Source organism: Mustela nivalis (assembly GCF_964662115.1).
Source record: "Mustela nivalis genome assembly, chromosome: 15".
In the NCBI taxonomy this organism is placed as follows: Eukaryota; Metazoa; Chordata; class Mammalia; order Carnivora; family Mustelidae; genus Mustela; species Mustela nivalis.
Window position 1 is genome coordinate 4,438,979 of NC_139034.1, and position 286,930 is coordinate 4,725,908.

Consider the following 286,930-nt stretch of genomic DNA (forward strand, 5'->3'; position numbering starts at 1 on the left):
TTCTTCCATTCAAGTACTGTATAACCAGATTATTCAACCTAAGCATGTTGCAAAGGATGTTCACTAGAATTCTAGTCCCATAAGATGCTTTGAGAAGAAACCATTAAATAAGCTGAAGAAAATCTCCTTAAGATCTTCTAGTTTCCAATGTGCATTAGTGTAGTAAAGCTTTAGCTTCACATAGTAAAACAAAAAACCAACCAAAAAAAAAAAAAAAACCCACTTGGTTTATTTCTCCAATTTATTTGATAACACTAAGTCATAAAGAATTAGTGATTCGTAAAACTTACTTTAGGAATCACTTTAGGATTGTTATTGTTGTAGGAACAGAAGCTGAATATTCAACAGAAATGAAACCACCGACTTAAATTAATCGATTTTATCATATAGAAAAGAAGAAACAGTAAATACTATGGTGAACTCTATCCCAGTATCAACGTGGTGGTTTGGCTAGGGCTAGAAGGTCACATTTTATTGATGTGTAGGTATCACAGTATTTGAAAGTAATTAATGACAATCAGGTATTAGACTTTGTATTAGGTCACATTTATTGATCAAAATGTGTTCTTGGAAATAATCTTTAAATATAATGGAATCTGCTGAGCATCTACTATTATATCCATTACCATGTTTAAAATTTTTCCTTTGGGAAGAATTAACAACACGTATAGTCCTATAAGTGATAGGCCCATGGAAATTAACATAAACCCTAAATAGCTTAGTTAGGAATTGAATCTAAGTCTCTCTGCCTCTGCCCTGTACTGTATCAGTTCAAAAGGCTTTACCAGGTGAGTCCTCAGAAAGGACCATCCAGGGCAATGCAGTTATAAGCAGATGTACAAATGAGTATTGCAGCCTAAGATCTTAGGCTTACTAATAGGAATATTTGAAGATTCACCTGGCAAAGTAAACAGACATGAAAACCATCAAAACTTAAAACCACTGACTACTGTGGAAAGAATATTTAGCACATCCCTATTTAAGTGTGCTTCATTTCAGTTTTTTCATTCTTTAACTCCAGGAATCATCAGTGACTTACCTCTGTTCATAGTTATGCTAGTCATTAAAACTAATTTACCCGGAAAGAAGTCAATAGGAGGTGAGACATAACGCTATTAGTACTGTATGGAATTTCTGAGCCAAAGATTTTCTCGTTGGTTTCACTGAACATGTTTTTGCTTTCACTTAGCTTTAAAAGAAAGTCAAACTGAACTGCCATTTGAGATTACAAAGAATGCACAAGACCCAATCTGGGAAGCTATGCTTAAAAATTAAAGGAAAATGTAACATAATCTAATTAATGCACCAGAGGCATTATTCACAAATGACTATTTTTAGAGAGAATCATTAAAGATGAATTTTTTAAAAAACTAATTTTTATATATGGGACCTTAAATATCACCTATGGCTCTCTTCAAATGACAGGTGATTAGTCTGTGCCTAACGTCCCTCCTTAATAATGAAAGAGGGTGAAACAAAAATTCAACATGTACTCTTACTCTGTCCCTTAAACAACCTGCTTTTTCTTTATCTACCCTTGGAGTAGAATCAAATTTCAACATAATCTAAGAAATACCATAATAAATCAATGAATATTCAAAGCAAAGTCAAGTTTAAAATCAATATATTTCAAGCATTTGCTTTTCTTTAAAAAAATTAACTTTCCACTGCACATGTTTACAAGACTTAAGACTGGAGAAAGGGTGAAAGTCTGTTAAGTCTAACACAGAACAGGATGGTAATTCTCCACTTTCCCTGAAAGCCCAGAAAGAATGACCCAAACTACTAATATTTACTACAAATATGCCCAAATCCAGTGATTTGACTACTAACTCTGGAAATGTTTGTAAGACTGTGAAGTGAAATAAAAAAATAAATATGCTCAATATTACAGAATATAAACAAAACTTTTTCTTTCTGAATTCTGAATACTCTATTAGGGTTGGGGTGTTTTCCCAAAAGGTAATGCAAATTTTTGTCTATACAGATATGTCTCGTGTTTTTTTTTCAAAATTATCTTATGACTGTGTAATGTTCCCAGTGTCATACATCCTATGATTGTAAATGAACTAGCACCATTTCAATAAGCTTCATAAAACAGTCTAGCTAAATACCCATGAACAAATCACACATGGTCAAAACAAAAATGTAATAAAAATATTTAGTGAAAAGACACATTTAACTCCCATTTATGGATTTTAAAAATACAAATAAAATTTTATCAATTTGATATTCAGCTTGTAACTGACTCAATACATAGCCTTGATTTATTTCCTAAAATCATACTGTAGCATCTTTTGAAAAATTAAATGCAACTTTATACCTTCAGTAATGTTAATAGAGGTAAATATTTAAACAGTATACTCATCCCTGGGTTTCTTAAAAAAACTGAAAAGTCTTAGTGAAGTTTAAAATTTTAATATTTATAAATTTAAAAAATTTTACACGTGCTGAATGGTAGCAGTGCTAACATTTTGTGACCATTAAACCACAAACTCACTGCATGGAGCTTCTTTCTTTGTACAGAGAACCAAATCATAATACCAGTATTTGCAATCTGTCATAATCTTATGTGGTAAAAAAGACACCACGCCAGGAAGCCTAGGCTCAGAACACACTTGAGGTCAGATCCCCATCAGGTACATGGTGCAGATGCAGTATTTTTAATTTCAGGTTAGGAAAATATGCTATTAGTACAAATCTGACAGCTCTTAATAGCTAAGAGGCCTAAGAATATATGCTGAAAAAGAAACAACAAATTCTCTCTACTGTTGGAAAGGCCTGGGAATAAGTGAAGTACAAACCCCAGTGGGTGAGGTGGATGAAAATGGTTTCTGATGTGAGTCTAAGAAGTCTAATGTGCCAGCTGCACCTCCCAAGCACCACTGAAGCGGTTGTGGAATATTTCAGTCTATCCAAAGTAGAGAGTGTTACAGGCCAGAAACAGATTACTTCATCCATCTTCTTTAAAAAAAGAATGGATGCCCATTATTAGGTATCTTTACCTGAACCAAATATATTCTTTGGCTAAGTATGTTATGGGTTCCCATTATCATCAATGAGGAATATTTCATACTTCTCACATCTAAATTTAAGTATTTAAAGTTCAGCTTACACCAGGGTACTTCAAATTAATTTGAGCTCAGCAACATACCTAATTTGGACATTTTTTAATTTTAGAAAATCAACTTCTGAAGAATTCTTAAATGTAGTGTTTTACCAAATCAGAGAATACCCACTTGTATTTTAAAATAATTTAAAACATTATTATATCCTCAAATCAGCTATGCTGTTTTGTATTAGAATTTATAGAAAATTATGTTAAAAAACTTACATCAAGTCAGTTCCTTATTCTGTTAAAAAAAAAAAACCACAAACACTAAGAAGTTCTGAGGTTCCTTCTGCTTTAACAGTTAATATTTTATTCAGGAACCAATAATGATAATTATCTGTCAGAGACAGCTAACTTATAAGGTCTAATGACAACCACCCCTAATGATGGAAGTGGCAAACAGAAACAAGTAAAACTGTTTTAAAAGGGTTTTTTAAGGGTTCAACTGACAGTGAATACTAGGATACTCAAGCCTGAAATCCTTGAAACTGAAAGCTAGTTCTCTTCAATACTTGAGGGATTCATATAAGTATTAACCGAAATGGGAAATATGGTGACATCAGAAAGACAAAGACTTGACGTCTTGGTAAAAGAGAAAATTCAATCAAAGACTGTAAGGGTAGTGTTAAATATTGCTGGCCGGGGGAGGGGGGAGTTATAATAATAGAGATGCTTGGTTGTGAAGTAAAAACTAAAAAAAAAAAAAAAAGAAAAAAAAAGAAAAAAAAAAAGTGTAACCATCATATCTGAACAGAGCAATGTAATGTAATTAGATACATGGTTTACAATGAAATAAGACTAAATTCTTAAAATTTGAAAACTACTGCAAAGTTGTTTTTTTTTTTTTTTAACATGTCATACTTTATACCAGACAAAAAAACTCAATGCAGTGATGTTAACATGCTCCCCCTGTCTTCCAAGAGATTAAGAGACAGCAAGGCAGAAAGACCGGGATAAATGTGTTGAGAAGGACACTGTCAAATACTGCCAAATAGTTTAGCTACCCAGGCAGCCACCTATCCAGAAGGACTGTAAAGACAAACTAATCTTTTTAACAGAGCTACAAAGAACACAGTTACAGGTGCTGTTACATGGATACAAATTGTGAAAGGACCAAGTCCCTAGTGATTGTGCGGCGGGACTCTGTAGAGACTCTGTTTGGGAAACAAATGGGAAAGGAAAATAAAAACAGAAATAAGTCAAATAAAGAATAAACTGAAAACTGTAAGTTAAAGGATACTATATATGAACAACAGAAATTTTGTAAAACACAAAATTCTAAAAATCCTATCTTCAACAGTGTTCCTTTAACATATTAAAAGGGGGGCAAAAATAATATTTTTGTTTTTAAAGCTTTTTAACAACTTAGTTTAATAATATGAACCAATTTACTGGAATTAAGCCAATGTTCTTTATATCCACTGGGCCAAGAGCATTAAAACAAAAACCCTCAAAACCAGAGCCAGGAAACACAGCCAAAGACAAAACTAGACAAAGTAAAACAAAGGACCCAAACTAAGCAAATATTCAACCAGGCAAACATACACAAACACCCTGAAAAGAAGTCTTAGCCATTACAATTAAAGTTGCTCCCCCATTACCTAGAAAATGGTGGGGGCTGTTTTTCCCATTTGCCACTAAACAACATTCTGGAGATACTGAAGTATCATTTGGTCCAATATGAAGTAAATCTCACTTTAACTGAAACTGATCTAATGAAACTGCAGTATTGTAATAACACCTGGGCCAATTCAACAGATACATTTCTGTCTATAGAAAAGTTATTAAATACTGATGCCTTTTTATTTAACAAGTCATTTCTTTCCTACTCATCTTTACTCTTAACAATTTGATTATAATTTTGTCATGGCCAGCAGACCCACCCAGTTAGTTGCATATTTCAGCATCCTTTGGCAAAGGGACTATATTACTTAACACACAGATATAACTACTGAGAAAGCATTAGGGAGCTGGGAAACATATAACACCAAGAACACTGCCACATCAGACTTCACGTTAAGGGGAGAAAAGAAGAAGAAATTAAAAAATAAATGCACTTGTTTGAAGTATTTTAAAAAATACAGTATGTGTATTTCATGAAGAGTGATGTTAGTTTTTTCCTACCTGTCTTTTAAGATATTTTTGTTCCACCTCAGTTGTTATTTAATAGTGATCGGATTAAGAGTAATGTTCCTTACAAAGTTACGGCCCCAGGCTTTGCATTCACTCGTGTCTATCGTCACATGCACTGGGTGGGTGTAATTTTGATGCTCCAGTTTTGTTAACTATAATTGTTAGTAGCACAGAGTCATACAAAGTTTTGCACAGCATCTCATGTGAAGGTGCATATACTATATGCAATTCAGATATCAACACTACATTCGAAGGACAGTTGAGCGTGTTCAAGAACACAGAAGGAGAAAGCCCACCCCTTGGAAGCACAGCTGCAGAGTGCGCCTGCACCACAGTCCTCTGTCATTGTGCTGTGGGATTTCTGACACTGAAGTAGGCAGAGTTTCATATGCTGCAGTTTATAAATTAGCTTACATTTCCATAATTTAAGCTGGCACATAGAATTAAGTGGAGCATGGCAGCAGTACAAAAGTCCTGATTAGAAAAGTCAAACTAGAGGATCTAAATAGGAATTTTTTAATCTCTTAAATTAAATTTACATGGCTCCTGTGAAATGAGGAGAATGTCCACTCTAGCATAATTATTGCCCCTAATGCCCCAATGTATAATAGTCTGTATGAATCAGTAATTCACATCCTTTAAAATAGTTATTGCTTAAGCAAGCCATTCAGAGTAGATTATTAGCCATGGCTACATGGCTGAAGAGATACATACTCAAAAAGTTAGACTACAAATGAATGAGCCTTTCATTTCACTCATAAACCCACATAAATACACGATCAAAAGGGCACCAGGTTCATAGCAGCTAACACCCTAAACCAACTCTGAAGCATCAAGACTTGATTTCTTACTAAAACAAATCTGCTCTTTTTTGTATTTTCTTCTTAAAATTAAGGCAATGAAATGGCTACAGTTCCTAAAGTTCTTTTTATGGAACAAAAATATACATGTATTTTCCTCCTTAAGTTCAGGCATCAGAGTATGATTAGAGACCTGCATTATACAAAACCTGCGACACCAGGGATGTTACAAAAAAGAAAGAGCGAGAGCGTGTGCTATAAGAAGCCAACAAACACCCGGTGTGTCTTCTTCCTGCTCAATTATAAACCTTATCATCAAAGGGAGGAAAAGTGTGAAAGCACAAAACCTCTTAGGAGTTTCCAATGTCTTCTGCATTGATTCAAAACTTTTGGGGTGGCAAAGGGGAGGGGCTTATTAAGATGAAGAATCCAAGGCCCAACATACAGAAATTATGACTCTGAGGATCTACAGTTGGACCCAAGAACTACCTTTTCAACCAGCTCCTTGAATGATGCAGGTGATCTATGGACAATATTTTGAGAAATAACAGGGAGCATATGTCCATCTAATATTTAATTTAACAAAAATTCTAAACTTTGGCTAGCCACCTAATGTTTTGATAAGGGGGGAAAGGCACTGAATATGCATTTCATGGTGCCATATCTGTTTGCACATATATGGAATTGAAAATCCTAAATCACCATTCAAAATCTACAAGACATATATGACATATTGTGGCTAACACCCAACAGCAGAAGCTGATTCAAAGTGACCTCTCCTGTTTCACTGCATTAAATATCAAACTTTCAGGCTCTCTGAAATCCAAAATGGCCAAGGAACTGAAGAACAGGACAAGACTCAAGTCAGCTTTTAGCAATTCAGTGCACTTTGCAGAAAGATCTAAATTATGCATAAAGTTTTGTTGTTTATTTTACACAAAGGAGACCACCAACATTTGCCATAAATTCTTCTAAACTCTTTAGGAAGGCCATCTTCTGCTTCCGATCCAGCGTAGGAGGAGTGCTGCTTGCAGTGAGTTTGTTGAAGGCATCTGCTAATCTCTGGTAAATAACTGGGTCTTGTTGACTTGACAGTAATGTTTCAACCAATTCAGAGTATTCAGCCTATTGAAGAGATAAAGTACACATAAGAACATTTATCTTCTTCAAATGTCACACAATAAATCACATCAGGTACTGCCTTGTGGAATTCTGAAAGCAGGGTATAACAGGTCTTTTCTCTTATATTAAAGTATAACTGTCATATAACATTATATTAGTTTATGTACATAATAACTCCATATTTAAATACATCGTGAAATGATCATGACAACTCTTTTTAATAGTTAACATTTACTGAAAGTTTATATTTCAAGTACTGTTCCAGTCATTTACATTCATAAATCACTTTTTATAACAATCCTATGAGGTAAGTACTGTTTATACTTCTGTTCCATAGATGAAGTTCTTACATACAGTGATAGAAATAATATGTCCAAGACTGCACTGCACCCCCCCCTTTTTTTTGATTGCACTGCTTTTACAGCAAGAATCCAGGCTGCTTGGCTCCAGAAGTCATGCAATTACCAACGTTGCTGTGTTCCTCTTCTCTGTTTTCCAAGCACATTTTTCATATTTATTTTGGATTTTATATATAACCTAAGTCTGCAACCTGACTTTCAACAGTTTTCCAGAGGTTTCTATAGACATCCTGTTGACTCAGTTCTGAGGACAGCAGAGTCACACAAGGCAGACAGGAGTTGTTTGTAAGGAGGTGGCATAGTGGGAGGACTGTATTTCAGTCCTTTCTCAAGGTGGAAGCAGGACACTTTGACCAAATGTGGCTCCAAACCAGTAATGGACCCAATGGCTCTGGGAGAAAGAGCATAAGAAACACAGGAACATGGGAGTGGGGTGGGGGTGTATGTGTAGAGATTCTGGTTCTAATGCCCTCTATATAAAGCCTTATATAGAGGAGTAGGTGTGGGGTTAAGGGACATTCAAACAAAACAGCTTTTCAAGAAAAAAGTAGACCTGACACTACTTTTCATTAGCTCCTTGGGATATCATAATAGACCAAATGGTGAAATGAAATGTTAATTACGTTTGGAAAGGAAGAGTAAGGCACAGTAGCCATCCTTGACCTACAAGCATGAAACCAGGATGGCCACCTGAAGTGCTCTATCCAAGGAACAGACCTCTCACAGAGGAGTAAGTATAAACTCAAATCATTTCCCAAAATGATAGCCCTTCTAGGGCCAGACCCAGCAAGATTTTATATTAGCCAAACCTAAAGCCCTGCTCTCCTTTCTACAATGTGTAAATTTTTTTTTTTAAGGCAACTGAAATGCAATGGCTTATATCTACAGGGAAAAGACACCTATCCTCTTACTAAGCAATAAGGAAGTAAGATGACAGCAAAAGGCCACAGACCTGAGGTAGGCACCATCTGCAGAAAGTAGTACCTACAGAACACAACAAGACCTGAAGTCCCAGAATAACTTCAGCTTGGGGTGCAGGTCGCATAGGAAGTCTATAAGGAGTCTTTAAGTAACATGAAAGGCCTCAAAATCCTATCTTTATTAAACAGGTAAATAAAATCAAACTCCAAGTGCCACTCACAGCAAATACTATGGACTCTAAACAAGGAAGGAAAGAAAAAAAAAAGCCAAAGCCTTTTTGTAATAACAATAATAAAGTAAATCACTTAGTCATAAGGGACATTTACATGTGCTTGGTGGTGGGGGTGGGGAAACCAAAAAAGGGGAAAGGAGTGTTGGGTAACTAAGGCAGCTGATGACCCAATATAGTTTTTCTCATATACCTGAAGGGACTGAAATATTGGAATCCTGGAATACTGAAACAGGGAAGAGATAGGTGAGCTAGCGTAACTTTTCTTCCATTATATTAACCCCCAGTGAATGAGTACTTCAGAGTCTTTAAAGGCTGAACAAAATAAAATGAAACAATATATTCTTTTCCATAGTGTAATATGAAGTAATACACTTTGAATACTGTGACAGAAAATACACACTGCTGATTTCCATGCTTTCCTAAGGCAGACTCCTCTGCGTCCATGGTCTTACTCCTCTGGTCTCCCTTGTACTATGAGTTCCTCAAGAACAAAAACCATGTCACTACTATTCGTTCAGGCTGATTCCTGGTTTCTAGCACTTGTTTAAGGAAAAGCTTAAGGGCAGCAATCAATGCAAAGGATGATTCACAACAGTGGAGAAAGGAAAAGAAGTCCTTATTAACTGACAGACCGTCAAATAAACACAGAAAGTCAGAAGTAACAAGGAAATAAATACAGCCTCACTGAAACAGAACGGAAGCAATGAGTCACAGATTCTCTAAGAACTACAAGTATTAAAGGCCCACTGTCTGTATGAATAATCTCCTTGCTAAAGAGTCCCATGAAAACACTTGTGTCCAGTACCTGATGCAAGCACACCAATGTGTAGAAAGCTTCACCGGCTGCAGTGGTCATCTCTGTGTTGTGCTTTTGCAAAACCAGCATATCAAAAACCAGCTGAAAGTATACAACATAAAACATCTAAATAAAAACATATGATTATCATACAGTCTTCCAGCCCCTCCCCATTCCAAAAAAAAAAAAAAAAAAAAGAGGGGTGGTAGTTGTTCTTATTTATTAAATAAATCTGAAAATTAAAGAAAAGTTTTTTATAAATCCAATCATAAAGGGGCTGTTACCTCTTGCTGTGATAAACGAAATCATCAAGTGACCAAATTCCCTGTTACTTTTAACCACTCTGATTTTCAAAAACACACAATAATAGCAGAGAATAATGTATTCAGGGAATTATAGCCAGAAAGCACAGTGAACAAAAAGTAATGATTTCCTGCTTTATGAATGATGTAAGCATTTCCTCATTTGAATGAAGATTTACATGCACTTTGGGGTGCAGGTCGCATAGGAAGTCTATAGAGTCTTTAAGTAACATGAAAGGCCTCAACATCCTATCTTTATTAAGACCATAATTATTAAATTAAGACCTTAATTATTAAAGCAGATTTTTTCACGACAGGCCACCCAAACCTCTTACCTTAAGAAAGTGCCGTGTTGCTAAAAAAAGAGGTGAATCTGTTTCTTGTGCTTTAGCACACTGTTCAGCTAACGGTGTCAAAGCTTCCAGGCAAAGCTGGCAAACCTCCGAACTCATTCTGATCATGAAGGTCAAGGACAAACTAGATATATTTGACTTTAATTAAAGATTAAAAAGTTATAGCTATTAGCAAATTCTAGGACTGAATACAGATAAGGGAGTAGGTTAGCGTGCAGTATGTCTATACACCATTATGTGAGAAAAGGTTTCCAGTGGTTCTGAATGGGAGCTGGACTATAGATTTCTAGTTTTTCTGATCAAGAGGACACAACTGATAAAAAATCTTACTTTTCTCTCCTATCCGGTAGCTAAGATCAGAGACTCAGCAACAGTATATGACATTACTAACTGGGGCTCTTAATGAAAAGAGTGACTTTGGGATCAGGCACCAAACACCTGTGGGATCTGTGAAAGGAGAACAAGGTGAGGCAAACTAACAAAAGAAACACAGAACTAAGATAGTTAGAGAGATGACTGCTTTCTAAAGAAATAAAACTAAAACACAAAAGAAATTTTTTAAAAAACACCAATTTAAAAAACTTCTTTAAGGTAAGATCTTTTTCCCCAAGTGACAAATGATAATGACGCTCAGTTAAAGGATATGATGTCATTCCTAGTTCTAAAGAGTACATCAGACTTTTAAAAAGATCTTCAGGAAGCTGTGGTATTTTTTCAGGAAAAATCTCACAGATAAATGTGATTAATTTGTAGTACTGATTACAAAGGGTTGGAAACTGAAAAATAAATATTATTTAGATGCTTACTAATATCTAATTTCTATACTCATTAATGCAGTAAATAAAGTAATAACTGACAAACTTTAAAGTACAATGATGTCTTGAAAACATATTCAATATATAGAAAACATGAAGACCAAATTAAATGTAAAAATAAATTATAATAAAGGGAATATTTTAGTATACAAAAGTAATACATAGTAGGAACAATTATCTTCTGGACAGTTAATAAAAGCTACAGCCAACTGCAGATAGCCTCTTTACCTTGAAAAGTAGACAAAACAGCCAAATTTCAAATTATTAAATGACCTATAATTAAAACCCTTTTGCAAATGTGTTTATTTGCATTCCAGAATGTTAGAGAAATACGAATTGTTAAGATTATGTATAGAATAGAATATTCACTCCTTCACACTTCCAAAAGTTGGCTGACAGTCCTGGAAAACTGAAGTAAAAAGCAGGCAATGTACACTTAATACACATCTAATTGTTTAACGGTCTATTTGATGAGAAAAAACTCTCAAAACCAAACCAAAAATCCTAAAAGAAAAGCAATATACAGAACTTACTAAACATCCCCCTACTACTAGTAGCTACATGAATACTTGGCTAACAGGGCTTCAGAATCCTCTCCTAAAAACATTTCTCAAGGAAAGAAGTATGTGGTCCCAGCCCACTGTGGGAATCTGGCAGAACCTCCTATTCTTAAACCCCAACTTTCAACCACTTCTCAACCTCTATCTTCTTCCTTCCCATGACTGACTTCTCTTTTCCTCTCCCACTCCAGCTTGTGTGAGCTCCAAACATGCGCACATGCACACACTTCCCATTTCCTTCCCATCCACATCTTTGTCCTCATCTTTACCCTCTATGACAACTCACAAAAGAGACTCTCCTCCCCTGTGGTACTTAAAGGAAGAAGAAAAGACGGACTCATCACCACTGATATTGACTGCTGAAACCAAGACACGCGGTTATCAGAACGTACACAAATTTAAAAACTGTGGTACTCTTGGTTTTTTACCATCCCACTTCTACATGGGGTGGAGAGAAAATGCCTTCTACAGCTCAATCCCTCACATCTGAGAATAATGTTCAGAAGTATCAGTGAATACCCCCAAACATATAACTTAAGTTGTCTAATGACAATTTAATGATGAGGGAATCAGAACTGCCAACATTAGAACTAAGTTTCTAAAAGAACTACTTTTTTCTGTCACTAATCATCAGTGAATGCAGGACTCTGGGCCATGATTAAATGAGGACATAAACTGCGCATTGAGCTGCATACAGGAGTGTGAATGACACACAATAGGAACTTAAAATTCTAGTTTTCGTGTGTACTTAACAGATAAACAGGTACTTATACCCCCTTCATGAAATCAGGTGTATTCTTGTCTAAAACATCTTAACTCCAAACATACACACTTTGGATGTTCACATTCACTGTCTTCAATTACCTTCAAAAGATCCTGTGACATCAGAGGCAGAATTAGGTTCACTCCATATAAAACAACATCAGCTGCAGACACAGACCTGTTTGCTGCTTGCCCTGGCTCATGTCCTCTGAACACTTCATCTATGGGGGGAGCGGGGAAAAAAAAGCTGTCTTAGAATTGCAACATCAATAAGCCAATAGAATTAGATATATTCTATCCTACTTTGCCCTGGGTCATCCTTTTATATTTTACTTTTTAAGATATCTGAGTACATGATGAGGATATGAGGATATTCTGTGTTTATGTTATTATTCTACAATGATAAAAGTAAAGTAAAACCTATTCCACTGACACACTATACCGTAAGTTAAACAAGTTCCACAATAATACTTATTTTATCTCCTAGCTGTATGAAATTTTTCTATGCTAAAAAGCTATGGGGGAAAACAAAGAAATTAAAATGTTACATGAAAAAAAAAGCAGTCAAAAATAACTACTGATATGAAAAAGGGTTATTATCCTTAATCTATTAAAAATATGCATATAGGGGCGCCTGGGTGGCTCAGTGGGTTAAGCCGCTGCCTTCGGCTCAGGTCATGATCTCGGGGTCCTGGGATCGAGTCCCGCATCGGGCTCTCTGCTCAGCAGGGAGCCTGCTTCCCTATCTCTCTCTCTCTCTGGCTGCCTCTCCGTCTACTTGTGATTGCTCTCTGTCAAATTAATAAATAAAAGCTTAAAAAAAAAAAAGCATATAAATTAAGAATCCTCCTAAGACCTAAATAAGTAAGTGAGCAAAATCCACAAACACCTAACAAAACCAGAAGCCCAGTGAAAAATAGTTCATTCGGGTGTCTGGGTACCTCAAGCTTGTAAGTGTCTACCTTTGGCTCAGGTCATGATCCCAGGGTCGTGGGATAGAGCCCCACACTGGGCTCCCTGCTCAGGGTGGAGTCTGCTTCTCCCTCTCCCTCCACCCCTCTCCCCTGCTTGTGCTCTGAGACTCACACTCTCTCAAACAAACAAATAATATCTTTTTACAAAGTTTAAAAAAAAAAAACCCAGTTCATTTTACTCATTAATGAAACAATGCAAATTATTAAAAGATACTACTTCTGATTCATTAAAAAGACTTTTAAATGTTGATACATTTCAATGTTGGTGAGGATACAGTATAACAGTTACCTTCAAAAGTAATTCATTAAAAGCCTATTGAGCACTGTATGTACTAAAGATATAATCAGAAATTCAGAAAGAGATTTGTCCACAGAAGCGGTTACTGCATTACCAGTTATAAGAGCAAAATCATACATATTCCAAATGTCCAGTATTAGGGAAATCAGGTTAAATTCCAAAACGTGGAACACCATGCAGCCATGAAAAATCTTAATGACAAGGAAAAGGCTAACAACACATTGACAAAAAAGGGCAGAATATAAAATTCTATTTAGAGTATGATCACAAAATTATACAAAATAACTAAAAGGGCAATGACCACAATGCCATTTCTATTTGACTCTAGATTATGTCAAAGAATGGATGATTTTTCTATCTCTGAACTTCAAAATTTTCTACTAAGAGCAAATTACTTGTATAACAAACAAAAAAGGTAAAGTCGGGCGCCTGGGTGGCTCAGTGGGTTAAGCCGCCGCCTTCGGCTCAGGTCATGATCTCAGGGTCCTGGGATCGAGTCCCGCATTGGGCTCTCTGCTCAGCGGGGAGCCTGCTTCCTCCTCTCTCTCTGCCTGCCTCTCTGCCTACCTGTGATCTCTCTCTGTCGAATAAATAAATAAAATCTTTAATTAAAAAAAAAAAAAAGGCAAAGTCAGGTTTTAAAAAAAAAAGGCATTTCTACTTAAAAATGACTTTTTCCAGCCTGTGACCTTCTTCCCTAGGAGTCTCCTTTCCAGTTGGAAAAATGGCATGTTCTGAAGCCAGGCACTGGTGAACCTCAACTACATCTAGCAGGAAACCTGTGCCTGCTCTGGAGCCCTGGGAAGCTGATCCTCAAACTCCTACCCAACTCCCAGGGCTTGCTCCTAAAAGATAGGGCTCTCAGGACTATATAAAACATCCTGCCTTGTGCTTGGTGGGACACAGCTCTCCAGCCACAAGCTTTCCTAAGGATTAAAGAATATAGAGCAGAAGCCCATTTCCACTTATGCTTTTAATCTCCAACCTACAATATAAGTTGTATTTCATAATATTTAATGTATTTTCTATTTTATCTCAATTATATTTATTTTTAAAATAATTACTTAAATTATCACTTTCCTTTTTGTCACCTATTTTATCAGCTAATGCTGTTTCTTTTCATCTTTTTGACTTTTTATTGTGAAAATCTGCCATTCATCTATATAATATGTTCTTAGAATGGCAGACTGCACCACAAACTGGTAACTGGGATGCCTTTTCCCTCTCCACAACGTGTAAGAGCCCTCCCAACCCTTTCAATACAAGCTCTTAACTTTGAGTCAGACTCCTCAGAGCACAGGGTTCTTGACCTAGGGCTTTATAGCCCTGGAAAGTCTATAGCTTAGTTCCTAATAGTTCACAACCAACTATTAACCTTCGGTAAAGCTCTGAGGCTGACGTAACATACACTTTTTAAGGGAAAGGCTCAGTAACTACTTCAGATTTTAAAGGAACATGTGCTCTAGAAAAGGTTAAGAACTCTTGGATGGAGAAGCGTCAACCTGAACAAATCAGAAAACATAGGAATGACACTTGGTGAGAGGCTGGGCCTAGACACAGACGGGCAGCTGAGGCTTTGGTATAGAAAGAATTCACTGAGGGGAAGTGCAGGATAGTGCTTCTTTCCTAGATACGCCTTATTAACTGTGAAGGAGAGTAAACCCTCTGGACTGTAAAACTGGTAGTGCTTGGGTAGGGGCAGACATTACAAAAACCTATTGTTCAGGGAATAAGGAAAATAAATTAATAAAGGAAACAGAGAAGGAAGAATCTCAAGTACTGGGTTAAAGTGGAATGTCACAGCACCCAACTCAGAAAGAGAATCTTACAAGGATATCAGAAGTGTCCACAATTGTGAATATCTGCACAAAGTATGAAAGAAGGCCCTAGACAGGATTCATTTTTCTCTAAGAAAACAAGATCCCTTGGGTTTTAAGGCAAGGTTGGCAGTGGGTTAAGAGGCAAGTGAAGGAAAACTATGTAAATAAGTGATGTTTCAATTAGTAATGAAGTTCTTCCCTGTAATAACAACTTGCTTTTAATCTTCTGGTTGCGGGGAACAATGCTAGGCACCATGATACTTTGCAGCTTTTGAAGACACTTCAAAAAGCATTTATTACATACCCACTTTAGCAGAATAAATGAAGAAGGCTAATTGACTTTCCCAAGGTCAGGCTGTCTGTGAGACCCTAAGTTAAGTCTTCCAAGTATGGCCTTTCAGCTCCAGAATTCAGTGTTACTCATCCCAACAAGGATTCTAAACCAAGCTGCGATCTGGAAAGTGCTACAATTTTGGCTGATAGCTACCAAAAGGGAGTGATTTGGTCAATAAATATAACGCCAGAGTACTAGTGTGGCTCAGTCGGTTAAGCAGCTGTCTTCGGCTCAGATCATGATCCCAGGGTCCTGGGATCAAGCTCCACATCAGGCTCCCTGCTTAGTGGGAAGTCATCTTCTACCTCTGCCCCATTTCACCCCTGCTCATGTTCACTCACACACACAGTCTCTCCCTCTCAAATAAATAAAATCTTAAAAAATAAATAAATAAAGCATACCTCAGAAAAGACTGGCCTCTGGCATCCCATTCAGATGCTAGGATGTGAATCCCAGTCCTGCAACTTACTAGCTATTGATCTGCAGGCAAATGACATGACTTTCTCTGTGCCTGTTTCCTCATCAACAAAATGAGTGTAACAATGATACTTATTTCTTGCCTTTGTGATATAAACAGTGCTTAGCATTTTTAAGAACCTAATAAATACAAGATGATTACTATTATTCCTATAAAGGAAGCACCAAGCAGGTGCTTCAACCAAAAAGACCGACTTTCATGATTTTATAAACTGAATTTTCTCATAAAATTTCACTTAAAAATATTCCTTTGCTTAAAAAAAAACAATAAAAAATAAAAATTTAAAACCATTACACTGCATCTTACCTGTATCACTGAAATCTATGAATTCTTTTGATAGAAGGTTAGTAAGAAGTTCCATAATGAGAAGCAGGTCTTGGTATTGTTCTTCCTCTGCTGTAACATCTATTCTTTGTCGCCCTAAGTTATTCTTAGAATATACTTGCAGCAAAGTAAGGCAGGCTTCATATAGGTTCATAGCTTTGGACTGTAAGAGAATGTGCATAAATTACACTACTAAGAAGAACTTAGTTTGGAAAAAATATAAGCCCTAAAAGAAACTATAATCTAACAAATTTACTCTGAATCCCAAGAGTAGCTCAAATACTTGTTTTAAACTATTATAAAACATTAAGAAAAATGAAAAAGCATACATTAAAGATTGCAGTTGTATTTTAAAAATTAGCAGTTTCTAATAAAATCTGACATCCTTTTTTGTTGTTGTTGTTCATTTCATAACACATACTAGAGAGATAATAATATTTTGGCAGCAGAACTGCTGTACTTTTGCTGTTTCAATTTCTTACATAACATTATTTTAAGATTTAACACTGTTTAACTTGCAAAAGCAGAGAGTACCAAACAGTAATCTTAAACATCAGAATAAATGGCAATGGCCTGCCCTCTCAGTCATGCATCTGTGACTGATTTGTAATATTTATAAAATGAAATCTTACTTTTGAGCAGGTGTCTTTGATCTAGCAAAAAAATGTACAAATCAGGAACCCATTATGAAATGGTTTAAAACAAGATTTATACTAATCTGCAGGCAATTACAAATATATTCCTTTAAGACAGTTTTAAAACAGCTTTCCAAATAACTTCTAAGGATTAAAAAATGCACCTTTGCTTACTGATCATAAAAGAATTCAGTGTCTAAATATCCATTTGATTTATAAAGCAAAGACACAAATTGCCACTTAAAATTTTAAGCTTTAGAGTTTCAACAGACAGAAACTGATTAAATTTTTCTACTATTGTCTTATCAAATATTCCTCATTTGGTTGAGTTTGACAGAATAACATATTATATAAAAAATTACTTATTACTAACAGTATTAGGTCAGTAATTTATATTCCTTCAATAAGCCTTCCTCTGAATTCTGAGTTCTTCTGGAAAATTCTGAAGTCTTTTTGAAAACTCTTTTGGAGGCACAAAAATATTTCAGATAGTATTCACTGAATTTAAAGTAAAGTATCTGTTATTTTGTTATACTTTAAGGAGTTCTAATCCTAAAGGGATAAAATTAGAAAGCACTTACCTCTCCAAGATAGCATATCTGTTTATGTGCAACTTCAACAAAAACTTCTATTATGAGATTGACAGTCTCTGGGGTATTTTTGTAAACTTCCATCAATCCAATGCAATTGGTAAGGAAGTCCATCAAAAAATTAAAAAGAATTGCTACATTGTCAATCTGGGTAGCCTCAGCAATGCCACAAAGGGCCTCCAGTGTGGCGGTGATTTCCTGCTTGACTTCCTCTTGTTGACACATCTGCTGAAAGTTTTCTTGATTTATCACTCTTAAGAATCGCTGCTGAAGTGGCTGAAGAACCTATCAATGATAGTAAAACACAATTTTCTAAAGTTTAATTCACATGTTTCATTTATTTCAACTTTATTTCCTCAACTTGGATAAATACTCACTTTATAAAGCATTACAAACTGTACCATGTTACATTCTCCATTTAAAAGACTTTATTTATTTTGCAGAGAAAGAGAGCATGTGTGTGCATGTGCAAGTAGGGGTAGGGGAGGAGAGGGAGACAATCTTAAGCACAGAGCCCAACAAGGGGCTTCATCACACGACCGTGAGATTATGACCTGAGCCAAAATGAAGATACATACTCAACTGACTAAGGCACTCAGGGATCCCAACATTCCCCATTTTGAGGGTCATCATAAATTCTGGCCTACATAAAGAAATAACAGTGCACTAGTCATTAGGGAAATGGGTATCAAAACCACAATATGATATCACCTCGTTCATTTTAGAATGGCCATCATCAAAAGGACAAGAGATAAATGCCAGCAAGGATGTGGAGAAAAGGGGATCCCAGGGCACTACTAATGGGGATGGTAAACTGGTGCCGCCCACTATGGCAAATAGTATGGAGGACCCTCAAAAAATTAAAAACAGAATTACCACATGACCCAGTAATTTCACTTCTGGATATGTATCCAAAGGAAATAAAAACAGCAACTTGAGAAGACATCTGTACCCCCACATTCACTGTAGCATTATTTACAATTCCCAAGACCTGGAAACAACCTGAGTGTCCGTCAATGGATGAATGGATAAAGAGTTATGGTACATATGCAACGGAATACTGAGCCATAAAAAATGGTAAATCCTACCATTTGCAACCATATGGATGAACCTTGAGGGTGTATCTTAAGTAACTCAGACAAAGGAAAATACCATATGATCTTACTTACAATGAGGAATTTTAATAAAATAGTAAAATAAAGTAACAAAAAATTCCAACTTTCAGAAAAAGATTTGTTAAAAAAAATGTTCTGTAAAAAAGAAACAGACTTGTAGTTACTAGAGGTGGAGGTGGAGGGGAATAGTTGTAAGAATAAGTAAGTACTAGAAGTGTAATGTACAACATGATGACTACAGTTAATACATATTATTATGCTGTATGATATATATGAAAATGCTTAAAAGAGTTCTCATCACAAGAAAAAAATTTTTTTTTGTTTTTTCTTTTTATTGTATCTATATGAGATGATGGGTGTTGACTAAACTTCTTATGGAAATTACTTCACAATATATGTAAGTCAAACCACTTCCTGAAGTAATTTAGTTTCCAACAACCGCCAATCACAGAACATGACTTAGTCAATGCCATTCACAGAATTCTGTCACGAACATCTCTTTCTAATTCGTTAACTGCCCCCACCCCCAAAGATTAAATTTAAGTCTCCAAAGGGCCAGAGAGTAAATACAGACTTCGCAGAACATGTCATCTCTGGCCCAATTATCCAATTACAATTGTACAATAGTACAGAAGCAGCCGGAGATACAAATGTAAACAATTGAACATGACTGAGTTTCAATAAAACTTTATTTACAAAGTGAAAGCAGGCCAGATTTGGTCTGGTTTGGTGGGTTCCAATTTGCCTCTGTTTTACAGGTCAAATCCAACATACACCTCTTGCCTGTTTTTCTCTTTTCTAACTCCTCTTAGCAGAGAACATAACTTCAGATAATCAGTCCTGTCCTGAGTGAAAATGTATATTTATGAAGATATCTTAATTCTATTTAAAGCTATATATATGAGAGCACAATTATTTAAATTCTGGTCTGAAGTCTAATTCTGTTACTGTGTCCCTTCTCAGACATTAAGAGCATTCTAGTCACAAGGACTACAGGCCATCCACCTACATAAACTGGTTAACTCTTGGTTCCTGATTTAAAGCTAATTTACATAAGGCAATGTGTCCACAGTGGTTATTGGTTGAATTATGTACTCCCCTCAAACTGACATGTTGAAGTCCAAACCCCAAGTACCTCAAAAAGAGGCCTTATTTAGAAACAGGGATGGTGCAGATATAAGTAAATTAAGAAGAGATGATTAGGGTGGGCCTCTGATTCAGTATGACTGGTATCTTTACACAGACATGCACACATGGAGAACGTCATGTGAAGATGAAGACAGAGATTATGATGATGCTTCTACAAAGTAAGGAATGCCAAAGACGGCCAGAAACCACCAGAAATTTGGGGAGAGGCCTGGAACAGCTTCTCCCTCACAACCTTCAAAAGGAACCAATCCTACCAACACCCTGATCTTGGATTTCTGGTCTATAGACAATAAATTTCTGTTTTTACACCACTAAATTTGTGGTATTTTGTTGCGGCAGTGCTAGCAAACTAATATGTGGTTAATTTGCATCTCCACATTCAAAACAAGGGGCTATTTCACTGATTTTTTAGGCTTTCATTTGAGTTGTGGGCAAAATGTGCCCAAACCACAAAATACTTAGTACTATTCAAAGTTTTCATGAATGCAGATATGGACAAATTGTTAGATGATATTTGTAAAAATAATAACCTTCAACCTATTCATTATAAGGGAAAAGTATCAAAAAAAGGTATAACTGATATATTTATGTCCCCACAGAGTATTTTACAGCAACACACAGGGAAAGATATAAGAGGATGCTATCAAAATAAAGGGAACTATTACCTCTGTCCAATACTGCTGTTTGGTTTCTGTGTCCATATGTGCAAAACCTCCCAAAACAAGAGCCTTCATTAATGTCCTCTGCACAGGACTTGACAAGAAATTCAGAGGTGGGCTTCGGCTTGCAAACTGCTTAGCTAAGTTCCACCAGTTTTCACACTGGATTACTAAGTTTGCCCTACAGGCAGAAAGAACAAAACACAAGACGCATTACTTACATCATATGTATACTAAGCAAACAAAAATGGAAGGTAACCAAATTTAATTAGTTATTGAAGTACAGTATAATAAACTTGGTATAGAATTTGGAGTCACACAATTTTGCGCTCAAATCCCATTAGTTATTTGATACTGTAAAATTTATTTACTCTCCTTAGTTTCCACATCTATGACATAGGAATAACAATAATAATAGACCTAATTCTCATGGTTGAGACTAATACAATAATTAAATAAAATACTGTAGTTGAAATGCTTGGAACAATACCTAGTAAATTACAAGAAACTCAATTAAGTAAGAGTTAGTCAATGCCAGGAGTAGTACAATCACATTCTTATGTAGTAAGAAAAATGAGAAACTCTTCCAGAGTTGTTGCAAAATAATTAAATTATCAAGTTTTTCTTATCTTTAAAATGGAACAGGATACCTGAAAAAATTAAACGAGATTATTCTGTATTAGTGTTTTTAAAACTATAAATTACTGAATTAAACATGTTTCTCATAAGATTCTTTAATGCCAAATCCCTGAATAGTCAACACAATCCTCAACTGTAACATGCGAAAGCTGTATTTGCACTTACAGCAATAATAATAATAATAATAATAATTATATATATATATTACACTGCTCCAAAATGCAAGGCCTATCTGGACTTTAGGACCAGGTAACTGCCACGTGAAAGACTACAGACAACAGACACACAGTCTTCCTCCTATAATCAGCTCACCTTTCTCTTCTTTCCACCAAAGTGACAAGGAGCTGCACAGTGTCATTTGCAAGGTCCTGCTCACTACTCCACACTGAGAGGTTACTGATGACTTTTTGTAAGAGGTAGCCAATAATCCACTGAGAACCTTCTGTATCTGCCCCAAATGCTGTACTGAATGGCAGACTTATCTTAAGAGAGAAAACAAAATTTTTAAAGTCAGAAAGAAAGATCATCTTCAAAAGAAATCCACTGAAAAGTCAAACTGAAATTAGCATCTAAATCTGAAGTACTACTTATATCAATTTTAAATGTATTCATTTCTATTAAGTCCAAAAAAGACATACTCAATCCACTTAATCTTCCAATGTGATTTTCCCATCAACTTTACTTTCATATTAATACACCAAAATGATATTTACACCAAATACAAAGAACATAAATTAATCCATTCCCAATAGTAATCTGTAAATTAATACAGTTAAAATAAGCTGAATCAAATGATGTGCTCTAAGAAAGTTATTAAAATTGCATGCCATTCATATGGTTCTCTTCAATGTGGAAGATGTTCAGCTCTTAATTTTATGTTGATGAGAAAATCACCAAGAAAATTGTTATCATCATAAATCCAAACGAAGTCAGTTTTACATTCTGACCTGATCATATAGTTTCTCATCCACCAGGAGGTAAGTCTTTGCCCAGCGTTTAAGAAACCAAACAATATCTTTGCCCATTTGAGGGCTTAGTAGATGAGTGAGATCTGCTCTTATTGCTCGAGATTCAACTTCTGAAACTCTCAGAACAGCAGATAACAGCCTGTAGGTATAAAAAAGAAGTCATTTATTCTTTTATTTATTGACTGTCTAATCTTGTTTTTTTCTTAAAAGTCCTTTTTCTGTTTCTCAACTCTCTGAATTTAGGCCAGGCTACACTTGAAATTTTTGTCAACTGTGTTGTATATAAAGGCCCTGTTTTACTGCTGACCTTTCAGGAAGCAAGAAACAAGACAAAGTGAAGAGTCATGGATAGAGACAACCTTCTGTGCAAGTCGTACTGCATGTGCAAGTCTCAGTGTTACCATCTAAAGATGTTTTTCACATTCAAAATGGAGAAATACATAAAATTAAAAGTTCAGAGTAAATGCTAAATTCTTCAGCACTTTATCACTACTCAAACCTCCCATGGGTTAGCGCTGTTTTTATACATTTGTCATTTTATGGTAGAGGATCTGGAAATCGACTTATCTAAAACACTTTGAATGCTGAATCTTGTCTCTAAATCCAATAGTCCTAAATACTTCCTAACAAAAACTTGATTCTTAATGGTATTTTAAAATAAAAGTCTTGCTAAAAAAATTTATCTCTGTAATGATGTGCTCTAAGAAAGTGTCATCTCCTACACTACATAATTCATATGGTTATATGGTTTCAATAAAAGAGCATGATCTGCAGTTAAGTTGGAAAGTCTTCGTTCTGGAGGTGGGAGTAGGAGAGAACATAATCAGAAGTGATATATATTTAACTTGACTTTAGCTAAAACACAAAGAAGGAAAGGGTGTAACTGAAAGAATCCATTTAAAAATCATTTTATGACTATCTGTGCCAAAGCAGAGATTCTAATCACCTGAAGTTGGGCTTCTGCTACTTTTCCTTACTGTTCTTCTCAAGATGACTGAAATTATCTCCTTGTAATGAAATCTTATATTTCAGTTCTTTATCCAACTGGATGTCTCCAAAGTACTAGCTACTATTTATCACTCCATCCTTTTGATATAATTTCTTTCCTTGCACCAAACCAGTAGTTTTTAAGTTTCTACCCCCAGAACATCTTTTTCCCTATATATTACCTACTCCCTATACCAAGAATTTCAATTTAGGGTGGATATGAACAAAATACCCCATGACTTCACAATACATTTAAGTCGATGTACCAGATTATTCTCATAAGAATGAATGGTTTTAAATAATAAAACTTGCAGCCTAGCAGAATTTGAATTAAATAATTACAGTAACTTTCTAAATTATAAACAAGAATTTATTTATCAGTGTTCTTTCTGATACCCACCATCATCCATTTGAAAAATAAACACATTTTTCTTTAACAGTTAGAAACTTTACATTGTTTCTTTTTCCTCAAATTTTTTTTCTCCTTAAATTTTCATTTCAATTTCATTTTCCCAGATTATCTTAATATATTTTTATACTCATTTACTGCTCACACCATTTAATTATCTGAAACAAGTATGTCTGGTTATTGAAATAGAATTTAAAAATATTCTCAGTGATCATAAGACTATTTTTAAAACATCTTTTGAATTATCTATCGATGTAATACTAATACACAATTGAGCAAAGTACAACACAAATTTAAACAAATTATTAAATGTAAAAATAAAATTTTATGCATTTGTAATTGAAATTAATGTAGCAGGATTTTGTTTTTCCAAATGAGTCCATATATCTGAAAAAATACTATGTCTTGCTAGAATAAGACAGAGCTGAACATAATTTGATTTGAATCTGATTTCATTTAAATAGAAACAGTGGGAAAATCTATTCACATAAATGGAAAGCATTTTTAAAATAACAGGGTTCCTTAATTATTTGAACTTCTTCCAAGTTATATGCCAAAAATCACAGAAATCCACCATCAAAAATTACTTTTAACAATCTGTTAACTGACAACCTGATTCCTTCAATGTCATTTAATGCAAAGGGCTGAAAACCTTCTGACTTGTAAAATTACTGGTTCTCTATTCCTCAGTCATTCACTCCCAACACCATACTATTTGGAACTGTCCCTTTATTTGGCACTCTGCACATTTTTACATATCTGCCTATCCATTATGATAAGATTCAGAATGAATAAGAGCTTTTGCCTTTCTTTTGTAAAGCGGGAGCAAGGTAAAGAAGAGTAGCACAGGCAGTTCGCTGAGGCTCCCCTGGAACCCTTCCTATATCCTCACCACTGTACCCCATGGGGTTTCTTCTGAAAGAACCATCTGCCTCTTTCACCTACTAATGGAAATGCTGCCTAACCTACCTTGTCATCCTTTAAATCCGTTTTCCACAGTATAATCTTACTACTATGGTTTGATCACTTCACCTCCCTATTTCCAATCTTTCTCACGCAATACAAAGACCATCCCTACTTCTCCATCTCCACAAAGACCTTTTCCCTCTACGTTTACATGTAAGCAACAACAAAATGCCTCCTGCTTCACACCACACTCTCACTTCCAGGTCTCTGCCTAGGCTACTGTCACTGCCTGGAATACTCTTCACCTTCTGCTGTATGCTGCACTCCTATTCAACCCTCAACTATCAGGTTAAATGCCATCTTTCCCAAAAGCACCCCTTAATTCTTCCCCTAGTAAGAGGTTAGGTAAACCTTGGTGCTCCTCTATCACTCTTATCAGACTTCTACTGTATCCTTGGATCGTGGCACATAGGGGAGTTGAACTGATAAAAATGTCACATTTTTTTCATTAAAGTATAGTGGACACACAATGTTACACTCAAATATTTTTTAATTGTTGATAGTTTAAACTCCTAATCTTACTTTAATTCTTAAGTAAGCTATCTAAACATTGTATTTCAGACAGCACTCACACTTTCCAATACTTTACAAATTAATCTTGGATTACCTTTTCAGTTTATAAACCAAAAGTCAGCAAAATGGGTCCAAGAAAGCTCTCTTTAACTTCCTGCAACATTTACTCTAATCTGGATCACCATCATCTTTGCCTTGGATTACTTCAATTAGCCTCTTCACTAGTCCCCCTGCTTCCATTTTTGTCACTCGTAGTTTACTCTCAAGGTAGCAGAGTAACCTTTTAAACATTCTCTGTTCAAAACCCTACAATAGCACCCCACTTCATTCAGAGCAAAGGCTAAAGACTTTATCTGATTTCCCTCTATTTTCCCTTCTATTTCCATTTTCTGACAAAATTCCATCTCACTCTGCTCAACCCACAATGGCAGTTCCAACTGTTGCCTGATTATGCCAGGCATGCCACAGGGCCTTTGTATTAGCAGTTAGTTCACTCTGCCTGGAATGCTCTTCCCTAGGACATCATGGCCTCATCCCTACCACCCTCAAGTCTTTGCTCACAAGTCACCTTCTAAATAAAGCCTATACTGATCACAACATTAAAAATTATAGAAATCTCTGAAATCAGCACTCCTGATTCTCCTAATCCTGTTCAGTTTTTTATCCCACAGTCTTATGGTCTTCTAACACACCATATGATTTATTTATTATCTTTCCCCTATAAAGAGCTTTAGAAGGGGATTGATTTTTGTCGGTTTTGGTCACTAATGTATCCCAAATGCCTAGAACAGTACTTGGTACATATTAGGTAATCAATAATTATTTGTTAAAGGATAAATTCTTCAAGAAATGTGAACTTTTTTTAGTCAAACTAGTAGTGTTTCTCTCATATAGCCTTCAATTTCAAATTAATTCTTTGGACTGGAGAAGACAATTTTTGTTTCCAACCCTCATCTCAACCCTCCATAGTCTGTGCTCTCAGATAAAAAAATGTTTTGCTCCCACACTGATACCTGAGACTTGCAAAAATTGAAAAAGCACTGAAAATACAAGGAAAGCATTCCTGATGGTACTGCCGAGGCAAGAAATGTGACAAAGAATATAATATGACAGCACCCTGAAATGAACTGCCTTTGAAATTAACATTTGCCATGAATCAAGCCAAAGCAAAAGTGATGATTTCCACAAGCACCTAATCTAATGCATATAGTAATCCCATAAAGAATAAAACTTTTTCCATAGAGCATTGATATTTTATTTCAAACAAGAGAATAAAACAATAAAGGAAATAAATTCTCAAACATTTCCTTGATATTAACTTAATAGTTCATTTTTTTTAAAAAAAATCACTTTCTACTGCACAGGCATAAATGATATCCATGTATTTTTGCATTAAAAATAAAAAGATGAGGGGGACAGCACCCTGCTTGAGTTACCGATTTTGCAACTGGCAAAAACCAATGTTATTCCATTATTGATATTTCTGCCTGAAACCTAAATTTAAAGATACTGAAATCCAAAATGCTGTTTCAAATCCCCTTTTAGGAGAATATTTGTCTAGGTGTATCCCTCCTAATTTCACCATTAAAAAGTAATGAAAATTTTGCCACTACTAATAGGAAGATCGAAGTCAATTCTCATCTAGGCACACTACTGTCTTCTAACTTCACCTGACAGGACTCTCAAGTTTCACATATTCAGGACAGCTATTTCTGTTTTATAAAGTAAGAATCTTGGTTTTCCTTAAGAAAGCCACTGAAATGTAGTTTTAGCTTTATCAACAAAAAAATGCTTGTTAATATTCCCCCGGTTTCTAAAAATCTCACATACTTTGTTTCATTCATTTAGGGTGCCTGTACTGTGTTAGCACTGTTTTCTGATGGACATGGGATATGTTCAGAGTACTTTAGATCAAATGTCCCTTCAAAGTCTCACTGTATTCAGAATAATTTTACATTTGTTTTCCCCAGTACAGGATATAGCTGTCAATTCTCACCAGATTGGCATTACTTATATATACTGAGTACTTGCCATCCTTGTTTATTTCAAGGCTTCTCCAAGTTTTCTTTCATGTATCAGATTTACAACGTGCCTAACACTCAAGTAATCTACCCATCAACTCAGAATTTATAAAACAGTATAAATTACAAGAGCACAGCTATAGAGTTCATATTACCTAATCACAGAATCTGTTCTGTTGTACCCTGGGATGGAAGAAGCCTTTTCTCCTGGAGATCCCAAAATTTGAAGTGTTGTATTAATGTCAACTTCAGATGAATGCTTAATGGAATATTCCATTATTTCTGGAGGTATTAGCGGAGTCTCTCCCTGAGTATCATCAGCTAAGAGGTAGCCTTCAGTTTAAAAAAAATTAAAAATGAACACTTAACAAATCTACATTTATCAAATCGTACTATAAATGTTTTCAATTTTATCTGATTTACATACATCATATTAAGTTGATGTGAAGATAAATTATAAATGTCAATTTCAAGTTTGAGGAGAAGAAATTTTCTATTTCTCAGATAATTAACTCTCAAAATACAAAGGACAAATGTTTTATTCACCAATTTTATAATTCATACTGACATGTAGGCTTTTTAATCTACTACCTTTTAATAATTTTCAGTAATATATCTATAAACATAATAGGAATTCTACTATTATCTCTATCAAAATCAGTATTTGGGCATGCCTTTTCAAAAAGTAAGATTTCTTTTTCTCGATTATTTAAAATACAAAAACACTGATAACATGCTTATAAAATAAGACCCTAAAAGTCAGACTGCCTAGATTTGCATTCTGACTCCAAAAATTAATAGCAGTGTGACCACAGGCTACTCTGTGGTAAAACTCTCAGCTTCTTCATTTATAAGATGGGGATAATAACAGTAACAATAATAAAACCTGCTAATAGTACTAAACAGAAAAAAAATAGTACTAAATCAGTGGGTTGCAATGAATTCCACATGTCACTGGGTAAGCAAAAGGCATTAAATATACATGTTAGCCAGTATTTTTTAAAAATTCATCCACAGCTCTGTGATATACAGAAGCTATATTCAAATTTCATCCAATTTATCCAATTTATGTATGGACTTTTATTTTTTTTAACATATGAAGCTTCTTCTAACATAGGAAGTTTTAAACTGCTCAGTTGGCAACTACATTTTAAAAAGAAACAACCAACCAACCTGTAACTAAAATAAGCCAGTGAATATCTTCATACAGATCATCAAGCATTTTGTTGTCAATAGTGCTTGAACCAGGTGAAGCAAGTAATTGCTGCTGATGTCGTTGTAACTGACCATGGAGCCTTGTTACTCTTTCTTCTAATAAACTGAAAGAGGGGAAAAAAACCCAAAGCTTCATAAAGCTCAATAAACAAAGATCTAGAACAACTCATAATATCCATTTATTAGACATCATAAATTAAGAAGTTAGCACAAAAACACATATATGAAAATATTATAGTACACAACTGTTCTCAGAGCAGTATAGGAATTGTGATTTATTATTTATGACATAGAATTAAAACATTGCTTTACAAACAATCAAGGTTTACAACAGGCATTTGAAAACTGGTTATTCCAAGTTTTTATATTGATATGGGTCAAATCATTTCTCATACCATGTTTTCCACAATCTCTCTGCCATCTATGCTGTAGTGCCTGGGCTCCAAATGTACAAGCCAAGGAATGCAATCATGAGTATGTTTCTGTCCATTTGTTCCAGTGTGCTGGGATACGGGGTGGGGGTGTTTAAAGTCTTTAAACACTTTAAGTGCTCTCCAGGGAATTGTGAATAGAGAATATTTGCTCCATGGGGTTTCTTTGGACTGTGTGTACCTTGTCAGAAGAGGTATACAGTGTTCTGCAGCAATTCTTCCTAGCATTCCTACACTGGCTAGTTGATCTGAAAACTGGTCTCGATCATCCTCTTGAAGTTCACTTATTTCTTCTTCCTCACGAGAGGCCACACCATTGGCAGTCTATTATTGAAGAAGGAAATAGAGAGTGAGGAACTGCATTCCTTTGTTCAATGAAACATACATTTCTGTTGCACTGTAAAATAACTTCAGCACATCACAGGAAAAGGAGAGGTGGACAGAGCCAACCCAGCGGTCTAGGGCCTACTAACTATGCTTGACAATGCTAGCAGTTACAAAAGAACGGGGTAAGGGAGACACAGAAGAGAAAGAAATGGAGGGTATTACCCCACCATGGTGCACATGTATAAACAGTAAAATGCACTCACAACCCACTTCCCCACACCAGAGAATTTAACTTCAGTAACGGAAAAATCTGACATCTTTAAGATATATTGGTCCTTTATACAGAAGTATCACTGGACAACTAGGCAGACAGGTGGAAGACACAGGTTTTCAGTGAAAACTGAAGAAAAATGGGGTAACTACGAAAACAAAACACTGAACTCATTTAGAAAATGGGATAACTTTTGCTCTAATGTTCTCAGCACATCTTCTTCAGAAGCTCTTCCTAAATATCTAGTATTATACAATGTATAATAGGATAAAATAGACAAAACAGAATTATAATGAAATGGATTTTTTACTTACAATCTAGCTTGAAACTTACCAAATTTCTTGTGCCATCTGGAGCAGCGAGGTGGCACTGAATATAGGAATTGAAAACTTGAACAGCATGTTGGGTAAAAAAGCCTTTATGGAAATGTTTGTCGTCTTGAACCAAAGTTAGCCAGGACTCTAGCAATTTGTCATATGCTTCCATGTATACCATGTCATCTTTATCAAGCTAAGAGAAAAGAACACTCATAAAACAGGTGGTCAGAGAAATAAGATGGGAATTATAACACGAGTTACAGAGTTATACATATAAACGAATTTTTCCTTTAGCAAAGGTTCCCAATTATTTAATAATCTAGAGCTAACTGAGCCCATTTTAAAATTAAACAAACATTACAGTAAAAATGTATAGGCTTTTTGTTAAACCTTCTAAAATCTTTATAACTTAATCTAAGTAATTCTTTTCTTAAACTTTTAAAAAATTTTTTTCTTTTAAAGATTTAATTTATTTACTTGACAGAGATCACAAGCAGGTAGTGAGGCAGGCAGAGAGAGAGGAAGAAGCAGGCTCCCTGCTGAGCAGAGAGCCCGATGCAGAGCTCAATGCCAGGACCCTGGGATCATGACCTGAGCTGAAGGCAGAGGCTTTAACCCACTGAGCCACCCAAGTGCCCCTTAATCTAAGGAATTCTTAAGCACAAAGGAATTAATGCTTTTCAGAAGACTAGCTGCTCAGTACTTTGTGGAACATGTGCTTTGCAAGTAAAAATTAAAACAGTATTTTTCTGTAGTCAAGAGAACTGTTAGAATAAAGATACTAAATGTGTACTTAATATACACCTTTCAACGATTTTAGAAAAAGTGAAGGATGATGAAAACAGACTGGCTTAATCAGCATATTTAAGAATATGTGGGGAGAACTTTATAGCTATTCCCTAACATTTTAGAACAAAAAAGAAAAACAAGGATAGGGCCTACACAGGAAGGAATCCAGAAAGGATGCTGAGGTGGGAGGAACACCAGAAGCCTGCAGACTCACAAAAAGCAAAGTATGTGAGTACAAGTGAGTGAGCAAAGTATGTGAGTACAAGTGAGTGGCGAAGCCAAACGGACAGTAAGCAATGTAGAATAGAATGGTACTAACAATTATGCGGGCTTGGGTATTAAGTTTTACAACATGTATAACTAAAAGAACTTCACAGTAAAGTATTCTGTCATATTGAGGAGGAAGTCTATATGTAGAGATTAAGGATACCTCTATGGAGCCCAAAGTCTTTAACATTTAACGTATCACTTCATTTTTCACATTCTAGTAAGAATCCACATCCTAATTTTGCCATCAATTACTAATATGGGTACATAATTTACCTATGTATTGATTTCTTCACCCACAAACCCATTAGATTAGCACAATTCAATGAAAGGAACACTTAGTGTCAACCAACTACTGGTTAGTACAGAAACATAAATAACGTGCCCTTTAATGCTTTTAAACTCAGTCCAATGGGGAAGAGCAAAAAGCAAACAAAAAATAACTAAAGGCCATGAAGGATAAACACACATTTTAGGGTCAGTTTTTAACAATGGTGTCTCTCATAAGAAATTTGTTATAAATAAAAGAACAGAGTTTTGAACTATATACTCACTTAAAAGGTTTTCACCATTTTGTTACTAGGTTTCTGGTATTCTGATACTAGGTAGTGAACCCACGAATACTGAAGGTCAATAGGTCTAATTTAAAACTTGGCTTTTCTGGGTTCTAAAGCAAACAGGCATTCATCCTACAAATACAGAACTCTGGAACCTTTGCCAAAGAGAATCATCTCAAGCTGTTATTCTAGCAATTTGCCAATGACTTAAAAAAGGGAAGTAATGGGGACGCCTGGGTGGCTCAGTTGGTTGGGCAGCTGCCTTCGGCTCAGGTCATGATCCCAGCGTCCTGGGATCGAGTCCCGCATCGGGCTTCTTGCTCCGCAGGGAGCCTGCTTTTCCCTCTGACTCTGCCTTCCACTCTGTCTGCCTGCTCGCTCTTGCTTGCTCTCTCTCTCTGACAAATAAATAAATAAAATCTTTAAAAAAAAAAAAAAAAAAAAAGGGAAGTAATGGAAAATCTATTTCAAGTATTCCAGATTACCCCGTGCCCCCAGATCATAGTACCTAAGCACTTACGGGAACTACTTCAGATAAACTATGTTTTCTTATGCCTTCAGCTTTTATTTACCCACAGTGTATTTAAAAACAAAAACAAAACAAAAAAGCCAGTCATTTTCTAGGTAAAATGTACCTCTTAGTTATTTTTAAAGATTCATTTGTTTGAGAGAGAAGATGAATACAGATGTGCGTGCAAGTGGAGGGAGGGGCAAAGAGAGAGGGAGAGAGAAACCAAGTGGATTTTGCACTGAGTGCAGAGCCTGACATGGGGCTCGATCACTTGACCCTGAGATCAGTCCTGAGCTGAAACCAAGAGTTGGATGCTTTAACCAATTAATGCCACCTAGGCACCCTTAAAATGGACCTTTTAAAATATATAAAAATTTTAAATCGTTTTGTGAAAAATTTACATAAGAATGAAGGAAAAAATGAAAAGAGCGTCATTAGATAATTTAATAAGGATTTAAACAGAGCAAACCCAAATTCTTACTACATATTTACCTGGCCCTAAAAGCATATTTACCAAAAATGAGCAATTCTTTGAATGAAACCAACTGGAACTTATTCATTTCATGAACAGTTACTGCTTATTATTGTGGTATTTATATTCTATAAAGATGCCACAAACGCTGAGTTAGTAAACAGGTTAGGGTCCTTCTCCAATCACTACATTTTTCTACCACATCGAGGTGAACAGATCAATACATAACTGTGCATAACTTATGCATAACTTAGTTTTATGTCTTTCTGTTTACATACACCTTATTTAATATACATCATTCATTTACTAATAATGAACTAGTGATCAACACCACTATAACTCATGCCTGAATGAAACTTATCTGATTCATGTATCTGCTCCATAAGGCATCACAGCCATCTTACACACAGGAACACTAGGCAGCACTTCAACATAGCACTCAGAGGCCATCTCAAGTAGTGAAATGATCCTGGCAGGAAGAACTTCAGTATTTTTTTTTTAAAGATTTTATTTATTCATTTGACAGAGAGAGATCACAAGTAGGCAGAGAGGCAGCCAGAGAGAGAGGAGGAAGCAGGCTCCCTGCTGAGCAGAGAGCCCGATGCAGGACTCGATCCCAGGACCCTGAGATCATGACCTGAGCCGAAGGCAGTGGCTCAACCCACTGAGCCACCCAAGCACCCCAAGAACTTCAGTATTTTTTGAGAAAAATTTAGAAAACCCCAATTCACACAAAAATGCAAAAAATGTAGCTCTAGAGAACAGGAAAATTTGTTTGTAATATGTAGGCTAAAACAGGAAGGCAGAGCATTTGCCTTGTTTGACCTCAGCTGGGAATAAGCATGTCATGCAATTCCTGTTTTTCATAAATCTTTGCATGTACATGTCCATGAATTATGAGAATGTCACAAGGGCTGATTTTGGGGTTACAATACAGTTTTAGCAAGGGGGAGAATTTGCTGTAAACACAGAACTTACGAATGAGGACCACTGGTTCTTCTTGCTCAGGTATCATCAAAATGCATTACACTTTTGAAAACTTTCATAACTCATAATTTTTTGAAGGACAGCCATCCATATTCTTGGTTCCATAAATGCGAGAACATATTCATTTAGATTTACAAATACTTATGAAAATGATCAAGTCAACCAATTTTTTTTCATTTCTGTATCATTTACTTTCTACACCATTATTTCCACCTTTGTACATACTGCTTTCAGCACCAATGCTATTATAAACTGCAATAAGTAAATTCTGCAGCACAAATATTAAAAGAAATAAAGGAATATTGTCAACTCAGTCAAAACTCCTGTCACAAAATACTTGAAGTTTTTCCTGTGGAATTACTGACTGGATAAGAATGCTTTATTTTCCTATTGTCCTTGGAAATAAATTGCTTTCTCACAAGTTGATGAATTTGAAAAAATTTACCTAGGATATCAGTTTAAACTCAATCTTCGATTTCACTTATACTATCAATTTCATCATCATTATTGGAGTTTAGCATGCCATCTCTTTACATTTATTTTCTAATTTGTTTTATCACTGTAAACGGTCTTATTCTGGCAATTTCCTCCTCTTTGTTACTATGGGCAGAAAATGAAAAATTCTGAATTCCAAACAGGATCCAATTAAACATAAAGACAAACAAACAAACAAAAAAGAACTTAAAGGAAACTGAAAATCTAGACCCCAGTGGTATACTGAGAGTTAAAGAATGTTGCAAAAAATAGCCAAATAAAATCTGTTCAAGCATCATCTGCTGTCATGGGACGGAGGATTCCACATCATTCACTGCCTCCTATATAAAGCTTTGCAAGAAACTTTTTCTACCTTTATTTTTACTTAATATTAGAAAGAATTCCTCTGAGGAGCAGCTGTGCTCCCTCTTTTTGCAGGAGACCCTCATAAGGAACCTTACCTCCCATCCCATTTCAAGTCCTTCAAATTCAAATCTAAAAAATCAAATTTATTATTACCTACAAAGTAAGCTTCTAGCTTGCATATCACCATTGCTCTTTTTCTCTAATCTTAACTCTCTACTCTATTTCTGATTGTTTTCTGCAAGTTTTAAAAGATTATTTCATTTAAATGCCACCAGAAATCTTCTATGAAACAAAGAAGGTAACGAAAAAATAAAATAATCTCTAATATAGTTTCAACTGCTATGTTAAATACCTTTCCTCTTTCCCTCATGGCCACTATTCTAAAGCCTGATTAATGGAAGAGCAGCTGTGAAGAGTGGACTAATGTAGAACAAGACAACATTCAAAGGGTTAACTGAAAATGGAACTGACTTAAGAATGTCTACTTAACAGCAGAGTCATATGGTGATTTACATGTAAGAATGTCTACTGCAGCATTACTTAAACACATGCTAACAAATTTATGAACCATTTCCCTAATCATGATTTCCAGTACTATTTTAATGACATGAAAAAATGCTAATGATATAAATAAAAAGTAATGATTTTATTTTTATTTAAGTCTAAATATGGCTTAAAATTTGGAAAAAATACATTAAAAAATTAATAAGTTTCAGAAGGTGAAACTACAAGTGATTTGGTTTACTTCTCATTAATCAAAAAAATTTTAAAACAATTTTGAGTATTAAATGTTCATACTTTGAGGAGGGGAAAAGGTATTTATAACCCTATATATGAATAAAGAGATGCCAAGAAAGTGGGCAATTCATGGGATTTTTGAAGAATTTTAATTTTTATGCACCGTTTGGGTTACTTTTCCAATTAGCATATTCCATTTTTACATTAAAATTATATTCTGAAATGATACAAGTAACAAAATTAAAATTATAAATGTGAAGAAAAAAGTAGAAGTAAAAACTTAACTGATTAAAAAAAATGGACATACTCCTAGTATTTGGACCAAGGAAAAAAAAGAAAAAAGAAAACTTGAATATTTTCACAACCAACCATTTAAAATTTTTAGTTAGTTTAAATTTTTCTCCAGAAGAAAATACCAGGCTCGGCAGATTTACAGGTGAGAAAAAAAGCAAAATAAAAAACAACTAATCTTATACTAACTGACCGAGTGAAGAGAAAAAAATGGGCTAGAGAGTGATCTGTGGAGTTGTTATAATTCTGACAACAAACAAATCCAGCCATTCATAAAAGGCCATGATACATGATTATCCAGCTGGGTTCAGCTCAGAAATTCAAAGGCAATTTTACCATTAGAAATATCCATAAGAGCAATTCAGTTCATTAAATTATTAAGCAGAAATTCATTTAATAATATCCAATAGTCAGTCAAGTTTTACAGAAACCTATTAGCAATTTTGATAAAGAACAGCTCAAAAACCTAGAGCAGACATTATTCCCAATGATAAACCAGAAAAGAGGAGTTGTTCCCATTTGTATTCAATACTGTACAATAAGAAAAAGAAATGTATTAAACTATAAGAAAAAAGAAACACAGATTGTAATGTCTGAACACATTATCATTATTTATAAATGATGTAATTGTCACAGAAGACTAAAAAGATTCTAAAGATAAATTATTGGAACCAGTAAAAATTTAGAAGGGTTAGTAAATATCAGATCAATATACAAAAACTGACTGCATTTTTTTCTATGCTAGCAGGAATGTGAAAAATGAAGTTTAAAAATACTATTTAAAATAGTAACAAAAATATAAGTTAGTAAAAAATGTATTCCTTTATTTAGGCACAATGAATTAGACTTAAATCAGTACAGAGAAATACCACTTTTATGGATAGTGTTAGTATTGAGAGATATCCATTCCTCACTTAAGATTCCCCATAGTTGGGGTGCCTGGGTGGTTCAGAAGTGTCTGCCTTTGGCTCAGGTCAGGATCCCAGGGACCTGGGACTGGGCCCTGTGACAGGCTCCCTGCTCAGCAGAAAGCCTGCTTCTTCCTCTCCCACTCTCTCTCTGTCAAAATGATGAATGGAATCTTTAAAAAAGAGAGAGAGGGGATTCCCCATAACCCCTACCACAATCCAACTTAACAAATTCACAAATTTTATATGGAAAATAAAGAGCCAAATATATCCAAGACTCTTCTGAAGAACTTGAAGGGAGTGGGGGTGAGGGTGGGAGATTGTCCTATCAAATACCTAAACACCCCTTCAGAATAAAGCAAAATATAAGTGCAGAAATAGAAACCCGACCAATGGAAGTGATTAGAGAGTTCTGGAAACATACCGCTTTTATGTGAAAACTAGATATATGATAGCATAGATGTGATGTGGGGTTAATATCCAAAAAATATAAAGAATTTATATAACTCCATAGCAAAAAACCCACAAATAATCCAATTTAAAAATGAACAAAGGACCTGAAAAGACATTTTTCCAAAGATATAGGAATGGTCAACAGGTACATCAAAGGTGCTCAATATCACTAGTTATTAGGGAAATGCAAATCAAAATCAAAAGGAGATTATCACTTTATGGGTGTGAGAATGGCCATCATCAAAAGAGCAAAAGTTAATAAATAATGGCATGGATTAGGAGAAAAGGGGACCCCTGTGCATTGTTGGTGGGATTGTAAATTGGTGCAGCCACTATGGAAACTAGTACGAAGGACCCTCAAAAAATTAACAGAATTACCATTTGATCCAGCAATTCTACTTCTGGGAATATATCCGAAGGGAATAAAAACTCAAGAAGATAATCTGCAACCCCACATTCACAGCAGCATTATAGACAGCATTATAGCCGAGACATGGAAAAAACCCAAGTGTCCACTGAGAGATGAATAAAGAAACTCTGGTATATATACACACTGGAAAATTTCCCGTTAAAAAAAAAAAATGAGGAAAATCTACCATTTGTGACAACACGGACGGACCCTGAAGGCATTATGCCAAGTGAAATAAGTCAGAGAAAGACAAATACTGATCTCACTTATATATGGCACCAGAAGAACAACAACAACAATCCCACAAAACTCAGAAAAAGACATCAGATTTGTTGTTGTACCAGAGGAATGAGGAGGAGGAACTGGAGAAAGGTGGTCAAAAGGCACAAACTGTCAGTTATAAGTAATTCTGGGGAAGTAAGGTAAAATATGATGACTGTAGTTAACACTCCTCTGTGATATATAGGAAAGTTGTTTGAGTAGATCCTAAAAGTTCTCATCACAAAGAGAAAATTTTTTTTCTTTTTGTTGTATCTATGATATGTAAATGCTAATAAACCTATTGTGATGATCATTTCACATATGTGTAAATCAAGCCATCATGCTGTACACCTTAAACTTACACAGCAATGTATGTCAATTATTTCTCAATAAAAATGGGGAAAAACAGGGGCGCCTGGATGGCTCAGTGGGTTAAAGCCTCTGCCTTGGGCTCAGGTCATAATCTCAGGGTCCTGGGATCGAGCCCTACATCGGGCTCTCTGCTCAGCAGGGAGCCTGCTTCCTCCTATCTCTATGCCTGCCTCTCTGCCTACTTGTGATCTCTGTCAAATAAATAAAATCTTTTTAAAAATATGGGACAAAATATAAATATAAATCAATAAAAATTTGTTATCCATATGAAAAAAAGGGAAATTGGATCCCTACTTGATCCCATATTTAAACCTGAAGTCTAAGACGGTCAAGTCATGTAAGGTAAACTTTTAACATTTAGAAGAAAACACAGGAAGAGGAGCTGTCCGAAACAAGGAACTAATAATGCAAATCATTTTTTAAAAGTAATTTCTACACCCAATATGAGGTTCTAACTCACAACCCTGAGATCAAGAGCCACACTGCTCTTACTGACTGAGCCAGCTAGGTACCCCAATAATGCTAATTATAAAAGAAATGACAGTAAGTTCGACTACACTAAAACGAAGAACATTTGTTCATCAAAAGACACCATAAAGCTTAAATGCAATAGTGTATTCAGGATTGGATTCCAAAACAGAAAAATGACTGATGGAAAATTAGTGAAATCCAAATAAAGCATGAAAGTTTGGTTAATAATAATTCATCTAATGTTAGTTTCTTACTTTTGACAAATGTACCATTGTTATATAACATGGTAAAATTAGAGCAAACTAGGTAAAAGGTACTGCTTTGCAACTTTTCTGTAAATCTAAAATTACTCCAAATTAATTATAAGAAGAAAGATATCATAAACTGAAAAGAAGAGCCACAGAACTGGGAGGATAGATCTGCAACAAATAACTGACAATAAAACTAGTGTACAGTATAAAGAATTCCTATAAAACAGTACAAAAAAGACAACTTGATACGGAAATGGGGAATGGACTGAACAAGCAATTCAAAGGAATAACCACAGGAATCATATATATGAAAAAATGCTCACCTTACTAGCACCTTAATTATGTAAGACCATATCGTGTACTTACAAGTTTAACAAAACTGTGATGGGAAAGACATGGACCAATGAAAACTCACACATATCACTACTGAACAAGTAACTGGTTCCATCATTTCAACAAACAATTTGAAACTATCTTGTAGAATTGAATATTCACATTATCTTATGGTCCAAAAACTCCATTTCTAGGTTTAGACCTTACAAAAGCTCTCATGAATGTATGCTAGGAAACACACAGAAGAATGTTTGCTGTAATGCTGTTTGTAATGGCAGAAAAAGGAACCTCAAAAGTTCATTTACAGCAGAACAGAGGAAATCTGGCATAACATTCACACGATGATGTATCTTATACATAGAAATGATGAAAATTTCTAAAGCAAGAGAATGACACATTCAGAACAGTGGTCACTTTTCTTGCAGGGTTGCAAGGGGGAGAAACTGGGGTCATAGGATTGGGATGACTACACTGGTACCACTGACCACAGTACTGGTGATCTTAGGTTGGGTCATGGGTTCACTTATGGTGATCTGATGTTTTAAAGTAACATTTTATTTTTTGTATCAAATATGACATAATAAAATAATCTGCGATGGTTTTGAGGACTAAAGAAAAGATCTTTAAGATGAACAAATACAGTGCTACAATGGCCATGCACAGTGCTCAATGTGTTATCAGCAGCAAGAAAAAAGGGTAGTTTTATTCTTTCAATAAAAATACATTGAATGCTAAGAGCGAAGCACTGGAATACAGAGATGAATAAAATAGTTTCTTCCCAAAGAAACATCTGCGGCCTGTTTATATACTTAATAAAGCACGTGCTTTGCAGACATCATTTGTTAAGTCTTAACAGTTTATCTTGCCAAAACAAACAGACTGGTAACATATCTTAAGAGGAACTTATGGAATAGCATCCTCTGACCTCTGGTATCTCAAAAGGAAGCAGGACATTTTCTTAAAACTATCTTTGTTGTTCTTTAGTACATATATAATGAATCTTATCATAATTTAATTATTCATATATAGAAAAGTAGAAGATGTAAAAGCCTTATAAGCTTTTTTATTATCGAAAGAGCAATAATCCTGATACTAAACAAAGCAGAAAATCACAGACTGTAAGAGCCCCTATTCATTAGATGGTGATAGAAAATAAGAACTAAAACTTCTAAACAGCCTTCTGGATCCTCCTGAATACCAATATAAGTAACTCATCAGGCAAAGTGTGAGAAATCTGGTTGATGACAATTGGCAACTAAATCTTTCAGTCTAATCATGGAGAACTGAAACCTAACCAAGTGCTTTTTCATAATACTTTGGCCCTGCTCCATGGCCACACTGGCCAACACCCAACAGCCAAGCCAGAGCACGTGCACAGAGATGACCAAGGAGTCCAAGCTAGACACTATGTGCTCATGCCATAAGTATTGTCAGGCCTGCTGCCAGAAAGGCTTTAGAGAGGGGCTTAGAGCTTATGAGACTACTTGACCCCACTTTACTCCATTTGGGAATGGAGGGTGGAGAAGGTAATCAAACTGTGATAACAGCACTTACATTTCAAAGCTCATAATTAACTTAGAAGTGTACAGAGGAGTGAATCTGGAGCCCTTCAGCCATAGAAAAGTATCTGTTTTTACGTCTATGTGAATATTAAAAAAAAAAAATAGTGGTGAATTTCATTTATGAAGATGCTGCCAAAGAAGGCTTTCTAAAGTAAATATGTATATGTGAATTTGCTCCCCCTTCTTGACTTTGAATTTCAGAATTAAAATCTAACAATATTGTTTGATTCCAACTATATGACATCCTGGGAAAGGCAAAAACTATGGAGATAGTAGGGGCACCTGGGTGGCTCAGTTGGTTAAGCTGCCTTCAACTCAACTCATGATCCCAGGATTCCTGGGATCGAGCCCCATGTCAGGCTCCTTGCTCAGAGGGTGCTTGCTTCTCCTTCTCCCTCTGCCTACTTCTCCTACTGCTTGTGCTCTCCCTCTGTAAAATAAATAAAATGTTTTTAGGGGCATCTAGATGGCTCAGTCAGTTATGCATCTGCCTTCGACTCAGGCCATGATCTGAGGGTCCTGGGATCCAGCCCCATGTCAGGTTTCTTGCTCAGTGGAGACCCTGCTTCCCCCTCTCCTGCTGCTTCCTGTCTGTGCCCTTTCTCTGTCAAATAAATAAATGAAACCTTTAAAAAAATAAAATGTTTTTAAAAACCCCAAAACTATGGAGACAGTAAAAAGATCAGTGGCTGCCAGCGATAAGGGAAAGAGGTAGAGCACAAAAGATTTTTAAGGCCCTGAAGCTATCCTGTATGATACCATAATGGTGAATACATATCAATGCACATTAGTCAAAATCCACAGAACATATAACACCAAGAGTGATTTCTAATGTAAACTATAGACTTTGCGGGATAAGGATGTGTCAGTCCTGGTTCATCGATTGTAACAAATGTTTACCACATTGGTGGGGGCTGCTGATGTTAGGGGAGGCTGTTTACATTTGTAGGGGCAGGGGGGGATAAGGGAACTCTGATTTTTTCATTCAGTTTTGCTATGAATCTAAAATTGTCCTAAATAATAAAGTACGTGTGTATGTATATACCTAATATGAGATACTATAAAAGTACATAAGATAACTCTTGCACTGAAAATACATCTCGTGCTAGAGTAGTTCTAAATTTGATTGTCATGCTGTAAACAACTCCAAACCTATTCCTAACAGGACAATAGTTACTATCAGATATTTAGTATGATCCATCCCACTACAATAGATCTTTTTTCTACAGACAGCAAATAACCAACATGAAAACTCCAAATATTAAAAAGAAGTCCATGAAATTGAAATGATCATCAGTATTTTCTTCATATGTAAACATAAATTACATGAGTTAGTCAAAAGAAGAATATGATTCGGACATAAAAAATGCAAGAAGATGGATATGGATAATTCATTCTCACACAGAAAATTTTATTTCTAAGGCATATTTTTTTTTTAGATTTTATTTATTTATTTGACAGACAGAGATCACAAGTAGGCAGAGAGGCAGGTAGAGAGAGAAAGGAGGAAGCGGGCTCCCCACAAAGCAGAGAGCCCGATGTGGGGCTTGATCCCAGGACCCTGGCATCATGACTTGAGCCGAAGGCAGAGGCTTTAACCCACTGAGCCACCCAGGCGCCCCTCTAAGAAATATTCTTTAAGAAATTCCTTGACCTGGTTTAACTTTGTGTTCTGTATTTCTGGCCTGAGGCTGTTGTTACTGTATTACTCTTTACATGGATTTGGGAGTGAAAACAAATTAAACAATCAGAGATTGTAGAAGCTGGAGAAAAAAATGCCAACACTGACCAGAAGTTCACTAGTAGTGTTCCTTTGCAAACATGATGAAAAAAAACCATTTGAAAGAATTAACTGATGAGACAAAAACATGCCTACAATAAAAGACGGGGGGGGGGGGGGGGGGGGAAGGACTCCAGGTAAATGTAAGGGTAAAAAAAAAAAGTTCTATCGATATACTATTTCTTAATCTGGAGGTTGGTATACAGTGACTCATTTTATTATTTTATAACATATATACACATATACATATGAAATTTTTTACTTTGGATGAATGAAATATTTCACAGTAAGTTTAAAATTTATAGGTATGGGGACAACCCCCGAATCCAACGACAGATCAAATAATATATGATGTAGTGCAAAGTGTAAAACACTAGTAAGAAAGGAAAAATGAAAGATTAAAGACTCAAAGAACTCTTACTAGTTTATGCTGTTGTTCATCTGTTGGAAGAATTTAGATTCTTTTCCTGGTGTAGCATTATTTAAGGCAAATACGATAACATAGATAAAAATAACAGAAATGTCACAAATAAAACTTCATGAACTCTACTTAAACTTCAGAAGCCTCTGAATGTTCAATGCAAAAGGAATTAATTCGTTCTCTTATTTTTTTTTTTCTAGCTGGCCCTAAAGGCATAGAATTAATTTAACTTCAGCACACCTATGCAGCTGACAGTATTCCTGGCTTCTAAAAGACCCCAAGATAAATTGATTTAGTGGACAAGTATTGCAGCTGTTAGAAGAATCCTATAGATAGATCACAAGGGGGAAAAAATCTGCCCCCATAAAAACACCAAGAGTCTGAGCTGCAATTTTCAGAGTGCTTAAACATTACAAATTCCTTAAAATAGTTTCTTCCTTTTAGAAATGCACATGAATTTTCAAATTCTTAGTGCTAAGTAATGTATATACATCAAGCACCATGCCTGGCACATGGTAGGTGTCAATAAATATTTATGGAATTGAATTACTCCAGCAATATCCTCATGTGCCAATATCTCCGGGACTTGCCTGGCTTACAAGGGGTAGACGGGCAATCCCTTTTTTCTACCTCACTCTGTGTTCATTTTTAAACCCCCAGCACATTAAATCTGGTTATGTTTCTAGTGCTAATAATACTGTTTTAAACAATACAAAGGATATTATATGTAACAACAGTTATGACAATAGGTAAGCTTTATTCTCAACCAACTATACCGCACCTCAAGTGCAAGAATTCTGTAAAACATAAACACTGGTTCTGTGCTAGGATTAGTACAACAAATTGAAAAAATTGGAGGTGATTCAAGTACAAGTCAGGAAAACACTGCATTCATAAAATTATGATCCAACCAGGATTAAATAAAACAGTGCATTATTTTTTAAAGACCTGTTTTAATAAGAATCTTTATTTAAGGTGTAATAGCCAATTTTCTTCCAAATACCCTAAGAGAGGTAAAACTGTTAGTATTAAAAAGAAGTATATTTAAAACGTGCAAGGTTTAAAAAATACTCATGCACATTGTCTAATTCTTTTTTTTTTTTTTTTTTAACTCTTTCAAGCAGATGAAATGAATGCACATAATGAAGCTGGACAGCTGTCTTGCTCTCTATAGTATCACCAATTTATCCTTTCTGGACATCAGAACCACTAGGTGGGGAGGTTGGCATGGCTTCTCAAGCAGTCCCATCCTCTTGTGAGTTAAGGGGCAAGGCCAACTATATGTGTATTATTGTATGGATATCACCATTCCAGAAAGTGAGTTAGTAGTTTTCCCTCTTATCACTGAAATATCTCAAATTTATGCTCCCCACTTTTCAACTTCAATTTGTAATCTGACTTAAATGCTTTCCTTTTCACTACATCTCCTCCCTACAATGTAATTATCCACTGAGCCAGAGAAAATAGACTCTGAATGAAGAATGCTGAACTTCACCTTCACTCACTCACCCAACAAACTGCAACGTTACTTTACCATGTTACATTCTATAATGAACTTCCTAACAACTTTATCAAGTATCTTTCTCTTTACTACCTTGTCCTGCTGGTCTTGAGTTTAGGCTACAGATGTACTACAATTAAAGTTTTTTCTTTACAAAGTTTATCTAACACCACCTCCTTTACATACCCACTGTGAAACACATATGTATACACTTCATACACTTCAAAGGTTTAAGCATCATGCTTGGCTGCTGTGCTCAATTAACTGAACAAGTTATGTGGCTCCTGTCTGATGAACCTATTGGGAGTTGAACTTAAAGTTTTCTATTAACAAAAGAAACCAAGAAGCAAACTAGAGTACAGAGTTCAAGTCACAGTCTTCTTCAAATTTCACTGAATTGATTCAAATGGATATACTAGTATTATAAACATTTTATAAAACAACTGATATAATAGGAACAATTATTTTGTTAGAATATTAATTTTTAAGGCAACGGTTCCATCTCTACAGTCATTCTCACCTCTTTAGTCCAGGAATAGTTAGTATCTGATTTCTGGGGTGCAATGAAAAAATTCTTGGCTTCAAAAAGCCTCAAGTAATACCAGGAAATTTTGACAGCCAAGAGAACGACTTGGCTGAAGACTGCAATTATTCTTTTTCAGCACAGACTTTCAGTTCATTGCAAGTTCAAGAGCAGTCATAAATAACTGTCTTCACACACAAGCTAAAGTCACTAAGTAAAGACACGTTTCATGAAATGCACATTATGAATATCAAAAATTTCTCTTCCCATGTAGATTTTTTTCCCTTACTACAGCCACATAATCACCATTGGAGACATAAACTTCTTAAAAAGGAGACAATCTGTATGTATTCCTAAATAAAATACAGTTTTGAAAAAATATTCTCACAGTAACACAGAGGTGTATATGCTGAGTCTATTTTCCTATTGGAGCAAAAAAACCTCCTTCGCTATTAAAGAAAAACAAAACATTTCACAAAATTAAAATTGTGAAGAAAAGTACTATTAAAACTGTTAGTTGCACAAAACCCAAGAACTTATCTTACCTTGGTAAGACAGTATACACAACACAGGCTCTCAATAAGTGCTATTATTATAAAGGTTAATTTTAACATTATTATTCCACATTTTATTGTGTCTAGTTTTCAGGCACTTCCATATAATTAATCCACCCCACAGAACAACAGAAGGAATTATTATCCTAACTATATCAACATGCTCAAAAAAGGTAAAGCAATTTGTTCAAGGTTCTGTAGTTTATAATTACTTGGCTCATGACAATACTGTCTCCTTCCAACATTCATGATCTTTCTGTATCATGCTGACACTCTAAGCAGTTTTTTTAATTGCCCCAATTTTTCTATTTTTACTTAAAAGATCATTTTAAAAATACATTTTTTCATCTGAGGTTGACAAATAGGTATTATGTACTAGTACTACAATTACTGGGTACCCAAGGAAACAAAAGATGATGGGACCTGAATCCTAGAACTTCCACTCTGGTTTGGCTAGAATTGTTCATGTACTTTGATATTAGCTGCACTTTCCCCAGGCTCCCCTCCCCTGGCACACACAAGATATAGTGAAAACCACATGAGGTTGAGAGGACATTTAGGAGGATTTGTTTAGTCCTCTGACAACTCATCCTGAGGGGCCTCCCTCGTAGCCCTCCACCTCACCAAATCTTGCCTCTGAGTAATACAAATCTTTAGGCAAATCTTTCCCCTCTGCCTTTTTAAATAGGTAACCATTTTTTTTTTTTCAATTTAGTTTCAGAGGCAGGTAACCAATATATTTGGGGGGGGGGGTAGGATTTTGTTTATTTATTTGACAGAGTGCAGGAGAGAGCAGGGAGAGCAGCAGAGGAAGAGGGAGACGCAGGCTCCCCACTGAGCAGGGAACCTGATGTGGGGCTCAATATCAAGACCTGGGAATCATGACCTGAGCAGAAGGCAGTCACTTAACTGAATGAGCCACCCCCATGCTCCGGCAACCAATTATCTTTAAAATCATTTTCCAACACCATAAACAGAACAATTAAATTAATTAAAACAAATGAAAAGAAGTAACAATTTTCTTAAATGAAATCTATGAGGTATATAGTATCTACAGCACACCTTTTTGTGAAACAAGCATAATATACATCAACTCAGAAAGTGTATCTAGGCTTTCCATATTCTAAAGTTTCTCTATCCAACTTGACAGAAAATTATTTTCCAAGTTGTCAGTCTCCTGGTCAAAATAAATGAATTCTCAACTTAAATCTGCAAACCAAGAATGTTATATATCTTCTAGCAATTCTTCTATAAAATGTCTAGGAACTTCCTTAACCCACAAACAGAAATGAAAAAATAGCTATGTTTCTAAATATGTGATCAACATATTGTTTAATCCACCTGGTTTAGAAGAGAGAACAAACCAACCAAGCGGGGGGAAAAGCACAATGAAATCATGTTCAATGAAACCTGAATGATTCAGAATTTGTGATAATTTGAAAAGGGTTTGAATCAAGTTAAATACTTAAAATTTCCCCGTATTTCCATGCTCAGTACATAATTTTTCCCTCTGAGAAATTCAAATCTCACATATGATGCCTTTATGCTTCTATTCTTCTACTACCTACATTTTTTTCCAACACGCAAATATCTGCCTGACCTGGTTCCTTTACTCATCAAAACGCTAAAGCGTCCAACTACATAAACCATTCTCGAGTTCTCTATCTTCTGAACACCCTTAAAGGGATACAAAAACTCATACAGATGTTGCCAGACCCCCAACAAAACAACTCAGATGGGATCTAACATAAAATTCAAACAGATAACTATAAATATTCTTTTTAATTATGATCTTTCAAAAAAACTCACATTCTGATTCACAAAAAAGAAAAATTAGTTCCAACAATTTAAGAACCACTACAGAGGAAAAAAATCAATTATTTCCCATGATTAATGTAGTTATTCACAGTAACTCTTAGTAACACAGCTGTGCTGTCAAGGAATTTTAATCTCTTAAATTAAATTTTATATTTGGAAAATATACATTCGAAAACTTCCACCAAAAAACATCTTTAGTACTGCTATTGATCTTAAAGAAAACTAAATTCTAATATACTATTAAACCATAGCATCAAAAAAATGAAAGAGGACGGCTTAGTTAAAACCAGCATGATTATAATTATTTGAACCAAATTATATTTCTGTAATTTCCAGATAAGTCCAAAATTCCAAATAAGTCCAAAATTTTTTAATCCTCAAAAACTATTAAATTACTATATTAGCAATTTTTAAACTTAAAATTTTGTTAAAATGGGTTTGCAACATAATTCTTAATACAGACACTTCATTCCAATTTAATTTTCTCAAAATTAAAATCTTAACAATAAATTTAATCTACTAAAGTGATTTTAATCCACAAGATTTAAAAATATTGTTTCTAAACACAGATTACAAATAGTTTGCACATGTAACAAAAATGCAGTCTTAGCAATAGGTAGCACTTCCTTATTTGTCATGACAAATGCTGCAAAGGCACAGCAAATTTCCTTGTAAAAAACAGACACAATTTATTTTAGAATAGACACTCACCACTTCTTCCAATGCAGCACTTCGCCCAAAAGAACAAGTGAGGTGTGTGAGGCAGTTAACAAAGGACGAGAAAAGTTCATTTGGAATGGCAGTTAAAACATTTCGAGGGAACACAGTTATCAGGTTGCTGATAATGCTGGAGATTCCCACAGCTTCTGAATCTTCTATTTCAATTCTACAAGTCAAGTAATGAGTATTATTAAGTGGTAGTAGAAGAAAAGTCCCAAGAACTCATTTCCAAACATGCAAATATTATCATCCATTCATTTTTAAAGGTGTGTCTCTGTGTATTATTTCAAATTACCCATATAACTATACTTCAGAATATAAACAGGGAAAAAAAATCACCGGTTTCTTTTTCTCCTCTAATGTTAAACAAAGAAAAAAACTGAAGGTTCTTTTTCAGCTACAAAGGGCAAATATACCTACCCATTGATAGTATTCAGTAATCCCTCAATGAAGTGTGCTAGATAATCAACTTGTGATCCTTCATCAGGGAAGATGGGTCCATGAAGAGAAGCTAACTGGGCAAGGCACTGAAGAGAATCTTGTGCCATATCTGAATCTTCTCTGATTTTTCGATGTACCTGTTAGAAAGAATTACTAATCCATAAAAATAAATTCTTCTTTTGTAAGGGTCACGTGTCTATCATGCCGAATGAGGTAAGAGAAAAATTCACTGTAGCTGGTTATTTCTAGAAAATTAATTCCTGAACTTAATTAAATTTGAAAATTGTCCCTCAGTCCATTTTACATTATAGGCCATGATTTTAAACTTATCAAGTAATTCTTAACTGAGGGCTACCTACATTTTGAAAATTGAACTGTCTCCAGCATGTTATGACAAAGAGAGAAACAGATGCCAGCCAGTCAGACATACTGCTTCTTCTAAAAACAGCAACAACGACAGTCATCTGTATTATGCTAACTATGCCTAGCTCCAGCTTCTTGCTAAAGTTAGCAGACAAGTTCAATCAAGAGTATATAGATGCTGCTTTAGCAGAAGTAAACAGTTGCACACTTAGAAAACCAATATACCTTTCAATCCCTAGACATTTGCTAATTCAACCAGTATATAAGCATACTCTTTCATTACTCTGAGATTGCCCACAATTTGCCTGAATTTCATTTTATCCTATACCATTGCTTTTAATAATGGCTAAAATGTTTCATTTTATTTAAATTATATTTACATCCAATTTAAACCTCATCTAGATCTTATTTCAATGATGCAATACTGATGTGAAACACCTGGTCCATGGTATTCTGTACAAAAAGAAATGCTCCTGGAATACTGCTCCCCATTTTACAGTGTTATTAATATTCTCAGATTTTAAAGATGTTTCATTTCTGTGATCTGACATAATTAAAATGCCAAAGAAAAATACACTTTGTAAAGAAATTGCAGGTAATTTTTTTAAATTAAATTAATTTATTTATTTTCAGAATATCATGCAGGTAATTTTTTATCCTAATCCACCAACCACATTCAATGGCAACCATTTTCTACGTTCCACAAGCATTTGACTCATCCAGTCCTTCTTTTCTTACACAAATCTCTTTGCTTTCTGAATGTCACAGAATTTTAAATATTAGTTCTCTATTTGTTTCAAATTATGTTCACTTTGACTCTGCAAATCATTTATAAATTACTTGAAGTTAGCATATTTCTCTTAAGTATTCACAGGTACATTTTTGGGACACAGTGAACAGACACTCAAATCCTTATTCACAGATTGATTTCATTAATCTTTAAAACCTTGAACTTCTTAAGGCTCTAAGAAATTTAAAATACTAAAGAGTCACAAAATTGATCTACTGACATGTTTAAAATATTCCATCCTCTTTGGTCTAGAATATGGGTTGGCAAACCACAGCTTATGGCCAAATCTGGCCTCCCACTTACTTGTATGGCCTATTCAGATGGTTTTTACTTTTTTTTTTTATGGTTGAGGTCAACAAAATAAAAGAAAAATGGTATTTCAAAAGATAAGACAATTATACAAAACTCACATTTTAATAACTGTGAATAAAGTTATACAGGAACACTACAACGCTTTTTTGTTTAGTTATCATCCATGGCTGCTTCTGTATGACAACGGCAGAGCTAAACAGCTGCCTCAGAGAACATATGACCTGCAAAGCCTAATATTTACTACCTGGCCTTTACAGAAAAACTCTGCCAATCCCTGGTCTAGAATAACACAAATGTTTATCAAAATATATTCCATTACATTTTAAGTTTTAAATAGTAAATTTAAAGTATAATACACAAATTCATCCATCTACATTGTCCAAGATTCAAGAACTTCTGAACACAACTCATTCTTAAATTCCTGATCTGAAAACTAACTAAATTTCTGTCGTCATACCATTTAACCTAATCAACATTTAAGCAAGTTATCCAAGGGTACATTCTGCCAATGAATACAATGCAATCCCGGACAACAGAGGGTTTCTTTTCTATAGAGCTAAATGGTTGCTTGTTCCTGGGCAAGAAGTGAGGAATCAAAAGATATGATGACCAAAACAGCTAATATTGATTATGTAATAAAATGAAATAAAAATAAGGATATGCCTCAGAGCCTGCATGGAACACTGTTTACACTTAATTTATGTTCTCTGAAATATGAACCATATAAAACTCATGATAAACCAATGAATTCTTGTATAATATGGCAGATTCTTGCCCTTCTTCCAATGTCAGCATTACACAGGAGTTTTACCGCAACTGAACTGTATCACACAAATTAAAAACTCAATTCATCACCTGAATAGGGAAAGCAGAGGGATAAGGAAAAGGAAAGTCCAGCAGAACACCCAAGGACGTAAATGGCAAAGAAAGACAAGGAGCAAAGAGAAGCAAGTTAGTAAGATAAATTCTATTGGAACATGCTGAATCTGAGATGTCTGTAAGCCATCCAAATTAAAACACCCAGTAAGCACTTGGATTATACGGCTCTGGAACTCTAGAGCAGCCTGTGCTGAATATAGATTTAGGAGTCATCGGTGCAGAAGCGGTGCTTGAAGTCCAAAGTGTGGAAGAGACAGCCCAAGAAACGAGTATAGAGTCAGCAAAACTCAAAATTAAGATAGAACACTAATGATTTTTTTCAGTAAGCAGAGAAAATAAGAGACCATAAATGAGGTCAAGGAGAATCAGTCAAAAAGGTAGGAGGAAAAATTAACGAGAGTGGTTTTTCTAATATCTTATGGAATAAAGAAAAATTGAGACATTTGAAAACTTTTGAGGGGCAGAATGAAACCTAGAGTACTCCTAAATTCAGATGTGACCAATATATTTCAAGTCTTAAGTTCGTGCATAGTACATTTATGTCTATCTACTCAAATCTCTAGAGAAATAAGGATATCCAATAGAAAAATGCTTTCTATTAGGTAATGCATTCACATAACTTGAAAACAAATTTAACAAAAACTGAATGAAATTAAAAGATTACCCACTGTCTTTCTTATAACAAACTACAAATTAAAAACTTTTTATAAATCCCTTAAATGAAAGCAATAGGCCAAAAGCACAAAACTGTTAAAATAATACAGTAAAAAGGGTTAAACTTTCAAATTCAGAAGTTATTTGCATGTGGTGGTTCACAGCTGACAGAAGCAGCTGTCTAGTTTGTCTAGACAGCTGTTCAGATTTGGGGGAGTTGTTTCCAGTACTGCCAGCAAGTTTTTCACCTTTTCAAAAACTGCTGGAATGGGATCTTCTTTCAGTCAAATGAAGAACACAAAGAACTGAACTTGGATACGTATCAAAACAATTTGTCAGATATGGCAGGCAACAGAATTTGTTAATTTAGTCACACTCATCTCTTTGGTACTGATCGTGTTTTTAGTCATCATTTCTCTGACTTAATAAAATGGAAGGGAATACTTAGTCTAAACATTTCTGCTGAAAACATTTTTATGTATAACCATGGATGAATAACCTATTCTAGGTATTGTAAAATATATATCACAAAACTACAATATTTTAAATGGTTTGATCAGAACAGGAAGGCAGCTGTAAGGATAGTAAATAATGTTTTTCTAACAAATGGAAAAGTAAGAAACTAAAATGGCTAAGATTAAGTAAAAGGGCATCCTTTTTTCCTTCTTAATTGGTCTTTATTTGGACTTTCACTCCAGTCATTTTATCTAACTAACTTGTGTGCCTGTACTATTAACAGCAAATTAGCATCCCTCCCCACTCCATATACATGTTTTTACCAGCTTTGGACTATTACGGTGGGGATCCTCATGTGCAAACATAGGAACATACTGCCTACTTCTTGATATTTAGCAAGTAATAAACAGGACTATTTAAAGTTATAATTGAAATAACTGCTATTCAACAACACTAACTTAACCCATGACTGATAAATTACTACATTAAAAAAGTACACTACTCTACTAAAGTGGATCTCCAAGTGAGGTCCAGGAATCCTGAGACATTCCTAAGACCATGTCAGGTTGTCCATAAGGGCAAAACTATTTCATACTAATACTAACACAGTATTTGCCCTTTCCACTGTCACACTGTAATATTACAACCAACTGGATGCAGAAGCAGATCTGAGAATCTGGCTATCTTCTATTAAGAGTTTTGCAAAAATATAAAACAATGCCACTCTTTTCAGTAAACTTCCCCCTCCCCCAAATATAGCTATCTGTTCACTAAAATGTTATTTATGTCAATATATAACAGTTTGGTGTCAATATTTTAAAGACTTTATTTTTAACTAATTTCTTCGCCCAACATGGGGCTCAAACCCACAACCCTCAGATCAAGAGTTGCATGCTAAACTGACTGAGCTAGCCAGGCGCCCCCTCAAAGATTGTTATTTTTAAATGAATTACTAAATTATTTTTTAAAGTTTTCAGTTTGAATTTTTAATACAGTAAATAGTAATAGTATAAACTCATAAACAAAAGCTACTTCGAGTTGTCAGTAATTTTTAAGAATGTAAAGCGGCCCTGAGACCAAAATGTTTGAGAACTTCAGCTCCAGGATATTCAAGTCTTCATACTTACATGACATTTTTATAAATTAGCAAGAATATTTCTATATAATTTCTATCTAAGCAGATTTATTGATTAGAAGAGAACGCTTCAGAGGAGAAAGCAATCTATCCTGTTTTACTTAAGAAAAATACAAAACATGTACTCTTTTTAGTGGCACCCTCCCTCGGCCTTTACCACCAGAGATGAAAAGCAAGACTTACTGTGAAGAACAGCTCCATAACTCTGCTATCCAGAAGAGTCTCCCGCCAGGATTCTGTTGGCTTTAACAGCACATTTTGTGAGGATTCAAACATAGCTATATAATGTCTGCCCAGTTATCTGGTGTCAAGGACAACAACGACATTCTTACTTTGTCTAAAGTTTAAGTATATCCTAAATATAACAGGAGCCATCCAAAAAGAATGTAATGGAAACAGTTTAAGCCTCTTCACATATGCTACATAATTCATGAATGAAGCTAAGGAATAAAAGGCATTAAGTGCTAAAAAACAAAAAACAAAAAACCCAAAACCATGCTACAGGAATATAAGAACAGTTTCATCAGAATTACATGTCATGTCATGCTGTAGGGATATAAAAATGTTGATAATCAGAGATCTTAACAGCAGCAACAAAAAGAAAAAAACGTGATGTAAAACAGATGCCAAAATATATACAAAAAAGGAACAATCAATTTCTAAGTATTTATCCCACATTTCCCCCTAATATCTTGTAACAACTAAAACTACATATACAAAATGTGAGTCTCATAATAGACTACTTGGAAAAATAGTATTTTCCCCAAAGAAATATATTCACTAGGTAACAAAAAAAAAAAAAAAATACTCATACTGAGGCAAAAAAAACATGCCTCATACTGATAATGCAAATACCAATTCCAGATAAAGAAATAATCAGTTTATGCACAACTCTACAGATACTCATTTAAAATTCCCACAGACTAAAAACCTACTTTTATGGTGTTCAAGTGTTTCAATATTAAGCATGCTTCAAATAGAATACTATCTTTGCCATACATGAAATAACCGTAATATATTTGTAAGTGTCCATGAATATAATTCACTCAATGACACTGATGTACAAACTGAGGTTTTTAAGAAAAGAGAAAGATGTCTGGGTATAAAGACAGTAGTTCTGCCCCTTCCATTGCTAATCAGATGTCCAGCTAAATACATCAACTAGGCAACATTTTCATCACTCAATGAGAAATTTCAAAAATAGTTATCTAAAACTATAGCTTGCAAAAATTAGACCCATGTTCAAATGCTGTATTTTCACTAAAGCCCGAATCATTAAGAGAACATTAAAGGCTACAACAATGCTTTGGAAATCATTTTTTAAAAAATTATTACTTAACCCCCTTTTGAAATATCTAGTATTTTGTCTCTGAAGAGCAAGGAGGGGACTACAAGTTGTTTCAGAAGAGAAGTCTACTTATTTCTGAAAAATTGCTCCAAAATTGTTCTGCAACTCCATTTGATTGATAAATAAAAGTGAAATTCAAGTCAGTCACTTACTTCACTTTTCTCTTCCTTTATCTGCCCCCTTGTGGAAGTGCAGAGAAAGAGTCAAAACACACAAAACGAACAGTTAAAACGAAGTAAGCCTGGCTTTTTTTTGAAGGGAGAAAAAAAAAAATCAGCCCATGAGTACAAAGAGGTTTTTTGTTTGTTTGTTTGTTTTTAATTTGACAGACAGAGATCACAAGTAGGCAGAGAGGCAGGCAGAGAGAGAAAGAGAAGGGATGCAGGCTCCCCGCTGAGCAGAGAGCCCAATGCAGGGGCTTGATCCCAGGACCTGGGGATCAAGAACTGAGCCGAAGGCAGAGGCTTTGGACCTGAGTCACCCAGGCGCCCCATAAGAGTTTTCAATGGTTGATAGTTTTTTAAATGATTCCACTTTCTCACTAGGCGCGTATTTTGATCTTATGTTGTTAACACTGTCTTCTGCATTCAGAATATATCAATTGAAAACTAGTATTTTTACATGTTATCTAAAATGAAGGCTTATTTTTTAGAGAAATATCTGTGGATGGAATCATAGGATGTCTAGGATTTGCTTTACAATAATCTGAGGATGGAAGAGTATAGCTTAAAACAAGAACTTAGAGCTAACAAAGCTGGGTATTTTATTTTTGCACATCTTTGAAATTTTCCACAATAAAAAAGTTTTGGGGCATTAAAAAATAAGGCTTGAGCATATGAAATAAAGTACCCAAGAGTGAGGCAAAAAATTCTTTGTATTTCATAAAAATATTCCACTTATTTTTTTTCCAGCTCTATTTTCCTCAAATTTCAACACCCCATTTATATTTATTACTTACGCTCAGTACTGTGTTGAGCAGATGCATAAAGAAAAACATGACAATCTCATTCCAATTTTTTAGGGGAGTCTGCAGTATCACATTAAAATGGTAACAAACTGTTATTTTGTTGGCCATCTAGATCTAACAAAATATATGTGTATAATTTTACTAAATATCTTCAACCAGAAAAATAAGACAATTTATTAGTACTTCATATGCTTAGAAAAGGTATCGATTTATTTATTTATTTATTGGGTATCAATTTATTTTTAAATTAGGTGGGATATGAGACAGATTCACATACTGTAATAAAATGGTTCATCTCAAAACAAACCATCTATCAATTTTCTTGTTAATATAGCCATCCAGGCAGTGAGCATGCACAAGCTGTTCTCTCTCAGAATAAGACAGACAAATACTTCAGGGCTGGTACCTGTAAGAGAAAGCTAAAATCTAAAACCTCCAAGAACCCTACACAATTCAAGCAAAGAGGAAGAATATTGGAAGAATACAGTCAAAAGTAAAAGGAGTAATACTAGTCTTGGAAAAATGCAAAATCTCATTTCAAGGGAAGGCGATGAATCTCCTGCATCCGAACTAAGCCTGCTAGTCATACTCAACAAGGGATTGCCAACATTCTTCATTGAGTGGACAGTGATAACGGCAAAGATTAATAAGTATTACAAATGGAAACAAAATCTAAACCAATATACTTGTTTTTCTTTTTTACCCTTTTTGTATTTCGAAAAAGTGTATGCTCCTTAAATTCTTGTGGATATCAAGGCTTTGTATTAAGAGAAAATGGAAACACCTAATTTTAGGAGAGGGCTTTTTTCCAGATAGGAAATGAATTAATTGCAATTGCTCACCTAAACCTCACATTCAAAATAACTCTCAAATCTTTAATTTTTCTTAAATTACTGTATTTATTTACTTGACACACAGAGAGCGAGAGACAAAGAGCAAGTACAAGCAGGGGGAACAGCAGGCAGGTAAGCAGGCAGCTCCCTGTTGAGCAGGGAGCCCGCTGTGGGGCTCGACCCAGGACTCTGAGATCATGACTGGAGCAGAAGGCAGCCACTTAACCAAACGAGCTACCCAGGCGCCCAAAATCTTTCATTTTTTAAAATTCTGGTTTCACAAACCATAAGTGACGCGTAATCTCACAAAACAAACTGAGGGTTGCTGGGGGTGAGGGGGGGTCGGGGGGGTCAGGATGGGGAGTGGGGTTATGGACACTGGGGAGGGAATGTGCTATGGTGAGTGCTGTGAAATGTGTAAAACTGGCGATACACAGACCTGTACCCCTGGGGATAAAAATACATTATATGTTTATAAAAAATAATAACAATAAATAAAAAAAATTTAAATTAAAAAAAAAATTCTGGTTTCAGCTTCCCTGATCCTGGTCTGTTTTTAAATATACTTCCCCTAGTGCCAGTATGCACAGCCAAATTTCCTCTAAAACCTGACATGCATATTTTTAAAATGTTAATTCCTTACATTTTGCTAACACCACATGGAGATATGTGAGTTCTGTATCTGACATCTATCAGAAAATATTTTCCCCCAATTATTTTCTTTTTTTAAATGATTTTATTTATTTATTTATTTACTTACTTACTTACTTGATAGGGAGAGAGAGAGAACACAAGCAAGGGGAGCAGCAGAGGATGTGGGAGCAGACTCCCCACTAAGAAGGGAGCCCAACGCAGGGCTTGATCCCAGGACCCCAGGAACGTGACCTGAGCTGAAGGAAGATGCTTGACTAAGCCACACAGGCACCCTGATCCTGTAATTATTTTAAAATTCACGTCAGTTTTTTGTTTTCCACTCTGAACCTAGAAAGGACTTTTATCTCTGACATGTTTGCCTTCTACTAGAAAGCTCATTTATAACACACTTCGCTCAGAGATTACCTTAATTGTTCTTTGAAGAATTAATCTTTAACACTGCAAACTTAACTACCTTCTCCTTATAAAGCAGCCCAGCACAACCACTACCATCATTTTTGCACAGTAAAAGCACACACATACTCTTGTTGGTATAGTAAGATACAACCATGTAACTTAATTATAAATAATATCTCTACTGAAAGAACATGTAACTACTCCAAAAGCATTTTAACAAAAACTTCACATTAAAGGAGACAAAAGGAACAGTATAATGAATGAAACAAATTTGTAAGAACAAAGTTATTCTGACAAGAAATACATGTTTTAGTTAGCAGACTATGCTGTGAAACTGCTAAAGTGGTTGCCTTTCTAAGAGGCTATGGCTGGTGTGGGGGCCCCTGGGAGGCTCAGTCAGTTAATAAGTGTCTGCCTTCAGCTCAGGTCATAGTTCCAGAGTCCTGGGATACAGCCCCACACTGGGCTCCCTGCTCAGCAGGGAGTCTGCTTCTCTCAATCTCCTCTGCTCTTGTTCTCTCTCTCTTCTCTCTCTCTCTCAAATAAATAAATAAATAAATAACCAAACAAACAAATAAAATCTTCAAAAAAGAGAGGAAAAGCTTATGAGGGTTCTTCTGTATTACCTGAAATACTGTTACTATGAATGTACAAGTATTACTTTTCAATTTAAAAAAAAAACCAGTGAGAAGCATATCACAATGTGAATAGAACAGTCATATATAGATCTGGATCATATCCATACATTCAAAATGCAAAAAAATTAGGGCAATTCAATTTTTGATTTGGTATTGCCAATTGACTATTTCTGTATGTTTGTATAAGATACCCCAAAATATCATTTCTCTCCCAGATAATTCAATGTGTAGATTACTTTAAAAACAAATCAAAAAGACCACCTCTAAAATTCAAAAATCAAGCATTACTTTTTTTTTTTTTAAGATTTTATTTATTTGAGAGAAAGAGGAGGAAGAGCAGAGGAGAAAGAAGATGGGCACGTTGACTCCGTGATGAGCAGAGCCTGATGCAAGGTTTGCTCCCACGACCACGAGATCATGACCTGAGCTGAAACCAAGAGTTAGACACTTAACTGCCTGGGCCACCTAGGTGCTCCAAGCACTTCTATTCTTTTTTTTTTTTTTTTTTTTTTTAAAGATTTTATTTATTTATTTGACAGAGAGAAACCACAAGTAGATGGAGAGGCAGGCAGAGAGAGAGAGAGGGAAGCAGGCTCTCCGCTGAGCAGAGAGCCCAATGCGGGGCTCGATCCCAGGACTCTGAGATCATGACCTGAGCCGAAGGCAGCGGCTTAACCCACTGAGCCACCCAGGCGCCCCAAGCACTTCTATTCTTAAGACATTTGAAAAATGATTTAAAGTTTTGATTTAGGTGGGAGAGATGGGTGGCTGGGTGATGGGACATTGGGGAGGATATGTGCTACGGTGAGCGCTGTTAACTGTGTAAGACTGACGAATCACAGACCTGTACCCCAAAACAAATATATGTTAATTAAAAAAATTTTTTAAGTGGAAAAAAAAAAGTTTTCATTTATACTACTACATTAACATGCCATATCTACACATTATACTGCTTTGTCTTTTTTATCCAAATGTATTACCAATGAAAGAGGAGTCTAACAATGAAGTGATTACTTACTAATTAATCATTTATTATACATATTATACACCTATCAGGTTTCAGGAGACCTACAAGTTATAACTGGTTGATACTAGTTAAATAGCTAGCATTTACCAAAAGCTGAATCAGATTTTAAATCAAGAATTTTCCTGGCCTCTGGGTTTTTGTTTTTTTTAAGATTTTACTTATTTGACAGACAGAGATCACAAGTAGCCAGAGAGGCAGGCAAAGAGAGAGAGGGGGGAAGCAGGCTCCCTGCTGAGCAGAGAGCCCAATGCAGGGCTTGATCCCAGGACCCTGGGATCATGACCTGAGCCAAAGGCAGAGGCTTTAACCCACTGAGCCACCCAGACACCCCTTGGCCTCTGGGTTTAAACATTTATCTATAATAAATATTGCACTCAAGGAATTTATATTTTGTATCAGAAAATTCATTTCTACCCAAATGAACAAAAATTCAGTAAAACAGTCATACAGAGCTTTGTCTTTTAATAATCCTGTCTTTTTAAAAATCTGTCATCCCCATCTAATCTTAATTTACCTTCCCATATTTTCACCAAATTCAAAAAACACAAGTTCAGTACAATATTTCTGTCACTGTATCAAATATAAGCCCACTCCCTTCTTAGCAAGGGTTCCAGCAAGGGTTCCAATTCTTTGATGCAAAAACCCAAGCAGTCCTCTAAGTTCAACACTATCTTAATCCTCTGGAAAATCAGCCACAACTAGACATAAATTCAACTGTACCTCCGAACAGTGAATAATTAACTCCATTCTCTACTGTCTGTTTCACAATGATCCTATCTAGCTCTAAAATTCTCTGCTTAGGAAAGCTCAGCAACATTTAATAACTTTATATAAAAGTACCACCTGCCCTATTTTATAACTGCATGATCAGAGAGAAACACACTAGGACAGAATTGAATGCACCCTGCTACTGATTGTCACTGGATAAATCCTACTAAGTCTTCTGTCCTGAACAAGTCTTAAGGTCTCAAACAGCAAGCAGTATTATCAGTAAGCACATATATCTTAATAAAGGGGAGAAAAGTCATCCTCAGAAATACACTGGTCCTTACAAATGCAAATGAGTTCTTGTTCACCTTTAGTAAGGGTATCATTTTGTGGTAATAACTGACAGTAAAAAAACATTGAGTTACACAGTAACTACAAATCATCCTCAAACAAACACAGAGAGTATGAAAATTACCATAGCTTATACTTATAAATATTTTATGGTATGGGAAGATAATATAGCAACATGAACATTTCACAAAAGTAATAAAAAGTTAAATTTCTCCATCTTCCCATATTCTTAAGCTACTTCATTAGCACAACAAAGTTTCAGAGGCAAAGGGAAAGCCAAGTTTTTCTTCTTAAACATTTAATCTCTGTCACTATGAATTTTTCTAACAATAAAAACTGTTATTTCTCTTTCTGGCACACCACAGAACCAATAAGCCCAGTCTCACAGATAGCATTTAGCCCAAGTAACCAAAAGTCTTCTGAAATAAAGGAGAACTGACCTCACCTGAATGTTTTCCCAAGCCTTGCCTGCAAATAGTAACAGTGGGTTTACTGGAAATCCTAATTTAGGTGAAGGCTTCTATATCCCATTACTATTTTATGATCCAGTTACCTTTCCCCAAGAAACGGAGTTGAATTTTTTTACTAAAACCAAATCAGATCCACAAAAATAGAGTATCAATAAAATGCACTGTAATCAAACAAAAAAGAAGTACTATTAAAGTCAACACACCAAACATACCTGCCAAACATTCTTATTACAAAATGATACGGTCATTTTTGATTAGTATTGCCAAAACCCTTAAGCATTTATGGACACCAGGTGAACTCCCAGCTAAATAATCTTAGCAGCATCAACAAACATCCAAGAAATAAAATAGTATTTTGGAATCAAATCATCTTACCTCACTAATTAAATAATACATATTTGTTAAGCATCTATTACTATATGCTAGACTGTGCAAGGTGCTAAAACAATATAGTGAACAAACATATGACCTATGCTTTCATGAGCTTCCAAATGAGTGGGTAAGTAGATTTATTCAAATGAGCTACAAATGAAAATTTACAAATGAGAAGTGAGCAAAGTGGGAGAAAATCACATATAACATACATATGAGAAAGCATAGCAAAAGAAACCTGATCTAGGGTACCCATCTCAGGCACAATCAGGTGGTGATTAGGCAAAGGGGAGAAGGTGTCCAGGCAGAGAAAGTCCATGTGAAGAGTGCCAACGCAGAAGGAAACAGCTTGTGAGAGCAGCTCTAACAAAATAGCACAGGAAAGTTTTGAGGAAGAGGCAGAGATCAGACTATGCAGGTTCACAGAGGCTTTTTTTTAAGATTTTTATTTATTTGACAGAAAGAGATCACAAGCAGGCAGAGAGATGGGCAGAGAGAGAGGGGAAGCAGGCTCCCCACTGAGCAGAGAGCCCAAGACCCTGAGATGACGCCCTGAGCCGAAGGCAGAGGCTTAACCTATTGAGCGACCAAGGCATCCCACAGAGGCCATTTTTAAACTGGGATGATGATATGACCAGAGAATAATGGAACCAGGGACACTTTCTTTAGACAGCAGTGATCTGAAGCAGAATGAAAGCAGGTAATTTCATGTCAGTCTCCTTCAACAAGGGGAGACTGGGGCACATTCAGTAAGTAAAAAGCTCATTGGGCCAAGGAGTGATTCTAACATCTACCAAATCCCAGGAGCTGTCTATATATGTTGTTCCACCTAGGTCTGAGGTGGAGGATACTTGGATGAATTACTTTCTACACATATAAAACCTACATATAATAAGTCCTTAATAAAGATAATGGTTTACAAATGACATCCCATATACAAAAAATTTTAATCCACTAAAAATACTATTTGTGTCAGTAAATTCAGTAACATTAAATGGTAAATTCAGCAACATTACATGGTATAAGATTAACATTAAAAATGTATTTTCAGGGAACCTGGATGGTCAGTTGGTTAAGCAACTTTGGCTCAGGTCATGATCCCAGTGTCTTGGGATCAAGTCCCACACTGACCCTCCCCCCTCATTATTTCTCTCTCTCATTTTCTCTCTCAAATTAAAAAATCTTTAAAAAAATCTATTTCTATACACTAGCAATGAATATGAAAATAATTTTAAAATCAACTCCATCTACAACTAAATTAAAAAGAATAAAACATCAGGAACAAATTTAACAAGAGAATTCCAAACCTCCTACTCTGAAAACTATAAAACATTGTGAGAAGAAATTAAAGATCTAAATAAATGGAAGGATATCCCATGTTCATGGATCAGGAAATTTAACACTATTAAACATGGCAATACTCCCCAAACTAATCTACAGATTCAACACAGTATCTATCAAAATCCCAGCTGCCTTTTCTGCAGAAATTGATAAGCTAATTCTGTTTTTCATATGGAAACACAAGGGACACAGAGAAGACAAAATAATCTTCAAAAAAAAAAAAAAAAAAAAAAAGAACAAAGCTGAAAGACACACACTTCCTGATTTCAAAACTTACTACAAAGCTACAATAATAATCAAGACAGTCTGGCACTGGCAAAGGAACAGACATAGAAACCAATGGAACAGAATTGAGAAGTCACATTTTAACTTTACACAGAATGGGAGGTAGTGGAGATAAGACAATTCAACTGGAAAATATCTCTTTCAACAAATGGTCTAGGAACATGTTATTGTTCCTGTGAAGATATTCAACATGTAAAAAATGAAGCTGGCTCTCCACCTTATACCATATACAAAAACTAACTTAAAATGATGATAGACCTAATATATGACCAACCTAACCATATGGGCTAAAAAAACCATAAAACTCAGAAAAAATATAAAACTAAATCTTCGTGGCCTTAAGAACAAGAACAAAGTGACAGTACTGACACTAACTTACTATGATACCACAATAATCCAGACAGGGTGGTAATGGAGAGAAAAATGGACAAATCAGATCAAAGAAACAAAATAAAAGAGACCAGAAACAGACCTACATAAATGTAATCCAATAATCTTTGATTAAGGAGCAAAGGTAATACAACAGAGTAAAGACAGTCTTTCCAAAAATAGTGCCTGAACAATCCAATGCAAAAAAAAAAAAAAAAAAAAAAAAAAAACCCAACCTAGACAGACTTTATATCCCTAACAACAATTAACTCAAAATAACCAGATTTAAACGTAAAACAAAACTCTAAAATTCCTAGAATACAGAAGAACATCTAGATGTTCTAGATGTTCCAGATGACAGATTCAACAATGATTTTTTTAGAAGTAATACCAAAGCCATGACCTATGATGGAACAAACCGATAAGCTGAATTTCATTAAAATTAAAAACTTCTGCTCTGTGAAGGACAATATTAACAAAATAAGACAAACACCAGTAAAATGTATTTGCAAAAGATATTTCTGGTAAAAGACTATTATCCAAAATATACAAAGAACTCTTAAAGTTCCACAATAAGAAAACAACCCAGTTAAAAAATGGGCCAAAGACCTTAACAGATACCTCACCAAAGATACACAGATGGCAGTAAGCACATGAAAAGATGCTCTACATCATTATGTCATCAGGGAAATGCAAATTAAAACAATAAGATACCTCTACACACCTACTAGATCAGCCAAAATCTGAACACTGACACCACCACCAAATGCTAATAAGAATGTGGAGCTGAAAGAACATGCATTCCCTGCCAGTGGGGATGCACAATGCAGCCATTTTGAAGGTCAGTTTGGCAGTTTCTTAAAAAACTAAACCTACTCTTACCATGTGATCTAGCAATTATACTCCTGGGTATTTACCTAAAGCAGTTGAATATTTGTGTCAGCACAAAAACCTGCACACAGCTGTATAATCATAACTGCTAGAACTAAGAAGCAGCAAGATGTCCTTTGGTAGGTTAATGGGTAAGTAAACCATCATCCAGACAACATAATATTATTCAGTAATAAAGAAATAAGCTATCAAGCAATGAAGAGACATGGAATCTTCAATGCACATTACTAAGTGAAAGTCAATCTGAAAAGGTCACATATTATACAATTCCAATTACATGACATTTTGGAAAAGGAGAAACTACTGAGATGGTAAGACAATTAGTGGCTGACAAGGGTTCAGGGAGAGGTAGGGATGAACAGCTGGAACAAAAAAGATTGGTGGATACACGTTATTACTCATTAGTCAAAATTCACAGAACACCAAGAGTGAACTCTAATGTAAACCATGGACTTTGAGAGATAATGATGTGTTACTTGTAGGTTCACCAATAATAACAAAAGCACAACTCTGAAGGGGATATTGATAATGGGAGACTATGCATGTGCGGGGAAAGGGAGGATACAGGAAATTTCTGTACCTTCTGCTCAATAGTCCTATGAATCTAAAATTGCTCTAAAAAAGTCAGTTTTAGAGGCACCTGGGTGGCTCAGTGGGTTAAAGCCTCTGCCTTCGGCTCAGGTCATGATCCCAGAGTCCTGGGATCGAGCCCCACATCGCGCTCTCTGCTCAGCAGGGATCCTGCTTCCTCCTCTCTCTCTGCCTGCCTCTGCCTACTTGTCATTTCTGTCTGTCAAATAAATAAAATCGTAAAAAAATAAAAAAATAAAAAAAAATTAAAAAGTCAGTTTTAAAAAAATCTTTCTGACCTTGGGTCATGCAAAACAATCTTATAAATATATCAGAAGCACAAAAAAACAAAAGAAAAAAATTTAAAATTTCTATGTTTCATAGGCCATTATCAGTAAAGTAAAAAGACAACTCAGATAATGGCAGAAAATATTTGAAAATCATTTATCTGACAAGGGATTTATTTTATATATTTATAATATATACGTGACTCTTACAACCCAAAAATTTTAAAAAGACAACTCAATTTAAAAACCAACAAGGGAGGGGTGCCTGGGTAGCTAAGTCAGTTCAGCCTCTGTCCTTGACTCAGGTCATGATCTCAGGGTCCTGGGATCAAGCCCTATGTCCGGCTTCTTGCTCAGTGGGAGTCTGCTTCTCCTTCTGCCCTTCTCCCCCACCCCTTTTGTGCTCTTTCATGCACTCTCTCTCTCACATAAATATTTTTTAAAAAAATTAAAATAATAAACAATAAATAAAAATGGACAAGGGACCTCAACAGTCATTTCTCTAAAGATACAAAAATGGTCAGTAACCACATAAAATGATGCTCAACAGCATTTACCATTAGGGTAAGGCAAATCTAAGTCACAATGAGATACCACTTTGTATGAAACAGGATGGTTTATAAACAAGAAGAAAAACCAGGTAAGTGTTGGTGAGAGTGCAAACAAAATGGGATACTTGTACATCACAATGTTAATTGAAAATACTGCAGGTACTGTGGAAAACAGTCTGACAGTTCTCAAAATGTTAAATATATAGTTACCATATTGACCCAGAAATCCATTCCCACAGATACACTCTAGAAAAATGGGAACACAAATCCACAAGTAAGGAAAAACTTGTACAAAGATGTTCACAGCAGCATTATTCTATACTGAAAATTGGTTTTAAAAAATGGAAAAAACTGATGTACCCGGGTGGCTAAGTTGGTTAAGCATCTACCTTCGGCTTGGGTCATGATCCTGGGGCCCTGCCATCAAGCCCCTGCATCAGGCTCCCAGCTCAGCAGGGAATCTGTTTCTCCCGCCCTTCCCCCATGCTCATGCTCTCTCTCTCTCATGATCTCTATCAAATGAAAAAAATGAAATCTTAAATAAATAAATAAATAAATGGAAAGAACTCAAATGACCATCAACTGATCAGATGAACTGAGAAATAAAACATGGTATTATCCACCAGTGGAATATTACTTGGCAAAAAAAAGGGGAGGGAATGGAATGTCAATACATGCTACATGAATAAACCTCAAGAACATACCACATAAAAGTGACCAAAACAACAACAACAACAAAAAGACAACCCACAAAAACAAACAAACAAAAAAAAACACATACTGCATGATTCCAAAACATTCAGGGGTACCTGGGTGGCTCAGTGAGTTAAATAAAGCCTCTGCCTTTGGCTTAGGTCATGATCCCAGAGTTCTGCGATCGAGCCCCACATCGGGCTCTCTGCTCAGCAGAGAGCCTGCTTCCATCTCTCTCTCTGCCTGCCTCTCTGCCTACTTGTGATCTCTGTCAAATAAATAAATAAAATCTTTTTAAAAATTTTCAGAATACAAAAATCTATACAGATAGAAAATGGGTTAGTAGTTGCCATTGAAATGCGGTGGAGGTAGGAATGTTAAAAGGTATGGGGTTTCTTTTGGGATGATAAATATTCCTTAAAATCAATGGTGGTAATGGTTGTACAGCTCTTGAGTAAACTTTAAGCAAAAAATTTAATTCTACATTTTAAATGTGTGACTTGTGGGGCACCCAGGTGGCTCAGTCAGTTAAGTATCGGACTCTTGATCTTGGCTCAGGTCATGATCTTAGGGTTGTGAGACTGAGCCTGCATCAGGCTCCATGCTAAGCATGGAGGCTTCCTGAAATCTTCTCTCCCTACCCTCTCTCTTTCTTAAAAAATAAATAAATAAATAAATAAATATATGGCTTGTATGGTTTGTGAATTATATTGCACACTGCCTTTAAAAATATCATAGTATTTCTTAATTCAACGTTTAAACTATGTCAACATGTATCTGTTGTTTATCAATGTCAAACATAAATTTTTGAACATGAATCCTCAATTAAGAATACAGCCGTTTTAATGAAAAGATATAACGCATCAAGCAGACATTTTAGATGACTTAAAATGTTAAGTAAAATCAAAGTCTTCCATATAGGATGATTCCCCACTTCCTCCTTCTTTGAGAAGGAAACCTGATGTATAATGAGGAATATTTACTACCCTAAGTGGATTAAAAAATAGAAAACCAAATATTAAAAATTTAAAAGATATAGCAAGTGAAGTTTACCCCAATTAGATGACATTCTCATTACTTTCATGGAGTTCAATGCTACACATTTAGGTGTGGATATATGTTTTGGTGATTAGGTCAGAGCCTCTTTTGTATTCTATTCCAGTATGTTGGTTGCTTACCCATCCTACTATAGGGCTAGGCTAGTCAACCAACATTGATGTGAAGAGAGAGAAAAGGTGTCATTCCCTCTTTCATGAAACTTAAAAATCCAACTTGAGCTAAGGTGTGGGGCCACAATGTTAATATCACTGTCTGATCTATCACAAGAACTGTCTAGGGTGGGCAGCTGTATAATCTTTATATATAAAGCTCATGCTACCAGCCTACTGTCAGTAGAACAATGATTTTGCACTAATGGTAACACATTTGCACACTTTTCCCCAGTCCAAATAATGACCAAAATCTGCTAAAGACAACCGACCAGGGTAGGAAGTACAGTTCTACCCATGACAAAAGCAAAGTTGCTTTAACCAAGAAAAAGATTAAATCCACATAGTCTTAATGCTGTCTGATATGAACAAAAGAATCCTGCCATCAAAATTAAAATGTATAGAATGGCCTTCAAGAATTCACATTAGATATTAATAAACCAAAACTCTCCACATAATTATAATTTGAGTATTCACTTAAAACTAATACATGGGGAAAACAAGTACTTTAGTGGGCAACTCTTTTACCATCTTCCCAACAACATCATTTTGCAAACAATATAATCTTAAACTCCATGCTTCAGAGTACATCCCAGACTACCTTGTAAGTAGTGGCATCCATTAAGAATTTATTGGGGTGCCTGGGTGGCTCAGCCGTTAAGCGTCTGCCTTCAGCTCAGGTCACGATCCCAGCATCCTGGGATCAAGCCCCACACATGGGGCTCCCTGCTCAGCAGGAAGCCCGCTTCTCCCTCTCACACTCCCCTTGCTTGGGCTCCCTCTCTCTCTCTCTGTCAAATAAATAAATAAAATTAAAAAAAAAAAAAAGAAGTTCTTGAACTGATAACCCAGCTAGTTCATGGAATTTAGAACTCAATGGATATATTTCTTTATAAATACATAATTTTAAAGGAAATTTTCTAGTGAGAAATACAGCATTTAAAATAATTAAGTAAGGTCTGTCCAACAGACACCTACATAAATGATGTAACTTACTGAGCTAAAGAGGCACCAAAGGGCACTGCTCTTGGCATGTAAGATTCAACTTTCAAGTTGCCTATGGCCTGAAATTACTAAGCAATTAAGATAAATTAAGTTTAAAAATGCAGACGTTGGGGCGCCTGGGTGGCTCAGTGGGTTAAGCCTCAGCCTTCGGCTCAGGCCATGATCTCAGGGCCCTGAGATCGAACCCCGTATTGGGCTCTCTGCTTGGCGGGGAGCCTGCTTCCCCCTCTTTCTCTCTGCCTGCCTCTCTGCCTACTTGTGATTTCTGTCAAATAAATAAAATATTTTTTTAAAAATGCAGAAGTTAAGGTTCCTCTTGGCAGACTTTTTTCTAATGCTCATTCCATTACTCCTTTGCTCCTGCATAGCTTTAAACTATAAAAAGGAGTGAGTGAGCTTTGGTGAGTGCTGTGAAGTGTGTAAACCTGGTGATTCACACACTTGTACCCCTGGGGATAAAAATATATGTATATAAAAAATAAAAAATTAATTTAAAAAACAAAAAAGGAGTGAGTGAAAAATCTGTGGGGTTAGAAAGAGAAAATAAAACTGCACAGCCTTGCTCTGACAGTAGCAAACAACTTAGTGGCCCAGACCTTCCCTTGTTTGCTCTCTAATCACGTGTAGGCTGACATCAGAAAAGCAGTTGCTTTCTGAGAAAGTTAACTTTCTCCTATAGCCAAAAGCTCTACTGGCTATCATGGTTCTAAGTAACTATAGTTATGTATAATGGGGTAATAACAGGATGTCACAGGCAAGAAGACAGACATAAGAACTACCAAGTTTATAAGTTCAACTACTAATATTTTTCAAAATATTATAGTATAGGTTAACATGTAATTCAGGAGACTCAATTATCACCCAGGACTGAGGGACAATTCTCAACATAACCTTCCCTTCCAACAGCCTGAAGTCAGAAATTCTTCTTGCTGATTCTCCTAGATACGTTCCTTGTAAAACAGAAATACCCCTGGAAGGATAATACATAAACTACTTCATACGCTGATTAATGACTTTAGAGACTGACCTTTTTTTTTTAAGAGTTTATTTCTTTATTTATTTGGCAGACAAAGATCACAAGTAGGCTAAGTGGCAAGGCAAAGAGTGAGAGGGAAGCAGGCTCCTTGCTGAGCAGAGAGCCCGATTCAGGGACCCTGAGATCATGACCTAAGCCGAAGGCAGAGGCTTTAACCCACTGAGCCACCCAGGTGTGCCAGAATTTCTTTTAAAGTGAAAATATCAGGTATAAACAGAGAATAGTTTGAGGAAAAAACAAAACAAACAAACAAACAAACAAAAAAAGGACCAAAGAAGAAACTTGACAATGGCTTATACATTTTTTCAGACACACACACACACTTAAAAATTTCATCATATACTGATTTCTACCACTTTTACTCCTCTACTTTTGAGCAAACCTGGACAAAGCTGATGAAACCAGCATTTAATGGCTAAGAATCTCGGATCATGATGGTAGGCATGCCATTTATCCTCCACCTTATTATTTTCCTCACTACCTCAGTTGCAGGTTGGGCTATCTAAACATTCCTATCCTTGGCCTCACTAGCACTACGATGTTATATTTTCTTGCTTCAATTCTTATTTCTTCCCCTTGGGTAATAAACAGGTTCATCTCTCCAAAGCATCAAGTACAACTGTCTTAAACCTTCAACTGTCTCAAACCTTCAACTGTCTCAAACTGTCACTCAATTTCTCACAGTTCACGGTCCAAGAAATACCTACACTTTCTTTTTTTTTTTTTTTAATTTATTTGAAAGACAGAGATCACAAGTAGGTAGAGAGGCAGTCAGAGAGTGGAGGGGGGAAGCAGGCTCCCCGATGAGCAGGGAGCCCAATGTGGGACTCGATCCCAGGACCCTCAGACCATGACCTAAGCTGAAGGCAGAGGCTTTAACCCACTGAGCCACCCAGACACCCAATACCTACACTTTCTACCTCAATTACCAATCACTAGTCAATCACCGAAATGGCTTTTGGGCAATACCCCACCCACCTGGTACTCAAATAAACAGATCTCCACATGACTATCTGTGCCCTGACACCCAATCTACATCTTCCTTATCAGTAACAGAGCATGTCTACAACCTTTTTGAAACACTGATCTAACTTTGCTTCCCAGACTCCCTTGCCTAGCTATTCCCTCTGTTTGTCTGAACTGTCCTGCTCAATCTCTTTTGCTTCTTCCTGTTTTTTACTATTGCTGTGGTACCCAAAATTTCTACCATCGATCTACTCTGCTTCTCTTTCAATCATTCTCATTCCCTTTAATGGTCCCATAAAAGGAGTATCTCTCAAGACTTTATCATTAATCTCCCTCTATAACATTCTACGACAGTAGGCAGTCAACCTGTATGGCAAGATTTCTACCCTTGGCATGACTGGTATTTCTAAAGCCTTGAGACTTAATTTACATACTACATAATTTACTCATTAATGGTACAATTCAGTGGTTTTTAGTATATTCAGAGTTACGCAACCATCACCATGATATAATTTTAGAACATTCTCATCATCTAGAAAGAAGCCCCATCCTCTTAAGCCATCACTTCCTGTTTCCTTCCAACCGTCCCAGCTCTAGATAACCACTAATCTTCGTTTCCATAGGTCTGCCTACTCTGGAATTGCACATGTGGTTTTTTGTGAATGATTTCCTTCATTTAAGATGTATGTTGTTTCCAAGCTGTATCCATGCTGCTGCATTTATCAGTTATCGGCATTCCTTTTTTGTTGTTAAATAATAGTCTATAATGTGGGTAAACCACATATATCCATTCATCAGTTGATGGCTACTTGGGTCATTTCTACTTTTTGCCTATGATAAATAATACTGCTAAGTACATTCACATAAATGTTTTTGTAGGGATCACTACTGATTACATTTTGAGCACAATAACTGCTTCCTGTGGGAGCCATCCTGTGCACTGCAGATGTCTAGCAGTAACCCTGGCCTCTACCCACCAGCTGCCAGTAACACTCCCCTAGAAGTGATAACCAAATACATCTCCAGGCATTGCCGAATGTCCCAACTGTGCAAAATCACCCCAACTAAGAGCCACTGCTATAGAGTTATGATTTCTTCAGTGAAACTCTATGTATGTACATTAATCTTGACCTAAGATCATTGCAAAATAAATTACTGTATACTCTGAAATATGAATAAATATCTAAATATTCAATTAGTGTATTCTTTTCATTAATACCTCTCTGAATATCCTAGCTCCACTGCTGAGTTAGCCTCAACTGGCTTTCAAGATAACATTTTTATAGTCAAAATTTACGTACTTCTCTGTAAGAAATTTCCAAAAGCTTCAGCAGCCGACTATACAAAATTTCCTTCCAGGCAATCTAATACATATTTTGGTCTACAATCATTTCCTTTTTCAACAAATATCTATGTAAATACAAATTTAGAGGTTAAGCATGCATATTTAACCTTACAGATTGATATGAATAATTTCTCCTATCAATCCTTTTGGCATTCCAAGTTAAAAATTCATGTTAGGACAAGTTACATATTAATAGATATAGTCATCATTCACCACCATGACATATCTCAGGTACTTCCTACTCCCCCAGACTCTTCTATCTTTCTAATTAATGGTCAGTTATCTGTTGGGATACCTGGATATCCACACGCAAAAGAATAAGCCTGATCACTTTCTCATATCATACATAAAACTTAATTCAAAATGGATCAAAGTCTTCAATATGAAGGGTCTGTATGTAATTCAATATGAAGAGTCTGTATGTAAGAAGCCAGTCGTAGAAGAAGACACAGGCATAAATCTTCATGACCTTGGACTGGGCTATGAGATATGACAATAAAATAAAAAATAAACTGGACATGATCAAAATTCAAAACTTGTGTTTCAAAGGATATCGTAAAAAATAAAATACGGCTCTGAGAAATGGAGGACATATTTGAACATCATGTATCTGTATCCAGAATATATAAAGAACTATTACAATTCAAATTTAAACATACAAATAAGCCAATTAAAAAACAGACAAGGACTTCAATAGGCATTTTTTCCAAAGTAGATACACAAATGGCCCACAATCACATAAAAAGATGTTTAATACATTAACCATCAGGGTAAGGCAAATCAAAATCACAATGAAATACCACTTCATATGAAATAGGATAGCTATAAACAGACAAATAACAAGTGTTGACCAGGATGTGGAGAAATTGGAAACCTCATATAATGTCGGTGGGAATGTGAAATTGTACAGCCACTTTAGCAAACAGCTTGGCAACTCCTCAAAAGATTAAACGGAGGGGAGCCTTGGTGGCTCAGTGGGTTAAGCCTCTGCCTTCAGCTCAGGTCATGATTTTAGGGTCCTGGGATCGAGCCACGCATCGGGCTTTCTGCTCAACGGGGAGCCTGCTTCCCCCCTCTCTTTCTGCCTGCCTCTCTGCCTACTTGTGATCTGTTTGTCAAATAAATAAATAAAATCTTAAAAAAAAAAAAAAGATTAAACACAGAGTTTCCATATGATCCAGCAATTCTATCCCCCAGGTATCCCAGAGAAATGAAAATATAAGTCCAAACATGAATGTTCATAGCAGCAGCATTATTCATAATAACCAAAAAGTTGAAACAACCCAACTATGAATCAACTGATCCGTGATTACATAGAAATGTGGTATATTCTTACAATAGAAAATTATGCTTATGTAGAAACAGAAAGAAATAGAAAGAAAAATAAAGGGACAAAATGTTCTCAACTGGTGAATCTTGGTATTAGGACACATGCCAATTCTTTGAATTACTCTTACAGTATCTCTGTATGTTTAGAATTACATCAAAATAAAAGGACGCCAAGGAGAAAAGCACATTACAAAAAATTATGAATAGAGACTGATATTGGCAATTTAACATAGCCTCATTTAACATGATACCATTCTAAATGATAGAATATATTTGATACATAATACACACTTTACAAGGTCTACTAGCTATTCTTCTACCTTAAAAGATAAATCATTTTTTAAAAAGCCAACCATTTTATATTAACTAAGTTAAATTTCATCTGTAGATCCTCTTCAAGGTACAAAGCTAAATAATTATCCAGTTCCCTTCCCAATGATTAAATCGATTACCAAGGAATAGCCAAGATTAGAAATTATATTAGAATTGGGTTCCTTGAAACTGATCCCTAATTAGCACTAAAAGTATAGCTTAGTTTAACTCCATTGCCATGCTCTTTTTCCTACATTTAAAGCTAATCCACTTACAGGAAGGGATACTGGACTAGAGTTCAAGTGGCCAACAAATGGCTACTATGCAAACATCTCTGATCAGATATGAATTTATCTGTATGCCGTGAAGTAGAATATCTGAAGGTCAAGATCAAGACCTACTTTTCTTTAAACAAGGAATTATTTCCTTTGGGAACACTGTAGTTGTGCTTATTATTTTCAGATGACAGGTTTTCCAAAGCTTTATCTAAATACTTTATGAAAATATTTTATGTGTGTATCTTTAGACAAACTTTGTTTCCAAACTCCCACAGCACTGTTTCCCTTTACAAAATAGTCACTCTTCAGCCAACTACTTTTTCCCCTAAAACAGAGATTTTAAAATTGGCTCCAATATATGCAGTGTAACTTTTGTTGATTTTCCCTACATATATAATTAATGTTTTGATAGCTCCATATGGCCTGCTACTTTTTAAATCTGTCTCAAAGTTTTTCAACATCTTTCTTTTTACTAACAAAAACTGGAGCAAAAATTATATTGCAACACTCATAGGGGTAATTTTTTAAAAAGTAAACCTAAGAAAATATGTGCCTTTTAACAACCAAAAAGAATGTACTGAAGATATAAAATTAATAATGAGTAGAAAAATGATTAGAGAACACGGATAAAAGCAGAAAGTGATTAACATCCCTGTAAGCTCTGCCCCACAGAGCAGTAGTTGACCATGTCTGCCTTGAGGAAAGAAAACTGGAGAACTCAAGGTCTGAGTCAGAGACTCAATACCCTATATATTTTAGTTAGTTTTCTACAGAACTGTATTAACTTGAAAATAGAAGATAATGTTGTACCTAACCCCACTTAGCCCCTTTAAAATCCCACAATATTACCAGCCAAAAACAGTAGGTAATTTCTAGTATATGAATGTAGCAACTGTTGGCTCTGTTGGAATAAAGATGAGTCTCATCTTAAATTTCTGGTATGGGTAAATATGTATTTCCTATATGCTTGTCATTTTGTCTTTTTCTCCTTAATAGATTCCATAACCCCCTATACTCAGGCCCCCAAGAAAAGACTTATTAAAGACATGTAGAAGTTAAATTAAATTTCTTATATATTAGGTCAAGAAAAAGGAACATAACACAGACAGCTGATGAGCGTCTTCATTTAAGTAAACTATTAAAGCTGAATAAATACTAGCTAACTCCTGAGTGTTTTAAGTGTATTGCTACATTCAATTCACTCAACAATTCCATATCCCCATTTAATATCTGGAAAAACCAAGTCTCAGTGATGTTAAATAATTCGCTTAAATTTGCTGAACCTAGATTTGTCTGATTCAATTATGATAAAGATGAAGAGACACCAGCTATTACTGCTTTCAATCTATCAATAGGCAGCAAATGTTCTAGAAAGCAAATCATAAACCTTAAACTCAGAAATACAAATTTTTCAACTTCAGTAACTGATTTTTTAAAAAGCACACACGTACATACAACATAACCCATTTAAACTTATTTTGTGTTATTCATAACTATCTAGAAATAAAAGTTTAATATTTTTACATTAAAAAAGGTCTTCACAGAATAAACATACCACTACCTTAATATTTACATCTGCATCCAAAAAGATCAAATTAGAGAATGCCACATTAGACTTAAGGAAAGTCAGCCAAAAAAATCCAATGTAATCACATGTTAGATGGAGGAAATGATTCAGTTTCTTGACAAAAATTTGCTTCCCACCTTCTTCCTTTTCCTTCCTAAGGAACACTGCTATTCCTTAGTTAGCAATAACACCCTTATCCACTAAATGCTTCCATTTATTTGACTCTCTTCTACAAAGTTATAAATGAAATTTTAAAACCTCTAAGTAGTCCACTGCACTGTGTACTGGAAAATGAAAAAAAAAATTAATTCCATTTCTAAAAAAGCTCATTTTTTTTCAACAACATGCTTTACAAATCTACAGAGATGAAGTCTTTTAGCCAAAATTAAGTCATCTATGAAAATTACCACAAATAAACTCTTCAGTTGTTAAAAGGATATAATTTGGAGGAAGAAAGTTCCAGCTCAAGACTTGATTGGCGAGTGCAAGGTAACGTTGAAATACCGAAGACATCTGAGCATTGAGGTTTTCCCGCCTGCTGAACTCCTGAAGAACTTCAACCGTTAACATGAAGATCTGACGAAGGTCTTCTTCCTATAATAAATAAATCACATGTATTTTTCAATCAAAAGCTTATTCAAAATGTATACCATTTAAGAACCATAAAGTGAGATAAACAAAAACCTTAAAATTTTCAAGGAAAAACATTACCTCTTTAAGAACATTTTCCATTTTCAGGCCTGCTCATAATTTATATCACAAGTATGCTTTCAAGTAACACCCGTTTGAATGCATCTACTATAATATAAATGCTACTCCATAAAGAAGCTCAGTCTTTGACAACTACTAGAGAGCTGGATGGGTCAGTTGTTTAGTGCAGAGCCCTCGGATTTAAGCCAATGCCTTCACATAACTTTACTTCAGAGCCAAACAATACATATGAGACAAAGAGCCCACACCATCTGCAATAACATTTTAAATACATGGCCCTCATTGGCATTCTGCCAGGCCTATTTTAAGGCCAGCAAAATCCTACCAATTGAATTAGTTACATCTAAATGCAATAAGAACAAAATAAGTAATCTAAGGATCTTTGGAGTGGTATTTCCTTTTTTTTTAAAGACTAGAATTAAACAAGAAATCTAAAATTGTCAACTATGTTTGCCAAATCTTTATCCTATCTTATCTTTATCCTTTATTAAATGCTATGAAATCATAACACAAATCTTCAAGTACAGGCTACCATTCAATTAGATAAAATAAATGTTCTCACTCCATTAGGAACAGATGGTAAAATGTTAACAATCTAATAAAACATAAAAATACCAGTACCTGAAAAACTCTTTTGCAGTTACCATGGAATTCCATACTGAGTCCAATGTTGCTAGTTTTACTTGAACTTGAGAATTCACTCAATAGTGCAGTTAGAATAGAACAAGCCAGAGTTTGCTGTAATTATTTGGTAAGAAACAAACCGTAAGGCATGATTTTTTTCCAATGCTTTGTTCCAATACACTATTTGTTCAGAGAACATTTTCTATCTTTAGATCTTCCATTATATCTCTAGATCTTCTATTATATCTTTCGATCTTACACCTACGAGTCAGAAAACTAGTTATGACAAAGTAAAAATTAGCTCTCCTTTGTAACTATCCTAGTAATTATAAATAGTACTTCCCCAATTTCAGCTATACAAATCCATCCACGACTTAACTCAGGATATACATCTATTCAATCATAGAGAGCAAATTACACCTCAAGATAACAAAAGTTAAATGTATTATTTCATTTACTTCACACAACAATCCATATCCCCGTTTTACATTTGAACAAGTGAGATTTGGAGAGGATAAGTAATTAAGGCCAGCTGAGATCTGAATTCAGGTCTGTCTATGTTCTCATGTTTATAAAGTGTATAAAGTAAGTAAGGCCAGCCAAGATCTGAATTCAGGTCTCTCTGAGTCTATGTTCTCATGTTTGTAAAGCGAAACAGATTTTACAGCATCCAAAACATTAACCAGATAATTCTCAGAAGTTTTTTAAATTGAAAATGAAGATGTTCCCTTTTTTGTTTTATTTTTGCAAAAATTTAGGCCATCACAAGAAGTGTAATATTTGGTTGGAGGAAACAATGGTGAACCAGGGTGCTGGAAAGGTTAGCTTCTGAGAACTTTTAGTCTCTCAGAAGTTTCTCAAAGTATTAATCCCCTAGAGTAGAACAACATGGTCAAATTCTAAAATCTCTTTTTGTGACTTGGACTTAAACAGAGTTCTTTGGTAAGAGTTTTATTCCTTTGTACGCTAAATAAGTTTCTAGTGATTTTATTTTTTTGATTTAATTTTTTCCAGTGTTCCAAAATTCATTGTTTATGCACAACACCCAGTGCTCCATGCAATATGTGCCCTCCATAATACCCACCACCAGGCTCACCCAACCCCGCACCCTCCCTCCCCTCCAAACCCTCAGTTTGTTTCTCAGAGTCCACAGTCTCTCTTGATTTGTCTCCCCCTCTGATTTCCCCCCACTCACTTCTCTCCATCTCCCAATGTCTTCCGTGTTATTCCTTATGCTCCACAAGTAAGTGAAACCATATGATAAGTGACTGTCTGCTTGACTTATTTCACTCAGCATAATCTCTTCTAGTTCAACAGGCTCCTAACATCAACTTACTGCTTTTACTCATAAACTATTCAGGGTCAAGGTAACAAGGATGGAGAGGATACAAATGATTTTGGCAAGTTTCCAGGGGTTAAGCAGAAATATGCACACTACCTCTGAACAACCGAAAGATTAAAGTCAAGATGATACTATTTATGCAAGCTTATACAACAGCTGAACACAGTCATACCCACCCACCAACTGCAACATCTTTGTTCAGAAATGCTTCTGATGTCAGTACCTTGACCTTACAGATGCTTATCTTGGCAAATTTGAGCAAATATACATAAAATTAAATTCCTAAAGAATGGCATGAGGTGATATTTGCTGAAGCTCAATCATGGTTACATGGATGACCAATATACTACATGTCTAATTTTGCAGATGTCTGAAACTTTCTTCTAAAAACTGTAAAAAAAGAATTAAATTCATATTTGTCTCTTAATCTCAATTAAAATAAGCATGACTGTATAACTACTATTTATGGATGGCACCACCAGCCCATCCATTCAAGCAGTTTCTTAGACTTTGCCACACCAGGAGGCCCTAACAATAAAGAATACATGCAAATTCCTTCAGGAATCTGGGGGTATAGACCAAGCTGCCTTCAACAATGGTAAAAGTACTCTTAATATGCCTGGTTTAAACACACATACACACACACACAAACACACACATACACACTCACTTTTTAATTTTACTTTAAAATACATTTAATATAAAAATGTCCCCAAATCATCAAGAGAATTGTGTAAGCTTAACTGCCCAAGGCACATGGAGAAAGAAACCTGGTCTGAAAAATGAAGCACTAAAAACCTCTCATAGAAAAAATAGTCTGTTACATAACTCAATTCATTTTATACATTAACAGACTCTTGGAAACTCACTAGTACAATCCCATCATTTTTTTTTTCCCAGTTAAGAAAATCGTATTTTAAAAAATAGGTTTCTTTTAAAATAGTTAAATAATTAAAATGCAAGGAACCAAAACCTCACAGATACATTTAAATAACACTGGGACCAACTATGAACATAGTTTTTAATATACCTAGGCTTTAGGAGAGAAAGGTATTAAGTTCAAATTAATAAAATTCAAAGCAAAAAGTTAGCACATAGAAATCTAAGACAACAAGATCCTCTGATTCTGTAAACATTTTATAGCATCCTATATTTTATGTCTTTTAACCTTGGTTTTTATCTCATCCTTTCTAAATAAGACTTCAGTGAATAGAACATTTTGAACCCAGAAGCTCTCATCAAACACAAATTTATCATTCTTAAATTATTATCTATAAAAGTATACACAAGTATTTATAAATTCTCAAACTATTACTGTCAATCTCTATTCACCACAAAATGGCTTATTTTAAAATGATTTCCACATTCAAATTCTCAGTAACACACCTCTAATTAATGAAACAACCTGTACTCACAATGAAGCTTTATTTTTATGTGAAATAAACATTTCTTAAGAATGCAGTACATGCATGTGTCTGAAGTCAAGATATGAAAAAATGAGTGAAGAAGAAAGGTAAAACAATGAAAGCTGAAGACTTTATGAAGCTAATGTTACTTGAAAAGAGGAAGGAATTTTTATCATTTTTTAAAGTAGGTGCCACGCTCAGCATGGAGCCCAACTAGGAGCCTGAACCCATGACCCTAAGGCCAAGACCTGAGCTGAGAGCAAGAGTCAGATGCTTCACCAAATGAGCCACCCAGGCACCCCAAAGAGAATTTTTTAAAAATAAAAGTCTCCTTTAACTACAAACATCACCAGATAAACAAGGAGCCACAGGGGGATAGGATGGCTTCATCCAGTGATTAGATTAGTATAAAATATCACTTGTACAAATATTAGCAGCATGAGGTTAACACAGTAATGTCTCAATAAAGATTATCTCTCCAAAAGAGCAAACTTTTATGTTACTGAAGTAAATTTCACCCTTAAAGGAAAGTGCATTCATTTTTTTTTTAAAAGGTGTTTTTTGTTTTTTTTTTTTTTTGAGAGAGACAAAGCATGAAAAGAGAGCACAAGTGGGGTGGGGAAGGGGAGCAGAGGGAGAGGCAGAAGCAGACTCCCTGCTGAGCAGGGAGCACAACACAGGGCACTGGGCTTAATCCTAGGATCATGACCTGAGCCAAAGGCATACACTTAGCCAGGCACCCCAGAAAATTACATTCTTAACAAATGATAATTAAAAACAAAACAGAGTCTTATTATATACTCAATTCTCTGAACATAATATTGTTTTTAACTTCTTCCTATAAAAATACTTAATCTTAGAAAAACTAGAAAGTACAGAAAAGCACAAAGAAAAACTGCTCACAATCCTACCATAGAGAGGTTACTACTTTGAACATCTGTTCAGTTTTCTAATTTTTTCATTCATAGGCATACATCATTTATATATCATTACTATCACCTGTATGTATTGTTTTGTATTCCTTTTTCCACTTTATACTTATGAAATAAAAAGACAAAAATTTTTAAAGTAAGTTCTTTTCAAATTACTAATAAAAGATGTAAGAAATACATAAAAATGTATTATGCAGCATGGTTACAAGTATTATCAGAAACCAAATATTCTGGTGTTAACCTACCTAAAATTACCAGTTTTCAAAGAACTAAAATTCAGTAAGATAGTCTCATCATTAAAAGATAACAGTTTAATTGCTCCTTAATTTGGAAACTCTGTAAGGATTTGAGATTAACATTACGTACATTCAATATTCCACACCACTAGGGTTCAAAGGTGCCTCAAGAACAATGAATAATTAAGCACTGATTGTAGCGCAGTAAGGCAAAGCACTTCTATACATTATCAAAACCATTATTTTTCCCTATTCACAGCTCACATATCACATAGTGTCCAGGACTCATTTCCTAACTTGATTGCTCATTTTCGATATTTGGTTATCAATTAAATCTCATTAAAATCAAGTTACCTTCAGAGCAGCTGCAGTGCACTGTTATGAAGATAACTAGGGAAGCAAGCCAAATGTGATAACCTATGGGAAAAAGAGGACAACTCCTTCTCAGGACAAACAAAGAGGAAAGCAGGAGAAAAGCATAAAATCTGCCTCTGAGAGATAACGAGTTTTTCCTTTTCTTACACATGTAGAAGATTCCTGTCTGCCTGTTTCAGACTTTCAGGTCTCAATGGTCATCCCAAGGGTATTATTACCTCTTAACCCCTCTCTAATGACCAGTACTTTCAAGTGTTGCCTCTTGGCCCTTTGTCATAGTCAGGGCTAGATAATTATTTCTGTACCAAAGTCAGGGACTCTGATATTTAAGAGGGTCAGAAACAAAAGCTGTTGTAAATAATTTAAAGTGGTGAATTTCAATGAAAACAGATCAAAGTGAACTGATTAGTATACTATAAGACTGTCAAACTAAAATTAGCAGTGATTAGACTAGTATAAAATATCACTTGTACAAATATTAGCAGCATGAGGTTAACACAGTAATGTCTCATTTATCCAAGATCATAGAGAATTTAGTATTTTATTTTTAATGCGACTTCCTTCACATAAATTTTTTCAAATCAATTATTTCTAAGGGAATTATTATAAGATGTTGTAATAAAGAGAATACTTGGAATCTACTAAAACATATGATGCTTTATATCCTTTGACCAAGTGACACCAGACTCAATGCTTTTTGATTTATGTTTGCCCCAGTTTTTCTCCACCATCCTTTGTTGGTGTCTTATCACTCATTGTTGCTGGCAATTTGACTAGCACTAACACGTAGTCTTAAATTGATCATTTTTGTTTTCAGTAAGTTAGAAACCAAATAATAAAATTTTTAAAAACTATGTCTAAAATAAACTCTAAATGAAAATACTCTATGGGACTCTTTAGGGAATCTAGTACAAGGATCTTCCTGTTTTGACAAAGAAATTAGAAAATCTGGGTTTTAACACTTCAAGATTTACCACTTCAAGTAACTTGAGGGCAAATCGCTTCATCTATTTTAGCCTCAGTTTTCTCATCTATAAAAGGGGTTAACACCCTCTGCCCTGTCTAATTCATATGACTGTCCAAAGGTTCCAATTAGATAATGCATGTAGAAGTATTATGTATACATAGTAACTTATGATTTGATAAGGTCAAACAACAACAGTATTTTTATCATTATCATAAAAAATACATATTTTGGCTTTTTTTGTTCCATTTCTTGATTATTAAGTACATTGCATCAAATTAAAACTACAAGATAATGGTCAAAAAAAGAAAGCTATAACTAAAGCATTAAAGCAATATAGCAGATGCTCAGTAAATCTTAGCTGAACTGATGAATCAACATTTGCTTCTATACCTAATACCATATTAACAAAAGGCAAGTAGAAAACGAATACATGATGTGTTCACCATTTTTTAGCAGTTAATAAATTTCAAAAAGAAGATGTAAATATGTACAACAGAAGAAATTCAATGAGGTCTTAACATTATAAATGAGTTTTAATGTTTTCTTTCACTGAACTACTAAAAATTCACAAGTTAAGTTCACTAACAACTTAAGTAACTGTTGTCTTCACATCACAATCCTACAGCAGCATTCTCATTTCCAGTGAAAGCCAATAATTTCATGGTGGTGTAAAAATACCCTTCAGAGACAGCTTGCCTTACTCTCCAGCTTACTGTCATAAGCACAAGATATTCAAATACTAACTCCAGCTGACAAAATAAAATACTCTTGTTCAGAGAGAGGATTGTCTCTTATAATAGCCTGGCTCTTACCCCAGGAGATTTATTACCAAGAATAAACTTTATGAAAGGTTGCCATAGATAAAGCAGACTTCCAGCTGCTCTTCTAAGCAAACATCAATGAGACTTGTGATAAGAGAGATTAGGCTGGCTATCAGATCCAGGGGCAGCACTGCTGTAGATAAGTGAATTTCTCACCCACTTCTCTCTAGCATGGCAAAGAGGAAGACAGGAGGCTTAAATGCTAAATTAAACAGCTTTAAAAGTGATTTAACATATGCTTACTACTTTCAAAGGAAATAAACATTAAATAGATTAAATATTTAGCTTAAATATTAATTTAAAATAAAAAAACTTAGCTAATTTCCTTAGGAACTCAAGTCTCCAGGCCTATCCCTTTCAAATTAGTAGAGTGAGTTTGATACAATTACAAACCAAGATGAAGTAACCATGACAACCTTTATAACCACAGAACGAAAACAGCCTGTCCACAAAGACAGGCAGGAAACAACATATTATTTAATAATTGTACCAACACAATTACTCTGAGAATACATCATGACACCTGGAAAATGGACTGTATTTAAAAAATATAATCTCCTTAGGAAATACTTTATTACTATCTGTAAAGAACGAACACTGTAAGAAACCTCCTAAAAGCATTTAAAGGAAAGTTATTATGTTGGATTTTTTTTTTTTAAGATTTTATTTATTTACTGGACAGAGAGAGATCACAAGTAGACAGAGAGGCAGGCAGAGAGAGAGAAGGAAGCAGGCTCCCTGCTGAGCAGAGAGCCCAATGCGGGACTCGATCCCAGGACCCTGAGATCATGACCTGAGCCGAAGGCAGCGGCTTAACCCACTGAGCCACCCAGGCGCCCTGGATTTTTTTTAAATATATAATTTTAAAAATATACAATTAGTTTCCACTCATGAGTAAAAGGACAAATATATTCTTCTAATTTCAACACTTAAAAAGTATTATTTCCATTAAAAGAGATAATCTATTAGAAGAGCGTATGTCCCAAAGTTCTATAAGCAAAGGTGTTAGATCACTAGGAAGATAAAACATACATTTGTTGAATGCTTACTAACTAATTTACTTAACATCATCTCTCCTCGCCTGGGGAGTCCCAGAAATGGACATTAATCACATTTATTTTACACACAGTATTAGTAAATCAAGGCCTAGAGATGGTAAATAATTTGTACAAGTTGGTAAGACAATAAATAGAAGAGCTGTGATTTAAGCCTAAATGTGAATCCAAAATCAGAATCGGTGTTCTATTCTACTATACTGCCCCAAAACTTATTTGAATATGTACTTTAGTAAAGGGGATGGACCACCACAAAATATAAAAGGGACATGGGAAAGCCAGACTACATTCAGTTTCTGACCAGTGAAGGTTGATGGGAACATTATTCTAGAAGAGGTATGATGGGAAAGTTAGTAAACTAAGTAATTTATGAGATCAACTCTTTTATCTATAGAAAACAATCAGTCAGTTAGCTCTTCTTTTCAAATAGCTCTTAAAATTACTCTCATGAAGAAAGTTTCAGTGTTCTGATTTTAACATTCTACTTTACCCTCCCTCCTACTAATAATTCTCTGAGATTAAGAAAATGTTAAGTAAATTCTTACAGCATTCCCACAAATTCTTAGTCTCAGAAGAAAATAAAGAGAAGAAAATATATTAAAATGTTGTTTGTACTGGTCTTAACCTCATTTTTATAGACCTGTCAAATCAGCTAGTTTTAAACTACCAGGCAAGGACAAATAGGGATGGCCACATGGTGGCATGGTGGGCATTTAACTTGTCGTGTAACTGTAGGAGTACTTTTCTAGTTTAATGTTCCAGTGTGGTCACTGAAGTAAATTCATCCAGCAATCCTGAAACTAAATTCTACCTCTCACTACTCACTCCCCACTACTTTAAGTTGTTAATCTTGTTAGTAGAAATTCAACTTAAAAAAAAAAACAAACAAACTTTGTTTTGGAATATTTCATGAGGATATTAAATTTACCCACTATTCTCAGAGTGCACACACTGTGAACAGAGCAAAATCTTCTCTAACTAAACAGTTACATCTGTTCCAAACATTCTTAGAACATCAATTATTTCAGTGGCTCAAAAAGATCCAAATGTCAGGTTGCATTGGGACTACTTTTTGTGGTGGGTCAAATTACCCAAGGGGGAAGAAAGAGAACGCAATTCCTGTGCCTTCAGTATCTGGAGCCAAGCAACTACTCGTAGCGGATGAGGACAGGATACAGAAATTCTACCTTAACACTGAAATCCTAGGCTAACATGATCACCAAATCAACAAGGGAAAAAGCATTAGTCATAAACATATAGATCCCAGAATTACTAGTTAATTTCCTGAAGGTTAAATCCTGGTCAATCACAATGAGCTGGACTCCTTTACTGCAGATTAGCAAATAAAACAATACATCCTCAAGTAGAATCTAAAAATATGAAGAGTAACTTGATTCAGAGCAGCAGGGTCTAGGAAAACATTTCTAAGCAGTAGCTTTAGTTCTAAACCTTTACCTACTACTTTATTTTTCCTTCCAAATTTTTATTTAAATTCTAGTTAGTTAACATATAGTGGAATAATATTGGTTTTGGGAGAATTCAGTGATTCATCACTTACATTAACACCCAGAGCTCATCGTAACAACTGCCCTCCTTAATACCCATCACCCATTTAGCCCATTCCCCACCCACCTCCCTCCATCAACCCTATTTATTCTCTATTGTTAAGAGTCTCTTATGGTGGGTGCCTGGGTGGCTCAGTTGGTTAAGCGACTGCCTTTGGCTCAGGTCATGATCTCAGAATCCTGGGATTGAATCCCGCATCAGGCTCCCTGCTCCATGGGGAGTCTGCTCCCTCTAACCTTCTCCCCTCTCATGCTCTCTCTCACTGTTTCGCTCTCAAATAAATAAATAAAATCTTAAAAAAAAAAAAAGAGTCTCTTATGTTTGCTTCCCTTTTCCCCCCTTCCCAAATATTCATGTTTTGTTTCCTAAATTCCACATATGAGTGAACTATGAGTGAAATCTTTCTCTTTTTTGCTTAGCATAATTACACTCTAGCTCCATCTATGTCACTGCAAACGACAAGATTTCATTCTTTTTGATGGCTAAGTAATATACCAGTGTGTGTGTGTGTGTGTACACACACACCATCTTAATCCATTCGTCAGTTGATGGACATTTGGACTCTTTCCATAATCTGGCTATTGTCGATAACGCTGTTATAAACATTGGAGCGCACATACCCCTTCCCTACCACTTATGGCTAGTTGCTTTCCCATCAGATATCAATGACCACCACCACTGGATTGCACACATGGCCATTAGTTAGGCAACAAATGTGAACAAAAATCCATGCAAATAACAAGATTACCATTACACAACTAATGTAGGCAACCCTGAGGCATCAGCATGACAGGCACAAAGCTCATCATCAAAAATGGAGACCATGTCTACCAACAGAGATTCTGAAAGTATAAAGATTAACACAGTTAAAAAGTAGCTTCCCAATCATTTTTATCTAAAAATTTTAAACAGAATCTTGAGGACTATGTTCAAGAGAGCTTTGCACTACATAAAATAAAAGCCAAAATGACTCATAAAATGTAATGATTCACACATGCACATTTCTGAAGCTGTCAGTTTTATGTAAGCAATTAGACTTTCCTATACTAAGATTAAGTGGGAAAAAAAACATAAAATTAGACCTTTGGATTATCTAAGTCTCTAGAACTACACTGTCCAATATGGTTGCCACAAGCTCTGTTTATTTGAATTTCAACTAATACAAAATAAAAATTCAGTTCCTCAGTCACACCAGCCACATTTCAAATGTTCAAAAGCCACATGTGTCTGGTATAGTGGCTACATATTGGAGTAAAGATCCAGAACATTTGTATCAACAAAGAAAGTTCTACTGGAGAGCAGTACTTTAAGAAATCTGAGGCAAAAATGGCAAAGAACATGGTATCTACACAACCAAAATTGTTCTGTATCTGTTCTGTGATGGTAGTTCATACACAGCTGTCACAACTATGGAAGTGTACATTTTATTTATTTATTTATTTTTCCTTCAAAGATTTTATTTATTTATCAGAGAGAGGGGGGGGGAGAGCAAGCACAGGCAGACAGAATGGCAGGCAGAGGCAGAGGGAGAAGCAGGCTCCCTGCTGAGCAAGGAGCCCGATGTGGGACTCGATCCCAGGACGCTGGGATCATGACCCGAGCCGAAGGCAGCTGCTTAACCAACTGAGCCACCCAGGCGTCCCTGGAAGTGTACATTTTAAATGAATAAGGTAACATTAAGTAAATTATTCCTCAATAAAGTTGATAAGGAAAAAGAACAGACATATAACCACTGGTGTATTCCAAAGGAAAAACAAAATATACTTTGGACATGTAGAGGAAGTTCCAAAGTCCTGACAACTTCCTTTTGCAGTCCTTCAGTTGAGACCCTGGTGTATCAGGCTGGCGATCCAAGCCAGAGTGGGGGACAGATGACTAGAGCAAAGAGAAGAGTGCGCATCTGTTTATGGTAAGAGGTGTGAGGGGCAGGAGATCCAAGATACTACAGAAAGTAAGTGACAATGTTAGAGTCCTCCAAAAATGTACCTATACCCTAACTTCATACATCAAATACATTATTAAAATCGTACCGCTCCCTGAGGGGCCACTGAAGATGTAAAGTAATTCATAAGAAGTTCTAACATGTATAGCCTCACATAGGTATCTTCCCAATGATTAAAGATATTGGTAAAATGAAAAACCACCCAAAACATTTCAAGATTTACACATGAAAATCAGAAGAGCCAGGTATTACCAAAACCCAACTCCACAATATCCTTCAGCTAAAGCAGTCTAAAGTTCTAACCACAGATCACAGCTGATCACTAACACCAACTCCAACTCCTCCTGCCTCTGACAGGAGGCTACCACCACTCTCTAGGCATGACTAGTTCTCAAAAGGTAGACAGAATACTGAAAGGGAAAAAAAAACACGTTCCCCAGAGTAATTAAGTCAAGAAAAAGGGATCTCAAATGTGTTCAATTAACACCTGGTGGTCAAAGCATACCTTGATTCATTAGTACAGCAACATTTAAATAGTTTTTGTTATATGACATATCATTTTATATTTTATTCAAACATTTCTATTATCATTAGTAGTTGTCAACAGTTTATTAAATGAGGAAAAACACTCAACAGAAAAGAAACATTTAAGAATATTATAGTGTAATGGCTTATAGTATTTTATACCATTAAAATGATGATTATGAACAATGCCAACACGGAAAAACAGAGTCAAAGGAAAAAGCAAAGTATTCTATATCAATAGTATGTAAACACAAAAGACTAAAAGAAAATATGAACAAATGAAAATTGCTTGATTTTTAGACTGTGCACTTGTTCTTTAACATAGATTTCATTACTGTTACATCATACAAAATAAAAATTTTAAATATTTATAAATACAGATAGCGTACTTACCACAGTGGGATTGCCACTACTTATCAACTGGCTGACTTCATGAAAAATGCTTTTGCAGTCAATTGATTTATCTAAGGATCCTCGTTTTACAATTACTGCTACTGCTAATAGAATCTGTTCCCGAACATACTTTTGGAGGCTGTAAAACATAAAAATCCTTGTGAAAAATCTTTACGTGAATCTACTATAAAGATACTCCCGAATTTCTCACTATGTCTGAAGCTACTAATAGCACTGCTTATATATGAGGGTAGTAGTATAGCCTATTGGTTATGCACAGTGTCCAAAGCCATAAGGTCTAGATTTGAATCTGCACTCATTATTTTACGGGCTATGTGACCCTAAGCAAGATAGCTTCACAGCCTCAAGCTTTCTCATCTGTTCAAAGGGGGTAAACAGAACAGGGGTGTCACTAGGATTAAATGTTCTTAAAACTATGTCCAGTGCATACTAAGTGCTAGATAAGTGTTAGCTGCTTTAGGCAGTGTTCAATAAATGCAAGTCAGTTCATTAAGAGCCAGCTTATGATTCTGTCAATTAGAAATTCTGATCTATATCCATCTCCAACCAGTAGTATAATCTTAAATTCATTCCCTATAATATGAAAAGGTAACATGCTAGCTGCTCATGATACATTATGGACACATACAAATTTTTTAAAAACTTTTTAAAATTTCCTATCTAAACTGTGCTCCTCAGTGTGATGGCAGAAGCACTGACTGATCACAAGTAGAGGCATTCTACAAAGTCTATTAGACCACAAGGAAACAGAGATCTGTCTTTTTGCAATCTCTTCTTAAAGGTAAGGTTCAGAAAACTAACTCTGAACTTTGTAATCCAGACTCTAGAATGCCATAGGATACGACAACCATGTGCCCTTGGGATAAACTCCAAATTCCTTAATATGGCTTGTAAGCAGTGGGATCCTGCCCAGCTTTCTTTGAACACTCCCAATTTACCTGTTATCTCACATCATTACTTACAAATAGTGTTTTCTTTAGCCCTGGAAAGTGTCCCGATTGGGGCCCTTCATGGTCAGGTATCTGCTGCCTTCTCTAATCTCCCCCCACCCACACATACTCCAAACTGCAGAAATACTGAGCTTCTTTCAATTCCTGGCACAATGCACATGCACTTCCTGGCCTCTAAATGTTGATATCCTCTGCCAAGACTGTGATGCCACTTTCTCCAAAAACATTCCCTGAACATGGTTGGGGGGCCATTACTAAGGAGGACTCCCCCAACACATGATGGGCATTTACAAACAAACATGTCTCCCTGTCAAGACTGAAGTGAAAAGCATTCCTTCAAAATACAGACTTGAAGTATTCATTAAACAAATAAATGCAGAGATCCTACTATGTGGAAGAATATGAATTGATCAAAGTGAATTTCTGTACTTTTGGAGCAACACAATAATTTCAAATACACTGATTACTCCTAGGAGATGTACATAAAGCTGATTTTATTTATTTGAGGGTGGGGGTGCATGTGTGTGTGTATAATTGCGGGGAGGGATAGAGGGAAAGAATCTCCAAGCGGACTCCCTACTGAGCAGGGACCCTGATGCAGGGCTTGATCCCACAACCCTGAGATCATGAGCTGAGTCAAAACCAAGAGTCGGATGCTCAACAACTGAGCAATCCAGGAGCCCCCATAAAGCAAGTTTGAAGGAAGTCCATTGGCAAAAATTGTAAGTTAATAGGAAAATAAATAATAATGTTTAACATTTGTTGATCCTTACAGTATGCAAGGCTTCCTATAAACCACCTTCACAGAAATACATACATTTAATCCTCACAGCTATCTTTTGAGTAAAATAGTATTAACTCTAAGTTAATTAAACAACAACAATTAAAAAAACTAATGCACAAAGAGGGTAATCTGCCAGTGCAGAGTGGCAGAAGTGGAAATCAGTCCCTTTCTGAACCACTCTGCTATACTGTCAAGTGTACCTTCCATTTTACTCTATGCAAATGTTACCTCAATTAGGAGGAAAAAAAACAGAAAAAATTCTGTGCACCAAATGAGAAGTATATAACATTTTTTTTTTAAAGATTTTATTTATTTATTTGAAAGACGGAGATCACAAGTAGGCAGAGAGGCAGGCAGAAGGAGAGAGAGAGGGAAGCAGGCTTCCTGCGGAGCAGGGAGCCCGATGCGGGGCTCGATCCCAGGACCCTGAGATCATGACCCGAGCCAAAGGCAGCAGCCCAAACCACTGAGCCACCCAGGCGCCCCAGAGAAGTATATAACATTATGAACACAATATTCATAGTATTCTACCTATGCAGTACACCAATGGTTTTCATTTGACTTGAGTCCATACTGTAGGAAATTCTACGAGACAAAAATGGCTGTGTCATGAGAAACAGAAGAAGGGTAGAATTATTCCAGATTAAAAGAGACTGAAGAGACATGACAACTAAATACGACATATAATCTGTGCTTAAATTCTGGATCAAACAAGTAACATAAAGGAAAAAGAATATCAGTAACATAATTCAGACAACTGGGGAAATGAAAATGTAGAATCAGAATTACATTAGATTAACACAGATATGTCAATTATATCAAGAGTATTGAGATTATGCTCTCAGGAGAGATGCTCAAATATTTAAAGATGAAGTACCACGATTTCTGTGGCATACTTTCAGGTGGTTGGCGGGGGGGGAATGCACATATATAAGAGAAATCAAATGTGACAAAATGTTAACTGAATCCCCACTAGGAAAAGAGAATGTGTGTGTTTACTGTACTCTTCTTACAATTTCGCTGAGAGTTTTGTTTTTAAACAGTTTGGGAGAAAATATGTAAGTGAACCAATGTAGAACCCTACAATCAGCTCCAAAACAGCTTCTGAACTAATGAAAATTATTTAAGAATGAGATTATGTGGGGGCCGCCTGGGTGGCTCAGTCAGTTGAGCCTTCAGCTCAGGTCATGATCTCAGGGTTCTGGGATCAGGCCCTCCAACGAGCTCTCAGCGGGCATCAGCAGGCAGGCTGCTTCTCCCTCTCCCTCTGTGCTTGTTCTCTCTCTTCTCCCTCTCTCAAATAAATAAATAAATTCCTTTAAAAAAAAAGTAAGAATGAGATTATTCTTGGATAATACAAGAGATCACATGTGAGCACGTGTACACACACACACACACACACACACTCACTCTCTCTCTAAGTCTACCATATATTAAGTGTATGGTTCAGATTTCAGTGGTTCCCAAGTGGGAAGGGTGGGATCAATGAGCAGCCCCAGGGCAAGACAATATCATATCACACCCAAATAGCCTCATCATATCACACAAATTAAAATTTAAATAAAGAAAACCAGTGTGAAGGAGAAGAGAAAGGTTTGAAAACTGGTCAATTTTTCCTTATGCTATTAAAATGGGGAAAAACAAGCCAAACTCTCCCTTTACACACATCTATATTCACTCATCTATAGAAAACATTACCCATTACACCTGTAATGTTTATAGGCTAAGTAAATCTTGCCTTTTTTCTCTCATGCATTCTTGCATATGTAAAGCAACCAGCATTTAACTGTGTGCTAAATTTGTGCCAGTAATTATTATTAAATATTATGAATTCAGAGACTGCTAGTGAACAATCAATAGGAACAAATGTATGCTCTACTTTTAAAGCTTTATGTATGTTTAATGCCACTAATTGAAATTCCTAATTACCAACATTTCTGATTACATAACACTTTCCTCAAATTCAATTGTCCAGTTATGCAAATAGCATACATACAATGTGCACTGCCTCTTCTCAAAAGACAACTTGGTGTTTGGGGGACTTAAAAAAAAAAAAAGGTAAGTAGCAAATGCATTCTTTTCTCTTCTTCGTTTTTTTTTTAAGTAGGCTCCATGCCCAGCATGGAGCCCAATGCGGGCCTTGAACTCATAACCTTGAGATCAAAACCTGAACTGAAATCAAGTCGGACGCTTAACCTAACAGCCTCCCAGGCACCCTGGTAAATGAATTTCTCCCCCAAATAGTGTGACTGACAATTTTCATCATATTAAAAGTCATATAGGCAATGAATGTACAAATCTTATAAAATATTCAGACAGAATGTGTATGACACAAAAAGAAAACTTACTTTTACCCCATTTCTTAAAACTGATCCATTTTCCAAAAGAAACTATTAAAATTTGGTTCTTTCTCTTCTACAGCCTTATTAACGTGCATTTCTATGTACATATATACATAACACAGATGGTTCCCTCTTCACCTGTCTTAGGATACTCACCTATGTCTTATAATACTTACTAAGTACCAAAAGAACAAGTAAGTACAAAGTATTTTCATTTGAGCCCAAGATCAACTTTTATTTATAATCAAAATCTTTGGAACTAAACCAACATCAAAAAAAACGCAACACCCGGGGCACCTGAGTAGCTCAGTCGTTAAGGTTCTGCCTTCGGCTCAGGTTATGAGCCTGGGATTCGGCCCCACATCGGGCTCCCTGCTCAGCAGGAAGGCTGCTGCTTCTCCCTCTCCCACATCCCCTGCTTGTGTTCCCTCTCTTGCTGTGTCTCTCTCTGCCAAATGAATAAATAAATTCTTAAAAAAAAAAAAAAATCCCTAACATCCAGCATCATCTTTTCAAAGAAACAAAACCTAGTACTGTACGCGTAAAGAAAAAGTAGTATTTCATTAAGTACCAAAAACAACTCACAACCATGTGATTTTTAAAATAGGAGTTCCAAACAGAGCTTAACCATAAACATCATTATCATTAAAAAAACAGAGAGAGAGAGAAGCACAGCACAAGTATTTTAGCAGTACCTCCACCACATACTTACTTAGGCCTCTGTAAGACATATGTTAAAAGGAATGTTCGCAGTGACTCGATGCTACCTTTTTCCAAGAGAATCCACTCTCGGACAACTGCTTCCATTATGGCTGTGGCAGCTTGAAAGAGGACATAGTCCACTTTACTTGTTTCTGAGGAGAAAATTAGAAACTTTCTTTAAACAGCAGTTCATCTTCCTTTGAACATTTTGCATTTATTAATTTAAAAACAGAACTTTTCAGACAAGGAATAAGATGGTTACCTGTTCCTTTTTAAATCCAGTGACCTTGCTCTAGCACCACAAAGAGGTTAGTTCCTCTCAGAAGACACCCCAGGCAGGTGGCAGCTAATCACCGATCACAATTTTCACAAACTTTCCTCACCTCTCTTCAACTGTTACTTCCAAAGCATGAAGAACTAAAAAATAACACAGCTTTAAAAAAAATAAAAATAAAAATATAAAGCAATCAGAAAATTTCCTAAGAGATTCTCACCCTGTGCAAAATAGAGCTTTGTATCTGCAAAATATCTTAAACTAGTCTTTGAACATCACTATTTGTGATGAGCCATGCTGTTAAAATATTTGTTAAGTGACTGAGCTTTCAGCAGGATGGCCCATCTCCAATAGCAAGTTCAGAAATAAACACTATCACGTTCAGCTTACTTTTCTCAAAATGTTAAAAAAAAAAAAAAGAAAGAAAAGAAAACAAAAATGAGTCACATTTACACAAGGTGAGAAGTTCTTGTGAATTTTCTGATTGCAATATTGTTCAAACTGAGTAAAATTCCAAAGCTACACTTAGAAAAACCCAGCCTTAACTAGCAAGTTATAGTTTCTGAACTAAAAACTAAATCAGGAGGGAAAGAAAAAATAGAAAATTAACATCCGTAAGAAATATTTTAATCTTCTATTTTTTCTTTCTTTCACCAATACCACTACAATCGGTTTCCAAACAGCATTATCAAAAGGGAGAAACAGTCAAAATGAAGTCAAGAAAAAAATAGAAATTTTGTGAAGTCCTAAAAAATAACCATCATGTGAAATCCATGAAAAGTCTATGATTAGACTGCAGGTTATTTGCCAAGATCACTAGACATGAGTATCTGAAAGCCATGAGAAATTAACTCTAGGCATAGAATGGCACCTTCAAGAATTTATTAGAAGAGCATGAAGATATAGTCAGGCACATCATTTTCTCTCCTACTCAAGCTTAGGTCATTTAAAAATCTTTAAGTGATCTTGACACAATAAGCTATAAAAATGCATGAGAAAAGGTATATCCTACATAAATTTCTATCAATTTAGACTACTACATATGAGTTTTGAACCTATAAAAACTAATAAGAGGAACCAATTCGGACTTTCTTCTTTTTAAGTTTGATTATTCCATGCTATCTTAACATGAATTCTAATTGAGATGATAATCAGAACTCACAAAAATTTAGAAACCTTAAAAAATTATCAATAAATAAAGCAATAGCTTCCAAAAATGTAAACTTATTATAAAAAGATGTTTAAAGTTCTAGGAGTAAAAAACAAACAAACCATGTTTTATTCAAAGAGGATTTGAAACAGAAACTAGCTCTATCTATTTAGATCACTTAAGGAAAAATATGGTACTGCTTCATAAAGGTAAGTTAGGTAGTCTCTTATTATAAACCTCTTCCTGAAACTGAATGATGATTGATGGCCTAATTTCATTTTCTATTGCAATGGTAAAAATTTTAAAGACAAGAAACCTGAAATCCTTAACTATGAGTTTTAACAAAGAAGCAAAATCTTACAGACTCACAGAATTTTGGAAATACTATTTCGAAGATCATCTAATTCATTTTCTGCATTTTACAGCTAAAGAAAGTGTTGATGAACCAAGAGATTAAGAGAAGAAATTCAATAAGCATGGCTGGTAAATGTTTCTTGAGCTATACTAACCCGCCCCTAAAGGCATATGCCAATGAAGAGAGACCAAGCAAGTACCTTCTTGTTTTCATAAGCAATGAAACATGCTTATTTCTGTTTGTGCTTATACCCAATCCATTTTTCCTGCCTCCTCCTCCTTTTTTTGCAAGGGGGAGGAAATAACTGCAGAAGATGAATGACATTCAAAAGTTTCCAAGATAACTCTTAGATACCTCTGTTTGATATTAAATTGGCATAGCTAAATTACTACTCCCATAAGAAGCTGTCTCTAAGAATGGAGGATCTGAAAAAAAGAAAGCTGAATTCCAAATTTAAAAGGAGGAATCTTCCTAACCTAATGAATTATACCTTCTCGTAAAACTTATGATTAGCCTTCATAAACTGTATGTACACGTAATATAAATGTGCAGAAGCTCTATGGAACTCTAGAAGCTACCAGCAGAAGATTAGGACTTCACTTGGACAAACAAGCTCTTATTCTTGCTCTCTGCTCTAAAGATGCTTGAAATTGCAAAGTCTTCATGAGGAAATCACAATTTACTTGGAATTTCTGATACTTGTAGGATGATTCTCCACTGACCAGGACACTGTCTAGATAATTATTTTGGGCCACTTTGGCAGGAAGCTTTCACTTCCCACCACAGTAACTTTCTTTAATAATAATTATGTAAATAAAATTAATTTCTATCATGTCAGCCATCTGAAACTACACAGAACCATGAAGACAAAAGTTAAAGTAAATAATGAGAGGTGAAATAAATTGAAGTAAATAATGAGAGGCAGAGCACTACATTCTGATCAAAAATATTTTCAGAGGAATACTAAAACCGTAATAGTCAAGGCCGAGATATTCAGCTACTATATACATTTACCTCTAGCCTTAAAGATTTCTGTCTAAAGCACAGGCAATAGAAGCTCCAGAGTCTGCTTAATGATACATAGGCACACCAAACAACAAGTCTTGGGTTTCACTTTGTTTTATTTCAACCACTTCTGAGATAAGAAATTAAAGAAATCCATTTCTCTCTGAGGGAAGGATAGAAGAATGCTACAAAGTTAGTCCCAGAAGCATTGAACCAATCTCTCACTGGTTGGAGGTATTTCTTAAACAAGAACAGAACTTGCAGGATTTGGGAACACACATTCGACCAGACCAAACTAGCAAAACCTTAAGTGCCAGACTTCTGAAGTCTAAAAGTCTTCTGATAAAATGCACAGGCATGCAACATGAACACGCACACGCGCGTGTGCGCGCGCACACACACACACACACACAGAGAAGAGTGGAAAAGTAAACCTAGAATAAAAATAAAAGTGTAGAAGAGAAAGAAATGGGGAAAAACAAGCAACATAAAACTTAAGTGGGAAGGAAGAATTTTAAGAGGCCAGAGAAGGGAAGCATCGAAGAGAAAGTCTCCCCTTTATCAGAATATTACCCACTGTATAAAAATGACATATTATCCCTAAATAAGAATGTGAAAATTCTGAATTGCGATTGACTGCCACGTGTATGAGAAGTCTTCTTAGAGGAATTAACCCTTCTGTGCTGGTGGCAACTGAGTAAGGAGTTGAAAGATTTTCTGTGAAGTTTAGATGTAAACATTAATGTAACACAGGGCTTTGCAGTACATTAATGATTAGATTATGCTTATAATACATGCACTCAACCTTTTAAATAGTTAATGTCTCAAAACCCAAACTGATTTTAAAAGCACAGCCAGAACTAGCAATACTATTCTTTAGAAATTTTTATCAGGAAAACAAAAGTATTCTAAAACAAGCTCAAATCATAACAAAGCAATAGTACTTCATAAAATACATACTCTAAAAAGGAAAGAATTGTATAAACAAATACACTCTAATAAAATACTTAAAACTTAGATCAACTATTTCCCAACTAGTACAGAATGACAACTGAATTACAACAGAAAGTCAGATGAAAATGATGGAATCCTAATTAATGTAGTTAAGGCATAAGCCATAAAAACCAGACTCAATTTATTTTAGGTGACTAGTTTAATATGATGGCTTTCTAAATCTAATTTCTAAATGCTGGACAATCTCAAGGCAGTAAAGATGAAGCCTCCCTTAAATTCTTAATAGTGATGTTTAGTTTTGCTTCTTATAATTTAACATGAAATCAAATATTCTCCATGGGCATATGGTAACAAATTTTCTTAATGCCAGAAACAAATTCACCCCAAAGTATAAAAATTGACCTTTAAAAAAAAAAAAAAAAAGACCAAAACTGCCTCATTTAGAATTTAAAAGGTGGTTATTAAAACTGTCCCTCTAATGGTAAGATCTAACTCCTGAATGAGACAGAGCCACCTTCACCACCACTGCTAGCTCCTTGCAAAAAGAGAACAGAGCACTTTTTTAAGGTTATCATATTTTTTAAATGCCTTCTGTAATCAGGTAATGGGGTCACTTAGACTGTTTACAAAGCGGTTTTAAATGTTACTACATTTGTGCCTCATAACAGCTTAAGGCAACCAAGTCCATGAAGGAAAAGGGTACCAATGTTCTCCTCTTACAGATGAAAAACGGGCTAAATGACTTCCTAAGTTGATACCGTGCAGGTATCCCGATCTCACCATACCTACAGCAATACTCTTTCTACTACAATCTGACAACTTATTTATAAGCCCTTTACATAAAGCATTATTAACATAATTTTAATTATAGGCTATTTCAATCTAGAAACCAGAGTGCTGGTGGCTAACAGATGAGTCTTTCTAAAAGCACAAGAATAAAAGGTCATAAATTTTAGGTCTTAATACACAACTAATCAACTTTGTAGTCAAGGATAGCTCAGAGCCTCAAATATGGGTTACAAAAAATAGCTCCGATTAAGCAAAAGAGCCAACAATAATTAAGTTATAAAATAACAATAACCAATGAAATTTTCTCTTACTGTTTTTGAAAAACATGTAAGAGGAAGAAAACTGTGTGTATATATTTAAGAAAATGCCATTTTTGGACAAGAGTTAAAACTTTTGTGATTATTTTTAAAGGAAAGAGATCATTTCTGTACATATGTCAGATAAAGGGTACCCATAAAATATTTTTACAAGAGTAAAAATGCTTCATTTAAAAATATACAGTGATAACCTACACAGAACTAATATTTGCTAAGAAAGCTGAGTATAAGCTACATGGTTAAAAAAAAATTTTCTGAAAAAAACTAAAAGAAAAACTGTTGAAACCTCCAAAATAATCATAATTTTAAAACACTAGGGTAAGCTATATTATAGTACATTTCCTATGGTAAGTGACAGCACACTTGAACAACTGAAAAACTGTTAGACTTCCCCCCCCACCACCATTAACAGCCTTTGTGTTATGGTCAATAAAAAATTACTGAATAAATTATTGAATAATAAATTACTGAATACTATATTCAGGGGAAGAAAATTCAAAGTAAAAACAAATTTCTCTGTCTGGCTTTATGGAATATCTTTAAAGCCACTTCAATAGAATCAATATTAATGGAAAATTTTAACTATACAAACCTGCTTGTTTTAAAAGGAATTTAAATTTAAAAATTTAAAAACATTCAAGACAGAAAAATGAGATCTGATTCTGCAAAATTATTTTTAAAACGAATACTTACCCAAAATATGCTTGCAAACCGCAAATGGTGATTTTGATTTCCTAAATGATAAGAATATGTGCTCTGCATGCTGGCGTTGCTCATTATTAACCATGGAAGGTGGTGCCTTGAGAGTTAAAAAAACAAAAGCAAAACAAAACAAAAAAACAGAGTACACTTGTTTAATAAGAAAGCTTGAACAGCAGCAAACCTTTAACCCACACAAAGAGAAAATATTTTCACTTGGGATGGGTGGTGGTAATGAAAGGACAAATTCCTGCTTCTTATTTTAAAGAAACTATAGTATAAAACTTCTTAATAAATATTTAAAATATGGTTTCAGGAAAAAGGAAGAAATTCCTGGCAAAGTTTGGATGAGAAGCCTTTAAAGATGCCTACATTTTAGAAGATACTTACCTAACATTTTCCTTATCTTTTAAACATAGCTAACTTACTGCTTTTTATTCTAAAATATATCACTTCATCAAGTTCAAATAATCTCTAAATTCTTCAGCACTGGTGAAAATGAATCCTTAAGTTACTAAAAATGTGTTTTCTAACAGCAATCCTTTAAAATAAAAGTTATTACCAGATAATTCTACATATCAAGTTTTCTAAAATCACCATTAAACCAGAAAAACTAGGGAACAGTGAAGTTGGGATTTATAAAACTCCTATCTGAATAATAAATAAATCAGAAAAAGCCAGAATTCTGGCTTAACAAAAACCACCTGTAAAGTCTATCAGGTTTTTAAGTTCCATTTTGTTCTAAAATTCCATTTTGTTCTTTTCTCTAAAGATAAATATTCTTTTGAACCTAAAATATATATATTCTCATTATATGGCATGGTTATCTTCGACTGATTGGGACCCATCTGAAGAGAAGAGATTGCTTAAATAAGTCTACCAATTAAATACCAGAATTCGCAATTTGGGCGGGGAGAGTCAAGGTAGATGGTAGGAAAATAAACCTTTGCTACTGTAACCAATAGAAAATGGGGAGATCAAAATTTCAACTAGATTCAAATAATCTGGAAGATAAAAAACATTTTGCAATAAAGTATGTTAGACCATTATTATAAACTATAGCAACATTAGTCACTATAATTTTAGTTAAAATAGTGAGCAGAAATGTGTATCTATGAGAAATTAACCAACTTTGATAGTCTGGCCTAAAGGAATTCTTGTAATTAGCTAAAACCAATTCAGATACTATTCCCAATGATACAGCACCCTCTACAGCTCTCTAATAAAAATGAAAATATTTTTATTAAAGAATTGTGTTAAATTCCTTAATGTTTTTTGAAAAAAGGCTTTATTAATAAAATACTGTGAAATCTATGCTAAATATAAATATTTTTGTCCTTCCATTTGCAAATTCTTCATTCTCACCGTCTTTTTAAATTCAACAAGTTTGTGTTTTCGCAAGATATATTTTCATTAATATCTGCTGACTATACCCCAGAAACACAGGCATATTATTAAACATCACTGCAACATGTTATACTGCTATGAATACAAATCAACAACTATGGATTGCCCAGGTAATTCTGATTTAAACATTCATCTCATCACCCTTGAAAAGCAGTACATATACAATTTTGCAAATAATCATGCCAGTTACTCTACAAACAAAAATAGTTCCTAAGGCTAATGACCTTTAGACACTCTAATAAAGTACAGGTCTCAATATAACTTAACTATTTCATTTATAAAGTATCAGATTTCCTAAGTAGTGAAGTATAATCTAAAAGTTGGTTTATCTCAATCACCTGGTTGAACATTATCATAAAAACAATAAAATCATCAACTGATTCATTAAATGGCAATATGGTGTTCACTTTAGTTTCCCAAAACCAAAGCTTTTAATTCTTTTTGAAAATGACTTGGCAGTGGTTTCCAAATAGCAAGTTATATGCACTGCTGAGTGCTGAAGGTTTTTGTTAAAAACAAAACACAAAACAGATTCCCAGCCCCTAAAGATTCAGCAGGCAGGGAGCCTAAACCAAAAATATACATTTTTCCCTCCAAAGTCCCTACATAGTATGACCTATGGAACCTCCACCTGTAAACTCCTTCCTCTTTAGAAATCAGAACTCTCTTGGAACACTGAAAAAATAAAATTAAATAAAAAAAAAAAGAAAGAAATCAGAATTCATCCTTCAAATTCTGCTTCAGTCTCTCCTTCATCAGCTTTTTCTGACCTCTCCCTAGTCAGACACAAATGATGTGTCTCTCTCACCTTGTAGGATACACTACAGGTGTATCTCCTCTACTACCCAACTTACCATAATGTACTCCCAAGTATTTGCTTACCCCTCTTTCCTTTTCTCTGACTTTTCTGACACCAGAAACTTAACTTTACTCATCTCTAAATTCCTAGAGCTTTGCACATACCAAAAGGAGAGGCAACACAAGACTGAGTACTCAGCATTGCAAAGCATTATTTTCAAATAGATGGATGGGAACGTACATATATAATCTCATTAATCCTAATAACAGCCTTACGAGGTACAAACTATCATTATCCCCATTTTACAGATGAGGAAACTGAGGAATGGAGTAATCAATTTGCTCACGGTCAAAGAGGAAACAGAGGTGGAAACTGAACCTAGTGCCCTAACTCTTTAACAGAAACTACACTTAGATGGCTCAGTACCATGTAAGACTTACTGTGTTTAAAGCATGGAGATAGAAAGAAAGTAAATTCCCCCTAAAAGTCCTCCTCTAGCACCCAATGCAGGCATTAGGATGTTTTACATAGCTTGTAAACTTTCAGTAAAGAAATAATAGTAAAATAAAAGAGTCTTTTTGTATTGTCTATTAATGTTCTTTCATTGTCATTAATAAATAGTAAAAACTTTTAAAAAGCTCAAATGAATCAGAAGAGCTGAAATAAATAGTAGGTGGTAGCAGAGTACAGTAATGGTAAGAGGAAACAGCAGGTGAGCAATTCTGGGTTTCTTCAGGACAACAAAGTCAACATCAGGGAAAAATTGAGGTTTTTCTAAGGAGTCACGCTAGCAAGAAACCTGAAGCTCACAAATTCCTAACGCAATATACTGGTGTTTCTCGCCCAGCCTGCACCATTCCATAGCCTATCCAGGCCACCTTCAATTTACAAAAAACCCTGAGAAAACACCATTGGTAGCACACAGCCAAGGGCATCTGAAGCTAGAACTCAAAATACACTAATAAATGGATTAAATGACATATTTAATATGAGGGGTTTGGGAAAACCAAAGTACCTAAATAATTTCTATTAAAAGAATATTTACTAAGACTACCTAAACTTCAAGCACCATGCCAGAAACTGAGTGTGTAACAACAGGGAAAATTACCCCTGCCCTTACAGAATTCTGAGTCTTAGAAAAGACAGACATTGATCAAGTAATCACGCAAATAATTATGACAGTCTATCACTTCTGCCACTAACTGCATTCTGGTTTCTCTGTCATCATGCTAATCTATCCTCAAAAAATCCCACTTGCTAAATCCTATGAGACCTTCAGACTTTTTCTTTCCCTGGGCAGCTACACAGTAACTTTTATTCTGGTTAACAACAAAAGCATTAATTATTCCTCATGCAGACTGCTAAGTTACATACATACGCTCTTATTTAATCACGCAACATCCCTGTACTAATTATTTCCTCCCTTTTACATATGGAGAAACTTATATTTGCAGATCGTCACATACCCAAGATCACAATAAATATCATAACCAGAATTTCACCTTACATTGTGTGATATAAAAGCCCATTATTTGACTCTTTTTTAGTACTAATGAAGAGACATGATTGAGACTAATTTCTATCAGATAGCTATTAGAGAAATCTGAGTAATATTCTTGGCTTACTATAAATACCAACATTTATAGGACTGTGTTAAAAAAAATGGTCAAAGATTGAAAAATCAGGCACAACTTGTAGAAAGGAAACAAGCAACAAAAGTAGAAAACAAAACTGGAAGCTATGTCATAGAGCTCATAATAAGAATTTTCTTAGCTCTAATTGTTCTTTTTGTTAGAGAGAGAGCATGGCTTAATGTTCAAATTAGAAAATCACAGATGGTGCTCCCTTTGGCAGCACATACACTAAAAAAGAGAAAATCACAGATGTACTACCTAAAAACATGTTTACTGGCAATTTTTCATTCATTCCCTGAAGACTTTAAGTTAAGAATTTGTTCAATTTTTAGTTTTCTATCTACAATCTTTCCTTAAACCTTTGGAACTTACCAATGCTCCTACCTAAATTTAAAACCATAACACATAATGATATTATCATATCAATATTTCAAGTGTTCCACAAAAACTAAATTCCAGAAACTGGACCTTTCCAGCTAAACTCATTTGAGAGATGTGCCCTAATTAATCTCTTGTGATTTCCTAGCACACTCCCAAAAACTCTCCTTTCAAATCTGTTTTTCTCTCAAACCTCTCATCTCATGACACCCAGTATTCCAATCTCTCAGAAAATGATCTTTCTTTTCTTTCCCAAAGTGAAAGCCTTCCTGTATGATTAGCTAGCTCCTTTATGTATCTTCCTTTTCAAAAGGACTGATCTCCTATATCCTTCTCCAATTTCTAACAAAATATTCCCTCCCCCTCAGCTTTCTCTGAAATCTAAATCCTTCTCCCATTCCTGTCCCACTGGCTCCCTGCTCACTTATCACCTCATTTCCTCCCTCCTCTCTTCTCTCTTTTTATCTTAAAGTTATGCTAAGCAATGGTACTGTGCTTTCTGCTTACAAACAGGTTTACACCACCTTAAAAATCCTTTTAAACAATCTTAGAGTCCCCTTTAATTAAAAGAATGGGATACTGACTTAAAATCCCCAGGTTTCTAATCCTATCTCTGTAGCGCAGTATTTGGGAAACTTCCAGTCAAGGATCTCTCCAGGCAAATCAGGGTTCCCATCTAATGACGCTGATGAATACATCTTATAATTGGTAAGAGAACTGCAGTTAAAAATACACATGAGTCTCCTCAAATTAACCTATAATAATTAATACAATTCCAATTTAAATACAGATGAACCTTATGGTTCATCTCAGAATATGACAAGGAAATCCCAAGACAAATAAGGAAAAGGCCCAAAAGAGTCAAATTAACTAGGAAAAAGGACCTTGAAAGCAGTATGCCTAAGTGAAGTGAGAGAGAAAGACATTTACTTAAAGAGAATGATCTCACTTATATGTTGTCTCTAACAAAAAACAGCTCTTCATAGATACAAGATCAGATTGGTGGCTGTGAGGAAGAGGAAGATGAAATGGGTGAAGGGGGTGAAAAGGCAAACTTCCAGTTATAAAATAAGTAAGCTATGGGGATGCTATGTATAGGATGGTAACTATATTAATAATATTGTGTATTTGAAAGTTTCTAAGAGAATAGATCTTAAAAGTTCTCATCTTAAGAAAAAGATTTAGTAGCTATGTATGTTGACATGTATTAATTAACTGTGATCATTTCACAATAGAAATTGACAGAGGAGAGACCAAATGACAGAATATATATAACATATCATCTATATAAAATTTCAGAAACTCTAAATTATGGTAGTTTTTATTTTTCTTTGTGGGCAAAATGTAAAAACATGGATGGTAAGGACAAACAATTTTAAAATTATGATTATGAAGAAGCAGAGACTGGAGAACAGTATCTAAAAGGGACCCAAAGGAGGCTTCAATTATATCTGTGACATTATTTTTAAGATTATATGTAAAATGACTATATTAACCTTTGTTAATCCAGGAGATGGGTACATGGTTATGATTTAAACTGCTCATATTTCTCCATTTATTTGAAACATTGCATTTTTAAAATGAGGGAGCCTTCCTTGGGCCCCAACAGTTCAAGATACTCTGAACTCCTCTCCAGCTAAAACCAAATAAAAATGGTGGATGAAGTATCTCTACATTTTTAATGTACTCCTGAGCTTACAACAAATTAAGAAATCCTCAGAAGCTAAAACTAAACCAAAGCAGTGATCCAAAGATTAAAAACGGCACTTATGCATTTACCCAAGAGACATCTGCCAATCCCAGGTGACCTTGAATTTCCATTCTGATGGCTGCCCAAAGGTAAAAATGACACAAGATATAATCAGGAATCTCCTAAGATGGGAACTAACAGGACATCCCATCCCTCCACATAAAACTGAGTACAGGTAAACCATTAAAAAACAAAAACCTGAGTACACGTAAACATAAAATTTATTACAGGTAAACCATTAAAAAACAAAACCTGAGTACAGGTAAACATAAAACTTAGTACAGGTAAACCATTAAAAACAAAAAGAAAAACAGAGAGGGAGGAAGAAGAGAGGGAGAAAGAAACTTCCTAGCCTGGATCTTAGTGATAGGTAAAAGTAGAAAATTACTACAACTGATAACCATGAACAAGCCTTCAAACAAGTTTCTGCTTCATTTCAACAGGACCCATGTGGCCCAAAAACTTCAAGCCAATAAATTTAAAGTAGTCCTGTGTTGGTCATGCACTATAATCCAGGTTTCAGACTTTTCCAGAAACACCTCCCACAGCTAATATTCAAAAACTTTTAAACACGTGAGAAAACATGTCACCATGAGTCTGCAAAATAATAAATTAAGCAATCAAACCAACAAAACTCTTAAATATTGGAAATGTTCAGAAACACAGTACAAATGTTTAAAAGAACTTAAAACTATATGATGCAAACCTAATTAAAAAACCCTTTGCATATCAAATGATACTATCAACAGAACAAAAAATCAATTCACAGAATGGGAAAAATTTTTACCAATCATACATATGATAAGGGAGTAACCACCAGAATCTATAAAGGATTCCTAAAACTAAACAAAAGAGAAACAAAGAACTCAATTTAAAAATGAGCAAAGAACTCGAATATATATTTCTTTTATATTCAAGATTTTTTTTTTTTTTTTAAATGAGAAAGGGAGAGAAAGCATAGAGGGAGAGGGAGAAGCAGATGCCCTGCTGAGCAGAGAGCCTGACGCCTGGCTCAATTCAAAGACCTTGAGATCATGACCTGACCAGAAAGCAAATACTTAACTGACAGAGCTACCCAGGCACCTCAGGAATATACATTTTCTCCAAAGACATACAAACGGCAAGTAAGCACATAAAAATATTCCCAACATCACTCATTAGGGAAATGCAAATCAAAACTACAATGAGATTGTACTTTACATCTAGAAGAATGACAAAGAAAGACAAGGAAAGAAAGGAACAGTTGTTGACAAAGATGTGGAGAAACTGGAACCCTTGTCCATTACTGGTGGGAATGTAAAACATGTAGGTTTGGTTTGTTAGTTTTTTTAAGATTTTATTTATTTACTTGACAGAGAGAGAGAGAGAGAGAGAGCGTATGCACGCACAAGCAAGGGGAGTGGCAGGCAGAGGGAGAAGCAGGCTCCCCATGGAGCAAGGAGCTGGATGCAGGGCTTGATCTCAGGACCCTGGGATCATGACCTGAGCCGAAGGCAGGTGTTTAACTGACTGAGCCACCCAGGCACCCCAACATTTATTTTTTTTTTTAATGCAGCTACTATAAAAATAGTATGTTAGTTCCTCAAAAATTAAACACAGAACTAGCACACAAGACAGCATTCCACCTCTAGGTATATACTCAAAAGAATGAAAAGCAGGGCTCAAACAGACCATATACCAATGTCCATAGCAGTATTACTCCCAAAAGCCGAAAGGTGTAAACAACCACATGTCCACTGATGGAGCAATAAATAAACAAAAGGTAGTATACATACACAGATAATGGCATATATTCAGCCTTAAAAAGGAATGAATTTTTGATACATGCTACAACAGGAATGAATCTTGGAAACAATCTGCTGCATGAAATAAGCAAGAAATGAGAAAAATGCCATATAATTCCACTTATATAAGGTATCTAAAACAGTTAAACTCATAGAGAAAGAAAGTAGAATAGTGCTTGCCTTGGATGGGGTGAGGGGAGAAATGGGGAATTATTATTTAATGAGTACAGAGTTTCAGTTTGGGATAATGGAAAAATTCTGGAGATAGTGGTGAAGGCTGTACAACTATATGAAAGTACTTAAAAATGGTAAAAGTAAGTAGCAAGATAACACAACAGATCTCTTAGGAACAACATACAAGAAAAATTTCAACATTTTATAAACATATATCTCACTTAGATGGTAGTTACAGGGAGTATATACAACAGCCCAAACTCATCAAACTAAACACCCAAGATTTGTGAATTTTATTGTATATGCCTCAAAAATGTTAAAAACTCAATGGATAGATTAAAAGGCACGTAAGAGGGCGCCTGGGTGGCTCAGTGGGTTAAGCCTCTGCCTTTGGCTCAGGTCATGATCTCAGTAAGGGTCCTGGGATTGAGGCCCGCATTGGGCTCTCTGCTCAATGGGGAGCCTGCTTCCCCCCCGCTCTCTCTGCCTGCCTCTCTGCCTACTTGCGACCCCCTCTCTCTCTCTGCCTGCCTCTCTGCCTACTTGCGACCTCTCTCTCTGTCAAATAAATAAATAAAATATTTTAAAATAAATAAATAAATATATCCATATATATATACACACACACACACATATATATATTAAAAAAAGGCATTTTTTTAAACATAGGAGAAAACTGAAAAGAGATACAAAAAATTATTCAAAATGTAGAGAGGTACAAACATTAAAAGTCTTGGAGGACAAAGTAAAGGTTAGAGCCCCAGGAAACTAACCTACACAAAACCATATCATCTAGGCTTCCTCACCCTCTTCCCCTAGCCCCAGCAAGTGGCACCTTTTCTTCACCAAAAGCCACAACTCCAGTCAGGCTGCTCTCTACTACAGCTGCAGCTCTCTCAAATTCTTCACTCTCCCTCCCTGCACATTCAGGCCCTAACAAAAGCTTCCCTATCCACTGCGGTTCCCTTAGACCTTACCCCAATGCAACACTGCGATTCTCTTAGACCTTACCCCAGTGTAACACTGTTCAATTACTCCTTTTAGTGTTCCTTTGCCAGGATCTTTACTGACACACCATCTAGTAAGGATGAGAAAAATAAAGATTCAAAAATGGCAGAAGTATTCCAAATTGGTAAGTAAATTTCAAAATTTATGAGAAACACTAAAGCTCAAAGTAAGAAAGCCCAATGAATCCAAACAGAATAAAAAAAGAAAAAAAATCACATTACTGATACCACAGTGAAACTGAAGAATCCAAAAATTAAAGAGAAGATCTGAAAGACAGCCAAAAAAGAAAGATTATCTTCAAAGAAGTAACCGTTTGAAAATTATTTCTTAAAGCAAGGAAAAAACCAGACTAGAGAGAAAACAGAGTAACACTTACAGAGTACTAACAAAAAGTAACTATTAACTTAGAAATGCAGATCCAGGAAACATCTTTCAAGGATTAAGATGAAATTGAAGACATGGTCCTGCAAATAAAAGCTAAATAAAAACTTTTTTTTTAAAGAATTTATTTATTTATTTGACAGAGAGAGATCACAAGTAGGCAGAGAGGCAGGCAGAGAGAGAGGAGGAAGCAGGCTCTGCGCTGAGCAGAGAGCCTGATGTGGGACTCGATCCCAGGACCCTGAGATCATGACCTGAGCCAAAGGCAGTGGCTTAACCCACTGAGCCACCCAGGCTCCCTAAATAAAAACTCTTAACTATGGAAACACTCCTCCTTTAGGAAATTCTGAAGGATATACTCCAAGAAGGAAAGGAATCCCAAATGGAAAGTCTTGAATGCAAAGGACTATGGACAAAGAAATTAATTACGGGACTAAATCTGAATACTAATATTTTTTAAATGATTAATTTATGAAATTAAAAGGTGCTTAAGATTTTGGACAATATACAGAACATAAATCAGGAGAGGTAGTTCTAAATTCTTGCACTGTTCTGGGACAACATATACAGATTAAATTGAGTATGCATACTAAAATATCTGCCATGGTCAAGAAAATAGAAAATATATACATTACAACACCCAAACTATGGAATGAGAAACAAAAAAGATTCTCAAACCTCAAAAGAAAGCAAAAGGAAGAACCATATACACATACACAAAATAACAAAAATATATAACTTATCAGCAATCACAAATAAATATAAATAAATTAACTGTAGATTTAAAAACAAAAACCAAACAAACAAACAAAAAAAAAACCCTGAGATTCTCAATCTAGATAAAAAGGAAATCCAACTTCGTGCATACAAAAAACCCAAGGGCATAAAAAGGCTGAAAAGAAAAGGCTGGGAAAAAGCATGCCAAGCAAATCATCATCACAAGTTAATGAAATTGATATAACTATGATAACAAAAGGAAAAAAAAAACAATTTAAAGTCAAGTATTACTAAAAAGAAGTGGGCCATCTAATAATCATTAAAGGGTTAACTGAAGTGGTATGTAAATACACAGCCTCCAATATATATAAAGCAAAAATGAGAGGACTACCAACAAATCCATTAATATATCTCTGTCTGTAACTGCTATCTTATGGAGACAAAAAGACTTAACAAGCTTAATTTAAGAGGCATAAACACCTTGGCCCTTAACTGGATATCACATATTCTTTTCAAATACATGCTGAATAAAAACTGACAACATACTAGGCTATAAGGCATATTCAAACAAATTTTAAATAATTGATACATATGTAACACATTATCACAAAGCAATTAAATTAGAACCTGACTAAAAATGAAAACTAAAAAAATTCAAAGACAGGGTACCTAGTGACCCAGTCAGTTAAGTGTCTGACCCTTGATTTCGGCTCAGGTCATAATCTCAGGGTCTTCGGATTAAGCCCTAATCAGGCCCCCATTCAGCCAGGAGTCGGCTTGAGGATTCCTCCTCTCAGTCTGCAGTCATTCCCCTCCCTCTCAAATAAATAAGCCTTAAAAGAAAAAAAAAAAGAAAAGAAAAACTTAAGGATGAAAGAAGAAACAATAATAGAAAACACTGACCCAAAATACTTCATATCAAAAATCTGTGATATGTAAATCAAGTAAAAGAGGAAAATGCATAGCCTTAAATGCTTACATTGGAAATTTTAGAAGGTTAAAACAAGTAAGCTAAACCTCTAACCTAAGAACTTAGAAAAATGACAGAACCTACCCAAAAAGAATAGAATGAAGAAAATAACAAAGAGCAAAAAATGATGAAACAGAAATTATATATACAATAAATAGAAACAAAAAAAGCCCAGAGTTGCTTCTTTATTAGTTTTATTAGTCATTCCAAAGAATTAGTCATTCCAAATCACACCTCTGGCAAGAGGGGTGAAGAGACACAAGAATTTAAGCAGGCAAGATTAAAGAAACTGTAATACAAAGGTCTTGAATAATAAAGAGATACCAAAAGAATAACATTATGCTGATAAACATAGCTTATGTAATATGGACAAATTCTTAGAAAAATAAAGCAAAACTAACTTACGAAGAAATGGAAAACTTAAACAGTCCTGCAACTATTAAATAAATTGAATCAGTTTTAAATGTTTTTTCTTTAAGCCCCTAATCCAGATTTTACCAAACAGCAGGGAATAAATCTTTCCAATCTTACACAGATTTCAAGAGAATACAAAAGAGGGAACATTCTTCAACCTATTTTAGGAAGTCAGCATATATCATCACAAATATGCTGATACCAAAACCAGATGAGAACAGTGTAAGAAAAGAAAATTACAGGCCAAGCTTACTCATGAACAGAGATGGAAAAAATCTTAAGACAGTTCACATACCAAATACAACAATGGATTTTTTTTTAACAATGGATTTTTTAAAAATAAAAATAATGTACACTATGACCAACTTAGTTTATCACAGGACTGCAAAGTTGGATTAACATCAGAAAACTAATGTCTTTCACCACATTAACATATTAAAGGAGAAAGGTATTTATAAAAAAATGCAGAAACATGTTTAATAAGATCCATGACTAAACTTTTGGCAAAATAGGAATGGAAACTTCCTTAACCAGATTGAAAAAAAAAGAATCAAAAAAAAAAAAAAGAGAGAGCCAACATCACAATAATGTTGAGACAATGAAGGCACTCCCTTAAACTATCCATAATTGTCAGTATACCATCAGAGTCTTGTGGACTCAATTTTTGGACTTTTTTTCCTTAATTAGCAAATTTTTTTTTTAAATAACTATTTATAATGCTTGGTATTTTGTGATTTCTGCTCTCTCTCCTTTTTTTTTTTTAAGAGGGGGGAGAGAGAGCAAGAGAGACAGAGTGTGAGTAAGTGCACGCCTGATGGGAAGGAGCAAAGGGAAAGAGAGAGTGAGAGAGAATCTCAAGCAGGCTCCATGAACAGCAAGGAGCCCAATAAAAGCTAGATCTTAGGACCTGAGATCATAAACTGACATGAAATCAAAAGACTGACACCTAACTGACTGAGCTACCCAGACACCCTGATTTTTTTTTTAAGAGGTATTTCAAAGACTAAAGAGAAAATTTATTTTTTAAAAAAACAGAATAAAACTCATTCTGATTTGAACTCATTTATGAACCCACCAGACCCTTTTATAAGTCTAGGATTCATAATGGAATCTTAGTAATAATATTTTCTTAGATCTTGAAACATTTTACCATTTCACCATTCTTTTTTTTTAAGGTTTTATTTATTTATTTGACAGAGATTGAGATCGCAAGTAAGCAAAGAGGCAGGCAGAGAGAGAGAGAGAAGCAGGCTCCCTGCTGAGCAGAGAGCATGATGACAGACTCGATCCCAGGACCCTGAGATCATGATCTGAGCCAAAGGCAGAGGCTTTAATGCACTGAGCCACCCAGGTGCCCCCATTTTCACCATTCTAAGGACTATTTTATCAGAACTCAGCAACTATTGTCAACTATACTATGGCTAAACTAACAACAAAATTAAAAACAAGAAATGGTGAAATCACCTAGAAAAATAATCCAATAGCAAAACAAATCAACCCTATTACATTAGCCTCTATTTTTCTTTTACTACACTGCTCAAGATATAGCATGACCTTTCAAGAACATATCAAAGAAATATGGAAACAACACATTCCTAAGTCTTTTTTTAACATTACATTCAATAGTCCTGAGAATTCAGAATTTTAAAATTTCCACCCAAAATGAGAAAGAGAAAAAAACAGACAAGACACAATTATGAGGTGAATCAGAAGATGATGCACAGAACAGCATCATCAACAGAATAGAAAAGACACAATAAAAGCACTCTAGGCCTGTACTGTCCAATACAGTTGCCACTAGCCACATGTGGTTGTTTAAATTAGTTTAAATTAACTTAAATTACAAATTTAGTTCCTCAGTTGCACCAGCTACATTTCAAATGCTTAATAGCCAAATGTTGCTAGTGGCTAGCTGATTAGGCAAAGCAAATCCTATCACTGCAGAAAATTCTAACAGATAGACTGTTTGATGATAAAATTGATCATATAAACATAATCTCAGACCCTGAGTCTACAGATGATGATATTCTACATCACTGGCTCTCACCTAAGGCAATTTTTATCCCCCAGGGGCTGCCTGCAGTGTCTAGAGACATTTTTGGTTGTCATAACTGGGAAGTGCTACTGGTAACTACGAATCAAGGATAAAGATGCTGCCAAACTTCCCAGGATGCACATGCTGGACCACAATAATATCAATAATGGCAAGGATGAGAAACCTTGCCCTAGTTCTCTCAAACACAAGAATCAGTAAATGAACCATATACTTCCAAGGACAAAAGGAAATGATGGTATTCTCATCCAGTCATTACAGAGGAACTACCTCATTACCCAATATTCTGTAACAAAAAAAATTTGCTAGGTGGATATGCGACACTATTTTTTATTCTTACTCTTTTATGAGGTCTGCATTAAAAAAAAAAAGATATAGTTCATAAGTGGACAAATGTTAAAAGGCAGGTATGTATGTAAAGGTGATGAAAAATTCATTGTTTTGATCATTCTAATTGCTGTTTATAAACCTAAACAGGAAAATTATAATTATGAAGCAAAGAATTTGGCCATCTTCTCTTTATCAATGTTATGTACCACTAATGTTTCCAAAAGTATGTGTTTTGATGATTCTAGTGCAAGAATCAGGATAACAAGGTAAAATCTATATATTTTTTAAAGATTTTATTTTATTTGACACAGAGAGAGAATGCACACATCTAGCAAAGGGAGCTGCAAGCAGAGGGAGAGGGAGAAGCTGGTTCCTGAGACCCTGGGATCACAACCTGAACCAAAGGCAGACACCCAACTGACTGAGCCACCCAGACACAAGGTAAAATCTATTAAAGATGCAGCGGCTGATATCTAAATTAGTGTACATTGCATTTTAACAGTAGGAATGCAACAACCAGAAGTAATGACAGACTCCAAGAATTATTTGAAATCTGGAATCAATATTTACCAATCAGAAGTTGAATGCAAAGAGACACCCAGCCACACTCTAGATCTATGCTGCCCAATATGGCAGCCACTACCCACGTGTGGCTATTTAAGTTAACTAAAATTAAAATTTTAGTGGCTCCACTGCACTAGCCCATTTCAAGTGCTCAACAGTCACATGTTGCTACCAGCTACTATACGGGAAAGTGTGGATAGAGAATATTTCCATCAACCAGAAAGTTCTATCAGCACTACTCTATAAGAAATTTAATTAACTCAACAATATACGTATTAAGTGCTTACCCTAAGGTTGCCTTGATTTATGTGCTTTGATGCAATGTTATCAACTGGCCAAATGTCACACAGCTGGTCGGAAGCCAAGAAGAATACAAGTAGTCTGGCTCTACAATCTCTTTGTTATACTGCCTTTCAATTTCTAAATTTCAATAATTTTCCACATGTGCTTACTAATATAAGCAACAGAGTGGTTTTTCTAATATCTCATCTGAGTAGCTCACTACCCATACTACTGCTGTTTTCTAATGGTTTCTCTAACCCCTGCCACAAAACCAAAGAACAAAGACAGGCCAGCTTTTTAACATTATTAATCTTATTCAAAGATTGGGGTCAAATCATTTTATATTAAAATGTGGATATATTACAAATTAGAATGAAATTTCCACTGACCATTTTAAGAAAAAAGTTGAGAAATTTTGAGCTTCTACAAGCTCTACAACAAGGTATTCCCAGCTTCCCCCAAATATGTAGTCATTCTCCTTTCCCATTAGAGTCACTGTGGCATTAGAACTTTTTAAAAAATATTAATTTATCCTCCCCCACCCTTTGTTCAGAATTTCATCAAGTCTTTGCTGAATAACTTCAACAGCCTCCTAACTGGTCTTTCTACCTCCCATCTTGCTTCCCTCAGTCAGATTTTCACATATCAAACCAGAGGTCTGTCAAGTCATCACTACTGGGTGAATTCAAGCTAAATTATTATGGCAAGTAAGGGCCTATGATAACCCACTCCCTGACTATTTCTCTAGGTTCATCTCATAGTACTCCCTCGTTTATTCATCCATTTTCTTTTTTCACTCAAAAAATACTACTGAGCAAATAGTATGTGTAAACAAGGTCCTTGAACTAATACATATTAGAGTCTAGGGAGACCAACATGTATTTGTTAATCACACAAATAAATGTAAAATTTCAAATATGGTAGATGTTATGAAAGAACTACACAGTATCTAAGTGTAGGACAGATGAATCTCACTTCAGGAAAGCTAAGAAAGGCTTTCCTCAAAGTGACTGTGGAGAGACTTTAAGGATTAGGTGAAAGTGAAGAACATTCTAGGCAGAGAAAAAAAGCATATGAAAGATCCTGGGGCAGGATGAAGAACAGGAAAGCAAAAGACTGAAAAGAGGGCTGGTATGGCTGAGACAATAAAAAAGCAATAGAAGAAGGGTTTTAAGAAGCTGGAAAGATAAAAACTTACTCAAAACCTTGCAAAAAGCAAGCATCAATAAAACCTCAATTCAAACCTGCATAATCTGTCTCTGAAACCTACTGCTAAACTCTAGGCCTTCCCCTATAGTAATCTGTTCCTATATTTCAGTCCATAAATTACTACCAAATGCCTACTATATGTAAGCAATGTGCTAGATGCTTCAGACACAATAGTGAGCCAATGACAACCAAAAACAAATAGAAGCCCTGTCCTCATGGAGCTTACAATCCAGTAGATGAGTCAGTCATACAATCAAATAAATACCATAAAGTGGCAGGTATAAATAAGTATTACTAAAGCAGACGATGTTATGAAAAAAACAATTTAACCTAAGAGTGGTCAGGCTTCTTTGAGAAAGTAAACAACTACATTAAAATCTGGAGTTAACATTAACTAGGCAGAATGGGGAGAACAATGTTCCAAGAGAAGGGAATACATACATGTAAGGTTCCAGAAGAAGGGAGTAACTCAAAATGCCTGGCAAGCTGTAGCCTAAGGCTAGCTTCAAGAGTGTGTGATCTATGTTTAACATGATACTCTGCTGCTGCCATTTTGAAATTCTTTTTTTTTTTTTAATATTTTATTTATTTATTTGACAGATCACAAGCAGGCAGACAGGCAGGTAGAGAGAGGGAGAGAAGGAAGCAGGCTACCTGCAGAGCAGAGAGCCCGATGCGGGACTCGATCCCAGGACCCCAAGAGCATGACCTGAGCCGAAGGCAGCAGCTTAACCCACTGAGCCACCCAGGCGCCTGCCGTTTTGAAATTCTTAATAATTTTATTTTTGAACTTGTGTTTTAGGTGAAGCCCAATGGGACAAGAGAGCATGTGTAGGAGATGTGAAGACAGGATGGTGGCCTGGGACACATGCACATGCCTCAAGACAGTCTGGAGTGCTGCAAGCCCCAAGTGGCTATGGACAAAGCTGGGCCCAACTAGCAGCAGCTCCAGGACCTACCATCATGGGAAGTCACTTGCCTGCTCATGACCCAATCCTGTCCCTAAGATACCTACACAAACAATAATCTTCCAGTCTAAGCACTTACAAGAACTCAAGGAGTAAACTTTGTCAGCAAATTACAGAAGAAAATTATACAAACAGACACTGCACTAAAGCATTTCAGGGAGTTGTTAGAATCCTTCAGAGTTTAGAGTCTCTGGTTTTCAAAATTTCTACACCAAAGCAAGCATCTCCAGGCTTGGAAATAAAAATTAAATTTAGAAATCATTGCATTCAACAGAAAAGGCACTGTTTTAGTATAAAGCTCTGGACAGACCATGTATTAATCAGAGAGACAATTTTATTTTTCTTTTATAACTGAAGGATACTACGGCAGGATGCATAAAAACACATCTTTCATTGTATATAAATTTAATCATAAATAAATCATTAAGCAAGCTACTTTTGGTTTCTTCTATAACTTCTACAAGTAACAAGAACTGTCAAAAGAAACATTAAAATACTGTATAAAGTTACATCTAAAACTAATTTCAGTACCAAGTCTTTAAAAAAAAAGTTCTGGGACACCTGAGTGGCTCAGCTGTTAAGCACCTGCCTTGGGCTCAGGTCATGATTCCAGGGTCCTGGTATTGAGCCCCACATCGGGCTCCCTGCTCAGCGGGAAGCCCTTTCTCCCACTCCCACTCCCCCTGCTTGTGTACCCTTCTCTTGCTGTGTCTCTGTCAAAGAAAAAAATAAAATCTTTAAAGAAAAAAAACAAAGTTCTGTAAGAATCATCAGCTAAAATTTATATTTATAATTAATCAGAAATGTATCCCATAGTTGTCACAGCCTATAAAATTTAACTCTAGTAATAGCTGCAACAATAAAAAGATCCTACTCAAAACACTTAGAATCTTGGGGCACCTGGGTGGCTCAGTGGGTTAAAGCCTCTGCCTTCGGCCCAAGTCATGATGCCAGGGTCCTGGGATCAAGCCCCACATCGGGCTCTCTGCTTTGTGGGGAGCCCGCTTCCTCCTTTCTCTCTCTACCTGCCTCTCTGCCTACTTGTGATCTCTGTCAAATAAATAAGGGGTGCCTGGGTGGCTCAGTGGGTTAAAGCCTCTGCCTTCGGCTCCGTACATAATCCCAGGGTCCTGGGATCGAGCCCTGCATCAGGCTATCTGCTCAGCAGGGAGCCTGCTTCTCTCCCTCTCACTCTCTGCCTACTTGTGATCTCTGTCAAATAAATAAATAAATCTTTAAATAAATAAATAAAATATTTTTTAAGATTAACAATCTTTCATTTGCCAAGAGCGAATGACATCACTTTCAATTATAGCAACTGAAAATAAAATGGCTAAAAGTAAAAATTTTGATGACCTAATAAATTTGTAGAAAAGCCAAAAATATCTTATGACCAATCACAATTCCACATAAAATTAAACGAAAATACTTTTACAATTTATAAATTTGCTGCTACCCAGAAAGCATTATTACTCCTATTACATTTTGTGAGTATAAAACATAAAGGAAAGAGCGTTGTATTTTAAAGCCTCTAATGGCACCTCTTCCCTGCCTTTTGAACAAGGAGCCCCACATTTTCATTTTACATGAGGTCCCACAAATCATGTAGCCATCCCTGGCTGGGAAACAAAAAAAAAGTAGACAGGATCAGGCTTATGGCTGGAAGATGAGACCGGGGCCAACAACCACGCTGAGCTTTCAGACCCCTATTATGGAAGCCATTAAAGATAGGAGAGTGAAATGAGACATAGCCTAGTAAATCAGTACCCTTACACAGAAGACAGCATTCTAGTTTTAACAATAAACCTAGGGGTGCCTGGGTGGCTCAGTAGGTTAAGCGTCTACCTTCAGCTCAGCTCATGATCCCCGAGTCCTGGGATGGAGCCCTGCACAGGGCTCCCTGCTCAGCAAAAAGACTGCCTCTCTCTCTCCCACTCCCCACTCCCCTGCTTGTGTTCCTTCTCTTGCTGTCAATCTCTTTATCAAATAAAAATCTTAAAAAAAAAAACAAAACACCCTAAGAATGATTATGTACCTTCTAAATTTTGAAAGTCCCTACTCTAGAATATTCTCTTTGTCATTTTATAATGGGCCTAATTTTTCCCATGACTGTAAGTGAATAGAACTTGGCATGAGAATAAATCCATATCCCTTCTCCAAAATAAAGTTTATTGATTTTCTAATAGCTCTTTCTCAAAATCCTTTTTTTTTCCTTTTATTTGCTAGCAAGATTATCCTTAACTAGCACTGATTAAAGAAAACTGCAGAAATGGGACCTGATTTACAAATGCGGTTTCTATTCAGCTTCAGCTGTGAGACAGCTTTTAATTTTGAGATAAATACAGAATAGTCAAGAAAGTAATCACAGATTTTAAAAATACATGCAACATTCAAATTTATCAGAATGACATTAATTATGTGTGATCTGATGTTTTATGTTGTAAAAAATTCAGACTATACTGAAATGTAGAAAGGACTCTTCCCACTTCCAATCCCATTCTCTAGACCCCCATTCTTAAAAATTTAGTATATATCTTCCAATTCTGCTTCTATACATATACAGATATATGCAGAGATTTTATTTAGAAAGCAAAAACAAGATCATATATTCTGTCCTTCATTTTTTACCCCCAATTTGAGGTTCTTCCCATGTCCATTTTGATCTTTCTATAAAAAAGTAACACTACAGGGCACCTGGGTGGCTCAGTGGGTTAAAGCCTCTGCCTTCGGCTCAGGTCCTGATCCCCAGGGTCCTGGGATGGAGTCCCACATCAGGCTCTCTGCTCGGCGGGGAGCCTGCTTCCTCCTCTCTCTCTGCCTGCCTCTCTGCCTACTTGTGATCTCTGTCAAATGAATAAATAAAAATCTTTGGGAAAAAAAAAAGTAACACTACAATACATTCGACCTACATTTCTTGAGATTCAACGATCTACCAAAAAGTTGTAACTTTTTTTTTTAAGATTTTATTTATTTATTTGACAGACAGAGATTACGAGTAGGTGGAGAGAGCGAGAAGGAAGCAGGCTCCCTGCTGAGCAGAGAGCCTGATGTGGGCTGGATCCCAGGACCCTGAGATCATGACCTGAGCCAAAGGCAGAGGCTTTAACCCACTGAGCCACCCAGGCGCCCCTAAAAGTTGTAACTTTTTATACCTCTGCTAGCATTAAAGCATAGTTTGTTTTTTCTTATGTTACCTTCACAATGTGAAATATCATTTTAATTAAAGTTGTTTTTAGACCAGTCTTTCAATTTTCTATTCTTTTCCCATGCTAGCACTACAAAGTTTCAATTACTGTAACTTTTTAAAAATTGTTTATTTTATTTTCTTAAAGATTTTAAGTAATCTCTACACCCAACATGGGTCTAGAACTCACAACCTAAAGATCAAGAGTCATAGGTTCCATGCACTGAGTCAGCCAGGTGCCCCTCAATTACTATTGCTTTTGAATAAATCTTAATAACTGTACATCAAGTCCCCCCAACCCTTCATTTTCCTTTTTTAAAAATGTTATTCTCATACAGCTGTTCTTCCAAATATACTTTCTAATTAGTCACATTTTTCTCCCACCTCAAAAAAGGGTAAAGAGGAAAGAAAGATTTTGATTGACATTACATGAGGGAGGGAGGAATTGCCACCTTACCAAATTAATTCTTTGAAATGATGAACATAGCCTTCATCTAATTCAGATTTCCTTTTGTATTCTTCAAATAAACTATTTAGTTTTCTTCATAAAAAGTTGCATGGTTAATAGTGTTTAATGTTTAATAGTGTCCTATAATTTATTCCCACGGTTTTTTATAACTGAAGTAATAAAGTCTTTTTTTTTCCCAATTTTAACTTGATTATTGTTGATATAAAAGAAATCTCACAATCGGTTTATTTCTCTTATATCTGGTCACATTACCAAACAACTATTAAGAGTTTCTTTCTTTTTTTTTTTTCTAAGATTTTCTTTCTTTGTCAGAGAAAGAGAGCACAAGCAAGGGGAGTGGCAGGCAATGCAGGCAGAGGGAGAAGCAGGCTTCCCACTGAAGAAGTAGCTAGATAAGAGACTCTGATCCCAGGACCCTGGGATCACAACCTGAGCTGAAGGCAGCTGCTTAATCAACGGAACCACCCAGGCGTCCCCATACTCCAATAATAGTTTAATTTCCTTGGACTTCTTTTTCTGGATATCACCTGCAAATAACTATCTTTTTTACTTTCCTTTCCAATATTTGCACTTACTCCTTTTTCTTATCTTACTGTATCAGCTCGCTCTCCAAGTGTTAAGTAATAATTATATTACAACTCCCTATTTCAACTCTTAAGAATATCACCATTTACTAGTGGTCTGAAATAACTTATTGTATTTTTTAAGTCAATTCCTAGTTTACTGAATTTTTAAGGCTGTTAAATTTTAAGGCTGTTAAATTTATTTATTTATTTATTTATTTGACAGACAGAGATCACAATTAGGCAAAGAAGCAGGCAGAGAGAGGAGGAAGCAGGTTCCCCGCTGAGCAGAGAGCCTGATCGGATCATGACCTGAGCCAAAGACAGAGGCTTTAACCCACTCAGCCGCCCAGGCGCCCAAGGCTGTTAAATTTTATCAACTGCCTTTTTCAAAGGTCTTTTTACATTTCTCTGGATCACTGGCCATGTTTCAATTAGTGGAGTTATGAGTCCAAATGTAAAATACATATTTAATTGAACTTTAAATAAAAATTCCCCACTAATTTTTTGGAAAAAATTACTAGTGCCACAACAGAGACAAAAGTGAAATAAATTAAAATGGGGGTGCCTGCGTGGCTCAGTTGCTTAAGTGTTTGCCTTAGGCTCAGGTCATGATCCCGTAGTCCTGGCATCGAGCCCAGCATTGAGCTCCCTGCTCAGTGGAGAGCCCACTTCTCCCCCTCCTCCCAGCTTGTGCTCTCTCACTATCTCTATCTCAAATAAATAAAATCTTTTAAAAAAAAGAAAGAAAAATGCTTACTCAATATAATGCATCTTTCCAATAAAAGTAAGTGCTACAATCAAAATTCTTAAATTTATGATTGGTTACAAAAAAAAATAAAAGCCTTATAGGAGGGCTCAGGAAATATCAACTAAATAAATGCACAAGGGGTGCCTGGAAGTTGAGCGTCCAACTCTTGATCTTGGGGTCATGGAATCCAGACTTGCCTCACTGGGCTCCGCACTCAGCTGGAACTGTGCTTCTTTCCTTCCCCCTCTGCCCCTCCTCCTATTCATACTCTCTCTAAAATAAATAAATCTTAAATAAATAAATAAATGCTCAAATATTCCCCAAGCATGACATTTGGTTCTCTTGGGCCTTTATACAAATATATTCCTCTACCCTCACCCCTCACCCAACTGGAAAATTCCAACTTGTCCTTCATTGACTACTCAGCTTAAAGATAACCTGTTACTTAAGGATCACCTAGAAGCCCTTTCTACATCCCCAACTCAGTCTGCGATAGATGTCCCTCCTCTGTACCCTCAGAGCACTAGTATATACTTCCATAATGCCACCTAACAACTAATAGTTTTGCCTTTCTCCCCCATTAGACTATACTCAAAACAATGTTTCTCCTATCTCCTTAGCATACATAGCATTATGCCTAGCAAATACATATGGAAGAAATGCTCTAGAATGACTGAATGACCAGACTTAACTCCAAATCCAAACCAGCTATGGGACCACAGGCGAATCACTTACCATCTCTGAATCTCAGAACTTCTTTATAAAATTTATATCTATTTGCTTCACAGAATTGATGGGAGAATGAAATAGGAATTTTTTATATCTCACTACAATTTTATAGAAGCTTTCAAAATAGTAACCAGATTCTACTACAATAAAAACCATGAAAGCCAATCATAAAATCACTCCCATTAAAGCTGCATTTACATGTATTAAATCAATTTTAGTTTTAAAACAACCACAGTAAACTATTTTTCTTTGAAGTATCAGTTAACATATGTACTCTGCAACATATTGGCACCACACACACTCAACAAAGGACAATTCCTAACAGCTCGAGCAAGCCAGGAAAACAATACCAAGGAAATTGAAAAAAATAAACCATTTTTCAGGTTTATTGTTCAAATATGATATTAATACTAAAAGGACACTAAACTTTTCCATTATGTCTCTAAAATCAAAAGACATCCTACATTTTATACCTATTCTCTCTCTCTCTCTCTCTCACACACACACACACACACACACACACACAAAATGGAAACAAACTCCATTTACAATTCATCCACAAGGAATGGGATGCCTGAGTGGCTCAGTTGGTTAAGCAGCTGCCTTCGGCTCAGGTCATGATCCCAGCATCCTGGGATCCAGTCCCACATCAGGCTCTTTGCTCCACAGGGAGCCTGCTTCTCCCTCTGACTCTGCCTTCCACTGTCTGCCTGTGCTCGCTCTCGCTCTCTCTCTGACAAATAAATAAATAAAATCTTAAAAAAAAAAAAAAAACAATTCATCCACAAGGAGATAAATAAAGAAAAGCACAGGAAGATATGGCTTACACAGTTTCATTGATGTAAAAAAAAACATTTGAAAAATTACATGTGTACTTCTTGGCGGTGGGGGCAGTTATGCAGCCTCAGAATAAGGTCCCTGTCCCCCCTTGGTCCCAGCTGCGACGGAAGGACCATCTCTGTGAGGTTCAGACATGGTTTTGTTAGCCTACCAGCCTACATACTCTCTGTGTTGATGTGTTTATAAATGTAAAATTGCTATCAGCATTGTAGAGGCTGTGTCAGTTTTGTGCTGGTCCTACTGATTTATAATTATCCACTAAGAGAAACTAAACAAATGAAAAAATAAGAAGAAACCCAATAAATGAAAAAATAAAATAAAAAATAAAAATGTTATGTATGCTCTTATATGCTTAGAGATTTTTTTTTAAGATTTATTTATTTGAGAGGGCATGAGCGAGCACACACGCCCACACACACCACGCATACACACACAAGTGGGGCAGAGGCAAGAGAGAGAGAATCTCAAGCCAACTCTGCGCTGGGCAAGGAGATGAACTCAGGGCTCGATCCTGAGATCATGACCTGAGCCAAAATCATGAGTGGAACACTTAATCAACTGTACCCCCCAGGTACCCTGTTTAGAGATTTTTAATATGTGTACTCAAGAAACAGTCATGTCTGAAAAGCAAATGGGACCTTAGGGAACTTTTACTTTCCCCTATACACCTTTCTGCACAGCTTGAATTTCTTACTATTCAGAAAGGTATCTGCAAGATTTCCTAAATTATGGATATTGATAGTATTCTTATTCATGTGAAAAAAAGAAAACTATATAATGTGTATTATAAAAACACAGGAAAAAAGGTATATTGAACCTTAATACAGATTGCTTAGGGAGGGCGGACTGAGAGTGGGGAACGAAGAAGAGAGAGATTCACTTTTTATTCTGTGTATTTGTGTGCTGTTGCTGTATTTTAAAATAATATGTTCCGGTATTACTGCTATAGTTTTAAATAACAGAAAATGTGTCTACACCACCAAATTTTCAGGTCTATAATGTAACCTACTAAATTCAAGCAGTTACAAAGAAGATTCTCACTGATAAGATTGTTAGCACTGAAGTGTGGTCAACTTAACTTACTCTAGTATATATCTAATATACTCTCAAAAATTTAGGGTTAGGTGTCTTAACCAAAAGCCAACAAATGGAATCTTCTTTGCAGAAGAAATGTTCAGGACCTATTTAACTTTCCAACTGCACAATGCTTTCAAAATAGATAACTTCACTTGCACAACTGCTAACCTACAAAAGTACATCCTCCTCCTAGTTTGTTCACCTTCAAATATATTTTCTAGCAAGCATCTACAGAAAATACTCCCTATTACAACTTGAGGTGGGGGGATAATCACCATTTATGTTGAGATCTATAAAATCAATATATATTTTTTTCACTATAAAGGTCTAATACACTATTTGGCAATTTACCCAAAAACCTAAATAGGACTGAGTGTAGATATTTACAATGAAGCAACTGCAATATCCAAAAACACATTTCAAAATTTCCCATCAAGCAATAAAATGTAACATTTACAGTATTATAATATACTGACTTCGAGAAACAACATGGGTGAGTAAAAAATTTTTAAAGTTCCGAAATAGGAGTCTGGTGATCTAGGTTCTGGATCACTCTTCTCACTAATTTGTTCTGTGACCTACCTTCGGCAAGTCACTTCTACCTCTTTGAACCTCAGTTTCCCCATCTGTAGAATGGAAGGGAGAATGCTTAGACTAGGTTCTTATTTTTCAGGGTCTCTACTTCCTTAGAAATGCTGATAAAACTATAAACCCTATTTCCAAATATGTATGCTTGCATCAAAAAATTTGCTTACAATTTCCTTCTGATATCCATTGTGGACTAAGACCTCTGACCTCTGTACTAAGAGATGTCTTGAGTTTATTCTGCACACTAAAACTCTATGCCAAATTTCATAAAAGAAATATATGGATACCAAATGGAAAAATTAAGCAAAACGATTGTGAAAGATATCAGTAATTACTTTGAATCCCAAAACACATTAACAATTAAAATATATAGCAACTTCCTATAAATGAGATTTCCTCAGATGGCTATCCATCTGACCCACAGATGGATAAATGCTAAAATCATTCAACCTTTTTAAAAATATTCTAATGCTTAATAGTTGAAGATTTAACAATCCTAACTATCCCCAAGTTAATTAATTTATTTGCTTTCTAGTCCTACTACCCTTTAGGTTAAGAGCCACAAACTGGTAACACACAAATCTGAGTTGGCATCCCCACTCTACTACTTTGCTTGCAAACTTGGGTAAATTACTTAGCATTTACATGTTTTTGCCCCTTAGTCTATAAAATGAAAATGAAAGTTAACAATTACCACGTCACAGGGGCTCCTGGGTGGCTCAGTGGGTTAAAGCCTCTGCCTTTGGATCAGGACACGATCCCAGGGTCCTGGGATGGAGCCCTGAGTATGGCTCTCTGGTCGGAAAGGAGCCTGCTTCCCCCGGACCCCCCCCCCCCCTGCCTCTCTGCGTACTTGTGATCTCTGTCAAGCAGATAAATAAAATCTTAAAAAAAAAAATTACCACCTTATAGTTAGTAAGAATTAAATAAGGCAACATACGTAAAAGCACCTAGCAGAATGCTCCACACACAGTAAGCATTTAATAAATGTGAGCTGTTATTACTAATAATAAATTGGAATACAGCTTTCATACTTAGAAATAATGCAGTAATTGTTACTCCCACACATTTGTAGTCCACATTTGTGAATATAAAGTGGAAACTTCAAAAAACAAATTTCCTACTTTTAATAATTTTTTTTTAATACTACCCTCTAGAATGATTAAATAAAAAGTATGTAAATGGATATCTACACAACATATCTAAGAGGTGGTGAGGTACAGCAGAAACAGACTCAGCTTTAGAGTCAGGCAGATCTCATTTCTGAACCTAAATCATCAACTTAGTAATTATGTAATCTGGGCCACGTAAACTCTCTTTCAACCTTGTAAAGCTGTTGCAGGGATTAATAAAGTATGTAAAACCATCGCACATAGTATCTGGATGTAGTATGCACTCAATAAACAGAACTTATTGCTATTCTTCTCAGCTACTCCCTTACAGATGATAAAACAGCTTTGCCAAGGAAGAGGGACGGTACTGGTGCTGGCAAACTCAAGTGCTAATTAATACTCAGGCCAGTAATGAAGGACACTAATTTTATCTTATTAATGTAAGAACAAAGGCAGTGTTTTTTGGGGTCACATACTGCTTCCAGAGTCTAATGAAAATAGGGTCCCTGGCTCCCAGAAATTTTTCAGATATTTCAGGAAAAATACCACGTCAGGAATTTTGAGAACACTAGCTAGTTTTTTCTGGACTTGGAAGAGTTTGAAAATTTTACTCAGTTTTGTGACAAAACGATTCACTTAGCTTTGCTCATAAGGAAGCAAGCAAACCCTGCTTTTATTAGACTTCTCAATTTCGTTAGTTAAATTTCCTAAGCTATCTGATGTTGTGTGTGAAAACAAAACTTGATAAGTGGTACTACATACTATGCTAGAATTAGTTCAAATACTTTTAAACGTGATGCTCGAACATATAATCCAAGCAACGAACCAAAAGGGAAAAAAAAAGTTCAATTAATCAATAAAATAAAACGAAGCTAGCCGCACTCGATGTTCGATTCTTAGAAAGGCTGGATCAATTCAAGCAATCAACCGAGCCTCAAACTTAAAAAAAAAAAAAAAAAAAAAAAAAAAAAACTACGAACACGGAAACCAAAATTTACAAAAACAAAACCGAGCCAGAAAATACAGTTTATTGAATATAGTTTATCTTTACTTCTACTCCCTGCGTGGAATACTTTTTTATCCTTTAACTCAGCCTTCTTAAACTCCCTGGGCAAATAACATACTCATCAAATTGTTCACTGAATAGTGTTAAGGAGCCCCTTAGACTCCGCTCTCAATGAGCGACCCACAGGGAACTTGGTCCTTAATAAAGTTTTGCCCCAATGACCTTGGTCCCAAATATTCCCCTCCCTTCCTCCTGCCGGTCCTTCCACGTGCTGGCGGCTGCGGTTACCCCAGAGGTGGTTGCAGGTCGGAGAAAGAGCTTGAGTACCCACATCCTCGAAGGAAACAAGGACTGCTAACAGCACCTGGGCTGAGCCATCCCTTCCTTCCTTCCCTTCTGGCAGCAACTCCTCGGCGGCGCACACACTGCCCCCGACCAAAGCCCTGCGGAGATGACCCGGACCTCACAACCGCGCCTCGCTCTCGACCCAGTCTGTGGGACAGGGTATACCGTGAAGACCGTGGCACAGGAAACCCTCTTTCCTTCAACACCCTATTCCGTCGCCCGACCGGAGTGCCAGACACCTAGAGGAAGTGGAGAGCCCCAGGAAGAAGGGGGAACCAAGAGGGAAGGAAAGTAGGATGGAGAATCCTGCGCCACGCCACCGCCACCTCCTCCACTTCCAGGGCTCCCTGGAGGCCCTTGCCGGTCGCCAGCCCGGGGGACGGGAACGCCTGGCACGGCAGTGCCAGCCAAGGTCTCGCAGATACTGGGGTGCGGGGGTCGCGGTGTACTCACCATCAGAACTTTGGCCGCGTTCTCCAGCTGAGCGATCACTTCTGGGGGCCCAAGCGCCGCCGCCATCATGGTCTCTCTTCAATGACGCGCCATGCGCTGCATTATGGGAGCGGGCGCCGCGGCCGGCCAATCGCCGCAGCGACCCCGGAGCCTCACGCGCTCCCAGAGGCCGTCTCAGCCGCCTTCGACGCCGGTGTTACGGCCCCGTGGGCCTGGCCTGGCCTGGGCGGCGGGAAAGAGAAGAGGCTGTGCCCAGCCGCCTCGCTGGAGCAGAAGGCGCCCGCAGAGCGGCGCCAGGCAAGACCCGGGCGGTTGACCCAGACCGTGACGGCCGCGATTTCGGGCCCGCGCATGCGTGCTGTCCGGCGCCCGGTCCTCTCCGCCTCCCCAGCCCCTGTGCCCACGAGCGTCTGGGTTCCCTCCACCCGGAACACACCCCGCCCCATCACCAGGCATTATTACGCGACGGCGGCACGCTCTCTGTTCTCTACCCTTCACTCCTTTCATCCCGGCCCTTCCACTCTCCACGCAGTGTAGGATCTCACTTGGAATTGCTCTCCCCACTTCCTCTCCTAAGAGTGCGCCTTTGAGAACATCTCTGTCCTCCCAAGTCCTAATTCTCCGTCTCTCCTTGCCAAAAAGAAAGGGCGGGGGTGGGGGGAGCATTCCAAGATAGAAAGGTTCGTAAGGTTTGTTTTTCCTAATGGGAGGTCCTGCAGGAGATTCCTCCAAATTTATTTGGACAGGAGATCATTGCGAGCTCTTTTCAAGGGCTATGTCATACGGGAAAGTGAAATAACAGGAATCCTAACCTTGAATACCCTGCTTCTTGAATTCAGAAAGAACTCCTCGTCAACCGTTTTGTCGGGTTTAAGAAAGTTGTAATAGCAATGTTAGTTACGGAATCCATGTTGCTGGATACTTTATATAGTGATATAACTTTTTCCCTCTAGTGCTTCAGCCTTCTTTACAACATCCAAACAAGTAGTCCTGAGAGCAGCTATTTCAGTATTCAAACCAGCTTTAACTATTAGAAAAGTTGTTCAGAAGAGAGGTTTATTTTGTTTTCAGCTGATACCTACTTTCCTATGACTTTGATCTTTTGGTGCTGGTCTGCTTTCTGGGACTGTGCAGAAAGTCAAATTCATTTCAGTGTTTGTAAGTTTTCCTCAGTTGAAATCTTTCTATATTTATTCTTCCTAGTTATAAGTAAAGTGTACTTTTGAGATTTTTTTAAAAGATTTTATTTATTTGACAGAGAGATAGAGAGCGCCCAAATGGGAGAGCAGCAGGTGAGAGAGAGGGAGCTCTCTGAGCAGGAAGCTGGATGTGAGGCTCCTTCCCAGGACCGTGGGTTCATGACCTGGGCTTAAGGCAGCCCCTTAACTGACTGAACCACCCAGGCACCCTGAGAATTTTTTTTTTTTTAATATTTTGTTTATTTGAGGAAGAGCAAGCATGAATGAGGGCCAGAGGAAGAAGCAGGCTCCAGTACCCTAGGATCATGACCTGAGCCAAAGACAGAAGGCAGAGGTTTACCCAACTGAGTCACACCCCAGGGTGTTGTGTTGTGTTGTGTTTTTAATGTCACTGCAACAGAACTGCATTGTTTTCGCCATTGAAAAACAGGTTGTTGGGGCACCTGGATGGCTCAGTGGGTTAAACCTCTGCCTTTGGCTCAGGTCATGATCTCAGGGTCCTGGAATCGAGCCCCGTATCGGGCTCTCTGCTCAGTGGGGAGCCTGCTTCCTCTTCCTCCTCTCTCTCTCTCTCTCTCTCTCTCTCTCTGCCTGCCTCTCCACCTATTTGAGATTGAAATAAATAATATCTTAAAAAAAAAAAAGCAAAACAGGTTGTTTTTAAAAAAACACATTTCTTGTATTTGATATCTGCAACTTGGGAGTTGAGAAAGTGAATTAATGAGGTTTTTATTGCATGAGAAATACAGGAAGTAGCTTTTATTTCATTACAAAAGGGTAAAGTTAACCAAAATACAGTGAATGGCCTTTTTTATTTTAAGAATTGTGTGAAGCTAAATGATTAACATACTGCATGACATATAGTAGGCATTCAATAAATATTTGACTAAGTATAGCAGTCCAGAAAAGGATTACAGAATGTCACTGCAAGAGTAATTACTGTACATCAGTGATCTATCTGCAAAGTGTAGGCAAATGAATAGTTTGTGACATTAAATGTTTGAGGCCTATAATGCTTCAGATTGAGTCTTCTGTTCCAAAGCATTTGTTTTGTGTAATTACGTAAGAAATTTGCATGGAGACACTTTTTTAAAAGGAGGGAAGAAAGTATTTTATCAAATGTGGAGATAAGTAGGCTTCTTTTCAAATTAGTATATTAGGCTTTATAAAATGGATTATAGACATCTCATATTACTGAGGACCATGAATTTTAGGGTGGGGTAAAAAATGAAATTGTAGAATCTCAATGTTGGAAAACAGTAGAATTTACTTACCAGCTTAACCTCCCCTCCAATGCCTGGCTCGTGTTATTTCTTTATTTAGTCAATAATAATGCTCTCTTGCAGAGAATTAAGAAGTAGTGTTCCAGCCTACCACAAGCTTTTCATATCCTGTAATAAAAAAGGAGAAGAAAGTTGTGCAGATTCAAATAATTTCTTTTTTTTTTTTAGATTCAAATAATTTCTAAGAGAGAAATGTTAATGGTCTAAAAAGAAGTAGATGTCTGGTTGAAATGTTCCTGAAATCAAGAATATTACACAAATACATCCCCCTCTACTTTTAGAGTACTCCTTTAACAAGTATGATGTCATGGGAGTCAAAATTATCCCTACTTATTCTTCACCAAAACTTATTAGTAAAGTATATTACATACTTTTTCTTAGAAACACAGGTGTTTGGTGTTTGCTTTTTTTTTTTAAATGGAAACCAGTGGGATATACCAATGTTATTAAATGTTGTGTCTTTCCTAAATTAGTGGCTTTCCAGGAATATTTCTCAAGTGGAAATATGGTTATTATCTCCACTGTTGACATTTCAGTGCAAAGGAAAAACCAACTTTTGTGGTATTTTAAATGATATTAAAACTTTAAAACCAGAAGATAATTTAGAGATAATAGAATCTTAAGATTTGGAAATGAAAATCCTTTAATGATCATTTCTCAGATAAAGAAAATAAGACCCAGAGAAATTAAATGATCTAGGACCAACCCAGGTAGAACAAGTCACCTATCTTATAGTTTAGTATCTTTTGTTGTGAAGTAAACAAAGGCTGGAATTTAAATCAGAAGAATTGAGTTTGTATTTTATCTCTGCTTCGTCTAAGGTATATTTACTGGCTAAGTAACTTAACATCTCAGGACCTGAGTTTGATCATCTGTAAAGTGTTGACCATTACTAGTATGTGAGATTCAAAGAAGATAATACATTTGAGATGACTTATAAAGCTATGAAGCATTTCATGATTGTAAGGTAATACTATTATCAATTGATTACTTGTTTGGCACAATGGTTGACACTATAGGACAATTAAAATTGAAGTCATGGTCTTTGCTTCCGAAAAGTTTGAGATAAGGCTATTTAAAATAACAGCCATTAATTAATTAATTTTCTCTTACTTCTTTCCAACTGTAGTATAATAAAGAATACATTTGGGCTTTGCCCTCATTCCTGACAAGAAGCTCCTAAAACCCTTCGATTTCTTCAGTGACAGAACGTCTTCCCTTAATCATAACAAGCCTTCTCCAAGCACACCTGAGTTTATGCTAATGAGGTGAAAAGGTGGGGCCCCCAGATGGCCCTGTGATGGGGCTGGTCACCTAAAGGTGCAAAAGTTAGGAACTTTGGTTCTTTTGATTTTGGACCTACTCTTCAACCTCCAGGGAGGAAAAGGGGTGCTGGATATTGAACACAATAAAAACTTTTTTAACAATGATATTTGCTGAGCTTCCAAGTTGGTGAATATATCCACCTGCAGTGACACACCCCATCTGCACAGGGACAGAGGTTCCTGTGATAGAGACCTTCCAGACCTTGTCCTATGTACCTCTTCATCTGGCTGTTCACTTGTATCCTTTATAATAAACTGGTAAATGTAAGTAAAGTGTTTTTCTGAGATCTGTGATCCATTCTAGCAAATGATTGAATCTAATCAGAGGGTTGTGGGAATCCCAGTGGGTCAAAAGTATGGGTTGTTCCTAAGACTTGAAACAGGCATCTAAAGTAGAGGCAGTCGTATGGGATTGGGTCCTTGATTTGTGGGGTCTGCACTAATTCTGAATACTTATATCAGAATAGCATTGTAGGGGTGCCTGGGTAGCTCAGTTCTTAAGCATCTACCTTTGGCTCCGGTCATGATCCTTGGGTCCCGGGATCAAGCCCCACATCGGCTTCCCTCCTCGGTGGGGAGCGTGCATCTCCCTGTCCTCCCTCTGCTCACTCATGCTCTCTCTCACTCTCGCTCTTATATTCACTCTCTCTCTCAAATAAATTCTTTTAAAAAAAGAGTTGAAGGACACACAGTTGGTGTCTCATATGGATTATTTAAATATATAAGAATTTTCACATTGCAAAATAGTAAACATTCCAATCAATTTAAGAATATTACAAAATGGTGGTTAATGTTTACAAACTATTACTACATGAAGGACAATGTTATTTTTTAAGCTGTTTTCACCTAACTCATTCAATACTCCCAATAACTCTGTGATATAATAATTATTCTATTATTTTCACAAATTTCAGATGAGGAAATTGAGGCATAAAGCACCCTAGTTACTTGCCTCAGAAATAGCAGAACTGGGGGGGAGGAGTCAAGATGACCGAGAAGTAGCAGGCTGAGACTACTTCAGCTAGCAGGAGATCAGCTAGATAGCTTATCTAAAGATTGCAAACACCTACAAATCCATAGGCAGATCGAAGAGAAAAAGAACAGCAATTCTAGAAACAGAAAAACAACCACTTTCTGAAAGGTAGGACTGGCGGAGAAGTGAATCCAAAGCGACGGGAAGATAGACCCCGAGGGAGGGGCCGGCTCCCGGCAAGTGGAGCAACGGAGCACAAAATCAGGACTTTTAAAAGTCTGTTCCGCTGAGGAACATCGCTCCTGAGGCTAAACCGGGGTGACGCCCACGCGGGGTCAGCGTGGTGTCAGGTCCTGCAGGGTCACAGAAGGATTGGGGGTGTCTGAGTGTCACAGAGTTTGCAGGTATTGGAACGGGAAAGCCGGCTACAGAGACAGAGCCGACAGCGAGCTCACAGCTCGGGGTTACCTTGAACCTGTCACAGGTTGGGTGAGCTTGGAGTGCGGCTGGAGGTCAGGCAGACGGGAGTTACTGGGCGCTGTTCTCTGAGGGCGCACTGAAGAGTGGGGCCCTGGGATCTCGGCTCCTCCGGGCCAGAAACCAGGAGGCAGCCATTTGTATTCCCATCCTCCAGAACTCTACGGAAAGTGCTCAGGGAACAAAAGCTTCTGAAAGCAAACCTGAGCGGATTACTCAGTCTGGCTCCTGGTAAGGGTGGTGCAAGTTGGCCTAGGACAAAGACACTTGAGAATCACTACAACAGGCCTCTCCTCCAGAAGATCAATAAGAAATTCAGCAGGACCAAGTTCACCTACCAAGGAGTGCAGTTTCAATACCAAGAAGAGTAGCAGAATTCCAGAGGAGGAGAAAGCAAAGCTCAGAACTCATGGCTTTCTCCCTATGATTCTTTAGTCTTGCAGTTAATTTAATTTTTTTTCTTTTTCTTTTTTTTTTCTCTTCTTCTGCTAAAATTTTTTTAACTTTTACCCTTTTCTTTTTTTAACGTGTTTTAACTAGTTCATCTAATATATATATATTTTCTTTTTTATACTTTTCTTTATTTGTTTTCTTTTTTTAATTCTTTTCTTTTCTTTCTTTTTTTCTGAACCTCTTTTTATCCCCTTTCTCCCCCCTCATGATTTGGGATCTCTTCTGATTTGGTTAAAGCATATTTTCCTGGGGTTGTTGCCACCCTTTTAGTATTTTACTTGCTCCTTTATATTCTCTTATCTGGACAAAATGACAAGGCGGAAAAATTCACCATAAAAAAAAGAACAAGAGGCAGTACTGAAGGCTAGGAACCTAATCAATACAGACATTGGTAATATGTCAGATCTAGAGTTCAGAATAACAATTCTCAAAGTTCTAGCTGGGCTCGAAAAAGGCATGGAAGGTATTAGAGAAACCCTCTCGGGAGATATAAAAGCCCTTTCTGGAGAAATAAAAGAACTAAAATCTAACCAAGTTGAAATCAAAAAAGCTATTAATGAGGTGCAATAAAAAATGGAGGCTCTCACTGCTAGGATAAATGAGGCAGAAGAAAGAATTAGCGATATAGAAGACCAAATGACAGAGAATAAAGAAGCTGAGCAAAAGAGGGACAAACAGCTACTGGACCAGAGAATTCAAGAGATAAGTGACACCATAAGACGAAACAACATTAGAATAATTGGGATTCCAGAAGAAGAAGAAAGAGAGAGGGGAGCAGAAGGTATACTGGAAAGAATTACTGGGGAGAATTTCCCCAATATGGCAAAGGGAACAAGCATCAAAATTCAGGAGGTGCAGAGAATGCCCCTCAAAATCAGTAAGAATAGGCCCACACCCCATCACCTAATAGTAAAATTTACAAGTCTTAGTGACAAAGAGAAAATCCTGAAAGCAGCCCGGGAAAAGAAGTCTGTAACATACAATGGTAAAAATATTAGATTGGCAGAAGACTTATCCACAGAGACCTGGCAGGCCAGTAAAAGCTGGCATGATATATTTAGAGCACTAAACGAGAAAAACATGCAGCCAAGAATACTATATCCAGCTAAGCTATCATTGAAAAGAGAAGGAGAGATTAAAAGCTTCCAGGACAAACAAAAACTGAAAGAATTTGCAAACACCAAACCAGCTCTACAGGAAATATTGAAAGGGGTCCTCTAAGCAAAGACAGAGCCTACAAGTGGTAGATCAGCAAGGAACAGACACAATATACACCTTACAGGCAATCCAGTGGCACTAAATTCATATCTCTCAATAGTTACCCTGAATGTTAATGGGCTAAATGCCCCAATCAAAAGACACAGGGTATCAGAATGGATAAAAAAAACAAAACCCATCAATATGCTGCCTACAAGAAACTCATTTTAAGCCCGAAGACACCTCCAGATTTAAAGTGAGGGGGTAGATAAGAATTTTCCATGCTAATGGACATCAGAAGAAAGCAGGAGTGGCAATCCTTATATCAGGTCAATTAGATTTTAAGCCAAGGACTATAATAAGAGATGAGGAAGGATGCTATATCATACTCAAAGGGTCTGTCCAACAAGATCTAACAATTTTAAATATCTATGCCCCTAATGTGGGAGCAGCCAACTATATAAACCAATTAATAACAAAATCAAAGAAACACATCAACAATAATACAAGAATAGTAGGGGATTTTAACACTCCCCTCACTGAAATCAACAGATCATCCAAGCAAAAGATCAACAAGGAAATAAAGGCCTTAAATGACACACTGGACCAGATGGACATCACAGATATATTCAGAACATTTCATCCCAAAGCAACAGAATACACATTCTTCTCTAGTGCACATGGAACATTCTCCAGAATAGATCACATCCTCAGTCCTAAATCAGGCCTCAATGGGTATCAAAAGATTGGGATCATTCCCTGCATATTTTCCGAACACAATGCTCTGAAGCTAGAACTCAACCACAAGAGGAAGTTTGGAAAGAACCCAAATACATGGAGACTAAACAGCATCCTTCTAAAGAATGAATAGGTCAACCAGGAAATTAAAGAAGAATTGAAAAAAATCATGGAAACAAATGATAATGAAAACACAATGGTTCAAAATCTGTGGGACACAACAAAGGCAGTCCTGAGAGGAAAATATATAGCAGTACAAGACTTTCTCAAGAAACAAGAAAGGTCTCAGGTACACAACCTAACCCTACACCTAAAGGAGCTGGAGAAAGAACAAGAAAGAAACCCTAAGCCCAGCAGGAGAAGAGAAATCATAAAGATCAGAGCAGAAATCAATGAAATAGAAACCAAAAAAACAATGGAACAAATCAACGAAACTAGGAGCTGGCTCTTCGAAAGAATTAATAAAATTGATAAACCCCTGGCCAGACTTATCAAAAAGAAAAGAGGAAGGACCCAAATAAACAAAATCATGAACGAGAGAGGAGAGATCACAACTAACACCAAAGAAATACAAACAATTTTAAGAACATACTATGAGCAACTCTACACCAACAAATTTGATAATCTGGAAGAAATGCATGCATTCCTAGAAACATATAAACTACCATAACTGAACCAGGAAGAAATAGAAAGCCTGAACAGACCCATAACCAGTAAGGAGATTGAAACAGTCATCAAAAATCTCCAAGCAAACGAAAGCCCAGGGCCAGACGGCTTCCCGGGGGAATTCTACCAAACATTTAAAGAAGAACTAATTCCTATTCTCCTCAAACTGTTCCGAAAAATAGAAATGGAAGGAAAACTTCCAAACTCACTTTATGAGGCCAGCATCACCTTGATCCCAAAACCAGACAAGGATCCCATCCAGAAAGAGAGCTATAGACCAATATCCTAGATGAACACAGATGCGAAAATTCTCACCAAAATACTAGCCAATAGGATTCAACAGTACATTAAAAGGATTATTCACCACAATGAAGTGGGATTTATTCCAGGGCTGCAAGGTTGGTTCAACATCCGCAAATCAATCAATGTGAGACAACACATCAATAAAAGAAAGAACAAGCACCATATGATACTCTCAATATATGCTGAAAAAGCATTTGACAAAGTACAGTATCCCTTCCTGATCAAAACTCTTCAAAGTGTAGGGATAGAGGGCACATACCTCAATATTATCAAAGCCATCTATGAAAAACCCACCGTAAAATCATTCTCAATGGAGAAAAACTGAAAGCTTTTCCACTAAGGTCAGGAACACGGCAGGTATGTCCATTATCACCACTGCTATTCAACATAGTACTAGAAGTCCTAGCTTCAGCAATCAGACAACAAAAGGAAATTAAAGGCATCCAAATCGGCAAAGAAGAAGTCAAACTATTACTCTTCGCAGATGATATGATACTATACGTGGAAAACCCAAAAGACCCCACTCGAAAACTGATAGAACTTGTACAGGAATTCAGTAAAGTGTCAGGATATAAAATGAATGCACAGAAATCAGTTGCATTTATCTACACCAACAACAAGATAGAAGAAAGAGAAATTAAGGAGTCAATCCCATTTACAATTGCACCCAAAACCATAAGATACCTAGGAATAAAGCTAACCAAAGAGGCACAGAATCTATACTCAGAAAACTATAAAATACTCATGAAGGAAATTGAGGAAGACACAAAGAAATGGAAAAATGTTCCATGCTCATGGATTGGAAGAATAAATATTGTGAAAATGTCTATGCTACCTAAAGCAATTTACACATTTAATGCAATTCCTATCAAAGTACCATCCATCTTTTTCAAAGAAATGGAACAAATAATCCTAAAATTTATATGGAACCAGAAAAGACCTCGAATAGCCAAAGGAATATTGAAAAAGAAAGCCAAAGTTGGTGACATCACAATTCCGGACTTCAAGCTCTATTACAAAGCTGTCATCATCAAGACAGCATGATACTGGCACAAAAAGAGACACATAGATCAATGGAACAGAATAGAAAGCCCCGAAATAGACCCTCAACTCTATGGTCAACTAATCTTCGACAAAGCAGGAAAGGATGTCCAATGGAAAAAAGACAGCCTCTTCAATAAATGGTGTTGGGAAAATTGGACAGCCACATGCAGAAAAATGAAATTGGACCATTTCCTTACACCACACACGAAAATAGACTCAAAATGGATGAAGGATCTCAATGTGCGAAAGGAATCCATCAAAATCCTTGAGGAGAACACAGGCAGCAACCTCTTCGACCTCAGCCACAGCAACATCTCCCTAGGAACATCGCCAAACGCAAGGGAAGCAAGGGCATAAATGAACTATTGGGATTTTATCAAGATCAAAAGCTTTTGCACAGCAAAGGAAACAGTTAACAAAACCAAAAGACATCTGACAAAATGGGAAAAGATATTTGCAAACGACATATCAGATAAAGGACTAGTGTCCAAAATCTATAAAGAACTTAGCAAACTCAACACCCAAAGAACAAATAATCCAATCAAGAAATGGGCAGAGGACATGAACAGACATTTCTGCAAAGAAGACATCCAGATGGCCAACGGACACATGAAAAAGTGCTCCATATCACTCGGCATCAGGGAAATACAAATCAAAACCACAATGAGATATCACCTCACACCAGTCAGAATGGCTAAAATTAACAAGTCAGGAAATGACAGATCCTGGCGAGGATGCAGAAAAAGGGGAACCCTCTTGCACTGTTGGTGGGAATGCAAGCTGGTGCAACCATTCTGGAAAACAGCATGGAGTTTCCTCAAAATGTTGAAAATAGAACTGCCCTATGACCCAGCAATTGCACTACTGGGTATTTACCCTAAAGATACAAACGTAGTGATCCGAAGGGGCACGTGCACCTGAATGTTTATAGCAGCAATGTCCATAATAGCCAAACTATGGAAAGAACCTAGATGTCCATCAACAGATGAATGGATAAAGAAGATGTGGTATATATACATAATGGAATACTATGCAGCCATCAAAAGAAATGAAATCTTGCCATTTGCGACAACGTGGATGGAACTAGAGCATATCATGCTTAGCGAAATAAGTCAAGCAGAGAAAGACAACTATCATATGATCTCCCTGATATGAGGAAGTGGTGATGCAACATGGGGGCTTAAGGGGGTAGGAGAAGAATAAATGAAACAAGATGGGATTGGGATGGAGACAAACCATAAGTGACTCTCAATCTCACAAAACAAACTGAGGGTTGCTGGGAGGGGGGTTGGGAGAAGGGGGGGTGGGGTTATGGACATTGGGAAGGGTATGTGCTTTGGTAAGTGCTGTGAAGTGTGTAAACCTGGCGATTCACAGACCTGTACCCCTGGGGATAAAAATACATTATTTTATAAAAAATTAAAATTAAAAAAAAAAAGAAATAGCAGAACTGGGATTTCACCCAAATTGGTGAGAAAGAAGTAAAATTATCTCTGTGTACAGATGTCATGATGTCAGATAAAGAAAATCCTAAAGATTCAGCAAAGTTGCAGGATATAAAGTCAACAATAAAAACTCAGCAGCATTGCTATGTACTAACAATGAAATATCTAAAAAGGAAATTAAGAAAATAAACTTATTTACAATAACATCAATAAGAAAAAGGTAATTAGGAGTAAACCTAACCAAGGAAGTGAAAGATTTATACACTAAAACCCACAAAACACTGCTGAAAGAAAGAAGACACAGATAAATGGGAATGTTCATGGATTGGAAGTCCTATTATTGCTAAGTTGTCAGTAATACCCAGATGATGTATAGATTTAATGTAATCTCTATCAAAATCCCAATAATACTTTTTTTGTAGAAATAGAAAAACCCATTCTAAAAGTCCCCTGGAATCACAAGGGATCCCAAATAGCTAAAACAGTCCTGAAAAAGAAGAGCAAAGCAATTCCTGATTTCAAAACTTAATCACAAAGCACGAGCACAAAGACAGACATGTAAATGAACACAATATAGCAGAGATCCCAGAAATGAACCTTCATATATGTGATCAAATGATTTTTTTTTTTTTTTGAGATAGAGAGTGCAAGCAGGTGGAGGGGGAGAGGAAGAGGGAGAGGGAAAGAGAATCCCAAGCAGGATCCAGAGCCTGATGCTGGGCTCAGGCTCATGACCCTAAGATCAGGACCTGAGCCAAAACCAGGAGTAGGATGCTCAACTGACTGAGCCACCCAGGCGCCCCAAATGATTTCTGACAAGAGTGCCAAGATCTGGGCGCCTGAGTGGCTCAGTGGGTTAAGCCACTGTCTTCGGCTCAGGTCATGATCTCAGGGTCCTGGGATTGAGTCCTGCATCAGGCTCTCTGCTCAGCAGGGAGCCTGCTTCCCTCTTTCTTTCTGCCTGCCTCTCCATCTACTTGTGACCTCTCTCTCTCTTTCTCTGTTAAATAAATAATCTTAAAAAAAAAAAAAAAGAGTGTCAAGATCTTTCAATGGGGAAAGGACAATTTTCAACAAACGGGAGTTGGGTAAACTGGATGGAAAAACATGCAAAAAAAAAAAAGAAGTTGACTTGCACACACACACACACACAAATTGTAACTATGTGAGGGATGGACGTGTTAAGTAACTTTATTGTAGTAATCATTTTGCAAGATATATATACATATAAACATACATATATAAAGTCACCATGTTTTACATCTTCAACTTGCACAATTTTATAAGTCAATTATACCTCAATAAAGCTGGGGACAAAAAAGAATTAGGTTGGACTTTCTTACACCATATACAAAAATTAACTTAAAATGGATTGAAGACCTAAAAGCGTTAAAACTCTTGAAAGAAAGTGTATGCATGGATAAACAAAATGTAGTACAGACTTAAAATGAAATATTAATCCTCCTTTAAAAGGATGAAAATTCTGGTTCGCACCTAGGTGACTCAGTTGGTTGAGCATCTAACTCTTAGTTTGGGCTCAGGTCATACCCCTGAGTCTGGAGATTAGCCCCCATAGGGCTCCTTGCTCAGTGGGGAGTCTGCTTCCCCTCTTCTTCTTTCTCCACGCCCCCCAGTCGTGCACTCACTCTCTGAAGTAAATGCATAAATCAAACAAACAAACAGATGCAAATTCTGATACATGTTATAACATGGATGAACCTTGAAGACATTGTGCCAGGTGAAATTAGCCAGTTAGAAAAAGACAAATACTGAGGTGCTTGTGTGGCTCAGTCAGTTAAACATCTGACTCTTGGTTTCAGCTTAGGTCGTGATCGTGCAATCTTTGTGCTCCCCATGAGGCCGGCTTGAGATTTCCTCTCTCTCCCTCCTCCTCTGCCACTCCCCCTGCTCATGGTAGCTCTCTTTCTCTCTGTCTCTCCCTCTCTAAAACAGATAAATAAAGTCTTTTAAAAAATAAAGAGAAGAAAAAGACAAATACTGTATGATTCCACTTATAGGAGGTACCTAAAGTAGTCAAACTTACAGAAACAAAGTAGAGGGATGGCTAACTGTTTGTTGGGGGCACAGAGTTTGTTTTTTAAGACTGGAAAGTTCTAGAGATCTGTTGCACAACACTGTTAACACTGTTAACATACTTAACATTACTGAACTGAATACTTAAAATACTTAAGATGGTAAATTTTATGTTCCTATGGGTTCTTTTTTAAACCATAATTGAATTTCTTTTTTATTGTGTGTATGTATGTATGTATGTATTTGTTTAGATTTTATTTATTATTTGACAGAGAGAGAGGGAGAGAGGGAACATAAGCAGGAGGAGAGGGAGAGGGAGAAGCAGCCTCTCTGCTGAGCAAGGAGCCCAAGGTGGGGCTGGATCCCAGGACCCTGGGATCAGGATCTGAGCCAAAAGCAAATGCTTAACGACTGAGCCACCCAGGCGCCCCTGAATTTCTGTTTTAGAAGATCAATCTAAACATCCCATTTTTTCATGTGAAATTCGATGATTTTGCTTAAACAAAATAATTGGAAAATTTTATTTTCATAATAAAACTGAGACATTATTTGCCTTTTTACTCTTTTTCTGTCAGTGTGAACAGTGAGGTTTTCCAAGGGCTGAGTATGTGATATCCCTGTGCATTGAATGTAGGGACACATATGAAAATGTAGTTCTTTTTTATTAAGTCAGACTTAAAGAAACTTATAAAAATGTAAAAAATAATGTCACTCCTCACTAAATGTTTTGTTTTAAAATATTTATTTTTAAAAATAAAAAATAAATTAGTATTTTTTTAACATCTCAATTTTGGGGCTCCTGGATGGCTCAGTTGGTTAAGCTTCCAACTCTTAATTTTAGCTCAGGTCACCATCACAGGGTGGTGAGATGGAGCCCTGAGTCAGGCTCCATGCCCTTTCCCTCTGCTCCTCCTCCCCTGCTCATCCAATCTCTCTCTCTCTCTCTCTCTCTCTCTCTCTCTTTTCCTTTGCCTAAAGAAAATAACAATAATAATCATTTCTTAATTTTAATTTCTTTACATAGTAGATACCAATAAATATAATCCACATACACAAAAGCTCTTTGGATTCATCAATAAGGGTTTTGCCCCCTTTCATTTTAATTGGTTTAATGCTTGATTTTTTTTAATGTTCAGATTATTGAAGGGAACATGATTTTAATTTTTAAAGTTAAAATACCACATTTTCAAATGATTAAAATAAAACAAAAATTATAGTCTAATATGCTCTCATGAAAAATAAAGGAATTGCCAGGAATTGAACATTTAAAGTGTTTCCAAGTGAAAGAGAAGCTTGGGAAAGACCATTCTTTCCCACTGCTGCCCACTGTCATCATCAAATCCCCATCACTTATGATTACGAGAACCGCTGGTGTACAAATCTCCACCTCAGGTGCAACACTGCTTATGTAAGTCAGCCTCACTATACGAACATCACACCTGGGGGCCCTGAGAGCATCTTCACACCAGAAGCAGGTGACACAAACGCTAGCACTGGGAGACTCTGGAGCCTGATGTGTCATATACACAGCAAATTTAAATATATAGCTGAGCAGCCCCTAAATATTCTGATCCTTTTAAAGCCTCCGGGTCACACAGGCACTGAGAAGGACCTACAACCATGGCAAGGTTTTTTGAACAACAAAGCAGTTGTTGTTTTTTCTGTTTTCTCTAATTTTGTTTCTGTTTTTCTCTCCATTCATTAATTTTTTCGGTAGTTCCTGGGAGAGTGAGTTCCACACGGCAGGGTGTTCTGAGTCTGATTTTTTACACGCTGGGGAAAGCTCTGTTTCATGACTGTGGGCCTGATGCCAACAAAGTTTGTAAGCAAAGTTTTCCATGGAGACAGGGTCTCTTGGTTTTCAGGGGGGACCCTTTTGAATACTCTTTTAAGAATGGGGAGGCGTTCCAAAAAAACAAAACAAAACAAAACAAAACAAAAAAACAAACTCTGAGGACTGCTGCATTAGTGAATACATTCCAGATGAGTCTAGTGTGAAGGAACATGGTATTTGGCAAGAGCTTGTTTGTTTGTTTTGACCTACCGAAGTCATGATCTACCTCAGCCAGGCTGGTCCCACTGTCCCAGAGACCAGTCACACCACTTGCATGTGGGCCTCCACCCCCTGACTCTTGTTCCCCTCACATGTAACACCCTCCCTGCCTCCTGTGAAGATTTTCACTCTATTTATTCCAACAGAGCTCAAGCCCACCTCTTATCAAAGATGGCCCCAGCCAGCTCTCCTGACTCAGTCCCTACACATTTACTTAAAAGGAGGAGTCCTATTTGAAGTAAAAGTGTCTTCTTTCTGTAATCTCAAAGTAATTCTCTCTCCAAAGTTCTAAGTTCATCTAATTCTGGAGGGTAAATATGACAAATTTCAACTTAAAAAAACAAATCTTTTAAGTAATCTCTACACCCAACATGGGGCTTGAATTCACAGCCTTGAGATCAAGAGCCCCACGTTCTACTGACTGAGCTGGCCAGGCACGCCTACAAATTTCAACTTTGATGAAAGTAATGATCTATAGAGTTTATGAACAGAATCAGATGAGCCTACCTGCCTTATACTGTTGTCCTGAAAAAACTTATGATACCTTTATTTAGAGACACCCACGGATTTTATATTCAATCTTCAGTTTTAAGCTTTCAGTATGTGCAAAGTGATGCTCAATATATACATTGTACATAAGGCTGCTCAGTATGTTTTTATTGATTCATTCTGAAATGAACAAACATTAGGTGCCCATAATGGCTCAAGGACAGAGTAAGCCATGGCATTCAAAGGTCCCTTAATAATTGTGCAGGGTTTTTTTTTGGTGGTGGTGGTGGATATGATGCAGATTTGCCTTAACATTACAGAAATCTGCACAGTATTTTTCTGACAATGTAGGTTCAACAGCACCTTCTTAGAATATATAGATATAAAAGAAAATACCTAAAAGAAAATATTGCAATTTGCAGGTGGTTTAATAAAGAATTCCTATTTTCCACTCCATGAAAATGTCGTGCCAAAAAATTTCGTGTACCCTTAGAGTGAGCACAGATCTTACTTGCAAAGGCACTTCACCAGCTCCCTCTGCTGTTTATTGCTTTGATTTGGCTCGCAGAGAAACTATGGTACTTTCTGGACTAAAATACTAAATAGAATTCAGTATAAATAACCTAGTGGATAGTAGGTAAGGGTAACAGTTATCTGTATATTCTAGAGTAAAGGAAATCAAACCACTAAATATATCTGCATAAAAGAATTTCTACAAGTATTCTTATTATATTAGTATCTCTGTTTTTGTTTCAGCTGTGATCATGTAACTTATTGTGAAGAAAGAAGATTTGTAACAGGTTTCTATTTACAGGTATTTATTTGGCATAAACCTCCATGGCACAGAAGAGAAACAAGCAAAAAAAAAAAATCTACTCAACAAAATTCAGGTGATCTCTGGAAAAATTATTTGCCAGAAGTACAGGGCAAACAACGAAATGCCATTTAGGGCATTCTAAAGACTTTGTTTCTTAATCCCTACTTATCAAAACCGTTAACAATCTTTGTAGATATCTCCCAGGCTGCTGGAGGAGGTAAACACCAGGCTGCCTCTAACTGAAACTTCATCTCTAGTTCAGCAATTCTTTAAGTTCAAAACCTGGGGTGAAAGGCAACTAATTTAACTAGGAAGAAAACCTGCAGTTATATTTGGAGCAACAATTTTATTTTCTTTCCCTAGCCTTAAAGTATTTCTCATTCTAAGTACTAAAGCCTTCTTGAAATCTCACAGGTGGGTTCTAGTTATTTCTTTTTAATAAAAATAAGTGATAATTTTAAAAAATTCATGGATCCACCTATAAACTGCATTATCATACTTTCTTTCCTAGTATTTATATACCTGGTGATCTCACCTACATTATTTTACTGGTTCCTAAAGTCCACAGACTGAATTGGGAAAGACAGATTTATTTGGAAAAATGAATCTTTTATATTTTTATAAAGCCAATGGATTTAAAAAAAAAAGAAGTTATCTGAAAAATCTCTATGGTAACAATCTTTCCTCTTTCCCCCCACCCCCTGCCTGCTTTTCTGGAACAATCTTTTCTTGAAAGTCTAGATCACAACTGATATGTGATTGTTAGTGCTACAGGTTAGTTAATTGGACCAATTAGTAACATAATAAAAGGAAATGTCCATTAGACTGTTTTTTTTTTTTTTAATGGGGGGAGTGTCTGTTAGACTGTTTAAAAATAATATTTAGGGGGCACCTGGGTGGCTCAGCGGGTTAAAGCCTCTGCCTTTGGCTCAGGTCGTTCCCAGGGTCCTGGGATTGAGCCCCCCTGCTCTGCAGGGAGCCTGCTTCCCCACCCCACCCCCACTCTTTCTCTGCCTGCCTCTCTGCCTACTTGTGATCTCTGTCAAATAAATAAATAAAATCTTTAAAAAAAATTTTTTTTTAAATAATATTTAGAAAAAATTTATTTTAATTATTTTTATCTTCAGGACTCAATTCCTTACATATATCAATAATTGTTGAGGTCCTCGTTTGCTTTCTCTACTGGAACTCAGATGGCCTCTATTTGCTAAATGTAGGCCTCAATCCAGGGTGCCTGGCTGGCTCAGTTGGGAGAGCATGTGACTCTTGATCTTCAGGTAAGTAAGTTTGAGTCCAGTGTAGAGGTCACTTAAAATAAATAAGCCTGGGGCTCCTGGGTTGCTCAGTTACTTAAGCATCTGCCTTCAGCTCAGGTCATGATCTCAGGGTCTTTAGATCAAGCTCTACACTTTGTGCAGAGTCTGTTTGCCCCTCTCCTTTTGCTCCTCCCCCCAATCTTTTTCTCTCTCTCTCATAAATAAATTACTAAGTTTTAATAAATAAATAAATAAATAAACTTAAAAAAAAATAGATCTGTGCCTCAGCAGTGCCAATTTAAAACCATTTCAGTTCAACTAAGACATGGAAATAAGATTCCCACATGGAGAAATAAAGAACAATCAGCAAAGATAAATTATAAATAGAATGAAACTTACACAAGAAAATATCGCATAACATTGATTTCTTCCTCAGACTTTGAAAAAAAAAATCACTTCTTAAAAAAACAAGTAGCCTTAAGTGATTCCTGCAGCACTCACAATCTTTAATTGTCAGAGACAAATGTTTTAAGGTTTCTTTTATGAAGTAGGGAGATTCTTCTATTTTTCTCAAATAACCATTTTAAATTAGAAGTGATAAAGGAAAAGCTCAAGATTAATTTTTGTCTCTGGAAAGTAACTGTTCCTCTAAACCATTTCTTAAGATTTTATTATTTTTTTAATACTCTCTATACCTGATGTGGAGCTCAAACTCACAATCCCAAGGTCAAGAGTCACATATTCTTTTTTTTTTTAAAGATTTTGTTTATTTATTTGACAGAGAGAGATCACAGGTAGACAGAGAGGCAGGCAGAGAGAGAGAGGAGGAAGCAGGCTCCCTGCTGAGCAGAGAGCCCGACGCGGGACTCAATCCCAGGACCCTGAGATCATGACCTGAGCTGAAGGCAGCGGCTTAACCCACTGAGCCACCCAGGCACCCCAAGAGTCACATATTCTGCCAACTGAGCTAGCCAGGTGCCCCTAGAAAATAAACTTCTAATTTGAAAAAAATGAATTTGGCTTACTGAAATATAGAGGAGCCGAAGATTCCAGTTAGCACAATAATTGGCATTTCTGCCTGATTGGGCACTTCAAAGTAATTAGCACATTAATGTTTTTACAGACACCCTAGAAAGTGGTGACATTTTAAAATTTAAAAATGCTCACATAGAAGGCAAGTCACAGAAAGAATAAATATAAATGACCAGTAAACATATGAAAAAGATGCTCAAGGGACACCTGGGTAGCTCAGTTAATTAAGCATCTGACCTTTGATCTCAGCAGAGGTCATGATCATAGGGTTAAGAGCTCATGCCCACATTGGGCTCCATGTTAGACATTAAATTAAATTAATTAATTAATTTTGATCTGTTGTTAAACTAAAAAATGCTTAACTTTACAAATACTCAAACAACTGGTATTTTCTTTCCCTATCAAGTTGACATATTTTTAAAGATAACGTCCAAAAAAAAAAAAAAAGACAGTATCCATGGGATGGGTGTCTGGCTGGCTCAGTTGGCAGAGCATGCAACTCTTCATCTTGGGGTTATAAGTTCTAGATCCAGGTTGGGTGTAGAGATTACCTAAAAATAAAATCTTTAAGATAATAGCCAAACTTGGCACAAAGGTAATATAGAGTAGATCAAAGAGCTCTGACCCTGAAGCCATTTTTGGGTGTGGGATTTGGGCAGTTACTTAGCCTCTCGGAGTGTTTGTGTCCTTAAAATAGGAGTAATAATAGTACCTGTATCATAGAAGATTAAACTCACTAATAAATACAAGACTTAGAAGCGTCTTTGACATGAAGTAAAAGTTAAATAAAAGTTAATTATTATTATGTGTATTAAGTATCTCTTGAACATATAAGAAATGAGTGTCTGTGGTTGCCTCTCTGGGTGCAAGAGAGACCTACTTACTACTGTACCTTCTAGTCTGTGTACACTAGTGTTTCAGTGATATTTTCTCAGTGCTCCCCTGCCAAAAGAAATACCTAATAGTACCATTTATTATGTAGTTAGTTCCAAGCAATTTAGTATTTGTGTTCTAAAATCCCAGTAGCCATTTGAAAAAAAAATTAATTTAAATTGAAAGAAAAAGTGCTATTTTTATTTTATCCTTAAGTAACCACAATTGCCAATGGATGTGTGTGTTTGTTGGGCACTGCACAATTCCTCAAATCTTGGAAAAAGACCGGATGCTGCTGCCACTCATTTCCCATTCCACACTGATCTTCACAAGATTATTGCTTTTCATCATGGCACTTCCCCAAATTCCCAGCTTTGCAAAGATATATGTCATTGCAAGGAAGGTAGTGTGATCTAATATTCAAACTATGAGCTACCCTGAGTTAGCAGAGTGGTGTCCAACAGGCATCACTTCTGTTTTCCTATCAATTTGTCAATTCAATAAGAGAAAACTTTGAATTTCCCTTGCTGACCCTAGGAGTTGATTGTGCACTGGGCACCTCAACACACAGTTTGAGAACCATGTTTATATACCATTTCATAACTTTTAAAAAAGATTTTACATATTTATTACTTGAGAGAGAGAGAGAGCATGCATGTGTGACTGAGGGGAGGGGCAGAGGGAGAGGCAGAGAGAGAATCCCAAGCAGAGTCTGCGGCTGAGCGAGGAGTCTGATGCTGAGCTCTATCTCACAACTCTGAGATCATGACCTGAGCCAAAATCAAGAGTCTGAAGCTTAACCAACTGAGCCACCCAAATGTTCTACCTTTTCATAACTTTATAATCTAGTTGATTTCAATCCATTAGAACATAACATAAAATATATGTATATATGCCTGCCCCCCCATCCCTAAGTAATTTGACCAAAAACAAGTTACCTTTCACCCTGGGTAGCCAGTCCCTTGAAGACATTTTGGTCAAACTCTTTACTTTCAATGCATGCTGCCAAATGTCTTTATGCCCTAGATGGGCAGTGGGTAAAGGGGGCATTAGCCCCACCTTTTCTCTTTGCTGGCATCTCTGATGTTGGAGAAAGAAAGAAGAGTATAAGAGACAGAGGTTTCCTTCTGTGACTGCCTGTTAGGTGCAGATCCAGGACTCAGAGCTGAAGCTTATAAACATTTATGAATGTTGCAGACCCTTGAGTACTAAAATTGGAATGGGCTCATTCAGGTGAGGGGTGCTTGGGTTTCACTTCTTACCTCATGCTAAGTTCCCCCTTCTGGTGGTCACCACTGTCTCTCTGCTCAAAACTGATAGGCATGAGCTCTTCGAGGTGGCCCTCCAAACCCTGGGGCTGCATGGGTGCATGGGAGGGGTTCTGTGGCAAGAGGTTCACACCCCGGGAGGACTGAATCTGCACAAGCCCCTGACATGGGAAGTCCAGCTCCTGCTTGAACTTCTTGTACAAGAAGTCCAGCTCCTGCTCTCCTTGGTCCTCCACACCTCCTATGCCTGGCCCAGTGGGCAGCTTCTTGACTAGGCCGTCTCAGGTTAAGCTGTCATCCACTCAACCAACATAGTCTTACTTCACTGAAGGGGAGAAGTCCAGCCAAGCGATCACTGTGAACTGCTTCTTGCCTTCCCTCTTTCACCCTTCATCTCTTCCTCATTGTTCTGCTCTGCTTAGATGACACAGTTTCCTGATGAGCAAAACTCTGGTTGAACTGAAGCCCAACAGGTGAACAAAAAGGTTTATGCTGACTGGGGAAGTAAGAAGGTTTGGAGAGCTGACTAGTGATGAGGTGGACTGCCCCCTGGCACTTCTCGGAGGTCCAGAGGGGTTTTGAAGTCTCCCTGAACATAGAATGTGGAGTTCTTAACAAACTTTGCCCATGGCTTTGGGCCTCAGCTACAATTCTAGAATGAAAAGAAAAACCTACATGAAACATCATGTGTATTTACTCAAAATGAAGAAATGAAATTCTCTAAGAGTAAGATAAATACAGCATTTACAAGAGATGTTTTAAAATTAACACTTCCATGGGAATATAAATTGGCACAACCCTTCTGGGAAATCAATTCAAAAATATGTGATGAGAGCCTTAAAAATGTTCTTAAGGATATAGAGATATGAAAAAGGATTTGTGTACAAGGATATGACTTTTTCTGTTTTTTAGAAACTATTTTCTGTTACCCTTATTTCTATTTTCTGTTTAAGAGCCTGTGGGAGAACAGCTTAAGATACTCAGTGGTTGTTCCAACCCTTTCAGTGGCCTTCGCAGTGGGAGCTGCAGACGAAACTTCAGTGGCAAGCTGAGCACTTCAGCTTTCAGTAGGGAACTCCTGGACAGGCATAGAGGGGACCTATGCTTTCACACAAGTCTGTGACCCTGGGTTGACTGGCAGAAGTACCAACCTATCATAAAGGAAGTGATGTGCCCACAAGTCTGAGCCATCCTTGCTCAAGAGGAGAGAGGAATCCATGGTAGTGTGGGTTGCTAAAGATTTGGGTTCTGGTTTTAAGGGATCATCTAAAGTCTTCTGGGAAAGAAGACGAAGAAAGGGGCTTTTGCATAGTGGGTAAAAAAGGAAGGGACAGATGGAGAAAGAGGAGGAACAAATCAGAAACTTCTGGGTTGGGTCACCAAAAGCCTGGCACCTGATCCAGGATGTTTGTTTCAGAAGGGGTCCTTGCTGTCTTGAATGTGGGGGCAAAGAGAGGGACAATACTCAAGAACCTGAAGGGCTTTGCATTTGAAGCCTACCAGGAGCTGACTAAATGCCATGATTTGACTTAAGCAAGAGCCACTCTGAGGAGCCAGCCTGGGGCCTCAGCCAGTTCTTCCCACAGTGATTCAGAGAAATGAATGTCTGCCCCACAGCTGACCGCCAGAAGACTTGATCTATTCCAGGCCAGTTTATGCCTCAAAGAGATCCCTCACCAGCTGAGGTACTTCCTACTCCTCCCTTGAGCAGACTGGAGGCCCAGAAGTGAGACACTTAATTCCCTACTCATGTATACCTTCTCCCCAGGAAGGAGCAAAGGATAAGAATTTGAGTGTGACAAACATATTGTCACACACTCCAATGCACTAGTTTATACTTAGTTGTTTATCATTCTGAGTAGACTGGGCTTATCTCCTTGTCTTAAAGAAATTATTACAAGATTTATAATAATGTAGTGAGGCTAACTGCCTTTTGGATGATTAATTACTGCATTAACTGCATTACTACTGGTAATGTAACTTCTACTTGTATTACTGTCTTGAGGGTCAGTCTTCTGGCAGCATTGACAGACTTCATAGATCACAACCTTGTGCTTTGGCTTGACAGACAACATTGATCTCTTGTCCAAGATTTAGAAATCTCTGGCAAGGACATGCCAAAACAACACTGCAAATTTGCAATATACTCTGCTATTATCAGTGAGGTAGTCAAAAAAACCTAGTGATAAGAATGTACTGTGGGGTGCCTGGCTCAGATTCCAGGGTCCTGGTATCCAGGGACTCCCTCCTCAGCAGGGAGAAGCAGGCCTGTGCATGCACACTCTCTTTCTTGCTCTCTCAAATAAATGAGAGTGAGAGCGAGAGAGAGAGCACAGAGGGAAAGGGAGAAGCATACTTCCCACCAAACAGGGAGCAAGACATGGGGCTTGATCCCAGGACCTCAAGACCATGACCCGAGCCAAAGGCAGCTGCTTAACAAACTAAGCCACCCAGGTGCCCCTAGATTAATAATATCTTAAAAGAAAAAGAAAATCTAGAAATAGATAGAAAATATAAAGATGGAGGAAGAAAAAAAAAACACCCACAATTGTACCATTCCGAAGATACAACCATTTTTTAACTTTGTCATATTTCTTTTCAAACATTGAAAAATCTGATATATTTCTTCCTCTTTTTTTCTCTACATGCCATTATTAAGATCACAGTATACATCTATAACTTTATATCCTGCATTTTTAAAAAAGATTTTATCTATTTGTTTGACAGACAAAGATAAAAAGTAGGCAGAGAGACAGGCAGAGAGAGAGAGAGGGCAGCAGGCTCCTTGTTGAGCAGAGAGCCTGATGCAGGGCTCAATCCCAGGACCCTGGGATCATGACCTGAGCTGAAGGCAGAGACTTAACCCACTGAGCCACCCTGGCACCCCATATTCTGCCTTTTTAAGACTTAACATTATATAGTGACTATATATCACTATATATATATAGTGATATATATATATATATATATATATATAATTATCTATTTTATAAATATATATATATAGTGATATATATATATATTTATATATATAGATATTTATATATATATATATATATATAGTGATATATATATATTTATAAAATTATATATTTTATAACTAAGACTTTGGCCAAAAAAAAAGCTTTGGAAACAGGATTTCTAAAGATTCTTGAAATTTCAATATGGCAGAAGACTCACACCCTAATATTTTCAGTTGTCCTCATATTACTGGACATATAATTGCTTTTCAAAAATACTGCTAAAGAAGTGTTAAAATAACTACCATGTGCATGAATTTTTCTAATTAAAGATTTTTTATTTATTTATTTGACAGAGAGAGAAAGAGACAGCGAGAGAAGGAACACAAGCAGGGGAGTGGGAGAGGGATAAGCAGGCTTCCTGCCAACTGGGGAGACTGACGTGGAGCTCCATCACAGGACCCTGAAATTATGACCAAATCTGTGTTCATAAAAGTTGTAACCATGTTTATCAATAGGGCAGGAGTGTCCATTTCAATATAACCATGCTAGAATCTGAACGCCACTGTTTTTAGTCTTTGCCATAACAATAGGGGGAAAGTGGTACCTTAGTGTTTTAATTTGCATTTGTTCAATTAATGGTGACAATTTGGTTGAGTATTTGTCATGTATTTATCAGTGCCTTGTTTTCCTTCTGTGAACTTCCTGTTCATATTCTTCACCCATTTTTCATGTCAGGATGCTGTTGTTTTTCTTGTCACTTTGCAGTTGTTCATTGTATACTAAACACATAAGTTCTTAGAAAAAAATTAAGTTGGAGTGTCTTCTCATATCATACATGAGACTATGTTTTAGATGCATCAATGAGTTAAATGTAAACATGAAAATAAGGCAACATTGAAGTGAAAAAAGATTAATATTTAATTTCTGGACAGATGAGAACACATATTTAAACATCTCAATTGACATAAAAATTATTAAATTTCTGTACATTAAAAATTTGTTCATTTATTCCTCCAATAAAAACTAAAAGGGAAATTACAAAATATTAAAAATGTTTTTCATTATCTCCATAATACCCTGATTATTTTTATCCCAGAATTTATCACATTAAAAAAAGTAACTGTCAGGGCACGTGGGTGGCTTGGTCAGTTAAGCATCTGCCTTCATCTCCTGTCATGATTTCGGGGTCCTGGGGTCAAGCCCTGTGTTGGGCTTTCTGCTCAGCATGGAGTCTGCCCCTCACTCTCCCTCTGTTGCTCCCCCTGCTTGTGCTCCCTCTCTCTCTCTCTCTTTGTCAAATAAATAAATAAAATCTTTAAAAAGATTTTATAAAAAGTAACTGGCTATGTGTTTGTCTTCCCTAAGTGTGAGCTCCCTGATAGCACGACTGTGCCTTAGTTATTTCATTTTCTTGTCTCCTGCACCAGGTATGGCATTAATGGGTGCTCTGTAGCTTTGTTGAAGGAGGGAGGGAAGTAGGGGAAAGAGAGGGAGGAAAAACAGAAGAAGGACGAGGAGCAAGAAGAAGCGGGAAAGGAATGAATTGTTTTTCAAGGAAAAGTAAGCCTTTTGAGGACTGAGCAAGGGCTGACTAGCAAGCAGTCTTTGGACAGCTGAGCCCACCAGGGCATCCACTGTTACTGAAGGGGATGGACTGGCAAAGAGCAATTTGACAAGGAGAGGCTGACCCAACTCAGATGAAAGGGCACTTTACTCCATGGGCAATCAATAAGGCTCTTCAACCACAGAGGAGAGTAGGCTTGTGACTCTCTGTTGAGTGTCTGAGACACAGACCTGGAGGTGATTTAGAGAGATTGCTCTGCCAGTGGCCATAGCCCCGCAGCCATGCTTGCTGCTCACATGAACTGACCATTCACTGGAACACAGCGGACCTGGACATGAAAGGGAGGAGAAAGAAAAAGCGAAAGGGTGAACTATGGAACAGAACTATTGTGTAGGTGTTGGATGATGGTGAATGGGTGTGAAGGAATTTATTAGGGTGATGGAAATATCCTAAAGCTGGATTACGGTAATGGTTGCACAACTAGAAAAACTTCTTAAAAGCAGTGAATGGGATAATGTGACATGACAATTATATGTTATACCTCAAGGTTTTAAAAAAATGTAAATGTGGGATGCCTGGGTGGCTGTCGGTTAAACCACTGCCTTCAGCTCGGCTCGTGATCCCAGGTTCCTGGGATCGAGTCCCACATCAGGCTCCTTCCTCAGCAGGGAGCCTGTTTCTCTCTCTGCCTCTGCCTGCCACTCTGCCTACTTGTGTTCTCTCTCTCTATCTGACAAATAAATAAATAAATAAATAAAATCTTTTAAAAAATGTAAATGGGATAAATAAACACTTAAAAAAGAGGGAATTCCTGAAGTTGCCGGGTGGCTCAGGTTAAGCGGCAGCCTTCAGCTCAGGTCATGATCCCAGGGTCCTGGGTTTGAGTCTGGAGTTGGGCTCACTGTTCTGCTTCTCCCTCTTCCTCTGCCCCTCCCCCCACCTGCTTGTGCGTGCATGCTCTCTTTCTCAAATAAATAAATAAAATCTTAAAAAAAAAATTCCATTAAGGATAAAGACATTCCATTTTGAGAGCTTTGAGAGAACCTGAATACCCAGCTCAGTAAACAATAATATTTTGCATAATAAAAAAGAATGCCACTTTGGGAAATTTAAACCTTTGTTCTCAGGTGATAGTAGTGTTAGAAGCTGCTGCTTTAATTTTTGTCACTTGGGGTCAAAAAATGGCAAACTAAGGAAAATGCGGCTCTCTTTTGTGGGTCATTTGCATTTGGTGGACATGGAGAATGTTGAGGATGTGAAATAGTAAACTCGGCCTCAGCCTGGCTTCACAGAACTAGAGTTTTGAGTGGAGGCTTGACTGTGGTGGCGGAGGAGCTGGGACCACTGGCACCCACCACACCCCACCTCTCCAGCTCCCGGGCAGTCTCTAGAAAGCCCCGTACTTTACTCAGCACATCCACCGCGGGTAGGGAGGAAGGAAATGGCGTCTGCTTGCTCCTAAATCTCATTGGTCAAAGGCCTCCCTCCAGGCGTTTGACTTCCCTGTTCTTTTGGGTCATGCGGCGTGGGGGCCGGAAGTCCCAGGATGCTGGTGTGAGGCAAGGCCCACTAGTACCACGTGAGGCCATGGAGTCCACACACAGCTGGTCTCCTGGAGCAGTGAAGTGGGAGCATGTGTCCAACAGGACCAGGGACGGGGAGGGGCAAACATCTCTAGGGACACGGGCGGTGTCTCACAGGGAACAACCCAAACGTCAAATGTTGGGCCTTCAAAGCATAGGTTGGTGGAAAGACCACAGCAGATTAACCTGATGCTCCACGTTTATGTGGTTATGGGCCAGGGCCTCAAAAAGTGCAGAACCACTCACTCGGAACCTCCGTGTTCTGAGGTGTTTTGAATGCTCAGGATGACACGATGTTGCTTTAGTCCAGCTGGTCTCACATTTTTTGTGCTCAGGACCCCTAAGCACTCTAAAAAATTAGCGAGAACCCTGCAGAACTTTGTGTGTGGTCGAGTGAGGGAGTGGAAAAGCGTTGTATCTATCAATATTTATCATGTAGAAATTAAAATTTAGAAATTTTAAAAATATTAATTGAAAAAATTAAAAAATCATTACATGTTAACATAAACAACATGCTTTCTGCAAAATACCTATCTTTTCCAAGGGGGGGGAAGTTATGGTGATGGGGTGAATATCATTGTTTCATATTTTGCAAATCTCTTGAATATCTGGTTTAAGAGAAGACAGCTGGATTCTTATTTCTGCCCCCACATTCAATCTGTTGTGCTATGTTGTTTTGGTTGACGTGGATGGAAAAGTTCAGCCTCCCCCAGATATGTAGTTGGAAAAGGGGACCTCCTGGGCCTCCCTGCGCCCATAGACCACACTTTGAGAACTGTTAGTCTGGCCTAAGTCATGATTTCTTCAATCATAGGAACAGTGCTCTAGCAGAAACCCAGACTGTTTGCCTTCCACAGAGACCAGAGATATTTTCTGTTTGAAAAAGGGTTTCCTGGGAGTTGCTGTAAACCACACAACTCCTCTGAACATTTTTATCACTTTGGGAAATGTTTTAGCTATACAGCTTGTTCCTTTTTTAAACCAAAAAGCATTTGCCTCATTAAATAGCTATGCTCTGCAGCGCCCTGACCACAAGGTGGCTCCCAACCCAGGCTTTTCTAGAAGCACCCATCCCAGGGCCCTCAGTTCCTGGTTTGAGCTGCTGAAGTCCCTGAGGGTAACTTTCTTTGGATGGTTCAACACTAGAGAAGCATCTGTTGGGTATGAGGAGGAATTTAAGAAAAGGGAAGTTAAGAAAGATCAGAATTATTTCGTTCTAATTTTTTATTTAAATTCAATTTAGTTAACATATAGTATATTACCAGTTTTAGAGTAAAGTTCGGTGATTCATTAGTTGCATGTAACACCCAGTGCTCATCACATCACATGCCCTCCTTAATCCCCAGCATCCAGTTACCCCATCCTTCCACCCTCCTCCCTTCCAGCAACCCTTGTTCTTTTCCTGCAGTCAAGAGTCTCTCATGGTTGTCTTCCTCCAGAACTGCATTTTTTTCTGTTTTTATCTTATTTATTTTTCCTTCCCTTTCCCTATACTCCTTTGTTTTGTTTCTTGAGAAAGATGAGAACTATTTTCTGACCTGGTGGGGAGGTGGGGAGAATAATGTAGAAAATTCCAAAGGGTTGTTCTAAATATTGTTAGAAGTACTCTTTGGCACTTTCCCTCTCTTATCAGTGAACATGGCTTTCTTCTCTCATTATTTTCAACTCATAGGCTTAAATTCTGTATTACTATCTCTACTAAAATGATTCTGTATCAAAGTGAGGTATTATACTGAAAAACACATGGGATAACTAAATGGTGGCAGTGGAGTTGTAAGGGTCTGCCCCTCCCAGAGGAACTTGCTTGTGGACCCTGGATATAAGGGTGGGGCTGACTGAGTGGAGACATCCAATCAGTGAGGCGTATGTATATCTACTGGGGAAATTGGAATTCAATTGGCCGCCTATGTAGGGGCGGGGCTCAACCACCCCCATAAAGGTTACTCCAGCCGGGCTGTCAGGGGGCTACTGCTGCAGGAGGGTCCGGGGAGAGTCGGCGGAGAGCAGGGGAGTCAACGGTGAATAGTAGAGTAGTAGAGCTGTAATAGCTCTTGTAAGAGCTATAACCACCTCTGGCGGTCCAGGCTCCGGCGGCCCGAGCCGCCGCCTGCAGCCTCCATTCTCCCGGGGTCCCCAGCTGCCGCCTGCAGTCTCCAGCCACCTGTAGCTTCCAGCCGCCTGAGGCCCTACCTCCGTCGGCCCCAAGAGCCGCCGCCTGCAGCCTCAGCCTCTGGCGGCCCCGAGCCGCTGCAGCTTCCAGCCGCCTGTGGCCCCGCCTCCGGCGGTCCTGCCTCCGGGGGCCTGAGCAGCCGCCTGCAGTCTTCAGCCGCGTGCAGCTTCCAGCAGCCCCGAGCTGCCCAGACATTAGCGGTCCAGCTGTCAGCGGTCCCTTGACGCCTGCAGCCCTGAGACTCCAGTGGTCCAGCGGCCCAGCGGTCAGCGGTCCCGAGATACCAGTGGTCCAGCAGTCCAGTGGTCAGTGGTCCCCACGCCTGCAGCCCCTAGACGTCAGCAGTGCCGAGACACCAGCAGTGCAGCGGCCCAGTGGTCAGCGATCCTGACACCTGCAGCCCCTGGATGCCATTGGTCCCAAGACGCCAGTGGCCCAGAGATGCCAACGGCCCCTAGCCGCCAGCAGCCTTGCCGCAAAATGCCTTGCCACCCCGAGCCACGAGCGGCCTTGTCCACAGCGGTGGCTTCCTCTGGGTGGCAGCCTTGTCAGAGTGGCATCGTGGGGAGCAGAGTCTGTGTCATCCGGGTTGTCCTCCTCGTCATCATCGCTGTCATCGTTGCCTCTTTGTCGTGGGGAGCAGCCTCATCCGGGAGGCGGTCTTGTCCAGAATGGCCTCTTCTTGGGAGCGGCCCTGTCTGGGGAGCAACCCCATGGAGCAGCGGCCTCATCTTGGGAGTGGCCTCTTCTTGGGAGCGGCTCCGATCATGGAGCGGCCTCATCTGTGGAGCAGCCTCGTCCGGAGCGGCCTTCTTGGGAGTGACCTTGTCGGGAACATCGTCCTCGCCTTTTCGTAAGAGATAGCCCTGACCGGTCAGTTTGATTCTTGATGCTTGGCGCGAAATAAAGTTTTGTTTGACCTTCGCATTGTATCAGTCTCGTTCCTTTGATCACGGACCCTAACAGAGTGACTCACTCCATTGAGAGACTGGAGGCCTGAGTTCTTGTCTTCTCTCACTGTGACACTGGATGGGTTTCTTATGCTTCTTCAGCCTGAGCGATCCACTCCATTCACAAAATAGGGCTAATAATACTTCACTTGCCCAAAGGTTTGGTTCCAAATCAATTATCTCTGGAGCTGCTCGCTGGCATTGAGATGTATGGATCTGTGGTTCAATTGGAATCTGGTACAGTTCTTGAGTTGCAATAGAAATCAACGTTGACTAACCCTGCTCAGTTTCCTTAACAAGACTCATAAGGTCTGGCCCCTGCCTGTGTCTCTGGCCTTGAATCTCTGTTGGCCTTACAAAGCTCCAGCCATAATGTGACATAACACTACCATCCCACATCATACCCCCTTAGCTGGTCATCTCCTAGTTGTCATTAGGTCTCAGTGCAGACATCACTTCTGCTGACCTGCCTTCTCTCACTTCTCCAGTCTGGCTCAGGTACCAGGTATCTCTTGTGCTCCCAACAGCACCCTGGCACACTTTTTAGACTGTTGCATTATCATTTTCTAAATGCTTTACTCCACTGGGAGTTGTGGGAGGCAAGAAACATGTCTGCCTTCTTCATGGGTATCCTCAACACCTAGAATGCTTTCTGGTACATAGAAGGTGTGTAAGAACATATTTATCAAATGAGTGAAGAAACCAAGGGAGGACAACTTCCTTTGGATGATCCCAGTCACATAGTAGGTGATCATTAAGCACTTGTTAAACTGAACCAAAAACACTAATATGCTTAATAGGATATTCAAAACCCAGTAAAATGAAAAAAGATACTGGCCGAATTTTGATAATGGGGTGACTTGCTCAGCATCCCAGAACTAAAAAGTGGCAGATCTGAGACTTGAACCAAAATATCCTTGTTCCAACATCTTTCATGATAATTTTGTCAAGAGAAGGAAAACATTTCCTTCTTCACACAGGCAGTCTTAATCATTGACTCTCAGGACACACAGTTAAGCACAAATTCAACCCCAAGGAAAGAGGAAATAAAACAAGGAGAGACTGAGGAACAATGACTGAATAATTGGATTCTAAGATCATAGTGAGCAGGTGGGGAGACTTTTCCAACAGCATAGTCAGAAAAGGCATTGTCTTATTAGAAGAGACAAGAAGATAAACAGACTAAGATATCCTCTGCCCACAAAAAAACATACTCTGGCCCATCTACATATTCTGTTTGCTCACTCTAGCTTTTCTTGCCTTGTGAGGTCACAGCAGCTGGGTCCCCAATCGTGCACAGTGGCATGAGACACTTCCCAGGTACGCCTCTGGCACAAAAGTGGTCTGAGTTTCTGAAGGGGCCTGACCCTTCAGTATCAGACACCAGAAACCAGCAACGCTGACACGGGATTCTGGGTAGCTGATCTGACCCCACTGAAGGCTCATGATGACTGTGGCCCATAAGAAGGTGACCACAACTCCTCCTCCACACACCTGTGTCCCCTGGAGGATTATTGATTTATTTTATTTCTAAGTGTAGTAAAACACACACACTATAAAATTCACCACCTTAGTTATTTTTAAGTGTACAGTTCAATCCTGATAAGGATTTTCACCATCCATCTTCGGAATTGTTTATCTTCCTGAACTGAAACTCTGTACCCAGGAAGGGACAGGTCCCCATTTCCCCTCCTTCCAGTTCCTGGCAACCAACCCCTTCTAATTTCTGTTTCTATGATTTTGACTACGATAGGTACCTCGTATCAGTGGACTCATACAGTATTTGTCTTTTTGTGATTGGCTTATTTTATTTAGCATAATGTGTTCAAATTTCATTTGTTTAATAGCATGTGTCAGATTTCTTTCCTTTTTACGACCTGAGTAATATTTCATTATATAAGTCTACTACATCTTCTTCATTCATTAATCAATAGATTACCTCCATCTTTTTTTTTTAAAGATTTTATTTATTTGGCAGAGAAAGAGAGTGAGGGAATACAAGCCAGGGGAGTGTCAGAGGGAGAGGGAGAAGCAGACTCCCACTGAGCAGAGAGCCTGACACTCGACTCAGTTCCAGGACCCTGGGATCATGAATTCAGCTGAAGGCAGACACTTAACCGACTGAGCTACCCAGGCGCTCTCCTTGTCAACACTTACTACATTTTGTCTTTTTGATACAAGCCATTCTGAGAGCTGTGAGGTGCTATCTTGTTGTGATTTTGATTTCTCTGATGATTAATGATGTTGAGCATCTTTCCATGTATCTGTTGGTCATCTGCATGTCTTCTTTGGAGAAATGTCTATATAGTCCCTCTGCTCATTTTTAAAAAATTGGATTGTTTGTTTTTTGTTGTTGAGTCATGTGAGTTCTTTATATATATTTTGGATATCAACCCATTATCAGATATATCATTTGCCAATATCTTTCCTATTTAGTAGGTTGCCTTTTCATTTTGTTGATGGTTTCCTTTGATGTGTGAAAGTTTTTTAATTTAATGTAGTCCCAGTTGTTTATTTTTGCATTAATTGTCCTTGCCTGAGGAGACAGATCCAAAAAAATATTGCTAAGACCCATGTTCAAGAGTTATTGCTGGGGCGCCTGGGTGGCTCAGTGGGGTAAGGCCTCTGCCTTCAGCTCAGGTCGTGATCCCAGGTCCTGGGATCGAGCCCCGAATCAGGCTTTCTGTTGATGGGGAGCCTGCTTTCCTCTCTCTCTGCCTGCCTCTCTGCCTACTTGTGATCTCGGTTTGTCAAATAAATAAATAAAGTCTTAAGAGAAAAAAAGAGTTATTGCCAATGTTTTCTTTTAGGAGTTTTATGGTTTTGGGTTTTACATTTAGGTCTTGAATCCATTTTGAGTTTATTTTTGTATATGGCGTGTTAAGGTGGTCAAGTTTTATTCCTTTGTATGTGGCTGACTAATTTTCCCAGCACCATTTATTGAAGAGACTGTCTTTTCCACATTGTATATTCTTGCCTCCTTTGTCATATATTGATTGACTACATAAATGCAGGTTTATTTCTGGGCTTTCTATTCGGTTCTATTAACCTCTATGTCTATTTTTCTGTCAATTCCTTACTACTTTGATTACTGTAGCTTTGTAGCACAGTTTGAAACCTGGGGGTGTGATGCCTCCAGATTCGTTCTTTCTTAAGACAGTTTTGGCTGTTTGAAGTCTTTTGTGATTCCATACAAATTTTAGGATCCTTTATTCTAGTTCTGTGAAAAATGCTACTGATAATTTGATAGGGACTGTAGTGAATCCATGGATTGCTTTGGGTAGTATGGACCCAAATATGGGCCCTTATAACAATATTAATTCTTCCAATCCATGATCATGGTTTATCTTTACATTTATTAGTGTCATCTTCAATTTCTTTCTACAATGTCTTACAGTTTTCAGAGGACAGGTCTCCTTGTTTAAGTTTATTCCTAGGTATTTATTATTTTTGGTGCAATTGTAAATGGGATTGTTTCTTAATTTCTCCTCTGCTTCTTCATTATTAGTATACAGAAATGCAGTGGATTTCTCTATATTAACTTTGTATCCTGAAACCTTACTGAATTCATTTATCAGTTCTAGTAGTAGTAGAGTCTTTAGGGTTTTCTGATGTAATATCATGTCATCTGTGAATAGTGAGTTTTCTCTTCTTCCTCACCAATTTGAATGCCTTTTATTTCTTTTTCTTGTCTGATTGTGGTGGCTAGCTTCCAGTACTATGTTTAATATAGTGGTGAGAATGGGCATCCTTATCTTGATACTGGTTTTAGAGGAAGAGCTTTTGGCTTTTCACTGTCGAATACAATATTAGCTGCGAGTTTTTCATAGTCTTTATTCTGCTGAGATATGTTCCCTGTATATCCACTTTGTTGAGAGTTTTTACCACGAATGGATTTTTAATTTTGTCAGATGCTTTCTCTGCATCTATTGTGATGAGTATGATTTTTAGTGTGGTGTATAATGCTGATTGATTTTTGGATGTTGAGCCATCCTTGAATCCTTGGACTAAACCCCACTTGGTCATGACAAATGATCCTTTTAATTTATTGTTGAATTCAGTTTGCTAATATTGTTGAGAATTTTTGTTTCTATATTCATCAGGGCTATTGGCCTGGAATTTTATTTTTTGTACTAGCTTTGTCTGATTTTGGTATGAGGGTAATGTTGGCCATATAGAATAAATATGGAAGCATTCCTTTCTGTTATATTTTTTGGAACAGTTTGAGAAGAGTAGGTGTTAACTCATCCTTAAATGTTTGGTAGAATTCACTTGTGAAGCCATCTGGTCCCAGAATTTTGTTGGGAGTTCTTCTTTATAATGAGTTAATTTCATTACTAGTAACTGATCCATTCAGATTTTATATTTCTTCCTGTTTCAGTCTTGGAGAACTATATGTTTCTATGAATTTATCCATTTCCTCTGGGTTGGCATATAATTTGTCATAGTATTCTCTTATAATCCTTTGTATTTATGTGGTGTCAGTTGTCACATCTCTTCCATGTCTGATTTCCTTTATTTGTGTCCTCACTCTTTTTTTTCTTGATGAGTCTAGATAAAGGTTTATCAATTTTGCTTGTCTTTTCAAAGCTCTTAGTTTCAATTTTTAGAAAATTTTTTAATCACGTGTAATGTTAGAATACTTATTTGAGATTTTTTTCTTGTTTCTTGAGGTAGGCCTGTCTTGCTATAAACTTCCCACTTGGAACACAACTGCTACAGAGCCTTGAAAAGAGAACATGCATCTGAGGCATGCATGGGGAAGACCTCATCTTGGAGCTAGAACTTGAGATGGGTGTTCATGTGCATGCAGTAGTTCTCAGAATGAAAATTTAGAAAAAACAGCATTTCAGGTAAAGGAAATGTATGCAAACATAATGGAAGTCTGAAGGAACATGTGTACTTAAAGATTCATAAAAGATTTTGGTATCGTTACAGCACAGGTGTTTGGAAGAGGGTTCAGAGATGAAAGGAAGGGGTCTGACTCCTTGTTAGGTAGCATCTGTTATGTCTTGGGCACTTTGCTTATGCTTTTCATTTAATTCTCCCATTAGTACTATTATCTTTATTTTTATATTAAGGAGGTTGAGCCTCAGAAGTGTTAAGCAACTCTTTCAGGTTTAAAAAATCACCCAGGATCATGCAGCTTCAGACCGACCAGCAACTTACACTCAGGTCCACCTGAAGCCAGAGCTTCTGATGATTCCATTGCATCACCACAATGCAGTATTTGGAGTGGGATTCTAAAGGTCTCTGGTGCTGGACCAATGTTGAATCTTATCTTTGGACAATGCAAAATCATGGAAGGTGTCAAACTGGGACTGTTTCCAGAAGGAATTAAAATGCAGTTGACTTCTGGTCAATGGCCCCAAAAAGGGCCACACCAGATAGCGCTGAGGGAAGAAGGCAGAATATAGGCAAATATAAGCCACCAGCAAAAAGCAAGTCCTGGCTTGCCGATTGACAGTGATGACTTCCCACAGCTCTCATTTCTTATGTTTCTCATATCATTCCTTCTTCCATGAAAACAAAAACAAGAACATACTGTGGTCTGGAAGCCCTGCTTAAATCCAAAGCTGCCAAGTGTCACAAGGAAATCTGGGATGGTAGAACTTGTGTCTTCCTGGTTCTACCTTCAGTATTCCTCCAATTCCTGACCTTGCTTGACCGTGACTAGAGCCAGTGGAGATTTAGTTTTTCTTAGCAGGAAGCCGGTGGCTGTATCATATGATTGTGGTTGATTTTCTACCTTGTATTTTGGCTGATGAAAGTAAAAAATTTGTGTCCAACCATTAACGATTTACTAATATTGACTTTGTGTGTACTCCCACGTGGTGTTTATTTTGAAAAGAGACTCCAAGCTACTGTGAGATAAAGTTCAAGATCAAAGTTTGCCAGAGAGAAAAGAAATGGTCTCAGCTTACAGGCTAAGCTGTCCTTTAAATTCAGAGCATGCAAACCAAAGACCAGCAATGAGCATCTGAACAGCATATGAAGTCCTAGGAAGATAAGACTAGAAGATTGACCCTAGGGCCAACTTCCACCCCATGTTCATTGCTCCAGCCATATGCAGTATATCCAGGATGAGACTTTTATCATCATCTATGGAAACCCACCTGCCACATCCTGAGGTCCTGGGGTAGAACAGAGCCTTGTCCTGGCTTCACAGACACAAGAGAAACATAGGGATGGCCTCTTGTTGAATTTTCTCTTTGTTCCAAATATTCTAAATATTGTGATGATATACATTTGTATGGGTCTATTTTTTTAAAATTTATTTGTCAGAGAGAGCATAAGCAGGGGGAGCTGCAGGCAGAGGGAGAAGCAGGCTCCCCACTGAGCAAGGAGTCTGATGTGGGACTCCATCCCAGGACCCTGGGATCATGACCTGAGCAAAAGGCAGACGTTCAACCGAGCCACCCAGGCATCCCATGTATGGGCCTATTTTTTATCCGTTTTTCTGGGCACTTCATTTCCTTTAAATCTAGAAGCATATTGTTTAGCTCTAGGGAATTTTTCTGAATTATGGCATTGAGGATTTCCTCAACTCCATTATTTTTTTTTTCTCTTTCTGAACTCCTGTGATTCAGAAATTAGACGTGGGCATATCTTCTAATTCTTTATGTTTCTCTCTTATTTTCCATGTCTTCATCTTTGGGATCTTTTTTTTCCTGGAAGAGTTCCTTGACTTTATTATTCAAACTTTCTCCTGAGTTATACATTTTTGCTATGATTGTTATTTATTTGTTTGTTTGTTTGTTTATTAGTATCAAAGATCTCTCTTTTATTCTCTGAAATTAAAAAAAGTATATACAGTATCCTGGGGGCACCTGGGTGGCTTAATCAGTTGAGCATATGACTCTTGTTTTCAGCTCAGGTCATGATGTCAGGATCATGTGATCAGGCTCTGCATTCAGTGGGGAATCTGCTTGAGATTCTCTCTCTCTCTCTTTCTCTGCCCCCCATCCCCTAGCACTCTCTCTTTAGGATAAATAAATAAATCTTAAAAAATAATATACAGCCTCCTGTTCCTTTTCAGGGTTGCAATATCTTTTCTTATCATTTTGAAAATATTAGTGATAATTTGTTGAAAATTTCTTCTCACACAATCTCTCTTTCTTTTTGGTTGCTTTTTTGTCTGTGTGTTTCTGTCTGCATCTTCCAAGTTCGAAGCTTTCCTCAGGTTCACGTTATTCTTCAAAGGTTCATACATAAGAGTTAAGCGCTAAAATGCCGACAAAAGCTCTGAGTGTGTGGTGAAGCTTCAGTGTAAAGTAATCTGGCTTGACCCCCTACTTGGGGAATCTCAGTATCAGTATATTCATGTCGCTCCTTCTAGACTGTTGAGAGGGCCTGGAGAAGAACACCAATCTCCTGCCCAGAGGATGATGGCCTTGTGGCCAGTATTCTGAAAATTGAGTGAGAACAGAACATACATCCATTTCATCCCACTGTGGACAGTCCTATAGTTCTGTCTGAAACCAGGCCTTGTAACATCACAGCCCTCTAGTTTATCGTACTCAGAGAATAATTTCCTGGCTTTTTCAGTTGGGAGAAGGGCAGTTGGGGAGATGATTTGAGTAGTTTCTAACACAAACTTTCAGCCAAATCCTCTTTATTTTTGCATGAAACATTCATCAAAATAGACAATAATCTAGGCTATAAAACATATTTTTATACATTTAAGAGAACAGAAATAGAATAAACTAGAAATCAGTAACAGAAAGAGCTGGAAAATGCCAAAATACTTGGAGATTAACCAACACACTTCTAAATAACACATAGGTCAAAGAAGAAAGCTCAGTAGAAATATAAACATATTTGAAGCCAATGAAAATGAAAATACAATTTACCAAAATTTGTGGGATGCTGCAAAAGCAGTGATAAGAGGGAAATGTATAGTATTGAAGGCATTAACCTTCTACCTTAGGAAAGAAGGAGAAGGAGAAGAAGAAGAAAGAAGAAAGAAGGAGGAGGAGGAGGAGGAGGAGAGGAAGGGGAAGGAGGAAGAAGAGGGAAATAAATGATAAATATTAGAGTAGAAATCAATGAAATTGAAAATAGGAAATCAGAAGAGAAAATCAACAAAACCAAAAGCTGGTTCTTAGAAAAAATTGATAAAATCAGTACGCTTCCAGCCAAACTAATTAAGAAAAAAAGAGAGTGAACATAAGTTGCCAATATCAGAAATGCAAGAGGGACATCAATAGAGCATGGACATTAAAAGAATCCATTTTAGGGGGGGTGCATGGGTGGTGGCTCAGTCAGTCTTGATTTTGGCTTGGGTCATAATCTCAGGGTGGTGGAATGGAGCCCTGTGGTGGGCTCTGCACTCAGTGGGAAGTCTGCTTGAGATTCTCTCCCTCTCCCTTTGCCCCTGCACATACTCCTCTAAATAAATAAGTAAATAAGCAAAGAAATAAATAAATATCTTTTAAGAAAAAGAATATATTTGGTCTAGTTGACATGGACCATTTCCTTGAAAGACACAATCTGTCAGAACTCACGCAAGAAGTAATTGAAAATCTGAATAGGCCTATATCCATTAAAGAAATCAAATCAATGTTAATTTTCCAAAACAGAAAGCACCAGGCCACAGGAGTTCACTGGTGCATTTTGCCAAACATTTAAGGAAGAAATTATAGTAGTTCTCTACAATCTCTTCCAAAAGATAGAAGCCAACGGAATATTTCCTAATTTATTCTATGAGGCCAGCATTACCCTGACACCAAAACCAAAGACAGCACAGAAAAAGAGAAGAAAGCACAGACCAATATCGCTCATGAACATAGATGTAAAAATCCCCAACAAATATTAGCAAATCAAATCCAACAATGTATAAAAAGAATTACACATCACAACCAAGTATGATTTATCCCAGGTAGATGAGGCTGGTTCAACATTCAAAAATTAATTAAGGTAGTCCATCACATCGACAGGCTTAAGAAAAATCACAGGCTCATATCAATAGATACAAAAAAGAAAAAACTCACTTGACAAAATCCGAGACCCACCCATGATAACAATTTAAAAAATAAAAAAAAAACAACACCTCAGCAAAATTGGAATAGAGGGGAACTTCCTCAACTTGATAAAGAACATCTATAAAAACCTACAATTAACATCATAATTAATGGTAAGAAACTCAAAGCTTTCCTGCTAAGATCAGGAACAAGTCAAGGATATCCCTCACTATTGCTTATCAATGTCATACTGAAAGTTCTAGCTAATTCAGTTGACATAAGAAAAAGAAATACATTGGAGCACCTGGGTGGGTCAGTTGTTAAGCATCTGCCTTCGGGTCAGGTCCATGATCCCAGGGTCCTGGGAACGATCCCTGCATCAGGCTCCCTGCTCTGCAGAAAGCCCAATCACCCTGCTTGTGTTTCCTCTCGTTGTGTCTCTGTCAAATAAATAAATAAAATCTTTTTAAAAATTTTTAAAAAAAGAAATACATTTATACTGATTGGGAAGAAGGAAATCAAACTGGTCTTTGTTTACAGATGACATGTCTATGTAGAAAATCTGAAAAAATCTATACAGATACTCCTGAAACCAATAGCAATTATAGAAGTTTGCAGGATACAAGGTTAATATACAAAAGTAAGGGGTAGCTGCCTGTGTTCTCCTCAAGGGGGCTTAAGTGGGTAGGAGAAGAATCAATGAAACAAGATGGGATTGGGAGGGAGACAAACCATAAGTGACTCTTAATCTCACAAAACAAACTGAGGGTTGCTGGGGGGAGGGGGTTTGGGAGAAGGGGGTGGGATTATGGACATTGGGGACGGTATATGCTTTGGTGAGTGCTGTGAAGTGTGTAAACCTGGTGATTCACAGACCTGTACCCCTGGGGATAAAAATATATGTTTTTTTTTTTTTTTAAGATTTTATTTATTTATTTGACAGAGATCACGAGTAGGCAGAGAGGCAGGCAGAGAGAGAGAGAGGAGGAAGCAGGCTCCTGCTGAGCAGACAGACCGATGCGGGGCTCGATCCCAGGACCCCGAGATCATGACCCCGGCTCATCGAAGGCAGCGGCTTAACCCACTGAGCCACCCAGGTGCCCAAAATATATGTTTATTAAAAATAAAAATTAATTTAAAAAAAAAGTAAGGGGTAAAACCGGTCAACATATAAAAATGTCCCAGTTGTAAGATATATAAGTCTTGGGGATGTAATGTATCTCATGATGATGATAGTTAATAATGTATTGCATATTAGAAAATTGTTAAGATAATAGATCTTAAAAGTTCTCATCACAAGGAAGAAAGCTTGTAACTATGTGTGGTGATGAATATTAGTTAAACTTATTGTGATAATCATTTCCCAGTATATACATATATCAAATCATTATGTTGTATACCTAAAATGAATACAATGTATAAATGTCAATTATATATATGCATATATGTCAATTATATTTCACAAAACAATGGCTTTCTTATATATCAGCAAAATGAACAAGCATAACGTGAAACTTGTAATTTGTAACTTAAAAATATATTGCCATTTACAATAGAAGCACAAAACTATGAAATACTCCAGTATAAATCTAACACAACATATACAAGATCTACAGAGGAAAACTACAAAATCTGATGAAAATAACGAAGAAGTTAATACATGGAAAGATATTTCATATTCATGAATAGGACAATTGTGGTCAAGGTGTCAGTTCTTCCCAACTTAATCAATAGATCCTACACAATCCAAATCCAAGTCTAAATCCTAGCACGTCATTTTACAGATATTAATGAGCTGATTCTAAAGTTGATATGGAGAGGCAAAAGACCCAGAATAGCCAACTCAATACTGAAGGGGAAGAACAAAGTTGGAGGACTGACACTACCTAAGTTCAAGACTTACTATAAAGCTACAGTAATCAAAGCAGTATCCTATTGGCACAAGAATGGACAAATAAATCAGTGTAACGAGATTGAGACCACAGATATAAATCCACATATATATTGCCCACCAACTGATATTTGACAAAGATGAAACGAGCAAAGACAGTCTTTTCAATAAGTGGTGCTGGAACAATTAGACATCTTCATACAAAAAAAAATCTAGATACCTTACACTCTTCACAAAAAAAATTTTTTTGCCAAAAAAATCATGAACCTAAATATAAAACATGAAATTAGGGAAGTCATAGAATATAATAGGAGAAAATCTAGATGAGCTTGGGTATAGCAGTGACATTTTATTTACTTTTTAAAAATATTCTCTTGGAAATTTTCGTTATTATGGTTTAAATTTCTTCTTAAAAAATAACTTTCCAGGGGCACCTGGGTGACTCAGATGATTAAGTGTCTAACTCTTGATCTCAGCTCAGGTCTTGATCTCAGAGTGGTGAGTGCAAGCCCTGAGTTGGGCTCCACCGTGGGTGTGGAGCCTACTTTAAAAAACAAAAACAAAATTAACTTCCCCTAAGTTAAAATTATTATTGTCACAAATACTAGCACGAAATGAAATAGTAACAGCAAAACAAAAACCATAATTAATGAGGAAGTTGAATGTTTATGATTAAACTATTTCTCTTCCTACAAGCCTGTTGCTTCTTTGCATAAAAACAGCACCAGCAAGGGCAGTATATTGCAAAATTAAAGACAGTATTGCTCTTTATCTGACACTACACAACTCACAAACCTTTCTCCAGTGCTAGTATTTCTAATGGGAAGACAATTTGAGCATTTCCACCTCAATCTGGGGTAAGCAAAACCAGGATATAAGCAAATGACTATATTCCCTAAGGTTTAAGATTACAGTGTTGTTCTTGACTTATGTAATTTTTATAACTAGTTTTTAACCACAGATAATTTTAGGATTCTGAATGTTATAACTGGAGTCTAGCCTAAAAATCATAGGGTGTTGCAAAAAAGATGCACGTCAGGTTTATATGCAATCATTAGAAATTTAAGGGGTGGTTTCCTCCTTTAACATAGTTTCAAGTATTGTTAAGTTGCTATTTTAAAACCTCTATGCACAACTAATTCAAGACAACTATACTGGATTAAGTCGCTTTATGCTAGTTTATTTAGGGGTTCCATTTTCACTCTTCAGTAGATTTTATGTATTTTCCATATGTTTTTTCACTCATTAATTCACCCAGTTCTGAAGGATTACTGAGTATTATCTTGATCAGCCAACCATTTTCATAACATATTTGTTGACAAGTCTTGGATTTTCTGCAAGAGCTTCATTAATTTCAGTTATTTCTGACCAGAGGAGAATAGAGTTCACTAATAGCTTTCACACTTTCCAAAGCACCAAACTTACCTTGCTCAATCTGGTCCAACTTCAGGCAGATTGCAATAAACATCTCCCAAAGCTTCCTGTGCAAAGCTGCCGATTCCCACTGGTCCAATACCATTTTCTGTTGTCATCCAGTCACGTTTGTCTGTGAATGCAGGCACAGAGAGCAGAGTGGAGCATGTGCACAGCTTCCAGATGGTGCCAGTCCTCAGCCCCCCGGTACCCCAGCCCCCAAGTTCCTCACTGCTTCTAGAGTCATGTTCTCATGTTCACAGAGGTGTGGGGTCATAGACTGGCAATGACATTTTATTTTTATTTTTTTTAAAGATTTTATTTATTTATTTGACAGCGAGAGATCACAAGTAGGCAGAGAGGCAGGCAGAGAGAGAGGGGGAAGAAGGTTCCCCGCCGAGCAGAGAGTCCGATGTGGGGCTCGATCCCAGGACCCTGGGATCACGACCCGAGCCGAAAGCAGAGGCTTTAACCCACTGAGCCACCCAGGCGCCCCTGGCAATGACATTTTAGATAGAACATTGAAGGCATGATCCATGGAAGAAAGAATTGGTTAGTGGAATTTTGTTACAATTAAAAATTTCTTCACTGTGCAAGACAATAAGATTCTCTCAAGAAAATGAGACAATAAGCCACAGACTGGAAGAAATTACTCGCTATAGACACATCTGCTAAAGGACTGTTATTCACAATACACAAAGAACTCTTAAATTTCAGCAATAATAAAACAAGCAATCTGATTTTAAAATAGACAGTCTGAAAAGAAGCCTCACCAAATAAGATATATAGATGGCCAGTAAGCATACGGAAAGAGGTTCAATATTATATGTCATCAGGGAATTGCTAACTAAAACAATACTGAGATACCACACTACATACCTATTAGAATGGTCAAAATTCCAAACACTGACAATAGCAAATGCTGGTGAGAATGTGGAGCAACAGAAATGCATTCATTGCTGGTGGGAATGCAGAGTGATACAGCCACGTTGGAAGACAGTTTGGTAGTTTCTTGCAAAACTAAACATCCTCCCAGCATACGATTCAGCAATTGTGCTCCTTGGAATTTACCCAGAGTTGAAAAGTACAGTGGTCTACCCTCATCTGTGGCTTCAGTTACCCCCCATCAACCGTGGTCTTAAAGCAGACAATCCTCCTTCCAACATACTCTCAGAGGGTCAGCGGTCACCTAATTCTCTATCAGAATGCCTCCGTCATTTGTCTTATTATATATATTATATAATATATATAATATATTTGTCTTATTATATATATTATATATATAATTTGTCTTATTATATATATTATATATTATTATATAGGCCTTTTATCATCTCACACCAACACAAGGAGGATGAATATAGTACACAAAGATATTTTGAGAAAGAGACCATGTTCACATAACTTTTATTACAGTGTATTGTTATGCTTATTGTATTTTAATGTTAGTTATTATTCATCTCTTACAATGCCTCTTTGATAAATTAAACATGATCACGGCTGCGGATGTACAGGAAAGAGCATAGCGTATCTAGGACTCATACACTGTCTGTGGTTTCAGGCATCCACTGGGGATCTTGGAGCACATCCCCCATGGATAAGGGGAGACTACTGTATGTCCACACAAGAAGCCATACATGGGTGTTTAAAACAGTTTTATTCATAATTGCCCACACTTGGAGGCAACCAAAATGTCCTGCAGTAGGTGAGTAGATGAATAAACCATGGTAAATTCAGAAGATGGAATATTATTCAGCACAAAAAAGGAATGAGCAATGAAAAGCCCAGAAGGAACTTTAAATGCACACTAGTAAGGGAAAGAAGCTAATCTATCTATATTCTGGAAAAAACAAAACTGTGGAGACAGTAAAAAAAAAAAAAAATCAGTGGCTGCTAGAGGTTATGGGGAGGGAGGACGAGTCACTCAGGTGAAGGATTCTTAGGGCATGAAACTATTCTGTATAACATAATAGTGGAAACCTGTCATTATACCTTTGTCAAAACCCATAGAACGTATGACACCAAGTCAAATCTTACTGTAAACTATGGACTTTGAATGATACTGATGTGTCAATGTGGATTCATTGATTGTAACAAAAAGACTCTGGTGGGGGATGTTGATAATGTGAGAGGCTATGCGTGTGTAGAGGCAGGGTGCATGGGAAACCTCTGTACTTTCCATTCCATTTTGCTGTGAACCTAAAGGTGCCCTAAAAAGATAAACCTAAAAAAATCTCTTTTCTGTCATTTTAGTGGTATTAGGGGAGAAAGAAAATGTAGATACATCCAGACATCTTAGATGTCTAAATCAGTGTAATACATTGAAATAGAGTAGTGTGTTGAAGTCTATGGTTGGTGAAGAACACTAGAAGAAGCTGGTTACTTTGGGTCCTGAGGAAATAATTAGTGCTCCTGGTGCGAACTGAAAGCAAAGGACCAATGGGCATTGAGTAAAGAGGGTTCAATGGTTTATTTAAGAATCATAAATATCCTGGCAGTGCCAGCTGCTGAGTAATGGGGAACCATTTTTAGGTAGACTTCAAGCTTCTCACACTGCAGAAGATTCCTGACTCACGAGGGAGATCATGGCCAATGTACAAGCAACAGAGGCAGAGATCTCAAGGTAGAGAAAGGGGTGCACATTATGAACCCATCTCTGCTGGGACCTAAGTCCACAGAATGCCTGCAGTTGGTTGTATGACCACCAGTCAGCAAGTGCAGTCTTTCCTGCAAATACAGAAAGACCTCAGTCAAAAATAAAACACACCCCGACCCCGCCAGGTGGGGCTCCTATTCAGCTGTCTGTGCTTGATACTTTAAACAAGAATGGATAACAAAATGATAGATGCATAGTTCAATTAAATACAATGGAGAGTCCAGAAATAAATCCTTAAATTTATGGTCAGTTAATTTTTGGCAAGAATGTTAAGACAATCCATTGGGAAAAGAATAGTCTTTTCAGCAAATGGTCAATATTCACAAGCACACTAATGAAATCATACTCCTGCATCTTGCCACTCACAAAGATAAACTAAAAATAAATCATAGAGCTAAATGTAAGGATTAAATTAAAAAATTTTTTTAAAGATTATTTATTTATTTATTTGACAGGCAGAGATTACAAGTAAGCAGAGAGGCAGGCAGAGAGAGAGAGAGGAGGAAGCAGGCTCCCTGCTGAGCAGAGACCCCAATGCTGGCTCCATCCCAGGACCCTGGGATCATGACCTGAGCTGAAGGCAGAGGCTTTAACTCACTGAGCCACCCAGACGCCCCACAAACCATAGTTCTGATAAGGCACTTGTATGTAGAATATATAAAGGACTCCAACAACTCAATAATAATAAAAAATAAATAATCAAATTTTAAAATTGGCAAAAAATTTGAAGAGACATTTCTTCAAAGAAGACATAAAGATGGCTAATAACCACAGGCAAAGGACTGATATCATTATTCTTTAGGAAAATATAAATCAAAACCAAAGTGATACCACTTCACCCCTACTAGGATGGTTATAATAAAAGGACAGATAATAACAAGCATTGATGGATGCAGAGAAACTGGGGGCCTCATACTAGCTGCTGGGAATGCAAAAATGATGTAGTTGCTTTGGAAAACAGTCTAGCAGTTCCTCCTGAGGTTAAATATGGAGTTATCATTTGAACCACCAATTCCACTACTGGGCAAATACCCAAGAGAAATGAAATCATCATCCCCACAAAAACGTGCTCATGAATGCTTATGAATGAATGCTCATGAATTCATAATAGTAGGAATAATCCAAATGTTCATCAACTGATGGATAAACAGGATAAGTAAAATGGGGGAAATCTACACAAAATTATCTGATAATAAAAAGGAACGATATACTAACATATGCTACAACATGGACGAAACTTTAAACCATTAGGTTAAGTAAAAGAAGCCAGTCTCCAAAAGCTGTATATTGTATGACTCTGTGAAATGTCCAGAAGAGGCAAACCCATAGAGATAAGAGCTAGATTAGTGATTGCCTCAGGTTGGCAACTGGGAGGGGGGTTTAAAAAAAAAAAAATGGGAGTGATCACCAAAGGGAACAGAGTTTCTCTTGGAGTGAAAATTAAAATGTTCTAAAATTGTGATGATGTTTGGGGGCACCTGGGTGGTTTAGTTGATTAAGCATCTGCCTTTGGCTCAGGTCATGATCCTAGGGTCCTGCAATCGAGCGCCACACTGGGCTCCCTCCTTGGTGGGGAGTCTGCTTCTCTCTCTCCCTTTGTCCCTCCTGGTTTCCCTGCTCATGCTCTCTTTCTCTCTCTCTCTCTCTCTCTTGCACACTCTCTCTCAAATAAATAAATAAAATCTTTTAAAAAATCAAACGAAGTTGTTGGGATGTTTGTGCAACTCTGAATATCCTGAAAACTGTTTAATTTTACACTCTGAATGGGTGAACTTTATGTATTTGTGTCAATTATATTTCATTAAAGCTACCTTTTTATTTATTTATTTATTAAAAAGATTTTATTTATTTATTTGACAGAGATCACAAGTAGACAGAGAGGCAGGCAGAGAGAGATGGAGAAGCAGGCTCCCTGCTGAGCAGAAAGCCCAGTGTGGAACTCGATCCCAGGACCCTGGGATCATGACCTGAGCCGAAGGCAGAGGCTTTAACCCACTGAGCCACCAGGCGCCCCTAAAGCTACCTTTTTATTTATTTTTATTTTTATTTATTTTTTTAAAAGATTTTATTTATTTATCAGAGAGAGAGAGGGAGAGAGCGAGCACAGGCAGACAGAATGGCAGGCAGAGCAGAGGGAGAAGCAAGCTCCCCACTGAGCAAGGAGCCCGATGTGGGACTCGATCCCAGGACACTGGGATCATGACCTGAGCCGAAGGCAGCTGCTTAACCAACTGAGCCACCCAGGCGTCCCTAAAACTACCTTTTTAAAGAAAAGATTTTATTTTTAAGTAATCTCTACACCCAGCTTGGGGCTTGAACTCACAACGCTGAGACCAAGAGTCTCATGTTCTACCAACTAGGAAGCCAGGTGCCCCTAAAGCTACTTTTTGAAAAAAAGATGGCCAGCATCATTTGAGGAAAGCTTTCAACATGAAAGAGAAAGAATAAAACAAAGACACAAGTATCAAAAATGATAGCAAAAAGATACCCAGAGATAATTTGGCAAACAGCAGAAAAACTTGAAATAATAAGAGTGCTAATAAACACAAATATTGAAGACATAAAACAAGAATAGATTGTTTAGAGAATAAGAATGAGCTCTTGGGAATTAAAAAAGATATTGCTTGCCAGCCCTTGAAGAGTTTAATATAAAATCTAAAGTCAATGAAATCTTCCAGAGAGTGGAATAAAAAAGACATGGGGGTTAGTATATAAACTTAAGAAAACTGGAGGAGCAATTGAGGAGATCCAACATATCGGAGTTAGAGAACAGAGCAAATAAAGTTCAAAGCAATGAAAGAAAATTTCCCAGAAATTTTCAAGGATACAAACCTCTAGGTTGAAAGTTACATGGTTTTCAGGATAATACATGAAAAACAATGTATATCAAGGAACATAATCATGAAATGTAGGACACTGGGCATGCAGAGATGATCCTAAATGCTTGGAGAGAAAGGTGGGGAGGAGAAAGGCCACTTACACAGGAGTGAGAATCCGAACGGCATTAGACTTCTGACACTAAGACTAGAAGCAGGTAAACAAAGGATTAATGCCTTCCAAATGCATGTGAATGTTCAACCTAGAATTTTATGCCTCCCCATATTTTCAATCAAGTAGAAGAAAGACATTTTCAGACAAACTAGGACTCCAAACGTTTTCTAGGTATAAATCAAGAAAAAGGAAGATACAGCTTTTGGCAAAAATGGGATCCAACACAGAAAAGTGACAAAGAGAATTCCTCCCCAAGATGAGCTGTTCGTCAGGTTTGGAGGGCGGCCAGTCCGGACTGGGAGGAGGTGGACAAAGCATTTGTGCTCCTGGAAAACAGTCTGGCATTTGACAGATCCACTGCAACAGTTGGAAGGCAAGGAGGGAAGGACAGGCAGGAGGAAGGGAATGAGCGGGGGTGGGGAGACAGGGAGGGAGGAGGAAAGGATGTGTGGACAGACAAAACCACCTGCAGGCTCAAAGAAAACAGAGCAAACGAAAAAGTGAGGCAATTAGGTCAAAGAGGAAAAAATTATATAAAAAGAAAAACATAATCACAATATAGTATTTGGCTCAAAGAGTACATAGCATAGTCTCAGTAGTATTTACACTGACAATTGATTTAACAAAAAATTGTAGTAGAACTCTGTTAGGAAACAGAGGTTGGGAAGGGGACTGTAAGAGAATGAACATAATATGCTATTGATAAAAAATATTTGAAATAAGTAAGTCAAGCATTAGAAGCTTATTACCAACAAAGGAAATACTAGAAGAAATAACAGAAAAACATGATAGCTGGTTGTGTTTGGGGCGCGGGAAATGGTCAGAGATGGACACAGACTTCTTTTTTGGAAGTCTCTTCAAAACTATATACATTTATTATGTTTATAAACCTTAAAATTAGCTTTTAACAACAAAGAAAACACTTTACCAATCATGTAAACTAGTGGTCTTAAAACTTGTTTTGGTTAGAATGCTTTTTTGGGAAAACCTATGCAAAATACAAGCACAACTAGTATATGAGAGAAGCAAAAGGCTTTTAAGAATAACATAAAAGCCAGATTCTCTCTGACCTGTGTAACTAATAAATCTGAGAGAAGTTCTAACTTACCCAAAGTTATTCAAAGCTGAGCTTAGAATCAAGGCCCTGGACTCCCTGCCAGGACTCTTTCTCTTATATGGCCCTGCTTCAAGAATTTAAAAACACAAGCGACAGAGGCATCACTGAAGCTGGTTCATTTTTATGGACAGGGAAAATGTGAGCACCTATGATCATACTGACATAAGAGTTAGAGGTCAGTGGAAGGAATAAATGAGTACCGAGGCTTTCACAGGAGGAAAGATGTAATAGGATCAAAGGAGAAAGAGGGGAATTCAAGAGGTTGCCATTGCTGTGCTAACGGTGTTAACAAGATATTATCTTGATGCCTGGTTTGATCAATCAATAACTTCTCCAAGCACTGAGCTGGGTTTTGAGGCCAGGTCTGGGTTCAGACGAAATGGGTTTCTTGATCGATTGGCGACGTCTGGCAAGACAAGTGAGAGGTTGCTGTAGTAGACATGCTGCATGTCTTCTAGTCTTGACTTATTGCTATAAGCTATCATGATCCTTTTGGAGACATTAGTCACCAGCTTAAAGAAAAGGAAACTGGTGATTTTAGGAAACACCATGTGGTCAAAGCGGTGTAGCAGAAATAGTCAATGATGCTGCTGAACCAAAGGTGGTTTTGGATGCACCGTAGATCTTCACTTCAGTTGACTCTGCTCCTTGAGAGAGGGTGTGGTCTCTCCATTGCCCAAGTGTAAATGATGCATAAGAGATGAAGGCTAGCTTATCCTTATCTTAAAATTCAGCAAGAGGTTACCTGTGTGGCTCAGTCAGTTGGGCATCCAACTCTTGATTTCAGCTCAGCCCATGATCTCAGGGTCATGAGATCAAGCCCCGCATTGGGGCTCTGTGCTCAGGGTGGAATCTGCTTGAGATTCTCTCCTTCTCCCTCTGCCCCTCCCCCTGTTTCCATTCTGTCTCTGAAATAAATAAAATCTTAAAAAATTCAGCAAGATGTTTGTCAGTGCAAGGATTAATGCAAAACTAGAGAACCTATTGTCTCAGATCTGAGCTATCCAGTATGGTAGCCATTAACCATGTGTAGCTACTGAGCATGTGAAATGAGGCTGGCATGACTGAGGAACTGAATTTTGAGTTTTAATTAGTTAAAACTGAAGTTGAAATTGAAACCCTCTTCCACTTTCAGATGGAGTATACATACTTTTCCCTATTCCTCCTGTTAAATATAACAAAAACTCTTAGACGTTACATATAAAACAAAAAGCACTGAAAGGTAGAGAGGTGGTAGCCAAGCAGTTAGGGACCTCAGTCTCCAAGGAATGACATAGTAGTGAGTTCTCTGGGTTTTCTTTCTGCCTCAGTGTTCCAGACTTGGAGCTAGAAGCCAACAGCCTGGAAATGCCAACAAGCACAGGCAAAAAGAGTCCCAACAAAAGCCTGCTCTCTCTAGCTAGTGGGGTAGACTAGCAAGACAGCTTTTAGACCATAATCGCTCTCTACTCCAGCCAACTGCCAGAGAAAACTGTGGCACCACACGCTCACCCTAAAATGCCATGCCAGCAAAGGCAAAATGGAAGCCTACAATTCTACTCTTGCAAGGCTGAAATGAGGCTCCTCAACATTCCTGCTGGGGTGATTTCAGAGAACTTCAAGCAGGAGACTGGGATATTCATCCCCGTTGGCTGGTGATGCCTTTCCCAACGTGGCAGTCTAAGTGAAAAATATGGGGAACCTGGACTTTGGTGTCCGATACCTGACAATAATGAGGCATCTCTCTCCCCCCATCACTAGGATGGTGTCAAAGGAGGCTTTGCACAGAGTCAGGACTTCTCAGTGATAATGAGGTCACCCCAACAAGATGTCAGTGGACACAACTTGGACAGCAGATACATCACCCCTGCTCAACAGTTAACAAGGAAACGTCCCTGTCCCTGCATATCAAAAAAAGGCTGAGAGGCTGACTTCTGCCTGCACCAGGCAATAATGAAGCAGTTATGTCCCTCTTTCCTTGCCAGAACAATGCCCATGACAGCCAGCTAAAACAGAAGATCCAAAGTCTCGGAATGTAATGCAAAATGTGAGGTTCACAACTGAGGATCACACCAAGAATCAGGAAGATCTTTGAAAGAAATCACTAGACAACAATGCTGAGATATTAGACTTACCTAAGATTTTAAATCACAATGTATGCTTCAAAGAGCAACTGTGTTCTTTTAAAAAAAAAAAAAAGAAAAGAAAAGAAAAGAAAAGAAAATGGGTAGAAAGCTTCAGCAAAGCAGCAGAAGATATAAAGAATCAAATGTTATTTTGTGGTCCCCAAAATACAATAACTGAAATACAAAGCTCTGTGGATGGGCTCAAGAGTAGAAGAGAGGGGACAGAGTAAAGAATCTGTGAACTAAAAGAACAACAGAAATTACCCAGCCTGAGCAGCACAGAGAAAATGGGTGAAAACGCAGGGGAGAGATGAGCAGAGTCTCAGGGATAACAAAAGATGTAATACTTGCATCTTCAGAGTACTGGACAGAGAAGAGAAACAGGGCAGGGATGAAAAAGTGCTCAATGAAATAATGGCTGAAAACTTCTCAAATTTGGCAAGAGATGTGAACCTACATAGTCAGGAATCTGAGTGAACCACAAACAGGGTAAATCTAAAGAAATCCAAGCCAGCACACAACATAACTAAACTTCTGGAAAGCAATTAAAGAACATTTTGGAGTTAGAGAAAGACAATGACCTTGTCCGTAGAGGAAAAATAGAATAATAGATTCTCATCAGAGACTATGGAGGCTGGACAGAAGGGGCATATTTCTCAAGTGCTGAAAGAACAACTATCAATCTAGAATCCTACACCCAAATGAAATTATACCCAAAGTAAGTACACCTAAAATATCTTTCAGGAGAAAAGGGGAGAGGAAGACATTCTCAGATGAAGGAAACCTAACAGAATTTGTCACCTCTTGACCTTTCCTAAAAGAATGGGTAAAGGACATTTTCTAGAAAGATAGGAAAAGATAAAAATCCTAACAGTATCAGGAAGAAAGAAGATGGTGAGCAAAACTATCCACAAATACAGTAGGATTCCCTTTCCCTCTTGAGTTTTCTAAAGCATATTTGATGGCAGAAATAAAAATTAGAACAGTTTGATGTGAGTTGCAAAAGAAAACCAAAGTTGCCGTTCAAGCTAGTTTTCTCCCCTTAACAGTGGGCCATATGTATTTCATCCCAGTGTTCAATAACAATAAAATGTTTCTTCCTTTCTACAGTGAATAAGCACATTTTGTCCACTAAGCTGTCACTTTCGGAAATGGAAAATTCACTTGCTGAGGAAAAGTTCTTTATTGATGGAAAATAATTAATGGCTAATAATGCCAGCATAGTAGTACTTACAAATATGCATTTTAATAGCAAAGATCTTTTATTATGTTGAATTTTTGCCAATGGAAATAAAATATTAATGAAGTACTGGGCTTTAAAGTTGGTCCATAAGTAGAATCTGGAGGAAGTATTATGAATTTGATAAACTGCATTTAAAAAATTTGCAACTGAGGGCACCTGAGTGGCTCAGTTGGTTAAGCATCTGCCCTCTGCTCAGGTTATGATCCCAGGGTCCTGGGATCCAGTCCCACAGTGGGCTCCCTGCTCAGCCAGAGTGTCTGCTTCTCCCTCATCCTATGCCTCTCCTCCCCACTTACGCTCGCTCGCTCTCTTGCAAACAAATAAAAAGTTTTTGTGGTTTTTTTTTTGCAACTGAATAATGGTTCAGACCATAGGAGGTTCAGAGGAAGCCAGTCATGCTGGCTACTGTTTTTCTCTTTGAGATTTGCATTCAGATTTATCAAGGGACACATAACATGCCAAGTGTGGAGGAAACTTCTAAAGAATGTAGTATTTTTTCCCTCAACACACTCTAGTCACACCCAGCAATGACCACAGATATGTTGAAGTTCGGTCTGGCTGTATCCTTGCAACATTCTGAGCGGAGTATTCACCTCCTATGGAACCTGTCAAAACACTGAAGGGTCTGTTCTCAGTAATGTTATCTGGCTTTCAGCCCAGTTAATTCACTGGAGCTGAGCAGGAAGAGAAGACCAAGAGTAAGAAGTGAATGGAAATCTTTTGGGATTCCCTTAAGTACCAACACTCAAATGATGCATAAAATTAGAACCATTGCTTTTTAAGGATATGCACTTGAATACTAGGCATACACAAAAATGCTCAACCTCTTTCAAAATGAGAGGAATGTCAGAAGTACATCAACACACACACACTTTAACTTAGTCAATGGACGAAGATCAAAAAGGTTGATAATACACTCTGAAGCTGGCAAAGCAGTAAGTGAATACTCCCATATGTTTCTCTTGGGGGTATATATTGGCATAATACCTGTGGTCAGGTCTAAGATTTGATTTTACCCTACTTATAAGCTAAGAAGTTAGCCTGTCACTCTTTCATGAATCCTGAAATAAGACAAGGGACTCCAGGATCAGACACACAGGACTTTATTACTCACCGAACATTAAGCAGCATGAGCATTGGTGTGTTTGCACAGATCTCCTTGCCCCCAAGTCCCACAGGGGAAGAGCAAGAGACCCAGAGGGATTCTGCTGAGGTACCCTGAGCCTGAGGAACCTGCCCCTTTTATAGCAAGCAATAAGCAAGCTTGCTTTTTTTTTTTTTTTTTGTCTTAGAGGGAGGCATTACTCGCCCACTCAGGGTTCCTCGCTACAAACCCTAACCTGAGAAACAGTCCATGTGAAAGTGGTCAGGGCCTTGCCTTCTTGGTATACCCAAGAATGCATAGGAGAGAGCCATGGAAGAGTTCTCCCAAGATCTCTGCTAGGCAATTTGGCAATAAAAATTACAAATATACTTAACTTTTGACCTAGCAATTCCACCTCTAGGAAACTATCTTATATATATACTTGCACATGCACAAAATGATGGCTATAGAGGTTATTTATTCCAGTATTATTTATAATAGAAAAAGACCAGAAACGGAAATGTCTGTTGATATGGGACTTTGCTTAATTATAATACACCTTCGTGATGAAATACCACAGAGTATAATAAAACATGATGAGTGGTAACTTAGACTGCCAAATGAAGAAAACAGATGCAGAAAGTATTCATAACATTCTCCCATTTGTGTAAAAGAGGTAAAATGTATGCATTTTCTTGTGCTGTGTATGCTTAAGTTTCATTTTTTTAAGGACACACAATAAACTGTGAGAGGTGAATTGAATGGCTCGAAAAAGCAGTAGGAGACATTTTCTTGTATATCCTTTTACATGTTTTGGTTTTGAAACTATATAACTACTCAAAGGAGTAACTGAAAGAAAACAAACTATCTTCTGAAATTCCACCAACCATTTTATTTTATTTTATTTATTTCTAAAAGATTTTATTTGAGAGAGAGAGAGACAGAGCATAAGCAGTGTGAGGGGCATAAGGAGAAGCAGGCTCTTTGCTGAACAAGGAACCTGATGCAGGGCTCGATCCCAGGACCCGCATCATGACCTGAAAGGAAGGCAGACACTTAGACTGAGCTACCCAGGCATCCACGTTTTGATTTTTGAACCATGCGATTATAACTATTCAAAAAGATTAACAGAAAGAACACAAACTATAATATTTTCTGAAATTCCAACCAACCATTTTAAACCAAAGTTCAGGGAGTTACCGTAGTCCTCTTAGTTTAAGTGTCTCACGAAGGGAAATCAGCTCCTGATCAGGATTTATTTTATCACCCACCATACATACTTGATATCCCACTTAATCCACCTGCTGATCCTAGTGAAGTATATTTTGTCAGTGTCTTACGGAAGAGAAGATAGGTCACAGAACCATACCCTGACCTGGACTTTCTGTGTATAACCTGAAAACCCGTTTTTCCCATACCTGACCCTTCCTTCCTGAGCCAGAACCCTGTCTGAGAAGGCTCTTCTCCCTCCCTCTCATGACAGTACCTCCATCAGCAGTTGGCAGTCCTGGCTGCATACGGATAACTGAGAAACACATTGATAAGAGCAAGAAATTACAGATTCCAGTACGACATCACACCAAAGGATTTGGATTCAAACTTTTAATAATAAATTGTGCCAGTAGAAGCTTTTCAAAGGCAATGATATATCAATAAATAATAGTTAAATTGAGTTCCTGAGAAAGAACCTACCACATGAAAGTATGTCAGAGCGCTGTAAATAACAGGGCGTTACTATAAAATAGCGAAAATACTGACAGTCACGATACAAGCACAGCAGACTTCAGAATTTGCCATTCATACAAATGTAAACCAGTACACAGTAATTGTTTTTTTTTGTTTTTTCTTAGTTTAGACAATGATAAACTTGTAAGTGTTGTTGCCTAGATATATACTAAATAATGGATACATTATGCTAAAAAAATTCAAGGAAAAATATGTGGAATAACATAATGAAAAATATGACACATCAGATTTTTAAAAAGCAAAAAAGAATTGAACTTTTTACTGAGAAATAAATCACTTTAAATAGGAATCATACTAATTTGAAATAAGGAAAATTTTGTGTGTTTATCTATGTAGTTATATATACATCTACACTTCTAAGAAAATACGTATGGCTTATTTTTTTATTCCAATGTCACTTTGAATAATCCTTGCTGTTTTACAAAGATTAGAAAAGTATATTTTTAAAACCAAGTTAAGATTGATGCTTCAAAGTACACCAAAAAAAAAGTGAAAAGAATTAAATTTCATCATGGTCATAACACCTCCCTTGTCTACAATGACAGGAGGAATGACACCACGCAAACTGTTCAGTGCGGGCAATGTCCTGGCAGCCGGGCCGTGGCCACAGGGTTCCACTTATCAGCTATGCCAATGAGAGTATGCTAACTAGCAAAATGGACAGAGTTCGATGATTAACTTAATATTTTTTTGGCATAGGTAAATTAATCCCTTTTGATGTATACAAGTTTAGTATATGACAAATATTTAAGTTTACCCCCCAAAGAATCCAATCATACCCAAGACGCACACACAAAAATCACTTCTCAGTTACACATCTGCATTTCTTTGACAAAACAATAAGGGATACAATCATAGCAAAGAAGTCACCCACACGATACGTTATCAGCAAACTGTCTAGAACATCTCATTTAAAGATACTCAGTAAAAACATATTCACAGAACCTGCTGTGAATGGCAAGATATGGTAATTTTATAATAGAAAAACCCTGCTCATGCAGTACTCTCTACACACCAGACATCTGAAATCACACCCACATAATCACCTTGCTCACACTTCCTAGTATACTATCATATGCAAAAAGCAAAAAAAGAAAAAAAAAAAGAAAGAAAAAGCAGCTTTTAACATTATATCACAATTTTGAAATGTGGGAAAAAATATAAAACAAAAACCACTGTGTGAATAAAATGGTATCAGTAATATCAGAACAGTGTTACCTTTTTTTTTTTTTTTTTTTAACACATTATTGCACAGAGATTTCTTATCACATGTTCTTCAGTTTTTATGTCTTTTCCTAAATGTGAGTAAGTGCTATGGATAAAATACAAATGTAGAAAATAACAGCAGCATGATTTGTCAAAGTTAATCCCTATAATTTAGTAAGAAAAATGGCTATAAACAAAATAAGTGCTCTTTCTAAACTGTACTAAATTTTTAAAAATATTGTTTTAATGCAGTGAAGGTCCTCAAAAGCCAATTTCAGTTCAACGCAATGTTGACACCTGTCCCCCACCCCCATCAAACAGAATCTGCTAGACTTGAGTCCTTTATAAAAAAGCTTTTTTGTTTGTTTTGGGGGTTTTTGATGAAGACAAGAACTTCAAGTGAAGTAACCAATGGACTAACTTGAACAAAGAAGACCTCGACTCTCAATCAGGCCTGTTAAGAAACCAGCTTTGGGCCCCCTGGACCTCTGAAGAAGCAGAGTGTCAGGGACTCCAAATCACTGTCTACACGTACACTGGCTGGCAACCTTCAGTCTGATCCACCATATCAGAATTTTCCAAATCAGAGTCCTCAGCCTGTGAAGCATCTGCTCCTGAAGGCTTTGGGCACCTAAAGGGATAGCCATTGTCATCAAAGAACCTTCGGAAAGTGAACTCATAAAATGCATGCTCAGGGTGTTTGTTATTTGGAGAGGTGAGTGTGTCCCAGGCCTTCGTGCTATCTTCACTAGCATCGTTCCAAGGGCTTTCTTCATCAACAGGGTCAAAATTTGAGGTGTCCATAGGGTGGCTGATCTTGGGGACATAGGGGGCTGGCTGCTTCCGGATGTCACTCGAGAAATCAATGGCCCCGAAGAATGGATGAGCCTTCAGGTCGTCGGCCCCATTCCTCCCCAGCCGGTGGTCAGCTGCGCAGCACAATTTGGTGATGAGGTCCCGGGCCTCGGGGCTCAGCTTGACCTGGGCTGGAATGTGGAGCGTGTTCTCCCAGTTTATGACCTGAAGAGACAACAAAACTAAAGTTTTCCTTTCTTTTCACATTTTAAGTTTCATTTAGGGCAGTTCTGAAATAGTATGTGATGACATAGCTTTTAACTAATTGGACTTTGACAATGGGAGGATATTTAGAATAGATCGAGGAGCAGCAGGTGCAAAGCTGAGCAGCTATCAAAGGTCAACATGGGTAAGTAGTAGGCTCCCAGCCTGAGGCGGGGGGTATGTAAGCCAAACAGACCATAATAGACGGACTTTCTTCTATCAGAAATACAGTTAAGCAAAAGAATTTTGTGATTTCCATAAAAATGAAGAGGCTGATCACTGGAGTCATTTCTTTAGCTTATGCAAGAGATTTCTATTGAACCATCATGGTTTGCATTCAGTACTTATTATGGCCAAGAGATGGTCCACTGGGATTTTGTTTAAAAAAAAAAAAAAAAAAGACAACTTCACATAGGAGAATAAAGGTGACAGAACCTATGGTCTTGGCCTCATGCTTGTGACGGTCAACTGCACAGACCAGCCATCAGGATGTTTAGTAAATACATTTGTCATAAAGTTCATCTACTATGAAGAGAAAACCTAATGGACGTCTCTATTATTTATACTTAGAATCAGGATAAAGCAAGGCCAAATTATCAGGCTACAGGCAGGGTTGACAGGGCACTGGTAAGGCATGGAGACAGCTGGGTGTATGGGTGGGAGGGCTGGTTTGAACTCGAGTAGTTGTTTTAATAAAGCTAAAATTATAAAAGGTCAACATAGGGGAAAATCTTCATGACATTGTATTTGGCAACAATTTCTTGGATATGTTACCAAAAGCACAGGCAACAAAACAAAAAATACATAAAATGGACTTTATCAAAATTAAAAACTTTTGTGTACCAAAGGACACAATTAACAGAGTGAAAAGGTAACCCCCAGAATGAGAGACTAAAACTGCAAAGCATATATCTGATTGGGGATTAATGTCCAGAATATATAAAGATCTCCTACAATTCAACAATAATAACCTGATTAAAAAAGAGCTAAAGACTTGAACAGACATTCTCCAAGCATGTGCAAATGTCCACTAAGCACACGAAGAGAGGCTCACTCACTATCATCAGGGAAATACAAATCAAAACCACAATGAGATACCACCTCACACCCACTAGGATGACTGATTAAAAAAACAAGTAAAATAAGTGTTGATGAGCATGTGAAGAAACTGGACCCTTCGTGCATGGATGATGGGAATGTAAAATCATGCAGCCACTGGGGCCAATAGTTTGGTGGTTCCTCAAAAGTTTAAACACAGAATGAACACATGATCTGGCCATCTCACTTCTGGGTATGTAACCCCCCAAAAGAAAGCAGTACTTATATATGTACTCATGTTGACAGCAGCATTATTCAATCACCAAAATGTAGAACAAGCCCAAGTGACCCATCACCACATGATGGATAGATAAATGTGCTGTACACATACAGTGGAATATTCTTCAGCCTTATAAAGAAAGGAAATTCTGATATGTGCTACAGCATAGATGGACCCCAAAGACATTATGGTAAGTCAAATTTAGCCAGTCATGAAAAGACAAATATGGTTATTACACTTTCATGAGGCATCTAGACTGGGCAACTTCATAGACACAGAAAGTAGAAGAGAGGTTATAGAGTCTAGCGTAAGGAAGAAGGGGAGTTATTGTTTAATGGGTACAGTTTCTGTTTGGGATGATAAAAATATCCAAAAACAGGTAATGGTTACAGTTGTATGACACTGTGAATGCACTCAATGCCAATGAACTGTAAAATTAAAAATGGTTAAAATGGCAAATTTTATCACAATAAAAACATTGGGTTATTATCATGCAGGCAAATTAGTGAACAGTTCAGCAATTCAATTAGGATACAGATAATGTCAAATTGCATTTTTATTATTACCGGAGTGAAAACTAAGCCTTCATTTAGGGTTTTTCTAAGTAAGGGATTATTAATTTAAGGCCTAACATAGACTCTGGGACATATGGATACTTCATAGAATTGTTAGTAAACACCTATGGTTAAGTGCACTGTTAAAGGAAGTCTCAAAGATTTCATCAGCTTCTCTGTTCAATCCTTAAATAGTCAAATCATTTATTTCAGAGAATGGCTATCATTCTATCATTCTAAAACTAGTTATTTAGTATTAAATGATTGACAGAGTAAATATTCTTTCCAACTGATATTAGAAATATGTAAAACTAGCCCAACCACACAGCTGATAGTCTGCAAACAGTAATATAGCATATAATGCAGTATAACATTCAAAGAAATAACTGGTTTCTTTAGGTCTAGTTCATAGTTTTCAGTGTTTTTTGCAAAGGAGGCATGGGTGGCAGCAGAGAATGGATGTACAGTGCACCTTTAAAGCATCTCACTGTTCATGGTTCAAGATGGTGGGTGGCCACTGGTTCAAGTAAAACTTCAGATAAACATATGTATCAAAACACAGGTCTCTCTCTGCTTGACTTATTTCACTCAGCATAATCTCTTCCAGTCTCGTCTATGTTGCTACAAGAGTTGGGTATTCATCCTTTCTGATGGAGGCATAATACTCCATAGTGTATATGGACCACATCTTCCTTATCCATTTGTCCGTTGAAGGGCATCTTGGTTCACTTATTTGTGGAGCATAACAAATAGCATGGAGGACATGGGGAGTTAGAGAGGAGAAGGGAGTGGAGGGAAATTGGAAGGGGAGGTGAATCATGAGAGACTATGGACTTTAAAAAACAATCTGAGGGGTTTGAAGTGGCAGGGGCGGGGTGGGAGGTTGGGGAACCAGGTGGTGGGTATTGGAGAGGGCAGGGATTGCATGGAGCACTGGGTGTGGTGCAAAAATAATGAATACTGTGATGCTAAAAATAAATTTAAAAAAAAAAAAAAAAACACCTTGCTAACCAATAAAGCTTAACATTTGGCCAAAAATAACCAAACAAACAAACAAACACAGGTCTAACTTTGTGGCATTAGTAAAATGAAAATTTTTATACAGGTAATAATAATTACAATACTTTAAAATACACAACTGACAATCCAACACTATTCAGAATGAAAGGTCAAATGCTGAGTGGAGATGCATGGGTTCATCAGAAAACCACGTGTGTTTGCAGCAAGTGGATGCACAGGCTCATTAGTTCCTACCTTCAGTTGCGTTTCTGTGGGAGTAGGGGCCAAAAAGGGAGGCTGCCCCACCAGCATCTCAAAGAGAATCACACCAACACTCCACCAGTCACAGAGCTGAGTGTATCCTGAAAGACAGAGGCTCACTCAATTCCAACACAGGCATGTATTCTTCTCAGAGAAGAATTTTGTGAAATCCTCAAATGCTAACTGACTGTTAAGGGGGAAAGCATGTTCAAGCAGCATACATGTTATGTAAAAGAAAACCAACCTACACAAAATGCACCTCCCTGCACGTGTGGCTCGGAACAGAAGGCTGGATGGGACACCTGCCGGATCCCAGTCTTCGTGTATTCTCTTCTTTTCTACCATTAATCTGTGATAAACACAGGATGCTTTTGTAATAGAACTTTCTAATTTTAAAAGCCTATTGTTATTATTAGCAACACTACTAACTAGGATTTTAAGTCCTTAAAGAATGCACAAAGACATCAATTAAAATAGGACTAACTAAAAAACAGCAAGTGCTACACCTGCCAGCCTCAAGGGCTTCCTGGGGAGGCTTGCTAAGTTGATTTTGGAAGAAGCTGAGGAATATGAAGCAGAAGAGGGAAAGGGGGCCCTTTGGCAACTGAAACAACTGTCTCCTAAGACACAGTGTAACACACTCACAGAGCCAGGCCCTTCCTCACCGAGCTCCCAAGACACAGTAGCTGAGGCGGGGCACCCTGCAGCTTGGGCAGGCAGGGCCGGCCTCATCAAGGCAGCAGAACAGGTCCATTTTTCTTTTATTTTCTCCCACTTTTCCTTCAGAGCTCTGTATCCCAGTCCCAGCCATGCTCTAGTCCTGATGTCACCTGAACACTGCCAAGCCTGAACTGGGCCTTAAGACCTGCCGGCAGTGTTTGCTAACTCTGTTCTCCCCGCATCCCATCTCCTCCTGCCCTGGTGTGGCACTGGAGGTGGTAGGGTAACACCAACCTGTTTCCTGGACTGCGGCACGTGTCAGGGTGCCAGAGTCACCTCCCACCTCCCACTGGGAGAGGAAGGAGAGAACTACACCGTTCCGGGGCAGTGAGGCCGGTATTCACAACCACCTCTCAAGGTAGTTACTGTTATGCCTGTGGCTCTGAGTGGTTAAGTGATTTGCCTTGGATTTCCACAGCTAACAAAGAAAACTGACTTGAACAGACTTCAAAGACTCGAAACAACACATGTGAAAAGACAGACCACCACCCTTTGGATTTACTGCATTGTCACTACAAGCCCCACAGCTATCACTGAAAGGTTCCTCTGGTACTCAGTCAAATGAGTATTTGATAGAATAGCCACACAGATCAATTTTACTGAATGCTTGTAATTTCACGCATACCACTGTCCCCAAATCTCACCTGCCAGCACTTTTGGACTAACAGGGGAGAAAGGGAGGAAAACAAAACTAGCGTTCTGTCATACTTCCTAACCAACTGGATAGGCTATACGCAGCTAGGAACCTGGGCATGTACGGTTCAGACAGACTGAATAGTGTCCCTGTGCCCTCAGAGTTGTTTCTGTCAAAACCAGTTGTGGAGATTCTGTTGGGTTCTAGACAGAAAGTCCACACCCTACACCCAATCTATCCCAGCCAAAGCTAGTGAGGCAGGTCGAATGGTGTGTGTCCTCTTTTACCCCAGAAGCCACAGCAGCTGCAAAACAGATGTGAGACATGCTGGAGGCCTGTGAGGGAAATAATTTCCTCTCGGGCTTCCACGAGTACAAAAACTACAATGAGAACATTCAGCCTTGGAAAACTGGAGCTGGAGAGACTCAGAGGTCATCTGGCTCCACAGGTTTGAAGTCAAGATGGCTGCCAGTTGGGGAGCTGCCTGTGGCCGGAAGCACAAACCTTTTCGGAGGAGCACTTCCGGCGCAATGTAATTTGGGGTCCCAACCAGGGAGTGTGCCAGACACCTCTGGTGCTGCTTCCTGGCTCTCTGCTCCAGAGTCTTCAGCCTGTCTCCACATCGACAATTAGACACGTCATCCCAGAGGTCGCTGGGTTCCATGCTGTCCTGTCTGATGTGGCTCCCTTTCACCCAGAAATCAGGGGCAGTGAAAGAACAGAATAAAAAACAAAGTGAATTTCCACTATTCAATGATGCAACAAATCCACAGCTTCAAAGGGGGAAAGTAATTCAGTTCAGCTCCAGACATATTACAAGAAAGGATCCTCCCCAGCTGCTCTGCAGGGGTGGTCCATGATTCCTGGGTGTGAGATTCAAGTCAAGAGGTAACAAACACTAAGAAAGATGGATGAGGCAATAAGAGGAGCTGGGTGCTGTGCAGGGTGACAGTGTGATGTGCCAGGAGAAAAGCTCAGGTAACTAGGGGAATACCAGACATTGCACTCTGGTCAAAGTCTACTACCTGTCTGACAAGACATGTTTCAAGATGAGCATGGAAAAGCATGAGACAACTTAAAAATATTTTTTAAAAAGTGGCTTTAATGCCAGAAAAATGGGAAAGATTAAATGATTTAGGATTAGTTTTGAGTTAAAAAATAAATGCATGAGGCTCAATTGATAAAGCATGCAACTCTTGATCTTGGGGTTGTGAGTTCAAGCCCATTATGTGTAAAGATTACTTAAAAAAAAAAAAAACTTACTAAAAAAAAAAGACTGGGCCATGGTATTAAAATAACTATCTCAAGAAACTGAGTCATAAGTAAGCTGGCCATTAGCTTAGAAGATGGAGTTAACCTATATCTGTACTTACAGATACCTATAGAGAGGGTCACATTAACTAGAAGAGAGGACTCTTGGGAGCTTGTGAGACTTATTTTTTAAGGCTCATTTTATAAGGGCATAGTGATGGTCCCCACAAAGGTCCCATGATACCCCATAGCCTATTGTCCTAAAAATACTATAGTAAAACTTGAATCCCTTAATTTAGAAAACTTTTTTCACGTATCATACTACTGCTTCAGGGAGAAAAGGATGTCATGACGAATTATAAAATAACGGAAAACAGATAATTTCAAATGATCAGGAACCACCCAGATGGGAAAGAGTTGCCTTAGATGGTTTAGTTATATGTCTAGATGTAGAAGGTGGATGTGGCACATCTAAGACAATACCTTTCTGGTAGTATTTGGAATTGTGAGTCCACCTGAACCCAGTGCAGAGGCCAAAATCTGTCAGTTTGATGTGACCATCAAGATCTATCAAAATGTTGTCTGGCTTAATGTCTCGATGGATAAAGCCCATCTTGTGGACACTCTCAATGGCCAGAGTCAACTCGGCGATGTAGAAGCGGGCCAGGTGCTCAGGGAAGACCTCCATCCGGATCAGCAGGCTCATCATGTCTCCCCCTGGGATATAGTCCATCACAAAGTACAGGCTGTCCTTGTCTTGGAAGGAGTAGTAAAGTTTGACCACCCACTCGTTGTCCGCCTCGGCCAGGATGTCCCTCTCAGCCTTGACATGAGCCACCTGATTTCGGTTCAGGACATCCTTCTTCCTCAGCGTCTTCATGGCATACAGGGCATGAGTGTCCACCTTACAAGCAAGGCATACTTCTCCAAAGGCACCAATCCCCAGAGTTTTGATTTTCACAAACATGGACTTGTCCATTTTGGCCCTCTTCAGCCTGTTGTAATTAGACTCCTTCTGGTAGAGGATCTTCCTCATCTGTTCCTGCTCAGCTTCACAGAGTCCAGCCTGTGGGGAAGGAAAACAAGGAAGTCATGTTAGAGGAGTCTGTGGGAGGAAACATATGGGACAGGAGATACAAGGGTCCTAACTTAATTTATAGAAACAAGAACACTGAATGGGTCCAGTATACTACAAGCAAGACAACAACTGATTCTGTTCTTTATATGCTTATGTAGACACAAGTCTGGAATCTAAAAGGAAGACAAGGCCCCAGAGGAAATTTCTATAAATAAAAATCTGCAAAAAAAAAAAAAAAAAAGAAGGGACCACAACGTTCCTAGAACTCTAAGAGCAATCTAATAATTTAATAGCTTAAGGAAAATGGGAACAAGGAAAAGTCAATGAAAATGGGAGAGTAGAAAGGACAGAGATTTGATTTTTAGAATCTGGAATGACTGGCTTTGTATGATTTAAATTTACTGTAACATTTTATTTTTTTAAAAGATTATTAATTTATTTATTTGACAAACAGAGATCACAAGTAGGCGGAGAGAGAGAGGTGGAAGCAGGCTCTCTGCTGAGCAGAGAGCCCGATGCAGGGCTCAATCCCAGGACCCTGGGGTCATGACCTGAGCCGAAGGCAGAGGCTTGAACCCACTGAGCCACCCAGGCGCCCCTATTGTAACATTTTAATTTAGATCATTTCATTAATCACCTTCTCTAGCAGATTAGTGTCAACTAAGGTACATTTAAAATATTATTTACTGGGGTACCTGGGTGGCTCAGTCAGTTAAGCATCTGATTTTGGCTCAGGTCATGATTCCAGGGTACTGGGATGTCCCTCTCCCTCTAGCCCCTGCCCCTGCCCCTCCCCCTGGTTGTGTTCTTTATGTCTCTCTCTCTCTCTCTCTCAAATAAATAAATAAATAAATAGATAAATAAAATCTTTCAAAAATATATATTATTTGCTAATTAAAGGATACATAGATTATTACCAGATATATTTTCCCTTATAAATCCCACAATTTCAATTTGTAGAACCTCAAACTTTGTTTCTCCTCTTTCAAAATGTTTAAATACCAGTTACTAACAAATTTTGTTAAGGAATAAGTACACATCATAAAAATCGATCTGGTAATCTGCCTGTTGGCTGCATCACACTCAGTGTTCACTGCTCCCCTGCAGAGTCAGGGTGAGCGGGCAAGGGAGCCTGAAATATGTGTCATTTCTCCAAGGTGTTCACCCTGTAACCGTATCATTGCCCTGTGAGGTGAATCATTTGTGATAAAGATGCATAAAGTAGAAACAAAAAAGGAATTCTGCTGTAATTCCTACTACCAATATAGGAAAGAGCCAGGGCCAAATGATAAGAACATAATTAGAAATTACTTTTGCCATTTCCTGTTCTAGCTGCAACCTCCGGTTGACCTTCTGCTGGTAGGTTTTTATGACATTTTCCACGTGCTGCTCCATGAAGAACTTAAACGCATACGGCGAGTAGCTCTTGATGCGAGATTCCCTCTTCTCTTCATCTCTGCTGTTTTTCCGAACAGGAACAGGAGAGGTCTGAATCTGCTTTTTATCCTTCCCCACTTTCTCCCCTTTGGCATTTTTGTGGCTCTTGTCACTCCTCTCGGCAGGCTCGGCAGCCTGGCTGCCTAGGAGGCTCTGCTCCATGCCCACACACAGGCTGTCCATGTCATACTGCTCTGACTTACTCCGGAGCAGCAAATGCTTGGGGTACGGTGGGGGCGGGCACCTCAGGTCTGGGCTGCCATAGTCAACGTCCAGCGGGTATGCATTGGCGCCCCCCAGGGGCAGAGGGTGCTCATCCTTGGAGTCCAGACTCTCCACCCCGGGGCTGGGTGCAGGCACCCAGGCTGGATGGGAGGGCCCCACAGCTGTCTGGGGCTCGGGCCGCATTACCCTCACACTCTTCACTGGGTGCAGGATGTGGGCGGCCGTCACAGCCGTGATGGTGTTGGGGGAGGGCATGGAAGGCTCCGTCTTGCTGGGCACTCCTGCCCGGATGGGCACGGCCACTGGCTGCTGGTGGTTGTTGAAAGAGTTGGTTCTGCTGGGGATGGGGCCTTCAGGCAGGAATGCCACGTGCTGGCGGGGGGGTGCCTCCAGGCCCGGCTTCTGAAGAGAGTCGCGGCGGGACAGGGTAGAGGACTGCCACTGCTGGACAGGAGGGCTGCTCAGGTCATAAAGGTCCACGTTGAGGCTGTTTCTGGAGGGTGTGATCAGACTCTGCGGGGGGCTGTCACTTGTGAACACCTGGCCCCGGGAGCCCATCATGTGCATTTGGTGGGCCTGTTTGTGGTGCGAATGGGGCATGTACAGCCCTGTGGCCCCTCCCGTGGGTGGAAACACATGGCCGGCCCCCGGCTGCACGGCTGGGCCCTTGGCAGCAAGGTTTGCGTATGCTCCTGCCTCCTTGTTTTGGAAGGAGGGGCTACGCTGGATGCCATAGCCCAGCGGCTCCCCAGGTACCAGCACGTGTGGCCTGTAGTGGGGGCCTTGCAGTGGGAGGGGTTGGCCCCCGGGGCCGGCCACTGGGAAGTTCATCCCTGCAGCCTCCATGTTTGCGGCATAGCCTTTGGGCTGGTGCTGATGGCCACCAGGCACGCTGTGAGTGCTTCCGGCGAAAAGAAAGTCCATATACTGACGAGGTACCTCCTCCAGTGTGCTGCTGCCCTCGTAGACTGCCCCACTCATCTGATGGTAGGGTGGGAAAGGCTCGCCTGTTCCTTCAAAGCTTGGCCTCCTTGGCACGGGGGCTGGTGTGATGCCCTTTCCTGCAGAGGAAAGAATGGGGACATGGTATTAGAGGGGAACCTGCTCCATTGACTCTGGCTCTTTCAGGCTGGCGCCTCGCACTGGCCATGTCCTTGGGGTCAACAATGCTGTACAGGCTCTGAAATGACCCCAGGCCCTCTGGAAGGCCCTCCCACAGAGGCTAAACTCTGCTGTGGGCAGATCCGGACGACCTTCTGGGTCAAAGGCTCTGCCCCACCCATCAAAGGCCCCTCACAGGGACACCTGGCAGAGCCGAGAACCTCTACAGACATCATCTAGGGCAGAAGCACAGCCAAACAATTACTTTTCCTGGGCTAAGAAGATGCATCAGCAAATACATGTCAAAGGCAAATGTAGAAGAAAATCATTACAGACATAGGCCTGCATTTCCCCTTAGAGCTGTGCTCTAAGACAGACCCTGGGACTCTAAGAATCTTGATTTGGAGAGCCAGCAGGCAATCATTCGAGGACCTTCTATCAACAAGAAAACAAGAGTCTGTTCTCTTAACAAAAAAGATACAACTTCCCACTCAATAGAAATTGATGAAGTGGGCTTTATCAAAGATCGTCTACAAAATAAGGAAAACTCTTTTTGCTAAATATCCAAAAATCCCTTATCATTCCCATGGACCTCAGCCACCCAAAACTTCTCATCTGCTACATCCTCGGAGAGAAACATTCACTGAGATCCAGTGAGGCAGAGCATGTGTGCTGGTATGTCTGGCCCCTCCCAGGGAACACTGCAGGGGCTGTCCTAGTGCCCTTGCCACGGCTGCCAGTCCGGAGAGCTGCCTGCCAGCCTGCTCTGAGGTAAGAGTGTGAGCAAAGATGTGTTCTAAGATCAATGAAATAAACCTCCCTTTTCAAAGACTCCCTCATAAGCCTAAGAGAAAATAGAACATTTTAGATCTCACTCTGCTGGGTTGCCTAACTTTAATATCCAGTGGGTTTTTTAATCTTCCCAGAACAAAGCATATATACAAGCAACTCCCGCCCCCACCACAGGAAGTACCACAGGCTATTTCAGGACCCAGGTAAGTCCTGTAATTGGCCACCTGCTGCCTCCCCTCACAGGGCACGAAGGCAGAGCAAGGCAGGCCCAGCTCACCACGAAGTGCAGTGAGGCAAAGGGCCAAGAGATAATCTGCTGGCCGGGGCCATACTGGACCTCCCTTCTTGTAAGTGGAGTTGTGTTTTTCGATCTCTCACAGTGCTGCAGGTCTGAGCTCACCTGGCGAGGTCTGCTTAATGACTCGCACAATCTGCTCGTTCCTTGGGTCCAGGTAGCCCATCTTGCTGATGTACTCCAGAGCGGCTTCAATGCTCCGGCTGCCGGTCTGCTTCAGAGCCCTGCCTGCCATCTCCTGGGAGAAAAGCACAAGGCTGCTTCAGTGGGTGGTATCAATGCCTGTCATCTTAAAACAAAGCCACGCGAGGACTTGCGTTGCCACCATGCTCAGGACTGTTGTGACATCTGCCTCTCTGTGCCTGCTGGGGTCCTGCAACGTGCCACAGACAAGTCTCAGAATGAGCACAACTGGCTCCATGTCCTCAGGTGCCTTGTGACAAAAGCTCCCACACACTAAACCGTAGGCTATTTAGGATACGTCACAAACACACTGGAATTTTGATGGTGGACCTGGAAGAATCTTAAGTTCTGCTTCTCCTTAGAAGACTTCTGTGATTGGACTGATTCTGCTTTGTGGGCAAACTTAAAACTAGAACAGTTTAATGTGAAGAATGGCTGAAGTCAGAGACCTTGTCTTTAACCTGCTCTGACCCCCAGGTTAACTTGGAGAAAGAGGAAGAGGGGAGGGTCACCAGAGACATTTAAAAAGAGCTTGCTGAATGCCCCTAGCTGGCTATGGTAGCTGAAACTTGCACTTGGGCTCCTGGTCTTGTGGGAGAAAGAGAAGCCAGGCCCTAAAGGAGCCCTTAGAGAAGTGCCCAGCATAGGACAAGCTCCCTAAAACTGCTTGTGGGATGAACAAGAGAAATAAGCTGGGGACAACCACAGGAGACACAGAGGACAAAGGTCAGGGATGAAGGACAAGGGTCAGAGGAGACGGATTCCTCCTGCTGGTGGGGAGGGGCACCAGACACTGCTGGTGGAAGAGATGAAGGCACAGCTAGCTCCCCAAGGACCCACAGAATTTGGGTAGATGGAGAGACCAGGGGGTATTCTTGGCAGGAGGAACAGCCAGAGCAGAGGCCAGGGGAACAGAGGATGGGCTGAGTGGCAGGCAGCAAACAGGGACATGAGAGACAGCAGAGAGGGAGCTAAGGCTGGGGCCAGACTGTACCAGGTACAGAGGCTTTCCAATCGGGGACATGAGGCAATGAGAAGATCAGGTTGGGCAGGGAGATGGTAAGCAGAGCTGGAGGCATTCCGAGGTCAGAGAGATCACACAGGCAGAGCGGATGGGAGACAGGAAGGGACAAGGTGCCTGCTGGTTGGCTCAGTAGAGCTGTGGGCGCACAGGAAGGATGGCAGAGGCTGGCCTCCTTGAGACAATAATGGAACAGGCTGAGGCAGCAAATGGGGAATTTGTGGGAGGGAACACAGAGCACTGTGAAGGTGGAGGGGCAGGCAAGCAGGGAGGAGCAACAAAAGGCAGAAGGGGTGGTGACAAGAGACAAGAGGGGGCCCAAAGGCATAAGGGGTAGGAAAGCAATGCAAAGGAGATCCCGTGGCTCAGAAAGGAGGAGAACAGGAGTGAGGGTGCAGGAAGATCCCAGGATGACGAGAAGGAAGCTCAGAGCTGTTCCAGGCAGAAAGACAGTGGCTGTGCTAGCTAGCTAAGGGCCACTCTGGAGAATCAGAACTCATCCCAGACACTGAGAAGGAACCGATCTCCCTGGCTTCCCAACCAAGTGCTTTTCCAGGCTAACTCAGAGCTGACCACTATGCTCCTGCCAGCCCTGGGACAGGGCATCACCTACCAATGACCTTCATCAGACCAATCTGTCTGTCCATGTGTCCTTCTCTGGGACTGGGAGAACCTGGTGGGGCCTGAATTCCACCTCATTTGTGGCTGTATCCACCCACCTAATGCAGCAATTGGAACAAATTCAGCGCCCAATATCCCTCTGATTATGTAATACTAAAATCCAGTTTTCCTTTCCTGGTCATATCCCCGCTTCATGGCAGGACAAAGCACACTGGCTGCTACCTGTGTCTATATTCTTGGTGATACCAAGACACATGACAAGATGATTGGGGCAGGGGGCAGGCACTGATGGCCTGAGATGGATGGGTGCGGACATGGTAGGTGCAGGAGGCAGGGCATGGCGGGGGCAGGGGGTGGGGAGAACATGGAGAGCCATTGATGAGGCAGAGGGAGAAACAGTAGTTAAGAACAGAGCTGTGTTTTGAAAGCAGAGCTTGGACGGACAGAAATGGCAAGTGTGTCAAATCTGGTGGGGCCGTTGAGAAAAGTGCAGAAAGTGAACACAGCGATGCCTCACCTGTAGACGGGAGGTAATGCTTCAACCTCCCGACTTCACAGCTATGTTATGCGATGAGATCATGTCTGCAGAGAACTCTCGACAGCTCGGAGGAAAACATGGTATAAGGCCGCATCTTATCAGGATCACCCTGGAGCTTTTGGCACCCATTTAAAATGTGTGCCCGAGGGGGCTGACCCTAACACGGCTGTCTGCTCTGTCTGAAACATGACCACCAGCTCCTGTCTTCTTCAGGTTGAACTGCCAGACACGCTCACTCCCTCAGCACCTGCCAAACGGCAGAAGAGTGTAGACTCTCTGACAGACCACCACATTCTCAAACTCTCCCAGTTTACTGGGTACCCATGATTTCAGGTTTATACGTTTATTGTGCTTTGAATCTAGGAACTTAACCAAGAAAAATGAACAGGAGACCACAAATAATGACTGTTCATAGCAACGCCTCAAATCATAAAACCTAACCAATGCTAACGAGGCAACCTGTTTATTAAAAACCATCAAATAATCCAGGTCAGGAGAGTCTTGCCCCTGTGTGTTCCTCATCCTCATTTGGAAAATAAGTGGTTTGTATAAGTTAACTCTCAGAAGATGCTATATACACACATGTGCAGCTGGGTTTTACAGCTGAAGGAAATCCAGGATCATTTCTAAATCCACGGGAACACGCACGCTGCCTCTCATCCACCTGCCCCATCAGCCGTGGACTGCGCACAGACCCAAGCAGGCGTCAGCCAGTGCTAAGCCCGTCCAACAGCATACCCTGCTCCCTGCATGGCTGCTGCGTGTGACCTCGCTAAAGCCCCACACAACTCTGGCTCTCAGACACCAAGCCAGCAGCTTGGACTGTCACCCCGGGAAGTAGGTTGGAACCTGCTTGGGGAGAGGTGCCAAGAGAGGAAGGGCAGCAGCCGCTGCCTCCAGCATCCCCACAGGGTGTCCAGGTGCTCCCAAAGGTCAGATGCCCCTCCTGGCACAGGTCAGTGATGATGGTGGAGCCAAGTCTGTCATTATACACAGTATTTCTAATGTACCCAAGAATGCCCAACTTCTGCCCCAGAGCACAGGTACTTTTCCTGGATGGTATGTGCTTGGACACTGGCATATCTATATGCATGCTGCACGGGCTAATACACGCAGTCCCCCTGCCCCTTTCTCCGGCAGTCACGTCCTGTCTGCCTGAGGACTGTCTCTTCCTCTTACCCGTCCCCACACCACCCCTGCACTCCCCACCGCCCACACACGTATGCTCCTCTGTACCTTGTGCTCCCATCTATTACTGATCTGTCCCGGGGCATCTAAAGTCTGCCCTACTAGTGTAGCAGCACAGAAACAATGTCTCACTAATTTTGATTTCCTTAGTACCTTCAGTAATAAGTGTCTTTGGAATAAAACTAAAAAGGCCTATCACAACTGTAATAGAGAAAAGGAAAACAAAACAAAAACCAAGGGAGAAAAGGGGTGACCTAATAAGGCCAAAGTTAAAGTGATGTGGCATGTGTGGGGCCCAGGCGGTGACAAGGCCCCCCACCCCCCACAAGGACCACCTCATTCACAGGAGCTGTGAAAACGAAGAGATCATCTTCCAACCATTCCTGAGACCTGACTAACAATATCACTTCTTCCCACACAGCTTTTTTCAGTGTATACCTTCCATGGAAATGTTCCATGGGCAGTCTTGCCCTCCAAGGCAGATCTGAGAGGAATCTGGGCTCTGAGATCTGGTGGGCCACCTGGCCCTCCCACCCTCCTTTGTTGCAGGACAGGGCTTCCATGGAATTCAAGGGAAACAATGAGGGATGAACCAGGCCCTGGGAGGGCAGAGGTGCCCCCAACCAGGGGCAGCTGCACGGCAGCAGGAGCGAACAGGGGCCCCCAGTCCCCAGACCAGTCAGGGGATCCAGACTTCAACATCCATCCCCAGACCCCAACTGTGTCTGTCTGTCCATTGGCGCCTTCCATCCCACTCCCTGTCTCATCTCAAATCCCCATTTCACAAAACTGCTCTTCAGTTTTCAATGGACTGATGAAGAAACAGAAACTACTGATCAGCCCTTATCAAATCCATAATAAAAATGGCTGGGAGGAAAAAAAAATACACCCCAAGATGCAATTAACAACAGCTAAAAGTACCTATTACAGGGGTTTGCACTTAACAGAAGGGTGACTTTCTATCTGAAATTCGAACCTGGGAAGCTCAGAGATACAGACATGGCCAAACAGTGGCTGCTCATAGCTCACAGCATGGAAACAAAAATGAGCAGGAGCTGATATGGTCAAAGCTAATCATGAACGCAATCTTCACTGTAAAATTTCCATGGAAACTACTTGGTTTTGATGAAAATAAAAGTAAAACCGGAAACAATTGTAAATTATCTAATTTCTAATGAAACCTAATGTGGGAGCTGACAAATGATGACCTTAAGCCTGTCCCAGAAAGTCACTGAAGCTTCATTTCCCACATTCTCCCCAACTTGTAGGAAGCTGTCCTGCCACCTGCTGCCCATAGGAGCCCATACTGCTGTCTGCTAGACTCTCTGCAGACCCCACACAGTATGTCTTGTGGTGCAGCTGGCTCAGCTCCAAGGTTTCCCTCCTATCAGAGAAGGCTAGAGGGTGACAGAGACAAGACAGGCGACTGCTCCCTGAAAAAGAGATCCCACCAAAGGCCCTGGAAACACTTCAGCGTTCACCCACAGCTTCCTAGTCGGCCCCAAGGAGCAAAAGCTCACAGGCAATTTGGCGGCACCTCTTCTGGACAAGCTGCCCCAGGGATGAGAGACTGAGAGAGAGGAAAGAAGCCACAATCCTATGCTCACTAGTGACCACCACGGGCCGCACACCACATGCCAGGCATGAGCAGAGAGTGGCAAAGGTGCTCACAGCCATGTCAGGACAAGGACAACTGGAAAGGGGGCTGGTGCCCTCTGGCTGGGCGAAAAGCCTGTGCACAGGCAAAGAGACAAGTGCACAGACAGTCAGGGGGATGGCAAGAGGCTGGCACCAGGAGATGGAGGGGGGATGAAGCTAATTCCGGGCATCGAGGCCTAGAGCCAAGCTGAGGCGCTCCTTTCTCAAGCGCTCACCCACCGTCCGTTCAACGTCCTGATCGAGAATTGTGCAGGGCCATTCCGAGCTAAAACCTGCTCTTGAGCAGGCAGCAGGGTGGCAGAGCACTACAGAGCCTCGACATGGAGCATGAGCCATGCGGCCTGGCTTCACTCCTGCCCTCTGCCACGTAGCAGCTGTGTAACCTTTAGCCAGCCAGTCATCTACCTACTTTGAGCATTTGTTTCCTCCCTGTGAAAGAAGCTAAGAGGGCCACCCCACAGATTAGAAGAGATAATGACATGTTTCAACACCATTTAAGGGTTTGCTCTTATAGTTCACAGAGGTACTTCAAGTGTCTCTGGTGACAAACATAAAGATTATGTTTGCAGATTTGATACAGATTCAGTATTTAATCTTTCTAATACTTCATTTCTTATACTTCATTTTTCCTACCATAATTATAACTAGAACGGTAAGGAATTCTTTTCACCAAGTCTCAACAGACACCTCCAACCTCTTCCAGTTCACCTAGGGCTGCCCCATAAATATTACTCCGTTCCGTGGGTGCTAAAATGGGAACAGGGTTGGGTGGCCGTGCCCTGAAGTGAACAAGTTGCCCTAAGAAGGATGGTCAGGAATCTGACACTAGAAAGAGCTGGCTGAATGGGACTCTGGCGGGAGAGCCACAAAGGAGGAAAGGGGTGCCTCTGGGGAGTCCAGGAAGTGGGGAGGCAGGATGAGGTGCTCTGGGTCCTCGCGCAGGAGGCCTCCTGCTGTGTGGGAAGGTGGAGATAAAGCACAAACAAGGGCTGTACCCAACCACAGGCTGAAGGAAAAGTAAAACGCATACTTCAGTATGATTTCACAAAAATCAAACTATTTCCCCAAATTTTCCTCTAGTACCTAATTTGCATACCTGGGCCATTCTTCAGGAAAGCCTCTTCTACAGAAGTTCACAAAATCTTCAAGCTACCCTACCATGTGTCTCCTATATTGCTTACCACTTACTAATTATCAATGGTCTAAAACTGAGCAATACAATGGTTAAAAAGACTTTGATAGCTTTATGCCACCTAGCAACATGCACCAAGAAAATATTATGTACAACTCATTCTCCTAAAGCACTCCAGAAAGCTTCAGTTAGGATTGTTTAATAGCTCATACAAAAGTTATGCTTATCCACTAGGGACTCAGGCACCGTGTCTATAAGCCAGCCTTCTCTTTCACACAGCCCGGCATGCTGGGGTTGAAGCTACTGCATGAGCTGTGCTAGGTCTGGTACAAGCTGCCTCCAGGGTTCAAACTCACTTCCTTGGTGACTGCTCTGTGCCACCTACGGCAATGACTCCACCTGTGCAAACCCACCCACCTGTTCCAGTCCTCCCATTTAGTAAACAACAGTGCCATTCTCCCAGCCTTGGAAGCATCCTGACGAGATTGCCTTCACATCCCACATCCAATCGAGAAGCACTTTTTCTCAGCTTTACCTAGACTAGAGTAGTAGAAGATGCTCGACGCTCTGAAGGCAAGAGCCTTCCACTTTAGGTATTTCTCCCAAAAGATTTCTCCTTTTATATTTTATCAATAAACTGTTGAGAACTTAAAACTGGTTCTTGTTAAAATAAATTCTGGAAAATGGGATTTCCCCATATCTTGTCTGCTATCAAAGGGACTGCAGTGAGGCAGTTTAACAAAATGGCCAAGTGGCTGATGTGTAGGGCATGGAACCAAACTGCCCTCCCGCTGTTCTGGCAGACTTGAGCTGCTCCACACCCCAATTTCAAAGCATTCACCAAGACCAGCCAAGCCTCCACTGTAGGTCCATTTCACCTAACAATCCCCTCTGCCTGGTCGGGATCCTGCCCCTCAGTAAGCTTCCTACTCAGCAGCCCTGCCAGCTGCCGCACGGCTCCCAGAGCCTGCCCTGCCGGCCCTGCAGCCCAAACAAGACAGGAAGCCCACCGAACAGCACGAGGAGGCCCAGCAATCAGCTGTGCTACTTCTCCAGGTGCGAGGGCTCTTGATGCCAACAATACCCAGCCTGGGGAAAAGGCTGTGGTCTGGCCAGGGATGTGCCCCACCTGCCTTTGCTCTCCTGACATGATCACCCTCAAATGGGTACATTTTCTCCACCACTCACAGGTCCTCCAGTACAGAGCTGTAGCAAACCTAGTTATGCACCTATGGTTTTTGAGTCATAACTCATAAGAGGACAAAAGCTGGGTTCACATACTCTATAAGGCTCGATTATTTTATGGGCATCAATGCAGGATTAAGATAACTGAAAATCAGCAAAGAGTTATTATGTATGAAGGAAGGAATTTTCTATGGAGGTCCTTCCTGGTAAGGAAGCATTTTTTTCAAATATAGCAAAGCCATATCCCAACATTTTAACATTCCACTTACAAATTTTGGCTGCAAAATGAGAAATGTAGAACTCGGGTCTTGTTGGGTCCATGTGGGCCTATGTCTCAGTCCTCAATACACACTATTAACTTAATTTCAGAGTCAGAATGGAGGAAAAGAATCTCTGGCCATCCCTTGATGAAGACCCCATCTCTGGTCAAGACCCCCGGCCACCTGAGCACTGCTGTCCTGGGACTCAAACACCTCCCTTCTATCCCCAAATCAATGGGCACTTCCTCAGCCTGACCAGGAAAAGGAAGACAGCACAGCTAGCTTTGTAATTGGGTGGTACTCCTCTTTTTCACCTTAAAAAGGAATCTGATCCAGAAGACTAGATTTCCTGAAGAGAACACCAAGAAGGAAAAGAAACAAACAGCAGCATATTTGGGAAGGGCACCCACGGTGAGCAACAGCCCTGAGAGAAAGGTGCCCGGGTGCATGGAAAGCTACGGTCCAGATAGCTGCTCCCGGTGTGCATAGCCCACACATGTCGCAAGGGCTGCCGCCGCCCTGCGTTCCCTCAACCAAATGCTTCCAGGAGTTCTTTTGGAAACAGAATGGAACACAGTGTTTCAGTGCATCCTGCCGCCAGTCTGTCAAGCCTTAATCAGAAACACCGGCCTCGGCGGACTGGATGTGAATCACCAGCCAGCCCAGCAGACCAGCCTCCTGCCATTCTCTGCCCTGCACGCAGTTTCCAGACAGAAGGAAGAGCTCTCTACGTGGGCTTGTAGGCACTTCCTTGTGTGTGTGCTCCAAAAATGGCTTGCACGAACAGAAGCAACCTCTGACTTTTAAAGGTATGTGCAAGAAAAGAAAATTACTAATGCACATTAGTGGCTCACGGCAACTTCAACTGCTCGTGGCGGCCTCCGAAAGGTTTGCTGGATGAAGCCACTGGACCTACACCTTATTTACCTAGCAAGTGGCTGTGAGTAGGTATAGTAACGGCCCAGTACTTTGGAGGAAAAAAACCACTTTTTAGAGTAACCTGTAGATAAGAGAATGAAGAATAAATCTGGCCTAAAACTAAACATGAAAATTTTCAACCTTGCCAATGATCAAAGAAACACTAATAAAATAATATTTTTTTTAATATTTTATTTATTTATTTGACACAGAGAGAGATCACAAGTAGGCAGAGAGGCAGGCAGAGAGAGAGAGAGAGAGGAGGAAGCAGGCTCCCTGCTGAGCAGAGAGCCCGACATGGGACTCGATCCCAGGACCCTGAGATCATGACCTGAGCCGAAGGCAGCGGCTTAACCCACTGAGCCACCCAGGCGCCCCTAATAAAATAATATTTTATAATCACTATTAGCACCGAAATAAAATAAAACAGTATAAAGACAAATGGGTTGTTGAAACTCTTCAACAGTCCCAGACTTTTGGTGGCAATATAAACTATCATACTCCTTTAAGATGAATGTTTGTTATTAAGTATCAATAGTTATAAAATTTGCTTGTACCCTGATTAAATAATTTTACTTCTTGAAATTTATTCTAAGGCTGTTTTTTTTTTTTTTTTTTAAAGAAATCTCTACCACCAACATTGGGCTTAAACTCATGGTCCTGACAGATAAAGAGTCTCATGCTCTACTGACTGAGCCCAGCCAGGTGTCCCTTTCAGGCTATTTAAAATAATACTTAAAAAGTATTTTAAAAATCAATTTGTACAAAGAGGTATCCAAATTAGGTATAATAAATCAGCCCCTTAAATAGAAGGAGGTGGGACAGGAGTTGGAAGGAGCTTAAATATCCAATGATAGAATGATTATGTTAATTATAATTAATGTATTGCCCAGAACATACTAATACAGCCATAAAAATACTTTCTATGGCCACAATTATTTCACTTGGCAAAAATTTACTAAGCACCTACCTCTGTTCTCAATACTAAATATGCAGTAGTGAACAACACATGCAACTTGCAATAGTGTAGGCAACATGCAAAAATGCTTACATACAAAACATTATGTATCTTTAACTACGTATGAATTAATTATTATATGTGAACAAGAGCTTAATTAGAACACGAGAAAAGAATCTGATTTGATTTTATATTGAACTACCCATGATTTCTTTTTGTTAAAGACAGTAACACAGTAAGAGTACTTATTGATGAACATGCCGCATTCCATTAGAATAAAACTACCTGTATCATCTAGCATCATCATTGTGAGCAGGTAATAAACTATTCAGATCACAATGGAGTCCAATGAGAGAGCAAGATTTCACAAGGTAATCCCTCTAAAATACCATGATATCGAGGGATATTTGCTAAACTGCTAAAGATTTTTACTTTTGCCACTGTCAAGGTAGGTGAAGAGAGGTATGCACATTCCATGGAAACTTAGTACAGCAAAATTCCCTCTTAGTTTTCATACACACATATGGTTTCAGGGGTCCAGATCCTCTCTTTCTACTCATGTGTGCCTGTGTCCAAAAATGAGGACCAACTCCTCCATCCCTTGTACACAGGCTGCAGCTCTCAGAGGAAGGTGGAGTCTATCGCCCCACCCCTTCAGTCATGGCTGGCCTGGGATCTTGCCCCAGTGGAATGAACCACAAGTGAAACTGTGCCCGTTCTGCGCCTTGCCTAGCCTTCAAGAGGCCTGGCTGCTTCCATCTTTACTCTTTGGCTCCCTGTGTGATTTAAGAGAGACCCAGCCAGCCTCAGCAGTTCCAGCCCGCCCCACTGCAGTTCTGGCTTGTGGGTGATGCCATCTTGGATGCTAAACCCCCAGCTGAGCTCCCAGTGGAATATGCCATAAAGAACCCCGGCAGATGTCACATGGAGCAGAACTGTCCAGGAGAGGCCAGCCAATCCAGAGGATCACCACAAATAATAAATTACTGTGATTTTGCAGCCACCAAACGTTCCGGGATGGTTTGTTACACAACAATAGACAATTGATAACTGACTCATCTTTTTCTGCAGTACATAATCTGGGGAAAAAAGTATGATTACCTATTTATCTTAAAACTTTACATTATCATAATTTGGCTGCATATTCAGCAGTAAGTAGTACTGCCTTTCTACACAGTCTTGCAACTCTGTTGGCCCTCAAATAGATACTTGGTTGGGTTAATATTTGACTACAAAATTATTATTTTATCTCTAAATGTTTTTGTTCTCTTAAAGGAGTACCTAACCCTTGGGTATGACTTGTTACAGTAATTAAACCCAATCTCTTGTTGAGAAAAATAAACTATTTTTTTAGTAATGAAAGTAATAAAAAAAAATAAATATACAAAACCACTTTAAAGTGCTTCAGGAAAGAATAGGCAAATGAATCTTTTTTTTTCTTAAGCAAGCTCTATGTCTAATATGGGGCTTAAACTCACAATGCTGAGATCAAGAGTTGCATGCTCTACCAACTGAGCCAGCCAGGGGCCCCTGGGCAAATGAATCTTTAACAGCACACATGCTGTTCAATGTCATGTCTGCAAGGGAGAACTCCTGGGTTCCAACCACATGTGTGCATGGGCATGCACTTACAAGTGCACACAGCCCACAGTCTGGGCTTAGGAAATCAGTACTGTACTGAGCTTCCCAGTCCCAGTCTCCAATCTGCAGGCATCCCTGTGCCCTGGCAGGAAGCCCTTTGGCTCCAGCAGCACAGGGAATAATCCAGCAGCATCCTGATCCAAAGAGTGAGAGCCAAAGCCCAACAGAGATTGAGCAAGAGCTTCACAAGCCAGAATCGGCTCTGTCCCCTTCTCTCCCACACACAAGACATCCCTGCTCTTATGACGGACAACAGGTACTCTAAAATGTGGCTGGTAAAATTCAGCAAAAAAATAAGCATACACACAATGCACACGGAGTTATCCTATGCCTCACTTTTATCAAGTCTCTAAAACAACCTCTACTGCTGAAGGAAATGCAGATCATCACTTCCAGTGTTCTGAGTGCTTAGGGAAGCAAGAAGCCTCTGGCAACACAAATATTGTGTGATCCACAGGAAGCAATGATGTTGGCCCCTCAGAAGACAGAATTCTAGGGAAAATTCTGGTAACCATCAGCCATGGGTTTGACTTCTTGAGTACGTACAGGTCCATGTTTTCCCAGCACAAAAGAAAGCCTATCATCACTAAGAGCACACACTTTTCAAGAATGAGCCGAAGAATGCCGGATGGGAGGGTAGGGCTGAACTCAGGCAGAAGACAGATCAACGAAGTTTCTGGCTAAGAGGACAAGATTATACAGAGGAAACTTAGAACATAACCTGACCTTGACAGAGTAGATAATTGAATAGATACTAAGAGACCCAAAGCCAGCCTTCTTGGCTCCCTCTGTTGGGGAGAGCTCAGGCTGGCCAGGATGGCACCAACCTCGGGCTTTCTTCTGCGGCTTTCTCTTCCTTTTAAGACAGGCTCAGAGGTCAGGACATGAGTCCAGGAAGAAGGACTTGCCAAAGCTTGGGAGTCCAACTGCAAACTTAACTCTGAACTTCTACTGACGTCTAACAAGGACACTGGTAAGATAGATACTAAAGATAAGGTAAGCAAAAGGCCACCTGCCATTTGTCTTTGGCTCCTAGAGGAGCATTACCCAGTGGTAAGGAGAATTAGGACAGGAGGTAATTTTGAGTTTTAATTCACACTCTTGATGGGAATTCTACCTTTAGAGGAAAAAAAGTCTCCATAAAGGAAAAGACTCAATGTCTGCCTCAACCCATTGATGCCTGAGGAAGAAAAATCATAGCAAGACAGTGATGGGGCCAGTGGTTGGTAAGCAAGGCATGGGGATGTTATTAATGAGCAAAAGAAAACTGTGCCCGAGATGTGCATGCTTTTATCAAAGTCCCTGGTCTCCAATACCCACTGTATACATCCTTTGAAAAGGGCAAGTAGATGACAGGTTCAACTCTATGAAGAACCGTCTGCTACCAAAGCATACGTACTGTGATGGGCTTGAGTTTATGAAGGACTAGCCTGTGCCGGGACTGGGCATCAAGCCAGCCAAAAGATAAACCAGAGTCCTCGAAGCTGAAGCATGAACAGCTTAAACACAGTTCTGGACAAACAGATTTCTCCTACTGGGCTCCAAGCCAATCCTGACTCTTGAAATTAAGTCCACCAAATACGTGGGAAGACTGGCTGCTCTTCACTTCCGGACAAATGCTGCCTGTCAAGTTCTGCCCCTGTCTATGAGATGCTTACCTGAAAACAGCACATGGACCTACTTCACTAGCCCATGCTTTTGTCACAGAACTTGAAGTTTGTTTTCCTTGCTTTTTAAATGAGTAACTGTTTTTGTTTTTCTGTGTGTTCTGGGCCCTCAGTACTACCTCTGTCTCACTTTGTTGGGGAAGGTCAGCCCGTAAGTATCAAGCGGAATAGGTGTTTAGATGCAGTGTACACAGAGCTCTCTTCCCTATGGTCACTTATTTTTTTTTTTATGTTATCAAGTAAATGGGAATATCTAGAAAGCTATAGGCTGGTCAAAGAAAACAGTAATCTGCTACTTTTGTAAGAACTCTTCAAAGATAATCAGGTAATATATTATAGTATAATTTATTAAAATGTATAAGTATCTTAGTTATGAAACATGGTAGTGAAAACTGAAATTCACTATTAAGTTTTTATATATTTTTCAGAAACAGTTACAGTATAACTTTGAGATGAATATATATTGGGCAGTCAACTTTTAATTCACATCTCTGAAGACTTGGAAGCTCTGTAACAATCTTCATTTTCCAACAATGCTTTATTTTTATTTTTATTTTAAGTAGGCTTCACACCAAATGTGGGGCATTAACTCATAATGCTGAGATTAAGAACTGCATGCTCTGCTGACGAAGCCAGCCAGGTACTCCTCCATCAATGCTTTCAAATCCACTCATTTTGTTTCAAACTTGGCTATGACTAACAGATATAATTTTTTTGTTAATTCTATGTTGCTGACAGTGAGACACTGCATTGCCAAAATAGTGGTGACAAACATTGCCAAATAGTGATATAAATTTTATGTTCAAAAAATATATGTTTGGCAATAATCTGGAGAAAAGGGAACCCTCATGCACTGTTGGTGGGAATGTAAACTGATATAGCCACTTTGGAAAACAGTACGGAGCTACCTCAAAAAATGAAAAATAAGAATACTGTATGATCCAGCAATTCCACTTCTGGGTATTTATCCAAAGGAAATAAAAATACTAACTCGAAAAGATATTTCCATCCCCATGTTTGTTCCAGCATTATTTACAACAGCCAAGACATGGAAGCTTAAGTGTCCACTGATGGATGAATGGATAAAGAAAATGTGGTATCTATATCTACATCTACACACACACACACACACACACTCACACACAAATATTATTCAGCCATAAAAAAGGAGCTAGAGAATGACAAATACTGTATGAGCTCGCTTATATGTAGAATCTTAAAAAAAAAAAAAGAAGAAAGAAAAAAAAACCCAAAGCAAGCTCATAGCTACAGAGGAGATACAGGCAGTTTTCAGAGGTGAAGTGTGGGGAATGGGTGAAACGGGTAAAGGGGTCAAAAGGTATAAACTTCCAGTTACAAAATAAGTAAGTCCTGGGCATTTAATACATAAGCATGGTGACTACTTAATAATACATACTGTATTGCATATTTGAAAGCTGCTAGGAGAGTAGATCCTAAAAGTTTTCATCAAAAAAGAAAATTTTGTAACTATGCATGGTAATGGATGTTAACTAGATTCACTGTGACAGTTGTTTTGCAATATATACAGATATTGAATCATTATGTTATATACCCTAAGTTAATATGTCACATATCAATCATACCTCAATTATTTAAAAAATGTGTACATAACATTTTAATATTTTTTAAAAGATTTTATTTATTTGAGAGAGAGAGAGAGACGGCACCTACACAGGCTGGGGGGTGGGATGGGCAGAGGGAGAGGAGAAGCAGACTTCCCGCTGAGCAGGGAGCCCCCTGTGGGAGTTGATCCCAAGACCTTGAGATCATGACCCAAGCCCAAGGCAGACACTTAACCGAATGAGCCACCAAGGTCCCCCAACATTTTAATATTTTTAATATTAAATATATATTAATAGATTAAAATAAAAAATATTAAATAGAATGCTACATTTACATTCTTATTGTGCCCAATAGGGCAAGGATATATTCTGCCAAGTTCAGATGACAAACATGTCTCTCAGTACCCAATTTTTCCTAGGAAGGAAGAAATTATCAATGACACTTCTTAGAACACCAAGGAGTGAACCCAGGTCTCTGAAGAGCCTTTGCTGTTAGCTACGGTACCACAAAGCTCTCTCCTACTCAGGGAACAGGGGTAGACCAGGCCCAGCCCAACAAACTGGACAGCCACCAGCGGAGGATACAGAGCAGTGGATGTGGGTGCAGATGCGTACACAAGAGAGGGAGAGATGGAGAGAGGGACTAATTGTAGAAAAGGGGGATGGGGCACCTGGGTGGCTTAGTCATTAGGCATCTGCCTTAGGTCATGATCCCAAGTGTCCTAGGATCGAGCCCCGCACTGAGCTCCCTGCTCAAGGGGAAGCCTGCTTCTCCCTCTCCCATTCCCCCTGCCTGTGTTCCCTTTCTCTCTGTGTCTGTCAAGTAAATAAATAAAATCTTAAAAAAAAAAAAGGCAGGCTCAGTGTGGCTGGAACACAGCAGGCAAGGAAGGCCAGGATGGTGAGTGCCCATCCCACTGAGACTCCCAAGGCTGCGATGCTACTTTGACAGGAAGCAGTCCATTTTACACAAAAACTCATTACACATGCACCTAACTGATTCAACACCAGCTGTGCGCTGCACTCTTCCATCCCTCCTCTACTTCCTGGCTTTGGAATGCTGGACATGATCCTGCAGATTCATTTCAGGATGAAAATGGGCAACAAACCACTGGGTGGGAACTCAACGCACAGGCCATGATAAGGACTTTGGCTTTCACCCTGAGTGAGACCAGAAGCCACACAAGAGCACAAGATCTGCCTTTGGCTTTAAAAGGATTGCTCAGGAGCTGCCTGGGTGGCTAAGTGGGTTAAGCCTCTGCCTTTGGCTCAGGTCATGATCTCAGGGTCCTGGTATCGAGCCCCGCATCGGGCTCTCTGCTTAGTGGGGAGCCTGCTTCCCCAGCCCCTCTTCTTGCCTCTGCCTACTTGTGATCTCTATCAAATAAATAAATCTTTAAGAAAAAAAAAAAAAAAAAAAGGATTGCTTGGGGGACGCCTGGGCGGCTCAGTGGGTTAAGTGTCTGCCTTTGGCTCAGGTCATGATCCCGGGGTCCTGGGATCGAGTCCTACACACTGGGCTCCTCGCTCAGCAGGGAGTCTCCTTCTCCCTCTGCCTGCCATACTCCCTGCTTGTGCTCTCTGCCTCTCTAATAAATAAATAAAATCTTAAAAATAATAAATAGAAGGATTGCTCAGGCCACGGTGTGAGAATGGACCGTAAAGGTGCAAGGGGAGAGAAGGGAGATCAGTTGACACAACAGACCTGACTGACTCCACAAGCTCTGTGGCCCAGCAACTGCATGAAGGGCCCTCCTGGGACTCCTGCTGGGCTCTCAGGAAGGTCCTTCCAGCTCCAATGGGGCCTCTGTTACTATCTCCTGCTGCTGCAGACCACAACCCTTGGTTGGGGGGGGGGGATATCTCCTCAGTGTAGGGGGCAGGCTTGTGGGTATTGTTGGAAGAAAGACTTGAGACAGACAGAAACAGAGTCAGAAACTGTGCACATGGTCTCCAATCTTCAAAATGACTCTAAAACACCAGTATTCATGTTTTATGAAAATCAGGAGATGAGGCTTGGAATGAGTAATCATATTGCAAGTTCATGTCATCAACGGTTCAAACTCAAATAGTTAAAAAAAAATACAATGTCATTAGTAACAGAGAACTGCATTTTCTTTTTTAGAGAGAGAGAGCGTGCAAGTGGAGGCGGAGGAGGGAGAGGGGGAGAGAGAGAGAGAGAAAATCTCAAGCAGACTACACGCCCAGCAGAGAGCCCAATGTAGGGATCTGTCTCACAACTCTGAGATCATGACCTGAGCCAAAATCAAGAGTCAGATGCTAACTGAGACTGAGCCACCCACGTGCACCTAAAATTGCATTTTTAATTTAAACTCAATTTAGTTAACATAGTATATTATTAGTTTCAGGGGTAGAATTTAGTGATTCATCAGCTGCACATAACACCCAGTGCTCATCACATCACCCAGTTACCCCATCCCTCCACCAACTTCCCCTCCAGCAAAAGTTCTCTACAGTTAAGAGTCTCTTATGGTTTGCCTCCCCCCAGAATTGCATTTTGAAAAACTATTTCACACCTCTTAGGTTGACATATTTAAAATGTCTGACACTACCAGCTATTGGCAAGGACAGGAAAACCTGCCCTGATAAACCAAGGAAAGGAATGTGAATTGGTATAACCACAGAGAATCCTTTGACAATATCTAGGAAAGTTAAAGATGATCAAATCCTGTGACCCTGAAATCCTACTTCTAAGTTTATACTCTAGGGAAACTGCCATGTTCACAAGAGGACACACAGAAGAATGTTCACTGCATTTCTGTTGGTAAAAGAAAACTGGAAACAATCTGAATGTCCATCAATGGGCTAGTGGATAGATAAGTGATGATGTAATTATACAATGCAATACAACTGAGCAATTATAATGAATTAGAGCCTTTTCTGTCAACAAGGATAAATCTCAAAAACATGCTGCATGAAAAAAGTAAGTTGCAAAATCATACTGTACAGAGCTTTTTTCCCAAATTTGTAAAACAGTCCTGTGGATTGGTTATAGGATGCATGGGAAAAAGATGAACTCAGTATGATAGAGGCTGGGGAGGGAGGGGAGCGATCAAGGCTGGAAGAGCCCAGAGAAGCCCCACTCTGTATGTAATACAGTCTCTAAAGCAGCACCAGGATTCCTGACTCCCAAGTTATATTACAGCTGTAGTCATCAAAACAGTACTGTATGCATGAAACAGACACATAGATCAATGGAATAGAATACAGAACTCAGAAATAAGCCCACAATTACATGATCAATTAACCTTCCACAAAGCAGGAAAGAATATACAATGGGAAAAAGTCTCTTCATCAAAGGTGTTGGGAAAACTGGACAGCTACATGCATGCAGAAAAATGAAACTGGACCACATTCTGTAAGAAACACACAAACATAAATTCAAAATGGATTAAAGACCTAAATGTGAGACCTGAAACCATAAAAATCCTAGAAGAGAGCTCAGGCAATAATGTCTCTGACATCAACCATTGAAACATTTTTCTAGATACATCTCATAAGCAAGGGACAATCAAAAAAATTAAAAGGCAAACTATTGAATGGGAGAAGATATTTGCAAGTGACCTATCTGATAAAGGGTTAGTGTCTAAAATATATAAAATACTTCCAAAACTCAATATTGAAAAAACAAATAATCCAATCAGAAAATAGGCAGAAGATATAAACAGACATTTCTCCAAAGAAGATAGCCAACAGACACATGAAAAGATGCTCATCATCACTTACTCTCAGGGAATGCAAATCAAAACTACAATGAGGAGACGCCTGGGTGGCTCAGTTGGTTAAGCAGCTGCCTTCGGCTCAGGTCATGATCCCAGGGTCCTGGGATCAAGTCCCGCATCGGGCTCCTTGCTCAGTGGGGAGCCTGCTTCTCTCTCTGCCTCTGCCTGCCACATAACCTGCTTGTGTGTACTCTCTCTCTCTCTCTGACAAATAAATAAATAAAATCTTAAAAAAAAAAAAAAACTACAACAAGCTACCACCTCAAACCTGTCAGAGTGGCTAAAATCAACAACACAAGAAACAGCAAGTGTTGGCAAGGATGTGGAGAAAAAGGAACCCTTGTGCACTGTTGGTGGGAATGCAGATTGCTACAGCTTCTATGGAAAACAGTAGGGAGGTTCCTCAAAAAAAATTAGAAGCAGAACTACCCTGTGATCCAGTAACTGCACTACTGCTTATTTACTCAAAGAATACAAAAAAACTAATTCAAAGGGTACATGCTCCCGTAAGTTTACAGCAGCATTATTTACAATAGCCAAATTATGGAAGTGTCCACCAATGGATGAATGGATAAAGAAGAGGAGATACACACACACACACACACACACACACACACACACACACACACACAGAGGAATATTATTAAGCCACAAAAAAGAATGAAACCTTGCCATTTGCAATGACGTGGATGGAGTTAGAGGGTTATGTATAACACTAAGTGAAATCAGTCAGAGAAAGACAAATACAGTATCATTTAACTCATATGTGGAATTTAAGAAACAAAACAAAGAAGCAAAGAGGAGAAGGACATATCAACAGACGCTTAATTATAAAGAACAGACTTATGGTTACCAGAAGAGAGGTGGGTGGGGGGTGGGTGAAATAGGTGATAGGGATTACGAAGGGCACGTTCATGATGAGCACCAGGTGATGTATGGACGTGTTGAACTGCTATACTGTACACCTGAAACTAATACCACAATGTATGTTGACTAAATGGAATTAAAATAAAAACCTAAAAAAAAGTCTTGGAAACAAATGTGGAGAAATGTTCTCTTATTCTCCTTTTATGAATGTTTGGAAGATTACATCATCACCAATCATCACCAAACATACTGAACAATAAAACCAAGACCCAGCTTCTCTTTGTCCCACGGCCTTTCTTCACAATCCTGCCTCCTTATCCTGCATGCTCTCAGGGCCAAAAACTGAGTCATATTCATGTTTGTACCCACTGGGCTTAGCAAACAGGGACTGTTCAATGTTTGGTTAAGTAATGAACAAATGAATAAGTGTTCGAAAGCATAGCTCTTTCATGCCTTGGTTACCTTACCACCTTGCAAGGTCCCGGGAGGCAGGAACAAGCACCGTTTCACTGTGATTCAGTGCCCCAAAGACCTTTACACAGCGTCAAAAAACTCGTACTTCCTTTGCACCTGTTCCTGTCTCCTCCCCTTCTCCTCTCAGGCAAGTATCTGAAAATCCCTCTGGCAAATTGGTTCAAATTCTCTGTTGGCAACTGGCCCAGCAAATCATGTCTAGGAATGATATAGCTGATTAAAAGTATATCCACATGAGTGTTGCAAATAGGGTGAAAAATTACAAACGAATGGAGTGCTCCCATATAAATTAATGTCTATCACCCACTTAGTGAAATACAACACTTTTTTTTAAGTGCTAGAGGGGCCCCTGGGTGGCTTAGTCTTTAGATGTCTGCCTTCAGCTCGGGTCACCATCCCCGGGTCCTGGGACTGAGCCCCATGTTGGGCTCCCTGCTCAGTGGAAAGCCTGCTTCTCCCTCTCCCACCCCCCCCTGCTTGTGTTCCCTCTCTTACTGTCTCTCTCTCTGTCAAATAAATAAATAAAATCTTCAAAAGAATCAAAATAAAGTGCTAGAGAGTAAAATTTCATGACATAGAAAAATGTTTATAATACATTTTTATGTAAAAACAAACCAAAAAATTGGGTAACAAAAATATATACAGGACTTGGAGCATTAGCCACAACTCTACTTACTCTGCTTAGTTTTCCATCACAGCTCTTATGTGAACAATCACAGTGAAGAAGGGATTTCAGTTCAGAACCAAACGGAGGGGCAACCATGGATTCCACATACACCCAAGTGTGTGATGGGAGCCCACAGGGCAGGAGAGGGTGGAAAAGAGGGTGCTCTGTTGGAGGTCCATCTGCAGTGAACCCAAGTCCTGGGGTTCCCATGCTGTGCAGGAGACACTGAACCAGAAGCACCCGAATCACAGCCTGTAGCACAGCAGGGAGCAGACAGGAAGCAGTGGATTAAAGTGGGGGGATTGAGCCCTACTCACTGAACTGACTATGGCCTGCACATCAGACACTCCCATCCTGAGAAAAGACCTCCCAGAGCCACTGGCCATCTCACAGACTTGAGGGTCTCTCCTGGAAAAACCCAAGGGCCCCTCAGACAAGCCTCTAGAAACTGATATTTGTGGGCCCGGCTCTCCACCCAATCACCCTACAGTGAAGCCCCCATCAACAGGCCCCACCCCACAGTCCTTCCAATCAGCATTTTAGCGCACTGCCCCAAATATGAAGAGCCCCAAATCACTAGATACTTGAGAACGTCTCCCAACAGAAAGTCAACACAAATCAAAGAGTACCCACAACATGACCCTGATCTTGCAAAATTTTTAAAAACCTGAGTATACACCAACATTAATGGCTACTGGTGGCTAACCTGTAGTGGTGGCAGCATATTTTTCCAGAAATGCATGCCAAATACCTTATAACAGGACCCATGACCCTTCCTACTTCCTCTCCCTTCTTCTTTGGCTACTCTTCTAAAACATCTGTCTTCCTTCAAAGACTGAAACGGACTTCTAAAGATGGTGAATGTGAGGGGCACCTGGGTGGCTCAGTGGGTTAATAAGCCTCTGCCTTCAGCTCAGGTCAAAGTCTCATGGTCCTGGGATTGAGCCCCCACTGGGCTCTCTGCTCAGCAGGGAGCCTGCTTCCTATCTCTTTCTGCCTGCCTCTCTGCCTACTTACGATCTCTCTCTCTCTCTCAGATAAATAAAATCTTAAAAAAAAAAAAAAAAGATGGTGAATGAGCGTCAACTTCTGGTGAAAACAATCTATACATCCTCTTCACATCCTCTCCACCCACCACTCATCAAATGTGCACCTGGGCGCTGCTGCAGAAGATGTGGCTGGAGGTGATGCTGCTCATTTCAGGGAGGATGGCGTTTTAAACAGGTCACAGTACCCACAAGTGGCAGAGAGCCAATAAACAAAAAAATCAGAAAATGTACAACTCCTCAAGAGCATTACATTTTTTTCTGAGAAAATGGCTATTTTGTGTAGCAAGTGACTCTCTGTGGAAGATGATTACACACTACTGCTAGGAGATCATTCAAAACCGTTATTAAATCACCAAACAGTAAGGGGCCCTGTTATAGGTATTGGGGATGCAGCAGTGACAGAACAAAGGCCCTCTGCTTATGTGAGTTCCATTCTCGTGGTAGGGTATGTTTCTATACCTAAAAATTCTCATTCCTTGCTCATTTAGGCCAGTTAAGCCAACCAGCTGTAGCTAAGGTAAATCGGGGCTTTCAGGATTACTAGTAACTACTCACTAGAGTTATGGAAGCTTGAGGTTAGCCCCAGAGGGACCTGAACAGGTGCCCGGGTTTGATGCCTGAGTAATATGCTCACCCTCAGGATGTGAGCAATGTGCTTGGGCCAAGACTTATTATCATACTTTATAAAAGCAAAAATCAGCGTGTTAACTCCAAAATGCATGGAAAGAGTCGAACTTTCTGCAGACAAGACCTAACATGGCAAGAAAGGTAAAGATAAGGTTGTTTGAAAAGCTGCACTCAGGAAGGCTGTAAATGATACAAAGTCCTGACCTTTGTTTCAAGGCCCTGGAACAGAGTTCCATTTTAATGGTCTGCTTTCACATTTATATTGGAGTGCTCTTAAATGTCCTTTTCCTTATCCTGCCATTAAATTTGTATAGCTTGTTTTAAAATGAAATAAGGAAGCAGATTTAAAAAGCTAAATAATTTAAGGGAAAAAAACTGATAAAAGGAAATTATTCTAAAAAACAAGAACAGGACAATATGAGCTCTGTGACGCTAGTCCCCACTCCCTGGATGGGAAGGCATGGCGTCAGGGAATCCAACAGCTTCCCTTCTTACTAATTCTCTCAAAGATGAGAGCAAACCACAGAGGACAATTAGCAATTCAACCATCTATCCTCTCAGGTCAAATGATCTATCTGAAACAAATTCCAGAACTAAAACACACCAGCCAAAGAAAGTAATAACGGAGTCAGATTAAACAAACCAAAAAAGCCAGTTTGCCCTGCTGTACGGTTTGGCTTAGTTCAATGCTTAAGTATGAATAAAGCATAACCTTTGCTAAGGAACTGCTATGAAGGAAGTATTTTTGGATGAAAAGTATATGCTTGATGTGTATTAAAAAATTGTATGCCAGAAGGTTCTACAATAACTCTTTCAGATAGCATGGAAACGTCGAGACGGCATGGTGAAGCAGCGCCCCTCGCTGGCAATGCACGCCTTAGCCACCGAGTCAGAAAGGCACCACCAGCCCATCCGCCAACACAAGTTCTGACTTCACTGAACTTGACTAATCTGTTTCTGCAGGCAGCACTGCTGCTATCAGTCTTAAAGTCCAATCTGAGCAACAAAAATAAACATCATAGGCCCAACGAAAGAATGAATATGATACTTAAAAAAAAAAAAAAGTTTGGGGGCACCTGGGTGGCTCAGTGGGTTAACGCCTCTGCCTTCAGCTCAGGTCATGATCCCAGGATCCTGGGATCGAGCCCCACATCGGGTTCTCTGCTCCACAGGGAGTCTGCTTCCTCCTCTCTCTCTCTGCCTGCCTCTCTGCCTACTTGTGATTTCTGTCTGTCAAATAAATAAATAATATCTTTAAAAAAAAAAAAAAGTTTGTTGCATGGTTTAACTTTAGAGCCTCAACCACATGAACACTCCTTTCTCAGAAATTCAGAAATTCACAAATAACACAACATTCTTCAACCAGCTGGGCAATCAAAGCTATTCTAAGATCTTGTCTGTTTTAGGACAATTTAGTTTGGAAAAAGGTATTAAAAATGTATTTGTTGGCTGGTCATAAACTCCAGGAGGGGCCACCCGTCTATTATGTTTGCTGTAGCACCTGTGGGGTCCTAACACAGTGCCTGGCACACAGCAAGCACTCCACAATGTGGACTGAGTCAGCACCATTAGGATTTTCTTTTGAGTTTCTGGTGCATGGTGTTCTAGGTAAAACTGTAGAACTCTCTTGGTCCAGTAATATTTAGATTACTGTGAAAGGGCCTGTACTGCACTTGGGCAAGAATGGTTTGGTAACACATTTCTCTACTCTTCTCCCACTATCAACTCTCTCACTCCAAGGGGTTCAGACTCAGCAGATGGCAGCAGAAGTCCAGATCAGCCATAGAAATAAAGGGACAGCCAGCTAGATGACTGACCAGGACAGGGTGCAGCTGCTGCTTGTGTTGGCCAGGGTTGCACTTTGTGCTGGTTTGTTGCAACCATTAGGATCCTGCCCTGGAAGAAGCCCCGTGTTTCAGACACAGCGAGGACCTGGCCTCTGGCAGAGATGAAACATGTTACTCTCTAGTGCACAATTTCTACACTTAGAGACATCTAATAGTACTGCACAGTAATCCATACTATACACATCAATTCACCTAAAACCCAAATAAAACTTATTCTTAAACTTCTGTAAGAAGACAAGCAAAATACCTTTGGCTTCATTAACGTCCAACTTTAAAAATTCTCCTAGGCAGGTATTATAGACAGAATTCAAGGGACTGTCAAGAATTAGTTTTCAGGGTGCCAGCTGGCTCAGTCAGTACAGTATGCAACTCTTACTCTCAGGGTTGTGAGTTCAAGCCTCATGTTGGGTGTGGAGATTACCTAAAATTAAAAATCTTCTTTATTATTATTTATTTATTTATTTATTTTTGAGAGAGAGAGAGCACAAGCAAGAGGAGGAACAGAGGGAGAAGCAGATGGCCCGCCAAGCAGGGAACCCTGTGTGGGACCGGATCCCAGGACCCTGGGATCATAACCTGAGTGAAAGGTGGATGCTTAACCCAGGCACCCCCTAAAAATAAAATCTTTTTTTAAAAAAAGTATTTTCTATAATCAGCAGTTTCCCTTTTTATACGAGTTCATTCCTTTAAAAATGGCCACACACACACACACACACACACAAATATATATATCTTCACATTTTGCCCTTATCCTACAATCAGGAAATATTAGCACTCTACCATAAATACTAAGATACTAAGCACAGCCTCTCCTGGACCTTGTGTAAAAACAAGTGTTTCTTCACTCCAACATTAAGAGACTGGATTGTGCATTTCACAGCTGAGAAATTAGCCAGATAGCACCTTGCTTATAAAACCCCATAGAAAACCTGAAGTAACTACTGTGGACAGGGTCCAAGACTGCCTCCCTCATTTCCTGTTAAATCCAAGTCCTTGAAATGAGGGACACCAGGACAAAGGACAGCACCATGCCCAACCCTTGGCCATACATTTATTCTAAGACAGAAGGCTAGTTAGGGGACCAATTACTCATGAGGAAAAAAACATGTTCCACATAATATGGCAAATCCAGAAACAAATTCATCCTCATTGTTAGTGCTTCTTTCTCTCTCAGAGTTCTAAGGAATCTGAAGCATTGAAGGAGGAGGTGACAGACCATTAGAAAAACCCTTAGCAGAGTGCTTGGCACCTGAACAGCAGCTAGATGCTGCTGAAAAGAAGCACAGAGTCTGTCCCTTCAGTCTCCCATCCAGTAAAAGTTAACATTCTACATAGCACTGTGTTATTGTTGTCTTGTTTATACAGTGACTCACAATTTCATAAGAATGACTTACCCTTATTTACATGTGATGTGACTCTCTGCGCTCTTATTCATAGACCGCTCAAGGGTCTCAAGGATCTCATCCTGCAGTCTGACAGACACTTGACTGAAAATGCTGGGGTGCTGTCAGCAGCCACCCACCTTTCCCCAAAAGGATCACGCATTTCTTCATTCTAGTAACGTGAGACTTCTCAAAATGCCATCCCTTCAGTCAGGTGCCATGATCCTCTTTATATGGTCTCCACTCAAGCTGCCACGGGGAAGCAAAAGTTGCCAGCTGGTCCGCTCCCACTCCTCAGGCTCAATCTCATCTCCACAGAGAGCACCAGCTAGTTGCTTAGCAGCTCTGCAGCCTCACAGGTCAGAATGGCCTAAAAAACCTGAGAGATCCCCTCAGGCATATGTCAAATACTCAGAATTCAATGAAAGAGTAAAGATTTATTGGAGAAATACAGTTTATGGAGATAAACAAAGGCAAGTTTCTCCTGATTCGGAACGTAGGATACTTGTTAAGTGTGGGCTCTGCAATGATGAAGGGACTTACTACTAGGAGGTGATAAGGCACTGACACAGAAAACCAAAACTGTCACAGAACCCCTGACGCAGGGGCACCACCTGCTCTGGTCATGCGCACACCTGGCACACTCCTGCGCACTAGCCTCTGACAGGGCTCAGGGGCGCTTTCCACAGCACCCCAGAAACCAGCTATGTCACAAAGCAGCACCTTCTCAGTTCCATAAACTGAAATAATAAAAATCTGTACATCCCCAAATCAGAAGAGCTAATATTGTTTGTGATACTGAAGTGACTGGGGTAAAGGGGAGTGAGCCCAAGGGAAAATAGGAAGATGAAAGCTGAGAAGACTAGCCCAGTGGGTTCTCACACTTGCTGAGTTTTTAAAAATACCAAGGCCCAGAACCCATCCAAGACCAATTAAATCAGAACCTCTGGGGTTGGTGCCCAGGCGTTCCAGGTGTGTGAGCATGGATGAAAGTGTGAGAGGGAGAGAGAGTGTAGGCTCACATGTGTGCCCAGAGCTCCTCAGTGAGTCTAACTGCTCAGGGCTGAGACCTGTCACTCCAGGTCATGCATGTACCTTGGGGTTCTAGACTTCCTCCACCACACCCCTTACCTTTTCTCTCCTACTGGTGGTGGAGCTAACCTCCTTAACACCCGACCTTCAGCCTGCAGTGTTAGAAAGCTCCTCCTGGTATCATGCATATACCACACGGACCTTGCTCTCACCTGCCTTACTTCAAACCATACAGAATAAATCTTTTCCCCTTTCCAAGTGTTCGAAGAGACAAAGTGAGCTAGACCAAAGTCAAAATTAAACTTTTTATTTGTCAGGTGCCTCCAGACACCTGTTTACTACCTGTATCAGAGAAGTTGAATATTCAAGCAAGCTGGGGTCAGAAATGAGGGATGTTACAGAAACAATCAATTTAGATATGAAGGTGGAGAGTTTCATTTACATGTTTTTGAGAAACTGAAGTTGATATAAAGAGTTATTCACTCTGATAGAGAATAAAAGATCTTCATTATATTCACAAAGGGATTTTCCAACTACTCTTCAGGGAGGTGGGAGGAGCCACAATACCCTGGCTTTATAAGAAAGAATCACCTTTTCTGGGGCACATCTATTACATAAATAAATAAATTATTACATAAATATTACATCTATCATACATAAATTAAAAAATAATAGTTTCCCCTTTTTATTCTTTAGCTGGGTGCTTTGCCAATGGCTGGTATTTTCTATTCCCCTCACCAGGCATTTTAATCTCCCTCTTGAGCAAACATAGAAGGCCAGGGAGCAGCATGTTTTGAGCATCCCAGCCCTTAGAGAGAGTGGGGAGTCACTGGAGGGGAAGACAGCTCAGCTTAGCCCGCTCCTCTAGCTGGTGCTGCAATCCCTGGCACCAGGGCCCAAGGCAGGACAGCCCACAGTCCTCAGGGCCAGTGGGCCCCGTCTCACACGAGCAGCTGCTTGGGGGCTTGGGGTTAAGATTCCATGAGAACATATTTTACAAGGTGGAAACTGATTTTTTTTTTTTTAACTGTAAGACTGTGTGTCAGTAGAACAAAAACACCACTGCTAAAAGAAAGAGCTCCTTGGGGGTGCCTGGGTGGCTCAAAGGGGTAAGGGTCTGCCTTCGGCTCAGTTCATGATCCCAGAGTCCTGGTAATCAGGTCCTGCATCAGGCTCCCTGATCAGCATGGAGTCTGTTTTTTTCCCCCTTTCCTTCTGCCCCTGCTCATGTTCTCTCTCTCACTCACTCTCTCAAATAAATAAATAAAATTTAAAAAAAGAAAACAGAGAGAAATCCTTAGGCTTCAAGTCCGTGAGCTCTGCTATATCCAAACTGGAAGCTGAGCTGCCAGGCGCACTGACCAGCCTCCGCCTGCCTGTGGTGTGAACCTGTATTCATCTAAAATCCATGTGCATGGCACAACCAGTACACCTTATGTAGTGAACTGCCACTCTTGATGGAACGTTTGCTTCTCGAATCTTCTGAAGTTGAGGATCAACAATGAAACAAGATCTTAAAATTCCAAAAGTACTGAAGGGAGGTTCAACTAATGACACATTTTGTGCTACTGGCTAAAAGAAAACAGGACTTGGGGAAAAAGACAGCAGGCCTCCTGGCATCTTGTGAGGGAGGTGCTCCCACAGCAAATTTATAGACCCTCACAGAGAAAAGTTAAATGTTTACTTGTGAAAAATAAAACATCAATTTGAAAAAGAGCATGCATGGGTTTAAACCATGTTTGTTTTGTAAAATGCAAACATCCAGAAAGACTGAAAGGATCGATTCGTATCAATACATTGTTAAAAATTTTAATTTTATCAGTAGTTGCCTTTGGAGGTAAGGTTTTCAACAGCTTTTGTTCTCTTCACTACAGTGCCCAAAGTTTTCTACAATGAGCACAGATTACCATTTTAGATGTAATAAAATGATCACAACAAAATTGTAACAGTTGCCTCTTCTAAGTCAGCTGAACTTTTAGTGAGGACAGTTACAACCAAGTGATCTGGGCAGAGAAATGTCCAAAGCAACAGCACTGTGCAGGGAGCTGCCCCAGGCAATGGTGTGACTGAAGATGGCCTCACCACCACTGTTGCCACTGACTAGCTACCCATCCACATACGGTCATTTCTAATTTTCTCACAGCCACATTTAAGAAAACAGAGATAAAAGTGGAATTAATGTTAACATGTGTTCTGTAGTGCACTAAATCTTTTCAGCATGTAACCAATATTAAAAAGATGGAGACAGGACGCCTGTGTGGCTCAGTTTGTTGACTGACTGCCTTCAGCTGAGGTCATGATCCTGAAGTCCCAGGATTGAGTCCCACTTCGGGCTCCCTGCTCAGCAGGGGGTCTGATTCTCCCTCAGACCTTCCCCCCTCAAGCTCGCTCTCATTCTCTTTCAAATAAATAAATAAATAAAATCTTTAAACAAACAAAAAAAAAGACGGAGATATTTCACATTCTCTTTTTCTCATAAAGTCTTCCAAATCAGGTGTCTATTATAGACTCACATATCTCAACTGTGATAAGCTACATCTCTGGGGCTGCACAGCCACGAGTGACATGATATATGCAACAGTAAAACGACCATCACAACAAAGACACAGAATGTTTTCATCACTCCTAAAATTTTCTGAGTGCTCCTTCTTGGCACTCCCTCCTTCCACTCCGACCCTAGTGAACTACTATCTACTTTCTGTCACTAAAATTAGTTTATATTCTCTAAAATATTATAAAAAGAAAATCCTATATGATTCTATTTTGTACTTAGCATCTTTCATGCACTGTGATTTTGAAATTCGTCCATGCTGTGGTTTATATAAGTGGTCCCACAGGTTTCTTTTAATCGAATAGTATTCCATTGTATGGACATGCCAGGATTTATTATCCATTCACCTGCTGATGGACATTGGGCTGTTTATAGTTTTTGGCTATTGCATATAAACCTGCTATGAACACTTATGCACAAGTCTTTTTGAAGATACAGGTTTTCATTTCTCTTTGAGAAATAATTATGAAGGGAATGACGGAGATGTATGGTTGGTATATGCTTAACAAACTTTTTTACATTTCCACCAGAAGCATAAGAAAATCCTAGCTGCTATACATTCCATCAACACTTGGTGTTATCAGACTTTAAAATTTTATCCTTTCTAATGTAGTGATATCTCATTGTGGTTTTCATTTGCATTTCCCTGCAATATTCCCTCTAATAATATTCAGTATTTTTCACTGGCTTATTAGCCATTCTTGCATATTTTCTTGTGAATTGTTTGCTTAAATCTTTGCCCTTTTTAAAAAAAATTTTTTTTTCAAGTTATTTGAGAGAGTGAGATGGAGAGAGAGAGCACAGAGGGAGAGGGAGGGGGAGAAGCAGACTCCCCGCTGAGCAGAGAGCCTGATGTGATCCCAGGACCCTGAGATCATGACCTGAGCCCAAAGCAGATGCTTAACCAACGAGTCACCCAGGTGCCCCTGATCTTTGCCCATTTTTAAGGGCTTGTCATTTTATTACTGAATTGTAAGGATTCTTTACATATTACAGAAATAATTGTCCAGTGTATGTATTTGTCCAGTGTATGTATTTGAAGTATTTTTTCTTATCCCATGGTTGACTTTTTGTTGTTTCAATGATGTCTTCTGAAGAGCATAGATTTTTAATTTATAATTTATAATTATAATGATTTATAGTTAATTCTGAAATTAAAAATTTCAGAAAAGTCATATTTATCAATTTTTATTTTATGATCCATGCTTTTTATATTAGATCTAAAAAATTCTTTGCTTTTCTTAAGATTGCAAAGATTCTCTCCTATGTTTTCTTTCAAAAGGTTTTAGAGTTTGTATTTAGGGCTATAATCCATTTTAATTATTGTGACTGGTGTAAAAGTGTTAGTATTTGTCCACTAGGATATTCATTTATCCCAGGACAATTTGCTGAAAACAAACAAACAACAACAAAAAAAAACCCTTTCCTTCTTTTCCTTGGTATCCTTGTGACTATAAAAAGGTGGGCTCATTTCTGCACTCTGAATTCTTTATTATTTTTTAATAAGATTTATTTGACACAGAAAGAGAAGGAGCACAAGTAGGCAGAGCAGCAAGCAGAGACACAGGGAGAAGCAGGTTCCCCACTGAAGAGGGAGCCCGCTGTGGGTTCCACCCCAGAACCCTGGGATCATGACCTGAGCCAAATGCAGAAGCTTAATCAACTGAGCCACCCAGGTGCCCCTGGACTCTGAATTCTGTTTCACTCATCTGTGGATCTATCCTTGTGACAGTACCACACTGTCTTATAAAGCTCTAGAATCTATAATGAAGTTTAACTAGTATGAGTCTTGAAATTACATAGTTTAAGTATTCTACCTATGTTCTTTTTAATATAGCTTTTGTTATTCTAGGTCCTTTGTGGAACATATGAATTTGGAATCAGTTTGTCAATTTCAATTAAAAAAAAAAAAAAAAAAAAAAAAGCCTGCTCTGGCTTTATCAGAATTGTGATGAATCTGCAGATAAGTTTAAGGAGAACTGCCATATTAACAAAATTAAGTCTTTCAATCTATGAACATGGTATATCACTCCATTTATTCTGATCTTCTTTAACACATTCAGTATTGTTCTGTGTTGTTTTTTTTACAGGTCTTGTACATATATTTTGTTAAATTTATCCCTAAGTATTTCATATTTCTAAATGCTAATATAAATGAAATCACTTTTTTTTTTCTTAAATAGGTTCCATGCCCAGCATGGAGCCCAACATGGGGGTTTGAATTCACAACCCTGAGATCGAGGTCTGAGCTGAGATCAAGAGTCAGGACACTTAACTGACTGAGCCACCCAAGGGCCTCATGAAATCACATTTAAAATTTTAATTTCCCAGTGTTAATTGCTAAAATACAGAAAACTACTGATTTTTGCATATTAACCTTGTCCTGTACCATGCCAAATTATTATGTAGGAAATTATTAGTTCTGGTAGCCTTTAAAAATAGATTCCTTATGATTTCCTACAAAAGGATCATGTCAAATGTAAATAAAGACAGCTTTACTTATTTTCCAATCTGTGTGCTTTTATTTCTTTTACCCTCCTTAAGGCACTGCCCAGGACCTCCATATAAGATGAAAAATAGACATCCATGCTTTTTTACCAATCTTAAAGGCAATGTAAGTAGGAAGAGTTTCACCATTAAATGTGATGCTGGCTGTAGATTTTACACAGGTGTCCTTCAGTAATGTGAAGAGTTCTCTTTTATGCACAGTTTTGTTATGAATGGCTGTTGGATTCTGTGATGGGATTTTTTTCTATCTATGGAGATGGCTTTACCCATGGCCTTACTCTTCACTTTGTTGACATGTTGAATTACATTAATTTTCTAATGTTAAACCACCCCTGCATGTCCAGGATAAATCTCATTTGTCCTTAATATATTTTCACTGAATGGCATTTGCTAATACTTTGGTTAGAATGTTTGCCTTTATATAGCATTTACAAAAGATACTGGAAATATTGGTCTGTAGTTTTCTTATAATGGCTTCGTCAAGTCTTGATACCAGAGCAACACTGGTCTCATGAGATTAGCTGGGAACCACTCCCTACTCCTTTATTTTGTGAAAGAGTTTGGCTAGCATCACTATTACTTCTTCTTTAACTGTTTGATAGAATGCACCAGTGAAGCATGTGAACCTATAGTTCTCTTTGTAGGAAGGATTTTAATTATGAATTGAAGTTGGGCTATTCAGATTTTTCTATTTCTTTGTGTTAATTTTGGTAGTTTTTTGTCTTCCAACAAATTTGTCTATCCATTTCATCTAAGCCACATTTATTGGATCATAAATTTATTGGTTATATATTCCCTTACAATTTTTAATGTCTTTAGGACCCACAGCAGTAGCCATTCATTCCTGAAATTGGTCCTTTGTTTCCTCTGTGCTTTTTTCTTTCCTTTTTTAAAAAGATTTTATTCATTTATTAGAGAGAGAGAGAGAGAGAATGTGTACAAACATGGTGGGGAGGAGGCAGAAGGAGAGGGATAGGCAAACTCCGTGCATAACACCTCATAGACACTCAAGCAACATGCGCTCAAAGAAGGGCTGCAAACATGTGGGTTTACTCCTGGTTCTGCCAGTCATTTACGACTACTGAATTTACTCAACCTCTAGGCAAAACCAACTTGCATGAAACAATTATATAAGAAAGCTCCTGGAGTAATTTCACTTAAAAAAATCTAACCTAAGGAAAGCCGTAGAGATGTCTTTTAAAATTTACAAATAAACATGCTCACTGTAGCATCATTTATAATAGTAAAAACTTGAAACAATTTCACTGTCCAAAAACAGGGGAAATGGGGCACTTGGGTGGCTCCATTCTTAAGCATCTGCCTTTGGCTCAGGTCATGATCCTGGGGTCCTGGGATCGAGCCCCGCATTGGGCTCCCACCTTGGTGGGGAGCCTACTTCTCCCTGCTCTTACTCACCCTACTTATGTTCCCTCTCTTGCTGTCTGTCAAAGAAATATATAAAAGCTTTTTTTTTTTTTTTTTTAAGATTTTATTTATTTATTTGACAGACAGAGATCACAAGTAGGCAGAGAGACAGGCAGAGAGAGGGGAATGGGAAGCAGGCTCCCCACTGAGCAGAGAGCCCGATGAGGGGATCGATCCCAGGACCCTGAGATCATGACCCAAGCTGAAAGCAGAGGCTTAACCCACTGAGCCACCCAGGCACCCAGAAATATATAAAATCTTAAAAAAAAAAAAAAAAACCCAAAACATTAAAAAAAATAATAATAAAAACCTAGGAATTGCTAAATTCTGGCAGACTCCCATGATAGCATGTAAATGTTTTAATGTTTTTACTGATATGAAGAGATGCTATGTATGTAAGTGTTGAGGGAAAAGAATTCAGGATATAAAACAAGAACAGCCAGATCTGCATTTTTGATTCCTGGTTTCATTACTTAGTAGGCACATTATTTACCTTGTGTAAAAACTGTGATCCAGTTTTTTCATCTGTAAATGTTGACAATAATAAAATCTTGCTGTGGGCTTGTTGGGAGGATTAAGTGATATTCACATAGTAATTTCTCAGGAATATTAATTTCATTAATAAGCAGTTCTAAAATATTAACCATGTAGTCATAAAAATTGTATTAAATTTAAAATGTTGGGGCACCTGGATGGCCCAGTGGGTTAAAGCCTCTGTGGATTAAAGCCCTCTGCCTTCCATCCCTGATGCCAGGGTCCTGGGATTGAGTCCCGCATCGGGCTCTCTGCTCAGCAGGGAGCCTGCTTCCTCCTCTCTCTCTGCCTGCTTCTCTGCCTGCTTGTGATCTCTGTCTGTCAAGTAAATAAATAAAATCTTTTAAAAAAATGTTTATTCTGTTGAATGTGTGATAACAGTATTGTGATTATGTTCCTATTCTATGTGGTTTTTATTTTTTCTGTCTTTTGCAGATACGTTTAAATATATGAGTATATGAATGATGAATGAAATGATGTCTAGTATTTGTTTTCAAAATATTCTAGATGTTGGGGCACCTGGGTGGCTCAGTGGGTTAAGTAAGCCTCTGCCTTCAGCTCGGGTCGTGATCTCAGGGTCCTGGGATCGAGCCCCGCATCAGGCTCTCTGCTTGGCAGGGAGCCTGCTTCCCCCTTTCTCTCTGCCTGCCTCCCTGCCTACTTGTGATCTTTCTCTTTCTGTCAAATAAATAAATAAAATCTTTTTAAAAAAAATTCTAGATGTTATATTTGAATTAAATGCTTATTCTAAAATTACTGGAGAGAGAGAGATGCTATTGTACTTTTAAATTTTTTCCAAAATAAAAAGTTAATCAAAGCAACAATAAAGGAAATAAAAATAGCCAAATAACAATAATTACCCCTGGACCAATTCTACTACGTGGAAATATCTCACTTTCATAAATGGTAGGGTGATGACTATTTCTCTTTCTTTCTCTTTCACGTTTCATGGGTGAAACTGAGAGGCTTGTAACCTCTGGGTCTGTCCTTCATTTGCTGTATAGTCTTAAACTGACCACATTACCTCTCTGGGTCTCAGTTAATTTAACTGTGTAAAAAGCCATGTGGCCTAGATAATCCCGAAGACCCCATATAGACCTACCAGAGCACTCTGGATGGTACCAATAAAAAATGGGAATTCAGGAAAGGGAGAACCCCCACATGTGCAGGAACGAATAGCTGGAAAAGGCCACAAAGATGAATCATGGAAGAAGTGGGACTTGAGTGGGCAGAGCATGGCTGGGCTGGTGGGGAGTGCATTCCAGGTAGCGTAAACAGCATGAGTAAAGCCAGTGTGGGAGAAAGTCACACAGCTTGGTAGTAGCTGGTGTGTAAAGAGGCAAACACAGCTGGGGCAAGCAAGCTGGGCTGGAAATGAGAGAAATAATCAAGTTTGGTAAGTGGAGATCACATGGTAGGAAGAGGAGGGGAGTGGATATAAGGGAGTGGCTGACTGTCACCTTTCAGGAAAAGTTCACTGGCAGAAATACTGGGTCAGGGAGACTACTTAGAAGAATCCAGGTATGGAGCAGGGTGTTAGCACTAAAAAGATACAGAGATGTGAAAGCTCTGCAGGAGAAGAAATAGGTACTGGGGAAAGTACGCCTTAATATAATGACCAAAGTAGAGATTAGAGTCAAAGACAGGTCACTTTACATTCTTTCTGGTCTGCAACACAACCCATAGGGTAGGAGTAATTGTTACCCCCAGGGTATAGATGAAGGATCATGAAGCTCAGAAAGGCAGACTAGTAGCCCATGGTGACAGCCAGTACAACCAACATGTGGTCATGCTCTGGTTCCTTAATGAAATCTACTTTCTGACTTAGTGAAATCCAGTCTTCCTTACTAAGAGAAGGCCAGTTCTATCGTGGCAGCCGTATGCGCAGCTGAAGTACACAGTTCTGCTTTAACCTCTGGTGACTAAGTGACTACATTTGGGCCTGTGAGGTAGAGAAGCATTTCTGCTGCCATATTCCTGCTTCTTGTACAAACTGTTGACTCTCAGAGAGGTGCCACCTTGGGCGCCTGGAAGCGGAAGCCTCTTATTAAGGAGGCCAGAACTGACAGAGAGGAGGAGCCCAGGGCCTTGATGACACTACAGAACCGCCATGCAGGCCACATCCTGCCGAACTCCAGCCTTCCTTTGTTAGGCCACCTATGCGTACTAAGCTCTGTAGCCGGGAATCTGTCACCAGCACCTTAATTCAATTCCCAAATCATACTCAGAGCAACTTCAGTCAGAATGGAATACAGTCCATCTGATTCTAACTGCTGGGGATATCTATTGAGCATTCACTATTTATTCAGGACTATGCTAGATGGTAGGGGTAAGGGTGAGGACATGGGAGAATGGTACAAAGGGAAGAGAAATTTCCTATGGTTTTCCACAACTCCAGGAAAAAGAGCAAGTACACTTATAAAAATTCAAATTGTTGCACTGAAAGTCAATTATATATATATCACAAATTTGAAAAATACAATTATGAAAAATGTTTCCTTTCCAAAGACTAAAGACAAGAAAGAGGAAATACAAATCAAAACCACAATGAGGGGGCGCCTGGGTGGCTCAGTTGGTTAAGTGTCTGCCTTCAGCTCAGGGCATGAACCCAAGACTGCTGGGATTGAGTCCCACATCAGGCTCCCTGCTCACCAGGGAGCCTGCTTCTCCCTCTCTCTCTGCCCTTCTCCCTGCTTGTGTGTGCACGCTCTCTCTCTCTCTGCCAAATAAAAAATAAAATAAAATCTTAAAAAAACAAAAACAAAGAAACACAAAGAGATACCACCTTACACCAGTCAGAACGGCTAAAATTAACAAGTCAGGAAACAACAGATGTTGGTGAGGATGTGGACAAAGGGGAACCCTCTTAAACTGTTGGTGGAGGTTTCTCAAAAAGTAAAAATAGAGCTACCCTACAACCCAGCAGTTACACTACTAGGTATTTACCCAAGGAATACAAACATAGTGATTCAAAGGGGCACATGAACAACCAAGTTTATAGCAATAATGTCCACAATAGCCAAACTACGGAAAGAGCCCAGATGTCCATAGGCAGATGAATGGATAAAGATGTGGTATTTCTCCTGTTTGTGTTCCTTCTCTTGCTGTGTGTCTCTCTTTCAAATAAATAAAATCTTTTTTTAAAAATGTGGTATACATACACAATGGAATATTACTCAGTCATCAAAAAAATGAAATCTTACCATCTGCAGTGATGTGGATGGTACTAGAGGTATTACGCTAAGTGAAATAAGTCAAGCAGAGAAAGAGAACTATCATATGATTTCACTCATGCAGAATTTAAGAAACAAAACAAAGGATCACAGGGGAAGGGAGAGAAAGATAAAATAAGATGAAATCAGAGAGGCAGACAAACCATAAGAAACTCTGAACTCTAGGAAACAAACTGAAGGTTCTGGAGGAGTGGTAGGCAGAGGGACGGGGTAATTGGGTGATGGGCATTTAGGAGAGCCTGTGATGTGATGAGCACTGAGTGTTATCTGCAACTGATGAATCACTAAACTCTACCTCTGAAGCTAATAATTTTTAAAATTAACATATAGTTAACAAATTTTTTAAATAAACATACAGTATATTATTAGCCGCAGCGATACAGGTCTGTGAATCGTCAGGCTTACACACTTCACAGCACTCACCATAGCACATACCCTCTCCTGTGTCCATAACCCAACCAACCTCTCCCAACCTCCCTCCCCCTCGCAACCCTACGTTTGTTTTGTGAGATTCTCTTATGGTTTGTCTCCCTCCGATCTCATCTTTTTTCATTTTTTCCTTCCTTCCCCCAAACACCCCACCTTGCCTCTCAAATTCCTCATATCAGGGAGATCATATAATTATCTTTCTCTGATTGACTTATTTCGCTCAGCATAATATCCTCTAGTTCCATCCACGTTGTTGCAAATGGCAAGATTTCATTTCTTTTGATGGCTGCATAGTATTCCTTTGAATATATACACCACAGCTTCTTTACTTATTCATCTGTTGATGGACATCTAGGTTCTTTATACTATGTTAATTAACTGAATTTAAGTAAAATAAATTTTTTTTAAAAAACAATAAAGAAATCCAAGATGAGTAAATCATAATATAAAAAATTGCATGATAAACTCATTTTACATTAAACTTGAGAACCATGAGCTTCCTGTAACTGAATTTTAATGCCAAAATAAGAAGCAGCTGGGTAGTGACTATGATAATGGAGGTGGCTTTTTTGTTGTTAAGTTTGAAATTTATAACAACTGTATTACGAGTAGCTTAAAAGAGATTATTGTTAAAGGACATAAAAGGTAGGCACACCCGGGTGGCTCAGTTGGTTCAGTGTCCGTTTTTGGCTCAGGTCATGATCCCAGAAACCTGAGATCAGCCTCACGCTGGGCTCCCTGCTCATCGGGGAGCCTGCTTCTGCCTCTGCCCACCACTCCCTCTGCTTGTGTGCTCTCACTCAAATAAATAAATAAAATTTTAAAAATAAATAAAGGACCAAAAAACCCCTCAATGTCCTTGTTGGGCATTTCACTTCTCTTTACATCCATAAATGGGTTGGCAATGACAGAAACAGTATAAGGAGCCCTGAAAGAAACTGCAGGCAAACATAAGGCTCAGATCTTGAGGCATTTCTCAGAGCCGACTCTATCAAGTTCAGAGCAGAGCGGAGGTCCCTGGCTGCCCCTCAGTCACCATCCAGGACCTGTTAGGAAGGGCTCTTACCCAGGGCCCACTCCTCACCAAATGAATTCAATCGCTGGTGCTGGCTTCAGTGGCAGTATTTTTCCAACACGTCCCAGGTTGGAAAATCACTTGGGTGCAAGAAAAGGAGGAACAAATAATTGTTCCAAAACCTTCTCTAGCACTTACAGTATCTGCCTATGCAGCACTTCTAAGGGGGAAAGCACTACACTATAGAATATATTAAAAATGTTCATTAATCACCTATGAGGCTAGCATGAGCCATCGAGTGGCCACAACCATATATATAAGAGCAAATAATCATTTAGGTAGAAAACTGCTCAGTGTGAATAATAGGTATTAAATAAACAATATTTGTGATCTCCAATATTTTCGACATTATGGCACATACAGAAAATGTCAATAGTTGTACTGCATGTTTGGATTAAGGCAGAAGGTTGCTTAAAGAGGAGGCCAGAGCTGGCTTCCTAAGGGCAGCCAGAACCAACACCTGAGCAAATCGTAACCCATCATTCCTAAACACCAGCCAGGGCGCTCTGTTCTGCACACCAAATATTCTAGGGAACAAAAGCTGCTGCTGCTGGGGCTATTATGGCTTGTCCTCCCAAAAGGGCAGGCCTTGCCTACCTGTCTGCCAATGACTCTCCTGCAAATCTTCTAGGACTGCAAAATCCTGTGTTGGCCCAGAGATGTACCAGGCACAAATGTAAACCACTCAGGGAGGAGAGAAAAGACGTTCCTCAGAAGATGCATTTTGGTCTTGATGTACTAGACTTTGCATTGCATTTTAAGAGGAAAATGGATCCAGTCTCAGACACTGAGAGCTCCCCTCAAAATATGAGTTTCCTGCTACTTAAAACTGAACAACTATCACTACTTTTTTACTACCACATACTTATTGCCACAATTAGGAATACAGAACAAACAACCAAACTGACAAACAGATGTGTTGTTTCATAGCAGCAGTATTCGTTGTCGGCAGGGTTGGAAATATAGAGGCAATTTTAAAATTTTCGAAAGAAACTTGGCGAATTAAAACCGTAAAAAATGCTCTTATCGTTTGTCTTAGTAATTCCATTTCTAAAATTTATTCTAAGTAAATCAGTGATATTTATAAAGACGTAGAGGGATGTTCATCGCAGTATTTAATTAAACAAGAAAGCCATCAGACTGAGGTGATTCTAAGATTTAATGCCTATGTACACAAACCAAATCTAAGTCTGTAATGCTTGGAGGCTAAAAATCAAAACCTAAGGACAACCGATCATAAACAGCTACCCAGGCTTTCCCAAATAAGGTAACCGCTTAAGGTATAGACACTGTAATCATTTTCTCGCTTTGCTTCTGCCTCTGCTTTCTGAAATTCTTTCCCTGAGCGACTTTCAGTAGACTGCTCCTAATCACTTCTGGTTTGGAATCATTTTTGCTCAGATAAATTTTAAAATGTGTTTCAGTTTACCTCTTAACGCCAGTTACATATAATATGAATAATAAGTTATAGAACTGCTATTTGGAGGTGCCTGGGTGGCTCAGTGGGTTAAGCCGCTGCCTTCCGCTCAGGTCATGATCTCAGGGTCCTGGGATCAAGTCCCGCATCGAGCTCTCTGCTCAGCGGGGAGCCTGCTTCTCTCTCTCTCTCTCTCTCTCTCTCTCTCTCTCTCTCTGCCTGCCTCTCTGCCTGCTTATGATCTCTCTCTGTCAAATAAATAAAATCAATCTTAAAAAAAAAAGAACTACTATTTGAACAATGGAATACATTATAGGCATTAAAAATGAAAATGTTTATAGTAAAACATTTATCCCTTCATTCATATATCAGATGTTTTTGAGAATTTTGAGAATTTGCAAAGTTTTAGGTACTAGAGAACGATAACCAGAACAAAGCTACTGCCCTAATGGGGACTAAATCTAAAGAGAGAAATGGGTATTATAAGAAATACACAACTAAACACTTAGTAACAAATTCTGATAAATGCTATGGAAGGACATTTCTATGAGAGAGAATAAAACAGAGGCATGTGGTCTAGACTAGGGGGGTCAGAAAATGCTTTTCTGAATCCAGGAGAGCAAGACAAGCCTTCCAAGAAGAGTAGCCATTATCCAGGCAAGAAAGGGCCAGTGCTGAGAAGAGGAAAGGCAGTAAAGAAGGTAGAGCCAGAGCACCAACTGCCGGAAAAGGGGTGCCACCTGAGGCTGCGGGATGGGCCTCGCCTTCAGGTCAGGAGCTTCATCCAAGTGCAGTGGAAAGGTTTCCAGAAGGAAATCACAGGATCTTCTCCTTTTTAGAATGATCACTCAGAATGTTCTATGCAGGGAACACAGGAGAGGAGCCAGGAGGAAGGGCAATGTCAGTGAGCAAAGGCAGAGGCTTGGTGGGTGGGGGGACCAGGACTCAGAGGTGCACTGGAAGAGAACGGATTGGTCTTGATGCTAGATAAGGAGAGTGAGAAGGGCCATATTATACATGTATATTTTTTTATAAAGGAAGAGGTGGGATCATACCCCATATTCTGCCTTTTCTACCTGTTACCTGGCCCAGCTCTCCTCACTTTCCTTAATTTCCTTTAATTAGAAAAAAATCTGGCCACTTTTATACTAGAAGTTCAGAGTGGTCTCATTTGAGCTGACAGAATTATAGGCAATTTTTATTTTTTTATATGTTTCTAAATTTTGCAAACTTACACAATGAACACATATTCCTTTGATAACTAGAAGGGAGCCGCAGGGTGGGGGGAGGGTATGACACAAAGGTATGATGTGACTGTGTCTTTTCAAATTAATTTTAAATATACTACTTTAACAAAGTATACATTTTATCTTTTGGCAAGGCCAGATTTAATTTGAAAAGCTAAAAAAAAAAAAAAAAGGTGGGGGGGCAGGGGTAGACAAGGAACTGCTACACCCAAAAGCCATTGTAATACAGTTTCCTGTTACATTACTGGCATTCCTAAACTTAAGTGTTTCTTTTTTCCTTCTCCTCTTATGAATATTTCAGGGCAATACCCAGTGTTCGGTAATACTGAAAAGTCATTCCCTTTCCAGAATAAGGGAGGAGGAGGAAATGTACTGGTTATCTAACCTTTTCTACATTTTTTCATTAGCAAACTACCTGTATTCCAGAGAATGAATCCTGAGGCAGGATCCTGACACCAGGTTAAAGGAAAAGCACTTCAGGGTTAACATTTCTCTAGGTCACTGTCTAGGGCTTTTCTGATGATGCCAACTGCTTGAGCTAAACATACAAAGAGGCTTTGTGCTGTCTCTCTCCTAAAGTCTGATAAATCAGCAATGGCATGTATGTTGGCCAGTGCAGGGAACCGCCTGGGCAAAGTTTTCCAGGGGCACGCACAGCGGGTGTGCAATCCCCACTGTGCACACAGCAGGTGAGCCACACCCAGGACCCTGCGCTCATGAGGACACACCTGGACACACTGTGGACATAGCACCTGGAGGCCTGAGTGCCACAGGGCAAGTGTGATGACAGCACGACCACCTGTCCACACACGGCTGGCCTCAAGCGTCCAGTGCCCTAGACATACGGAACAATGGAAGGCTGAACAGGAACAGTTCAAATCCAGGTGTAAGAATCAAGACCCTGCAGTAAGAAAGAAGGAGTTGAACCATAACATGTGCCCAAATCCACGCCAGGGAAGATGGATGCTGACACTGCCAGCCAACAGAATAATGTTTGAAGAAGCCCCCTGAACAAATGAAGCAGAGATGCAAGCAGGAGGAGACCGTGCCATGCATCTGGGACAGGTGCACAGGGGAGGAGTGGGTGGGACACCCCTGGAAAGGACCAGGCAGGGCCTGTGGCGAGGGGGCCTGTGCCACCTGCCCATGCAAGTGCCACCTGCCCATGCAAGCGAGAGGACATGAGGGAAAGGAGAGGACAAACTCGCAGAGAAGAAAATCCCACCAGGACGGGGTGTACATCAGCAAACACAGAAACTGGCCAGCAACCCACACGATGCAAGTTAAAGACAGAGGTCTGTATGGCCCATTAAGGGAGCACTGAAGTCTTTCCTCTCAAGTATGTGTAACAAGTAGGTCTAACCCTCACTGAAGACCTGGGGGTTGGGGGAAGGGGCGTGCAGAGGAGAGCTTGAGTCACCTGCCTGACCACCCAAGCCATAGTTTCCTCTGCAATACTCAGGTAAGGGCTGGAATCCATCTCAAATGCTTTCTGTGTAGTTTCAATAATGAGGCTACGGGTGCAAGTGCTTATTCGAACAGTACTTGGCAAAAGAGGTTGCTGCCAACACCAGGGTCTGTCCTTCCTCTGTGAGATTCACAGGCCTCAGCAGGCCTCACCTCTCTGCAGTGCTATATTTCCTTTGGCAAAAGGACCTGGATTGAAGAATAACTTGTAAGATGGATTGAGAAACTTGATTTTTCTGTACTTTTTGATTTGAGAATGCCAAGAAATTCACTCCCTTTCCCATTAACCAGACTACCTGAAATTTATTTGTTGTTCTGACCATTATTCTCAGGAAGCATGTCTCTGAATATACATCCTGACCATCAGCTTTTCCTTAGGCCAAATTTGGTGTAATAAATCAATTTGTTTGTTTACATTTCTTCCTACCTTCACTCCAATAATGATTTAAGTCGTTTAAACATTCACAATAAGGTGAGGAAAAATTGGATTAAGTCAGGATTAGGTAAATTATGCTAATACAGGACAGAAAGAATGTAGCTATGACAGGCCAGAGCCCTAAGAAGTCTTAAAGCTGCCACAGATTTGGCACCTCTCACAGCAGATCAATGAGGGAGCCTCATGAAGGTCAGGATATGGGTTGTCCAAAGAGAAACAGCACATGCTAATTCCTCAAGAGAAGCAAAAAACATTTCTCAGTATTCACATCTGAAAGGCAGTTCTCACCTAAGTCGGCCTCTAAGAGGCACAAAGTGATAAAATGCTTAGCTATTCTGAAGACTACAGGAGGTGCTGCTGAATAGGACCCTTGTCATCTCTAGACCCCTATGCCAGCCAGCCATCCCTGCACCCTGAGAAGTCCCAAGTATGGTGAGCCTGTCCCAACAGCACCCTTACACCTGTTAACCCAATGCAATTCAGTGAGAGGACTCAAGTCATATGCTTTCAAGAAGCAGACAATGTCATCGCAAAATCAAATTAATGGGGTTTTTTTTAGCATGTTTATTTATTTATTTGGCAGAGAGAGAGAGCAGAGCAGGGAGAGCAGGAAAGAAAGAAGCAGATTCCCTGCTGAGCAGGGAGCCCAATGTAGGAATTGACCCCAGGAATCTGAGATTATGACCTGAACCAAAGCAAACACTTAACCAAAAAAGCCACCCACGCACCCCTAATTAGTAGTTTTTAAAACTTTGTCAGGAAGAAAAAGAGGGAAAACCTGGTAATATGATCACTTGAAACCACTAAGAGAAAAAGTGAAACTAAGTTTTATAAGATAAAGTAAAAGCTAACTTTAAATCATTACCTATGTCAGTATGAAGAGTATCCAAATGATAAAAAGTATGACACTCATAACCAAAACACTTATCCTTTCAAGTCCTTTAATCTGTGTTTAAAGAATAGCTCCTTCCATAAGGATTATTCATCCACTGGCCTTTTTTTTCCTGTAGAAATTTTCGTTAAGTCTTTAGTAAAATATATGTGAAAATATTTTAGATGCTGCATCATTTGACACTTACACTATATCACTACACAGAAAATACTCAGTCTTTTACTTTTCCTAGAAATTTACATTAAAAATATAGTAATATACCCCGGTGGGGGCTGGAGCACCTGGCTGGCTCAGTCAGGTGAGTGTCATACTCTTGGTTTCAGCTCAGGTCATGATTGTGAGACTGAGGCCTGAGTTGGCTTCACGCTCAGTGGGGAGTCCGCTGGAGATTCTCTCCCTCGACATTTGCCCCTCCCTTCTGTGCTCTCTCTCATGCACACGCTGTCTAAAAATAAATAAGTAAATCTTAACATACACACACACACACACACACACACATATACACACACACCCGGGGTGCCTGGCTGGCTCAGTTGGCAGGGCATGCAACTCCTGAAGTCAAGAGTGTTAAGTTCAAGCCCCACGTTGGGTATAGATTACTTAAATTTAAAAAAATAATAAGGGATGCCTGGGTGGCTCAGTCGGTTAAGCGACTGCCTTCAGCTCAGGTCATGATCCCAGCATCTTGGGATCGAGTCCCGTATCAGGCTCCTTGCTCTGTGGGGAGCCTGCTTCTCCCTCTGCCTCTGCCTGCTACTCTGCCTGCCTGAACTCTCTATCTCTCTGACAAATAAATCAATAAAATCTTTGAAAAAAATAAATAAAAATAAAATAATATAAATAAAAAATAATTTTAAAAATTTTTAAAAATAATAAAAAATAGCCTGTGTGGCTCAGTGGGTTAAGCCTCTGCCTTTGGCTTAGGTCGTGATCCCAGGGTCCTGAGATCAAGCCCCACTTTGTGCTCTCTACTCAGCAGGGAGCCTAATTCCTTCCTCTCTCTGCCTGTCTCTCTGCCTACTTGTCATCTCTGTCAAATAAATAAAATCTTAAAAAAAAAATACACCCATCCATCCTAGTTACATGGGTGTGATTCACTGGGTGAAGTTCACTGAGCTATCCACTTAGGATCCTATCATATACTATTCTTATGGAAATTTTATTTTATTTAGATTTATTTATTATTTGAGAGAGAGAGAGAGCCTGAGAGAGGAGGAGGGTCAGAGGGAGAAGCAGACTCCCTGCAGATCAGGGAGCTGGATGCAGGACTCAATACTGGGACTCCAGGATCGTGACCTGAGCCGAAGGCAGTCACTCTACCAACTGACCCGCCCAGGCATCCTCTTATGTAAATTTTATTCTAATAAAAAGTTTAAAAGAAAGCACTCATAAACATTCAAGTAAATATTTTCAGTAAGCCTCAAGTCAAATAAAGTGGGGAAAAAATGTATAAACATGTATATGCAATGGATAAAATAGGGCATACAAAAGTGTGTATCACTGGTAAGACCTTGAGAAAACATGGAGTTTACTACTATTCTGATTAATATTAGGGTTAAGAATGACAAAGTGTGGGTTGCCTTCGTGGCTCAGTGGGTTAAAGCCTCTGCCTTCGGCCCAGGTCATGATCTCGGGGTCCTGGGATTGAGCCCCGCATCTGCTTCTCCACTCTCTGCCTGCTTCTCTGCCTACTTGTGATCTCTCTGTCAAATAAATAAATAAAATATTTTAAAAAAAATGACAAAGTACAAGAGAATAAAACTGAAGCTAAATTAAAAGGCAATAGAGGAGGAGACAAAGGAAACTGAAAAGCTGCAACACTAGGTACTCTGTACCTATTACACTGGATCTGATAATCTGCTTTATTGAAGACCCACACAACTCTAGAGGTACTACTGATTAATCATTTCCACTCCAATTATTCAGGTTCTCATAATGACGTTCTGACCAGGATTCTCTGAAAGCAAATGCACCCTGTATACAGACCCAAACTGGAGGGTCAGGCTGAAGGCAGAGGTTTTTGCTTTATAAAGTAACACTATACACCAAAGCGACTGAATCACTTCAGGAGCATTAGGTATGACAAATGAAGTCCTTCCTGCTATCAATTAACATAAATTAAATGTTGATGGGAACTTCACTGGTGTCATGATCCTTAATTTTACTGTATTTGTATTTTACTCTCTTGGATACAGCACCAGCTTCATTATTTCTTGCACTGTAATTATCACTAATGGATTTCACTATAATGAGATCCCACCTGTATTTTGGATTATTTGCTTCACTTGTTTCTTTTTATCACAGCTGAAACACAACTGCAAAGAACACCCTGCTCTGATTACCTCTTTTGTTTGCAAGTGATTTATAGAAGATTTTAGGCTTTGCTGTTGGTTTTCAAGTCTCTGCAATCTTACTCTAGTATTTCCCCCAGACTGCTCCTTCCTACTTTCAAAACCATCAAGTTCTGTTTGTCAAGGGATAGCACTTGGCAGCGTATTTAACTTCATATTTTCACAATGAGAAAGGTCATGCCTCTGCTGTCAGCTTCCACTGCTAAAACACTCTGCACCACATTATTCATGATCCTATGCTTTAGAAAAGCAACTCTCAACACAACAATGCTTGCTTCACACAAGTTAATCCCAGTATATCCCAAAGTGTCAAGGCAGTGCCCTGCAAAATAGCACGATTAGTTTCACAAACATATCATCTGAGAAATATAAATTCTCTAGTTAAATTCTATGGTAATCAACTACAACAAGAAGGTTGAGATAGCTTTTGAAAATAAAAGAGGGTATTGTTAGCCTTTTCCTGTGACTGTGAGGCCAGGAGTAGGTAATTAGATTCTTCCTAAGAAACTACAAGTGCTCAAGCCATCCTGATGTGCTTTGAGCATGAAATCTTACTAATTTTCCAAGGAACAAAAATACCTAGCTTAATTCCATTTTCATGCAACTGAGACTTTTAAGATGACAGATGGTAACACAGCATTAGCTTTCAAAGCCCTTTTGTAAGACAATTACATTTTTACCAGTTAGATTTTACTAAATTCATTTTTATGTGGTTGGACACCAGTTCCATTTTAATGGTTCAACCCCTCAACCTGGGTTTTACATGGCTATGTGAGTCCCCACAGCATCACAAATGTATAGCGAAAAGTTGTGTATTTATATATTATCATTGTCACCTCCATTAATGTGTCCCTTATCTTGAAAGCAATTGAGAAGTCAGATTACGTTGCTTGATCATTTCCTTAACATAGTTATGTCTCCTATAACAGTATACATACTGTTTTTCAAAATAGAAGAAAAAAGAGTCTAAGAGCCAAATCATGTTAATCAACCTTTCCCTTAACTAAGTTAAACAAATGCACAAACTAAAAACAAGGGAAGCCACTATCTTCCCCATCACAGCTCAGAATAAGCCCAAATAAACCACAAAGAAAGGGCTAAGTGTGATAGCCCTTCTCAACTTCACAAGGACAAAACAGAAAAGACACATGGTACAATTTCAGTAGAGTTCGGAAATGTCTAGATTTTGACTGTTAAGGAAAAGTAGCCAAAAAGACCATTCTGGGGAGAAGATGGAAAAAAATGCAATGGCACACCAGAAGGGCCTCTGGTTTTGACCCAGAAACACTTCTCTTCGGAAGCAATTCAGAGCCTTCAAGTGCAAGCACAGGATCCTTGGCTGTCTCCCCTGCACATTGCATGCGGGACTACTTACTGTTAAATGCCAGGGCAGGAGCCTGGGGAGGTTACACTCACCTGGTCACATCCCGCGTTCACCAGTTCCTGCAGCATCTGCCGGTTTACTTCTGCTGCTGCGGAAGTGCTGGATTCATTAGCAAAAGGCAACAGGGAGTATCTGATTTCTCTCAAAGCTTTCTGATAAGGTCCAAACTTTGGGGTAGCTCTCATCTGCTGCTGTTGCCTGGCAGCATCCTTGCCCCCCACGACTTTGGTGGCCAGGGAAGCATCACTGTTTGGTCCCACAGGCAGCCCCTGAGTGGAAGACTTGGACGGCTGCTTTAAGCCCTCTCGAATCTCCTGCAGTCGCTGGCGGCTATTTCCAGAATAAGTTGTGGCAGGAAAAGTCTTTGGCCTCATTGTTAGTCCAGTTTCCTTTTACCATAAATACAATTTTCTTAAAGTGTTTTATTATTTAAAAAAAAAAAAAAAGCCAACTGTCAACAGTATCAGTTAGTTGTAAACATACTTTCAAAACAATTTCCTTTTGAAAATCTTCTTTCCTTCAACTTCTGTAGTTCCTATAGAGAACCTAAAATTTTCCAGAGTCTTCATTTTGAAGATCATCGCTATCTGAAAAAGAAAATTGAAAGAACATAGTCATTTGTGGCTTTCACATACTGTTAACAATACTTTTCAGAAACAGACAATGATCTTGAAAAAATTCCACTTGTTCCACTTGGAAGGATTAAGAAAGAACATATCACCTCTCAAAAATGATTTTTTAAAAAAAGTATTCAGCTTTGGTTGGCACACATGACATCTAGGGCTGTGCCAGGATGCTTCCTGTAATATGTAATCTGCAATGAAGTAAATCTCCACAAGCTCGTACTGACTTAGAAATATTTAACGCAGGCCAGAGCAGACAGTAGTATTAAAGTTGATAGCTCATTTAAAATAATTCACTATAATATAATTTCATTTTGAAATTCACAGCTTGGGTGTGTAGGGTTAAACTTTCTATATGAGTTCTTGGATTTCTGGCTTGTTCCTAATAACCAACAACTCAACTCATGAGCCACACCTTTGTCTCTTATCTCCATGATTTCATTAACCTACTCTCCCACCCAAACCTGTGGTCCTTCCATATCTTTAGAAATTATTCCTTAGAGGGGCAGCTGGGTGGCTCAGTGAGTTAAGCCTCTGCCTTCGGCTCAGGTCATGATCTCAGGGTCCTGGGATGGAGCCCGGCATCAGGCTCTCTGCTCAGAGGGGAGCCTGCTCCACCCGCGCCCCCCCTCCCACAACCCCTTTGCCTGCCTCTGCCCTACTTGTGATCTCTGTCTGTCAAATAAAATCTTAAAAAAAAAAAAAGAAAGAAAGAAAGAAATTATTCCTTAGAAAGCCCTCCCAAACCTCCTGGGAGATACCACAAAACTTATCATATTAAAGGTGTCCTAATATTGCAACTAAAAGCAATTCTAACACAACATGCTATGAGATTCTGAAGCTAACTACTCCCTTGTTTTTTTTACAAAGTGGTCAAGTTCTTATCAGCATTGTGACCTAAATACCTTTATTGTAGAAACTGATACTTACATGAAGGGGACTGGTAAAAGCATATGGGTGATTTCTTTCTCAGGGCACACTACGACCATACTAACGAGGGGCTGTTTCAGTAAGTTATTCATATAGATCACCTACGACTTTGGCATGGAAAAAACTTCTACATGTAGAAACAGGGACAACAAAGCCATTTTTTGATAGTGAATTACACCTACCCCAGGCCTAATTCACTGACTACTCTGTTGTTCTTGCATTCAGAAAACAAAATAGAGCCCAACACGATACTGCCTTTAGTAGCCAGCTCTCCTGGAAGCAGGATCTAGCTCATTTGGTGACTGGGTGACCTTGGACAAGTCCTTTAACTTCCCTCACCCTCCCTGGGTGAAACAGATGACACCATTTAGTGAGAGAGCAATGGTGAACTGAGTAAGACCATGCATGGAACAGGCTCAGTAGCACCTGGAACTCTTTGGTAAACAATGTTTTCTACTACTTGTTATTATTTGTGTAATTAGCTGTCATCACCAGAGCACAGATGCCCACTGGTGGCAAAAGCACAGACCTGTGGCAATGCCTCTGGGCTCACACCTGAAGCTCCAGGGGCCCCTCTCTCTCCCTGTCTCTCCTCTTCTGCCCTCACTCATTTCACTCCTTTTTACCCACAGAACAATGAGCAAACTGTAAAGGAGATGCATTTTGTATTTTAATGAACAAAGAAAAACCAATTAAAAAAAGAGCAGTCTTTTAAAACCACAGGGCGAAGGGGATGATCTGGACTTTCTGTTTCAGTAAGGAATTTCAGAACTGTAAAATGGAAATCTGCTTCACAGGCTTCATCATGTAGAAGGAAAAATGATTGCTAATATTTGTCTAGTATCCACTATGTGCCATACTCTAAAAACTCTATGTGAATTTACTTATATAGATATATTTCAAATCATATATGACTGTAAATTTGAAGAAATGACATTAAAATTACTATTCTTTTCTTAGAGGTGGGAAGATGGAAGGTCTTAAAAAGTTCAAACTATTGTTCTCAATGACAGGGAAGATTCTATTTAGAAAGAAGCAGACTAAATACATATTTCAACATGAAATCCCTATTTTAATATACAACATCTAACACAGTAAAGTCACCGAAATGACTGTTTTAAGACTATACAGACAGTGAACAATTAGATCCAAGAACTGCTGAGATTTCCCTGGGGCCTGGACCAGAGTATTGGCAGGGGGCCAGAAGCCCAGAGCTCTGCTTAATTGGTGTAAAATGGGGCATATTGCAACCACACTCATTTTCAGTGACTTCGTGGGCTAAGCATCTGTTTTGAAATACCTAAATTTCTAAAACCATGAATTCCCATTCCAGCAAAAATACAGATTCTCAAGGAGCTGCCAAGCACGTATGGAGGATCCTGAGTGACTCGCTATGTCTGAGAACAGGCAGAAGAGTTCTATCTTTTCCTGTGGGAATTTACACAAATTGTTTCTAATCTCTAGGGTCTCCCCCCCTTTTTTTTGAAAAGTGAAATACAAAAGACATTAAGTCATCCTACCTTCACAATAAATCATCAGGGAGAGTTTCTTTGCATCAAAATGTACTCACCCTACCTCTATCACCCACCTACCCACCTTGCAAACATTCATCACAAGCCTACTAAGTCTCAGGCACCGCTAGTACAAATAAAAGCAAAATCCAAACTTCAGCAAGGGGAGGGTGAGGTAGCCAAATAAAAGCTTCAAAGGAAAAGAGATGCCCGAGAAGAGAAGGGAAAATCATCTAACAAGTGGGAGAATAAAGGAGAAAGACAGAAAAAGCTCCCAAGTAGATAACTGAATCTAAGTGTAGGAACAATAGAATTCCAGCCAAGGGGAAAGGCATATGCAAAGGAGCAGAGGGACAGGCCCCACCCCTCACATTTACATCTGGGTGGCAAACGCTTTCCAGGAGAGTTCGGGAGGGAGGAGGGATGAAAGGGTGGGTGTCGTACAGGGTTCCAGCAGGACCTTCGAGGCCATGTTAATTGTCTAGACTCCTTGCAGATTGTGGCAAGTCATTGTCTGCGGTTAAGCTAAGGAGTGACATGGCCAAAAGTGCCCTTAAAGAGGAGTCTGGAAGCCAACTGGAAGGTGGACCGCAAGGGACAACTGCAGCATACCAGGTGCGTGAGGAAAGCCTGGGTAAGGGGCAGCAGTACCAGGGAGGGAAGCGGGAGGGTTTCAGGAGCTAGTTACACCTTGGCCAGACACGCTGGGCTTAGTTTAGCCTCAAAGACATCAGTGAGAGCCACCAGCTCTCAAGCGGAACACTCGCCTAGCTAGGTAGCTCTGCCTAGCTACACTCTTACCTACCTAGCTCTCCTCAGCCACAAGAAGGAGCAGTTAGGTAGGTGAGTGGAGAGCTCACATCCCTCCCAACTGGCATGACTCAGAAGAGAAGCCTCATTTTACCGTCAAGTGATATTAGCAAACTAAAGAGAAGCTACAAAGCTGCTTTGCACTCAGCTAAGGAAGGGCAAGGATCACAAGAGACAGTCCACACTGAAGAAAAGAGAGCTTTGAGAATGCCCAATTCAAGATGCGGGGGGTGTCCCTTCTGCCCAGCCACATCAGCAGAGAGAAGGGGAGCCAGACACAGGTGAAAGAGGCCCCGGTGGGTCAAGGCTTGAAAGCTGTCTGGAATTTATCGTAAAAACACAAAGTTGCTGAAAGCTGGAGAAGAAGTCAGTCTTTTGGGGAGGTCAGGGGGAGGGCTGTTTTCATTTAAGTTGAACATATATTTCTTAAGGTGCACAAATCATAATAAGATCAATGAATGTTTCCAAAGAACACACCCTTGTAAATATTATCTAGATCAAGGAGTGTGTCATTACAATCCAGAAGGTCCAGGCCCCCCACAGACCAATGCCCCAGGGGGAATTGCCTTCACTACTTCTAACACCAAGGATTAGTCCGACTGGTTTTTGAACTTTATATCCATGGAATAACGTGGTGTACTCTTCATGTCTAGCTTATTTTGGTCGACACTGGTTATTCATACAGTGATATGTAGCAAGAGTTTGCCATTCTTCAAGGCTGAGTAATATTCCATTGTATGAATGTACTTGTTTATCCATTCTGCCACTGAAGGACATCTGGGTTATTCCCAGTCTAATTTGCTTTTGCAAATTGTGCTGCTGCCGAATGGCTGCTGGAGCCCACATGGCTCCGGCCCCAGAACTATGAGGGGCTGAGGAGGGAGTGGTTGGCTCTGAGACACTGATTCTACCAGTGTAGTGCTGTGTAGTTATTGGCAGAGCCCTAGTGGTTCATGTGGTACCTTTGTGGGACTATAAAAAGGTACCCCTTCCTCAAGTAAATTGTTACTATATTATTGTACAACATAGGCAATCCTGCCCTGGGGAGCTTTCCAGAGCTCTGTGGACAGTGGCCTGGCACACTCTGAAACATACTGATGCCACATGTCACAATCTATCACACTGTCACAATCTATCACACCAATGTGTGCATGCGTGCACACACACACACACACACACACACACACAACATACACCCCCCAGGGAGTGGGGCAGGTAAAGTCTGAATCACAAGGAGGGTGGGAACTGGACCTCTGAGGCAGGTAACAGAGGAGTGATCGTGTGTACTCTTTGGAATGGGTTCTTCGGAATGGGTGTACAACATGCACGCCATGTGGCTTTATGCACAGAGGTGACTCTCTACTACTGCACAGGTATTCTGTGAGTGGCCCAGAGTCTCCACATTGGCTACTCATGCCCTATTTAAGTGAGCATTCAGATGACGTGAAGTATATCCTTTTACACGTAAGGCCCTTGAACAGTGCACAGCTCGAACACCCATACAAGGTGGCCTTGTTACTAAATCTTAGAGAAGTAGAAAATAATGACCAGCCTCTGACTTTAAAAAGTTCACAGCTTAAGATGGGAGACAGACAAGAAGATCAATTACTCAGATAACGTGACAATAAAAGTCTACTCAAAGAATTATGGGAATCCGAAATAGAATAGCAGCTGGAAAACAGAAAGAAGTGGGTGATTCAACAGCTTAAGAAGTAGAACACATAAGGGTCAATGATGTTCACTAGAGGACTGGTTTGAAAAGGGAGGCCAAGGGGCGTCTGGGTGGCTCAGTGGGTTAAAGCCTCTGCCTTCGGCTCAGGTCATGATCCCAGCGTCCTGGGATCGAGCCCCACAACAGGCTCTTTGCTCCGCAGGGAGCCTGCTTCCCCCTCTCTGTCTCTCTGCCTGCCTCTGCCTACTTGTGATCTCTCTCTCTCTGTCAAATAAATAAATAAAATATTTTTTTAAAAGGCGGGGGGAGGCCAAGTTTCTGGTTTAGGAACCAAAGCCAATGGTAGTACCATTCTCTGGGCCAGGACAACCACTTGGACTATGAGTATCAAGAAAGAAGCCTTGGTGGAGATGGAGAAGGGCACTTAACAGGAGGCGAGGACAGGTTTGGGGGAGACAGATTCAAAAGATGGCTGTTTCACTGCAAAGGAAAAAGCAGCTGGAGGTGAGAGACCTGGCTTCCACCCCCAGCTCTGGCACTTAGCTCCATGTTATCTGGGCAAGCACTTCATCTCTCAGAGCTTCAATTTCCTGCTGGGTAACAAGCCTTTCTCTGTCTACTTGACAGGGCTGCTCTGAAGATCACAGGTAAAACTGCATGTGAGATCACTCTCAGCAGTAATGCACAACACACTGCCCAACTATCAGAATTACTAAGAAATTCAGGACTCAGAATCAGTTAGACAAAAAACAGCTTTTTTTTTTTTTAAGAATTTATTTATTTATTTGACAGAGAGATCACAAGTAGGCAGAGAGGCAGGCAGAGAGAGAGAGAGAGAGAGGAGGAAGCAGGCTCCCCGCTGAGCAGAGAGCCGGATGCGGGACTCGATCCCAGGACCCTGGGATCATAACCTGAGCCAAAGGCAGTGGCTTAACCCACTGAGCCACCCAGGCGCCCCCAAAAAACAGCTTTTAATCAAGTCAAGAGACAAGACCAGGGCAAAGTCCAGATTGGTTTAGTGGAAAAGGAACCAAACTGAACGTAGAAATGTAGGTGAATAACTCCTCTTTAAATGACTACTTGATAGCAATGCCTGAAAAGTTAAAGTATCTTCCTTTTTAAAAAAAGAAAGCATGAAGAGAGAAAAAACTTAAGTGATTAGACTTAATGTTTCAAACATGTGGCTGCAGCCGGGCCTGAGTTGGCCAATTCTGAGCAGGACCTGAGCTTCAAGAAGCTGACTCCTCCCCAACTAGCCAGCATCAGGTTCAACCTGGATGACCTAGGGCAAGTTAACAGCAACAAATTCTTCCTTACTTCTGAAACTTAGCACGACTATTCTCTCTGCTAGGAACAAATACCACTCCCAGTCTGGTTCACTTATACCTCTTACAATTCTCAGCTGAAAACCTCCCCCTGCAGAAGGACCTCCCTGCCCACCCAACCTCAGAAACCCTGATGTCCCCTAACAGCCCTGTCACAGTGTATAACAAATGACTGATGTGCCTGCTTCCATCTTGAGCCACTTCAACTGCAGGGTCTATGGGGCAAGAGCGCACAAAGGCCCAAGAATGAGCCTTGAATGAACACATGAAGTCACCTAGTACTCTGGGTCTGTCCCCTCCATCCTAACCCCGGTGATAAACCCTGCCAGTGGGCTAAAGATGGGAGAGAAGAGTGCCTGGCACAAGGCTGAGCACACGGAAGGCACTCCAAAACAGCAGTGCTCTTTCTCTGAAGTGTAAGATGTGGGCCCACCTGAAATGCTCCCCAGTAATGTTCACACGTAACTGTTATACAGAGTTGCGTAACACAGTAGATTATTCAGTCAGAAAAAGGAATGGAACTTTGACATAGGCTACAACATGGATGGACCTTGAAAATGTTATGCTAAGTGAAGTAAGCCACATAGAGGGACAAATACTGCACAATTCTGCTTCCATGAGGGGCCTAGAATATGCAACTCGAGAGAGACAAAGTAGAATGGAGACGACCACGGGCCAGGGGACTGGGGAGCTATTTAGTATGGACAGTTTTTTTTCGGATGATAAAAAAGCTCTGAGTATAGATTACGGCGATGACGGCAGCTGAATTATACACTTATGAATGGTTAAAATGATAAATACTATGTATATTTAACACTCACACAAAAATGGGGGAAAATCGTCTAACTATTCACATTTAGCTAACTGGTATTTGAACATTGGTTCCCTTGCTACACATAGTGACACGTGCAGAGACCGAACCTTGGGACAGGGTGCTGGCAGGAGGGCAAAGTCCCTGCACAGAGTGCAGTCTAACCTGTCAGGTGCCACATACGCCCTCCCACGCATGAGCCACCCAACAGCCAGGAGGCCAAAACACACCAGGCAGCAGCTTCCCAAGAGCAGCGGTCCAGAGATTCTTGGGAGTTTTAAGCACTCATGTGTCCCACAAACATTCCAGCTATAAAGCCAGCCGGCACAGGTGAGACCAGACATTTCTGTGTTGATATCTGAATTGACGCAGAAGCCAAGAAATACCAGGTGGATGAGCCCTTAAACAGAATTTGGCTCAGCTTCTTTTCGTTCTGTTTCCCCCTCAACAATTTATTATAAAAATTTTCAAACATACAGAGAAATCGAAAGAATGATTCCGTGACACCCCATTAACACACTGCTGGGGAAGCTCCTTCGTGGGGTGGGAGTCGGAGGTCACCACCCACTCTTCTCATGTTCTTCTCATCTCCCACCCTCACTGAACAGAAAGTGCTGGTCCTGGGACCACCACAGGCATTGCCCCGTGTCTGTTAGCGAATGCGTAAAATAGCACCTCTGGGCAAACTGTGTTCCTGCCTGAACAATCTAGAAAGCATGAAACTTTCCTTCAGTCTCACAAAGAATGTAAGATATTTTCTCAGCTTGAGATGTTGTATTTTAGGTTTTAGTTTGAAGACAGTTGGTTTCATGGCCAAATTATGAACTTAAGAAATAATTTTTCATGAGAATACTCACCAAAAATTGCAGCTGGAAATGAAGTACTCTGAAACACCATTATATCATTTTAATAAGTTCTTTCATCAAAAATTTTCTTTCCAATTTTAGTATATGTGCTGCCGAAGCGAGTACTCATCAAAAATTTTCTAAATATGACCCTAAGGCCTCATGATTGTGGATTTTTAAAAAAAGAGAGTATCAAGCAAAGTAAGTCTAATTTTGGAAATTCATTTGGCATCATCAATCAATTAAAATATACTTTAAAAGAAACTATAAGACAGCAGAATTTTAAAACTATAATACAACTCACAAAACAGAAACACCTCATTTTCAAACCTGGAACTGAAACGACTACTTAGAATAGGTAGCTCATGTAAAAATGTGAGAGCAGTACTCGAAGCATCCCTTAATTTGGCCCTCTCAAACCCAATTCCAATCCTAGAAGGTGCTATCAGATGTTCACAAACTTTCATTCTAATTTCTGTCAGTGCTTCATGAACCCACACTGGATGCTAAACACATCAAGCCCCAACCACAGAATCAACCAAACCCATGTCTCCTGAGACCCACACTAATGACAAATACTGGCATTTTTAAAAACTGTATTTCTTGGAACTAAAATTCCAGTTATTATTTAAATCATATCCTTACTATAATTAACTAACAAAGTTGAAACTAAGTCAGGCAGACAGGTCAGACTTCCAGCCAGACGCTGAATGTCAGAAACACAAACTACCATGCTGAGGGACCTCTTCAGTACCGTCCAGGCCAGGAACCACGACAGGGGCTCCCCCCTCATAATGAGGGTCTTTGAGGAAAGCAATGCTTCCATTCCTCTGGGGATCCAGGAAAACTCTCCAATAAATAGTGCAATCACAAGGCTGCAGTGGGTTTGGAAGCAAATACTTGGCTGGATATTATGAGGTCTCACCCAGGAAGAACAGGGTCTCATCTCTAAATAAGTTTACAATCTAGAGGAAAAACAAACCATCACGTTCTCTATTAGCTCTATACCTGATATCTGGGGGATACATATGAATGCATTATGAACAATGGCATAAAAAAATGAAGCCACAGAAGTTCGCCCTCAAGATTACCACACAGAACGATCAGGTTAGAGATAGATTTATTACCCATTATTTGCAGCATTCCTAACAGCAAGCAACTGTATGGGATGGGTCTCCTTATCTTCAACTCCATACCCCAGTGTGGGTTTTCAGTCTTTAAGAAAGCGTTGCTTCCTCTCCCTCCAAATTTCAGACACATACCAGTGAGGGAGTCAGAACAGCCATCCCATCTGAAAGTCCCTGCTACGGACACAGGTGATAATGGGACTGTCCAAAGAATTCCAGTACATGTAGATTCTAGAGAAAATCTACTAGAGAAAGGATTGTTTCAGCAAAACTAGAAAGGCAAAAGGCTATGATTTGATGAAGGAAGTGTGAAGCTATTCTTAGAGTCTGGAACTTCCTGTGAAAAGGCTCAAACATAGAAGAGAAAAATGAATAGGCAGATAATTTTGGGGAGGGGGCAGGTATTGTCTGGGTACATTTAATGAAAACATAAGAGTGAGACTTCTGAGGTAGGATGACATTAATTAGAAATGAAACCCACTGGTTCTTAGCATTCCTGATCAGGAAAACTGCTTGGAGGCAAGGAAGCCAATATTCCAGAGATCTACCCCAGTCAAGAGCCAGCTCACCTTCATAAGATCTTTACCATCCTTACTAATTTACAGGTTACAGGATCTATGCTGTGCCACAAAAGAGCAAAGATTAGTTAACAATAACTATAAACCACAGCTACAAAATATGAGATTTTTTTCCACTTGTCCTCCAAGAAATTCCTATGAATATTAAAGATTAGTACATAGGCAAAAACTATTTAATTAACTTAAGAAACCGTTTGTCACAATTAAGTTGACATGGTCTAGATGGTAAGCGACATAAGGTTTTCATATAGTAAACGGTAAACATTAAGTAATGTTAAATTTGTCCTAATTTTAGTATCACAACCACTATCCTTATTTCCAACACTACTTTGTTTGACTAACACTTCAGAAATGAAACTATAGATCAAATAGCATTAGCTTTAAAAATACTGAGAGAACAGCTGACTTAGTGAAACTGGTGGCCCAAGGAGGGCTCCCTTCAAACACCAGGAGCCATTCACAGGTGCTGTGTAATAAAGCCCTGGCTCATACAGCAGCATCCACATAACACATAATGGGAACTGTGACCTCCGAACTTGTGCCACGAGGCCCAGTTCTGTCCAGATGAATTACTAAACAATAGGCTTTTGTAAAAAAAAAAAAAAAAAAGAAAGAAAGAAAAAGAAGAAGAAAAAGAATGAGATTCAGAGAATTTTTTGAGCTAGAAGTCAGTCATTTTGGGGATTATCAAGCCCAACCCCTTCATTCTGCTGACCAGGATATTGTGCTCCCTTTTAAAGCAGATTTACAGTTAAGACAAAGTAAAGGCACTGAGTTATCTTCTGTATTTCTCCAAGTCATTTTTTAAAAGTCAGTGGGGGCGGGGAGTGGGGGGCGCCTGGGTGGCTCAGTGGGTTAAAACCTCTGCCTTCCGCTCAGGTCATGATCTCAGGGTCCTGGGATGGAGCCCCTCATCAGCTCAGCGGGAAGCCTGCTTCCCCCGCTCTCTGTGCCTGCCTCTCTGCCTACTTGTGATCTCTGTCAAATAAATAAAATCTTAAAAAAAAAAGAAAAAAAAGAATCAGAGCCTTTAAAAATAAATAAATAAAAATAAAAAAATTAAAAGTCAGTAGGGAATATTGTTTAGAAGTTTCACATTATAATGAGGAAATAAAATATAAAAGCAGCTTTTCAAAAACTGTGTTGGTCTGGTTTACCTACTACAAAGCAGAACACCCTCCCCCTCCAAAAGCTTTCCCAAATCCTTCCTATGTGTTTATGGTGAATTTATCAGCTTCAACACCTGCCCCCCAACTCCCCCCAACACACAGTGGGATTTAGAAGCCTAGGGCTGGCTATTTACAACGCAGCATTTAAAATAACAAGGCATCTTATTGTAAAAACATTCCCCTCCCACCAAAGGAAAGTCCCTCCCATCAACCATGTGATTTGCTAAGGAAAGAAATATGTACAGTCCCAATTTACACTCAGGTCAAAACTATTTCCAACTAGACGGAGAGGCTAGTTGAATCTTTGCAGTTCTAAAATTCCATGATTTTAGTAATTCCTTAATACTTTTGCATGAGGTCTTCTGTTTAGATACATTTTAAATAGCTTTACATTTTGAGATTTATTAAATGTTCGGCAATTTTTATTTCAAAGGAATGCTGGTGTACTCATTAAACAGTGTTCTATATACCTAGATAATGAGACCAAATTTTATAAGATACTGAATAACATAGTATCTCGTTAATTGTAATTTAAAACAGACTTTTTTAAACAGTCTCTGCATTCTTATTTTGGAAGATTGTTCTATTACTACCTTATTACTACAGCTGCTAAAGGAAAAAGTAAAAGATACAAGGCAGCTTAGTCTCCTGATTAAGCACTCAAAAACGGTGACCCATCATGGAGGGATTTATGCTGAGATTCAACTAACCATAGTACAAATTTCCTAAAAATAAGCCACGAGTTGCTTTCTCCATTATTAAAGGAAGGCTCCTCACCTTCTTATTTAAACAGAACACCTGTATAAAGACAACACACGTTTTGTGACTTTCCGTTCAAATTTCAGTAAGCTTAAGTTTCTTGGTAAAATGTGGGCCAACTTTCCTTTAAAAATGTAACATATGTGCCGAATACTTTGGGAAGAGATCTGTTTGGCCACTGAATCTTCATCTGCCAGATGTATAGCCAAATGTATAAGAGTACCGTTAAACAATTTTTAAGTCTAGATTACTATTAAGAGCACGCTCACTTATATCCTACATACGTGTGAAAATGTAAAAGTTCTTAAGATTTTGTCATAATCTACAAATAAAACTACAAATAAACTTTCACGACTATGATTGCAACAACAACAAAAAAATAGTTTCTCATTCGAAGGGCTCAGAAAGTCCAGGCAGCAGCCTAGGACACCCGCGCCCCCCCCCCTTCAGGTGAGTTCCACCTTCTTCTAGGGGTCTACCCTCCCCGCCCTCCCCTGGGGCTCCCGGGGAATCAACAAACGATAGGCTGGCTCCAGGCTTGCACTCCCGCCCAACCCCGCGAGCCAGACTTCACCCTGAGGGAGATGCTCTCCCCGAAGTTCCGAAGGCAGGCTTGCGGAGAGACGATCGGCAAGACGCGAATTAACTCAGAATTCGCATCTCCGGAGTCCGGCAAGGGAACTAACTGCACGTGAGGTTGCATCAGAAAAGACATGCTCCAGAAACTCGGCTAAATTAGGGCGCAGGAAAGGCGCGTTATGCAACGGCCGTCGCTCTCACGGCCGCGAAAGTGTCCCTGAAGCTCGGGCTGCGACCCGCGAGGACCGGGAGGCAAACTTGGAGGGCTAGGAACGGGCGCCGGCCTGGCAACGCCGGGGTCTCCCTTGGCTGCACTGCCCGTGGGGGGCGGGCGGGGCGGACGACCGCAAGACCAGCGGGGGCACGACGCCGCGGCCTGCGGGGGGGACGACGGCACGGCCCGTGGCGGACGACCGTACGGCCTCGGTGGACGGCGGTGCCGCGGGCGCTGGATCCGGACGCTGTTGGCCCCCAGCCGGCACGTCGCCCGGCCGGGTCTCGGGGTAAAAGCTCGTGGACGCTGGGTGCCCCTGGCGCGGACGGCCTCCCGGGACGCCCCTCTCGCCGTCCCCGGCCGGGCCGCTCCAACCCCGCCAGAAGCCCGGCCGCGGCTGCCCGACGCACAACAAAGCGGCGGAGCCCCGGCGGCCGGGCTCTCGCTCTCAACTTCCCCGGCTCGGCGGACTCCGGACGGCCCGCGACGACGCGCCGCCAGCGGAGGCGGCTCCCGGCCCGGGCCGGGCGGGGGCCGTGGGGGCAGGGCGCAGGGCTCCGCTCGGGACAAACTTCCTCGGCCGCCCCGCTCCCCGCCCCTCTGCCGGGCCGCCCCGCCGTGTCGGGCGCCCCTCCCGGAGCCGCGGCCCGCAGCGGCCCGAGGGTGGGCGCGGGGAGCCCCCGGGGCCCCGCCGGCCCTCGGAAACTTCCAGCCGCCCTGCCTTGGCCCCTGGCCACACGCCCCCCGCCCCTACCCCTTCACCTCCTGGGGCGCGGTCTACACCCTCCGGGGCGTCCTCGTCCGTGGCTCCCGGGCCTCGCGCGCCGGGGGACCGGGCGCCAGTGGCTGGAGCTGCTGCTGGCCCCACGGGTACGGGGGAGCCCCGGGCGGCGGCGGCGCGGGCGGCGGCTGCTCCATCTTCCCGGGGCGCTCACGCCGAGGTTCCAGCGCGCAGACCCAAGTGGGACATTCGCTACATTGTTGGCATTCCACGGGCGTCACGTGACCCCGCCTCCCGCGTCACTCTCGGCCGCATACCAGCCCGGGCGGGGCGCCTGCGGCCCTGGCTGCTCGGCGGCCGGCCCGCTCCGCCCCGCCGCCGTTTCCTCCCTCCCGGTCGCGGCCCGCCCGCGCCCGCCGCCACCTGCCCGCGGCCTCCCCGCCGAGTGTTGCGGACCTTTTTGCCACTTTGTCACCCGCCCCCAGCTGCAGTTATTGCCCCATGTCCTGCTCTGGTATAAAAGTTGGTAACTCTGTCGTTAAAGCTACTGTTTTCTTAAGGATCTCACACCGGCCCTGGTGAAGAAAGTAAATTATCAGGCCTGAAGGAGCCACCAAGTAATCAAATAGGTGTCAGCTGTTAAAAGTAAAGGCAGAAGAGGGCAGACAGCTTAGTCCGTGGAATAAAGAAGTAAAGGACGTTAAACTGTATATCCAAAATTAGTTTAAATTTAATCAAACCCTAGTGCTGTGGATATTTTATGAGAAATGTTTCATGATGTGCAGAACCAGATAGAAATGTATACCAACAAGTGAGAGTCTGAGTTTTGCATTTGCATTTGTGGGTTATGAGTGCAATACAAGGGCATATGCAGGGATTGTGCAGAGATTTAAGTAGAAACAGTAGTAACCTGAATTAAGTAGAAACAGTAGTAACCTGGAAGCCAAATCCTTAATCTACTTCTGGACTTCCCTGACATCATACTTCCTACGGCTTACAATCTGTGGCAGGTGATGGTGAGGGCTAATTTGTTTTAAAAGCCAGCCCGATTTCCTTTTTAACTAATAAACTCTTGTGAAGTTCTTAAATTTTAATGTGAAAAGAAATGGTAACGAAGGTCATTATCTCTGGACATTTTAACAACCTTCCCAGTCCCTTGTCTGCCATCCTGTCCACTTTCCTCTAATTCCTACCCAGGCTTTCAGTCCTTAGCTCTGGCAAGGAATCTTCCTAGATCGCCCTCCTGTTTTCTCTCCTCTTTGAGCTCTGGTAATTAAACCAACTATTGTGCAGTTAGAGTTCAATTTCATTTTTCAGTCTTCTCCTGTGCTCTACCCAGGCATCTTGCACAGTGTAAGTCCCCAGTGGATGTTCTGTAATTGAGTCCCTCTTGCACTCACCTGTGTACATTTTCACTCATACATTGACCTTACTCTCTCCTCCCGAGCCCCAGGACTGCAGGGACTTTTTTGTATGTATTTAAAGGCCCTGTCCTTGCTGTATTCGAGGATGTAAACGTAATTAAATAAAACTTTTTTTTTTGTCAAAGAAATCTTGCAAATAAAAGGAATTTAGTGACTTAAAAATTATGTATAAACTCCTAATAAAATTTTGTAATTATACTGACCATTAAAGCATTGTTTGCAATAGTGAAAAATCAAGAAGAACCTAAAATATCCAGCAATAGGGAATAGTAGGAAAATAAAAGATAGATATTCAAGTGATGAAAAAGCTAAGTGAATGAACTAGTTCTATACTTTTCATACGATAGATGATAGAATTCAAATTGTAGAGTGGAAAAAAAGCCAGTTGCAGAACAATATTTATACTATGATATCATATTCATAAATAAAATGCCACAGTACCTATACTAACAATACTTTTATAAGTATAGACATGGAGACTGCAAAAAGATGCACCAAATTCGTGATGGCTCTTGCCTATGTAGAAGGAAGGAGGGAAAATAGACAGAAGAGTAGGACTTCCACTTTACCTCCAATATGTTATTTCTTTTATTTTAAAAAGTAATGCAAAACTGTCAAAATCTTAAAATTTGTTGATTCCGGGTGATTAGGTTCAATCATTTGTGCTGTGTTATTCTTTGTGTCTTTAAAAAATAAATCTTTTTTAAAGTTTTCAAATATCAGGGCGCCTGGGTGGCTCAGTGGGTGAAAGCCTCTGCCTTTGGCTCAGGTCATGATCTCAGGGTCCTGGGATTGAGCCCCGCATAGGGCTCTCTGCTCAGCAGGGAGCCTGCTTCCTTCTCTCTTTCTCTTTCTCTCTCTCTGCCTGCCTCTCTGCCTATTTGTGATCTCTGTCTGTCAAATATATAAAATCTTTAAAAAAAATAAAAATTTCAAATATCTATATCTGAAACAAATTGGAAATAAGTAAATTTCTAAATAGAAGTTTGCTTGGAGGGGAGCCTGGGTGGCTCAGTGGGTTAAGCCTCTGCCTTCAGCTCAGGTCATGATCTCAGGGTCCCGGAATCAAGCCCCACATCGGGCTCTCTGCTCAGCGGGGAGCCTGCTTCCTCCTCTCTCTGCCAGCCTCTCTGCCTACTTGTGATCTCTCTGTCAAATAAATAAATAAAGTCTTAAAAAAAAAATTAAAAAAAAAAAAAAAGAAGCTTGCTTGGAGGAGTGCCTGGATGTCTTAGCTAAATGTCTGCCTTCAGCTCAGGTCATGATCCCAGGGTCCTGGGATGAGTCCCACACTGGGCTTTCTGCTCAGTAGGGAGCCTGCTTCTCCCTCTTCCTCTGCCTGCCACTCCTCCTGCTTGTACATGCGTGCTCTCTCTCTATCAAATAAATAAATAAAATATTTTTAAAAATCTTGCTTGGACAAATTGACACACCTATACAGGAGAATATTATGAGTAATGGTCGTGTTTATTATTATTCTGGATATGTGTTAATTGATATGGAGTCATTCATTCCTTAGGGTTTTTTGTTTTGTTTTGTTTTGTTTTTATTTTTTGAGCACTGCCAGGAGTCATGGGCTAAACCAGGCACTGGGGATACCATAGAGAGCAAAACCACATGATTTATCCCCTGCTGGAGCTGACAGTGTTATAGATGTGTTCAAAAAAAAGCAAGTGGTATCCAATTTTATAAAATAAGTATCTATGTTTATATTTTAAAGTATATATACAAAAAATATATAACATAATATAGAATTTTCCAAAAGTATACATATGGGGGGCGCAGCTGGGTGGCTCAGTTGGTTAAGCAGCTGACTTTGGCTCAGGTCATGATTTCAGGGTCATGGGATCAAGCCCTGCCTCTGGGTCCACACTCAGCAGGGAGTCTGCTTATCTCTCTGCCCTTTCCCCTGCTCTCCCTCACAAATAAAATCTTTTTTTTTTTTTTTTTTTTTAAGTCCGGAAAGGTATGCAGCCAAATGTTAAAAGTTGTAGTTTCTAGATGTAGTCATTCTGGGTGATTTTTTTGTTTTATTTCTTTATTATTTTTTATAGGTACTTGATTATTTTTTTAAGATTTTTATTTATTTATTTGACAGACAGAGATCACAAGTAGGCAGAGAGGTGGAAGCAGGCTCCCTGCTGAGCAGAGAGCCCTATGTGGGGCTTGATTCCAGGACCCTGAGATCATGACCTGAGCTGAAGGCAGAGGCTTTAACCTACTGAGCCACCCAAGTGTCCCTATGTACTTGATTTTTTAATTAAGTTTTTAATTTCAATTCCAGTATAGTTAGCGTCAGTGTTACATTAGTTTCAGGTGTACAATATAGCAATTCAACAATTATATATATTACTCAGTGCTCATCATGATAAGTGTACTCTTAATCCCCTTCATCTATTTCACCCTTCTGGGTGATTTTTGCCTTATAGTTCTTAATCCTTTTAAATGGTAAAATTAACAACAAAAATTATATCTAATTAAATAATCAACTAAATAAGTACATCCAAACTTCTCCAGCTGAGAAGAGGAGAAAAGAGAGAACACAAGTCCAGCTGAGCACAAAGCCTAGCAGTGGCAATGTTACAATGTATAAATTAATTAACATAGTATGTGTATATATGTGTGTGTTTGTGTCCTTACTCTACACCAGCTGTTGCCCTAAATCTGTGTGTTCTCTCTTAATGCTCTAGACAGCCATGTTATTAACCCCATTTTTCTGGACCCTAAAACACAGATAGCCCCAGTAACCCCAAGATCCAAGAGCTGGGATTCAAACCTTGAATGATCTGACTCCAAAGCTTGAAGTCGTAGAGCTCAAGAATCATGATTAGAATGCATTTATAAATAAGGAAACAGAAATTAAATAACTCCCTTATGCTTTGTCTGAGGGAGGAGGAATGGGCTTTGCGCAGTGAGGAAGAGGGGACTCAAAGATGTGTCTCCAGCATCAGCCAGAGCAGAGAGAAGCTGTGGATCCTCCCTGGCCAGTCCCCTCCAGTTGTGAGGCCAGGATGTTTCACGAGCTCTCACTGAGGCCCCTGAAGAATACGCCCTAGGACAAACTTCCTGCACTGTCCCTCAAACTTACAGTGCAAGAAACCTCATTATGGATCATCCTTTTTATACATTAATGCCTGAAAAGTAGGCTCTAGTCTTAAAAGCCCTAAAAAACTAGAAGATGAGCTACACTGATTTAATTTGTTTTATACCTGTATATTTTGTTTCCTTGATTAGATTATAAACTCCACAAGAACGGGAGCCATATTCTTCCCCCAAGACTACATATAAAGAACTTCTTACCTGCTAATTTGAATATACTGAATGCACTTAAATTTATCAAAATGTAATACCACATTTTTCTTGAAACCAAGGACCCTGGGTCCGCCAAAGAGATCTACTGGTTCGTTGTTGTTCTGAGTTTTGGGTTCTGCAAACTTGTAGCAACTTCCAGAGAAAAGAAAAGAAAAACAAAAGAATCCAGAGAAAAGATTAACAATATTGGTTCTATTAGCTGGGGGCTCTGTTTCAATGATGAATTCTTTTTTTTAACCTTTTTTTTTTTTTGGTAATTGTGATAAAATATAAAATAAAATATAAAATTAAACATTTTAACTAATTTTAAGCGTACAGTTCAGTGCCATTAAGTACAATCACAATCATCACCACCATCCATCTCCAGAACTTCATCATCCCAAACTGAGACTCTCATCCATTAAACAAATCCCATTCCTCCTCACCTTCTTGTTTGTTTGGGGGCCTTTTTGCGGGATTTCCTTGCAGTTAGTTTTGCTTCTGTTAGGTAGTCAACTTCTTTTTTTTTTTTTTTTTCCCCTCCTCTGCTATCAAGATTCCAGTCTTTAGTAAAATACCATACCTTACTAATTTTTTGCTTTTAATCTGCTCTTGGGTAAGAAAGATTACTTAATTTATCAAAACCGTATGTAAACTAAGAGCTAATAGAACGTCTCCTTCATAAAGGGCTTGCTTCTTCAAGGAAGAACTAGAACTTTGTGATGGTTATTTCAACTGTTAAAAGGCCTTTCACTTCTTCAGTTTCTGGACATTTTCCAAAGGGTATATATTGTAGAAAGTCAGACTTAGAGATAAGTAGATTATTATTGTTTTTAAGAGAGGAATAAATTACTAGAGAGCAGATGAGTGACCAGAAATGTTTTATATTTTGTAATTTTTAAAGAGCCTTTATTTAATAGGAACCTATTTAATAGTTTCCACCTCAAGGTTTCTTTCCAATTTTTTTTTTAATTTTGGAAAAATACACCTAACTTACAATTTACCATCTTAACCATTTTTAAGTGTACAAACTCTTATGTTTTACAATAATGAAAACAGTTCTGATACCAGAGGAGAAAATCCCCAGTATTAAGTTTTCATTCTTACATGTGTTTTCCAATTATAAAATCATGAGAGAGCAAAATTTTCACTGATTTTGGTTTATTTCTATTTGTTTTCACCATTTTGGAAAACAGGACCACGTGGAAAACTTGGTAAAAGTCTCTGGGGCATGTTTAGGAGAAGGCTCAGGGTCCCAGCAAGACTTCCACAGTGGCTACCTGGCCAGTCTCTGCAGACCTGCCTTTCCAGCCCTCCAAAACCTGGGAGCACAGCTTCATTCTCCACATAGCTGCTCTGCTTCTCAGATGAGTAATAAAGTATGTGATTGCATAAGTTAGAATTGCTCAAGAGTTTAAGAAGATTTGTTCCCAGAAGACCTCAAAGAAACACTGTCAAGATAAAAATCACATTATGCATTTAGAGAATTCTTATGTTGACACGTTACATTATTAAGAGACGAATTGCTAAGACAAATTTTCTTTTCTTACCACATCTTCCGTTAGCTTACTTTTTATGCTGATTGAACTATGACAGCAACACCAGCTTACGTTTATAGTTGGGTGCAATTTCTGTTTTATTCACAGACATGAACGGCATGTTGCTATGTCTGTAACTGAAATAAAAAATCCCACTGAAAAGGTCTATATGCTCCTATATGTTTTAAAACATTCCATTCAAAATTTTTATTTATTTATTTTTCTTTTTTTTAAGATTTTATTTATTTACTTGTCAGAGAGAGAGAGAGAATGCACAAACATGGGGAGCAGCAGACAGAGGGAGAAGCAGACTCCCCACTGAGCAAGGAGCCTAATGTGGGGCTCAAACCCAGGACCCTGGGATCATGATCTAAACCAAGGCAGACAGTGAACTGACTGAGCCACCCAGGCATTACTCAATTTTTTAATTTAACCTCTTGCAGTAAACATTGGTAATTCTTGCTTTAGGAAAAGCTAACAGTCTAAGGCTCAAACTCTCCTCTCCACAAAATCAATTTCAACAGCGAAATTAACATTTTCAAAGGGAAACATCTGAGCTCATCTATATTGACAATAAATATTTAATTGGTAATTGTAAAAGAAATATTTTCATGGTCTATTTTTAACTTTAAAATTAACTACTAAATGTTTTGGTTGTTCTCAAACAGTGCTTTTAAGACTATGTATTTTGCTTTGTTAATCAGATCTGAAAAAAAAAAAAAAAAACAATCGAGTGTGTTATGGTCAGATGCTTGATAAATGGGTTTTGATAATAAAAACCCTGATGAGATGATGATAAGGTGATTTCGCATGCAGAAGTGGAAGGAGGCCAGTGACAGACAGGCTGCCAAATTTCAAAGAGCAAAGGGAAATCTGTAAAAGTCAGGAAGCAGTCATGCAGATTGTATTTGATAGCTGGCAACTTCAGAACAAAAAGAGTTTCTTGGTTTGGGTTGAAACTTGAAAAATGTCCCAGAGCTAATACCCCTCAGGAAGAGACAGAGAAAGAGCTAAAGTTTGAGTAAAGATACTTGGAAGGGGAGAAGGGCAGCAGCAAAGTCATGGAAAAGCCTGGCATTTCAGGCATGCGGAGAATGGACAGAATGGAGAGAAAAGGGAGAATGTTAGAGAAATAAGGCCATGAAGTAAACAGAGAAGTTGGGAAGACCAGATGGTATCGCTCTGTGCTTATGTACTGTCAAATTAATACTTGGGGAGGAGAGAGGAGCTGAAAGAATATTGGGGAGATAGCACAGGGGGTGAGAGCAAGTTAAACTGAGCTCAGGCAGAGAGAGGAGATGCCAGGACACCACTCTGGTGGAAAGCATCACAGTGCTTAGCATTCACACAACTAAAGAACAGAAGAATGTTTTTGCCTACACTGAAAGGTGACCTCAAAGAAAAATACGATCTTGAGTTTGCCTACCTTTTCTCCCTGATATTTTGCATACATGGGAATTTGGGGTGTGTTCATGGGTAAGAAAGTTATAATGTACATTTGAAAGTCCCACATATTCATTTCCACACTCCCAGCCAATACTAGACATTTTCACATGTGTAGTTTGACAACCTTTCAAAGTCAAAGTGGTCTAAAATAGAACACATATATTCACTCAAATATTTATCGTACATCTACAATTTGCTACTCTTGTCACTGTCTTCAGCAGTATCTAATTTGTTCAACACATTGGGCATCCAGATGTGCTAGCCACTAGGGACAAAATCCTGAACACAGGCATTCTCACGGAGCTTACAAGTCTAGTGGGAGAGGTAAATAATAATGAGGTAATGCTATAAACATAGAAATTTTGGACTGTGGCTAATACTATAAAGGAGACACAAACTGTCCATGAGATTTTAAAAAAGAGGGGATGTGATCTGGTCTAAGAAATCAGGAAGCACTTTACTGAAATGTAGAAGATGCCAAGAAATTAACAAGATAGACAGGAAAAGCGTTCTAACAGAAAGAACTACCTGTGCAAAGGCACTGTGGGGGAAGGAACATAGGCACAACTTCAAATGCTAGAAGAGACTATTTTACTGGTATGCAGAAATAGGGGGATAACAGGTAAGGATAGAGAGGTACGCAGGGGTCAGGCTACATGGGGCCTTGTGTGACATTTTAAGGAATTTAGTCTGTATACTTAGAACAATGGGAGGTCATGAAAGGGACATGATGGAATGACATGATCTGATGTGTTTCCAAAAGGTCACTCTGGGTGCTGAGTGAAGGATGAGTGGGAGCTGAGAGGAAGGAGGCAAAGTCTAGTCGAGGGAAGAAGTGATACAGCTTGGGCTAAGATAATAGCTTTGGATGAGGAAAAGAGTAGGTGAAATTTTGAAATAACAGTGGGATCAGCAGTATGGACCAGGGGGAAGGAAGTGGGTCCTAGGTTTCTAACTTCTCAAACTGGTGAACTATAGTGCCATCCATTGCCCTGAGATCCTACATTTGGTTTTGGAGCTCTCTTTTGGGGTGGAGTGGAGTGAATGGAGGTGTTATGAAGGCAGGTGTAGACATCCATGTGTAGCTCAGAAGAAATAACCTTGTGAGTTGCCTGCATATATTGCAGGTGGCCACCAAAGCTGAAGTTGTTGAGGAATTTGCCCACAGGGACAGTGTAGAGAGAGGGGGGGAGGGGACTTGAATGTTAAGGAAATGCAACATTCCATGGTGAGTTGAGCGAGCAGGCTGAGCCTGCACAGGAAACCAACAAGCTGCCGGAGAGCTGGAAGTCAATGTGATTTTATAGAAACAAAGGGAAGAGTGTTTCAGGGAAGGAGGGATTAACAAAGATGCATACTCCTAAAAAGTCAGGTAAAATGAGAACTGAAAAACATTGGTTGGATTTAAAGACCTGGCAGTCTTTGGAACCTTAGCATAGAGCTCTCTCTTGGGAGGTTGAGGAGAGGAGACATTAGGTGGGAAACATTTTTGATGAGAAAGGTGACAAAGAAACAAGGATACCAAAGTGGCTGGAGGACAATGCGGGCTCAAAGGGAGAACTTGTTTTAAATGGGAGAATTCTGCCACTGTAATAAATTACCACAAAATTAATGACTTGTAGAAGCACATATTTGTTACCTTACCACCTTGTAGGTCTGCAACACAGGTGAAGAATGGGATGGGAGACCCTAAGACCATTCCCTTTCACCTTTAGACCAATATGGTTCCCTAAATGGGCTCCCCTCCTTTCAGATTCTTCTTTTTCCCATCCATTCTTCATAACCTGAAGCCACATTAGTTTTTCTAATGTGCAGCCTACTCAAAAACCTCCAGGAGCTCCCCACTGCCTACCGAACAAAGCCCAGACACTTCAATAGTTGACAAACCTTCCATGATGAAGCGGAAAAAATGTATTTCCGGGCTTCTTCTACACTCTTTGACTCTGTGTGCATGTACCCTAGACCTCCATGCACACTAAATGGCTGTTTCCTGCTTGGAATCTGTCTCCATATCCTGCTCATGCTTTGCCAGGCTTGGCTATCTGCTCCCCACTTTCTCTCCTGGTTGAAATCCTACTCCCATGTGGTAGGTAGCAGAATGCTGCCTCCCCACCAAAATAGCCATGTCTTAATGTCTGGGGCCCATGAATGTTACTCCACATGGCAGAAGGGATATTGCAGATGTGATTAAAGTTACAGACATTGAGGGATGCCTGGGTGGCTCAGTTGGTTAAGTGATTGCCTTTGGCTCAGGTCATGATACTGGAGTCCCAGGATCAAGTCCTGCATCAGGCTCCCCGCTCAGTGGGGAGCCTGCTTCCCCCTCACCCCTTTGCCTGCTTCTCTGCCTACTTGTGATCTCTGTCTGTCAAATAAATAAATAATTTTTTTTTAAAAAAGTGGAAGAGAACAGAAGGGAAGTTTAGATGCTACAATATGGAGGAATTTGACCTGCAATTGGCTTTGGAGATAGAGGAAGGGCCATAATCCAAGGAATGCAGTGGCCTCTAGAAACTTTGTAAAGCCCTCAATTTATAGCCAGCAAAAAACCCAGGAACCTCAGTCCTACAATCACAGGAAACGGAATTCTGCTAACAACCCAAATGAACAGCAAATAGACTCCCTCTCCTAGAATATCTAGGAAAGAACTCAGCCCTGACGACATCTTGGTGTTAGCCATTGAGCTCCATGTTGGACTTCTGGCCTCCGGAAGTGTAAAAGAAGACATTTTTGTTGCTTTAAGCCACTAAGTTTGTGGAATTTGTTGTGGAAGAAAAAGGAAGCTGCTCCACCTTCCTTCATAGGGTTTCTCCTTCCCTAGGCACTTCCCAATTCACTGTCTCCAAGAAGCTGTCCTTGAGGGTCTTAGTCACAGATAACCACTTTCCTTTCTTTTGAATACCCAGCAGCACTGTGGGGGACTTTTCTCCTAATGAGAAATGGTCCGGTATCCTGGTTATTTGCAGACTTCTCCTAATTCTCCTGTTAGACTTCTAACTCCCTGAGGGGAGTGAGTATTCAGGATTTAGGTGTGCATAGCAGCCACCACAGTATTTAACCCCTTGCCCTAGTACCTAGAAGCCTCTCAAAAATTGTTTTTGTTTTCCTTTGTTTCGTTTTTACAAAATAAAGGAACAAATGGAAATCCCTATAAAGATGGCAGACTTAAAATAACCATACTGTACCCTTCCTCTTGTTTTTTCCCTCATGTTAGATATAATCACCTTTTCTAAATTTAACTTTATTTTGTCAGTGTTCCAAGATTCATTGCAAATATAATTATCTTAACTTTGAAATTTGAAGCCATTCCTTTACTATCATTGGTAGCCCCAAACCATTTGAATATTGACTGTTAACAGAAAATATTATTCCCATAATTAATTTCAATTTGTTATATTTCATGCCTTTCCTCCGAAGCAGACCTTGGAACTTCAGGGAACTGATAAAAAGTAAGAGTGGATAAAGAGACATGTTTACCTGTAAATGGCTGGCTGACAAGCAAGGTATAATTTTTTTTAATATTGCTGATGATAATCAGTTGTATTCACACCGAACAGGATTTTCTTTACTTATGAAGGACTAAGTCTACATTTTAAAGTTTCTTTTCCAGGATGGAATTATGAGAGAGGGAAGAATACAATAGTGAATATAAATTATACTTAGAAAGAGAAAAATGTGTTTAAAAATAATTCCCCCAGATTAAAGGACATGTTCATGCCCATCTATACCAAACGAACACCATAATGATAATAGCAAGGCAGACAGAACATTTATAGACTACTACAAATCCCAAGATACGAAGCTACAGTGTCCAAATAATCACTATAAAAGCAAAAAGCAAGATTCAGATATTAGAGATGATTGATCCCTTGACAATAGGCTCATGAATTTAATAGATCCCAGAACCAGACACCTAAGTAGTCAAAAGGTAAATATTTTTCTGGACAGTGGAAGCTACACTAAAAAAATGACAGCTCAGAGCTGAACTAAGAGATTAATTTTACATTGAGAGATCAAAATGACGGATTTTGTTTTGGCCAGGATCTCACTAGCTTTTAAGCCCCCAGTATGCCTTTATTTAGCAGATAGTATACTACATATTTTTCAAAATGAATATGCGTTGAAGATCTCTGTAGCAAACACGCAACTACTCAAATACTGAACATAGTTAGATACTGAAATCTAGAGGAATTTTAGATAAAATCTGACTAGGACGGGGAAGAAGTGACAGGAAAACAGAAGAAGCCAAGCGGTACAACTAGAGCAGAAGCTGAGAGAAAGCACACTCAGGAGACAAAGCAGGTGAAGAGGAAGGGGCTGAGCTCCCAGCAGGAAAATAATCAAGAAACATGGGTGCTCTCGGACGGACAAGGCTGTGCGATTGTGGTTGCCCATTCTATTAGTGTAGAATTATTCTTGGCAGATTTCTCAGTTTTCCTCTACAGGTAAGTTTTAGTTACTAAATGCACTAGAAATACTGCCTGAGCCCAGGTCCTTTTTTTTTTTTTTTTTTTTTTTTTTTTGTTAAGATTTTATTTATTTATTCGACAGAGAGGGAGGGAGAGAGAGAGAGAGCACAAGCAGGAGCAGTGTGAGAGGGAGAAGCAGGCTCTCGCTAAGCAGGGAGCCCAACACTGGGCTGGCTAGGTCCCAGGATCCCAGGATTATGACCTGAGCTGAAGGCAGACCCTGAACTGCACAACCGATTGAGCCACCAGTCCTTTTTATTAGTGGATCCTAAAAAGGAGGTCAAAAGTAAGGGAGGAGATTCTTTGAAGTCCTCATGGACAGTAACCAATGCTCTATCACCATGTCCCCCAGATAGTGCTGGTCCCAAGTGTAGCTGCCATGTCTGAGCCCATTCTGATGCTGCATTTCCTCCCTAACAAATAACCACTAAATATTTGCATTTTAAAGGGAACCCAGGAGATGTAAAGCCTTTAAGTTTCAAAGGACTGAATCTCTTTAGGTGGAATTTCAAGAATTAGAAATACTTTGTCATTCATTCATTTATCACATGTATATTGAATTCCAGGCACAGTGAGGCATTGAGATCATAATGGTGGTGAGCAAACTCAGGCAGGACCCTCTCATCATAGAAATTACCAGTCTGAGGAGAAGGAGGTGGCTAGAAATCCATCATCATAAAAACAAACGTGTGATAAGAAACAGTATTAAGTGTCATATCATCAGATTCCTCTAACTTGCTGGGCACAGGAGGTAGTCAGGGCTGCCCTTCCTGAAAGAATGACATCAGAGGCTTGAAGAATGAGTGGAAGGTAACCAGACAAACCGTAGGGATGGGGGCGAGCAGTATCCCAGGCCTGGGGACTTGATACTCTCCATAAAGGGAGGGAGGGGAGTTCTGTGCTAACCAGTGCCCTATGAAGATTGTAGCCAGTCTACTCTTGCTGGAAGGACCCTATTCTTTTCAATAAACAAACCCCATCTTGGTGATACTGATAGGAGTGATTTAGGGGCCACAAAGTGTACTTGGAGGGGCTAAAGCAGATGTTGGTGACCTAAGTCCTTCTCCTGTCCCTCTCACGAAGAGGCAGATGGAACCGCCAGGGCAACCTCCCTATCAGGCCCAGGAAAATGTTTTAATTTTAACATCTTTTAAGATCAAAAGAAAAATATGAATATCATATCGATTATCAATTGTATTTGCCTTTATACACAGTCACAAACAAAATTTTCATTTTTATGGAGGAAGGGGCCCAGGAAGGCAGTCTTCACGCCACAGTCATGGGAAGTGTCTGTGGCAGAAGGGCACAAGTGGGGGTTGAAAGGAACGGTTTGGAGGGCAGGCAGGGCCAGACTTCTGGGAAAGGTAAAGATGTGGGACTTTATCTACCTTGGAGCAATGGGCAGTCACTGAGAAGGTCTAAGCGGAGGACTCACATGATTGTGAAAAGATCACTCTGGTCACAATGGAGAGAGCAGATTGTGGGGCTGGTCGGGAAGGAGCTTAAGCAGTCACCGGCCTCACACGGGTGAGAGATGAGGTCTCTTCCTCAGAGCAGGGCAATAGGGGTTTTCTGAGGCTGCCTAACAAAGTACCACAAACTGGGCGGGGGACGCCTTACACTACAGGAATGTATTGTCTCAAGGCCGGGGAGGGTAGAAATCTGAGATCAAGATGTTAGCAGAGCCGGTTCCCAGCAAGGGCTAAGAGGGAGAATCTGCTCCAGTCCTCCCTACAAGCCCCTGTAGTCAGGTGTTTCTTGGCTTGCTGGTAGTCATTTTCTCCTTGTGTCCTCACGTGTTCTTCTGCTGTATGTGTTCAAATCTCCCCCATTTTTTATAAAGATTTTATTTATTAACTTGATAGACAGAGATCACAAATTGGCAGAGAAGCAGGCAGAGAGAGGAAGGGAAGCAGACTCCCTGCCTAGCAAAGCACCCAATGCGGGGCTTGATCCCAGGACTCTGAGATCATTACCTGAGCTGAAGGCAGAGGCTTAACCCACTGAACCACCCAGGTGCCCCCAATTTTCCCTTTTTTATAAAGACATATAATCGTACTGGATTAGGGCCCAAGCTGACCACCTCACTTCAACTTGATTACCAGTACAAAGACTTTATCTTGGAATAAGGTAACATCCCAGAGGTACTGGGGGTTAGGACACAACTCAATCCATAACAAAAGAGTCAGCAAACTATGGCCCATGGGCCAAGTCTAGGCCACTACCTGTTTTAAGTGACCCCTGAGCTAAGAATGGTGTTTATATCTTTAAATAGGGGGAAAAGTCAGAAAAATAATAATATTTCATGATTCATGACTATTTTGTGAATCTGTAGTTCAGTGTCCATGAATAAAGCTTTATTGGAACTCTACCACTCATTCATTTACGAGTGATTTATTCATTACACTCGTTTATTTATGTATTATCTATAGCTGCTTTTGCCCCACACTAGAGCTGAGTAGTTGTGACAGATACCATATGGCCCGTAAAGCCTAAATATTTGCCATCTGCCTTATTACAGGGAAAGATTGCCAACCGTCACCGCAGAGCCACAGCAGAGGGCAAGGAAAAATTGGAGGGGTATGGGGGCGAAATCGACAAAACTTGGCATTGTGTTACATAGAGGTTGACAAAGAGGGGAATTCAGCAGCTGCTGCTTTTTGGGTGCCTCCCCCAGATATTGCCATAGAGCTCAGGATATGCAAAAGCCCCTACAGACCAACCAGGTAAGTAAAATAACCCTGTGTTGGGACCCCTGTAAGAAATAAAGAACACCGGGGCCTTTGGGGGGACACATGGCTTACACAAAAGTCGGCAAAGTCAGTTTCGGTGAGTACACAAGGCTGGTGAAACAGGACACGTCCGAAACCAAGTTTAGGCTAACTTACTGTTCACAACTCCCACTTGACTTATGAGGTTGATGCGTCAAGTCCAGTTCGGCTTACAGGGAGAAAGGAGGAGCCTCACATCTGTTAAATTCCAGACTTGCCTGTCTACCTCCGGCTGTAACCAACACCACATGCACCCCACCTTCTTTCTCTCCCGAAGGCCTTCAGCATTGAGACTTGGAGCTCCTTTCCCCATCCCTTCTCTGACCTCCTTTGTTCCCCAGGCCTACCTCTCCCTCCCTCAAACCTGATTCAGCCTTCTTGCACCCTGGCCTGTGTGAAGCCAAGGGAGAGAAGACGAAGCCTGTCTTCGCCTATGAAGAGTTGTCCTTTCGTAGGGGAGACAAAAATGCAGGCAGGTGCAGGTGTGTGAAGAAGGCTGGAAGTGTGGACCAAGGCAACAAGACTCTGAACAAAGGCCCAGACAGGTTTACCAGGATGCCATTCAGAGTAAGTGGGTTATTCCCAACAGCCTCCCTGTACCTCTGCCTTCCTGGTAGCACTTCCCACCCATCTGAGATGGGACCCAGGCTGGACACAGACAGACACTTCGCGGGAACTGATGCCCAGGGGCAATTCTGCTGCCCCAGGGATGCTCCACCAGCCAGAAACTGCTCCCAGCCTTCTCTCTGAGTCTTGTCTCCTGGATGCACTTCAGAAGTTCCTAGAAAAGCAGGGTATGAATGAATTACTAAGTGAAGGGGGAAAAGAAGGAGAAACCTTACCCTGCTGTCAACTCCATGATGGTGGATTCTTTTAGTCTTGGCTCATCCTCAGCACCCTAGGACAAGGCTGGCACCTAGGAGGTGATCCATAAATGTGACAGAACAATTGAAAGTAACTACTTTCAATGGTGTGATTTCAGGTGCCCAGAAATGCCATGTGTATGTTGCATTCCTATTTATTTTCCACTTGGCTTTGATCTTTAGTATTTTTTCCCCACTCGTTGCTCCCAAAGCTTCCATCACCCTGATTTAAAAGAGCTCCCATCCTGCCACCTCCTCCACAAAACCTTTCCTGATCCTGGATTGCAAGGACCTCTGGTCCAGGAGGCAGCTGAGTGTGCTGGGAAGAGCCAGTCTTTGGAGCCAACATATATGGTTAGTTGTGAGATCTTGACCAATTTCATCAAAACTTTTGAGAGCCTTGGTTTCTCCATTTATAAAGCAGGAATCCATATCTATCTCACGGTATCATAAGATCAAATAACACAATGTATGTGAAGCCTCTGGCATATGATAGGTGGTTGTGGAATAAATAAACTTTTTATCCCAGGGAAAATTTTGAAGAGCTGGACCTTACCAAATCTCAAAAGAGTGAAAAGAGCATCCTAGAAGGGAGGATAAAGCCAACAATCTTTCGGTGAGTTTTCAGCCTGATGAATTATTAACATCAAATTTAGGGAGGGAAATGTATTTCTACAGAAAGTAATAGCGCCATATGCTACCAATTATAGCCCATAGCTGTGCTTTCTTAGAAATCATGAACAGAAAACCTAAATAAGGCATTTATGATGATTTTGAAGTAAGGCACAGTTGTGACCAACATCCTGTAGATACTGATTTTTTTTTATAAAACTATTTATCTATATTAAACTCCACATGCTGTACATGCTGGGGGGAAAAAAAAACCCAAAGAATTTGGGGACTTTGAATGGAATTTCCCTAACCTTAGGAAGGAACGCCACAAGTCGAATATCATAACTGCCAGCTGTGGAATTAATTCTAAGCCATTTTAAGACCTGACAAGTATTTTGTTTGGCAAGAAGAGAGCTATGTGTTATGGTGGATCTCTGAAACTCGGGGTTCTGATTCGGGGATAACCCAAGTTTTCCTCTGGTGCTGTTAGACAAAGAGAAGAAACATAGGATTTACAGGTTAGACTGGAAATAAAAAGAAGATGACTTTGAACACGTTGATAGCCTATAATCCTATGTTGCGACTCCACCTTTTTTTGAAGGTTTGTTTTTATGTTCATCACAAAGTTATTTGAATTGATCAAAGTCAAACCCTATCTTTTGTTAACACATGCGCATTCACACATGCACACAAACATGGGCCCCACGTCAGCTGGAAACAGGAGGTCAGACAGTCTACTCACCACAGCATGTTCTGTGAGGCCACACCCTGTTCGGGCAGTTCACACGCCCAGCAGAATGTGTCACTGGAAAACGATGAATGTCAGGAAATTGAGACTACGGGTAAAGAGAGACGGTCAAATGATTTCAATTCCTTCCTCAAGAGAAGCAATTCCTGACACCATGAGGAATGCTCAGAGGAATTTGCTCTTACACTTCCAGGAAACCGTTCTCCTATCTACTGGGCATTATCTCAAGCAGCAAATGGGCTGAACGAGGACAAACATCAGTACCAGGGGCTCAGCCCTGAAAATTCCCTGGCAGTGCTGGACGTTAATTTAAGATGCAATCATTATATGTAAGTTCTACAAAAAAGCGCAACTGACAAACATGCATGTATGGAGTTTCATTTGTGTGCAAAACAAGTACTTCTCTGCTCAGCTGCAGATGAATTTCATATTTGCAGTTGCCTTCATTGCTCCGCTGCTAAATGCTAAACATCAATCTGGGCAGCGCATGTTACAATATTCTTCTAAGTGCCCAGCATCCCATAATAGCGTAATGTTTAGTTTCTGTAGGTGTGCTATTTAGTAAGGTTGGATAGAACTGGATATCAGCCAATAGCATCCATGGAGCACTGCTGTGCCAAGAACTGAGAAGAGAAGGACCAGAAAGGACTGATGGAGAGAGACCCACGTACAAGAGAAATAATGACGGCATGCTTTTTATGCCGCAACAGAGAGGTAAAAAGTTCAAAGTAATATACTAACAAAGCAAGGGCTTGAGTACTCAGAGGGTATCAAACCAAAATTCAGAGCTCAGTTGGAGTCTGAAGTTCAGATGAGTGCACCTAAGGAAAGCAACAAACAAGGTACAGAAGGGGCAGCTCTGGGGGGCAGCCTGTGTGGTCTAAACACAGGTATGTGGACTTGGAAACATAGTTTTGTTTTTGAGATTCTTTTTTAAGATTTTATTTTTATGTATTTATTTGAGAGGAAGAGAGAATGAGAGCACATGAGAGGGGAAAGGTCAGAAGGAGAAGCAGGTTCCCCGCTGTGCAGGGTGTCCATAACTTTTAAATAGTACCCAAAAATGAGGCTCAGAGAGCTATGATTTCACCTTCAAAATCTAGAAGGCAGAATTAGATCTTTTTCTTACTGAATTTTAAGATAAAGCAATCTATTTCGATTGAATTGCTTAGTTATTCTCATGTAAAAAAAAAAAAAACAAAAAAATGGTTTGTTTGATGCTACACAGTTCGCTGACATTTGGTTTGAAGGCAGTTTATTCTTAAGCTTGTGGTACTTGATCGTGATAAGATGAAAGATGGAAACAAGTGGAGTATTAATTTAAAAACTGGGTTCAACTATGTATGCATGGCCTCACAGCCCTCCCCCCTTTTCTATGGAGGTGGCCTAATTGAGTGACAATTTAACGAAACTTAACATTTTCAAGCAACTGAAGTATTCACTAAGTCAACATATAAATGACACCTCCAAATCACAGGTTTTTGTGAAAGTAAAGAGGCATCTTTCATCATGGCTCCTCGAACACAGACCTGAGTTTGGCAAAGCACCAAGATGGTGAAAACCTGAAGGGGATCCTGGGCCAGAATAAAGAAAGCTCTGTTCACTTTTAATTCAGACTGGGATGGAAACCCTCAAACAATATTGCCTATAGCTATCGTCTGGGGAGATTATTAAAAAAGTTCACTCTTTACCCAGACATTTGGAGTCCAAAAGTCCATCCAAAGTGATGACTCCAGGCACGTTTTGTTTTTTATTATGGAAATTTCTAAGTATTTACAAAAATAAGGAGATTGGGGTGCTGGGTGGCTCAGTGGGTTAAGCCTCTGCCTTTGGCTCAGGTCATGGTCTCAGGGTCCTGGGATTGAGCCCTATTGGGCTCCCTGCTTGGCAGGGAGCCTTCTTCCCCTTCTCTCTGCCTGCCTCTCTGCCTACTTGTGATCCCTCTCTCAGTCAAATAAATTCAAAAAAAAAAAAATAAAGAGATTAATATGATGAACCCCTACATATTCATCACCCAGCTTCAAAACATGGCACATCTTTTTTATTTTCTTGTATCCCTCCTCTGTATTATTCTGAAGTAAATCCCAGATATCATTTTTTTCTATATATATTTCAATACTTATCTTTCAAAGATAAGGGCATTAAAAAAAAAAAAATAAAAGACACCCAAATCAGAAAGGAAGAAATAAAATGATCTTCATTTACAGAAAAACTATCCTAAAAATACATATGAATAAAACTATTAGTCTGAATAGATTAGTTCAACAAAGAAAAAGGATACAAGAGCAATATAAAAAAATTGATTTCATTTCTGTACACTAGCAATGACTAATATGAAAATGAAATTAAGAACAAAATTCATCTATAATAGAATCAAAGAGACAGAAATATTTAGGAATAAATTTAACCAAGAAGCACAAAATATTGTTGAAAGAAATTAAAGAAGACCTAAATAAATGGAAATATGTCTGTGTTCATGGATTGGACAATTTAATACTGTTGAAATTTATCTATAGATTTAATGTAATACTTATCAGAATTCAAAAGTTTTTTTAATGGAAATGGACAAGCCAACCTTAAATTTCAATGGATCAGAGTAGATAAAACAATCTTCAAAAGAAAAAACAAAGTTGGAAGACTCACACTTCCCAATTTCAAAACCTACTACAAAACTATGGAAACCAAAGAGGTATGATATTGGCATATAAATGTCATATAAATCAATAGAACTAAGATTCCAGAAACAAACCCATACTTCTATGGTCAATTGATTTTTGATAAGGTTGTCCAGGCAATTCAATGGAGGAAAAATAGTCTTTTTAACAAATGGTGCTGGGACAACTGGATAGTCACAGGTAAATCCCTACCTCACACCATATGCAAAATTTAACTCAAAATGGATCACCACTCAAATTTAAGAGTTAAAATGATAAAATGTTAAGAAGAAAACATATGTGTAAATCTTCATGACCTCAGATTTGGTAACCTTTCTTAGATATGACACCAAAAGCGCAACCAACGAAGGAAAAAAATTAATAAATTGGACCTTATCAAAATTAAAAGTGGAGCACATGGATGGGTCAGCCAACTAAACATCTGCCTTTGGCTCAGGTCATGATCTCAGGGTCCTGGGATCCAGCCCCGCACCAGGCTCTCAGCTCAGTGGGACCCTGCTTCTCCCTCTCCCTGCCGCTCATTCTCCCTGATTATACTCTCTCTCTCTGTCAAATAAATAAAATCTTAAAAAAAATTAAAAGCTTTTATACATAAAACCATAGTATCAAGAAACTGAAGATGGGGCGCCTGGGTGACTCAGTCAGGCATCTGCCTTCAGCTTAGGTCAGGATTCTGAGGTCCTGGGATCCAGACACTTGTTGGGTTCCCTGCTCAGCGGGGAGTCTGCTTCTCCCTTTCCCTCTACCACTCCCCCACACTGGGGCATGCATGGGCGCTCTGTCAAAAGATCTTATTTCTTTCTTTCTTTCTTTAGTTAGTTAGTCAATTTTTATTTATTTATTTATTTATCACATTTATCTCTTTTTCTAGGGAGAAATAATTCAAAACTGAGCATCAGTAACCCACCACACTTATGCCAAATGAGATGGCATAGGAGATGATGACAATGATGTTGATGATATCAATAGTAACAGGTACTTGCTTTTCTGTGTCTGCTATGTGCCCATTGCCATGCAAAGGGCTTTAGAAATACAAATTCCCTTAAATCTTCACATTGGCCCTCTCATATCACGCCATTTTGCAGGCAAGGAAATGGAAGCTGATGTAGTCTTTGCTGGCCTCTTTGCAGGCACGTGTTCCAAAGCAGCTTTCAGTTTCTTCAAGGCCGCTGTTGGGGAGAGACCCCCACAGTGCTTGCAGCCATGTTGGAACCCCATAGTTAGGCTGGTGTTAGAAGGAGATGTTTGATACCAAAGAGTTTGAAGTGAGGATCCTGTGAGATCATTACGTTGGGGGGGTGCTTTTTAAAAGAATTTCATTGTAGTTAACATACGGTGTTAGATTAGTTTCAGGTGTACAACTCTGTACATCACCTTGTGTTCATCATGGTAAGTGTACTCTTTAATCCCCATCTCTTTGGTAACCCTCAGTTTATTCCTTATAGTTAAGAGTCTGTTTTTTGGTTTGTCCCTTTTTATTTCATTCATACGTTTTGTTTCTTTCTTTATTTTATTTTTTTTAGATTTTTATTCATTCATTTGAGAGAGAGAGAGAGCAGAGGAGTGGTGGAGTGGGGGAGGGGGTGGGGGGAAAGGGACAAGCAGACTCTACTCTGAGCACAAAGCCTGTCATGGGACTCAATCCCAGGATCCCAAGGTCATGACCTGAGCTGAAACTAACAGCCGGATGCTCAACGAACTGAGCCATCCAGGTGCCCTCATAGGTTTTGTTTCTTAAGGGAATTTAAGAATGAATGAATGAATTCATTTTTTTCAGACTGGCTTATTTTGCTTAGCACTATACTCTCTAGCTCCATCCATGTTGTTGCAAATAGCAAGAGTTCGTTCTTTTTAACGACTGAATAATAAGGTGTATATATATATATCAATCACATCTTCTTTGTCCATTTCTATATCAACAGACACTTGTGCTGCTTCCATATCCTGGCTATTGTAAATAATGCTACAATAAACCTAGGAGTGCATACATTTTTTCAAATTAGTGTTTTCAGGGGTTTTTTTCAGGTAAATACCCAGCAGTGGAATTACTGGATCACACGGTAATTCAAATTTTAATTTTTTGAGGAAACTTCATACTGTCTTCCACAGTGGCTGCACCAGTTTGCATCCCTACAACAATGCACAAGTGTTCCTTTTTCTCCACATCCTCACCAACACTTCTTGTTTCTTGTGTGAGGGTGGGGGGGTTAGGATTTATTGATTTATTTTTAGAGAGAGAGCAGAGAGGTGGAGGGGCAGATGGAAAGGGAGAGAAAGAATCCGGAGCAGATTCCCTGCTAAGTTTGGGCTCAATCTCACCACCCTGAAAAACCTGAGCTAAAATCAAGAGTCAGACACTTAACCGACTGGGCCACCCATGTACCCCTATTTCTTGTATTGTACATTTTAGCCTTTCTGACAGGTGTGAGGTGATATTTCCTTATAGTTTTGGTTTGTATTTCTATGATGATGAGTGATGAGCATCTTTTCATGTGTCTGTTGGCCATCTGGCTGTCTTCTTTGGAAAAATGTTCATTTCTTCTGTCCATTTTTAAATTGGATTTTTTTTTTCTGGTGTTCAGATCTTTATATATCTTGGATACTATCCCTTATTGGATACATCATTTGTTAACATCATCTACCATTCAGTAGGCTATCTTTTAGTTTTGTTGATTGTTTCCTTTGCTGTGCAGAAGCTTTTTATTTTGATGTAGTCCCAATAGTTTATTTTTGCTTTTGCTTCCTTTGCCTCAGGAGACATATCTAGAAAAATATTGCTACAGCCAAGTATCAGAAAGACTACTGCCTGTGTTCTCTTCTATGATTTTTATGGTTTTAGGTCTTTAATCCCTTTTGAATTTATTTTGCCCAGTTTCATTCTTTTGCATATAGCTGTCTAGTTTTCCCAATACCATTTGTTGAAGAGACTGTCTTTTTGCATTGTTTAATTGACCATATAATTGTGGGTTTATTTCTGGGTTCTGTTCTACTGATCTTTGTATCTAGTTTTGTGCCAGTACCATACCGTTTTCATTACATAGCTTTGTAGTATATCTTGAACTCTGGGATTGTGATACCTCCACTTTGGTTCTTCTTTTTCAAAATTGCTTTGGCTATCCAAGGTCCTTTGTGGTTCCATACAGATTTTAGTAATTTAGTTCCATACAGATTTTAGTAATTTAGTAATCAAATGCTGTTGGCATTTTGATAGAGATTGCACTAAATGTGTAGAATGCTTTGGTTAGTGAGGACATTGTTTTTCTGCTCTGTGAGCATATGGAGTATCTTTCCACTCATTTGTGTCTTCTATTTCTTTCATCTGTGTTTCATAGTTTTCAGAGTACAAGTCTTTTACCTCCTTTGTTAGGTTTATTCCTAGGTATCTAACTATTTTGGTGCAATTGTAAATGGGATTGTTTTCTTAATTTCTCTTTCTTCTACTTCATCATTCATGTATAGAGAGATGCCATATTTTAAAACAGAAGTTTGTGGGCTCAAATAACTCTTCTGTGGATAGGAAGTATGGGGAGGTATTTTGAGGCCCAGGTACAGCTCTGCTTCCATTTCCTCAGCCTGCATCACAAGAAGAGGAGTCAGAGCTTTGGTTTTCCTGAAAGACAACAACCTTCCCCAACATCTGACCACTACTGAATGAAGATACCCCCACAGTTCTCAAAACTTCTTGAGTATCTGTGGTCATTACTGATTTTTACCTGCCCTTTGCAAGAAAGTAAATTCATTATAAAAAACATCTCAGCAAATCAAACTTTGTTAAAACAGGTAAATAATAATATGATTCAAGTTGACAGTGCCTTTCCCCATATAGGTATGCAGACACCACATTCACGTTGCTGAACTGAATTTCCTTCCCCCAGAAACTAAATATTAAAGACAGGAAAGCAAGGTGTAGTGGATGACTTCAATGAAGTGGGGAAAAAACCCTTCAGTTCTACAAAAATCATTCCAAAAAATAGTGAACATAGGCTTAAAGTTACATAGGACTTTCTTAACTAGAATCAAGTCTATGCGGTGCCTGGGTGGCTCAGTCAGTTAAGCGTCCCACTCTTGGTTTCTGTGCAGGTCATGATCTCGGGGGCCTGGGATGAAGTCCTGCTTCCCCTCTCCTACACCCTCTTCCCCTGGTTGTGCTTTCTTTCTCTCTCTCAAATATATAACTCTTACAAAAAAAAATAAAATAAAATCAATCCAACCTCAAGACATATGGGCAATGGCAGCCAACTGGCAGAAAGGGCTCAATGGGCTAAAGGAATCAGGAAGTGCAAGAAGAATATTTTTAAAGTGGAAACTGTTTTTCTTTTTTGCTTACCTATATATTCTGATTTTTCTCTCCAGTGCAAATGTTGCCTCTGTGATCAGAGAACAACAGCAATAAACTCTTTTTAGGAAAACTGAAAAGGACATGCCAAAGGAGCCTAGGGTTCAGACCGGAGGATCTGGGGGTGTTGGCAGCCATGTCCAGGTCCCAGATTTGATGACTATAGGATCGATCCCCTTCATCCTCTGCCTTCTTAGTACGTTCCGGGAGTCGAGGTGGCCAAAAAAGTTGAGGACCTGGAAACCTACCTGAGTAGGACCTTCTTTGTTTAATGATCAACATTGTGGGGGCACCTGGGTGGCTCAGTGGGTTAAAGCCTCTGCCTTCGGATTAGGTCACGAACCCAGGGTCCTGGGATCAAGCCCCACATCGGGCTCTCTGCTCGGTGGGGAGCCTGCTTCCTCCCCTCTCTCTGCCTGCCTCACTGTCTACTTGTGATCTCTGTCTGTCAAATAAATAAATAAAATCTTTAAAAAAATAACATATCTTTTTAAAAAAATGATCAACATCGTGGGTATGAGTTTTTAAAAATACTGCTGCAGATTTTTTAAAAATCTGGCCTTCCCCCAGAGGCCCTGCTTCAGTGGGTCTGGGGTGGGGCCCAGACCTTATTTGGAAACTCCCCAGGTGAGCGTTATTGTTTAACGGGGACAGAGTTGTTTCTGTTTGGGAAGAACTTCTGGAGATGGACTGTGGTTGTACAACCTTGTTCATGTACTTAATTGCCACTGAATTGTACGCCTATAAGCGGTGAAACGGTAAAGGTTATGTTATATATATTTTACCACAATAAACATCCCCTTCACACACACACCTCCTGTGATCACTCCCTGAAGCCAGCATGCATGAGGACCAGGGTTGAGACTGGCACTCACCACGTGTCAAGCCCCCGGTAAATTCCTTCCAGGATTTTTCTCATCAGATCCTCAGAGCATACCTCCAGGCAGCCACTCTGGGCAACTCCAGCTCATAGTGAGGAAAAGGAGGCTCAGAGGCCTTGACTGGCCTAACATCTCATAGTAAGTGGCTAAACCAGGCTTCAAAGCCAAATCCGTTTTTACAAAATACTAAGTGGACAGCAATCTCATTGTCATTAGAACTAACCAGAGGGTATCAACCAGCAGGCACCTTTCATCTCAAGTGACTTTAATATAAAGTTAACGAGGACCTTTCTCCCCTCCTCCTCTTCCTTCCCTTCCTCCTGCTCCTCTCTGTTCAACACACTGTGTTCATCCTGAGCCTGGAACAGCTTCCAGTTGACTTTTAGAGCCGGCAAAGCAGGAGCCGTTTATCATGCATTTCTGTACCGTGGGCCAAGGTTGAGCTTCACTGAAAACTATGCAATACATTTGCATTAGATCTCCTTTTGTTTTGATGCCACTGCAAATACTGAGGCTCACACCGAAAGTGAGGAATTGGAAGTGTATTATTTTTAATAGCAAATCTTATTACCGTAACGACGACGGAATACTAGCAAATCGCCAGGCCCAGATGGGAGGACAGCGAACATGGAGGGAGGGAACAGAGAGGAACTGAGGCAGATGCCTCCTCTTCTGGTCTGGATTCTTAAGCAAGAGTTGTTTTCCATCAGCCTGCACTTTGCCATCCCCCACCTCCTTCTAGCTCGCTTGAATTCAGAGTGATGGCTGAATCTGGCTGGCAGAGCCCCGGGCTTGGAAGATATTCCAACCCTTGCATGTTTCAGAAATAAATTTCAGCGGAACAGCTATCTCTCAGTCTGGCTAAGCAGGGCTTTGGTTTTTTTTTTTTAAGAAATGAACCTCTTTAGCAGTCTGGGGAAGCCAGTGGATCCCTTCTCAGAATATTTTCTAATGCATGAAATAAAAACCATATGATTACAAAGGAAACCAATTTTATTGAAATAAGATTATCAAATACTTTAAAAATCTGATGATATAGTAACATATGTGGGTTTCTTTACCCGTGCATTAAGATCTGATGGCAGATGTAACAATGTCCATAATTAAGAAGTAGTAATGACCATAAATGGTATTTCAAGAATAACTACAGTTGTCACATGATAAGAAAAATCTGTAATTTCTACTGGAGACAAAGTCACAGGTTCTGCTAATACTGCTGAGAATGCTGTATACATTCAGAAAGGAAGGAAATTCTTAATTTCAGTTAGAAGTTAGGGAAAATAAAAGTGTAACTTTCCCTTTCCAAGTTCATAAACCCTTTAGCTCTAGCCACAGACTTTTTGGGAGCTCTGAATCTCAGGTTAAGAACCCTAGACTTGTATCCTCTACACGAAATGTCCCCCACATGAAGCCTGATAAAAGGCTTGACTTAGCATTGAATGTTAGCAGTGATCACAATATACATCACATCATTAGATTTCCTTCTAATGAACCTAATCAAGGAGGATACTTCCATAGCCAGCTGTGAAGGGTGCTCCTTCCTGGGGTAAGGCTAGCTGACCTCTCCTGGACTCACATTCTTCTCTCCGCCCGAACTTTTTATCAGGAGAATTTTCAAACTTACAGAAAACGTCAAAGAATTGTACACTGGTCACCAATATACCACTATTTGCATCAAGAGTTCTCAGATTTTAGCATACACCAGAATCACCTCCAAGGCTTGTTAAAACATGGTTGGGCCTCACTCCCATAGTTTCTGATTCAGTGAAACTAACAAGTTTCTAGGTAATACTGATGCTGCCAGTTCCCACACGTCACTTTGAGAACTGCACAGCCTGGTTCTTCTAGATTTGTCTTATCACACATCTATCCACTTATCCATCCACTTATCCAACCATCCATCCAAATATTTTTTTGAGAGAGAAGAGAGAGCAGAGGGGGAGGGTTAGAGGGAGACAGATTCTTAAGCAGTCTCCAAGCCCAGCATGGATCCCAACACGAGGCTAAATCCCACAACCTTGAGATCATGACCTGAGCTGAAATCAAGAGCTGAGCACTTAAGCAACTGAGCCACCCAGACACCCTATATCCTTCCAATTTTCTGATTCATACTAAAGCAAATTTCAGGAATCAATACATGTTATCCCTGAACACTTTAAGATACATATCAACTAGACCCCAGTATTTGTACATGGACTTTTTTTTTTTTAAAGTTACGTCCAGTGTGGGGCTCGAACTCATGACCCTGAGACTGAGTCGCATACTCCACCAGCAGAGCCAGCCAGGCGCCCCTTCACAGATTTTTTTTTTTTTTTGAAGAAAAATTTACATACAGAGAAATATGAACTGTTCAGTCTTTTTCTTGCTCAAGTTTATTGAAATAGAATTACACATAGTAAAATTTGTTCTTTATGGCATATAGTTATTACATACTATATAGTATATGAATTTGACATATATCTACAGTTAGGTACCACAGTCAAGATACAGAACATTTACCTTGATATGAAATGTTTCTTCAAACTCCTACGTGATAAACACCTTTCCCAACCTCCAGCCCTTGGCAACCACTGATCTGTTTTCTACCTTGATAGTTTTGCCTTTTCCAGAGTGTCATAGAAACGGAATCACAAAGCATGATGCCTTTTCTTTCTGACTTCTTCACTTAGCATACTACATTTGAGATTCAACCCTATTATTAGTAATTCCTTTTATTTCTGAGAGTACTTTACTGCTAAAAGCATGCCATTGGTTGGATAGTCTTCAAATTAAATTTGAAATTGATTGGCACACACAATTGCACTGAAGTGTTTGGAAGTAAATTACAGATATCTAAACACCTGCCTTCATGAGAACATTGTGTCCTGGATGCTGACTTTTATAATGCTCTGCACTTCACCTTCCCTGGGCCTTAGTAATATTCTCTACTCTACAACCCATGATTTCCTTAAAGTGACTTAATGAAGTCTGGTGCTCTGTTTCCTCCCATGAACCTTCTCCTGGAAACTCTTAGGACAAGAATCCTCCAAGATTCCTTGGGCAACCAGGAATGCTGGGTGCGTGAAATTTGGATACTTCCCCACCCCCACATAATTATAACATTCCCCTATTCTTAGGCCAGTTTCTCCTTCAGGCCAATACAACCTTCTTTACCTTCTTTTTTTCCTTTTCTTAAAAGATTTTATTTATTCATTTGAGAGAGAGAGCTCTAGCGTGGTGGGCAGGGGAGAGGCAGAGGGACAGGGAGAAGCAGACTCCCCGCTGAGCTCAATCCCAGGACCCTGAGATTATGACCTGAGACAAAGGCAGATGCTTAACCGACTAAGACACCCAAACAACCCTCTTCTTTTTTCTTTAAAGGCTTAATTTTTTAAAAGCGGTTTAAGGTTCATAGTAAAATTGAGAGAAAGGTGCAGAGATTTCCCATATATTTCCCACCCTATGCAGGCGTAGCCTTCCCTGCTATCACCACCCCTACCAGAATGATACATTTGCTACAGCTGATGAATTTACACTCGATACATGGATACAAAATCCATGGCGCACGTTATGGTTTGCTCTTGGTGCTGCAAATTCTGTGGGTTTAGATAAATATAACATGTATCCACCATTCCAGTATTATACAGAACAGTGTCACTGCCCTAAAAATCCCCTGTGCTTTACCTATTCATCCCTTCCAACTCTACCAACCCCTGGCAATCCCTGATCATTTTACTACTCCATCGTTTCGCATTTTTCCAGAACGTCAAATAGTCAGAATCTCAGTAGGTAGTCATTTCAGACTGGCTTTTTTTCACTCAGTAATATGCATTTAAGTTTCCTCTATGAGTTTTCAGGGTCTGATAGCTCATTTTTTTTAAAGTACTGAATGACATTCTGATGTCTGGACGTATCAGTGTTTGTTTACCCATTCACCTACTGAGAGAGATCTTGGTTGCTTCTGAGTTTTTGCAATTATAAGTAAAATTGCTATAAATATCCACATTCAGGTTTTTGTGTGGATATAGGTTTTCCACTCCTTTAGAGAAACACCAAGAAGTGCAGTTGCTGGACCTGATGGCAAGAGTATGTTTCATTTTTGAGAAATTGACAAGATATCTTCCCAAGTGGCAGCACCATTTGCACTCCCACAAGCAGTGAACGAGAATTCCTGTTGCTCCACATCCTTGTCAGCCTTTGTTGCGTCAGTGCTCTGGATTTTGGCCATTCTTGTAAGTGCATAGAGGTGTTTTGATTTGTACTTCCCTGATGACTTACAATGTGGAGCATCATTTTGTATGCTTATTTGCAGACTCTATGTCTTCTTTGGTGAGGTGTCTATTACAGTCTTTGTCCCCTTTTTTAACAGAATCATTTTCTTTTCTTTTTTTAAATTTCTTTTCAGTGTAACAGTACTCATTGTTTTTGCACCACACCCAGTGCTCCATGCAATACATGCCCTTCCTAATACCCACCACCTGGTTCCCCCAACCTCCCACCCCCCGCCCCTTCAAAACCCTCAGGTTGTTTTTCAGAGTCCATAGTCTCTCATGGTTCACCTCCCCTTCCAATTTCCCTCAACTCCCTTCTCCTCTCCATCTCCCCATGTCCTCCATGGTATTTGTTATGCTCCACAATAAGTGAAACCATATGATAATTGACTCTCTCTGCTTGACTTATTTCACTCGGCATAATCTCTTCCAGTCCCGTCCATGTTGCTACAAAAGTTGAGTATTCATCCTTTCTGATGGAGGCATAATACTCCATAGTGTATATGGACCACATCTTCCTTATCCATTCATCCGTTGAAGGGCGTCTTGGTTCTTTCCACAGTTTGGCAACTGTGGCCATTGTTGCTATAAACATTGGGGTACAGATGGCCCTTCTTTTCACTACATCTGTATCTTTGGGGTAAATACCTAGTAGTGCAATTGCAGGGTCATACGGAAGCTCTATTTTTAATTACTTGAGGAATCTCCACACTGTTCTCCAAAGTGGCTGCACCCACTTGCATTGCCATCAACAGTGTAAGAGGGTTCCCCTTTCTCCACATCCTCTCCGACACACGTTGTTTCCTGTCTTGCTAATTTTGGCCATTCTAACTGGTGTAAGGTGGTATCTCAATGTGGTTTTAATTTGAATCTCCCTGATGGCTAGTGATGATGAACATTTTTTCATGTGTCTGATAACCATTTGTATATCTTCATTGGAGAAGTGTCTGTTCATATCCTCTGCCCATTTTTTTATATGATTACCTGTTTTGTGTCTGTTGAATTTGAGGAGTTCTTTATAGATCCTCGATATCAACCTTTTGTCTGTACTGTCATTAGCAAATATCTTCTCCCATTCCGTGGGTTGCCTCTTTGTTTTGTTGATTGTTTCCTTTGCTGTGCAGAAGCTTTTGATCTTGATGAAGTCCCAAAAGTTCATTTTCACTTTTGTTTCCTTTGCCTTTGGAGACATATCTTGAAAGAAGTTGCTGTGGCTGATACAGAAGAGGTTACTACCTTTGTTCTCCTCTAGGATTCTGATGGATTCCTGTCTCACATTGAGGTCTTTTATCCATTTTGAGTTTATCTTTGTGTACAGTGTAAGAGAATGGTCGAGTTTCATTCTTCTACATATAGCTGTCCAATTTTCCCAGCACCATTTATTGAAGAGACTGTCTTTTTTCCACTGTATATTTTTTCCTGCTTTGTCGAAGATTATTTGACCATAGGGTTGAGGGTCCATATCTGGGCTCTCTACTCTGTTCCACTGGTCTATGTGTCTGTTTTCATGCTAGTACCATGCTGTCTTGGTGATCACAGCTTTGTAGTAAAGCTTGAAATCAGGTAACGTGATGCCACCAGTTTTATTTTTGTTTTTCAACATTTCCTTAGCAATTCGGGGTCTCTTCTGATTCCATACAAATTTTAGGACTATTTGCTCCAGCTCTTTGAAAAATACTGGTGGAATTTTGATCGGAATAACATTAAAAGTAGATTGCTGTCTATACTATCTAGCTCTAGGCAGTATAGGCATTTTAACAATGTTTATTCTTCTAATCCGAGAGCATGGAATGGTCTTCCATCTTTTCGTGTCTTCTTCAATTTCTTCCATGAGAGTTCTGTAGTTCCTCGAGTAGAGATCCTTTACCTCTTTGGTTAGGTTTATTCCCAGGTATCTTGTGGTTCTTGGTGCTATAGTAAATGGAATCAATTCTCTAATTTCCCTTTCTGTATTTTCATTATTAGTGTATAAAAAAGCCACTGATTTCTGTACATTGACTTTGTATCCTGCCACATTACCGAATTGCTGTATGAGTTCTAGTAGTTTGGGGGTGGAGTCTTTTGGGTTTTCCATATAAAGAATCATGTCATCTGCGAAGAGAGAGAGTTTGACTTCTTCATTGCCAATTTGGATATCTTTTATTTCTCTTTGTTGTCTGATTTCTGTTGCTAGGACTTCGAATACTATGTTGAACAAGAGTGGTGAGAGTGGACATCCTTGTCATGTTCCTGATCTCAATGGGAAGGCTGCGAGCTTTTTCCCATTGAGAATGATACTTGCTGTGGGTCCTTCATAAATAGATTTTATGAAGTTCAGTAACGTTCCCTCTATTCCTATACTTTGAAGCGTTTTAATCAGAAACAGATGCTGGATTTTGTCCAATGCTTTTACTGCATCAATTGAGAGGACCATGTGGTTCTTCTCTCTTCTCTTATTGATTTGTTCTATCACATTGATTGATTTGCGAATGTTGAACCATCCTTGTAACCCAGGGATGAATCCCACCTGGTCATGGTGGATAATCTTATTAATGTGCTGTTGGATCTTGTTTGCTAGGATCTTGTTGAGAATCTTAGCTTCCATATTCATCAGTGATATTGGTCTGAAATTCTCCTTTTTGGTGGGGTCTTTGCTTGGTTTGGGGATCAGGGTAATACTGGCTTCATAGAAAGAGTCTGGAAGTTTTCCTTCTGCTTCAATTTTTTGAAACAGCTTCAGGAGAATAGGTATTATTTCTTCTTTGAAAGTTTGGTAGAATTCCCCAGGGAACCCGTCAGGTCCTGGGCTCTTGTTTTTTGGGAGGTTTTTGATCACCGCTTCAATCTCATTACTAGATATCGATTTATTCAGATTGTCAATTTCTTCCTGGTTCAATTTTGGGAATTTATAGTTTTCCAGGAATGCATCCATTTCATCTAGGTTGCTTAGCTTATTGGCATATAACTGTTGATAATAACTTCTGATGAT

The 286,930-nt window shown here is 39.1% G+C and overlaps 2 protein-coding genes across 3 annotated transcripts; both read right to left on the minus strand.

Annotated features, from left to right (window-relative positions):
- Nucleotides 1-2,147: 2,147 nt before the first annotated feature.
- XPO4 (exportin 4) lies at nt 2,148-125,867 on the minus strand. The gene is made up of 23 exons (XM_082701674.1): nt 125,500-125,867; nt 97,555-97,660; nt 92,028-92,169; nt 87,219-87,357; nt 75,656-75,772; nt 74,764-74,917; nt 52,710-52,822; nt 47,917-48,074; nt 47,488-47,662; nt 29,724-29,900; nt 28,974-29,116; nt 28,320-28,465; nt 27,302-27,479; nt 22,230-22,389; nt 21,595-21,764; nt 20,650-20,824; nt 17,712-18,005; nt 16,478-16,658; nt 12,370-12,488; nt 10,775-10,906; nt 10,113-10,229; nt 9,485-9,577; nt 2,148-7,170 (listed from the first exon to the last, which is right to left on the minus strand). The coding sequence occupies exons 1-23, from the start codon at nt 125,566-125,568 to the stop codon at nt 6,973-6,975; spliced, it is 3,456 nt and encodes a 1,151-aa protein (XP_082557800.1). The 5' UTR covers nt 125,569-125,867; the 3' UTR covers nt 2,148-6,972.
- A 54,837-nt stretch (nt 125,868-180,704) lies between these two features.
- On the minus strand, nt 180,705-255,039 carry LATS2 (large tumor suppressor kinase 2). Of its 2 annotated transcripts, none has more exons than XM_082701675.1 (8): nt 254,700-255,039; nt 241,017-241,571; nt 193,899-194,031; nt 191,255-192,666; nt 189,349-189,931; nt 188,119-188,301; nt 186,255-186,361; nt 180,705-183,089 (listed from the first exon to the last, which is right to left on the minus strand). In XM_082701675.1, the coding sequence occupies exons 2-8, from the start codon at nt 241,356-241,358 to the stop codon at nt 182,595-182,597; spliced, it is 3,255 nt and encodes a 1,084-aa protein (XP_082557801.1). In that variant the 5' UTR covers nt 241,359-241,571; nt 254,700-255,039; the 3' UTR covers nt 180,705-182,594. The 2 variants fall into 2 exon arrangements, with proteins under 2 accessions (XP_082557801.1, XP_082557802.1); XM_082701676.1 differs by lacking the exon at nt 254,700-255,039 and adding an exon at nt 253,719-254,481.
- Between the last annotated feature and the right edge of the window lie 31,891 nt (nt 255,040-286,930).

Coding starts and splice junctions, on each gene's coding strand:
- LATS2 (XM_082701675.1), bottom strand. CDS start 241,358: ATGAGGCCAAAGACTTTTCCTGCCACAACTTATTCTGGAAATAGCCGC. Junction 194,032..241,016: donor TGAACGCGGGATGTGACCAG/GTGAGTGTAACC, acceptor CTTTTCTCCCAG/GAGATGGCAGGCAGGGCTCT. Junction 192,667..193,898: donor CATTAAGCAGACCTCGCCAG/GTGAGCTCAGAC, acceptor TTTCCTCTGCAG/GAAAGGGCATCACACCAGCC.
- XPO4 (XM_082701674.1), bottom strand. CDS start 125,568: ATGATGGCGGCGGCGCTTGGGCCCCCAGAAGTGATCGCTCAGCTGGAG. Junction 29,901..47,487: donor GTGCTGCATTGGAAGAAGTG/GTGAGTGTCTAT, acceptor CTTTTCTCTTAG/CTTGATAAAGATGACATGGT. Junction 10,230..10,774: donor TAGAACTAGGAATGACATCA/TATCCTTTAACT, acceptor TTCATGATCAGA/ATGAGTTCGGAGGTTTGCCA.